The sequence below is a fragment of the Chanodichthys erythropterus genome, chromosome 11, assembly GCF_024489055.1.
Source record: "Chanodichthys erythropterus isolate Z2021 chromosome 11, ASM2448905v1, whole genome shotgun sequence".
NCBI classification, from domain to species: Eukaryota; Metazoa; Chordata; class Actinopteri; order Cypriniformes; family Xenocyprididae; genus Chanodichthys; species Chanodichthys erythropterus.
This window is the reverse complement of record NC_090231.1, coordinates 53,410,764-53,699,121: the sequence shown is the minus strand read 5'-3', so window position 1 is coordinate 53,699,121 and position 288,358 is coordinate 53,410,764. Positions and strand designations below refer to the sequence as shown.

Below are 288,358 nucleotides of genomic sequence, written 5' to 3'. Positions count from 1 at the left end.
TGGCCATTGTGTTCATGCGCTCAACAGATGTTTGTGATTAGCTTCAATGATTAAAGCTTCAAAAACACGTTGTAAATAAACATCTTTGGAGCTTTTCACCGAGCACTTACACAAATACACACAGGAAACGCTTTTCAAACACTTCCTTGTGCTTTCAAACGCCCCTGTCGAATGCGTTAACACAATGGCCAATCAGAGGTGTTCACGAATCCGCTCAAAAGTGCTCAAAATGCTAGGGGGAAACGCTGGTATCATCACATTTTTAACACTTTCAGTACTGACTTGGTACCGAAGTCGGTACTTTTGACAACACAAGGGGAAACAGACAAAAAATGACTTTAAAGTTTTGTTCAAAATGGTTTTGTAAGGCCGAAATCATTGACTGAGAAAGTGGCGTATGTCTCATGTAATTGTTCAATCAGCATTTCAACCACAGAAAGACAATAAAACAATGAAACCGCTTGTAAACAATGTCACATTATGTTACTTTTACCTCAGGAAAGCTATTCATATGTCCATAGCTCATTAGTTAGCTTGAAAAAAAAAAAAATTACTCTAGAGAGGACCATTTTGCTAAAAATGCACTATATTACATACTCATATTTTTACTTAACCTTTTTACTTAATGTATGTTTGAAAAAAAACTTTATTTTCCGTTTTGGTTTTCAGCTAAATAAAATGTTTAATTTTGGTTTCTGTGTTTCTTAAAAATAAAAACATTTCGGGGCATCAGTGATCAGAAAAGAGACCATCCTCTATGATATTCTTTCCTCTAGATATGAATATTTAGATTTTTTCGAAAGAAAAAAAGATACGTTTGATTGCAATTTGAGGTTTAGCACAAGCGGTGTGGGATAAGTAACATGCCAAAGTTTAAAAGTTAGGGTTGGGGTTTAGAACAACCCCGAGGCTCAGACTACAGGAGTTTTGAAATCCTAATCAATTATGAAGTCTGGTTGCTTTACACACTTCTCTCAAATCTCAAACATGCAAATTAGAAAATCGTGGCTGACCCGGTACTTTCAAAGCTGAGGCGATTTCTCCCCAGCTCTTCTAGATACGATATAGTTCAGGCAGTCATGTTGTTGCCACACTTCCACAAGCCGTTTCCTCCATCTTAGCTGTCCAACGGACCCGTACATCAGCTTGTTTCAAAACTTCTCTGATTCACCTCCATCTCCTTGTTGACTTGTCTCAGTCTCATTGGCTATTGTGAAAGTACTGACGTAATCATTCAATGCCTCACATTAAAAGATAATTTGGGCCAAACAACGTAATTGGCCAAGATTTTTTCACAGGAGGTGTAAAGGATAAATTTGCCTAAAACTCCTGTAGTTTGAGCCCAACTTAAGTGTGAACAATAAAGTAAACTGTATAACATAATAATATCTTAACTTAATATTATATCAATATTTCATTATGGGTTTGCAGAACACTAACAAAATTTGAGTGAACCATACATCATTTAGAAGCATTTGGCATAAAAAAAACAGACCGCAATTAAAAACCCAACCATGAGCAACATTTCCTCTTCCTCAAAGCATATGTGTGTCTGTAAAATGCCTTAGGCTAGTTTATGTGGAAATATATACACTGTGAATCTCCAGGAATCTATTAACAGATGTTAATTGACGTACGCAGAGGTGTGTGTGTGTATGTGTGCGTGTGTGTGTGTGTGTGTGTGTGTGTGTGTGTGTGTGTGTGTGCACGTATGTGTGATTGTGTGAGTACAAAGATGTATCCTACACCGAGCTAGGCATGAGAACAGGCTTGTGAAGCAGAGTGCAGTAATTTCTTTGATCATTTTTAATGGCAGTACTTTCATGTGGGTGTGTTGCACTCCCTCTCACATACACACACACACACTCGTACACACTGCACCCTGCAGGTGTCATTTTACACCCCCAGCTCTGGGATTAGTATGCGGCAGGCAATAAAAAGCAGGGCCATTGCATTGCACTGCGCACATCTCTACGAACCAGCATCAATACCCTTTCAAAAAGATGTATCAGTTCACTGCAGACTGAGGGGGGAGACAGGGAGACAGACAGGAGAGAAAGAGAACTGAATAATACACAAAACAGCAGGAAGTTAAAAGTTAGTGTGATATAAATAAAAAGAGTATATGAGACAATCGCAAGACTGAAGTGGCAAGTTTGGTGGAGTTTTTTGAGTGTAGCAATGTTGTTGTGTTGTTGAAATACATGAAAATAATTTCCCAGTCATATGTAATAAATCTCATTGCAGGTGAATGTTAGCTAAAATGAAATTTGTACAGAAATACAGGAACATTCACCTAAACATAAAAGTTCTGTCTTCTGTTGAACACAATAGGAGAAAAAGAGTAGTTCACCCAAAAATGAAAATTCTGTCATCCTTTACTCATTCTCACATCATTCCAAACCTTTATGACCTTTTTTCTTTTGTGGAACATAAAATAAATTTATATATATATATATATATATATATATATATATATATATATATATATATATATATATATATATATATATATATATTTGTGTGTGTGTGTGTGTGTGTGTGTGTGTGTGTGTGTGTGTGTGTGTGTGTGTGTGTGTAGAAGAATTTTGGTAACCACATAGTCTTGGTTCCCATTAACTTCCATTATATGGACAAAAAATACAGTGGAAGTCAATGGGAAAAAAGATGGAAACAAATCATTTTTATTGTAGCCATAAACACAATAAAAGTGAATGGTGACCAAAGTAATTTTTTCAGTGAATAACAACTCAAATTTTAGTTTATTTTCACACAAAGCTATCCTAAGCCTGGTATTTAGTCACACTGACTTCTTTTATGTTGTCCATTTTCAGAGACTAAACTACATTCCCTTTCATCGTATTTAGATTTGTCTCCCACAAATGAAAGCAAATCATGCAGGTTTGGAACCATATGAAGTTGAGTAAATGACAACAGAATTTTGATTTTCGAGTGAACTATCCCTTTAACAGCATACTGCAGCAGCCTTGAAAATGGCCAAAAAAATGGCCTGCTTGCTGAACAGATTTTGAAGGAAGCCTCACTTACTGGATAACACAGCTTGAGTTTCCACGTTACAAGAAACCATACTATGAATCTTGACAGAGAGTCCCAGTGCAGTCTTTCTCCCAGCAACCCACTGCATGTAATCCTGGTGAACATGTAAAGCAGCAACTAAAGAGCTGCTCTTATGACAAAGTCTGTAAAGCCTGTTTCATTCATTATTAAGAACAATCAGGTTTTTACCTGTTTGACCATTCACCTATTCCACCTTTACTCTCTATCCTCTGAAACTCAGTTTCATACAGCAACGTCATAACCAATGTCAAGGCCCAGAAAGGAAGTAAAGACATTGTTAAAATAGTGCATGTGACTACAGTGCTTCAACCTTAATGTTATGAAGCAACGAGAATAGTTTTTGCGCGCAAAAACAACAAAAATAACAACTTTATTCAACAATATCTTCTCTTCCTTGTCATTCTTGTATGATGTTCACATTGCAAACACAGTGCGGCGCTTCCGGGTTCTATGTCAGAATGCCGGCTCAGTATTGGCCAGCACGTGTGAACAGCATCAGCCAATACTGAGACAGCATTCTGACATAGAAACCGGAAGCGCTGCACTGTGTTTAAAATGTGAACAGCATAGGAGAATGTCAAGGAAGAGAAGAAACTGTTGAGTAAAGTCACTATTTTTGTTTTGTTTATGTGCACAAATAGCATTCTCGTCACTTCATACCATTAAGGTTGAAGCACTTTAGTCACATGGACTATTTTAACAATGTCTTTATTACCTTTCTGGGCCTTGAAATTGGTTATGACATTGCTGTCTATATCTATAGGGAGATCAGAAAGCGCTCAGATTTAATCAAAAATATCTTAATTTATGTTCCAAAGATGAGAGAAGGTCTTACGGGTTTGGAACGACAGGAGGGTGAGTAATTAATGACAGTAATTTCTTTTTTTTTTAAGTCACAATGGACAAAATCAGTTGAAATATTCCTCATAGTATATTTTGTGTGTGTTCCACAGAAAAAAAGTCAGAAAAAAAAGAAATATGTTTGTCCAACCAACAGTAGATGGGGGAGTGTTCAAGAAAAGTGTTATTTTTGCAGTTCTGTTTAGTGAGTCTAATGGCACAGAAATTAGACAATGCAGATTTAATTCAAGATTCAAATTTAGATTTAAGGTTCTATATATTTAAGATTTGATTAATATTTTACATTTAAAATATCTCTATTTAATAGTTTTGTTTTGTTTTATTTTAACTGCAATATTTAAAATATTTTAAATATTAAATTAGATATATGAAAACTTTTGTTTAAAATTTTTATCTAAACTCCAATAAGATGTTTTTAATCTAAACTCAATTTCTGCATATTTTGTCTTTTATAAAGATTTTAAACTTAATGAAGACTTCTGACCCTAGTACCGTGAAAATCCTACCGCTTGATCTAACAGCTTTGGTCAAGCTATCATCCAAAATTTCTATGAATATTAATAGGTCTTTTGCCAGAACAGTATCGATTAACTTCTGTGTGTGAAGAAGGCTGATGCTGAGTAGGGCAAGACCACCAGTGGCTCTGTTTGAGCTTGTCAAAAGAAGTAGGGAGTTCAAGGTGTGATGTGCCCTCTTTAGACTGGTGTGTGGGTGTGTGTGTGTGTTTTTAAGGATTTGTAGCAGGACTAAGAGACCATCTACAGGGAGAAAGGCGAAGAGAGGGTCCCTGCCGTGGATTTAGTGTTTGACAGTGGCAACCTGCTGAATGCTGCTGCAGAGCTCACACGAGGAGGACTGCTGGGCCTGACAGCACAAACAGCATTCATCCCTCCATACAGCAGGCCTGCAGTGCTCCTAATCTGTCTTACACACACATACACGATTCAAACATGCACCAGACTTCAACTCACATCCCTCCTGAGTTTTAGCCAAAACAAATTAACAAAACAAAGCAGCACTCAATACATGCATATTAAACTGACAATCAGCCCAATAGCTCAAACAACTTATCCATCATCCTTCAGAACTCCCCAGTGAATGAGTTGTGAGGCAAAGAAATGTGTGTGCATCATGTGACGAGGTGGCTTCTGGGTAAACGCAGGACCCTTTAATGTAGCTTTGTGAGGTGAATGCGCTACAGATGTATGTGCAGATTTGATGGGCTGATGTGAACAAGGCTGCGGCTCCTTTAGCGGGCCAAAACCCAGAGAGCACAGCTGGTGAGCAGCTGGGGCCAGTTGTACTGGAGACCGATGGCAGGGGTGCCCATCGCTCACTGTAACCAGAGAGTTTGGGAACAGATTAATAGATGCTCAGAGGTTAAGTAAACATAATCTGATAGAACTCTGGCTGCATTTAAGGCTGTTCGCCTTGCTTTACTGGCCCTTTCATCACTGTAACTCTTCTCAACCCCAGTGCTCTTAATATTTGGAGAAGGATTTAAGGACTGGGGCCTGACACAGCAACCAATATCATGCTCTCTTCCAAAATATTCCACATTAGGGTCTTAAGTCATTCCTGTTTGTCTAACCTAAGCTATGTCTTATCTAATAACACAGTAGCAATGCTGATATCATCCACACTGAACATACTACACTCAATCAAACTTTTCCAGTGACATCTATGAAATGCTTTGCATTTGACAACCTGTATGACCTTCTTATTTTGAAAGAGTGCTGTTTCTGTTTTTGCCCATACAATGACTGTAAGTATGGTCCAACACAACATTATCTATCATTGTATGGACAATAAAACACTGGGGGGAAAATTAAAAATATCTTCTATTGTCTTTTCCACAAAGGAAAGAAAGTCATACAAAGGTTTGGAACAACGTGAGGGTAAGTAAATGATTGAATGAACAAATTAATGCATTTTTGGGTGAACTATCCTTTAAAAAAAAAAAAAAATCTTCCTCGGTTCCAAAACCTACTGCACAACTACAGGTCAACATTGCTACACTACTGCACTACTTTTGTCTACATAGGCAGCACCCTAACTAAAAAGAACTTCAAAAGTCACCATTTTGGGATAATTTACCCTTACGAAACAAAAATATATAGGAATATACTGCAAAATATAATCCGATATATTACATAATAAATTTCCGTATATGGGAAACTAGTGCTTATATTTTTCAATATACTGCAATATATGTATTGACCATGTATGGCTATTTACTGATACGTATAAAATATTTATAAATGAAGTGAATGTATTGCACACACATATATACACACATTCATGGAATGAGTTATAATCAGTGGTTACAACAGACTTGTAGTTCCCAGCATGCTTTGCTTCTGACTGTTAAAGGAATGTAAATGTTAAAATGACGTGCTATTTTATGTGTTTTGCTAAATATTGATACAGGGGGGAGATCTGTTAGTGTTTAAAGTTGTATTATTTTGGAATTTCAAAGGTTTTCTGGTATGTGTGAGTTTTCGGGGTTACCATTAAGTTGAAGAGTAGAGTCTATGGTTAGGTTAATGATTAGCTGAGCACCATTAAAACTATAATAACTTTATTTAAAAAGTTGCGTCTGTGCACGCTATAGCACAGTGATAGTCTCTTTGGTAGAAACTTTAGTACATGCAGCTGTACTTTTGTTAACTAACTTGAAAATATGAAACATTTAAAATGTAAATTAATATAAAATATAAAAAATGTGTTACATAATATATTTTACCATATATGTGTTTATACTGCACAAGTAAATATATCTGCAATATATTATGCATTCAGTACGATATCTGATCACATATAAATCTATATATCATGAAGTATATTACTGAATATAGAATTACATACATTATGATATATTAGTAAATAAATTATCACATAGTTTTCAATATGAAAAACGGCAATTCCTAATGTATTATTCAATATATTGTAATATATTTACGCAATATATTTTTCAGTATATTTTCAAATATACTGTTAAATCATGTAATATATTGGTCATTCATATATAGCGAAATATATTTTCTTTCCATAAGGGTAGGTAGCAACTAGCATCAAGCAAATAGCACTCATGTGAAGCAACTGGCCACACAAAGAGATTCAACTCACAAATGATACTTATAGATTTAGCATTTTATTTTTAATGGATTTCAAAACAGAATGAAATATAATTTTAAACAAAAAGCCAACAATAAAACTAAAAAAGCAAGCTCTTTGAAAAACATTAACACAGTATATACTGATATACTATGAAATTGTATTAGTGTTGTCAAAAGTACCCACTTCGGTAATAAGTCGGTACTGAAATTTTAAAAATGTGATGATACCAGCATTTCCCTGCATTTTGAGCGCTGTTGAATTCTTAAACACCTCTGATTGGCCATCACTCAACATATATGTCTCTGATTGCCCATTGTGTTCACGCGCTCAACATATATGTCTGTGATTGACTACAATGATCAACGCTTCAAAAACATGTTTTAAATAGACATCTTTGAAGCGTTGGTACCGAAGTTGGTACTTTTGTCAACACTAACTGTAACTTATTTACGCATTTATATATAATTAAGTAGCAGGTTAAAGAAAAGGTTTAGATTCAGACCTTCTCTATGAGGTGCAAGAGGGATTTAAAATGAACCAACAACAAATTTACTATTTCTCCTGTGGACACGCTGATTCTCTCTTACACATTTAGCATAGTTTCCATTCCAGTCTAATTATGATGCACTGCAATGTATTGAATCATGATTAATGTATTGCATATATATATCAGTAGTTACTGATAAGCAGCTCTAGTTTTCACTATTTACAGAAAAGGGATACAGCACATGTTCTTAGCATGTAAGGGGCTGTTCACACAGACCAAGTTTTTCCATTTATTGCATTACTTTTCCATTACTTTTCAATGTAAACGTTGAGCTTGCATCTTTTGCAGCGTCTCACGCATTAGAAAGCATTCTAAAAACATGGCACTCAAGGTAAAGTGTCACTGTGGTGAAAATCAAGTTTTTACGTTGTAAAAAGCTGTACCACTGTGCAGCGTTTACAAGTTGACCAATTAGCTATTTAGCATATTCATTGATCCACGTATACTAAATGAAGCAAGGCTGTAGAGTAGTGATGGGAAGTTCGGTTCTTTTCTGCGAACCGGTTCTTTTGGACAGTTCGATTCAATAAACCGGTTGAAAAAAATGGTTCACCGGTACTTTTACGCTCCGACGTAATGACGTAATCCATGATGATGTCATCTATCACGGGCCGGGATGAAAAAACAAGTGACTATGGACTTAACACATTCAAATATATAAAGTTAGTAATCATAACATCAGTCAACTAAAACATTATAATCTGAAGCGTTTCTTACAATTTAGTTTTGCATCTGAAGCATCCAAACACATATACAGGCAGTGATGTGCAAACAAAGTTTTACAGTTATAAAGTGAATAAATTAGTCTTCATCAGAGCAGAAACCATGATCCTCTTACATTACGTTTCGCCAGATTGGCCCCTCATTCGAGTCCTCTCATAGCATCAGTTGTCCTAGTTAGCCGGTGCTGTGATCATTACTGTTCGGTAGCTTCAGATCACACGCTGAATCACACATGCGTAGTATCATCAGCTCATCGGTTCTCAAATCGGACACGTCCGAAAGAAGCGGTTCTCGGTTGCGTATTGATGATCCAAAAACCACTGCAACCGATTCTACTCGAGAACGAGATTGAGATTCGAGAACCGCGAGAGCGATTCAAACGGAGTCGCTTGTTTGTTCTTGCTGTAGTTTGTTTAACTTGAAAGCACAACTGCACAACTTTCCCTATATTGCTTTTTAAATAAAATTAATATAGAAAAATAAATTTGTAGAACTATTTCTGAACATCAGTTTGATCTGTGTACAAAATATTATGTTCATGTTGGCATGTAGTTTATTATGTACAGTATTTTATACTATTAATCTGCTATGGTGTATTTGGAAAAGCACAATAAACTTTTTGTATTTTGAATTAAGTCATAAACATATTTCCAGTATGTTTTACATTATCAGACTGTCCGATGTTCAACAAAACTTGATTAACGTGCTTTTCGTTCTCTTGAAAAATTACACGCATGCGCAGTATCATCAGCTCACCGGTTCTCAAATCGGACATGTCCGAAAGAATCGGTTCCCGGTTGTGTATTGATGATCTGAAAACCGTTGCAACCGATTCTTGACTCAAGAAGGAGAACGGTGACAAGCCGTATATGTTCGTTCAGGTTCGCCGCGCATGCTCACTCAGTATATCAGCTGCTCGTGCTCACCATCAGCAGTTCTCTCTTAAGTCAGTGTACTGTTGGAGTAACTGAATAACTCCGGGATGTTGGTTTATTTCGAGAGGTAGTGTCAGGCACATCAAAAAGTGAGTAACTTTAGTAATTTGTGGATTTGTGTTTACTAACTGGAGTTGCAAACTGTTTGGAACGATTCAGACCGATTTGGTGAACTGGTTCAACCGGTTCACTGAAAAGAACCGGTTAAAAAGAACGATTCGCGAACGGACATCACTAGTGTAGAGTTACATTCAAGCTATTTTAAGGCATGAAGAATTTTTTTCACAGGTCATTTTGGTGATCAAAGATAAAATTGACTACAGCAGGACTTTAAAAGAAGTTCAACTTTTAAAACGCATCTTTAGACCTTGCGCTCTCTTCCGTTCCACTGACCTGCATCTTGTGTATTTAACAGCAAAAACGCGTTCTGTGTGACCCGGCCTTAAAGTGCTCAGTTTTGGTGTGTTCTCAAGGATAGCATGAGAAGCAGGGTGAAGGTTCCCACTGCTCTGATCACTTTCTCCAGCAAATGCCCACATTTCTGAGATGTGCGGTCCACTTTAATTGGCCTTTTCTGCAAAGGTGGACTTTAATTACTTTGTTCCTGGATTAAAGGCTTCAGACTGTTCAGTCAAGAGCTGGGTTATAACCTTTACTACTCTCTCTCTCTCTCTTTCTGTTTTTCTTTCTCTTTCACTCTCTGCACACAGTAAGGTCAATGAATATGGGGCAAAATGCCTCAAAAGAATCCCTAAATGTGATCTATCACCTTAAAGGTCAATGAAAGACACACAACATACAGTTGATTAAGTCTTGAGACATATGTTTGACAGAAATGTTCTATTCAGTCTTCATGTCTCTATTTTTAATGTGTGTGTGTATAACACATATACTATATATATATATATATATATATATATATATATATATATATATATATATATATATATATAAAAACACACACACACTTGTAAATGACTTGAGGGTGAATACATGGTGACAGTATTTTCATTTTTAGGTGAACTATTCCTTTAATTACCCTCTGGACAAAAACTACCCTCGATTTTTATTTCCCAAAGCCCAAAAAAAAAGTTTTTTCTCTGTTTCGCAAGCATAAACACACCCACACCAGTATAGTAACGGGCTAATCAGAAATGAGAATGAATGGAAGGTCTGTGTGATGAATAGCCATGTTCCCTCTGAAATGCATAAAAAGTGTGTACGTGTGCGTGAGCCCTCGTCCTTCAGAGCGGCATTGCACTGCTCAACCTGTGCGGTCAGTACTGAGTGATAGACTAATCGATGTGTGGCCTAATCAGGCAGCTTAACTCTAATACCCAGGACAGGTTCACATTATTATCATATCAGACTCTGCATGTTTGGAGGTGACATGGAAAAGGCAAAAAGATTAAAGTCAATTTTACAGAAGAGCCTTCCACAGCTTCTGTTATTCCGCCCAGTGCAGGATGACTTTTATCTGATGCCCGACTAAAAAAGTGTGCAGAAAAACACATGCGGCATACCATAATGAACTCACACTCTCGTTTGCAGTCGGTGCCATGCTGTGTGGAGTAATTCAGAAGCTGGAAGGCAGATGGCCCCAGCTGAGCGTGAAGCTTTTATGTGTTCAGACCCCAAAACCACCTCCACCACTACAGTCTAGCCCGTCCAACCCATACTGAGCCCTTATCAAAGTTGTGTAACTCAGGCCAGCACTTTTGGAGGACGGGTGGGGTGAGGGGTGCTCACGAATCATCTATAAACACCTTTACACAAACTGTTTACGGGCAGTAAATGATGCATTAAACAGAAAACAGGATGGCTGGTGGGTTTAAAGAGGCTGTGTTGGGTTAGGTAGTGCATGTTGGCTTCACGCAACTGTCGGTCTCTCAAAAGTGGTTGTTGCCCACACATTTAAACGCTAGAGAATTTTCCATTTTTTTAAAAAAAGGGTGGTTGATTATGATTTCACTTTTTTAACTTTAGTTAGTGTGTAATGTTGCTGTTTGAGCATAAACAACATCTGTTACGATGCTCAAAGTTTAATGCAAAGGGAGATATTTTTTTTGAAGAATTCAATGTTTAAGGACTACAAAAAGCAGCTGGTAGGGACTACAATGAGTTTATTCCCGGGTTAGTGATTAACTCAGCTATATAAATGTATCCACTAACCATTCAGAAACAGCCAGCTGCATTCTAAAAGTTGTAACTTCTTCCCATCAGTGTCCGACTCCGGACAGAGCAGCAGCTCATTTGCATTTAAAAAATGGTGTGTTTTTGCTCACACCCAAATAGGGGTGTAAGCTATAATAAATGATCTGTGGGGTATTTTGAACTGAAACGTCAGACAGATTCTGGGGACACCAGAGACTTTTATTACATCTTGTAAAAGGGACATTATAGATCCCCTTTAAAAAAAATACCGAAACCAAGATAGGTTTGGTTCTGTTATTGGTTACTGACTGGTTTCTTACTTGATAACATGTAGGTTAAGATACATGTTTTGACAGTAGTGTTTTAAGAAAATAAATGAATAAAATATACTACCATAGAATTATTATGTAGTATATAGTTACGACCAATTATTGAATGTATGGCAACTCTAAACTATAAAAATTATATTATAGGTATGTATGTATGTATATGTATTACCTCACTATTTGCAATGGAATATCATGTCTTTTTTCCAAATATTTATTCCTTAAAAGTACTAAAATAATCATTAATAGAACCCTTAAGGAATGACAATCATCAGAACCAGAACTGTAATCATTAAATTCGTCTTGATTCCCATCCCATATTACCACATCTTGAGCTGTCAAGCAAACAGACACTGAGGGGCAATGTTGACTTGCTATGTACAACTGCACTCCGAAATGCAGAAGACAACCTGGCACCAATTAAACTCTGGCCCTAAAAAGGCTATGTGATGTTCAACCCTACAGGCAAATAGGGTGAGCTAGACATTAGCCAAGCTTTTATCACAGAAGCAGCTCTGCACTGTCAAAGTGGCAAATATTCACACATATGTGCAGGACTGTATTCAAAGGCTGATTTGGTTTTTTTAATGAGTGTTGTCTGTAACAGGTCAAACTTATTCAAATCACGTGAAGATTAAATCACTGCAGGGTCTTCAAGGTCAGTTTTTTTGGAAAGGGAGGAGCGGGAAAGGGACGGGAGGGAGAGAAAACTTGGACTAATAGCGAGAGAGACAGAGAAAAGCAGTCACTCTCAAGAGAACTCTGGACTTATTGGAACAATCCAGCACAAAAACAGTCATTTAACTTTTCTGTCAAGTGTCATAGTTATAATTCACTGTTTCATGATTACTGTCAGCTCACTTTACAGAGCAGAGCTTGTGCTAATGGAAAATTGAAGTGAATAGACTCTCCAAACACAATGTTTTGATATCTCAATTATCTTTCTCATTATATTGCCTGTAGGGGTGGGCGATACACTTGTAGACACAAGTAACCAGTAGAGATTTTGGACATTGTCGCTATCACGGTTACGCTCACGTGAAGTTGCTATGCTGCGTGGCTATGACAGATTATCGTTTGAATGCCTTTTTTAAGCATTGCAGTTTTAAAATAAGTGATTTTAAACCATTGAAATGCAATAAAAAGCAGAAGCAAAACTCATTTTGCTATATGCACATCTGAAAGATTGTTTCTGAACCAAAAAATCAACTGAATGTAAACATTTGAGAAAGAAAATGCATGTGTAACATTATATTGGATCTGTGCATTCTGTCTGAAAGTGAAAGCAGCTGTTTCATTAATGTTAATCAAACAACAACAACAAAAAGAGAAAATCTCTCAATGCTCATTACTGAATCACTTATTTCTCACTTTGTGTTTTTTTTTTTTTTATTCATTTGATTATTTTATAGAATTTATCTAGGCTAGTATTTCTTATTTTTAGTGCTTGAAATTTTTCAGGTAGTTCTGCTTCTTTGTTCTATTGTAGTTTGTTGTCCTATTGCTTGTAATTAGTTCCCTTGTTCTTAATTTATTACTGGCTGTTTACTTGTTTTTAGTAAACTTGAGTTTTTTTTGGTTTGTTTGTTTTTAACATAGGCTAGTGTTAGGTTTTTTGAAATTGTTGACAAGAATTATGAAATTTCAATGGTATAAAAAGATTATATAAAACATTTGTCAGCAAGCCTCTAAGTCCACAGAAGAACCAATCGGAAGACGCAAATCGAATCATATGATTTCAAGATGAATGACAGTAAGCGTATGAGCTGCTTTCAATTGCCAAGCTGCAAGTTTTTATCATGTTTTGTCCATCGTTACAGTGTCAATGACGATGATTTCGAGAGTAGCAAGTAAACCCAACAGAGTTCCTTTTGCTGCTGTAAAACTGACAGAAACTGACATCTTATTGTCCAAAGAGGCGGACTTAGAGGTTTTTGCGAAAAAAGCACACATGGATTTAGCTGGTTTTGCGGCAAAAGACAGTCAAATTTGTTAAATACCAATGAATTGACTAAAGTGACATTTTTGAAAATAAAGGATTTCAATAACTGACTAATAACCTTTCCATTGAAATTAAAGCGAAATTACTAAACTTAAACATAGGAGCCTGATAAATGCTCATTTATAAGAAAAGATGTCAGATGGACAAATCTTGATTAAAAGATTTTGGCCATCCCACCCCTAATTGCATGAGCAAAGCCCAAGGTCTACATACAAAGAGGGTGAAATTAGCTGGAAGCGTGAAATTATGTAGACTATATCATTAAAAATATTTCTAGCAAATACTTTTCAAAACCGAAAACATGACATATTGAGTTTTTACAAATAAATGAAAAAAGCTATTTTTTCTGGAAGGAAGATATACAGAACAACTAAGATTCTTGTTAATAATGGCCAGGAAAATGTAAGAGAAATCATTTTGAGTGAGAGTGAGGTCATCCATTCCTAGCCTTGAAAAGAAATCAATCGCAAAATTGATTAAATGTTGCATTTGGAGACTCTTTGAGCCTTTGAGCCAGGCTAATCAGAAACTCAGCACCACTAGGATGTGCGAATGCTTGTTGAAATCGCTACGTGTGAAGCTGCTGGGATATGCGAAGCCTTCTCGTCTTGATCTTCCGCTGGAATTTGGAAACAGAATCTGGCCACCGCACTGTCGACACTTCATGCTGCTTGTTGCGCGTCAATCAATGGTGGGTGCGAGGGCGGCTTTTAGAGGGTCCCAAGGGTGACTGCTTAGAGCACGCTCGGTTTAACACGCCAACAGCCGGGTGGGAGTAAACAGAGAGGGATATAAACTGGGGTATTGACTTCATGATCAATTCTATTGATCAGCAAGCTCCCTCTCCTTCAGCAGGCACACTGAGCCCTCGCAAAGTCTCCATCTCGCCCTCTGCTGACTCCGAGGCACAGGCAGACTGGAAACCTGCCCAGATCTGCAGCAGAGACACCTTCCTCTAGGAGGAGACAGAGAGGGGAATCAACTACCATCTACCAGGGAGTCATCTGTCAGATTCACATGGCCTACTTGAAATGACACAAATAACATTTTGAAAATACTAAATCAAACAAGCAAGGTATGCGAGTCATGGGTGGAAACACGAGTAAAAGTTCTGAATTGGTCACTGAAAAACCAATTGATTAACCAAATCAGAATACTGGGGGCTAAAGTACACTGACTTGAACATATAAAAGCAAACGTGCTTGTGAAATTAAAGGATCAAGGCTGGCTTATGTCACATCATGATCCCCGGAATCTGTCTATCCTCTCTATTAAAAGTGCAAAAAGGCCATAAATAAATTAAAAATAAATTTAAAAAAAACCCTGGTACATTTGAGTGTGGCAAAATACACAGTATATTCTTAGTCACTGACAGCATTCGGTGAAAAACGGATGGCGTGAAAAGAAAGAGAGCTTAATTGAAGCCTTTTCTGCCAGCTCCAAGTATATCCAGTAAGTTGAAATCATCTTCAGCTTTGTGACAGCCACTGCCACTGATCCAATGGGACAAGCCAGGAGGGGCGGTTTGGGTCATCGTTCTGTCAAATAAGATTCACATATCCACAACGCGGGCTGGCACACCAAATGACCTCCCTGTTTACGAGACTGCTGGTGATAACACACATCATCTCATTAGTCACATACCGCCCCTGATCTGCCATGGCACCTCCACTTACAAATGGCAGCTATGAGCTAAATTTACCCTCGTTACGCTTGCGCTCCAATCACAAAAGGGCTGCTGTCTTTTGGGCTGAAGATTACAATTTGCTATGGACGGACACGCCAGTATTATTGCCGGTCTGTCGAGCTTCAGGTGGAAATAGAGATAAATGCATAGTGCAAGTAGAAGCTACTCACGTCCAACATGCATCTCCACCAGCAAGATTCACAGGCCGAGTGGATGTGACAGGCCCGTTTCATTTACAGACACCACCGAGGGCTGGGTTTCATGCAAAGCAGAGCCCACCAGCAGAGATCCCTCTGAGATGAAGTTTACCTAACTAAGGTGAAGAATAGCTCTGGGTTACATGCTCAGATGCAGCTGAAATCTCAGGTACCTCTGAAAGTGAGAGAGCCCCACCCGTTATCTCATGACGGCACAGGATCTTCTCGTAATCCTGCCTCCCAGTTGCGAGGAAAATTCTCAAAACAAATCTGCGAGGAACCGGGCTGATAATGCGAACCTAATCAGGAGGGGAAAATATAATCCGCTGGCACCCTTAACTAGTATTTCATATCCTCGTCATCTCTTTTTCAGCTTCCTTTTTCTCTTTGCAGCTTCCACTCGTGCTAATTCGTATTGGATTTTCATTCGTTCACCTTTCTGCGAGCATCAATTTCAGATGGCATGAAAAAGTAATATTCCAGCAATAAAGCTTGATTTACACCCTTTGCCTGGCTCCCCCTCTAGCTTTTTATATTTGATCATTTAGTGGGGATCGTATAACTGTATATCAGACGCAAATGAAATCAGGTCCCGTGCACATTAAGGCCATGTAGAGTTGCAGCTAACATCCCCTGCGATCCAGCCGCCCGGCTCCCCGGCAAGCCAAGGGCAGAGTCCCATTCATTTTCAGGCCCATTTCCTCCTATGATTAGGCGATCAATCAATCCGAGCCTTCAATCTCATCAGGCAGACGGGATTATCTGCCCATCTCCCCCTCCGTTACTCGCTCTCTCCCTCTCACAGAGCGGCACATTAACATCAGATCAAGTATCAGCGAGCGCATGCGGTCTGTAACGTCAAACAGACCACAGACAGACATCTCTTCATCTTTCCCTGCTCCTAATACCCCCACAGCTCCCATAGTGCACTGCATGCAAGCACGAACGGAGAGACGTTTGTGGAGACTGACAAAGAGGCACGTCTTTAAAGCGCTTGTCAAGGTATTAAGCCATAGGCCTACTTCAGGGAGCATCCTTTCAAAGTAGATGAATTGCTTCTTAGACCATCACAACACCACTTGCACATCTCAAAGACAAAGCCCGACCTGTCTCTGTAAATTGTGGCTATAGGCTCATTTGTCCGTGCGGGTTCCTACACGTCTACTAAATCATCCGACCTGTCCTTTGACGTATCAGAGATTCCATACACTTGCCCGCCCCTGTCTTCCCACAATACACCAGGGAGGACAAACACTATTTATCGGACAAGTCTATATAAAGCTTTCTCAGTGTCAGAGAGGGTAAGAGAATATGCCCTATAAAAGCCCAGCCACTCAGACCCTGTTTTTACAATGATCCACACTCACTCTTGTTTACACAAGCGTAATAGCAAGTAAACTGCTACTTGTAAACAGCAGAATGCCATTTAATGTGACTTGCTGGGTCATGGTGGTTTCTCTTCACAACAGGACAGATGCCACAGAGGTTTGGGAAGGGCAGACGTAGAGTTCAGAGAAAATGTGCATTTATTCTGACCACGTTGAACTTGAGATGTAGAGAGAAAATGGATCACAAATGATCCTCTTTATGCCGTAGTCCATTGTGTGCAATGAAACTACAGACTATCTGTCAAAACAACATTTCATTGTGAACTGCAAACTTGGTATGAGAAATCTTTTTTTACAAAAACAGTGGCCCTCAATACATCAAACTTCAGCAGCACTTAGAAATGTCTAAATGTCAGTGTATTCGACTTAAAATATTAAAATCAAAATATTAGAATAATATTGGCTTCTGCAAGCATATGACAGATTTTCTCAAGTTTACATAGGTGTCCTAGCTATGGAAGCGTGTTTCCACCATGAAATAAAAAATAAAGAAGGTAATTTCGACTTTTTATCTCACAATTTTGACTTTTTTTCCTTGCAATTGCAAGTTTATATGTCATAATTCAGCCTTTTTTCCTCAGAATTTTCTCAGATATGAACTCACAAATGCGAGTTATAAAATCAGAATTGTGTGATATAAAGTCAGAATTGAGAGATATAAACTTGCAGTTGTGTGTTATAATGTCCAATTGTGTTTGGAATCTCAGAATTCTGAATTTATAACTCACAATTGCGAGATTATATCATGCAATTCTGAGAAAAAAGTCAGAATTGTTAGATAAATGTCACAATTACCTTGAAGGATTTTTTTTTTTTTTTTTTTTTTTTGTGGCGGAAACAAGCTTCCATACTAAGCAGAGTAAAGTCTCATTACAAAGGTAACCCTTTGTTGAAAAAGTATTGTTTTTCAAAGTTTAAAACAAACATATTTTTGTAGAGGTTTTGTACAATAGCTATTTGTAATATGAAGAATAAGGTGTGTGCACTAGCATTCCATTCATACTCCTGAGGTACTAAAAAGTTATTTTTAAGTGTTTTTTTGTTTTTGTTTTGTTTTTCCAGCAATTAAGCATTGCAAGAAATTTTTGTGTGAATCAACTTGCAATATAGATGGGTCAGCACCAAATATATACTGTATAAGCGGTGATAGGATGTTTTTTTTGTTTTTGGAATGCAAGACTTTTATTATATGCATCTGTATTGAGGCTTGAATGTACTTGTCCCCATTATTTGTAGTATTGAAAATGCTCACTACATAGTAGATGTGTTTGACAGAAGCAAATGTTGAGCACAGAAAGAAAATAATGACAGAATTTCCATTAATCAAATCATCAAAATACAACATAAAATAGGTTTTCTAATGTAAATTCTATTAATTGAAATTAATAGAATTAAAATATCAAAAGAAATACTTGACAATTAGGATGTCAAAATCATGCTCCTCTTTCATTCTTGTTAAAAACATTCTCTGACACTTTCAAGAATACAGCTAAAATCTGCATTCTTAAAATAAAAGTCTTGCTCAAACCTCCAGCGCTCCTCAAAGCATGGAGATGACATTTATTATTTCCTGAAGCTGGAAGACACTTCGGGGCCCTTTACTCTCTGAAATTTTCATCATCTTTCATCAAAGCTAGGTGCGCATTATCCTCTCCCACAATCCTTAGCAGCAACCCTGAACCTGTGACATGACACCACCCGCTTTCATCAGTCATCAGCGGCCAGAATCATCTAAAAAACAGCTCCTTTTTAAATGCTGAGGAGGAACCCAATGAATTAGTAATACATTTACATGAGTTGAGAGCAAGTGCAGGTAAAGAAATTACTCTCTTTATGTCATGCCAAATACGCTTTTCCTCTCTGACTGGTATGTCCCGGTGAAAAAGGGCATCTGAAAGATATTCAGTGCAAGGCTACTTAATGGAAAAGTAAGAAAATATAACCCAAAAAGCTTTTTGATGTAAAGAAACTAATTCTGTTAAAGATGCAGATCAAACTGTCAAGCTTTCATTATCGTACAATACCTTTTAGCAGTCATGCACTGTGGTAATAGAGTTTCAAAGTACCTCAAAATATCAGATTTCCTGCTGTTCATTCATATCAGACTCAGTCTTCAGACATGAACAGCACAAGAACTTAAAGCCGTTTTTACACTGTGGCCTTAAATGTAATTTAGCCAACATAGATAATGTAAAGTTTTTCATGTCCCTATCTAGCCAAACAAAAGAGAGCATATAGGTCAGATATGTGGCCTGGTGGACAGTGCACACGGTATGAACCTGCTCCGGTCATTTAATGCCAGGCTCAGACTACACAATATGTTTTGTCTGATAGTCACTGTGTCTGATTATGCAATTTTGACTCCTACATTCTCGCCATGTCGTTGACAAGAAACATATCAAACATGTTTCCCGACCAATCATTGCTTGCCATCTTTAACGATATGCGTAATGTTATCGAGAAGGTGGAACTAGTGACTGACTTCCGGAAACAAGAGCCTAAACAAACAATGGTTGTACTTGCTTAATGCTAATTCCAGGACTCACTGGGTTGTTGAAGCGCCTATGCTATCATTATTTCACTCTGTCGTGGTAGTCCCTTGAGGAAACATCATAAAGGTAGGAGTACTGTTGCCATAGCTCCACGATCCTTTCCTCTATTGCATAGTTCCACCTAGTTTCAGCAATACCATACTTTTGTTTTGCCATGTTTGAAAGAGCTTCCGAAAAAAAATTAAACACGCTAGTCTTTCTGTCGTTACATTGTGAAGTGTCGCCTCAGTTGTTGTTCACTATAGCCTGGTTTCCATTACATATTTGCGCAAAACTTTTGTGATATTTTCTAAATGTCAATAAAAAACTATTGCAAAATGACAGCTTTTCCATTAACTGATGTTATTCGACTTAATCGTAATTTCAAAAAAAATGTTTAGTCCGCAGAAGCTTTTCTAGTATCTTATTTCATAGTTTGTTTCTGCATTGATATATAAAAACAACTGACACAATGTAAAGTATTTGCTCTGGGTCTTGTTTTAAATGATTTTGTTTGGTTGTTGTGTTTGTTGTTGTCGTCCTTTGACGTTGTACTAGCAGAATGTGGTGGTTCCTCTGTGTTGTCCCACCCCTCCTCTGCTTTGATTGGATGGCTGAGTAAAAAAGTGACAGTGATGAGCACTGCATTTTATACAAAGTTGAACATTCTTCAACTCTAGGCGACCAGTTAAAAAACGGTGAGCGCTCGGCACTTGAGCGTGAAAAAGACGCTCAGCTCCTCATTACGCTCCTGGCATTTAAAAAACGCGTCCATCCCATTGAATACAATTGGAAAAGTATGCTTACCGCTGGAAAAAAATGCTTTGGTGGACACACGGCCTAATGGCAAGGAAAGCCCCTTATACTTGGCAGCAGTATGGGGTGTTTCTGGGTGTTTCTCCCTCCTTCTTGCTTCAAGGTCTTCATAAATTGTGGCATTTCTTTGTTGTTTAGAATCCAGTATTCCCATAAATCTTTTGTCTTTTATGAATTTAATACAGAACTCTGTCTTGTCTTTGTGTCCAAACATACAACGCCTTCTTTAAAGAATGATCGACTTTTACGTACGGCAGGTTTACATTGCAGTTTTGTGAAATATTCCTTTTTCAAATTGCCTGAAAAACCACCTCATGTGAGCATAAAAACCTTTTTTACGATATATGTGAGTTTTTGCAAAATTTTTTGGGCGTATTTTTAATTCGCAACTTCAATTTGCGCAATTTGAAGGGTAACACCATGTCTACACCAGACATGACTTTTTTCGTGTCGCAACAGCTAAAAGCTGTCTACACTGAACGCGACAAGACAACCGTTGGAAAGCACTCAGACTATGTCAGAAATAGAACAGGATTAGAATAGAATAGAATCCGTTTACTGTCGGAAATTTGTTGCGTCGCGCCGCATCCAGTGTAGACAATAGGGCTGGGCGATATATCGAATGCTTGTGTCACGCGCATTTCGTCAGTAAAGCCGGCGATATTGCATTGCTTGTCAGCGAACTACGGCTCTGTCTATTAAATGGCGCTCTATTTGAAAGCAGGTGATGCCGATTTAGCGGTAATCAGGGAACCGGCTTTACTGACGAAATGCACGTGACAAAAGCATTCGATATATCACCCAGCCCTAGTAGACAATAACACAGATTTTAATGTGTTCTTGTTGTCTTTTGACACATCGCGTCGCACCACTCGCATCCGTTGTAGACACAGTGTAATGGAAACGCAGCTATTGACACACTATACGAGATAAAATTATTGATTCTTGCGTCCCGATGCCCATTGTCCTTAATGAATAACCACCACACCCTACGTCAAGTGGATCGTGCCAAAATTTGGTCTGATATTGTGTAGTCTGAACCCGGCATAATGTTCCCATCCCCATCTCTGATCCCCTTGAATCACACTTTGTCAGTCATTAAATCTGAGCACTTAACAACAGCAATTTCAAAGGGCCTATTTTCGCAAATCTCGCCTTAACAGTTGCGGTACATAAAATACGCTGGGTGCAGATAGTCTCCTTCAAAAGTACATGCATTACAGAATACCATTCCTCTGGTCTGGATTATCCATTGTCTCCTTAATGGGGCTGGTCATCTGCGCACAGACAAATTCAACATGAAGGTCAGAAGTACAAAGCTCTGTGGCACACAAACTAAAAATTCCCTCGAGCAACAGTAAAGAAAAGAAAGTGAACCACAGCCTCAGCTGACAGCTAAAGCTCCTCAGATCTCCAATAGGCCCCCTCATTGTCCTAAAAGCCAGTCGCCCCCGCAATAAACGGTTTTAATAACATATCACAATCCCCAAGTGTACTTTGCCTTTGTTTTCCACATGTAACCAGTTCTAATTAGGCAATGTGCTGCACAACTTACCGAGGTCTGGCTGACTCTGATCACAATAGCTAGTTGTATCTTCTACCACAGCTGTAATTAATGAGAAAACCAGGCAACTCTTTCATGAAAAAAGGAAGACTTAGAGAAAAAAGTACATCACAGAGAGAATATATGGCTTAAAGTCTGCCGGATAGACCTTGGAGTTCTCATCATCTGTGACAAAAAGCCTGATCTCTGTTTGTGCTGATGCAACCTGGTTCGTATTAGTAAAGAAATGCACCAAAAACCAAAATCACTGAAGAGAAAACAAATGGCACGGAGAACATCTACACCAGATGAACCGTGACTGATCATCAAAATACAGTGTAACACTCATATCTCTGTGGAATCAGACAGGATGTGCTTCATTTATATCGGACGGAGACATAAAATGAAGCATGTATATAAAATGGCTCAAGTTTGTCATATGTAGCATAAATAAATAAATAAAAGCTGTCCAGCTTATCAGATTGACCTTTTCTAAGAATTTCCAAAAAAATTCTGGTTTCAAATGTCTTTTTTTGGTACATTTATGGCTATTAAATATAAATTACATATGAATATTAAATATAAAAATCACATTTCTAAAACAATTAATGATCACTCTTTATTTTATATTCACCACCCCATATGTTCATTCTGTAACATTTTACAATAAGGTTCTATATGTTATACTCATTTTAATTTATAAAAACACTATTTTTTTTATTGCTGATGTTAGGTCATTGAACTCATGTTAACTATTATGTTAAAGGCACACTAAGTAGAGTTCGCTTGTTCAAGATAAAGGCGTAGCTTGGTGACGCCTTGATTTCGCAGAATCATGGGAGTTGTCGTCTTCATGTCTACAGCCGGGGGAAAAGAACCCGACGAGACTCGGGCAGAAATCATATTCATGGATGAGCTAATGTATTAAAGATTTATTACTGTAGTATGAAGCAGGGTGTGGCTGAAAGCCTTTGGAGTGGAACGAGGCCACTGAAGAAATTTCTAATGAGAGACGACACACGGTTCGAGAGCAGTGGAGCTTTTATTATGCTACAGTTGCTGCTTCTGCATCTTCTGGTCAAGCGTATGTGGGGTAAAGCAGTTTATTGTTATAATGTTACTCTGTGCGTCATTTGGCGGCTGCTATGAGACACTCGTTGCACACTGCAAGTAAACTAGATCGATATTAGTCATAGTAAAACATGGTACTCGCTCTAAATCAAGAAAACAAGATTTAGACATTAAAGGTGCAATAGTATGTAAATTTTTTGCAGTAAAACATCCAAAAACCACTAGGAGAGTGTTATATATTTTTTTCACTTGAGTACTTACAATATCCCAAATGTTTCCAACTGTTTGTAAATCGTGAGAAAATTGCAATTTTAAACAAGGCTCCGGGACGCGTGAGGAGTCGCCTGTCAATTGCGTCATACCCGCGTTACCCTCGGTTTCCGGTTTTATTTTGTAGAAACCATGGAAACACCAAAGACGCTTAAATATATTATATGTTTTAATAGACAAGGGAACAACTGTTTTGATATATTTATAGACAGAAAACGAATTGTTGTTATATAGCTCAACACGTTTAGTCTTTTTTCTCCACAATATGTTTTAAAAAAGCCATCCAGCATTTAATATGTTCTAAAATCGATCTATCTTACTGCAGTGTGTCTCAAACAAGTGTCTCACAGCAGCTGCCGAACGAACGCAATGTTATAACATCATTTTCAACACACTCAGATGTATCTAATATGATAAACAGAGCTGTGTTACCTCATACTCATGACCGGAAAAGCGGAAGCGGCGCTCGTGAGGCGTGTGTTGCGAAATCGCTAGAGCGGCCTCGTTCAGCTCCCACAACACTCGGTCCTGCTCTGCTTCATACTTTAACGTTAATAATCACATGCATGAACATGATTTCTTCCAGACTCCAATCCCTATTCTTTTGCACTGTCCGTTGAGGTGGAGACCACTTGTCCCAAGATTCCACTCTCAAACTTGGCGTTACAGAATTATTACATACTGCACCTTTAAGACTTACTGTGTTGAGCTATATAACATGATTCGTTTTCTGTCAATTAATGTATCCAAACAGCTGCTTGCCTGTCTAATAAAACACATAATAAAGTGTCTTTGGTGTTTCCATTGTTTCTACAAAATAAAACCGAAAATCAAGGATAACACGGGTATGATGTAATTTATAGGCGACACACGGACACGTTCCATGTCCTGGTTAAAATGGCTTATTTCTCTGGATTTAATCATTCTTGTAAACATTTGGGATAATGCAAGTACACAAGTCAACAAAATATATAACACTGTTCTAGTGGTTTTTGGATATTTAATCAAAAATAATTTCATATTGTGCCTTTGACTAATTTTAACATATAAGCAACCTAATTGTAAAGTGTCCTTTTCTTTTTGCATCATTTCCATTTCTGGACTGGAAATTTAAGGTAGACGCCATCCGGCAAACCAACATGATCAAGGGGGAAATTCATTCAATATTAGGTATCAATAACATTTATCTGCTTAATAAGTTAATGAGAAGATTGTAAATCTGACACCAATTGCATTAACAAACTCCAGCAATCTGATTAGCAGTAATTCAGTATTACAGAAGAAAATCTACAGCTAATGGAAACATCCCGGCAGTCTCAGAAAATGTAATAAAAGAAACTCTCTGTGAGCTGTTTCATTTGCAGCTCTTGTTGAATGCAATAATTGCAATTACTTCACACATTGAATAAACAAGCAATTAGCATTGCTTTTTAAAAAAACTTTACAAATTATTCTGATTATACTTAGAGGGAAAACATGTTTTAAGCTTTTAAAAGTCGTTGTAAATTATTCTCAATAAACTTTGGCCTAAAAAAAGTATGTCCAGGAAACACAAACTGGTCTCGCATGTTAGAATATTAGACAGACTTTGATTATGTTTGTAAATAGGAAGTCTGCTACATATTTCCAACCAAATCATCGTTTTTTTTCCCCTGTTTGAGTGGTTATGAGACGGAATAAACAAATGATTTCATAAAGTTCATCTACCTGTTGCACAGTTACACATGCAGTGCTTCATGTCACCCGTGTCTCGTGATTTGATGACTGTTTCTCGCGGATTTCATCTTCTTCATGCTGTAGACGTTATATTTATTCACAAGAGTCAATATAAAAAGTGAAATCTCTGTGCTGCTACTTGTTCATCACTTCTAAACGCCCGCTCCGCCGCCCTCTCTCCCGCTTCACCCACCCGTGCACATCCTGCTCACAGATTAACAAACAGCGCAGCGAGCCAATGATCATTCAGAACTCGCCTGTCACTGACTTGACGACCAATCGTAGTCAGAACTGCGGCCAGGTGGGCGGAACTCTGTCATTGAAAGGTGCTGGTCTCCATGGGAACATGGCAAACATGAAGCGTAAGCGGCAGATGAAAATGTCTTCATCTCTAGAGATTAGTACGAGGCAAAAGTCTCCTGGTAACCTGTAGCCGCACTTTATAAACATGAGATTTTGTGTAGGTTTTATTTCAATCAGTAATATAACCCATATAGTGAACTGTAGCACATGGAGATAATATAATCATGTGTAAAAATTGCTCTTGTTATTCAAATGACTGTATGTTCCGTTTAATACAAATTCAAGCGAATCCAATATTATTATTGCTGTAATTAGAGTTAAGCTTAATCTTGTTGTCAATAGTGAAAACAACTAATTTGTCCTAATTAAACACCATGAAATCATAACTCAAATAGCCTATCTAGGGTCCTATAAAAAGGCTAAGTGGTTATATAAGATTTTAAGTGTTAATAGCTCAAAATGACCAAGTAAGCTGTGATATAGACTACCCATATGCTGTTTGATTAATAAAATTATGAATGCTAGTCGTGGTGGCCTTTAAATAGACTACCTGTCATTAAGAATTCAGAGTTGTTAGCTCTTTTTAGTATTATTGATGTTGTTTTGTTGTAAATTGTTGTTTTGTGTGATTAGTTTTGCCTCTGGTAAACTTGGTCCCTGTTTTATGTTGAATCCATTTTTATTTTCACTTCTATTGCAATTACTGGTAAGTCAGTGACTGACCTAGAGTCAGTTATAATTTATTTTTCATGTTTTGTCATAGCATGATTATCATTCATAAATTTGAGTGAATTCCATTTGAAATTACTAAGAAACAATGATTTTTTTTTTAATGTTCTGTGAACAGATTCAAAGCTTATTCAAAGCTTAATATAAATATTAATAAGACCCTGCCTCTTTCAGTGTTATATGATTTGATGTAAAATCAGTGTCTTTTAATGTGGTTTTAAACCATGCTTCATTTTGCTGTCAGTCCATCCATCCATCTGTATACTTCCAACTGATCCTGTGCTGCTGAAATATGAAATATGCTATGCATATTAGTCTCAACCTAAAAGAAAAAGAGAAGACATTATTTTATTTTTTAATTTGCTGGTTTTCATTTGTGTGTGTATTTTATTTATTTATTTATTTTTTCATTATTTTCACTACAGTCAAGCAAATTAATGCATTACAGTAAGGCTGGCAGCAGCTATTTGCACTAATAGAAAGATGCTTTTTAAATTAAGTGAAAATAGCATATTTTCTTAGCAATATATATTTACACTAAGTGCAAATAGTGATATATGCTATTTACACTAAGTTAAAATAGAAAGATGCTATTTACACTAAGTGAAAAATGTATATTTTCTTAGCAATAGATATTTACACTAAGTGCAAATAGTGATAGAAGCTATGTACACTAAGTAAAAAATAGCTATATATTCCATTTACACCATGTAAAAGTAGTAGTTATTTTCAAGAAGTGTAAATAGTAATTAGATACTATTACTATTATTAAATATTGGCAGAAGGCAGATACTACAAACCCGATTCCAAAAAAGTTGGGACTCTGTACAAATTGTGAATAAAAACAGAATGCAATGATGTGGAAGTTTCAAATTTCAATATTTTATTCAGAATACAACATATATGACATATCAAGTGTTTAAACTGAGAAAATTTACCGTTTTAAGGGAAAAATAATTTTAAATTTCATGGCATCAACACATCTCAAAAAAGTTATAACAGTCTGCAAACGTCTGGGGACTGAGGAGACAAGTTGCTCAAGTTTAGCAATAGGAATGTTGTCCCATTCTTGTCTAATACAGGCTTCTAGTTGCTCAACTGTCTTAGGTCTTCTTTGTCGCATCTTCCTCTTTATGATGCGCCAAAAGGTTTCTATGGGTGAAAGATCTGGACTGCAGGCTGGCAATTTCAGTACCTGGATCCTTCTTTTACGCAGCCGTGATGTTGTAATTGATGCCGTATGTGGTCTGGCATTGTCATGATGGAAAATGCAAGGTCTTCCCTAAAAGAGATGACTTCTGGATGGGAGCATATGTTGTTCTAGAACTTGGATATACCTTTCAGCATTGATGGTGCCTTTCCAGATGTGTAAGCTGCCCATAGAACACACACTCATGCAACCCCATACCATCAGAGATGCAGGCTTCTGAACTGAGCGCTGATAACAACTTGGGTTGTCCTTGTCCTCTTTAGTCCGGATGACATGGTGTCCCAGTTTTCCAAAAAGAACTTCAAATTTTGATTCGTGTGACCACAGTTTTCCACTTTGCCACAGTCCATTTTAAATGAGCCTTGGCCTAGAGAAAACGCCTGCACTTCTGGATCATGTTTAGATATGGCTTCTTTTTTGACCTATAGAGTTTTAGCCAGCAACGTCGAATGGCACTGTGTATTGTGTTCACCAACGTTTTCTGGAAGTATTCCTGAGCCCATGTTGTGATTTCCATTACAGTAGCATTCCTGTATGTGATGCAGTGCCGTCTAAGTGCCCGAAGATCATGGGCATCCAGTATGGTTTTCCGGCCTTGACCCTTACGCACAGAAATTTGTTGTAGATTCTCTGAATCTTTGGATGATATTATGCACTGTAGATGATGATAACTTCAAACTCTTTGCAATTTTTCTCTGAGAAACTCCTTTCTGATATTGCTCCACTATTTTTCGCCGCAGCATTGGGGGAATTGGTGATCCTCTGCCCATCTTAAATTCTGAGAGACACTGCCACTCTGAGAGGCTCTTTTATACCCAATCATGTTGCCAATTGACCTAATAAGTTGCAAATTGGTCCTCCAGCTGTTCCTTATATGTACATTTAACTTTTCCGGCCTCTTATTGCTACCTGTCCCAACTTTTTTGGAATGTGTAGCTCTCATGAAATCCAAAATGAGCCAATATTTGGCATGACATTTCAAAATGTCTCACTTTCAACATTTGATATGTTATCTTTTTTCTAATGTGAATAAAATATAGGTTTATGAGATTTGTAAATTATTGCATTCCTTTTTTATTCACAATTTACAGTTTCCCAACTTTTTTGGAATCAGGTTTGTATTTGCACCTCAGTATTTTGTACATTAACAGGATGCAATAATATCATAGTGTAAATGATTATATTTATTAAAAGTATTAAGTGGATGCTGCCTTATTGGGAGAATAAAAACCCTACAAAAAAACTACACCTTCTCCTAACCCTACCCAATAAATATGTTTAATATTATTAAACATTCGTTAGGCAGTTTATTTCCACTTTTAGAACAGTATTTTCATTTTTATTGAAAATAAATGCGTTTCTGATATGATATGTAATGGGAAAATGGAGAAAAGCGAGCTCAGCAAAAGGCGGATTCGAACCTGTGTTGATCGCGGTAAAATCCAGGACAGCGAGGCTTACTGCTACACCACTTAGCTACTGCTACACCACTGAAGACGTTGAATACTGTCTTTTTTTAAACTTGAGTGGCCCAACCAGACATTGGTGGGTGGAGCTAGTGTAAATAGCATTTGCCAACGAGGGACACTATTTGCACTTAGTGTAAATAGACACTCCGTTACAGTAATGAGACTGAGAAAAGGTTTTTTGGTCTGGATACATTTGTAGGCTGTGTTCACACTTGGCATTTTTGGTTCGATTAGAAGAAACTCTGGTGCAATTGCTCTGTTAATGCTTTTCATTTGAAAAAGTGTGAATGCTGCCATCCGAACCTTATAAAACGTGTGTATTCACAGATTTGATCTTAGATTGTGCGTACCCTAAAATCCACGGCAACAACGTTCATGTTTATAAAAATGGTCTTTGACATGGAAAAGTGCTTAATGCCATGTCAGGGTCCAGGCAGACGAATGCACTTTTCCTTGTGGCAGAGAGTTGGAAGACTGCAGGTATTTGGAAATCTAAGCATTTCTGCTGCTCACCATTCTCAAGTAAGATTTGGATGTTGACTGGTGCTATTTTATATGTTAATGACATTAATTAGGCAACAGAGATCTGAAACCATTCGGCTGCACACAATTTCAAGATCATTTGCAATTTATAAATTTCACTTCTGGAAGAGAAGTACATTTATTCTCTCAATCACATGGTGGTAGGATGGTTTCTACACAACATATTATAAATGAGGCCCCTGGTGCACACCAGACAAGCGGACCGAGACCCCTGAGGGTGTGTTCGATTGCCTGGTCCGAACCAGAGTTCAATTTTCCCCGATTCTCCCTGGATTGTGTTCACACTGTATTATTTGATTCCGAACCACAGAGCTTTTGCATCATCAAAGCAGCAACACTTTACCCCTGCTGCTTGGTAACAACAAAGTTTTGAATCTTTGATTTTGTTTCCAAAGCATCAGCACATAACAGCACTTGTGTCTATCTGCTGCCAATGTACTGCAAAAGTCCATTTCTGCTGAAGTCAAGCAGATAGGCTATACATTCTCTCTGCTTGCAGTTTGTCAGTCACACTTGTCAGCGAAGTGAGTGAAAACACACAAACACAGAGTTTTATTAAAGGTGCCCTAGAATCAAAATTTGAATTTACCTCGGCACAGTTAAATAACAAGAGTTCAGTACATGGAAAAGACATACGTTGAGTTTCAAACCCCATTGCTTCCTCCTTCTTATATAAATCTCATTTGTTTAAAAGACTTCCGGAAAACACACGGATCTCAACATAACACCGACTGTTACGTAACAGTTGGGATCATTAATATGTATGACCCCAATATTTGCATATATGCCAGCCCATTAGACAAGGAAAGGCAGTATTAACATCTGGATCTGTGTACAGACAAGGTAAGCAAGCAAGAACAACAGCGAAAAACGGCAGATGGAGCAATAATAACTGACATGATCCATGATATCTTGATATTTTTAGTGATATTTGTAAATTGTCTTTCTAAATGTTTCGTTAGCATGTTGCTAATGTACTGTTAAATGTGGTTAAAGTTACCATCGTTTCTTACTGTATTCACGGAGACAAGAGCCGTCGCTATTTTCATTTTTAAACACGTGCAGTCTGTATAATACATAAACACAACTTCATTCTTTATAAATCTCTCCAACAGTTTAGCATTAGCCGTTAGCCACAGAGCACAGCCTCAAACTCATTCAGAATCAAACGTAAACATCAAAATAAATACTTTACTCACATAATTCGAAGCATGCATACAGCATGCATGACGAACATCTTGTAAAGATCCATTTGAGGGTTATATTAGCTGTGTGAACTTTGTAAATGCACTGTAATATAGGCGAGAGCTCGTGTGGCAGGGAGCAGGCGAATTAAAGGGGCGGCGTGCTGCCAAAATCAGTGTATAGTTAATGATGCCCCAAAATAGGCAGTTAAAAAAATTAATAAAAAAAAAATCTATGGGGCATTTTGAGCTGAAACTTCACAGACACATTCAGGAGACACCTTAGACTTATATTACATCTTGTGAAAAAGCATTCTTAGGCACTTTTAAATCATACATCATTAATAGTGGTTCACTTCTATAATTTAGCACATTTGCATTCATATCAGCAATGAACTGTACTGGAAGTCACATGAATCGTACCCCAGTGTCCGAAATCGCCCTATATTTGTATTTGTACAAATGTACAACTGATGTATGCTCAATGGCTAGAGAATACCCATAATGCACTGTGAGATGATGAAATTCACGTCACGCACAATGTACACTGACCCTCGTGTACGTGTAAAATGTGAACTATACTTTGGGCTTGACACATACAGGTATAAATTCCTTTTTAATTGATTATTAAATTGTTTAATTAAGGGTTATATATATAGTATCTTCTACTGGAGCTGCCAGTTTGCTAAGTTTCAAATATTAAACATCAAGCACAAACTATGGAAAAGCGACAGCCCTTCCAGGGCACTTAGTGTCTGAATTTGCTCACTTGTTTTTGTTCATTCACTCAAGTGAGCTATATTAGTGGACTAATGTAGGGAATACTGAATGAGGGAATAAGGGGCGATTTCGGACACAACCCTGTTTTGTTTTGTTTTTTGTCATGAGCTACGTTGCCCATCACAGTTCAGTACAGGCGTCAGAAACGGCATCTCCTTGCAGCAGATCTTCGTGTGTGTGACAGGCAGGGCGGGCGAGAGCCATGAGGGAACCTCGAGTCTCTCACGGAGGAGCTCCGGAAGCATAAAAGAAGGAGCGACGACAGTGAAGGACGAGAGAGGACCAGGCCTGGACTTTATTTATGTTTTATTATGTTTGTGTGGGATTACTTTCATTTTGTATTCGTTTATTTTGAATTAAAGTTTTGTTGAATGTTCACCAGTTCCCGCCTTCTTCTTCCTGTACATACGAACTGTGTTACATTGGTGCCAAAACCCAGGAGGAAGGAGGGACATACTGTCAGAAAGCCCTTGCTGCTGAGGGGGATCGCGGTGCTGCGGAGTGCCTCTTGCGGTCTTCACTCCCGCGCTGCCTGAGGCGGTGGTACTGGAGCCTTGTGAAAGGTGGGATGGAGACCCGGATGCCGTGCTCCTGGGACAAGGTGGGGTGGCTGCCGTCCTGGAGGGAGCAGAGGAGTGCTGTCGTCTGCCGTGGGCCGGAGCCTGCTACCGTCCGCCATGAAGGGGAGGAGCAGGGGACGGTGGACTCGCTGCCGGCTGCCCTCAACCGGAGGAGCCGATGCCGGCCGCTAGGAGGCGGTTGAGGATCGGGCCATCCAACGAGCGTCCAGTGTGAGGAAGAGCCTCTTGGCAGGCTGAGGACCGAGCAGCAGTGTGTCTGGGAACCGGACCCAGAATTTTTTTTTCTTTCTTTTTCCTCTCTCCCCTCTCTCGTCCTGTCGCTCCCCTTGCTTCCATCTCCTTTTTCTCTTCTCGTCTATCCTTACCCCCAGGTGCTGCAGCTGCCGAGACAGGCCCCAGGGCGGAATAGAGCGCAGTATCGGGAGTAACCCCCAGCCTGCAAGGGGCGATGGGGATATGTGACAAGCAGGGTGGGTGAGAGCTGTGAGGGAACGCCGCTAGGCCGGTGACGCAAGTTTAACGATCTTCACCTGCGAGTCGCACCGACCTTGAGTCCCTCACGGAGGAGCTCTGGAAGCTTAAAAGGAGGAGGGACGACAGTGAAGGACGAGAGAGGACCAGGCCTGAACTTTATTATGTTTCATTATGTTTGTGTGGCCGGCCGACGTCCGCGAGGGTCTGCCGGCATTACTTTCGTTTTGTATTAGTTTATTTTGAATTAATGTTTTGTTGAATGTTCGCCGTTTCCTGCCTCCTTCCTCCCATACATACGAACTGTTACAGTGCGTGATGGAGGAATTCCCTTTTGCTGCTGTTTTGACTCCGTTCTCAATGGTAAAAAATACCATCATATGTATGCACATACAATGAGTGCATTTAGTCCAGCAACGCATTGTTTTGGATGTTACATAAGTTCTGTCACAAAATATGTCATAAAATCCTTTTTAAAAATAAATAAATAAATAAATAAATGACAGTGTGAATGCTAATCGAACCAAGACTTAAATGTATCATTTTCTTTTTTGGTCCGGACAAAAACAACCAAGAGATTCAAACTACAAGTGTGAACACATCCTTAAAGACGACAGCCATGAATGTGCAACAGCACTTTGATAGAGGTTCACTGAGAAAAGTACACAGTGAATGTGATGTATAACGCTAGCTTTTCTCTATTGTCAGTTATAGGTTAGAGCTGAAGGTGAAATGAAGTCATCAGTTTAATCAGAAGATTACGTGCAAACAAAAGCATTCCTTAGGCTCTGTGAGATTTATCTGGGCAATGAAAGTACATGGCCACCGAAGCCTGTGACTCATGAGTGCACTAAGACTTGGCAATGTCTTTGTTACAAACTGAGATTATTAAAAAGATGTCCCGCAGCAACTCATTATACCATCAGCTTAGGCCATTTTTCTCCCAACCCCTTAATTAAATTTGAATCTTATGAAAAATAAAGAAAAATCAACAGCTATCTAACTGCTGGCTAGTCTGACATTGTGCCAGCAGGCAGGTGCCTTGTCCCTGCATGCCGTTCAACTGTCCCTGCATGCTTACAGCTCGTTCTCAAGTCCGTCGCCCCCCTTGACCAAAGAAATCTAGTAAGTCTGTCCGTCCGTCCTCCAGTTTTTCCTCTAGTCCACTCAGTTGTCTGTGTGTGGCTCATTTATTTCTGCTACATAGATGGATCTGGGAATAAATGATTTAATGGAACGGTGCATTACTTCAAACCGACTACACCCATCCTTTAAAGTCTTTCAGGGCTGTTTTATTGATTTAAAAATTCCTCAGCTTAGTGCTCGAATCTGTCCCATTAACTCTGAATGCTGGTTAGCCGCATACCAATAGTTAATGTTCTCTTTTACAATCAAGACAATGCAATTTTCTATGACATTGTGGTGACAGAATAGCAGTACAAAAAAAAAAAAAAAAAAAACTCTCTTTGTGTTATATCTAATTCCACATACATGAAAGGACATGAAAGTGATTGACTGTGGTGAATAGCTTAGACAGACACCGAAAACACAATTATATTGTGTGTAAAACCATGTCTGTCGTCACTAATTATCGGCTTTGTGAATGTCACTGTTTAGAGAAACAGCTCATCCACCGAGAACTGAGAAGTTAAGCAGGATTTTGTCAGAGTGAATCTTTTTTTATTATTATTTCATGTCCTACAACAAAAAGACAGTTCGTAAACACATTTTCTCAGCCCTAATTTCGTAAAACGTTCTGCAAAGCCTGTCATTTGTCTCATTGAAAGATTGCTGTAACTTACGAAAACATTCAGAATCATGTTTTACGGTCAAGATTCTGTCTTAATGGTGCTCCCTCTTTATTTTTCTTCAGTTCCTTCTAATTGTGCTTAAAGAAAAAAATATAAATGGAAAAAAAGTTTGATATTTCTCTACTTACCATTTCTTTTGAAACATTTAAAAAGGGAAAATTAAAAGGGAAAATGGGCTGGGTATTTCCTTAAATGGATCAGTGCCTTGGCTATATGTTCAAGAGCAGCTGACCTAGGAACTGACATCGCAGTCCTGTTCTCTTACCATTGTGCTCTTAAACAAGGCACTTCACCCTAGGTTGCCCCTGGAAGACTGTCAGTTAGTCTACTGTAAGTGGCTCTGGGTGAAAAGCATCTTCTAAATGGAAATTGAATAAGTACAATAAAAGCAACCTAAGTGAATGCATAAATGAATTTTTTCTTTGAAAAACGTATTGCAAAAGCACATTGAATAGTCTCATGTCTGAAAAGCTGATATAGAGACCTGTTCATGTACTGTATTCAGAAGATTTATGTGTTGGCAATAGGGAGATCATGAACATTAACAGTGAAGCACACACTCAGGCTGATGACGTTCATATATACTGCTGTGCATAAAGCACGGTATCTACATATTTTGTCAAAATTGAGGTTTGCATGAAATCAGGTCCCTTAGGGACTGTTTTCAACCAAAACGACCAAAAAAGGAAAACTTTTGGCCTTTCATTTATACGTCTTTCCTCACAAAGTGACATCGCCAACTACTGGCCTGGCATGCATAATATGGCATCTTTAGTCATTTTTGCAGATCCATGTGAATAGGCAATCTTTGGAAGCTTGTTTTTGCCATGTTTTTCGAAAATAAAAAAGTTAATTGTTTTATCTCACAATTCTGATTTTTTCTCACAATTACGGAAATTACATCTCACAATTCTGATTTCTTTTCTCAGAACTGTGAGATATAAATGTGCAATTGCGAGTTATAATGTCAGAATTGCAAGATATAAACTCACAATTCTGAGAAATAATGTCAGAACTGTGAGTTATAAACTCACAATTTTGCTAAATATATGCTTTTTTCCTCACAATTGCAAAATATAAACTCACAATTCTGACTTCTTTTCTCAGAAATGTGAGATATAAACTCGCAATTGCAACTTTATATCATACAATTCTGACTTTATAACTCGTAATTGCGACTTTATATCATGCAATCCTGAGAAAAAAGAATTTTGAGATAAAAAGTTGAAATTAAATTTTTTTTATTATTCAGTGGTGGAAACAAACTTCCATGGGGGTTGTTTTTACATGCTTTGTCATCTATGCAAAGATAATTTATTTATTTATTTATTTTTATTTTTTTTACACCATTGTAAAAAAAAACATCTTTGAATGAGGAAATTTAGTGCTAAAAATTATATCACATCAGTCAAAATTATACCATAAAAGATTCCTTTTTCAGTTTTGAGAAGTTACTGTGTTTTGCATTTTAGGGCAGTATATAGAGTGTTCCAATAATGTATATGGCCCATATTGGTTTTTAATGATCAAATTTGAGTTTAATGGCTTTTGTTTGATGTATGTCATGTTCATGTAGTGTGCTCTAAAAAGTTTTTTTTTTAATTGCTGTAGAAGTATTGCTCATTGTTAGTTCATGTTAAAGTGACCCAATTATGCTATTATAAATGTTCCTAATTTTATTTTGGATGTTTCCTTCAATAGATTTACATGCATCAAAGGTCAAAAACACTTTTTTTTTTCCAGAAAGTACATTGCACATCACCTCATTTGTTCGATTTGTTTGAACTTGAAGACAGTCTCTTCAAACCCCTCCTTTCTGAGAGCCTACTCTGCACCATTTGGCTTATTGTGCTTGCTAGAAACTAAATGACAATTACCATATCTGAATTTCAGCTTCAGAAGCTTCCTCAGCTCTTTATACACAGTGATACAAACAGTAATGATGGCGTTGGTTTTTTCCTTATCAATTCCAGCATGAGTCCTCATCCTTTTGAAGTGCATGAAAACAGCATCTTCTCAACATGTCGACAACACAAAGCAAACTCTTCCAGTCTCAGCAACAAGTACAGTGTTTGAGGGCGGGTCAAAGTAGACACTGTTCGTGGGCAGCCAATGAGGATCATAGGCTGGCATTATGCAAATGTGTTACATTGCTACGTAGATATGTAAAAGGAAGTGAGACTGGAATTGCTGACGACTCGTTTCAGGCTATTCAAAATCTATTCTTTTTTGTTTAGGGAGACAGTAACTTGATTTGATGTGCACTTTGATCTTTAAAACTTTGCAGGCCTTTTACATTCACAAACAGCTATTACACATTGCATGACAGGTAATATTTGAAAATAATAGGGGCACTTTTACTAATCCAGCATTCTGCGTCAGTTCAGGCAGGCCTCGTAGTCAAGCTCCGCTATCAGCTGATTCACAAATTCAAACCCCACCCATATCAGCTGATCCGATTTCTATGGTCTCCACTGGCAACTCTAAAATAAGGCGCATTACTTAAACGCAGCTTCCGTCTCTCTGCTTGCTTGGCTGCTTCCACTGCATGCTGCTTGCAACCCACCTCCTCCCCAGCTCCTCCTTAAACTTGTGTATAACTTAATCAGTGTCATTCTGTTGTCATTGATGCATGCTCTGTTCTCAATAGGGAGATTTTCTGCTGCTCTCCCAGTTAAAAAATGGGAGGTTGTCCCCAGAAGCTGCTGCTGTTCCAGGTCTTGGCTTTCAGGGATCTCATGAAAAGGATGGGGAATTTAGAACAGAACCATACCGCCAAATTGTAACTTTAGCAAAATATGCCAATAAAAAATTGACTAAATTTTGTCTCTTGTAATTTTTGATTTAAGTCGCCCTGACTGAAATGTAAGTAATGTTCCCGAACGAAACCTTATTGTACAGTGTAAGACTAATGCTGGACTGTCTGGACCAAGAAAGGGCTACTCTTTGAGAAAACAAAGGAAATTAACATTTGAACTCTCTCTTGCAAAATTAGCATCCCCATTTGAGACATAATCACACTGAGTCGATCACACCTCAGCAATGCCTTAATCTACATTTCCCTTCCTTCACACCCTCTTCTCTCTACATGCAAAGATGACCTGAAATTCATCCAAAATCTATATGGTTTAATATGAACAGTTATCATACAATACTATACATGTTTGGTATCATTTTAAATGTCTCAGTGCAACTGGTACAAACGTCTCATTCCCATAGAAGTAAACCAGAAGGTAACAGAGGTTTGAAGATTTTAGAGATATTTTGCTCTCTGTAATGGGTGTGTCCACCTTCACAGGGTCTTTCATGCAAATGGATTTCTGTCCCCAAAAGGTGTAAACTACTCAGTCTAGGACCCTGATTAATGCAAATTCCCATTGAGAACTCATGTTTCCATTTGAAAGAAGTTTCTGTCTTGGTTTGAGTATTTAAAGAGATGTTGCAAGAGGCTCGGGGCTCGATCCTGTGCAGATGAGCCCACATTGTTGAGTGTCCTTCAGACACTCAGGTATTCATCTTTTACTCTGTGTCTGAGCATTTGAAGTTTGTATTGATCATCTTTTAGATTATTATGTAATTGGCATGACACATTTACCTGACTAATAAATTGTTACATTTGACTTTATTCTGACTTATTCTGAAATTATTGTCTCTAGTAGATTACGTTAAGTCCCTAACCACACAAATCTACTCTCAGGTTAGTAACGGACTAAAGTACAGTTTAGGTGGAGCACACCAGCTGATATTTTAGAGCTCCAACTAGTACATTGGCATTAGTTAAGTATACTTAGACTGTGTAGGCTAATAATGGGTTTTTTCCTTTTAGAGCAACAGACTGTTGCTAGATCAATCTAAACAGGGTGGGCCTCAACCTCTGGTTATGGTGAGATTATTCTAACTAAGTGTCTGTGGGTAAACCACTGCGTGATTATGTAAAGTTGCCACTAGAGGAAGCTAAATTGGTCAGCCTGATTTTTTGGTAATGGTCATGGCCCCTAGTTAAAGTAATCTTACCTCAATTCGGTGTGTTCCGATCTATGGGGACTAAATAAACGTATTCTAGAATGAGCAAGGTGGGTACGGCCTCTAGAATATTAGTCATCGCCTCTGTCTAATGACCAAGACTGACGAGATTGTGCGTATGAGATCGTATGCCCGGCCGGTGCGAGACTCAAAGCATTATAGGAATCTGAATGAACGAGTACAATAAGAGTAAAGAGTTAAATATAATAATCAAATGTAAACTCCTTTGCCACACTGAAAAGACAGAACGCGCAAAAAACCTTCCCCGTCCTGTGGGAAACCGCCGTTGGACCGATTGGGCGGGCCTTACAACAGTGTAACCAATATAAGAACATTTTATCAGACAAAGAATTTATATTGGTGCTCAAACTGTATTATTCTATGTCATCTATGTCAAATAAACATCTCAAAATATAAATAATAAATTAAATTCAATTAAATTATGGATACATTTCACACTTGCAAAGGGGTGGGCCATTTCTAAACCAAAATGGCCGCTACGGTCTAAGTTAAGGTCTCTTATGATTAGTATTTATGACAACAATAAGACTTTTCTATTAAATAGCAGGGGGAAAAAAATGAAATAAACACCATGACAGAACTGTATGCGTGGATGGAAATTGTGAGGCAGCAACTCTTGGCAGGTGCTTTTCTGATCTGAGAGAAGTCAGATGAAAATAAGCAGAGAGGGAGACAGAAGGAGGTGGGGGAAAGTGAATTATCAATCTGCTTTACATTTGAAGGTGATTAGAATTCTTCATTTCTTTTGTGTGGACCTGGGCAGAAAGAGGAGAAACGCTGTGGGGTGACGGGTTAATTGAAGAATAATACCCTTCAGAATGATGGATTTTGGTGACTTGAGATGTCAGAATCCATTATGGGGAATTTAAATTTGCAATTAAAGAAGGAGGTAGGGTGCAAGATTCTCTAGTTTTAATTTTCCCTCTCCAATCACCCCCAACCCCCACTTTATTAATAATGCTCTGCATTACATGTCCGGCCACCCTATTACGTTTATGTCTACCTCCCTATGTTTGGAGGGAAAATAAGACTTGATTAATATTCTGATGCGTAAGTACAACATTTTCAGCAGAACAGGGAATGAGCAGCTTTAACTAACCCACAAATCCAGCACAAAGACATTAATTTAGCTTCTGGTTATATTATGATTAGTCTGCTCTTATCTCTCCAGTCTGCAGTTTGAATTTTCTGTCGAGACAAATGTTGTACCAAAGGCCGCTTGATCTCTGACCCCAGTGGAATCTCTTTGGTGCTGAATGTGTGAGAGAGATTGTGGTCAGCAGGAGGGATTTTTGCGGTTGGGGGTGTAGCACATGCCACAGCGGGTTGTAATACAACGCAATCAGATGAGGTGACTTATGAGGAGTGTCTTTGTCAGAGTCTCACCTGTTTTCTCATCCTCTGCAGAATGTTGAGCACTCGGTATGCTGGCGAGTGGCAACACATGTGTCTATAAATTCCACATAAAGAGACACTCATTTGGCCGTTCGAAAGGGTCAAATCCAGGGTCAAAGTTTATTTATATTTGCTGTTACTTCGCTCATGTCAGCGGTGCTGATGAACACAAGCAATAGTTCACCTAAAAAACCTCTTGTTGATCCAAACCGGTATTATTATTTTTTTTTTCTTCCGTGGAACACAAAAATGTTAGAGTTTAAGGCTGCACTTTTCCATACTACACAGCCTGTAAAACAAAACAAAACAAAACAAAAAAAAACCCATAAGACTACTGCATTCCAAGTCGACATAAGAAATCTTTGTGTGAGGACTAGCCTGATTTAATGTTTTATTTCATATAGGCCTACAGTAACATAGTATTATGTTGACCTATTAATAGCCAACAAATCTGAACACAAATCTGAATTACTATATTAATTTGCTGTTAAATGCAAAAACACAGCATTTACTGATAGCCTATTTCAATGCTTTGCTAAAGGGTTCACTATAAATTTTGCATGAATAAATCTAAATCTGCACGAGAGATCTACACTATTGACGTTTGGGATCTCTGCCGCCTTCTGTGGTTCCAAATAAAGTTGCACGTTACTTGCGGAGTTGCTCTTGTATGTTAGTTGTGCTGCGGTGCGGATGAATTAGATGGTTTGAGAACTGATCTACTGTAATAAATACTGTAGTATACTTTAGTTTTTTATACTTTAGTATACTGTAGTGTATATTGTAGTATAATATACCCTATAGATTAAATAAAACTTAGTACAGTTTTGGGTAACGTAATTTGTTTATATTACTATAGTTGTTATATTACCACAGCAACTATAGAATTACCACAACAAATTCATTCAAGTACTTTACTGTAGTATGGTTCAAAAACACTATAGTATTTACTATAAATTACTATAGTATTTTTTCACCTGGGTAATATAATTTTGTTCATTTTTCGTATGCACCTCATCTTTCATATATAGCTTTGAAAAAGTAAATGTAAAGTATTTAATATTTACAGAATTTGACATTATTACAGTTTTATTATGATTTTTTGAAGACAATTCTGCATACAGTTTTGTAAAAAAAAAAAAAAAAAAAAAAAAGTTTTCAGTGTTTCCCTTGAAATGTAAATGATTTTTAATCAAAGTTTTTAATCATTTTGTATCTTTCCAGGGTGTTTCTTCTTTTGAGGCAATATGGTAGCCTATGTAAAGCTATTTTGGAACAATATTTATTATAAAAAGCACTATGCCAATTAATCTAAATCGAAAATGCGTTTCTTATACATCTAACTTTAGAATTAATATTTTAATAATAATTTCTTTTATTTTAGTGATGACAATATAAAAGCTGATTATTTAATTTTTAAACAGCATGTTTTTATAATATCACACTTACTATTTTTCTAGTACTGTTTCTTTCTAGTAATACTATGAAAGAGTCTTTAGACATTAAAATACATAGCAGTGTTTTAGGTTCATATTTTGGGTTCCTTGGCTTCTATCTGTAGCTGTAATGCCTAATTTCTGCATCAGTAGCATCACAAAATGGAATTGCAGAAACAATGACCTTCTCCCAAACACTCCCCAATCTGCCAATGGTCAGTCAAGTAGATAGTCCCGTCGCAATATCATGCTATTGGTTGAGCCAGCATTCCTTTTTTTTTTTTTTTACATTTTGATAGTGCCACAGAGACACAATATTTGTATGTATGAGGAAGTCATCCTAATGACTTATACTTGCAAGAGTATATAGAATATTATAGCACAAAAAATGACACACTTCAGCTTTAAGAGATACACAGGCACAATGACAAATGTGGAAATTATTCATCACTTGTGTGTGTTTTTAATTCAGCTGAGCTGGGGAAAACTCTGATCAGGCACAATGTTTGGGTGACTGCACACAAATACGGCAGACAGAAGAGCGGGGCGAGTAAATTTTGCCTGTCTTACGTTTTTTTCACGAGGAGGCAATCTTCACCGAAGCGCTAATGCAATAGTCAGTGTCAGCTACTTTATCATCACTCGAGGTGACAAATGGGGGACAAGAGCATCTCAAATATTCCGGCAGGCCAGCAGGTACAGGCTCAGATGAGGAAGAAGATAGTTACACTTTAGTTTTCTTTATAGGCTGGAGGAAGAGAGGCAGGCCAATCACAGAGAGAGGGCACAAGGCTGGCAGAAGTGAATAACAAAGAGAATTTACAGTATGCGCTGTGTTTTAGCAGCTGGTACCTGCGTGTAACAATGACAGCATAATGAATTGAGACAAATGCATTTTTTATTGCCTCCCCTTTCCCTTAAGCCCAGTTCGCTGCACTTAGCATTCAGCAACCCCCCCATCATTCAGACAGCTGGAAACAGAATTCATCCGATTTGTTCTGCTGCAACTCTTTCTCTCTCCCTTCCTCTCTCACGCTCACTGTTGTAATAGGATCTGCAAGAATCATTCAAAGGCTAGATATAATTTACTGCTCTTTGTGCACAACACTCCCCCCACCCCCCACATATCCCCGTCCTCAATCGCACAAGGTGCCCTGCGGATGAACTAATCACACTTGAAATATTATTTCTCCGTCTTATTCCCCCGTTTTATGAACAGCTCTGGTTTTATGGTGCAATGGGTTTAACCCCTGCCTAGTCGCACCCCTGCTCATGTGAGTGTGTTTGCTGCAGGGCTGGGAGATAATGGAGATAAACTGTCGCAAACATCTTCCTGTTCATCATCTACAACTGGCTACCTCATGACAAAGATCTGTTCTTAATTTCTGTTGTACCTGCAGCTTAATTTCCCCAGAGATGGTTTTTAATGTGTAATGAAAATACAGGCAGCAAAATGAGAAACAACCTAGTCTTGTTGCCAGGAGCTAGCCATTACCAATAAAAGGGACATTTCAGGAATAAGATACACTTTAGTGTCCCATGACTTTAAGAAAAAAAAAAAAAAAAGCATTAGAGCCATAAATACACTAAAAAAGCATTTCTTTTCTTTTGTCAAATCAACTTAGATAATGTGTTTTTGATAACATAATATTTTGAGTTTCTGTTGATTAAATCAATTGCCGTCATTGTATTAACTCAAATTTTTAATTTCAAAGAACTCAGAATTTTATGGCAACCAGGTAACTTTCTTTTTTAAGTTATTTTTTTCTGGCATTGTTGTTGTTGTGTGAACTAATAGATATGTTAGTTAACTTAACATAAAATACCTAGTTTAAAACACTTGCTACCTGTGATTTTGGCCTTGTCCACCTCAGAGGTCTTGGCCTTTTTGACTGTATCTAATATAGCTTCACGATTAATTAAAAAAAAAATCGTGATCTCGATTCAAACACTTACACACTCTAAAAACTAATTCAGGGGACTTTTAGTCATTACTTAAATATATATTGTTGTGAAATAAAAAATCAAGTTCTGAAATGCTGTTAGACTTTTTACTTGTAATTGTTATTTTATTGAGCTTGGATGACACACACATTACGCCTATTGATTCGATATACTATCATGACTTGTCATAGTTTAACATTTTCAGTTAATCAAAAATGTATTTAATTTTAAGTTCTGTTAATGTAAAATACAATCTGATGACGTGTAAACGTGTTTCATTGTTTTTTTCACTTCTTTTAACTGGGCTGAGATTTTATATTTATATTTTTTATATTTGCTTTGCCCATGGCACTTGAAAGGGAGAGTAAAGGCTAAAATTAAGTGTTATATAATGTTTTTTTCACAAAATTAATGGTAAGGGAGATTTAGCAGTAATTAGTATTTTGTTATGCTAATTTAGAAGAGTTTCTGTTAATGTGGGTTTTTGGAGATTTACCATCATGGTTACCAGCGGTGCTTGTTAAGTTCATGTTACTTAGAAATGCATTGTTTTATTGTGTCCAAAAAGCATCTCCACCTTACTTAAAACATTATGTTGGATCAACTTAAATAGTTGCATTCATGTTGACAATTATTAAGTTCATGTTACTTAGAAATGTGTTTTTATTGTGGCAAAAAAAAAAAAAAAAACGTCTTCACCTTACTTAAAACATTATGTTGGATCAACTCAAAATATTGCTTTGAATTAATGTAATTCTCATTCCTTAATGACAACTATTCGGCCATGTCTAAAAAAATGTATCTGTCATTGAATCATTCATTCAAGACATTTGTTAGACACCAGTTATGAAACAAGTGAAGTATTTATGAGTGAGTCATTGAATCATTCATTTAAACTGAAATTAATTAATTCAAATGAACCATTTTATATAGACTGCAGCAATTAACATTTTGTCAGAATCACTAGTGAATTACATGCTATTTTGTTTAATTGTCTGTTCAGAATTTAGGGAGAATTGTGATATATGTTTTAAACAAATAAATCGTGATTCTAAGTCTATCCAGAATTAGGCAGCTCTAATTAACAAATAAAACAAATGTTTATAGTTATAGGTGCTTTTTTGTACAGGCCTTCATTCACCCACTTGTCTTGCTGTGATACACACACCTCATTAACCTTTCAGGCTGAGCAGACTTGTTAAAGAAAGCAGACACAAACATGGCAAAGGGCCTTTACAGAAACTATATGTGGGTGGTATGGTGTATATTACAGTAGCGGTATATACTGTATGTATCACACAAACCAAAATATAAAATTGTTCCCACTCTGTACATTACTTTTTACATTACTCTAAAGTCTTTTTTGTGACTCTCACATGTTAATAAAGTAAGTGTAATAAGCCATATAGTATGGCTGTGTGGTATATATACTGTCATGCCATCCAGTCTAATTCAATGCTCTGATGTCTTCTCATTTGTGTAATAATGTTTTTGCAAGACTGTAACTTCTTTCTGCATCAGATGCACTGCTTCATTAAGACACGCACTTCACTAAATTTAGGTTCATATTTGATTTTTTTAATTTTTTTATTTGACTATACAGTGAGGAAGAACAGGGGCAAGACAACTCACAGAAAGACAGATTGTGTGCCAGCACTGTTTGCGGGAAAGTGACAGAGATTTGTATGTAATTCTATTGATCAGGGCCCACCCCCATTGATCTCTGGAGTGTCAGCGGTGGTCTGGATTAAGAAGAAAGTCTTTTAACCTGGATGGGGCATTACATCATCAAAGAGCTCCCCAGGCCTCATTGGCCAAATATGGTACAGGTAACTGGATTTGGGAGGGGAACTGACTCAATTTCAGGAACATCATTTGGAGAAGTAAATGAGCTTTATTCTTTTGATTTCATCTGCGCACGTTCAAGTGTTCTTATCAAGACAGCTACAGATTTGCTTTGGTTCTTGCATTCTTTAAGAGAAAGTTGAGTCTTGGGATATGACCTACAACTCTGGATTTAAGTTCTACTTATTTGTACATTTCCCAACATTTGGACCCTTTAAAGTTGCCGAAGAACATGTCTTTAAAAGATGTAATATAAGTCTAAGGTGTCCCCTGAATGTGTCTGTGAAGTTTCAGCTCAAAATACCCCACAGTTTTTTTTTTATTAATTTTTTTAACTGCCTATTTTGGGGCATCATTATAAATGCGCCGATTCAGGCTGTGGCCCCTTTAATTCTCATGCTCCACGCCCCAGGAGCTCGCGCTTGCCTTAAACAACATAAAAAAAGTTCACACAGCTAATATAACCCTCAAAATGGATCTTTAAAAAGTGTTCGTCATGCAACGTCTAATCGTGTAAGTACAGTATTTATTTGGAGGTTAACATTTGATTCTGAATGAATTTGATGCTGTGCTCCGTGGCTAAAGCTAACATTACACACTGTTGGAGAGATTCATAAAGAATGAAGTTGTGTTTATGAATTATACAGACTGCAAGTGTTTAAAAAATTAAAATATTCTCTGTGAATACAGTAAGGATGTAACTTTAACCACATTTAACAGTACATTAGCAACATGATAACGAAACATTTAGAAAGACAATTTACAAATATCACTAAAAATATCATGATATCATAGATCATGTCAGTTATTATTGCTCCATCTGCCATTTTTCGCTATTGTCCTTGCTTGCTTACCTAGTCTGATGATTCAGCTGTGCTCATCCAGACGTCCTGCCCTTGTGTAATGCCTTGAACATGAGCTGGCATATGCAAATATTGGGGGCGTACATATTAATGATCCCGACTGTTACGTAACAGTCGGTGTTATGTTGAGATTCACCTGTTCTGTTCTTCTGTGGCTTTTTAGGTGACATTTTGTATCAGGCAGTGCTGGGTAGATTACTTACAAACTGTAGTCAATTCCAAATTACATGACAAAAATTGTAGTTAGTAATGTAATTTAGGTGAGGCCCTATTTCCACCTGGTATTAAGATGCATTTTGGTCAATTGGATCACAAATGGACGATGTTATATACAGGTGTAAATGGGGTGTAAAACATTTTGAGCTCGTCCACTTTCGACCACTTCCAGAGGTATTCGAAAACGCTTTTAACCGGATTGCTTTCGTAGTGTAAACACTCATGCTCATGCCGCAAAAGACCACCTACTCTCCGCTTACTGACCTACTGACCTTGACCCAGACGGGATTTAAAATTTGTCAGCTGAAGACCCAAGTTTGATTTGAAGATAAAAAAACATACCAAGCACAGAGTTCTCTCACCATTCCTGATTTATTCACAGTGATCGGCGTGGCATTGCAGCTATCAGAGTAGAAACGAAAGCTATCGCTGTTTTTTCGTCATCTCTGGGCATGTTAATAAGTAAATTGCGCAAGCTTATTTTGTCCATTAGATGGAAAGATCTGAAAAAACTCTATTCATTTACACAGCCCTAGTTACTACCCAGCTCTGTTGGCAGGTAAATACAAAATCACTCATAATCCTAAAAGCAAAGTGGAATATTCAGGCTTGCTCAAGGATTTCTTGTTTACTTGCTTTAAGTCTCAAACAAAACTCTTGAATATCTATTATGTGATGGCAGGAATCACACAAATTTTGAATAATGCTGTGAGTTCCATTAGAAGTGCATAAAGTAACAATCTAGGGCAGAATAGAGATGATTTATTATCAAGCTAATCAGGGTCTATAGCTTTGCTAGAAACTACTTCAAGGCAGGTGTGTTGGGACACCCCAGGTCTAGGGACACAGCTATTGATTGAATGGCCTACTTGATGTGACTTGTGCTTGTTCACAAGACTGCAAAGTGTCTCTTGTGTCATTTTATGATTCTGAATGGTGCACACAAGCACTTTTCAGTTGCTACAGTATATACTGTATTTTCCCTCAATGTGCCCTTTTGCTGAGTCCAGGCTTAAATGGTGCACTACCACCCGATATTTTATCTGGAGGGCCATAAGGGCTGAGGGCAACTTTTGGGACAGAACACCTTGACTCCTGGAAGTGCCAGTCAATCATATTGAAGCTTGAAGTTTTGAGAAAACTCTTACCAGTTTTGTGTGCAATATCCATCTGATGGCCCATGAATGGTTTGTACTGGTGTGATTTTTCTGAGGTTGAGACTGCCAGGTGCTGGTTTCAATGTGTGCAACATAAACTTGCACATTTTTACTTTGGTTTTATTGAGTGTGATGGCATTGGTGAAGCTTCTGTTCAAACACACGCATACACACACACACACACACACACACACACACACACACACACACACACACACACACACACACACACACACACACACACACACAAACAAACAAACAGCATTTCAGGCTCCAACCATCCATATCAGCTACGTTTCTCATGTCTTTGCTCAGGTATTGACCCACACTGAGACTCAAGACAGAGATTGAAAGCACTAGATAGAGAAAATGTGGAGATACAGCAAGAAACAGAGAGAGAGAGAGAAAGGTTGAGATTGAGGAGAAGGAGAGAAAAAGGAGAGAAAAGACAGAAGGTAGCTCTCAGCTGTTCACTTGTACTTAAGAAGTGCATTTACTTTCCATTGATTTCCAATGGTTTAGTCAATTTCCTGTCACTTTTCATTGCAAGTACATGGGATCTCAGTTTAGCGGCTTACAGGAAAACAGAGAAAGTCCAGAGGGGAAAGTAGAGGGTTTGAGTCGACAAACTGTCTGGCCCAGGATAATTCCTCATTCCTCTCAAACAGGTAGCCATGCACTGTATAGATTTACAGCATGTCATGTTGACATTTTCATGTGGCATTCAAGCTAAAATTAAGCTATTTAGAGCTTTTAAAATCTTGTTGATATGGCTGTCATCACCAAAAGCATAATTAGTCAGTAATTTGTCAAATTTATGGTGTTCATTATAAAACAAACTCCAGTCCATGATGGTTAGTCAATGGTTGGAATTGAACTGGACACACCCACAGGATTAGGAATTCATTAGGATTGGAAGAACAAGAACATAATTTTGCTAAAATGAAATTCAAATAAATTCAACACAATAACAAGAAAATGGTATTAGTTTTTGCAACAAATAATTGCCAAAATGAATTAATTTATTAATTTTGAACATTTGTAGGTAAAAATATATATTTTTTTCTCAACTGATTAGACATTTCTATGGTTAATATGGAAAAAAAAGTCAGAATTATGTGGAATGTGAGATACTCAGAATTATAATTATATGTGTGTGATATAAACTGACTTTTTTAATCGTAATTGTGAGTTTATATCTCACAATTGAGACTTTATAACTCACAATTGTAAGCTTATATCTCAAAATTCTGACTTTATTTCTTGCAGTTTCACATTTATAACTTGTAATTCTGACATTTTCCTCAGAATTGTGAGATATAAACTCACAATTGCGAAGTCCGAATTATGAGATATAAACAACAAATTGCGAGGACAAAAGATAAATGTTTTAATTATATTTTTTATTTAATGGTGGAAATAAGCTTCTGTTTATTTATCTAAGTTCATACTGTCAAAACAACTAGTAACACAGATATCAATATAGATATTAATTTAGCTAAACACATCAAACAAGACAAACCGGTTAATGTGGAAAATACATCATTTAATAAACCTTAAACCGATAAAAAAATCATATTTGTTTAAATATTGCCAACAAATCAAAACTGAATATATATATATATATATATATATATATATATATATATATATATATATATATACATTATTTTGAAGAAGAACAAGTATAAGAAATAGTGTTTTAAAATTATGTATATAATTTGTTTTCTTAAGTAAAATTATGACTAAAGCAAGCAAGCAAAAATTTACAGTGAAGACATTTTACTGAACCCATTAAAAAATATATATGTTGTATAATAATATGTTGATCTTTATTGGAGCTGTTATTTTGGGAGAAGTTAGAGGATTGAATTGTTCATGCATGTAGCTGATATTGTTATGGTGTGAACATGTCACATGCTGTTACAATAATTGTTTCAACGAGGGCAAATTTTAAAGGGTTAGTTCACCCAAAACTGAAAATTCTGTCATTAATTACTCACCCTCATGTCGTTCCAAACCCGTAAGACCTTCCTTAATTTTCAGAACACAAATTAAGATATTTTTGATGAAATCCGAAAGCTCTCTGACTCCTCCATAGACAGCAATTTAACCACCACTGTCAAAGTCCAGAAAGGTTCTAAAGACGTCATTAAAATAGTCCACGTAACTGCAGTGGTTCAACCTTAATGTTATGAAGAGACGAGAATATATTTTGTGTGCAAAAACAGAACAAAAATAACAACCTTATTCAACAATCTCTTTCATGTCAGTCTCTTGAAAGTGGTGGTTAAAAATGCTGTCTATGGAGGAGTCAAAGAGCTCTCGGATTTCATCAAAAATATCTTAATTTGTGTTCCGAAGATGAACGAAGGTCTTATGGGTTTGGAATGACATGAGGGTAAGTAATTTTAGGTGAACTAACCCTTTAAGTCATGGCAACCTGACATTTATTCAGTCAAGATATTTACTTAGAATAACAAGTCAGGTTTTTTTTTTTTTTTTTTTTTTTTTTTTAAGATTTTTCATTCTGCACAGTGTTTTATTGCTAGTCCAGACATGGTAATAGTGACCTTGTGAATCTTTGTGTCTTTTCCCTTTCATTATATCATTTTATTCACCTATTTCTGTTTACATGCAGTGCAGATCTCATACATGTTTTCTTCTCTGGCGCTGTTGTCTGTGCACTGCATTCCTTCCTGTCTTCTCTTGGAAAATAATCTGCTCACATTGAACATTAATCCTCACTTATTTTCTCTCTCTGTGCTGGACCCTTTATTACTTGCAGGTGAGAAAAGCCCCGTCTCACTCTCAGGCAGACGTGGGTTTGGGAGGGGTGTAAGGCGGGAGAAATAGCCTTTGTTTGGCATTGTGCTAGTTTTAGAAAGAAACAGTCAAACTTTGTTCTCTGAAGAGCAGAAAAAAGAAGAACAATAGGAAAATGTAACAAAAATACTTGGATGAACCAGTGCTGCATGAGACAGAGACTGGTTGGCTATTACCAAAAGTGTTCTGAAGTGTTTTCAGGGTAACAGTTTTATCTTGATTATTATTTTTAATTTTCACCCTTTATAATCACCTTTTTGCCTCCACTTTTTCATTTTAAATGGTCCTGCAATAAGACAAATACCTTTTTAAATGTGCAAACTTTAGTCTCTCAGTTAATATAGAAAGATAATGTTACATTCATTACACCCAACCAGTGAACAAATGTTAAAATTAATTCATAATTTTAATCTCTCCTTTAAAGAGATAGTTCACCCAAAAATGAAAATTTGATGTTTATCTGCTTATCCCCAAGACATCCAAGATGTTGGTGACTTTGTTTTTCAGTAGAACACAAATGATGATTTTTAACTCCAACCGTTGCCGTCTGTCAGTCGTATAATACATGTCAATGGTAACAAAATCTATGAGAGTAAAAAAACATGCTCAGACAAATCCAAATTAAACCCTGCGGCTCGTGACGACACATTGATGTCCTGAGACATGGAACGATCGGTTTGTGCAAGAAATCAAACAGTATTTATATCATTTTTTACCTCTAATACACCACTATGTCCAACTGCCTTGAGGGTGAGGTGTGCAGGCACTCTGGCTTAGTTTAAACATGGAGCCTGTAGTACAAAAGTTGTTATACAAATGGAAGTAAACCACTAAAAAACATAGTTTTATTACATACAATTTTTTATTTTGTTACATTTCGTAAGGGCAGCTTTACAAATAAAAAGGACGCATACAAAGATCTTGTTCACATACCTCAGTTGGATGTGGAAAAACCATAGGCACAGCTGATGGTTTAAGTCGTACGTGATCCTCTCCTGGGTATGTAAAATCATCAGGATGATAAAATCATCATTAGACCCTCAACAACTTTAGTATGTTAATGGGTGTGTTGATATCCAGCCGAAGAGCAATCAACCATAACTTCAGGAGAGCAGGCTCAGAAGTTGGGAATATGTGGAAAGTCACCACTCCCAAATGAGTTCGCGCGAAAGAACGCAATCTTTTAGTTTTAAGTCGGGTTTTGATTTTGATTAGCCGTTGTACCAACAATGTTTGTGCACTGTGTAAACAATGAGTGACGTATACGTGTGAGAGATCACTTCCGGTGCTTGCATAAACTACGCCAGAGCGCGTACACACCTTAAGCACCTGATGCCGTGCGCGCGCTCAAGGCAGTTGGACATAGTGGTGTATTAGAGGTAAAACATGATATAAATACTGTTCAGTTTCTCACACAAACGTGTCTTAGGACATCAATGTGTCGTCTCGAGCCGCAGGGTTTAATTTGGATTTGTCTGTCATGTTTTTTTTACTCTCATAGATTTTGTTACCATTGACCAGGGGCGGTTTCTTCATTAGGGCAATAGGGCAACGCACCACCAAAGTGAGAAAGGGACGAATTTTTCAATCACATCAACCAAAGTTACGCTAGCTGTCACTGCTAGGCTGTGTGTTCTGCTTCTGGATATAGTCCAATCAGCATCGAGTCACGCTCTTTGGAGTACCGCCTCTTTTTGGGCAATTTCAGTCTGGCTGAGATTTGCCCCGACTACTCCCATAGACTTCCATTCAAAGAACTTTTTTTTCGAACTGCAGGCACTGCAATGCAATCTCTATGGGTTCCGGGAGGGCTCGCACTAACGTGCTTTCGTCATCATACGTAACCTTAACTTGTGTAGCGATTGGTGAAAACAAACATACCTCCATTAATATTTTTCTTTAAGATGAAGTGACATCCAATAATTTTCTCAGTCCATTATTTACATTTCACAGATATATTCTCCATCTGCAAATGTTAGAAAGTCGAGAAAATATTTCCATTTTGCAGTCAGGCGTGGACGAGTCTTCAGCAAGCACAAACTTCCGTGAACGAGCGCCGCCGCGCGCATGCGCGCCAAACAGACGGAGTTCAATCTGAGTAAAATACATTTTGCTAAAAATATTTGTAGTTGAAAATTTGTTTTTGTTGGCGAACATAATTATGCCATATGTACAATTTCGAAAATACAACTAAGTGTATTTGTACTATAGCAGTAACTGTGTAAAGTGACTGTTGTAGGGTATTCAAAATAATAATAATTGGTCTGTTCTTTTGTTTTTATTTATTTTCATTTTTTAGTTGAGTGTATTTAACTTCTGCTTTAAAAAACATTTTGATTTTACATTGTAAAGTTACAATTTTAGAATATAGCGTAGGCCTAATGTTATTTGATCCATACTACACATTTCATGTTTGTTTTTATAGCCTTCAATATGAACATTGTTTCTAGGACAATATTGGACAGGATATGAAATACATTTTTTTTTTAAATTAAATACAGATTTTTTTTTTTTTTTTAGATCCCAGTCCTATGCATGCCTTAAATACAGAATTTTCCATGTTTTAGATTAGTAATGATACATTATTATATCACTTGTTAAATAATTATTTAACAATTAGCCTATTAATTCCTGCATTTCTATTAATTCTATTTCTTAATTGTGCCCCACCAAAATTTTTTTGCACCAGCCGCCACTGCCATTGACATGCATTATACGGCTGACAGACGGCAACGGTTGGAGTTAAAAATCATCATTTGTGTTTTACTGAAGAAACAAAGTCACCTACATCTTGGATGCCCTGGGGGTAAGTAGATAATCATCAACTTTTCATTTTTGGGTGAACTATCCTTTTTAAAGGTTACATTTTTATGTTGTTTTGGGACTGATTTAGACAAAATTATGTATTGCAAAAATCGTATTTAGACATAGGTACAAGCAACATTTTCAAATGTTTAAGTGTCGCTGAATAATAAAACAGCAGAAATGCATTTAAAATTAATTCAAAGTAAATTAACATTTTCAAACTTTAGTGGAATTTTTCCAGTTCATAGTTAATGTGATGAACTACACCTTACTCTGCTAGGACTCTTGATAACTCACTTACTAAAGTTTTTTTGCTTTTGCCATTTGGTTAAAACTTGAAAAAAAAAAAAGAAAAAAAGCCATTTAGACATTTTTAACTGTATAAAATATTTTTGGGGCCATAAAAGTAATAACACAGATCACGATGGGTCATTTTATGCAGTTGTATCCATTGTTTTTTGTCAGCGTTGTTGTTTGTGGTGATAATTTTTATTTTTTTTTTAAATGTCTGAATATTATAACAAGGTAACTAGTTTATCAATACAAAAAGATGATGACAGAATAAGGAAGAAAGCTAGAATGTGCAAACTGTTTTCTGAACAGTATCCCATTCTGTCTTCAACACTGCGAGTTTCGTCACTCGTCTGTGATCACTCCCCCAGCACTTCTGTTTTTACAGCCATTTCAACACCATCTTGACTACCCATAATTCAGCTTAATTTCTCCCCTTATTCATCCAGTAGAGCACAGGTTTTCAGTATGAGAAGTGGCCTTTTCTCACCAGTGATTTAAACAAGCAACGTGATATCAGAGGCCGTGTTATAATGCAGGGCCGTAACCACCATAGACACTGAAGGGTTAGTTCACCCAAATTCTGTCATTAATTACTAACCGTAAATGTCGTTCCACACCCATAAGACTTTCGTTCATCTTCGGAACACAAATGAAGATATTTTTTGATGAAATCTGAGAGCTCTCTGATCCCTGCCTTCGCAACTAACACTTTGACGCTTCAAAAAGGTTCAAAGAGATTGTAAAACTAATCCATATGAATTGAGTGGTTTAGTCCAAATTTCTTGAAGATACTCAGATCACTTTATATGATTAACAGATTTAATTTAGGCTTTTATTCACATATAAACATTGATAAGCGAACATAAACAGAAGCTCAACCGAACCTGCTTGACGCGAGAGAACAAACCTCTTGCCGAAGATCAGACGTGCTGCGTAACACGAGAATTAACCTCATTGGTTCTCACATGCGCCAAGTGTACATGCTTCCGTTTACCACAAGTGATGTGTGAGTCGATCAATGTTTATATGTGAATAAAAGCCTAAATTAAATCTGTTCATCATATAAAGCGATCGTGTCTCTTTAGAAAATTTGGATTCACTTGCGAAAGCAGTCTATGGAGGGCCAGAAAGCTCTCAGATTTCATTAAAAATATCTTCATTTGTGTTCTAAAGATGAACGGAAGTCTTATGGGTTTGGAACAGCATGAGGGTGAGTAATTCATGACAGAATTTTCTTTTTTGGGTAAACTCACTCTTTGAGGGGGACAATAATTAGAAATTATATATACAAATTGTCCCCCCCAATATTTGATATTTGCTCTGCTGCACTCCATCACCATTTTTAGTAGGTCAAAACATGCTGACGTATTAGTAAGTCATGGGAATGAATTGTTAATTACTGGCCACGATATACATATTTTTCCCGCTTGCCATGCATGTGCAGGGCTCTGTACTTTTGAAAGGCTGTCAATGGAGAAGATTGCTTCTCAAGTCCAAATGGTGTAGTTAAAGCATCTACCAGCAGAGGCTAACTAGACCATACTAACCAGCTAAACAGTGAGTCGTTGATATTCACAATACATCACAGCCTCAAGTGACTTTTTGTGATATGGTGAACATGTGTTTTTTTTTTTTTTTTTGTCATAGCTGTTACTCTATGGTAAATTTTAGCACAGCTTGACTTCTGTATTGAACAATCAGGATAAAAGTCTGGAGCTAGCTGTGATATAATAAACAATCTCATTCACTCACGTTGTGTCTAGGTCACTGTGACAGTTAGATCATGTTCGGCTGTGTGTGAGTCACTGCGGTGTGAAGTATTCTGATTGCTGTTAATCTGTTTGCTTGTTCAACCATATCTCCATTTAAATGAGAGCCATATTCAGCAATAAAGACACCACAGCTAAGCTCAAGAGGACAGCCAGCAGCTTGCAAATTATATAGCACTAGAATAAAACACTTATGAATGAGGACTACTTCATTTTGAATCTCATTCAAGTTTGGAATATGACTTTTTTTTTTTCTTTTCTCCTCACAAAGCGATAGTAATCTCAATTAAATTATGGCAGTCGATTTTAGGATGTTCACTTTCAGTAGTGTAATCAATAAAAATAAAATAAAATAGTGCAATTAATAGGGGTGTGGTAGGTTCACTTGGTTCACAAGAACGAGAAGAGACAAGATTTTTGCACAGTGACAAAATTCATGACTGGAAAAATAGTCTGCAGGTGCATTTTGAAATTTATTAATTAATCATCTTGTAAAAAATGTAATAAATTCTGAGTATGAATTATCATACGCATTGAAAGACAACAATATACAAGCACTGTAAAAGGGTGTGCCACAAACTCAATTGACTGGCTTCTCTCCTGTATGATTTCATATGAGTCTCTTGAGACCTTGCTGTACATGAATTATGAGCTTCCAGAACGTATGATTGAGGCTGTGTGTGAACTCCTAACTGAACTCCTTTCCACAAATTCAACATAGAAATAAAAACAGTATAAATAACAAAAAAACTTTTTTTTTTCTTAATCTTATTAAGTGCAAACAATAAGTGTAACCATAATCAAAGTACTCTCTCAATATTCAAAGTGCAAATAGAGACCAAAACAGAGACCAGAGCTAAGAGGTAGTCATCTCTCCTTACTCTCGTCTCATGATCATTGAACTGTGATTCCTGCTGCACTGCGTGCAACTTTGCAGCTCGTGCTGGATGAGCAGAGCAGACGTTTACAATTAAAGCATTTTTTGAACCAGTTACCAGGGCTGTAAATGCCATGACATTGATGTTAATGTTTTTATTTTATTTTATTTTATTTTATTTTATTTTATTTTATTTTATTTTATTTTATTTTATTTTATTTTATTTTATTTTATTTTATTTTATTTTATTTTATTTTATTTTAATGACTGTAGCAATAACCATAATATCTATTTGGGTGAAAACTACATTATTTATTCATATCATTTAGTCACCTGTGGCATAACATTTGTGCTACACTCTAAAAAATGCTGGGTTAAAAACGACCCAAGTTGGGTTGAAAATGGACAAACCCAGCGGTTGGGTTAAATGTTTGCCCAACCTGCTGGGTAGTTTTATTTAAACCAACTATTATTTAAAAATTGCTATATGGCTAGCTTAAAATGAACCCCAAATAGTTGGGAAATTAAAAACCAGATGCAATTAGAGACAACAATAATAGACAAAAGGTGAATGTTTATTAATAAGCTTTAATATTTTATTAATATAAATTTAATAGTTTCATAGTTTATTAATATAAATTTATTAATAAGCAATTTAATAAATGTTTATTGTTTAATAATTATTCATTGAACATTAATAAATGTTCATTTCTATCATACTTTGGGTTAATTTTAATTAAGCAATACAGTAATTTTTAAACAATAGTTGAGTTAAATAAAACTACCCAGCAGGATGGGCAAACATTTAACCCAACCGCTGGGTTAAAACAACCCAATTGCTGGGTTTGTCCATTTTCAACCCAACTTGGTTTGTTTTTAACCCAGCATTTTTTAGAGTGTATGAAAGTCAATGATAAATGATAAAGTTCTCGATTTGAAACCAGCACAAATTAAATGTATACTTCATGAAGCTCAGCTATATAGGATGAATATTTTATCTCCTTATTTTCCACTGGATTTCTCAATGGTTCCTGCAAGACACCGGCAGACTAGCAGCTTTGAAGGATGAGAGAGAGATGACAGAGGTCTCTCTGGAAAAAGCAATTATTCTGAGACATGCTGACTCCATTTTGTAATCTACAGATCCACCTTCAATCTCTGAAGGCTTGGGTGGAGGCAGCAGACAAGGTGTCTCCCCTCCCCTGAAGCCCTTCTCTCCCCTGCCTGCTTACACACGGGAATGGATCACGATGATTAATCTCACAAAAATAAAACACAATTTTTGCACACAGAATGTTGTGTGTGTGTGTGTGTGTGTGTGTGTGTGTGTGTGTGTGTGTGTGTGTGTGTGTGTGTGTGTGTGTGTGTGTGTGTGTGTGTGTGAGCGTAGAGAGACACACGGATGTTCTGTCTTTTCCTCACTACTCTCCCGCATTTGGAATGGAATGACATTAGATGCCGGTGCGTGTTTGTGTTCTAGTGACAAGTAACAGGGGACTATGGTCTCCATGGCAACAGCAAAGGCTCAATACATCATACCTCGTTACAGTAGTCAAGCGGGGACGTTTGGTCAAAAATTAATAAATCGAAGGAAAAATGGGATAGCTTGCTCAGTATCTGTTACAGAAAACTGATTACCCTGCATTTTACCATTTTTTTTTTTTTTTTTTAATCATTTCAGATTGTTACTATAAAAATCCAGCTAAAACAAGCTTAAGACAGCCCTGTAGACAAACAACAAACCTGCTAAAAGCCAGCTTGACCATAAATGTTCCCGAATGAAATACAAGTTAAGCTCAATCAATTGTATTTGTGGCATAATGCTGATTACCAAAGAGTCACTTAGTTTTATAGAAAAAAAGTACTAAAAATGTGAAGTATATAGATAGGTACAGATAGTAATAGATAGGTAGAGTATGTAAGGGTTTTTTTTTGTGGTGGAAGTTCAATTATTAAAAAAATCGTAGCTTGATGACGCAGTGAATGAGCGTGGAATCATGGTTGTTGTGGGATCATGAGTTGTCATATCCAGAAATTATGTTCATGGATGAGCTAATGTATTAAAGTTTTATTAACATTACTGTGGTATGAAGCAGAGTGGGGTCGAGAGCTGTGGGAGCAGAATGGAGCCGGTGGAGTGAATTCCAATGAGAGACACCTGCGAGACACACCAGTCCCGAGTCCCATCGAGCAGGTCCGGAGCTTTTATCATGCTTATATGTTGCAGTCGGCCACCACCACTCTTTTCATTGTTTGTTTATTTTACGATTAAAGTTATGTTTAACGTTTACCAGTTCCCGTCTCCTTCTTCCCTGAACTTAAACTTTGTTACACTTATGTTTGATCACTTAAATTCACATTATTTTATTTCATTCTAATGAAATAGCTGCAAGTGTTGAATTACTACTCATACAGGTCACTTTATTTAATGAATTAAAATTGTGGGGTAACACAGCACTGCTTTACTTGGTCAAAACAATCATACTAAAAAGACATTTGAGTCTGTTGAAAGATGTTATAATGTGACTCTACTAGATCAGTATTAGAATATCATATAAAAGTGCCCCAATTATGCTATTTTAAAGGTTCCTAATTTTGTTTTGGAGGTCTCACAACATGTTTACATGCATCAAAGGTAAAAAAAAACTCTTGCATTTTCTCATAATATACATTGGCCATCACCACATTTTTCAGTGATTCTCAAACGACTCGTCTGATGCTTCAGTCTGTCTAAACCCCTCATTTCTGCGAGTCTGCTCTGCTCTGATTGGCCAGGTGGCACATTCTGTTGTGATTGATCTGCCGCTTACAGCACCTGTTGGAAGCGAAACTCCCATTACCATAACAGAACTTCAGTTCTGGTCCAGTGGCTCCTGGAGCTCAGCGATTGTACACACTGTAAAGACAGCAACGATGCCATTGATTTTACCATATCAATCCGACCGCGAGTCCGATGATGAAATGTTGGAAGAACTAGTTATTCATCCCAAACCTCCATCGCAAGGACGACTTGAGCAGGACATTTCTCAGTGATACGCTACTCAGTTTGACGTTCATCATGAGATGTCCACCATCAGCATTAACAAGTGTACTGTATGTCCATCAACAAACCGATGTGTGTGTATATTTCTAATTTATTGTGGTGCACATGTGCTAATGTTAGTCGAGCACTAACGTGAATGGCTGATGTAAAATTAAAGTTTGTACCCTGTAAAATTGCAGATTTGGGATCAACATTAAGTCAACAAAACATATAACATTGTTCATAGTGGTTTTTGGATATCTCAATCCAAAGGCACACTATGTAGTTTTCGCCTCAAAATAAAGGTGTAGCTTGATGACGCCTTGATTTCGCAGAATCATGGGAGGTGTTGTCTTCACATCTATAGCCAGTGGAAAAGAATCTGACGGGACTCGGGCAGAAATCATATTCATGGATGAGCTAATGTATTAAAGATTTATTAGCATTACTGTAGTACGAAGCAAGGTGTGGCTAAAAACCATTAGAGTGGAAGGATGCGGGTATGATGTCATTGATAGGCGATGCATGGACACTGAATTTAAACATTCTTAGATACATTTTGGGTAATGTAAGTACACAAGTCAACAAAATATTTAAAACTGTTCTAGTGGTTTTTGAATATTTCAATGTGAAAATCTTACATATTGTGCCTTTAAATCATTTACATCAGTTGTTTTCTGGCATCATTTTGGCTTTTAATATCAATTTCTTCATCGCCAGACATTACTTTATTGATACTATCCCATTACAAACTAGCCAAAAATATACTTAAGTACAGTAACTAATCACATTTACTCAAATAATTTACACCACTATTCTGTGGTAATCAAAATTATGCCACAAATGCTGTTTATTGAGATTTTTTTTTATTTTTATTTTTTTTTATTGATTTGAGATTAGATTCATTTCTGTCCTTTAACTGAATGCCTCATACAGTATGTCAGAAAGCATCTCTGTGTATTTTACAGATTTTTTTTTATTATAAATAATATTAAATATTATTAAATATTTATTAAATATTAATAAAATATTATAACATTTTATTATGATATTTTCAGGGACCAGGAATGGAAAATGATGGTGGCACTAGTGAGGAAAACATCAGTATGAAGCATCAAAGGCTTTTTTCTCCACATAATAGATCTAACATACACAATATAATCCTTTCATTCAAACAGGAAACAACATCACTGCTCTCCAACACCTCATACAAATCCAGCACATCTGCGTTCACGAGACACTTAAACATTTACAGTCTCCCAGATTCTAATATGAGGCAATTTCCTTGTTAAGTGATTATCATCAGATAAGCAGCGAACAAGATTAGTTTTGTGCAGCGTCTATCTTTCATTGGAGAGAAAACTTTTTAATATGTGTTTCCTCAGGTCAAATGTTCCTTCTTTCTGCTGCTCGCTTCAAAATAATATTTAGTTTGATTGATGTTTAATAGGAAAATGTGCGTCCCATAGTATTCTTAAAAATAATGATTTCAGAAATTCCTTGAAGGCACAACAAGGTGCAAAATGATTCAGAAATTATCTTTTTTATCATAGTAATTTAAGCCACGTTTTTTAAGCACAAGTTACTAGTGACGATATGCATATGCATGTCGTTTTTGTGAATGTGGACCTTTTGCAAAACGCACACATAAATGGCAAGTGCCATTATCCTACTGAAAGAGGCCACTTCCACCAGGGAAAACCATTGTCATGAAGGGGTGTAACAATGTTTAGGTAGGTGGCACTTGTCAAATTTACATCCGCATGAATGGCTGGACCCAGGGTTTCCCAGCAGAACATTGCCCAGAGCATCACACTCCTTCCACCAGCTTGTTGTTGTCCCACATTGCATCCTGGCACTTCCACATCGCACACATACAGGGCCATCCACGTGATGTTAAAGAAAACAGGACATCCAACATGTTTATTACGAGAACTGATTGTTTGCTTAAAATCTAATCTACCCAGACCTTTATATGTGGCCTTGTTAGCAGATGATAAATGATATTCACTTCACTTGTGACTGGTCATAATGTTTTGGCTCATCATTGTATGTTGCTTGCAAAAAAAAAAAAAAAAAAAGTTATTTGTCAGTAGAGATACCTTTGAATAGTCATAGAGAAAGATGTTTTATTGTAGTAACAACATTTATCAACAGGTGCTAGCTGGACCATGCTAACCAGTCAAAACTTGAGTTCTTGGTGGAAACGAATGTTTATTGACTGATTTTACATGCCATTTATGAATGGATCAAAGCAAACTGCACTCTAAAAAAGGCTGGGTTAAAAACAACCCTAATTGGGTTGAAAATGGACAAACCCAGTGATTGGGTTAAATGTTTGCCCAACCTGCTGAGTAGTTTTATTAAACTCAACTATTGTTTAAAAAATACTGTATTGCTTGCTTAAAATGAACCCAAAATATGAAAATAACATGTATTACATGCTTAATAAATGTACATTTATTAATAAGTTTAATGAATATTAATTAAACAATGAACATTTATTAAATTTATTTATTATTGTTGTGTCTAGTAATTATCTAGTAATTATGTCTGATTTTTACAAACACGATTCCAAAAAAGTTGTACACTAGACACTGTACAAATTGTGAATAAAAAAGAAATGCCAATAATTTACAAATCTCATAAACTTATATTTTATTCACAATAGAATATAGATAACATATCAAATGTTGAAAGTGAGACATTTTGAAATGTCATGCCAAATATTGGCTCATTTTGGATTTCATGAGAGCCACACAATCCAAAAATGTTGGGACAGGTAGCAATAAGAGGCCGGAAAAGTTAAATGTACATATAAGGAACAGCTGGAGGACCAATTTGCAACTTATTAGGTCAATTGGCAACATGATTGGATATAAAAAGAGCCTCTCAGAGTGGCAGTGTCTCTCAGAAGTCAAGATGAGCAGAGGATCACCAATTCCCCCAATGGTGCGGCGAAAAATAGTGGAGCAATATCAGAAAGGAGTTTCTCAGAGAAAAAATGCAAAAAGTTTAAAGTTATCATCATCTACAGTGCATAATATCATCCAAAGATTCAGATAATCTGGAACAATCTCTGTGCGTAAGGGTCAAGGCCGGAAAACCATACTGGATGCCTGTGATCTTCGGGCCTTAGACGGCACTGCATCACATACAGGAATGCTACTGTAATGGAAATTACAACATAGGCTCAGGAATACTTCCAGAAAACATTGTCGGTGAACACAATCCACAGTGCCATTCGCCGTTGCCAGCTAAAACTATAGGTCAAAAAAGAAGCCATAACATGATCCAGAAGCGCAGGCGTTTTCTCTGGGCAAAGGCTCATTTAAAATGGACTGTGGCAAAGTGGAAAACTGTTCTGTGGTCAGACGAATCAAAATTTGAAGTTCTTTTTGGAAAACTGGGACGCCATGTCATCCGGACTAAAGAGGACAAGGACAACCCAAGTTGTTATCAGCGCTCAGTTCAGAAGCCTGCATCTCTGATGGTATGGGGTTGCATGAGTGCGTGTGGCATGGGCAGCTTACACATCTGGAAAGGCACCATCAATGCTGAAAGGTATATCCAAGTTCTAGAACAACATATGCTCCCATCCAGACGTCGTCTCTTTCAGGGAAGACTTTGCATTTTCCAACATGACAATGCCAGACCACATACTGCATCAATTACAACATCATGCCTGCGTAGAAGAAGGATCCAGGCCTGCAGTCCAGATCTTTCACCCATAGAAAACATTTGGCGGATCACAAAGAGGAAGATGCGACAAAGAAGACCTAAGACAGTTAAGCAACTAGAAGCCCATATAAGACAAGAATGGGACAACATTCCTATTCCTAAACTTGAGCAACTTGTCTCCTCAGTCCCCAAACGTTTGCAGACTGTTATAAAAAGAAGAGGGGATGCCACACAGTGGTAAACATGGCCTTGTCCCAACTTTTTTGAGATGTGTTGATGCCATGAAATTTAAAATCAACTTATTTTTCCCTTAAAATTATACATTTTCTCAGTTTAAACATTTGATATGTCATCTATGTTGTATTCTGAATAAAATATTGAAATTTGAAACTTCCACATCATTGCATTCTGTTTTTATTCACAATTTGTACAGTCCCAACTTTTTTGGAATCGGGTTTGTAATTTCCAACCTATATTGGGTTCATTTGGGCTATTTTTTTTTATACATTTAACCCAACTGGGGTTGTCCATTTTTAACCCAATTTGGGTTGTTTTTAACCCAGCATTCTAGAGTGTGTGCAAGCTGTTATTAACCAAACTTGCTAACCAAAAGAAAGTGAAATTGCAATTCCAACATTTTTAGCTTTATTATTTACATTTTCCATTAGCATACCGACATATTTCAATGAATACAGTACACTCTAAAAAATGCTGGGTTAAAAACAACCCAAGTTGGTTTGAAAATGGACAAACCCAGCAATTGTTTTAACCCAGTGGTTGGGTTAAATGTTTGCCAAACCTGCTAGGAAGTTTTATTTAACTCAACTATTATTTAAAAATTAATGCATTGCTTGCTTAAAATGAACCCAAAGTATGTTGGGAATTAACACTTATTAATATGTTTAATAAATGAACATTTCTTAATAAATGTAATGAATAAAAAACATTTATTATAAACAATTATTATAAAAATTTACATTTTGCATTAACATACTGACATATTCATGGAAATATGCTAATGAATATGCTAATATGCTAATGAAAAATGTAAATGATAAAGATAAAAATGTTTATAATAATTGTTAAATGTTAAACATTATTATAAACAGTTCATTTTAAGCCAGCCATATAGTAATTTTTAAACAATAGTTAGGTTAAATAAAACATTTAACTCAACTGGGTTGAAACAACCCAATCGCCAGGTTTGTCCATTTTCAACCCAAAGCTTTTTTTAGAGTGTAGGATTAGAAAATGTTCTAATCAGACACCAAATAACATCCCTTAGAAAAAAAAAAAAGATTTATTTGCGTCTAACTTGCTGGAAAAAATGAGGAAAAAAGTTTTTGTGAGACAAGGAAAAATTGAGCACATACACAATGTCAGTTCCAGACTTCAACATACTGATCCCTCCTGTGCAGTCAATACTTATTCTATCAGGGCCTGTCAGGTGACTTCACAGTCTGAGAGGAAAGGACACAAAAATGTGATCAACACATCACAACTGACTAACAGTGCAGCACACATTTCTGCTGCAAACAGCCTAATTCACAAAGTAATAGGGATCTGTCTTTGAAATCCTATTTCCTTCTGTTCAGACTTTCAGCACGCCTGCTTCTGCCAAAAGAGCTTTTTACAAGAATAACTTCAGATAGCTGCACACGATTGTATGTCAAAGCGATTCTCCACATTAGACAAAGCCTGTAATTATAAAAAGATTGGACATAGGAAGCCACCTTCTCGCCACACGGCTCTTTTTTAATACCTGTGGTATACGACACTTCCATGCTTGTTTTTTTTTTTTTAACTCCTTGATTTGATTTCCTCTCTTCCTGGAATTCTATAGTAAACACAATGTCAATATTTGATTAATATGCCAGAAAAGCCAACACGCCAAAAATGGAATTGCGTATTTTCCCTCACAAGATAAACAGTTGAAAGTGACAGGCATTTCAATAGCCAGAGTGAGTAAATCAAATGGAAATCTTCCTCTTTTCAATATTCCTCAGAAATGATTGCCTTAGCATCCGTCAACTCTCTGTCCCTCCTCACCAAATGCGTCCCCCCCCCCCAAGAAACATCTGAATTTCTGCTCAACACAGCCGAGATCATAATGGGAAAATCTGAGTGAAACAATATCCAGCTTTATAATGTTATCCCTTTGAAGGAAGAGCGGTTTTGAGAAAAGCTGTGATGTCGAGGGCCCAAATTGGTCCCCTAGTGTAAAGGCCCTCATAAGCAGCTCTAACCGCCTGCGTTTGACACACTCTATGACCTGCGGTGAGGAGAGAGAGTGAGACGTTCTGTATTTTAACCCCAGCTGCAATATCCGTTCCACAGACTAGTTCTAGGAAGGGGTTAAATTATTGATGTGAAATGGCATGCTGGATTTCATCTGGTGCCTGCTAATTAGATTGTAATTACGGGGGAGCTCTGTGAGACTGTCTGCTCTGATTAGAAACACTTTTGTGGCCTGATCCTCCTGACCTTTCCTTTAAAACTTCAGCTACTCGAGATTAACAGCAAGCATCAGGGGTAAATGCTCAACAAATGAAGGTCTTCTGGATGAAAGATAACACAAAGGCTCATCTATGCTGCAAAACACTTATCAGCATCAAAGAGAGTCATTATATCACAGGATCACTGCTCTGGTCTGGTTTAATCGGTGGGAAGTTTCCAGATAAAAGGGTGTTTGTGCAGGAATCCACAGAAGAACCAATAAGCTTTGGTTCATTGCTATAAAATTCATTCCTGCAGTACTTGACCACAATAAGCCTCATGACTGTCTGCCGAGTGCTTGAGTACCTGGAAGCGACAGCAAAGACTGATCATGAAAATGATGATTGCGTGACTATTTGTGTTTTTTCCCCCGTTTTACTGATTGGTTATGGTGGCTTTTTGGCGATACTTTGTCTGATTAGAGGGTTAGAGTTAGGACAATGTGGTCCAGACTGGAGAACTAAGCTGGAGCTATGGTTTGAAAGTGTGCAGTGATGCCTGGAGTCAGTTAGATAATACAAATACAGTTAAAGGGATAGTTCACCCAAAAAAATTTAAATTACCCCATGATTTACTCACCCTCAAGCCATCCAAGGTGTATATGATTTTCTTCTTTCAGACGAACATCATCAGAGATATATATATATATATATTTAAAAATATCCAGGCTCAAGCTAAGCTTTTTATAGTGGTAGTGAATGGGCCCGATTTTGAAGCCAAAAAAAGTGCATCCATCCATCGTAAAAGTTTTCCACATGGCTTTAGGGGGTTAATAAAGGCCTTCTGAAGTGAAGTGATGGGTTTTTGTGAGATAAATATCCATATTTAAAACATTATAAACTAAAATAATGAGCTTCAACCAGACAATTGTACACATACTGTTGCAAGTTGACGTGCGCCAGAAGAGTAACCCCCTGACGCGATGTAGGATGTAGGAGTAGACGCCTCTCTGGGCAACAAACTCAAGCTCCTCTTCTCTTATATCGAAATCCTCCGACATTTCTCTTTAAAATTTCTCATTTTAGATTTCTAATTCATGACCGGTGATTTGTTTTGCTCTATCCTCTTCGCTTCCGTGTTCATCAATACGTACGTCCATCTGCCAGAAAATAGTTATTATAGTTAATAATGTTTTGAAATTTGATATTTTTCTTACACAAATGCATCGCTTCACTTCAGAAGGCCTTTATTAACCCTCCGTGTGGAGTACTTTTATGCTGGATTGTTGCACTTTTTGGACTTCAAAATCGGGGCTCCCATTCACTGCCATTATAAAGCTTGGAAGAGCCTGGATATTTTTAAATATATCTCCAGTTGTGTTTATCTGAAAGAAGATAGTCAAATACACCTAGGATGGCTTGAGGGTGAGTAAATCATGGGATAATTTTCATTTTTGGGTGAACTAACCCTTTAAGTGCAAGAAGTGCAGCACCAAACTGTCAAATGCATAATATTATAATAAGAATACTACTAAGAGAATGTTATAGATTCTTTGTTGTCTATGTTTTAGTGCATTGTCACAAGAAGAGCACATCCACAATGGGAGTTACACATTCTGACCAGTGTGGTCAAGTTCACTTCTGCATTTGTGTCCTTTTGTGCAGATATAAATTGTAATAATTTTGTTTATGTTGTATATGAATCTCTTATAAGACACATTTAGTTAATTAACCCACTAGAAACCCAGCAAACAAAAATAAATTCAAAGAACATTTTGCTAACATTACCATTAATTATGAAAACATTATTTCTGAATGTTCTCTGAACATATTTTATGTTTTTTTTTTTATTTTGGTTATACAAACATTAAGGGAATGTTCAATTTTATCATTTTGCAAATGTTATGGGAACATTATTCTGAATGTTCATACGTCCACTTTTTTTAAAAGTTTAAGAACGATTGTTCTTGGTTATGTAAATGTCCAGGTATTTTTTAAGAATGTTCCATGAACTATATTTAAATAATATTTTTGTGCAAATGTTTTGATGAGAATGTTATTAAAGCTTGCTGAATTTGCTCTCTTATCTCTGAATAGAACTATATTTTATATATATATATATATATATATATATATATATATATATATATATATATATATATATATAAAATTATAACTATAAATTAAGATATTTTTTGAGGCCTAATTTACACTTTCAAACACCCACAGAGGCACTAAAGACATATTTAAAACAGTTCATGTGAGTACAGTGGTTCAACCTTAATGTTCTGAAGCAACGAGAACACTTTGTGCGCCAAAAAAAAAATAACGACTTTATTCAACAATATCTAGCAATGGACGATTTCAAAACACTGCTTCATGAAGCTTCGAAGCTTTACGAATCTTTTGTTTCGAATCAGTGGTTTGGAGCGTGTATCAAACTGCCAAAGTCACGTGAACCATTGAAATTTCGAAACACTTATGACATAACGAATTCTCGTTTACTGAAATCACATGACTTTGGCAGTTTGATACGCGATCCGAACCACTGATTCGAAACAAAAGATTTGTAAAGCTTTGAAGCTTCATGAAGCAGTGTTTTGAAATCGCCCATCACTATTATTGAATAAAGTCGTTATTTAGTTTTTTTGGTGCACAAAAAGTATTTTTGTCCCTTCATAACAGTAAGGTTGAACCACTGTACTCACATGAACTGTTTTAAATATGTCTTTGGGTGTTTGAAAGTAATTAACTTGCTGTTAATGCAGGCCTCACTGAGTCATCGGATTTATCAAAAATATCTAATTTGTGTTTTGAAGATTAACGAAGGTCTTACAGTGTGGAACAACATGAGGGTGAGTAATTAATGACAGAATTTTCTTTTTTGGGTGAACTAACCCTTTAACAAATTAACCCAGTCAGCCATGATGTTTCCTGATGTGAGCACATTTTTAGGGGAATTACCACTTTTGACATTTTTGATACTTAATCATCATATCATGCTCATAGTCATTCTACACTTAAGTAAAAAAGTTTTAAAAAATACATGACAGTATAATATCACACATTTACAGTTAAATTAATCTTTAAATTTCCACTCTTAGATAATAATAAATGCATCAATTGCCAGACAGGGTATGGACTTCCAATGCAGCTCCCATTAAAAAAAAAAAAGGAGAGGAGAATCCCTCTCCTCTTTGGATCCCCTAAACACACCTGGTCTCCATTATCTGCCCATTTCACAGCCCTGCACCCCCTCACGGGCCAGCCTGGGAACCAACTTCACCGCTTTCATCCTCTCATCATTAGAGCAGCACGCCCGGGGTCAGGGCCCTGTCCCACAGCCCTCCGAGCAGCAACACACAAAACTGATTTTGGTTAAGGAAAAAAAAGGAAGGTGGAGGAGGAAAAAAAAGAAAGAAAGAAATATGAAACAGGCTGCAGTCTGAGAAGTATTAATAAGAGCAAGTCTTCTACCAATTATTGTATTAAGAATTCTGCTTGGGGTTGGACCTTGTCCCAAAAACTATGTGAAACCTGAAGCCGTACCTCATAGGGTCCAGGAGAGAAACGCGTCTCTGTCTGTCTAAAACAGACCCCGCTTGTAATTGACGCTCTGATACAGCTGTAACCTCCTCTGCTCCCCATACAGCCTTCACACACTGTTAGCTGTTCAAAACACATATACACACAGACATGAAAAATCTAACCTAGTGAAGCAAGGGTACATTCAGATAATCTACACATGCATCCACACCCTTGGTTTCAAACATGAATATGGCTGAAATATACTGAGTGGTAGATTTATTCTGGTTATTTTGCAGCCTTTCCCTCCTAAATATACTCCTAAGTGTGACGGCGGGAGATATATGGATCTGCAAGGCCTCGCTCTCATTCACCTCCCTTTCCTTGACGCTCTTCCACATAATTAACCCTTTCAGAGAGAAACCACCTCTCATTTAGAATAACAGTTTAAAATTAACTGAATTGTCCCATTTCGTGAATATACTTAGGGGGGAAAGAAGCAAATGGGTGGTATTCTTTCCAAAAGTCAGATGATGGGGCTTCTGAAATACTTACCAGATAAACTAGATTATATTATTTTTACTGAAGGAAATATTGCAGAGTGAGATTTTATGCTATAAGATGCATTAATGTATGAGGTAAAATGGTTTTAAATACTATGCGTACTGTATATGTAAAATATACACAGATGTACACACAAAAAATGAAAATTAAATATATTCATTGATTTTATTAAAATAAATAAAATGTTCACTGTTAGTCAAATCGTATTTTGACAAAAATTAAACAATATATTAGTAGAATGAATCAGTAAAGTGTAGTTTTACACAGTTTTGCTGGAAGACCCTAATGTATTGAGAAACCACATCAAAATGACCTTTGACCCCAAACATGTCAATCGAACTCATGCAGATTTTACTTTGATAATTTTTTACCTATTCATGACACTAGAGTGGTGCATGGACGACATATTTTTGTAGGCCAAAATCCGGTAAGGCAGCATAAGGTCATGTGGTAAACACAAGCTCAAGATATTTTCACGTTTTATTCTATGATATAAAATATATCCGTAATACCCTCTTGTGATTTTTTTTAAAGCTTTTTCTTGTCTTGTAAAAGACGGTTGCTAACAAGTGGCTAAATGGGACTAGAGAGACATTAAACGTCATCAACCTTATAAGAGTTGTCGGAAGCTTAGTGATCATGACGTTGAAGTCATGTGACCAAGGTGTAGCTCGTTTATAGCCTACATTTAGCTTTTGACTTCTGACGATTGTATTTATGCTCAAAATTCATAAAAGTTGTGTTCATTTTTAATGAACAAAACATGTAAGAATCATAAGCTTTTGTTAGTCACAGACCTTATTTATTTGCAAAAACCCAAAAGCCAATGGAAAAATCCAATTGGATTTTTGTCGAGGGAACCAGGGTGATGCTAACTTTGGGGATGGCCTACAAAAATACGTCATCACTGCAGCACTTTATATAAATGAATATATGAAAGATGTTTGAAAGGGTTAACCATTAAAGCACTTTGCCAGACCCATCTGAGACAAATCTGAGAAGCACATTCACTGGGAGACCCCAAGAGAAGAAGGAAAAAGAGCGTACATGGTCCTCCCATTATCATTTTTGTATGGGAGAGAAAGAAAAAACAAACAGTAATGAAGTGTAATGGTCCACTCTCTCACGGCACCATATACTTTCACTCCCATAAATCTTAGCAAACATTTCAGAAGTTAAAAAAAGTTTTGCTCTCTCAGAGAGACCCGAGAGAGCTCTCTGCATAACGTTACTTTGAGGTTACCGAGATGACACCTGGAGCACAACTTTGAAGTGAAGTAAGACTATCCCTCCGTTTCTGTTGAAATGATATATCGGGTATTGAAGAAAAGAGGAGGCTAGAGCAGAGAGGGAAGGAGAGGGCAAACAAGAAGGAAGAGCAAGAGAGAGAGAAAAGTACAACCACATTCCCTGCACATATTCTCCTCATTACCAGAGAGAGGGAGCCGATCGCTCAATTATTGGCTGCCGTCACAGGCTAATATTCCTGCCTGTCAGCCCTGATTTTTGCTCAGTTTTGCTCAGACTCCTTCTGATGGAGCTCATTTCACGTTAACCAGAAACAGAAGGTGCTGTGAAAACTGCGACACCTGATCCTGCGTCCAAGAGACGGGAAGTGCACCGCCAGGCCTGGTGCCTGCCAATGCACCCTCTCCGCAGACGCCCTCCCTAGGTTTTGAAATGGACGGTGGGACGGGTCAGGGGTGTTGGTCGAAGATAATCACGAAAGGGTGCAGAGAGATTTGATACGTATGAGTATGAAATACCAGAATGCTTAAGTGTTATAAATGTGCCATTGAACAATAAAAAGCTTGTTGTCTATTTTGGTTTACATATATTCTGTGTACAACTAATATCTATATATATATATATATATATATATATATATATATATATATATATATATATATATATATATATATATATATATATATATATATAGATAAATAGATAAATAGATAGATAGATAAAGATTTATAAAACAGAACTATATATATAGTAAGAATTTTAATTTTAATTTTTTTGAGAAGAACTTAAAGAAATAAAAAAATTTTTTCAGTAAGGATGCATTAAATCGGTCAAAAGTGACAGTAAAGACATTTAAAATGTAACAAAAGATTATATTTCAAATAAACGCTGTTCTTTTGAACTTTCTATTCTTCAAAGAATCCTGAAAAAAAAAATATTGTACACAAATATTTTCTAAATCTGTAGACAATAAATGTTTCTTGAGCAGCAAATTGACATATTAGAATGATTTCTGAAGGATGTGACACTGAAGACTGGAGTAATGATGCTGAAAATTCAGCTTTGCCAACACAAGAATAAATTACATTTTAAAATATTTTCAAATAGAAAACTTAAATTGTAATAATATTTCACAATATTACTGATTTTACTGTATTTTTAATTAAATAAATGCAGCCTTGGTGAGCAGACGAAACTTCTTTTAAAGACATTAAAAATCTTACAGATCCCAAACTTTTGAACGGTAGTATATATATATATATATATATATATATATATATATATATATATATATATATATATATAGTTGTACACAGAATATATGTAAACCAAAATAGACAACAAGACACATTTTTATTGTTCAATGGCATATTTATAACACTTAAGCATTCTGGTATATATATATAAAATGTGGATGTTAAAATTACATGCTAAAATGTATATATAATGTAATATTTAATTTAATTATATCTATCTAGATAGATAGATAGATAGATAAATAGAATTAAATTAAATATTACATTATATATATATTTTAGCATGTAATTTTAACATCCACATTTTTTTTTTTTTTTCGGAAACGAGTGAATGGTTTAACATCCACATTTTAAAAAAACCCATGGCTTGACTTAAGAATGCCTTTATTAACCCTCTGGAGCTGTATGAATTAATTCTATGATGGATGGATGCACTTTTTTGGGCCCTAAAAAAAAAAAAATGGCATCATTCACTCCCATTATAAAGCTTGGAAGAGCTAGGATATTATTTAATAGAACTCTGAATGTGTTTGGCTTAAAGAAGAAAGCCATATACACCTAGGATGGCTTGAGGGTGAGTACATTAGATAATTTCATTTTTGGGTGAACTATCCCTTTAATTATCATTATAATGCACTTTTTTCTCTTGTTTTTGTTGTCGCTGAAAAATCCTTGGTTATGACTATTTTCATCAGTAATTTTAAACAGATTGCACTTGAATTTTCATTTATGGATGAGCTATTCCTTTATTAATACATATTCTGTCTATTCATTTAGAAAGCAATTGTTGGCAATGTTCAAGTGGAGGTGTGTGTGATCAATTGATCAGTTTGCCCTCTCTTGTCAGGGACGCCCTCATATTCCTGCCTGTGAGGAGGACATATTTAAATAAAACTCTTGCCGCTTCCCTCAATTCAAGGGAGAGACTCGTCATTCCCATTTAAGTCTTCCCCCTGTTCTGGACGTCTCTTCCTCGGATCCTCTTCACCCATCATTTCTTCTGACGGATGAGATTGAATTAGTCTGACCTGTCTTCGCAGTTCGAGCATAATTTGGCTTTGACATTGATAGCAGGGAAGATGCCTGACATGAATAGATGGAAGAGAAAGGGAAGACAGTGGAAGGAAGTGATCACAGGATGCATAGCAATGAAGTAGGAACCCTGCACTGATTTCAGACCTTGACCAAATAATATAATACTATAGGTTTGTGACTGTCAATTTCAAATTCAGTGTTGAAATATGATAATTCTATAAAAGGGTTCATGTATTTACTACAGAGCCACTAAGGGGATATGGTGATGGGGAAAAAATGAGATGGGAGGAAAATACTTCGCGTTTTCTAGCAAAACTATTGCGTTCCCCTGTGGAACTTAATATAGTACAAATATCGTTTTTTCATTGCATTTTTTGAATGGAAAGTTTCTCTAGGAAATGCAAAAGCATTGCAATATTATTTTTTCTCCCATCTCATTTTTTTTAACCATTACCATTGCTTCACAGTAATTTTTTTACAGAAGGATTTTGTCCTATTGGGTTTGGGGTTGCGGTTTTGTGTTTGCTCAAGTATGAGCAATAGCAAGCACTTGTTTGAGACCTAATGGAAGTTTGAGTGGACCCAGAATATGGGCTAAGCAGAAATAAGGAAAGGAAGGGCAGTGCCATGCAGACTTTAAAGCCACTCTGAGATCTGTGCTACCATGGCTTCCCTTTCAGCTCTCTGCTCCTCATTTGCTGCCTATGTGGTCATACGTCTCAGTGCCAGCAGCCAGTAAACCATTCATGTTTTCCATTTAAGACAATGACTGTGATCACACAGCCTTCTGTACACTTGTGCCTTTTGTAGTCACTCCGGCTTAACTTGTCGAACATTCGTACCCTTGATGTTCCACAAATGATGGGAGCAGAGCTTGGAGGGTTTTGCTAAACCCACAGACAGATTAGGAGAGAACATGCAATGCATGAGACATCACATAGCACCACCGCCACAGTGTACCATACTTGCTTTACACTTTCACACTGTAAAATTTATGTCCCTGTTACACTTAATAAACATTACACGAAAAAGAGAGACCAAATACAATTCTATTTTGTATTTTTGCACTATGTAATGTTCTATTTATTAAAACCAAGTATAAATTTCATCAAGTCAGTATTTTTATGCATTTTTATTTATTCCAAAATAAGAACTAAAGGCAGTACCAATTTAAACAAAACAGTATATATTATTTTTGAACTAATGTTCAGCTTTTCTTTTTTAATAGTCAGCTTATTTTCATCAAGATTGTACACCCTGCTCAAAGACATGAAGATGTACCTTTCATTTCCCCGAGCTGATTTCTCACTAAAACCCCCCACAGTCATCATGTTTTCAGGCCATTTCAAGTTTGATTTTGAAGTGACAAAGCGGTGATATCTAAGTGGCTGAGTTGTTTACTTACTTTTTAATTAGTCTTCCGATAATTTTCTTCATTCAGGCCGATTCGAGAATGTGCACGAAAACAAGAGGCGGGATTTATCGCATGAACCAATCATATCCAATCCAATCATAGCGCAATGGAGGCATTGCCTCCTCTCATGTGACTTTCTCCCATTCATTCTCAATTACCACCCATCAAATTCACAGCACACTTTGGGGTGTCTGTTAAAAATCAATGGGTTCAGGGGAGGCAAGCCTCCCACTGCAACTTCACCTGCGGGTGTCGCTGTTGGATTTTTATAATATTGATTATTCTCTCATCCAGAAGAGACTAAAATTACATATGTTCAATTTTCCACTATATACCCGGGGTTAAAAGATGGGTTTAGAATGATGATAACCTGGGGTAAGCTCAGTGTTGAAAGCCCTTATATGAACTAAACAAAATAGGAAGACTCTTTTCAGTGCTTACCCCACATATGAGACATGTGACACATGAATTTGAGCTCTGAGACAACAAAGTCTGGAACACCCTTGTGCAATATTTTACTGGATATTTGAACTGGGAGATTACCTTATCATGCCTCAAGGAGAGATACTTTACATCTATTCCATTCATCCATCTATTCTCCAAGCTGCTTGTCTTTTGTAGGGGACTGCATGGTGACCACCTTGTTTTGAGGCAACTGTGCTACCTATTGAGCCACCGTGCCACCCTGCGATACCACGCAAATACTAATCAGGTACAATACTCTCATGCCGTTTTCTAAACTAACCATACTGTTTTCTGGTACTCAAAATAAATGCTTATAGCTTTTGATTACATTGGCCTGTTATAAGCTGTTTGGATTCGTTATTTGAAGTAGCCTATAGTCAAACCATGGTTCACCGTTTTGAATTTCATTGAAAGTGTACTGTTTTAACTCCTCCTTTAGCTTTCATTGAATCCTGGGCAAAAGTTATCCAGATCTTTTTGGTATACCAAAACTTTGGCTAAATCTCTGAAACTCAGTGTATAAATGTTCGAGAACAATGCACTTCAAACGTTAGCCTTGGGAAGCTAATTAAATCTGGGGCCCTGAATCAGTAAGGTGAACTCTAGACCAAGAGGTCAGGAAACCTTAAAGAGGAAGCACCTTTGCTTAATATCAGCACTACACCCAGGCGCTAACTCAATTTCACACTCCTAAACCCAGGCCCCATGCTTGGCCAACATCACATCTGAGTATGCGTACCATCTGGACTGAAGTTTGAGAGGAAGCAGCTTGGGTTTTCACACTGATCCAATTAGGGCGTTTTTTAATTCATTAAGGATGACCTGTTGTGTGTTAACTAGCTCAGCATGGCTAGCGGATCTGAAGCCACTTGCTGACCAGGATAGCTTATATCTGACACTCCTTAAACTCCTCGAGTCCAGTCAGTAGGGGGTATGGAAGAGCAGAGAGGGACTTCAGAGGGACCTCTTCAACTTCCTGTTCTTAGAACTCTACACTCAGGGCCAGGGATGCATAGTATAGGGTTCTTCTGGTACACAAACTCTAAAACAATAGAGAGCTGGTCCCACAGGCAAGAAATATTGGAAACAGGAGGGTTGATCCGCTGCTGTGGAAATGTGAGCCGTGAGATGGTGAAAAACATGTTTTCAGACACCCGTCTAAATCCATGCCCACTGATCTCGATGTGTGCCTTGTCATTCAACACCTTGTCAAGTATCATATTCTTACGCTAAGGACAAATTGCATCTCTTCAATCAGTTAAGCAATACAGTGGATAGTGGAGGTCAACTGTGGCATAAATGTGCCTTTGTGGTTGTTTGAAATATGAATTTAAAACCATAAGTCCTTTGAAACCATGTCATTAGGTTTGGACTATTTTTAAATCCTCTTTAAACATTTCTTTAAAAATTCAGACAATTTGGAGCACTCAAGGTCATTCTATCTCCACTTGCAACAACCATTCTAACAAAACCAAAAGTGCTTCAAATGGCGAAATAATAATGCGAACTGTGGCCTACAGGCAGATACAATAGTACAGTCCTTTATCAGGGAAGACTTCAAAAGTGGAGACCATGCCCTTGGTTAGCTGCATGAGTGGCCTACCATCATCCTGTCATATTAAAGCAGTTTTGTTTTTCAAAAAAGCATCTTATTTCATAGGGAGGTTTCCTGCATTAGAATCAAAACAATATGGTGTGAGTGTGTCACATTCCTTAGTAGAGACCCACTGGCTGCTCTTCATAATGAGGAAAAATTGGTTTCAACACAGGACAAGAGTTGAGCTTCTGCGTTAAAGTGTTCTGCACAAATGCACACTCTATGTGGGCACTTTGAATAAAATAAAAGTTCCTCATTAGGAAAAGGAATATTAATTACTGTTAATATTTACTCACCTTCAAATTTTTGAAGAATTGCTACCTGGCTCTTGCCATATAACAGTTTATTTTGAGCAAAGAAACATAAAATTTAATATGGACGCAGATGAGGGCCATAGATGCAAGCTTTGGCAGATGTGAATATTACCAATGATTAAGGGGATTGTCAAACTTCAAAAGAATAAAAAAGACCACAGTAAAAGTGATCCATAAGTCTTTTTAACTTATTTTTAAAGGGTTAGTTCACCCAAAAATGAAAATTCTGTCATTAATTACTCACCCTCATGTCGTTCCAAACCTGTAAGACTGTTCATCTTCGGAACACAAATTAAGATATTTTTGATGAAATCCATGAACTTTCTGGCCTCCAATAGACTGCAGCGCTTCCAAGGCCCAGAAAGGTTGTAAAGACACTGTTAAAATAGTCCATGTGACTACAGTGGTTTATTAAGGGTCTTATCTAGTGAAACAATTGGTCATTTTCTAAAAATACAAATGTACATGCTTTATAAACACAAATGATCGCTTTGCAAGTGCTTCTGCTTTCCGTATTCTTCAAAAAGCTTACGCTGTATGTCCTACACCTTCCCTATTCAACATACGAAATGAACCAGTTTCATTTTTTTCTGTAAGTAGAATAGGGAAGGCGTAGGACATACAGCCTAAGCTTGGAATGGTGGAAGCACTTGCAAGGCGATCATTTGTGTTTATAAAGCATATACAGTTGTATTTTTTTTTAAGAAAATGACAGATCGCTTCGCTAGATAAGACCCTTATTCCTTGTCTGGTATCGTTTAAAGCACTTTGAAGTTGCACTAAAACTAATTTAGACCTTCAACCATTTGGAGACTATTGAAGTCCACTATAAGGAGAATAATCCAGGAATGTTTTCCTCAAAAACCTTTTCTTTTCGACTGAAGAAAGAAAGACATGAACATCTTGGATGACATGGGAATGAGTAAATTATCAGGAAATTTTCATTCAGAAGTGAACTAATCCTTTAATGTCATGAAGCGACAAGAATACATTTTGTGTGCAAAAAACAAAACAAAAATAACGACTTTTTTCAGCAATGTCTTTTCTTTCATGTCAGTCTCCTATGCTGTTGACAGTGCAGAACCTGGAAGCGCTGCACTGTGTTTACTATGTAAACAGCATAGAAGAATGACAGGAAAGCGAAGAAATTGTTGAATAAAGTTATTTTTTGCACACAAAAAATATTCCCATCACTTTATAACATTGAGGTTGAGGTAGTCACATGGACTATTATAATGATGTCTTTCCTACGTTTCTGGGCCTTCAAAGTGGTAAAAACATTAGTCTATCGGAGCTCAGAAAGTTTATCAAAAATATCTTAATTTGTGTTCTAAAGATGAATGAAGGTCTTATGGGTTTGGAACGACATGAGGGTGAGTAATTAATGACAGAATTTTCATTTTTGGGTGAACTAACCCTTTAAAAATAAGTGAAAAATACTTATGGATCACTTTTATATGGATCTTTAGCATCTATGCCACTCTGCTCAAAGATCAGTGGAGATATATATATATTTTAAATTAAACATTTTATATATATATAAAACAGATTTTTGCACATTAGTCCAAAATGTAATGTCATGTGTTTACCAGATGAGAAGAAATTGAGTTTATTTTGATTTTAATGAATTAAGGTAGCTGAATCTTTACTGTAAGAGCATGGCGCTGGCAAAAACCAATTCATGGGTTTGAATCCCATTGAGAGAAGGGATACAGCAATTCTATTGATAAATAAATGTACCATTGGTAATAACTGTACAATGCTCAATACTCAGTCGTGTGTATTTACAGTATTTGTACACAATGCAACCCTCATCCTCCTTCCAAAATAACAGACAGTTACATTCATGTTCCACACAGATCTTTTTCAAAAAAAGTTGATGTATTAAGTGATTTATGTAAAATGTAATTTTGGAGGAAAGTATATATTTGGGGTAGTTTAACATTCATTAAAATATGTATTTTCACAAGTTTGCTTGATCATAATCATAGTAAGGCATAGTAGAGATAAACAGATTTGGCTTGCTGCCCATGGTAAAACCTAAACTCAGTATGTAATTCACATTACAAAGCTTTTTTCATTTACTGCTACATTTGTCACATAGCACCTTTACAATTGTACAGTCTAGGAGTCAGGAACCCGACATCCGTCTGTGTGAACGTTTATCATCCAACTTGACTGTGATAAATTTAGCAGTTGAGACAACTTTTCAAAGTTTTCTGAGTAAATGGCCAAAGTGCTACATTTACCCCGCTACATCTGATTCATACAAGCTGCGACTTGCTTTGAATAAAAGCACCTGCCAAATGAAAAAATGTAAATGTAGACTGTTTGTGTCTGATTGCAACATGATATGTGAGTGTTTGTGTTTCTGCCAACTTCCTGTCAAATATCCTGTGAAAAACCCTAGTTGAAAGCTGTAAAGAGAGCAAGAGTTCATTAATGGACCTGAGCATCATCAATGTGAAACATCCCCGCTGCTAGTAATCAGATCTTTTCTCGTTCTCTTCCAAATATTGTAAATCAAATAATCAAGAGAAACAAAGTGAGACACATCCACACAAAACACAGGCATATTGTAATCGCCAGCTAACGCATACAGTATATGATAACACGCACAAAGGGCGTACACAGGGGAGCTCTCATCTGATCCTGTTCTGTACAAGGCTTTGAATTAGCCTGGAACGTTGCATTTGATCCTCTACACGAGTCAAAACTAATCTACGAGCGGTGCTTTTAACAGCAAACTTCACTTGGAATTATATTTGATTGTAAGTCTTAATCAAGTTCAATTTGTCATAAACAGCCACTTCTAATTAGCTACGTGTCTACATATCTTGCTTAATATATTTTAATTAATCTTGTTCATGAATGCTCCCTAAGAGGAATTTCAATGTGACTGCTCTTGCAGAGAATACCATACCAACAAGACAATGAACTACTGGGAATGTGTGTTAGGGGGCTGTCAAATCATGTGCATGTTGCATTAGATTAATTGCAATTAGGGTTAATTATGTTTTCAAAATCAAGCTCACGCCAGTGATCAGATGAACTATGCTTATTATTGGTTCTATTTGCGGTTTAATGCCAAAAATGTGAATTCTAATTAAAAGTAATAAACAAATGTGACCTTTGGTTGTGTTCTCTCACTTCCTCTCTCTCGCTCTCACTTCAATCATGCCGAAAAACGTATCACACAATAAACGGTCCAAGACAAGAGGGCTTTTATGCTCATACTTTTTAATGTATCACAATGAGCAAGAAACATACTTGATGAAATATTTTCAAAGGAGTATATTCAATTACCATCTACAATCAACTTAACTAGGACAACAAGGTTTTTGTGACAAAAGTTTCTCTTTAAAAGTCTGAAGTTCCATGTGGTTTATGTATGTTAGTCTCCATGTAATTTGGTACAGTTTGGAAATCTTCATCATATAATTACAGTAACAAAAAGCTAACAAGACTACAGTATAGAAAAGACATCAAGAACAACATTTTTGGTTTAACTTGCTCTTTTTGTACATTGCAAGGCTGTAAGTTCTACCCTCGGATGGGCTACCTGGAGCCACAGAGCCGTGCTTGCGAGGCTCGGAGGAGGAGGAATAATTTGAGGAGAACGAAAGAGAGAAGAAAAAAAAAAAAAAGAAACAAAAAAGGAAACACAAAAAGCGTCAAAAATGCTGTGGCACCAGGAGCCACTAAAGGAACAGGAAGCTCCAGCAGCAGTTCATCGTTGAAACTGGAGCAAATGTTTTTTTTGTTTGGTTGCTTGTTAGTTTGGTTATTAATTTTGGTTGCTTCGCTTTTTTGTGTTTATCTGCTTCCTCAGGAATAACACCCAGGAAAATCCCCTCCCCTTGAACAGTAAAGTCATTCTTTATGGTTGGATGGAACCGGTCGACTCCACGCCAGAGTGGAACCATGTGTCAGTCACTGAAACGGGCAGGAGGAAATGAAACAGGTAGCAACACCGTGAACTGGGAGACAACGTATGCGAGTGTTTGAGTCCATCCCGTTCAGAAGTGCAGAAAATGTCCAAGTAGATGCAGAACCAGAGAGAGAAAAAGGAGATAAATTCCCCTCCGTGTCACATATGTCCACTGGTTGCAGAGTCCACTCCCATCGGCATATAGTGTTAGTTAAGTAATGACTTGATATGGGGGCGCGTCGGCCCCGCCTTTGGCTCCCATGCCCAGTTTTGGTGTGCCAACAGCCTTCTCAGACATCTCAATGACATCTCTCAAGTTTCCCAGAGTTCGGTTCTCTTTATTTCCTTCTTTGTCATTTCAAAGAAAAGTGTTGATGTCTTCTTTAAATATATCTATATCTGTATACATGTTTATTTTCACAGTGGGCGAAAAGGATGACCTCTACAGCAAAACCTGTCGTTTTCGTTCTCTCTTTGCAAAATGTCCACAAAAATCAAGTATCCCAATGAGAGTTGATGTATCTCAGCCACGTGTTGGATTAACCACAATAAATATACACTCATCAGGGGCACCAACTAAAGTTTTTCGTGTTTTCGACTGCATTAAGCTTTGGCCACATTCATATAATTAATGAAAATAATAACTGCTCAGTGCTTCGATATCCTCTTTCACCACATTACTCAATTATTGTGTTGAATATCGGACTTTTCAAACCCTTTACTGAAGATTCAGCTTTGCAGTTCAGTATGTTTTGGTGCGAAAAGAAAGTAGAAAATAGAATACAAAGTATAAAAACTCAGACTGATGCTGGCTCTTATGAAACCCACACACGCACACACACGCACACACGCGCTCGCACATACAAAGTCCATGCTGGCTGAAACAGTTGTGAGGAAATCTGCCCCACACGAGAGCCTATAAAAAACGAGAACACTTTGGAAGCAAGAGATACAACCGTGTCAAGACAAACAAATATAGGAACATTGTAACACCATAAAGTGGCCAGAGAATGATAGAAAACAAATAGATGAGATTTCAATTTAAAGCTGGCATTGTAACATTAATTTATAAATGGACGACAACAAAAAAAATGAAATAAAATAAAATAAACAGTTATATGAAAATAACCATAAAGATATTATCTGAGACCAAAACAATGCAAAGCATTCAAAAATAAACTATACAATAGCAGACTTCTCAAAAATAATTAAATGAACAATATTATAGATACCATGGATTGAAAGGAGTGGATCAGCTTGCAGATCAGATGAATCCAATTTCAATAGCATGCACACCAAATAACACCAGATCAAATTGTTCTGCAAGACTTAATGCTCGTTTACACACCAGGAGAAGTGTGGAAATATGTTACTAAAGCCAAATACATTTGTGCCCCCCTAAAGCATCCAATGCAAATTTAAAACGACTTGATTTGGAAAAGCAATTCCATTTACCAAAGGATGGGGGCCATTTTGATAAAACGCAACCATTTCCATTGCAATGACTTGGAGTGAGGAGCCTCTTTGGACACAATGGCATAATTCTACCTTGTCACCATGCAAAACAAGGGACACCTAAAACAAATCCTGCTTTCCCCACAATGTCCTACAATGCTTTGGAATGAAAATGCCCCTTACAGACCTGCAACAGACATTTTATGCATGAAAATGGCTTTAAACCCTGCAGAAAACGAATTCCCAGGAGGGAGGCCGAATTCGCCAAACAAGAAGCACGATGTCACCGTATCAGCAAGATGTGTAAGTACCGGACAGCACGCAGTATGTAAATTTTTGGTAACCACTATGACTTGGTGATCTAGTCCAAGTGAGTAAAGTCATTTAATGGCTGCAGGGATTCTGTTCACTCTCGACACATCGTAGTCAGAGTGAGGTGATATTCAGCAATCCATGATGGCAGAGTTACACAACAGCTTACAGTCACCTTTGAAATGGGATAAAATAGAATTATACTCAATTTGAATAAAAATGAAGCAGTCCTTGCTTAAGAAATTAAAACTCAGGTGTAGTATTTGGAATGCACTGTTATTTTTTTACAAACATTATAGATCATTGGCTTTTAACATTGGTCTGTTCAAAAATGAAAAAAAATAAGCTAAAATGTCCTTTGGAACATATATTCACAGTCTTCAAAGTTCCGTTTTTGCAACAAGAAGGGAAAAAAAGATGTTGCAGGGGCAGGGAAATGGTTTATTGTTTGTTTCTTTTTTTCTTAAAGCTTAGCCAAAAAGCAAAAGGAGCATGCATCTAGGTATTCTTCCTTTCCAAATCTACATTAGCAGCAAAACATATGTCCTCAAAGACCAGACCTTATATATATATTCATTTTTTTTTTTTTTTTTTTTTACAAAAAAAAACAAAAACAAAACAAACAAAAAAAATGGATTTCATGTGTGACAGAAAAACTTCAACAAAACCTTTTCTATCTTACAAACTGCAATGGCTCTGTAACGGTGCTACTCCACAATGCAAGGACAAGGGCCCTTTTTGATTTTTGGTTTTCTTAGTATTTGACGTAAAAAAGCCACCTGTCTGCTTGCAAAGAAGCAAAAACGGCAACTCTGATGCGTACTTCTTTTATTTTAAAACTTTGTTTTCTTTCCTTAAAAACAGCAACAAATTCTCAAGTATAAAGAAGCCTCTTTTCTCATCTTTATGCACCAATGGTGAAAGTGTTAAGTCTTTGGATTTTCTTTTTGTTTTAAAGCGTGAGAATTATTATTATTATTATTATTCTTTTTTCATTTTCATATATGACGACAACAACAAAAAATTGAAATGAACATAAAGCCTATAGCAGACTGCAGCCACACTACATGGAAACAAGTATCTGCTTTGTAGTGCTAAAGGAGAGGCAGTTATCTCCAAATCTACAAAGGCAGGGGGTACAGAATAAAGAAAGAAAGGAGGAACAGATAACGACGAAAAGAGAGAAAGTCAGACAGTGGTAAGTGCACTAAGGTAACACAAATATAACTGAACAATTTTCAAACACACCCCAGATTTCTCTTCGGATTTGGTCAATGCTGCACAAACCAAAGGTGAGAAACCCCTTGTGACAAAGAGATTCAGCTGGGAGAACAAAAATAAGAAGCTGAGAATTGGATAGAAATAGAGTAGAGATCGTTTCCTGCTCCTTAATCTAGTCTATTGGAATGACCAAGACAACATCAAATGAAGCGCCTTAAAGTTGGACAATACAAAAGCTAAATGTACACAAAGATTTTTCAATCTACCATACTGTTTAAATTCATTTCCAATGCAACAATCTACTGAACACCAAAAATGTATATATCTATCATAAATACAGAAAGGTTTTTTTTTTTCTTAAAAAAAAAAAAAAAAAAAAAAAAAAAAATTTTTCCCCCACCAAGTCTGCAATGCTCTTCGTGTCTGGGTAAAATGGGATTAGTAACTTTCCCATTAAAAACAAAACAAAACAGTAATAATTAAGAAGGTTTAAAACCAGCAATTCAGCTACTCATTGAATGCCCAGAAACTTTAGTTGAGTTAGTATCATTTCTGAATACTTTCTGCCAATAAAAGACATACAAAAACAGAAATGTCTATCATTTGTTTGGAACAAAATTAATAAAATAATGACTTTTTTTTGTAACACAAGAAAAGGTTGTGAGCTGTTGACCTGAGAATAAAATAGACATTACATTATTTTTCTTTTCTTTAGCAAGCCATTGGTATCTGAATGCTTAGATAGCAAGAAAACTGTAAGACTATTCTCCCATACAGTACATACTGGCTTTATGTGACTGTGCTATTAAGCGGAAATACTTATGCAAACAAGGGACAGCTTGTTGACTCGTTCTTTGTAGAGAGGGTTGTGGGGCCATTCAAATAACTTTGAGGCAGTCCATTGCAATACAGCATTCCACTAGCAATAACCGACTGTTAACTGCTGTGATCTCTATTCATTTATATATATATATACTGCATATGTGCATATATGTATATATATCTATATATATATTAAGAGTTGTAATAAACTAAAACCAGCATGTTGATATGGGAAAACAATCCACTAACATTTAAATTTTTGGTTACAAGCTTTGGAATTGCAGTTAGTCTTTACACGTCTTTTTCTGAAATTGGTTTGTATACTTTAAACATATTTTAAACATTGCTGCTTTTTTGTTTTTTCTTTTGTGTTTTCTTTTGTCTTCTGTTTTTTTTTCCTTTTTCTTTTTTTTTTTTTTTAAATATTGTTCATCACTGAAAGCTTTTACAATCTGATGGAGTCCGATCCTACACTAGTGAGATTACTACTACAACTACTGCTGTCTTTGAGACAGCCAGGCTGTTGTGGCTCCTCTGCTGGCCTGCCCAGCCTGTCTGCTGACTTCTGACTGCTGTCAGAATCAGACTCGTCGGTAAAGACGTCTGTTGGTATCGAGGTCTGGACCCCTGAGGTGCTCAATGAACTTGAGGTAACCGTTGAAGGAGAGGAAACTGTAGGAAAAGAAGACAATGCAGACGAAGGGGGATTGGGCTTCCCAGCTAAAGCTCTGGAGAAAGGGGTCTGGGACCATGATTTGCCTGTAGCTGTTGTGTTGAGTGTGGTGGCCGTGAAGGAGGAGGAGGTGCATGAAGATGCAGATGCTGATGAGGACGGCGTGGTGGCTGACATTGTTGGCGGAGGGGATGGGGTGTTGTTTGAGTGAGTGGCAGACTGCGAGGTAGATGCGGTGTTAGGACTGGGGAAGCAGGCTGAAGAGTGAGGTAATAAATTAGTAGCGTGCTCTTTGGCATTTCTGGATCTCTTGATTGTTCTGTGTTTGTGCAAGGCTGAATCCAGGTGTTGACTGAGCGCTTTGTCCCCTTCTAGTGTGGTGTCACAGGCGAGGCAGTCATAGAGGCCGCCCTCTGCTGCATTCCCACTGTTGGGGACCCGAAGCAACATCTCTTGCAGGTTTGCCACAGACTGACCGAAAAAACAAATTGACTTGAGGTGGCTGATAGCCGCTTCCTCTTTGCTGAAGACAGCTTGACACTTGCGGCACGCCAGCCTATACTGAACTTTGGGGACTATATATTGGTCAAGATGGGGGTCTGCACCTTTGCCATCCACTTCATGCTGCTCAGTGGCTAGGTTGTTGTGAGTGGAAGAAGTAGAGGATTCAACTGAGGGAGTGCTCTTTTGCTCCTCTGATTTTACTGGATCTTTGGCAGAGTCCTTACGGTCCACCGAGTTTTGTGAACTTTGGCTTGCTTTGGGCTGTTGGATCTGCTGAAGCTGCCGCTGCTGCTGCTGAAGTGCCTCCTGCAGGCTCTGCTGATATTGCTGGTAATGTTGAAGCAAAGATCCGGGTGAAAGCCCCATCAGGGCCTGTGATAAAGCTGGGTTGTAGGGGAAAAGACTTTCCATGCCATACATGGGCTGAAGATATCCACCTTGAAGGGCACCTGGTATCTGAGGGGCATAATACGGAGAGAAGCCAGGCATAAAGTAGGGCAGGAACTGACTTGTTAGCAGAGCTGTTGGATCTGAAGCTAAAGCTGCTTGTAGAGCTTGAAGTTGGGCAGTATCGACCACATACTCCATGCCAGGTGTTGGCATTGAGGTGGCCGGAACAGCAGTGTCTGGTTTTTCTTTCTTGGCACTGGCAGCAGAAGTGGAAGGAGCGGGAGTACCCCCAGCTGAGGATGGTGTAGAGGGCTTCTCAGACTTCTCCTTGGGTTTCTCTTTCTCCCTGGCCCTCTCTGAATCACGATCTTTATGAGCTTCATGCCGAGGGCCTGGCTGGGTCATCAAAGAGTTTGATGTAGATGTGGGGGTAGGGCTTGAGTGGGCAACAGATGTGCTGGCCTGAGCTGGGCTGGGAGAGGCCAATGAAGAGGAGGAAGGGGTCTTGTTGGGTAAACCAGATGTGGGGAGACTAGGTGAGGGTACACTGGCACCAGGCATGTTCAGGAGGTTTGGAGGTTTTGGAGGGGTTAAAGCTGCAGAAATTGACACAGAAAAACACAACATGATTACGAATACTGTGATATACATCTGAGAGTTAGTAGTCAGTTTTATATTTTTATTTTCAAAAGTCTTTCTTACTCATACTAGAGACTTAATGACATACCTGAGTTGGATGAGTTAAAGCCTGGTATAGAGGGACCACCAACACCTGGCAGGAGAACAGGGGGGATCCCCTGTAGATTTGGGTAACCTGACTGAAGGTTCAAGGCTTGCAAGGCAGGTGTGTCAAACATCCCTTGTTGCTGCATGGCTTGTTGTTGTGCTAGTCCCAAGACCTCATTCGCTTTTTTGATACGATCCATCTCCTGCTGCGCCATCAGCTGACGAACCGTTGCTGGATCAAAGTACTCTTTCTCTTTATCAAGCTGGCTTCCAATGGTATCCTTTACTTTGGATATGTGCTGTTGGGAAAAGATGTGGTCTCGCACTGAGAGACGAGCACTGTATTTAACACCACACAAAGAGCATTCTGTCTTAGGTCCCTCGTAAGAAGTCTGGTTGATACCAAAGTGCTTAGCCATGCTCAGCTTAGCCTTCTTTTCCTTTGCACGAGCATTTTGAAACCAGACCTGAACAACTCTCTTTGGAAGTCCAATGTCATTGCCAAGTACCTCACACTCCAGCATGGTTGGAGTCCTATAATCATTGAAGCAGGACTTGAGCACCTTCAGCTGAAGATTAGTCATCTGTGTTCGGAAGCGCTTTTGACCAGGCCTGTCTCCGCTATCAATGCTTCTGCTTCCAGAGGCTCCTGGACTTGGTGAACAAGGGTCAGCCAAACTAGATGTTTCACTGTAGTCTATCATATTTTCATTTTCATAGTCTTTCGTGTAGTAACTTGTTGCAGGGCTCACCAGTCCTGAGGACATCTGTTCATCATTCTCAATGGAGGGGACTGCACCCCCAGACTTTGAGAGGAAATCTCCACTATTATGGCTGTGCTTTGCATCAGCACTGTCATTGTCAATGTTTGCCTCATCACCTGTGGTAGTGTCGGTGATGGCTGTATTCACAGAGGAACAATCATCATTATCAAGTTTATTTTGATCAAAGTTTGTGTTTACTGAGGAAATGGTTGGGCTTTCAAACTCCTCTACTCCTTCAACCTTGATAGATGTTGGGCTCAGGAGAGCCCGGGGGGACAAGTCCATGCTTTTGCTCACAGGCGACAGTGATGAGCATTGCGCATCATTGTTAGACTGGGCAAGATGAGCATAGCTAGATATATCCAGAGGATCCATCTTCAACTGCATGGCTTCCTGTTCAGGTAGCATACCAGAAAGAGCCAAGTTGTATCCAGCACGTTTAGCCTCATGCCAGTGGCGTGAACGGATATGGGCCTCGAGGGCAGTTTTAGCTTTGAATAGGGCTCGACAAAATGGGCACCGTCGGTGAGCTTGAGCAGGCCCAACAGCCCGAAACTGCCCTTTTCTTTCTCTGGCTCTTGTGTTTTGGAACCATACCTGTACCACCCGTTTTTTAAGCCCCACTTCGTGAGCAATGTGGTCCAGCATTTTACGAGTAGGATTGGAATCAAGCAAATATTTCTGGTACAGAATCTCTAGTTGCTCTGGTGTAATAGTGGTTCGGAGGCGCTTGTCTCGTTGTGGCTCCTCTCCACTATTCATACTATCACTTTCTCCTGGGCTAGTTCCTGCCTTCTCCTCCAACTTCCTCTTCAAGGAATTCATAGTGGATGTAGGCGTTGATGGGGAGGTGGCAGAGTTGCTGGACATTTGTGGTATTGCTCCTGCAAGGAGCTGGCTAGCAAGCAGAGGATTGCTAGGATCAAATAACATGAAGGACATGTCCATTGGGCGATCCAAAAATTGAGGATGAATGAACTGATTTTGGACACTCAGGAAATGAAGTTGCTGGTGTTCCTGCCAGTGTTCAAATGAAGGGAAGGCAAGTTTGCACTGCTCACACTGGTATGGGATCATTTGCTGGGCCAACTGCTGCTGTGAGGCAGAGGCTAAATGAGGATTATGGGACATGTGGGAACTCTGGGAGGTCTGACTGGTATGTGAAACGGAGGGACCACTGTGTTGTTGCTGCTGGGAAAGGGACGGTGAAGAAAGCTTTGAATTCTTTGGGACTGCATGCATCTTTTCCTCTCTTTGCGGTCTCTGCTGTGGGGTCTCAGGTGGATGACTGGTTTCCTGTTTTAAAGTGGTCTGCTCTCTTTGACCCAATGATGCTTCTGCAGAGTGTTTCGATTTTTCATCAAAAGAGTTTGATGTGTTAGCTGGTGTAGGCTCGTCCTTTTCAGATGATGTGATGTGAGAGAATGCAGAGGTTGATGGAGGAAGAGGGCAGAGGCTTGAGGATGAGGGCATTGGTGTTTGACCTGATGACCCAGATGGAGTATAGTATTCATGGGAGAGATCCATAGAGTCCTCATTTAGGCTGTCATACTGCCCATCTTCCTCCTCGTCTTTGTAACAGAGCTTCTTTTGGTGTTTAATAAGGTCAAATATGCGCTGGAAAACCAGGCTGCACTTCTTGCACTGATAGTTTAAGTTGGTTGTCCGAATGTATCGGTCATTGGATAACTCACGTCGGTCACCTTCTTTTCCTCCATCTCCTTGGTTCTCATAATTTTTACGGGCTTTTTGTCTAGCATTTTGGAACCACACAACAATGACTCGAGTTGGAAGGCTCAGAAGATTGGATAACTGCTCAAATTCATCATCTTTAGGATAAGCATTAGCATCAAAAAAATCTTGCAGCACCCTCAGCTGGTAGTCTGTGAACCTTGTCCTTGAGGACCTCTTATTTCCATATGATTCCTGTTTTTGAGGCTCAGGGGAAGGTGGCTTTGAATCAATTTTGGTATCTTCAAGAGTTGTAATTGGAGGGTTGTTAAAGTTATAAGGTGAGTCTTTGTTGCGTTGTCGCTCTTTAAAGAGTGTGTTACGGAACCAGTGCTTTATAACTTTCTGGGGGAGTCCTGATTTATCTGCCATTTCCTTAATTTGTTCCTCATTGGGAGAGTTGTTGATATCGAAATATTGGCGGAGCACCCTTAGCTGGTCATCTGTGATACGGGTGCGGGGTCTCTTATTCTGTTGCTGCAACATGGCAGGGGTAAGCTGCTGTTGGTAGAGCTGGGCCAGATCAGTGGCCAGACTGGGCTCCACAGCTGGCAGTTGGGCAGGAATCTGAGAAGGTAATGATTGGAGTGACATAGGTTGCATCATAAGTGGAGAAAATAGAGGGAGATCCATTGGCATTGGAATTTGGGCCAGTGGAACTGGAGGTTGAGGGGTTTGAGCAGTTGGTGGTGTCAGATTAGGAGCAGAAACAGGTATATTTGGAGTTGGTACCCTCTGGGGAGGTGGAGGTGGAGGTGGGGGTGGAGGGGGTGGAGGAGGTGGAGCAGCTTCGGGTGTCTGAGGTCTCAATGGGTATAGCTTGTCATATTGTTCCCTGTACTCTTTGGCAAATCTTTCTAGGAATCTGAATGGAAAGAAAGCCTGGTGGATATGCTCCTGGTGACTCTTGAGAATCAATATGTTGGAAAAGAGCTTACCGCAAGACTCACACTCTAGCTTCTCTAATCCTTCAATAGGGTCAACCACTCTGGTGATACCAGCTGGCCCACTGCATCCTGACAGAGATCCTGCTGGCTTTCTTTGTGCTTTTTGCTTGTTCTCATTGTACTGAATTACTAACTCAAATCCAAAATTCTCCAACAGAGCTTTGGTGGCATTCCCTCTGGCATCTGAGGCAATCCTTGGAGGAGGAAATCCAGTGTCATGGTTTACGTTTACTACATTTTGAGGAGCATCTTTCTTTTCTTTGGACTTGTCTGACATATCTTTTGGAACATGATCCTCTGTTTTATCACTAATTTCTTTATCCTTTGGCAGCTCTCTTTCTTTCTCACTGTGAGGAGATGGCTTTGGCTTTTTGTCTACAGGGTGAGAGAGGGCACTCTGTTGAAGTAAAGCCATTTGACTTGATCCTTGGGAGTGAGTATGAGCTTGGTGCTGTTGCTGAAGGTGGTGGTGCATAAGCTGTTGTTGTAAGCAGCTCTGCTGGGCCTGTTGGGCAGAGTTTTTCTGTTCTTCCAACATTGAAGCAGCAGATCCACTCAAGCTCAGTGAAGAGCTGCTCAGGTTCATTTCTGGATTTAGTTGAAATTCTGCCCCAGGAATGTAAAACGGAAAGAGCAGCTGCTGTTGCTGAAGAGGGAGAAGAGCATCTGTTGTCATAGGGAAGTGCTGAAGAAGAGGGTTAAAAAGTTGAGACTGAAGGAGAGCAGCCTGCTGGAGCTCCTGTTGGAGCTGAGCCTGTGCCTGTGCTTGAGCCTGGGCCAACTGCTGCTGCTGTTGCTGGAGCTGTTGCTGATGACCCCTTGAGGAAAGCATATCTGCAAATTTCTTCTTTTTCACTTCATGATTCTCAGAAGGGGAGGAGTGACAAGCAGAATTACCCAAATTCTCAACACTGTGAGAATGACTTGACAGATGATTACCTCCCATTATGCTTTGTGCTGTTTGAGCTCCTGCTGGGGAGCTGCTGCTGTTGCTGGAGCTGGTCGTTGAGTTAGTGGCTGGAATAGGGCTTGGGGTTGAAGTGCTATTGGAAGTGCTTCCGCTTGGGCCACTACTGCTAACAGCACTAGAACTGCCACCAGCTGCTTCAAGCTTTGCTGCCCTGGCCTTAGTCTGATGAAGAACAGAGCGCATGTGAATCTCCAGTGTAGAGCTCTGGCTGTATGCTACATTGCAAGTGCTGCACTTGAAGGGCTTATTATCAGGGCTGCTGGTAGGCTCTGGCTGTCCGGTGGTGGATTCCTGTAGGGCCCTTTTGACTTTGTGCAAGTGAGACACAGAGTTGTAGTGTACAAGAAGGATATTCTTTTGAGTAAATGACTCTTTACAGACTGTACACTTGAAAGGACGGGACGGATCTAGAAACTTCTCCATAGTAAAGTTGGGGCCTTTTCTAAATGGCAGGGCACGTTTGGGTTCAGATCCAGAATCCTCTTGCAAAGATCCAGAGTCACTGCCAGTTGGGCTTTGCTTTTCCTCAGGGTCACTTTCATCTCCCTCTTTCTCATCATCAAGAAGACCTCCTTGGTCCTCTCCAAGTGAGGGATCACCCATAATCATTAGGTCTCCATTCATTAGTAAACCTCCATAGAGCTGCTGGATGTCAGCTTCACTTAACTCCAGGTGACTGGTCTCCAGATGCTTCTTAAGCGCCTGTAGAGTCCTGAAGCTGCGCTGGCACAGACAACACATTGTGGCTGCTCTGATTACATGGTATTGGGAATGGAGCTGAAGTTTCTCTATTGTCTTAAATGCCAAACTACATTGGTTGCAGCGATATTTGTAGACATGACGATCAGAGACAGGCAGTTGGGGCCTTTTATTGTGGACCTCATTGAAGTGCATCTGAAGCGCATTGGATGATTTAAAGACTTTGTTACAGCCCTTTTTCCAACAAAGGAAACCAGTGGAATCGTCCCTTGAAGGCTGTTGTTCCTCAAGGGGAGACTTGCGAGCTTCAGTGATGTCTGAAGCCAGGCAAACTCCTTTTTCAGGCTCAGCATCTGCCACCTCTGCAATCAAAAAAATAACACACATTAAAATTCTGATAACACATAGATAAGTGCATGTTTTTAAAAGGTGTTTTCTCAATTGCACAACATTCTAACCTGTATGTTTCTTAGTGTCATCAGAGTTTGAGTTAGCTATGGACGGAGGTGCGGTTTGAGTATCTTTCTCTGGTCCAGGGACTGGTATGAACATGCTTGCTGGCAGTACTTCTGATGCTGCCACCTGGAAAAATAAAACAGTATTTGTCACGTTAATTATAGGCCTTAAACAACAGCCTCTTGATAATGTAGAAAATCTCAAATTAATGTAAAGGACAAGCAGAAAGGACAAGGAAATGGACAAAAACATTTTTAACTATGCATTGTTGTATCATATACAGTAATTTCTTCATTGTAAAAAATGTTTTTAAAAGAAAAAGATTAACTTAAGGTGGTACAGGTGAGAGATGTGCCATAAACATATAATTTGATAATCATTCTATTTGAACTGGTCACAAACACATTCACAGTCCCCCCTCTTTCACACAAGTGACTTAATTTGCCATCCATGGAATTTGCACTTTGATCACTGATGGTGTTTTGTCATGCTCTGCGATAGTTCTCCTGCTACAGCCAATTAGTGTGATGGGCTGAGTGGTCTACCTTGGCCAGTTGAAAAACTTATTAGAGAGCCTAATTAAATAAGTCTTCCACCTCATAAAATGTGCTTTTCATTCCAATAGAAAAGGATGGCGCAATGGTGAAATGCCGTCATTCAGCCTGGAATTCTGGGTAATACAACAACTGTCAATTTCTGGATAATGATCAGCACTCTTAATTTAACATACAGTGCTCATTAATGTGTTTTCCAGCAACCATAATATTATAATCTAAACTATTATGCAAATTATTACTTGAAACAAAGTCATTAATAAAAAATGTAGATAAATTTAAATGTAGGTAGATGGCAAACAGCATGTTTTTCAGTCAATTTAATTAGGAAATTTTAAGTAGCAAAGAATATTGTTGTGATAAAGGTGCACCAAGGTTTGCTTGGCACTTCAAAGGTTGAAGTTAATCAAGTGTGAATGACAGCAACCTCCCCTCTATCTTTTAAGTGCACATGATTCTCCATGCATGGCTCTCACTCTCCTGCTATCTCTCTCTTTCTCAGAATAATAATAAAAACAGATTCATTAACAGGCTCCTATTTAACAGTAATCAGTGATTGAGATTGGAAAAGGTTGGGAGATGAGCCACTGTGTGCTTCACCTTCCTTCAATTAACTTCCCAAACTGAACAATCAGCCTCACTCATCATGCATTGCAATACCCCAATCTCCACAATATATCCCCCCTCTGTCTCTCTAGTGCCCCCTCTCTCTACATGTATAATGCTTTTCATCCCCTCTTTATGCCCTTGCAACTCAGTGCCCCTTTTTCCTCCCTAAGAGACAACCAATTCTATTTTGCTCACATCAGACAACAGCTTCATGTCTGTGGGAGTATGGATTATATTGCTTATATCCATATATGACAAAATCATAACATCCTTCAAACATAATATACTCTGCCTCATGATATTAGTCAAGTTAATGGGGTCATGTTAACCAAAAACGTCTAATTACCTGTGAGAGACCTAAGCAAACATTGTATCATTACATGGCTGTTTCACTGGTCTTCTGAGATCTGGAGCTGTTTTTATAGTGGATTTAAAACCTAATCACATTCCAAGTCAGCCAGCAGCTTTAACTAAGTGCCATCAAATGAAGAGTCCCACGCAACCCGATGTCTTTGAGTCTGAAACTCTGAGAAATAGTCAGTGAACCAGAGCGGTTCATAACCATCTGGTTACTGCAATCAAAACCACACTGGGCAAAATGTAGCCATTTTTTCCTGCTTTCTAGGTTCCTCCCTAACCCACTCTCCTCCTAAATGAAAGTGTTAAATGATTGTGACCAGTATGGAGAATTCCAGAAACAAAACATGCCTGTGATTAACATTACAAAGTGGACTGTTTCTAGACAACTGCATCATTAGGCAAAGAGCGCCGAGTGCTGAGAGTATCCCAAGGTCACTTTTAATTTGGACCGTCTAATTGGCAAACATAGTTCCAAATGGCTATCATCTAGCCAGACTCAGAATTAATGAAGCACAATTATTTTCATTACCCCTATCTTAGACAGACAGAACATTAGACATAGAGTGAGGGAGCGAGGGAGGGAGGGAGATTGAGAGAAGAGGAAGAAGGAGGAGGTAGGGTGAGTGAGAGTGGAAGAGAGTGCATCTTTATGCAATGTTTGCAAGAACTAAAAGTCACCTGATTCAGAATTCATTAAGCTTGTCTGCCTGACATGAGGAACAGGATAGAGTACCTCTCTCCATCTCTCGTTACTTGTAAAAAAGGTGCTGGTTTTAATGTGCATTGTATTAGCTCAGTTTCTATCATGCACCGCACTTGTACAGCGCTCGGTGCATTATTACCTCTATAAAAGAAAAAATATTGCCGTCTGGCCTCTACTAATGTGTTCACCATTTGTTTCGGGCTGGGGGAGTGGAGATGCCTTCACAGAATTTAGAGTGATTGGCCAAGCAAGCGATTCAAACTCCACAGGCAAACTTGCACATAATTATTTCACTTCTAAAATTTGGTGAGAGAAAAAAACCCCCCATGAAAGCAGGGTAGTCTCAATAGAAGCTGAAATGGAATAAGGTGAGTATTCTCTGAGGAACCGGGCAGAGTAGGCTGCTGGAGGCCTGAGCGCTCTGGGACTAGAGAGGTGGAAATAACGTAAAGGGATGATGTAAGTATTACTGCTTCTAGAGAGTGCCTGGAATACAAATGACCTTGGTAATCAGAAGAGACTTTTATAATTTTTCCACTAAACTGAGAAAATTTCTTCTAAGGTTAAGAATTACATTATTCATCTACTTTTTACAAACCAACTGTTTCTTCTAATCAGCACTGAAATTAAATGGAGGGTCTACTGGTTTGGAGAATTATTATTATTATTTTCTTTTGCCTGAGAAGACCCTAGTAATCTTAAATGTCTCTCTTCTAGATAGAGTTGTCAAAAGTACCGACTTCGGTGCCAAGTCGGTACTGAAATTGTGTGACGCTTCAAGCAATGTTGAGATTCGTAAATACCTCCGATTAGCCATTGTGTTCACGCACTCATCGGATATGTCTGTGACTGGCTTCAATGATCAACGCTTCAAAAACATTGTAAATAGTCATCAATGATGTTCTTCATCGAGCACGTACACAGATACACATGGGAGCATTTGAAAGCCTGCTTTCAAATGCTCCGGCTTTCAAAACGCTTTCAAATTCAAACACTCCCGTGCGTTGATCATTGTAGTCAATCACAGACATATCCAATGAGCACGTGAACACAATGGCCAATCAGAGGTGTTTACGAATCCACTCAACAGTGCTCAAAGCACCGACTTGGTACCGAATCTGTACTTTTGACAACTCTACATCTAGAGTTACAGAGATGTCTCAAAATGTCCCGAAAACTGCCAAGATGAAGCAAGATGATATTTAAGTACATTTCTATGCTAACAGAAACATATCTGAGATCTCCATTAAGTCCCCTTAGGTATGAATGAGCAACCAACTTTTGGGACTATAACCTTCATGCTAGTGTTCTCAAAAGTACAGACTTTGATACCAGATATGTTTGTGATTGGCTACAATGATCAAAGATTCAAAAACACAATGTAAATAGACATCAATGACGCTCTTCGCCAAGCACTTACACAGATACTCACAGGAGTGTTTGAAAGCAGCTTTCAAATTCTCCCTCTTTCAAATTTAAACACTTCCGTGTGCTTTCAAACGCTCCCGTGCGTTGATCATTGTAGCCAATCACAGACAAATCTGTTGACCGTGTGAACACAATGGCCAATCAGAGGTGTTTACGAATCTGCTCAACGGCACTCAAAGCGTCACATTTATAAAATGTCAGTACCGACTTGGTATCGAAATCTATACTTGACAACACTACTTCATGCTAATCCCTACTAGCATAATAAAACATGGAAATTATATTGACCATAAGAATACCCAACCATATATGCAGGATTCCCAGGGGCCATATGACAATGATCAGTTTCTTTTGCCATTTTAGTTAAGCCTTAAAATGCCATTAATTAGATAAAAGGAAACAATCTTGGGTCCACAAAGGCAGGGTGAGTAAGAAACTGTGAGTCATCTGTGAGCTTAATGCCTGACATGAACACTACTGAACATGGGCTGTGTGTAAAAGCATATGGCCTTCGCACTACACAATAGAAGGGTATTGAGGCCTTTACTCTCATCTCACATTAAAAACAAATATTGCAGAGAGAAATTAACTGTGATGAATAGATATCTATCCACTAGAAATTATTAGTAAGGTTCTTTTGACCGTGGAGGAAAACTTGGTTGAATGTCTTGGACATTCATTATAGGTATGTAAGCATATGAAGTAGAAGGCAAAATCTGCAGTGGTAAATACATTCAGCAGCAACTTACAGTGGCAATTAGTTTGTCGACGCAGTCTGGTGCCACGCTGTGGAGGTGGGTGAGATGGAACTGCAGATGGACCTTGTTGTTGAGCATGTCCTGGCACAACGGGCAGCGGAACATGGGCTGCACTGAGTGCTGCGTCATCACGTGCATTCTGAGCCGGTTCAAATCTGTGTTGCTGAACTTGCAGTAGGGGCACTGGTACATCTGTACAATGATAAAAAGACAGACACACAGAAAGAATATTATTTTCTTGAGAGAAGTGGTCAAATCAAGGGCAGAGCAAGACTCGCCTCTCTCCCATGCAGAGAGCAGTGGGCTACTTTGAGAGGCAGACACTTCAAAGGGCTCTCATCTGTCAAATATCATATTGATTTTTCACCTTTTGCACAATTAGCACTGCAAGAGCAGCAGAAAAGATGGAGAAATATAATATTTTTAGAAAAAAATGCATGCATAATTTAAAAAGGCCAGCTACATTCTACTACTCTATATTAAAAAGGGCTGAAAACAACATCCTTAGATATTTTGTTAATTAATGGGTACAGTTAATGAGACCTACATGCCTGGGGATTAGATAAGGTCTTTCTGAATCTACATCACAGAAACAGACAGAGAGAATTCTAAATGTTGTAGAATTTCCTCCATACCTGCTCTCCACTGCTCTTCTCAGCGGTCCTAGGTCGTTTCGACGAGAGAGGGCTTTCTGCTGCCTCGGACCTCGAAGAAGGCCGCTTGGAGGGAACCGGGGAATCCGTCTGATCCCTCTCCGATTGGTTGGATGCTGCCATAGACACACAAAAAGATGCATAGTTGTCAAAACACAGCACCGATTTGGCAGTCAGGGCATGCAATCAATCAATAAGTCAGCCTTTACAAAAATGAAATGCAGTAAAACACAGTTTTGTGCAGTATGACAATGCACAATGTCAAAATTGTATCACAGTTAAAATGGCTTTTATGAAACCTACTGTGCTGAGCTTACTGGTTAAAGCAAACAACAAAGGAGATTTGTAATAATAAATTAACTTGCTATTATGTAAGTGTAACCTACAGTAAAAGTTAATTGAATGTTGAAACCAAGCAAAGTTCTTTGCTTTCGGTTTGTTTCAAGGAACATACAATGAAGAAATTATTTATAATTGGAAATTTAGAGACAGTCTGCAGTACAGTAGTAGGTGTGGTCATCTGGACATGGTAATACAACAGCTCTCAGTCCAAGTGTGCTGTAGTACATGAGTGGTAATGTGAATTAAGCATATTACTGCCAATTGCCAAATATAGCTTTCAGTATTTCAGTAAAAGTAAAGTAAACAAATGCTGCGCATGTGGTTCAAATCTGACTTGTGTCATATCACCATATAATATGCTATCATCTCTCCAATTACAATGTCGATAAAATGGTGAAAAAAGGATGTATTACTGCAATGAGTAACATATCTTTCTAAACTGTGATATATAGGCATTGAACAGGAATCAGCCAGGCCGGCGGATTGCTAAGGCAGGCTGCTCCCCCTCCAAACCAATGTAGTCTTTTAACCGCTCCTCCCATGGCACTTAGAAGAGGCAGTGTGCAATGCTTTGACGGCTTGTCTCTCCCTATGTTGGATGTTTAGGACATCAGACACCGGCACAGACATCTAATCAAAACATTAGTTTGCCACGGTGAGCAGCTTTAGGATGCCTGCTCTCTCAGATGAAGCCATTTGAAGTGTGGCTTCAGCGAAGGGATTCGCCCAACTTGAAAAGAGTCAAATATACCACAAGCAGCTTCAAAATGTATCAAGAAGAAAGAGATATGTTCTGGTTCCTATTTCGATTCTTTTCCCTTGCTTATTTACACTTCTCATTGGAATACAAAATTGCATTCCCTAGTTATTTAGGTTTTCAGCAAATCTTAGTTTTGCATAAGTTTCACATTTTGCTATAGTTTTTAAAGAAAGGACTCTTTGCGAACTAGCCAAAGATCGGGTCGGGTGCTAATCTATCACTATTGGCATGGCTCACTCATTTCTGAAAACAACAACAACAACAACAACAACAAATGGTCTATTCAAGTAGGTGAATGTCAACATTTTTTTAAGCAAGCGTAATTTCACGTGTTGTTGTCAGTTAGCTCAACTTAAACTGCCATTCCCTGTTGAGAAAACAGCATATGCTGGTTAGGTATATTTGGAAGCATGGAAGCTAGTTTGAGTTGGTTCATGCTGGTCCTTAGTTGGTCCTTAGCTAGTCATGAGCTGGTTTAAGCTGGTCAATTGCTGGTCCCAAGCAACTAGCTCCAGCTCAGGACTAGCTTAAACCAGCTCAAACAAACTGCCATGCTTCAAAACATACCTAACCAGCATATGATGGTTTTTTTCAACAGGGTTAGCATGTTTATAGTTAGCTATCTGTGTGATAGTCTTTTCACTTTCTATACTGACAGAGAGAAATCCTAACAACAACAGGCCCAGAGCTTAGCTAACCAGAATGTATCTGGAAACAACAAAATAACAACAAAACTGAAGAAAACAAACTATTTTGGCAATACAGAGAAATCAGAGCACAGAATTAAAAAAAAGCCTCATATAAAAAGTAAATCCACTTTAAGCCAGAGAGGGGTCGAGAGGACATACTGTTGACACTGCTGAGGGAAAGAATTCACAGTGAAACTTAAGATGCCCTTCTCTCTAGCCGGCCCATAACGAGGCTATAAAGAGTTAAATTTGGCATGATTTGTCCAGTCCTGAAAGGGCAAATTGAGAGCAGGGGATTGTGGGGAGGGGTGTGTGGGTCAGTTTAAGCCGGACTGACCATGTTCCTTGGGCAGACATTAAAGTGTCAGGTCCAATCATGGCAGGGCAGCTGAGCGCTGGCTTTAGTGGGGGGCCCTACTTTGGGGAACGCTGCCTGCTGCGGCTCCCAGAGACTCCCCCAATCAGCCAGTGCTGCCCTATTAGGTCCAGTCATGGGCAATCCCATTAGACACATCCACCAATAAACAAAGGAAATGTTAAACAAAGGAACCTCCCATTTGTCGCCATTAACCTCCACTCTCCGTCTTGGCACTGTCCTGGCCACTTCCTCCTTACTGCACTGCTCCTACTGACAGTGGCTATGTCTGTGGAAGTCCCTTGACTCTTCCTAGCCTCTCTATTATCTGCTTGTGCACATTCTTTCAGGAAACCTCCTTTTTAGGTTCCTTGTAGGACATGTTCCTGGTTGGTAACCAAATTGTCCAAAACACAGAATTATTCTTACTACAATAAAACTCTGGAAACTTGGCACTGTCATCAAAAACAAATTTCTTCAAAACTGCTAATGCTATTTGAAGGCCAAGTTATATTATTGTGGAATTTTGGTGGAAAAGCGAGTACTGGGATAGAGATCTAGAGTAGGACAAGCTACTCTAAAACATAGAAAACTTCAGCTAATGCTTTTATGCTAAATGCATTTAAGATAAATACATGTAAACAAATCAACAATCAATTGCCTGTAACTCTAAGTATGATTGAAAAGGGGTTAAGTACACTCTTTGAGAATTACTTGCAAATGTTTTATTGTAAATTCTGTCTATTGCAAGTGAATAGCGTGAGGTCAGGGGAGCAGCTGCCTGCCGGAGGCCTGCTGCACGTGCGGAGGGGAGGGCAGCCTACTGCCTCTGGGCACAGCCGCACCTCGTCACGCCCTGTTAGGACTCCATAAATCTGATCAATTGTTTGCTTTTAAAAAGCCCCAAAAACCCACTTCTGCCACCAAACCCCCGTGACTAAAGCCCAGCTACCGTATCCTGTTTTCTGTTGTCAAGAGACGGAGGGAGAAAGCGGGGAAAAAACATCATCACAGAGCACGCTGGAACAAAATGGAGACCAATAAACAGGCAAAGAAAGCGGACTGTTGGCATGTGCGATGCGTGTGTGTTCAGTACGGTTGGACGGTTGCAGGAACATGCCTCAACATCTGAGCAGGTCAGATCCATTATTAGAGACCATGACCAGAACCTGATGGCAGGGGTCTCTCTTTCTCTCCCCTCCCTCTCCATGGTCTCCGCTCACAAACCTGGCTATGTGTGTCAGGCTCCGGTATGTTCACTGTGTATTAGTGGTCGACCAGTATGGGTTTTTTAAATGCCAAATCCCGAGAGCAGGGTATTATATTTGTAATACAATGAGAAAAAACATTAAAGAAGACAAGGAAAAAAAGAAATTAACCTAAACAAACATGTTATAATGTATATTTTTAAATGTCAAATATATATTGTTTTAAATGTTTATTGAAAATTCACTATACAACTATTAGCTATTTAAGAGTATAAATAATCTCAAAAGGGATAATTATTGTCTACATTAAAATATTTCAAAACGCCCAAATATCGACAGATTAATCATTTCGAAATGGTCAAATTTCGGCTGAATCAAATAATTTTAAAACATTTGTGGTCTTTAAATGGCTAAATATTGGCCCACACAGATAGCATAACTGATATTTGGTACATATGTAAAATTGATTTTCCCCTCACAGAAACAGTGTTACACAAAAATACTAGCATTAGATTTTTTAAAGGAGTGGGAACTATATCAGTCTTCCTATGTGTGCAATTCTTGCCCCCTGTGTCTTTTCAAAACCATCCTAATGTAGTATCTGTACATCTGACCTCAATTTTACCATTCAGCAGTAGACCGCGCTTGCAGCAAAACCCACAGAGACAGCGACAACGCCCCGACTTTCATCTGACATCACAAAAGCCAAAGGAGAAGCAGTGAAAAAAGTCTTAAAAGTCAATTAGGTGATTATTAATTCATGGGCCTTTTCCGTAAGCAGGAGGTCTTTGTTCTGGAGTGTCCCGTAAGTGAATTGGACTTTGGCACCTTTTCTCAACCCTTGGAGCTGAGCAGCATTTCTCAGCCAGCCAGAGGAGGCTGTCAGTGCTGAGTGCTAAGCCTCTAAATCAGAGACGTGAAGCGCTTTCATGGAAAGGAGGCACCGAACAAGTGTGCGACTGACACAAGCAGGACAGCAATAACGCAACAAGTCCTGCGCCACTGAAAATGTCCACAAATGTAACCACAGCTGCCATCATATCATTACCTAGGTGTCCTTGGGAAGTCATCTCCTACGAGACTAACTGGACACTGAAAGTGGGCGGACAGGGAAAGAGCAGAAAAATTATTTCTCCTGGCATATGGAGTGCATCATGCGCATTTGCAAAAACTCAGCAGATGTGTTCACAAGATGGCATGGGAAATGTCATGTGATCAGTTCATCCTTACTTTATCAAGCTCAGCTTTTGCTCCTAAAAAAGGCAAATCTCCACTTTGACATAATGAGTCCTGCAAAAAGCCTGACCACTTTCAAACACAATCAGCATGCTTAATGATGGTTTATGATGGTTAGAGAGGTTTAGTCCTAGTCTACACTGAAAAAAAAAAAAAAATCTTTTTGAATTAATAAAGGTCCTCTGAAACGAAGCAATGCATTTGTGTAAGAAAAAGATCCATATTTAAAAATTTAAAAACTAAAATAACTAGCTTCCGGCCTTACGCGTGTCGACTTATGCCAAAAGAGTAATCCTTGACGCAATGTAGGAGTAATGTAAGTTTTGATGGCTCTCGCTGTTCAAAAAAATAGGGCTGGGCATCAAACTGAAGCTCCTCTTGTCTTATATCGAAATCCACAGACATTTCTCTTTAAAAAATCTCATTTTAGACTTCTAATTTTTAGACCGGTGTTTTGTTTTGCTCTCTCCTCTGTACTTCTGCGTTTATAGATACGTCATGCGTCTGGTCCGAGTTCACTCTTTTATCAGGGTTTTATGTAGTTTTTATATAGTTTTTTATGATGGATAGTTGCACTTTTTTGGGCTTCAAAATCTCATCCTCTGCCATTATAAAGCTTGGAAGAGCCAGGACATTATTTAATATAACTCTGATTGTATTCGTCTGAAAGAAGAAAGTCATATAAACCTAGGTTGGTTTGAGTAAATCATGGGTTAATTTTCATTTTTGGGTGAACTAACCCTTTAATTTTTATATTTCTTACCCTACTGACAGATTTATTTTTTTTTTTTCTTGTTTTATGTATCTCTAGTCAATGTATCTTGATTTAAGAATGTTTAGATATTTGTATTGGAAACCAAGCCAAAAGTAAGAATATATATATATATATATATATATATATATATATATATATATATACATATATATATATATATATATATATATGTAGATGGACCAGAGGCGATCAACCAGTATGGTCCTTCTAAGCTGGTTGACCATGGAACTAGTTGTTAGACTAGTTAAAATTCCAGAATTAGAACAACACCATCCCATGCTTCTCTTTTTAGGAGGTCAAACCTCCTCCATCGTTCTTTTGTCTTTCTCGCTTTTCTCCCCAGACCTCACTTTGGGCATCTCTTTCCCTACTCCCTCTGCTATTTAACCATTAATACAAAGGAGTGGTCCAACTCCCCAGTGCTATAAGTCATTCACTTTTACCACGGCTAACAATAACCGAATATTATCTTTTTCTGCTCAGTCCCTCCCCCCTTTTTTCCCCCCTCTTTTTAATCTGTAGGCCGCGTTGGTGCCCTGAGCAACAAAGGGCTATATTCCATTTCACCTCATATTTCTCAGGTAATTACTCTGCATCAATTAATTTCAAATAAAGAAAATTACAACCAAAGCCTAACGCCAACGCCACTCCATATTGCGGCTTATCATATCACAGTTCCCTTGGTGTATAACCCACTATTAAATGAAAGGACCACCTCCATGGCTCTGCAAAGGAAGTGCCCATGTAGCCCCACAGGCGTGACTGCTACAAAGACAAATTTAAAATGAAGAAATTAAAAGGAGATATCAATTAGTGGACGTGTTATTAATCTTCCAATTGCAAGGCGGGAGCTAACGCCGCAATCACCTTTAGAGGACATCCACGCACTGACACACATACATGCAACTCGCTCTCTCTTTCTCAGGACGGCATGCCAATTAGAATATAGGGAGTAAGACTCATAAACACAGGTCTATGTGAGCGCTGGCTCACAAACAAGGACAATTTATAGCCTATTAGTCCTCAAGACAAAAATAATTTTAATTTAGCGATGACAAGCTTTTAAAGGACACGATATGAATATGCAAACGCGCTGGTGCTTTTAAAACTGCTCTGATTGATGCTTTGTTTCAGAGACAGGGCGTTAGGAAGAACTTCAGTGACATGCTTTTCAGATTGTTTCACTACCTGGTAAATTCATCTTAAAACACCCTCAGGATGATGCAATAAATATGGCATCATAAAAATCATGACAGTTTTCATCCGTATATGTGCCATTTCTTCAGCGCTATTCACCGAGTCAGCTGACAACCCTGACAGCTACGGTTGCATTTACTACGATTATAACACGCCACAGCTAGAGCCCCTGCCTATTCACATCAACTCCTGTAAAATCTATTGATGGACATCAAGGCCATGAAAAAATGCTGGAGATGGAAACCGCTCTGCTTGTAATACACTTTCTCTGTGTCCAGGGGGTGCTAATGTTCACCTTGCAGTCAGAGGACAATTATTTTGCTGTCCTTCTCACTTCTCTCCTGTACACACACACAGTGGAATACATTCACACAAACACACACCGTCCCCTGTGCATCCAATCACTGACATTCATATATTTAAGTAAATGTATAAGGCAAAAGAGATGGAACCAATTTAGAGGGGCGCTGCTGCCGCGATAGCATCTGACCTGCATCAGATTATTTTCCCTCCCTCACTATAACCCCAGTGATTTGAAAGTTGGGGGTTGAGAGGATATATTCATAAACCTGCCGAGGACGCCCTGCCTGTAAAGCACCACCTCCCCACCACCTATATTTATCTTACACATATCAAATCATATTGTGGTTCACCTTCAGTCCTTAAGTGAATTAACAATTCTGCTCATCTCTTTCAGCTCCACGTTGTCATGTATCCTCCCCTTTCTCTGTCCATCCGTTACTTCCTCTATCCTTATTTTCTGCCCCAAATTACCCTTCTTGCTTTAATAAAGTCCAATAATCCCACTGCACTAATGCTAACCCTGTTCACCCATTGGATCACCTTTAATCAAACTGTTCATATATGTGACCCTGGACCACAAAACCAGTCATAAGTCGCACAGGTATATTTGTAGCAATAGCCAACAATACATTGTATGGGTAAAAATTATTGATTTTTCTTTTATGCCAAAAATCACTAGGATATTAAGTAAACATCATGTTCCATTAAGATATTTTCTAAATCTTCTTCTGTAAATATGTATAAAAAAATTTTTTTGTGGATGGATATGCATTGCTAAGGACTTCATTTGGACAACTTTAAAGGCTTTTTTCTCAATATTTTAATTTTTTAATCTCAGATTCCAGATTTTAATTATTCAGCTTTCATATGATGTATAAATCTCAATTTCGAAAAATTGACCCTTATGACTGGTTTTGTGGTCAAGGATCACATATTACTTTTGGAACGCTTATACTAACTTAAAGGATTAGTTCACTTCAGATTCAAAATTTCCTGATAATTTACTCACCCCCATGTCATCCAAGCTGTGTATGTCTTTCTTTCTTCAGTCGAAAATAAATGTAGGTTTTTGAGGAAAAAACATTCTAGGATTTTTCTCCATATAGTGGACTTCACCAGGATACAACAGGAAGGTCCAAATTGCAGCTTTAAAGGGCTCTACACAATCCCAGAGCCGAGGAATAAGGGTCTTATCTAGCGAAACGATTGGTTGTTTTCTAAAAAAAATAAAAATGATATACTTTTTAACCACAAATGCTCATCTTGCACTGCTCTGCGATGCACCACGCATGACATAATCACGTTGGAAAGGTCATGTGTGACGAAGGCGGAAGTACCGACGCAGTGTTTACAAAGACCAAGTCAAACACCCTTTACGAAAAAAGGTGTAACAACGATGTTGGACAATTTTGAAGTTGGAGAAGAAAATGACATGGAATTTTTTGCCCTTCCACGGTACTTCCGCCTACATCACACGAGACCTTTCCAACGTGATTACGTAATGCGTGACACATCACAGAACAGTGCAAGATGAGCATTTGTGGTTAAAATGTATATACATTTTGTTTTAGAAAATGACCGATTGTTTCACTAGATGGCCTAGGATCGTGTAGAGCCCTTTGAAGCTGCACTGAAACTGCAATTTGGACCTTCAACCCGTTGAACCCTGTTGAAGTCCTGTATATGGAGAAAAGTCTGTTTTCCTCAAAAACCTTAATTTCTTTTCGAGTGAAGAAAGAAAGACATAAACTACTTAGATGACATGGGGGTGAGTAAATTATCAGTAAATTTTAATTCTGAGGTGAACTAATCCTTTAATCTAGCAATTTCCCATACATTTCTTGCTCTTCCAATTAAAAATGTATCTGTATCTGTTTCCTTGTATGTGTTGACATGCTTAAAATATAGCCACAAGCTCACTCTACATGCACTAAACGAGAGCCATCAGGATCGTCTGCGGCTCAACTCGGATGGTGCCAACAAGCTCGACCTGAGTGTCATCTGTGAAGCAGCCCCACATTTCAACGCTCTGTGTTCGCATGACTAGGATGAGAGGAAAAACTTCAACAACACTAATGACAGACCCTAATAACAGGCCGCTCAGACAGTGTGACTCAAATCCGCTCGGATGCGTGCCTTTAAATAACAGGTTAGCCACGTCCCCATCGCGGCGGAGTCCAGCGGCTCAGCATTGACGCATTCTCCACACACATTCTCAGACAATCTCCAGCCAAAACAAGAGTGCCTCTGTTTACTAAAAGCATTCCAGTGCTTCCCAGGCAGGGTTCAGAAAGCCTCTCGTAGCGCCGTCTCACGCCGCTCTGTCCGTCAATCATGAAAGTGAGTTCTAAACACGATTAGAAAAAGAATATAAAAGAGCTTCCATTAAAGCAGCACCAGTATCTTAGATCACAACACCGCCAGGTTTCACTCTTCCACCCCCGTCACTCCTTCCTCCCCTCTCCACCTCTCCTCAGACATCAAACGGCACCCTAGACCTGGCTTCCTAATGCACGCTATTTTTAACTAAGCGTTCCTAATAAGCTGCTGGGAAGCCTGTAAATTTTTCATATGCAAGCACATCTTTCCTTTGTGAAAACACAGAAACACACTTATTTGGTGATTAGCAACTGACAGGGGGAGGAAAAGAATTGAATATTCTTGTATGGAATTGCATGCCTTTCAGAAAAAGACGCAGGGCTCCTAATGCGCATAGTCGTCTTCTTCGGCACCACAGGTAACGGCTGAATTATTAATCAAACAGCTCATTTTAATGCTTTTTAAAGTGCTTTATTTTGATGTGTTAAAATATACTTTTAGCCATTTTCAGGCAGGCGATGCATATCATTATTTCTCCCCATCAAAGCTGAGTGGCACTTGCTCAAAGTGCACAAACAACTCAGCCTCATTTAAAATGAAAGTTGCAAAAAATCAAACGCCGCTTTAAAAGATTTGCCTTCAAATGAACTTTTTTGCTGTAGTTTTGGAATTTAAAAAATAATGATGATAATAATAATGAAATGTGGAACATGCAAAAGACTAAAATGGTTTTTCCTATCGCGAGGAATGAAGTTATATCCTGTTGGTACAGATTTAGTGAAAACACTTGATCCAGACAGGTGTTCGCCCGGACTACTTCCGCCTCACAATCAAACGGCTTCTGCACTGACACCAATTGAACTCCTCGTGAATGGAACTGGCAAGCAAAAATGGACACCCAACACATTTAGACCAGCACGCACCTGTCGAAGGACATGACTAATGCTCAACGTCCAAACTGCACATGCATGCATATATATACTGATGTGCTTCCCAAGTTCCCAACCATTTTTTGTTTATAGTATACATTCACTGAATTTCACCAAACCATAAGTGATTTCCTATCAAACCATTTATTATAGATATCATTTAGCAATATTAAAGTCACCTAATCAATACTGTGCAGCCAAGTAGTACATATGTGACCCTGGACCTCATAAGTCGCTCGGGTATATTTGTAGCAATAGCCAACAATACAATGTATGGGTCAAAATTATTGTAAAAAGTATAATTAAAAGTAAAGATCATGTTTCATGAAGATATTTTGTTAATTTCCTACTGTAAAAATATCAAAGATTTATTTTTGAGAGTGGATATGCATTGCTAATGACTTCATTTGATTTTCTAAATATTTTGATTTGTTTGCACCCTCAGATTCCAGTATTTTAACCAAATATCGTCCTATCCTAACAAACCATACATCAATGGGAAGCTTATTTGTTCAGCTTTCAGGTGATGTATAAATCTCAATTTAAAAAAAACTGACCCTTATGACTGGTTTTGTGGTCCAGGGTCACATGTTCTTCTAAGAGTGTCAATCAACATGATTAATCATGATTATTTATTTGAATTCATTTATTTGAATTATTATTTATTCAAATGTGATATTTTTAGTATTAGTAAAATATTTGAGTATTTTTATAGCTTTAAAAATTAAAAAAAATCTATATAATAAATATATGGGATTGCAACAAATCTTGACTTTAATTTCAGTTTTAATTGAGATTTTAAATAGCATAGTGCCATTTAATTTACATCACAATCATCAAAATATCTGTTTTCTAACATTTTCATTAGTTAACCTGAACTAACAATGAAAAATATTTCTAAAACGTATTAATCTATTAAAGTTATAGTTAATTTCAACATTTACTAGTACATTATTAAAATCAAAAATTGTATCTGTTAATATCATTTTAGAGACCTGAGATGACATGAACTAACAGTGAACAGCTGTACTTTTATTAGCAAATATTAACAAAGATTAATAAACACTGTAACGGATGTATTGTTCATTGTTTGTTCATTTTAGTGCATCAACTAAAGCTAAGCCGGGATCTTATTGTAAAGTTTAACCTCCCTTTTTTGAATGCGGTACAGTTCATATCATGCACAGGTACATATGACTATAGAAGCAAACCAGAGGACAGATGACTCTCTCACACACGCACACATAAGCTCGTAATGCAGCACGTGCTCCAGGCCCTCGCAGCTTTCCGAACACATCAGCAGCACAGCAACGCACCACTGATCTCCACTTACACCTCCACAGGCCTCTCTCTGCTCTCCACTCCACTCCAACACCCCAGGCAGCCCCCCTCCTCTTAAACCACACCTCTCTATGAAACCTGACACCTGCACCTGCCACAACCGCCCCCAATCCCCGCCTGCAAAATACTCCTATCTGATAGCATTCTTCAGAGGTGTGTGTGTGTGAGGCAGAGAACACGGTCACATGTGTTTAGACACATGGCCGCTCTGTAACTCTGTACGTAGGCCCTGACTTGTTTTTGTCACTTGACCAGATTCGCCGTAATCAGGGATAATTTTTTCCTGGGAATTTCAACTCAATTCTCAGGGGTGAGAAATAAAACATATTAAATTAAGCTTGATTCTTGGAAAAAAAAAAGAGCTTCTTAAAGTGCACTGACATATCTGTGGTAAAACATCACCTTATTTAATAAGTCACAACACTGGAGCTGTGGAATATAAAGGTTGCTCAGTGTCTATGTGAAAAATCTAACAGCCCCATGGTATATTAGTGAATTGGAAAGATAGGGCTTACCTGTCCCTTTGGTGAGCTCCCTCTCCCCCCCACTCTCTCTGTCTTTGGTTTGGTCCTCCTGATCTGTGGTGGTCTCACTGGCAGCCTCCACATCCTCACTCAGCTCTCCTGAAGGGGGAGGAGAGGATGGGATATGTAAATCAGCACTCCATCAGAATTGGTGGAAGCACTTAAAGGGACGGCAGCGTTTTTTTCTATAGGAGCGCACAACAATTACATTCTCTTACAAGCATTTACAAGGCTACGAGACAAAGCAGCCACTTCTCTCCTCTACCATACACGCAAGACCATATAATTACAGAAAATATAATTGCAAGATATATATATATATATATATATATATATATATATATATATATATACACACACACTTGCATTTTTGTGCAATAAAGTATTTGTATCTCCAAAATGCATTTGCAGAATTATATATTTCACTCTTTTTAAGCACATGATTATTTTCATGATGTCTTATATTTTTGATGGCATCATTTTATAGAGATTTCATTTAAAACGAGCCTCGACTCCACAGTTATAATTCTTCATTTATGCAGGACCATGACACAAATATCTTTATGGCTTCCTCTGTTTAATATGAACATAAAACTGCAGCAAACCGCACACATGTGGTAGAGACATACACACATTTTCCACAGCGGCTCTGAGCATGCAGACAGGAAAAATAATTGTGCGAGTTTCGAGAGAGAGGAGAGTTTCTGTGCGTTGCTCTCTCTAGTACCTCTCCCAATGTTCATAATTACAGTCCCTTGCTGCAGTTTGCTGCGGGCCGCTCACCAATATCGGTTTAAGTTCATTTTTAAAACCCAAGGTAATGCAAACGGGGAAAAAAAAAATCATAAATATTTAAAACACAGCCCGCAATTCATTTTATTTTGCCAAGTCAAATGCCGAAATCCCCTGTAACCATCTTAAAAGCCCCCTGTTCAATATATTAGGCCATTTAAAGGCAGCGAACTCCCAACAATGGATCTCCAATAATGCCATGTGTAAGTAACAGAGAGAAGATGCTGAAAAACAGATAATAAAATGGGCATCAATCCTTTTTATTCCCACCTCGTGCCCCCCGAGCACCCCCTTTTCCCGGGCCCAGCTTGTTTAAAAGTACCGTGGCTAGCACACACAAACATTGATTTTGCAACAGTAAAGTCCGTGGCAGTCAATAAGCCTTATCAGTTATTACACAAGTCAGCTAATTCTCAGCAAATGTACTTAAATGTTCTTTTGAAAATGCCTCCCCCTGCACTCTACACTCTATCAGGTGGGTTATTGATGTATCGACAGGACAACAACGGCCGTTGAAATATCCTGTTCAAATATTCATCTCCACGCTCAAAGAGAGCTATTCCACGACAACATTCGAACCCTTAACTTAAAACAGCTTTTATTGTCCAATAACGTTCCAGCCACTTTAGAAGCCCGCCCGGGACGCGACTTGAATTCGGACCAGCCAGTTCCAAAAAGCCACGCCGCAATCCATTAAAGTTTATTCTCATCAGTGTTGGGTTTCTAGAACTGTTAAAGTACAACCTCAATCCATCATTCTTCAAAAACGCTTTTTTGGTCTCTGCGTGAACATGGAGCGGCGTATTTAATAAACGCCTCCGCCATAACTCTCTCGCTGCGAGTAATACATCAACATCTCTAAACATTTCCATCTCCTTGACTTAATGTGCTACAAGAAACCATTTGTGTGTGAGCGTGTGTGTGTGTGTGTATATCTAGAGCAGTTAAAGCCATTTACATCTGATGGTCTTGTGTGGATTGCTATGTGTAATTCTGCATTTTGTTGCACCGTTTTAATTATTGATGCACCAAGAGGAAACACGACTGGGGCAGACCGTTTGCCAAAGCCTACAATCGCTGTGGTTTCCGCTGTGGCATTCTGGGAGAAAGTAATTACACAAGAAAACACTGGTGTACGGAGTCTTCCGTACACTGCAAGGTTATAAAACTACATGTGTTAATTCACAAGAGCAGTTTTCTAGCATAACAGGCAAATTATTAAATAACATACAGGAGTGCAGATTCGAAGTAGGTGGTAGATAAACAGAACTGTTGTTCATTTCATCTCATCTTTCTAAAAACAACACAAAAGCTTCGTAAAGCAAAAACACAGTGATTCGGTGTAGATGAAGCACATGGCGCTTGATCGCAGTATGGATTATGCAGTTAGGCTATATTACCCAAAGCCCACACTGAAACAGTCTATATATACATATAGAAAATTTCATTCTTTCACAAATGTGCCTGTTTCTGTTATGTTCCCAAGGCAACCAGCAATTTCCGTTCTCCACAACCCAACATTACCCAGCATTGGGCTGAGAAATGGGCTGGAAAGGCAAAAAAAAAAAATGCAACATGCAGTCGAGATAAATCCACTTTCACCAGGCTGGGAATTACTATATGATATGGAGTCAGAAGCAGCCAGATTACAAAATAATCCCCAGGTAGATTTTACACCTCTAGAAGAGCCGCCACCAGTGTGTCTAATTCCTGCTCCAGCACACTTACGTCTCTTAATAGGAAGTCGCTTCATGCAACAGCTGCCACCCTAAAATCATCTCTCACCTTTTTCTCATCAACATCTCGCTCCCTGACTGTACACCGGCCACCCTCCCCCTAGTAGTACTCAGATAGGTAGACATTTAATTCCACCCATGGCCGGGTGTCTAAGAGGCAAATGAATGTGCCTTTTCCTCATCTCCGCCACCACCGCAGTACACAATGATTAAACCCGGGCCAACCATAATTAATGAAAGGTCACAAGTGGCCTTAGAGTAGGCTGCAAATGAAAGGACCCACCCAGATGTAGTCATAGATCTGGCCTGGAAATAGATTAAGAGGAAGCACTCGCAGCTATGGCGAGAGGCCATTTGCTAACCCAAATCCTAAAAATGTAAAGGACAATACCCTGAAGGTTAGGCTTTCTAATTAATCGTCCTCATTAACCCGTCCTCGTACAGTGATATTAAACTTTTGCCTTAATCTAATCACGCCAACCGAATAAGCCCACCGCAGCGCCTGAAATCACAAAGCACGTCTGTTCTCCAAGGAAACACAATACCACAACATTTCAATGTGGAGGGATACAGAAAATGGACTTTAATTTTGTACAGAGGTCGTCTCGGCGGACTCAGAAACGCATGATAAGGTTTGAGAGAACTGCAGATGAGACATTCAAGTCTCTCCCAGCATGCAGGATCTCACATCGACCTATAGGTGTCACCCTATACAAGCAAGGAAGAGAAATTGGCAAGACACATACACAGCAGATGAAGGCAGAGAGGTTAGAAAGGCACAGACAAATATATACAGAACGCGGACAGAGAAATATGTGGAGATGACAAAAGCAGATGCTAGACAGGAAGTCAGCGCCAAGCGATGAGACTCAGAAGACAGCGCGATTACCTTCAGATGAGGCCGAGCTGCCTTCCCCCGTTTCCCCAGAAGAACGGTGATTACACACATACTAATCATACTGACAGGCACAAACCGCCAAATAAATAATACATGCTAACCACTGCTTCATCCAGCTTCTCCTACCCAGACCGAAGGGCCGGTGTGCGTATTCGTACCACAAACCCAGAATCGAACTCATCAGGAATCAGCTTGGCGCTCTCGAAAACACATTGAGGGACCGTACCTGAGAAGCTCTTGGGATCCTCTGTAGGTCTAGCATTGGCTCGCGAGGCGAGTCTCTGGCCTGCCTCGATTCACCTTTCCTCCAGCCAGAGCGCAGTGTGAGCCAGTCTCTCTGTGAGCGGCTGCTCTTTCTCATTACTCTCATTAGGATTACCGAAGCACTGGTTATCATTTTAACCAGGTGTCACAGCGCACATCACTGTAAATCTGTGGGGCCACATTTCCCCCTCCGTCTACCTCTTTCTCCCCCTCTTTTTGCCCCACAACAGACAGCTTCCTTGTCTTTAACGCTGCACTGTTGGATAAAAAAGCAATCTTATTTCACACCTCACGGACTCTATCTCTCTCTCCCTTGCTTGTCCTGTTTTTTCTTTTTTTTCCCTACGAGATCCCCCTATGGCCCCCCGCCATCCCCTCCCGCACCCCTTCCCTATATCAAAGCTGTCCTGACTTCGGAGAGCGCGGTGTAAAATGAAAGTGACAGAAGGGTTCTGCGGGACAATGGGACATAGGCTCCATGCTGGGGGCTTTCACGCTTTGTCCGCTCCTCATATCAGCACTTCTCCGGCCCCGTCCGTGCCCCTCCCACCCCAAACAGGACCCCCCTCTAAACCACAACACACAAAAAAACACTGCCTTCGTCTCAGACCAGCCGCAATCTGTAGATGGGCGAAAACCCTTCTGAAACTGTCCACCAACAACACTATATATAATAATTGATGTTCGGCTGCTGAATTTTTTAAATTAAAAGCAGTTCAACGTAACGGTCCGGAATAAAATTCACTTATACCATAGTTACCACATGTATATGTGTACATAAGGTGTATATTTTCAATTTTTCGTCCACAACACACTCTTGCATTGCCCCACTTCTGTATCTTGCTTGTCAAACACCTTTACTAGTTCAGAAAAACATGCAGTGTGTACATGAAATGTCATGTCGTGAGGTTATAGAAAACTAATCAACACCTTGGAATATCTGTCAACCAATCAGAATCAAGAATAAAGTAACCACTAAATAATATAAACACACACACACAAAAAAAAATATTCCAGTCAAAGCTACTTCACTACTACATTGTTTTAGAAAATAAATGCTGTGAGCAAACCTAACCATATAATCTTTGACATGAAAAACAATTTCATGACAAAATATTTAAGCTGTTCGCCAAAACTGCTTTTGAAGAAAAACAGTTCATGCACTCAAAACAATGCACTCTGGGTAAACCCCTCCGTCACCATAAACACAGAGCGTGAGTCAGGCAAACGTCAGCGAGTCCAACATAGTACGCATGGTGACCACACTCCCAAACAACGGCAACACCCTCCCTCTCGCACACACCCCAAAACACTAGGATGAAAACAGGACAACCTCTCTCTCAAACAAGCACACACTCACCTCGAGCACGAAAAAAGAAAAGCTAAGTACCTCTTTGGTTTAAAGGGCCGTGGCTCTGTATCGGAGCGGGGCTGAGTTATGTGCTAGATTCCTGACCTGCCTTCCAGAAGCCATGGCGTTCGCTCAGCACTGGCCCTGTCGTGACCCCCAAATCTAAATGTGAATGAATACTTTGTGTCTCCATGGGGCTGTGCGCCAGAGGGGGGAGGCGCAGGAGGAGGAGGAGGAGGAGGAGGAAGAGGAGGAGGGTGGGTTAGCTAACAGCTAGCAAACTTTAAAGAGCAAGTTGATCACAAACAGAAGGGAAAGCTCACTCTGCCCCTCCCCCGTACTTCTCCGTCTCGCACCCGGCTCTCCAAACACCCTCCGAGCCGACCCCACACGCCCTCTGCGCAACACTTAATTTGATCCCCCAAGCCTTTCAAAATCACTGGCCATTTCAGTGGACGGAGCAGTCTGCGGCGGAAGGAGACGGCTAATCAGGGGAAATCGAATTTACACCGGCACTGTCAAATCCTCCTCTTCTAAACAGACATCATTTCGTTTCAATACCTGATGTGACATCGCATCACAAGCATGACATTTCCAATAGCTTCTGATCTGTGCCTGTCATCATGAGGATGTGACTTGAAAGTGACATACATCACACCGCTCGCACAAAATTACAGTGAAATACATAAATAAACAGAAGGCAGGTTTACCGTGTTGGGGCTGTTCGCATAGGACGCATGCCTGCATTTTGTCCATGCTTTTTATAATTGCTTGTCTATGTACACATGTCAGCTGAATGCCTTTGGGCATTGAGCCACATCTAGATGCACTTTTTGGTTCCCACTTTTATTTTTTTTTTGTCTAATAAATATCCATGACATGTCCAGTCATTTTTTAAAATCACTTTAGGAGAATTTTTTTAAATCATTTTTATTCAGACTGAATCGCTAATTAATCATTCAGAACATTTTGTGTGTTGAATTGACCGATTCATTAAAAAAAAAAAAAAAAAAAAAAAAAACGTAAAAGAACAATTCAATCCCATTAAAAATGCATATTTTTTTATAATAATATAATATAATATAATATAATATAATATAATATAATATAATATAATATAATATAATATAATATAATATAATATAATATAATATAATATAATATAATATAATATAATATAATAAATATTAACGGTAACACTTAGGTTCCATTTGTTAACTACATTAGTTAACACAAACTAAAAATTAAAATATTTCTAAAGAATTATTAATATTGGATGTATTAATCTTAAATGTTAATTTCAACATTTACTAATACATTTTTCAAATTAAAAGAAATATATGTTAATATTATTTAATGGACCCAAGCTAACATTAACTAACAATGAACAGTCATATTTGTATTAATTAATTTTAATAAACATTAGATAGATAGATAGATAGATAGATAGATAGATAGATAGATAGATAGATAGATAGATAGATAGATAGATAGATAGATAGATAGATAGATGATAGATAGATAGATAGATAGATAGATAGATAGATAGATAGATAGATAGATAGATAGATAGATAGATAGATAGATAGATAGATAGATAGATAGATAGATAGATAGATAGATAGATAGATAGATAGATAGATAGATAATTACAGTGGACTACCAGTAATATTGACCTGACCCTGTTTTGTGTTATCTGACATAAATTAAGATAATTTTTTTCTGACTCAGTTTAACTCTGAGAACTCTTATATATATATACAAAAACTACTGTATCAATACCATGGTACAGTAATGGCATAAAATTATAATACCATGGGAACGCTGGTCTCCACAATATATGTGATTTTAAGTTGTACTATCCTTGCGGGGACATTTGTGCTCGCAAACACACACAGGAGCCATTAGGCAGTGTTTGACAGCAGTCTCTCAAACACAAAACGCATTAATAGCAGAGTAGTGCGCTGTGCTTTTTTCTGCCCTGCACTCTGTGAGGTTGAAAGGGCCACATGGACGTTGCTCTTCTGCGCCTGGAGACATTTTGCTGCACAAAGGAGAGAACAGACTGTCAGAGCGTCCCTCAACAGCCACAGCACCACACTACTGGCCTACTGCTCTCGTTCTACCCTATCTTTTCCTTCTTCATCTTTATCTCATACTACACTGCTTTCTGTTATTTTGAGACAGGAGGAGGAACGTAAGGAGGACAAAAAATAAAAAAAGTCAAGAAGGGCAACCACATCCAGTCCGATATATTCACCAGTGGCTCGGAAAATGTGATGGTACAGTTGTGACAGCCGAGCGGATACCCCCCTCCCATTTAGGGCAGGGGCTTGACGGCGCACTGAATATGTATAACCCGGAAAAAAACATATTGATTTTTCATTTGGTAAAAAGGGACATAAAAATCATATAACCTGAAACTGTCACAGCTCTTCTGTTCATAGCTCATCTCTCCTTGTGTACGGCACTAGCCACAAACTCAATTTAATTACCAGGTGGAGTGTTTGCATACAGAGAAACAACATACGACTGCATCTGTAACAGAATTAAATGTGATATTCGACTTGATCAGTCATATTTGATGTGGAAATGCATGTGTTTGAATGTGAACACAGTGCTAATCTACAAACAGTGACAGAAGTGAATAAACACCAGTTTTTCTCTAACACAATTCAGATGTCATTATATCACATTTCCCCTTTGTGAGAACACAATACAGTTGCTGCTTTTCATATTCCATGCTTTTCATATTTCATATTCAAATGTTCCCTATTAAGGTGGATACTGCGCATAAAAAAAAAAAAAAAAAGTTTGACTGTGAACTTGAGGAGGTCCAGCAAGGTTTGTCCAATATTTGTATAAGCCAGAGCCTGTCCATTAACAGCTACTTATCTGTTTACGTCTCTCTTTAGACTGCTCTGCCTGGTACAGTGGGACGTCTGAGAAAGATCTCCGCTTGTCGATATATTGAGCGTGGCATTTGCATATCTTTGTAGTGCATCCATCTGCCTGTGGATCACTCTGTAGAGGTATTAGCTCAGAAAATCAATGCGGTCTGAACGTACGCACGTATGTATGTAGCGTCCACCTTGGCGTGCGGTCGTTACGGCGTAAGCATGTTGCTGCTCGCGGCTCCCGTGTGGATAATGCAACAGTCCGCATTCTTCAAAAACAGACATTAAGTAAACACAAACTCAAACAGGGCAGCATCCCGCCATAGGTGGGCTCTGTACACACCGAGATGTTCTGTAGGAAAAGTGTGTCCTGCAATTGAAGACCCCGTGTAGCACCACCCGCTTGTTTATGTCAGCGGACCAGGAGATAAAACAGAATTTTTAAGGTTTATGAATACCAGATGACTTAATCAATTTTATTTAAGAAATATAAGAGTGGGGTTTATATCGATGTGTTTGAGCCATGGGATTTCACTGCGCCCTCGCAGCTGGGAAGGACGTGAGAGGTGTGGGAAGAGCCGCCCGTGTGTAGCGTTCATAAGTTAAGTCGGGTTGTGTTTAGAATAGCATTCTAGTACGTTACTTACTTTTTCTGCAGTATGCAGTACTAATTCAGGGGACCTGTTACCACAACTTAAATAAATGCATGGTTGCAAGTTAAAAATTCTAGTTTATTGTTTTAATTAAACCTTTTAAGTTGCAAACATTATTTTGTTGAGTTCTATTGATCATTTCATCAACTTAGTATTGTCTGTAATTTAAACTCAAATTTCTGCATTAATTGGCTTTTTTTCAATTAGGTTGTAGTAACTTCATAAAATTGTCTTGATAACCTCGGAAATTAGCATAGAACTGGATAAGGAGGATAAATGTTGAAATTAAGTGTTAATTTATTTGTTTTTAGTGAAGGGAATGCAGTGTTTTTAGTGTTTAATGCAGTTATGTTTGACTTTTAAAAGAGTTCGGGTAATGTTAGTTTTGAAATGGATAAGATTAATTGCTTCCAGGGCTACATCTCTGGTAGTTGGAGCGACTTCATTTTTTTAAGTAATCAACTTAAAAATTTGTGTTTATGCTACAAATGATTAAGTTCCTCTAACTCAATGCAGCTTGTTGGTTGAACGTAAAATCACTCAAAGTTGTTATAATTCACAAAAAATTGATACAAACTGTTGCGTTATTATTATTTTTTTAATAGAATGTATGTGTACTGTGGATGTTGTGCTAATTTGTTGGCTATGGAATACCAACATATATGCAAAGATCATACAGCGCAGAATGTTATATCCCTATATCTGACAATTCATTTCCAGTGAGACAAGCGAACTAGAAGGAATATCCACCATGTTTTACTTTACTCCTTCTTGGCTAATCAGACTGCCAAGTTGTTGTTTTTTTACACTTATTTTTACACAGAAATGAATTATATACATGTATATTGGATTCACTTTATTTGGATGTTCCCTTTAACACATTCTGTTGACTACATGTCTACTAACTCTCATTAGACTGTTAGTAGAATATTAGTAGACTGGTATGGTTAGGGTTAGAATAAGTTGACATGTATTTTCTTATAGTCAGTAGAATGTCTGCTAGGGGAGTGTCTCAATAAAGAATATTAAGCAGACAGTCTACAAATTCTCTAATAAGAGAATGGACATGGAGTTGCTAAATAGTCAACAGAATGTTCAAAAGAGACCATCAAATTAAAGTACTATCATTTTTGTTGTTGTGATGATACTGTAGCATTCTACTTTTTTTTTTTTTCACATATTATTTTTGAAAAATAGTAGGCAGTGTGCAGTATGTAGTAAACAGTACACCAGTATTCCACTCGGAACACAGCCAGGCAGAGGCAGCAGTGTGGACACACAGAAAAGCTTCCCCCTGCACACACACACCGGATCGCTGCAGTTCCACCCCCAGTGGCAGCTAATAGCAATCCGCTACAGAAATCCAATCTTTACGTCGTGCAGGCACTTAAAACAAGCTCAGTACCTCCACCAGTTATTGAAAAAAAGGGAAATACGGTTCATCCGTCCCACTTTCAGGCCATTTTCTAATACAAATCAAACACTTGCTGCTCCCTTCCTCCATTTGTCTTTCTTTCTGGGCCTCTTTGCATAACCCATCCATTACGTTCACATGAAATATGAAAAGGCAATATCCTCTCTGTGTTTGTACTGAAGCGTAATGCGATTGTGTTGTCATTTATAGGAAATAATCGCAAACCTCTCTTTCATTTTCCAGTTCAAATAACCATGAAAAATTAGCCCGCAATGTCAGGAGGGACAACAAAGGAAAGCGTGCAGACTATCGCTTCACCACTGCGCTTGACATTTCTCCTTAATAGGAAAATGTCTGGTTGCTTCTATCTTTCTTTTTTTCGTTACAAATAAAGCCTTTTCTCTTTCTTAATTAAAAAGTTCTGCACTTTGATCTGAAGAATCTCGCCTTGCTCACTCTCTTTAGTGACAAAGAGGCGTTTGGGTCAACCCAGCGTGAAGTAATTGAGCAGGGGGGTCATCCCGAACCCCCGTTATTCGCCCTCCACCGCACATACAATCTGCTTCCGTAGAACAAGACAGCATCTAATGGCCACTAGCGAGGGCCGCCGTCGCCATACCGGGGTCTGGATCTCTGTGGCTAACGTCCTGCAGCCGGGATAAATAATTCAGCAGCCATCAGATGCCCCGGCTGCATGGCAAACAACCAGTCTGCCCTCTGATCTCAGATCAGCTGATGGTCACATATCTAATACGGCAGCTTTAACAAACCCGCAGCAGAATCGCATCACCGCTGCTCTTTTCGTGCCGTGAGACGCCCAGACACTGCGGGGCTGCACTGTCTCGAATGTGCCTATTTACAGTGAGAAACAAACTAGTGGTAATTGGATTGCTATCCGTGAAAGCTCCATAATGACGCTTAATAGACATGCATTGTTTTTCTGCAGTAATTATGCACAACATGATCGGCCCCATCTCCATTTTCTGATGTAATTACTATAGATATGTTTATCCGGCTGACAATTAATATTTGCGTGTGTGTTTTGTGCATGAGTATATGCCCTAGTATATGTATGCATTCTGACAGCCCAACTAAAACGTTGTACTTCAGAGCTCATGCCAAACGAAAGGAAACGCTCATTTTTTCATAATTAAAGTCACACTACATTCTCATTACAGGGTTGCAGAGTACATTTTCATCTAGGAAATGATGTGGTGAAAAGTGTAAATAGCGAAATGAAAATTTACAGTGCTTAAGAGCATCTAGGACTGAGAAAGAAATGTGTATGATAACAATAGCGAGCTGTGGCAGACAAACATTAGGCAAATATTAGGACAGCCTAACTTCCATAAAGAGACTATTCACTGTAAGCTTGATTGAAAATAATAAAAAAAAAAAAAAATAATAAAATATGAAATAAAATCGTAGAATTACTGCAGTATCATTAACCAGACAATTGTTTTGATTTCAATACACACAGCAGTCAAAATTCATCAAATGTACTGGTGGGCGAAGATAATTTTTGTCACGTCGAGACAAATGAGGTGCCCAAGGAAGCAGAATGCGAACATGACACAACGCTGCTCAAAAGTATCTCTCCTTCCTCTTGTCAGTTTATTTATTTATTATTTCTATGATTGCAAATTTACATATTTCTAAAGGAGGATTATAGTTTGTGATGCATATAATGAGATTTCCCCTCAAAAAGCTAATGAAAAAAGACTCATCTTATGCAATTAGCTGGGGCTTATTTATTCTCCTCCTGTAATGTATTAATTCATTATCGCATAATTCAGGCATTATTTATTTATTTGATTACATGCACACCTTAAAGCCTTAATTACAATAGAAACTGGGGAGGTCGAGGAAGAGAGGCGACGCACCAACTCAGCTATCTGTCGATCTAGTTATCCATTTAATCTCAAGAGTATATCCATCCAATCTCTTATCAGCAGCCTCTAATCTCAGTCTAATCAGTTTACCAATTTGCTGTATGGCGACTGGCTCACTGGAAAGAAAGGACTCAAAAACATTCTTTGAAAAAAAAATTTGACGCTAACGATGCAAAAATTTAGACATTTGGCTGCGCCTTTCCTTTCCACTCTTCCTTCGCTCGATCTATCTATTCTTCAGCCCTAATGATGGGCAGCGGCTGCAGTTCCACGGTCAGTTTGGTTGTATTCAGCTCCACCACTGAGGGTCACATGTGTCAAGTAAGCACACTTCATTTCTTTTCGATTTTTTCTCACACACCGTTTACGCTTTTAAATACAGCTGCATGGCACCCAGGACTAAATTTTAAGCTGAGCCCTTGAAACATCTGTGCTTTTACAGATTTGCTGCAAGAGCGTCTCTGTTTTGCCTTCCGCCTCAGAACATACCTATTACTGTGCTTCATATTTACTTCGGCTAGCCATAAGAGTTCGGCTTCATCTGACATGTGTCATGAGTCAGTTTGAACAGACAGGACACGTGGTGCAGTGTGAAGTTTGAGCGCTGCGTTGTGACGAGCTCCTGGAGAGGGGAACAGAAATAATTACAGTCACTCCTGTTACTCAGCGAGTTATCTTTGGCTCAGGGAAAGAGAAGGAAAAGACTAGAAATGTGAATAATCTCACTAACATTGCTCGAACACGTGTTGGCTGCCTTAAAATAACAGGAAGTAAAAGAACCCCAACATTGCTCGTGTTTTAATCACATTATCACATAAAATGCTCCTAAGTTTAGGCATTGAAATAAAAAAATTGAGTTAATACCATGAAGACGATTGATTCAATCAACAGAAACTCAAAATATTATGTTATCTGAACCACATAAATTCTATAAGTTGATTTGACAAAACAAAAAATGTTGTGATAACAAATCATGAAAATATATTTTTATATATTACTAAAGACGTATTTAAAACAGCTAATGTGACTACAGTGGTTCAATCTTAATGTTATGAAACGACAAGAATACAAAAAAAAAAAAAAAAAAACGACTTTATTCAACAATATCTAGTGATGGGCGATTTCAAAACACTGCTTCATGAAGCTTCGAAGCTTTACGAATCTTTTGTTTCGAATCAGTGGTTCAGAGCATGTATCAAACTGCCAAATTCAAGCGTCCCATTACAATTTCAAAACACTTTTGACGTAACGAAGCCATGTTTACTGAAATCACTTGACTTTGACAGTTAAAAATATCTAAATTTGTGTTCCGAAGATGAACGAAGGTCTTACGGGTGTGGAATGACATTAAGGTGAGTAATTAATTTGACTGAATTTTCATTTTTGGGTGAACTAATCCTTTAACAAGCATTCTTTGTAAATGACTTTTGTCCACAACGTAGATGAGGATAAACTGTGTTCTCATCAGACAAAAATTGTAGGTAAAAAAAAGCATGCCTGCAATGTGAATATCTAATAAAAATTTAATATGGGCCAAATGTTGTGAGGTATTCACAAAATGAACTAAATATAGAAGAAAAAAAAAACAACAACAACATGCTGCTGATGTAAAGTTCACATATGTGTGGTTTAGATGGCTATAAGAAGAACCAATGAAAAAACAGTGACTGATGGGCTCATCAGCCAGGCGAGCTAAATATTCTTATTAATTTATGCAGTGTGAGAGGAATGCTTGGCCATGCAATTAGTATTACTTTCCAACTTTCAGAGGAAACGGTAAGGCTAATGGTCTCAGGATCAACTCAGCAGCATGTTGTGGAATGAAAGGTTAGCTTGTGTGTGTGTGTGTGTATACTGTATGTGTGTGTGTGTCTGTGTCTTCTTTGTGCTGACTCTGCAAAGTGAGAGAGAAAGAAAGAGAGAGAGAGCCTGCTTGTCACTGGTCTCTCTTGGGCGAGCATGGGATTAACTATTATTCTGCTCCTTTGAGACCACCAGTGCACCTAAATTGGTTCCATGGTTTTCCACCAATCCCTCCACCAAATTCTGCAATCGCGGGCCAGCGCTGCAAATTCTCGCTTTTATTTACAGAGCTCCTGTTATTGCTGTTTTTATTGTTGCTGTTGATGTCATCCCCGCTGTGGAGGCTTGGAGCGGAAGACTTCTCTCTCTAATTAGCCAGAGGTCTGTCTCATTGAAATGAGGGAGCAGGTAGCTCACATTAATTATTCATCCCACAGGTAAACATTGGGGCGGCCATGCCTGATGAGTGGACTGAAAAGATGAGCTGGGTGAAGCCACTAACTAATACAGGCCTCTCCCCCGGGGGCTGCTGGGAGGAAAATAAACAGAGTGCATTAGACGCTGAAGAATCCTTTGGACTTTTTTTGTTGTAACAAAACAACAGCGCTTCTAATACCACTAGGAGCAATGAGGTATTAGAACGGGACAGTTGCCTAAGCGCGAGTTTCACGGCGGGCCGACTAGGCTTAGGCTGCCTCCGCTTTCAAATTAAGCCCAAATTGCACATTTATTCTGCTTCCCTTTATCCAGAACCAGATACAAGCGGAAGCCTCATCCCAGATCCTCTTTTTTTGTGCTTTTTTCTTTTCCCTCTCTGTCTGAGCTCCAGCAAAAACAGCCTCACATGGCTCCAGCCAGGACTGGCGGCCTCATGAGAAAGCTGTGATAAGAATTCATTTCTCCCAATTATGTGCTCTTGTCCACTGCTTCAGTTCATCAGTTCAGTGCAGCCAAGTCAATGAAAGGGCTTGTAATGAAGCAATCAGATGCAGCCTGGCTCCCAGGGCCCCGGCCTCGGCTCCAGGCTTCCCGAGCAGGCCAGCCCATCCTGCGGGGGGAGTTGGTGCTCGCGCAGATGGTCTACGGCTTTATAACGACTGTGAGATCGAGATCTTGCTCATAAAAATGGGAGAAGATCAGTCTGATCTAAGCACCGGCCTCTCTGAAGTGGTAAAGATTGCAAGCATCCTTAAGATTTCTAGCTATTGCTCAAATTCTCCTTCAATTTAAATATTTGCTAATTTGTATCACCATGAACACTGTAAAACTTATTAGTACAATTGCAGCACAGTACAACTAAATGAAATGAGTTCATTATACTCTATTTCTGAAAATTCGTTGGGCCTCGTTAACGAAACTTTCGTAAATGTGTGAATAAATTTGGAGTAATTTGTGCGTAGAACGGACCTTCCTGAAACCTCTCCTCCAGATTCACAAATGCTTTGTAAACATCAGTTTTGATAGGTAAACATGTATATGATATTGAATTACAATAATTCACAAATAGGGCGCGCGTTAACGCTCATTCACAGTTAGAATAATCCCCACATATGAATTATGTAAATTACGTGTCCAGGAATGCTGTGGAAACTTTCGGACTTCCTTCTCAGGTTTGGCTCCATTATATTGCATAAATGCAAAAAAGACTAATAGGTCATATGCCTAACAATAAATATTCAATCTGCATGTGTCCACCAAAGCACTTTTAGCCAGCTGAAAAATACCTGGTGCTTTTCTGAAAATGGCCAGCAGATGTGCAGTTTTTCAGCTGAGATGCTTTAGTTGCTATAATTTGGAATATCCATGGCAGTAACGTGTTACTAGTATCTCATTTTGAAGAGTATTAATGAATATAAAAATGCAGTAACCAGCAATATGAACTTTTCCATTGCTGGTCGGTGTAATACTTGTCCCACCCCTCCTCCCTGTGATTGGTTGGCTGGGTAAAAAGTGACAGTGACGAGCACCGCGTTTACCCTAAGCTGAACAGCTTTCAACTCTGTATGTGGGATTTACTACTATGTTGCAGTTTTACAACGATCAGTTAACCGCAAAAGTTAATGACGTTTATGTGATCATTGTACAAGTTGGTTTAGTCACATTTCAAATAAATTTCAACCAACATTCACTAACTTAATCTCTGAGTTTGTTAACTGATTACCTCAAATATTTGGAGTTCTGCCAACTTATTAGGTTTTGCAGTGAATTCCAGCAGGCAAAAATCATCATAATTTACAAGTAATGGCATGAATTACACACCCTGTGTATGAGCAATTTTAATGGTGATAAGTGTCTTAGCGGCTACACTGCACAGTGAATTGATAGCAGGGTCATCACCTGTGGTAGTGTGTTGTGTTAGAGAGGTTTAGAGAAGAAACTATATCCAGCCAAACTTTCTCTTTCTTCTTTTCACAGCTAACTCTCACCCTCTCCCTTTCTCATTTATTTGCCCTCTCCCCTCTCAACCTCTTCTGGTCTGTCCCCGTCCAACATGTGGAAAGCATTACAGGGAGTCGGGGAGAGGAATGCATGTGTTGAATCATAATCTGGACCTTAAAGTGCTGGATTCTGTTTTCCTTTGTCTCGTAATGCTGTGAATGTTCTACCAAAATTAAAACGAGGCCCGTTTGATCTCTCTCATATCATCCTCTTCTCCTCAAATGACAGAGGAAGTCAAGGTTACCATGCTATCACAGGCTTCACAGATGTACTCATAATTTGCTTTCTGTAGGTTCATGGTTCAACTGCAGGGCAGAAAACAAGGTCAATATGTCCTCCTAAATCAACACTCAGTGCTGTTCAGCTGGGTTTTAACAAGTGTAACACTTCAAATAAAGCAACAAAGACAGACCTTAATCGTCCTTTCCTTTCTAGCAAACACACATTTACTAAAAGAAACACCATTTTCAGTGCATTTTACTGCCGTAATGTGACGTATTTATGAGTGACGGGATATTCAATGAGAAAAAAAGTGGAGCGAGAGGTGAAAAATGGTAAAAAAAGTAAAAAAAATACTAGTCAGTTTAGCCAAGATGGGGCAAGTTTTGATTTTATTCGGACCTTTACACAATGTCCTTCCATCATTCCACTCTAAAATAGGATTAGGGACTAACAAAGACCGGACCTAAATCATATTGAAATCTACATAAAAAAGAACTGTTTGGCCACAGGAATGGCTGACACGTAGGGTTGGGAATCGAAAATTGATTCCAATTCTTAAATCAGACACTTAAGGTCAGGAATCAGATACTTGCTATAAAATAAAAATGTTGACTCCTTTTATTGATTCTTTTGTGTGCATTTTAATATGCGTGCGATACTGAACTGAGTTTAATTCCGCACAAAATACACACAAAAATATCCTTGTGAAAACAGACAGTTATGTTTTAAGTGAACATAAACAGTTGACAAAGAAAATGCATGTGCAACAGTATATTGGATCCATGCTGCTCTTAAAGTGACAGCAGCCTAATATTCATGCTGCAGTCTCTATAATAACATTAATCAAACAGGTAACACTTTAGTATGGAGAACAATTCTCACTTTTAACAAGTTGCTTATTAGCTTGCATACTGGATGTTTATTAGCACTTATAAAGCACATATTAATGCCTTATTCTGCATGACCTTATTTTACATTCCGAAATCCTACCCAATACCTAAACTTAAACGCTACAACAACTACCTTACTAACTATTAATGAGCAGTAAATTAAGAATTTATTGAAGCAAAAATCGTAGTTATTAGTGAATATGTGTTCCCCATATCAAAGTGTTAATGTCAAACAAAAGAAAAGTGAAAACTGACTCACTGTTCTTGACTGAATAACTATATTTGTAATGCCACTTTGTTGGAATCGAAATTAGGAATCGATAAGAATCGGAATCAGAATCGTTAAAATTCAAACGCTACCCAACCCTACTGACACGTCTCTCATACCTCATTTTCTCTCTCCATCTTTCTGTCTCTAGCAGCCTGTTCTAGATTTGGAAGCCGCATCTATGGCTGGATTCCACCTGACAAGAGCAGCTCTACAAGCGCCAGTCATTAACCTCCGGAGCAGGCAGCTGCCATGTGATGTAGTGTGCTCACCCAGCTGCAGAAGGGCCCTATTGATCCTGCGCATACTTGGTGCCTTCCTGGATGTTTATAATCAATATGCAAATGGCCTGCGGCATTGATTCAATATTAATTTTCAATTAGAGTATCCTCCGGGGGTCTGCTAGGGTCAATACACAACCATTCAGAGTGCAGGCTTGAGCAAGTTGCAAGAATTGACATTCCTCCACCACCGAGACACCTTACTTACTGTTTATTTGGTCTGCCCCGCTGTAAGCACCAATTAGGAGTATAGGTTTCAGTCCAAGAGATGGATGGAGCACCCACCTCTCTTGTTTTAATCACTCCTGCTATCTTTTGCATGTTGCTTTTTACTTTTTTTTTCTCCAGTCAATCTTGTAGGATAATCACAAATGAGAGCTCTTTAATATCTCAATAGTTTCTCTAAGACACTAATGAGAATAAATTGAGAGCAAATGGAGATGTTTGCTTGAGTTTACTACTACTCAGATGTTTCTAATAAGGAAAGAAAGACACCCACACATGTCTCCTCTAGAGCTAGGGTTTTCATCCTTTTTTATATATGCCAATATATGCCAATATATTTCTGCTGTAATTATGACAAAGCTGCGTATTTTTACACAACATGGTTAATTTAATATACTGTATTATTTTGTATAAATTGAATTTAAATTAATATATTATGCTATTAAATAATTAATCATGATTCATTTTGTGATTCCACAAGTCATGTTCTGTATTACAGAACTGCATGTTCTTAAATAAAAACAAAAATAATAGGTGAAAATAAAATTTTAATTTTGATTAAAGTTAGATTATTTTATTTTATTATATTACTAATAATTTATTAATTTAAATACTTTTAAGTCATCTTGCTTAAGTCCAGTTTGCTGAGGCCCCCTAGTGGGCCTTGGGCCCCTGGCTGAAAACAAGAGATCTCAACAGATGTGTTCACATTATACAAAAGTCAAATTCCAATATGAACTCATATTTCTCATCAAATTGTTCAAAGACCAAATTATCGGATGTCATCCACATTACTTTTATAGCTCTATACACTTATATGTCAACAATCTTCTTTCCTGTAAAGAATTTTAGGTTCTTTTGAAACTCAAAAGTAACAACATAAGAACTCTATTAGGTTTGTTCAGTCATGAAAGAGCAATCTCTGAGCAATAAATTGTCCACTCATGTCCTAATTTCCTGTGTATGCTTTCAGACGTATTTGAGAGGTGAATGTACCATTTCATACTGCATCTTTGCGATCTGCTGGCAGCTTGGCAAGAGTCCCTACTTCCTGTCCCCTGACACTACACAAAACATGCAAAACATAACACGTTTTACACCCCTCGCATAATCTCACGTAAAAACAAATACATAATTAAGGATGACCTCCATAATTTATGAAACACAATGAGACATACACACAGCCCATCACAGTGCCAGCTCTCACATTCACTTAAAGTGCATAAATTCATTACAAGCCCTTGGGAGGCTGAACCATAATGGCAAATAAACCAAGATTACCATCATTTCTGTGAGCTGTCCTCTCCTTCCAAATTCAGTCTCCTTTCCTGTCCCTTTTTCTCGGTGAGATTTACAATGTCCCACCTTATCTACAATATCTATTCCTGCGGTAATAACCTTTTCTTGGATAAAAAGACGACGAAGAAAAAGAAAAAAACTTACTTTTGCTATATCAGTCCAGAAGGGCAGGGGGGAGGGTAGGGAAAAATGTCCTTTGTTAAAATGGTGTAGCCTGATAAGTGAGGTAATGGATTCCAGGCAGGACTGGTCCTGCTCTTCAATGTGAAAACAATAGTATTGATTTATAAGCGTGTTGTGTTTCCTGTACAGACCGGGTGTCTATCAGAGGCCCTTTGATTGAGTGCTTGGGATTGTCACTCTGTCTACACAGCTGCGGTGAAAAAAAAAAAAAAAAAGAGGGGAAAGAGGTTGCTGGCAAAATACCTTCACAATAGGCAGGTGAGCAATGATGTCATAGGAGTGGAATGAGATTCGCATTTAGCTCTGTAACCCCATATCTGCGAGTAAGAATCACATGTCCTTTTTAAACCAGAACGCTGCAATGTGAACATTTACTAGGGCTGATATCAGACTTCAGCAATGTGTCATCACATGACAATGTTCATATGTGTAGTTATAGGGCGGAAGTGATGTGTTATTAACTTGCTTATTGTGTGGAATTGAGTATGCAACTTCACAATTTTTATGTTATCATTTTTTATTTTTTTTTATTTTTCCACAGTTATCTATTCAGGTCATCACATTTATGGACGCTACCATGATGGTAATATAATTACTGTAAAAAAATATTTTTTAATAATATGTTATCATAAGATGTTTTCTTTTGTTAAATCAACTTAGATAATTAATGTAGTTCAGATAAAATCATATTTTGAGTTTCTGTTGATTAAAGCAATCGCCTTCATTGTATTAACTCAATTTTTTAATTTCAATGAACTCAAAATTTGAAGGCAACCAGGTAACTTACTTTTTCCAAGTTAAACCAACAATTCTTTTTTTACAGTGATTGTATTTCTTTAGACATCATGGACATAAAAGTGTTTCCTGTGCCTCTGCTGAACATTTAGTGCCATGGTAAAATAAATAAATAAAGATTAATGAACAAATTAGTTGAGTTAACTGATTTAACATTAAAGAATTTTAAAAAATATAATTATTTTATTCACTACACTCTCGGAAATTGTAAATAAATACGGTAGTCATACAGTACTGTGGTGTACAGTAAAGCTACAATGTAAGCCACAGACTTGGGTGAGTCGGCTGAGAACAGGGCAGTGAGCAATAGGAAAAGAGATAAAATGGACAGGAGCTCTTTCGGTTCTTACCAGCAGATGCAGTAGCCGTTCTAATTGGTTTAGGGCTAACATTAATTACCACATTGCTCATTAATGGATGAAGCCTTTATTGGTTCCATTGATCAGCAGGACTTGTTAGCCATCATCCTAAGCAATGGTGGATGTAACAAGCTTACATATTGGCATATCAATTAATGCAATCAATTCCTGCCGAGCAGCTGCCATTCCTCCCTCCCTGGGCCCGGCACTCGCTCCCTCTCATCCCCATCATTCCTTCGGACAGGCCAGACAACAGCCTGATGTCATCCAGGAATTAACTGAGAGATTCCTTCATTTCTGCTTAAGAGGAAGTGCTAGCTTGCTTAGCTCAGACAGGAAGCAGAAGTACAGAGAGATAGGACACAAGCAGGTGGCGACATACAAGGATATCATAATAAAAAAAAAGAGATAAAGTTGGCCATGTGTTATTCCACAAGTCAGTCTAATTTAATTTTAGTGCCAAAAGCAGACAGTCAAGAGAACTTGGACAAAAAGCATGGAAATTTTGTCTCTCTTTTTTTTGCTGTTTCTTGTGGTCTTTTATGATTTGCTGGTTTAAGCTATCTGTTTTTTTATTTTATTTTTTTATTTTATTTTATTTATTTATTTATTTTCTTTATTAATTATTCATTCAAATTCAAATTCTGACTATTACAATGTAGTGCTTCTAGAAAAGACAGGCAGACATGGCGACATCTGTGCAGACAGACAGCACTAAAAACGGAAATAGCAATGGGAAATTCTAACCACTATTTCAAGACTTGTTGGAATGTTCTGTAGGATTACCTATAACCTTTACAACGTCAAGAGCGAGATCATCCTTACCGCTGTTAAATGTGCTACATTCACTCCTAGAGCCGCTCCTTTCCAAACTTCCCTCTTTCTTTTTGTAATTGAGATCAATGCTGCTTTTTAAGACACATTGATTTGCACTTAAAATCCTCTCTCTATCACTGAGGATTCTACAGGGAATGCAGATGTTAAATATTACAGAAGCATGGTGAACTAAAACACAATGTTCTTGTGGGAAAACAAGGGTAGAGGACAAAGGGAAAACAGCCCATGATAGGTGGACATGCACCGTGACAAAATGGAGGGTTTTAACGGCAGGTGTGCGACACTTCATTTGCCTAATAACAAATCATTTGGATGGCGAGAACGCGAAGACGAGAGTTATATCACCTGCGCAGGATTTTTTTTAGGCAATGGCAGTTGCTCGGCTGACACAGGACACGTCAGAAGTAGACAATTTGAAAACTGTAAATAGCAAAAGCCAGGTTATCTAAGTCAATCATCTGAGCCATAAATGCCACGTAACTAAAAATACTGCAAGAATGATGCTGTCAGGACAGCCTTGATTGGCTGACGAAACCCCAACAGTGGTCACAGTCCCAAACCCTTCACCAGCAACTATCCTGAGCTGTCCAAAATATTAATTTTTATGTTTATTTCACACTTGTAGGTGCCCTCTAAAAATACAAACTTGCGCACACACCAAATGCACTTTTACAATATATATGTATATATTAATATGTAAAATACACATTTAAAAAAAAAATTATATATATCTATATCACTTTTTTGTGTAATTGTTGTGCATGTTCCTTAAATTCCCTTTTGAAAGTAGATGTAGAACATTGGTCAAATGTTGCACATCAAATGAGGTTGTCCTGCGAAGATGTGGAATCCAAACTCCCCTAGAGTCCTATTAAAAGAGAGACTCGTTTTGCTGGAGTTCATCTGCCCGAGCGGCTCATTCACTTCTAAATGACTCAACTGGCACATTTCTCCACACAGCCATGACAGCCCGACCCAGAGCACACCGTCCCAGAGGCATCCTTTCTAACATTCTCCCCTCCCTTTAACTCAGACTACACATATCAGAGACTGCAAACAAAATTCCTGAAAAGCATATTTTAAACTTGAATAAGGGCTAGCACAAAGGTTAGTTGCACTCGCACACAACCAGGCTTCCTGAGACATTTTGACATTAGACAAGGGCACTGTCGAAGCCGAGGCAGCTCAGATGCGCACATTAGCAGAAGAAGCGACAGCAAGACGAAGATCAAGGTCAGAGGAATGAGTGTTGCAAAGGAAAAGACTGGATTCAGACTAGTTTGCCTAGGAAAGCACATGCACACAGGCGCTTCGACGGGCACCCAGTCACTCACACGATCTGTGTCCTTCAGGCAGCTCTCCCAGACTCAGTCCCCTGGGCGACACGTAAGTGGGCTGAGCAATTAACAATTTCATGCTGATTGCCTGAAGCATGCTTTTCTATACCATAAAGATAATAGCATGAAGGGCGCCACAGTCTAGACCCCCCCCCCACCCCTTCCAATCCCTACCCATAATTCCAGACCGCCTCCAATCCTCCAGTCCCGTGTGATGCACTTTCCCCATTCATTGAGTCCTGAGCGTGCTGCCTGCTGGCTTCATTACAGACGCTCTACACTCAGACAGCACATTTAAGAAAAATATATAAAGGACTCCCTGAAGAGTAAACAGGTATGATTATTAAAGGATGTGAAAAAAAACGGGGGAAAAAAGATGAGATTCTCAGTCTCCCACTGGCATCAGGTGATTTGAAAGTCTAATTTGGCCGCAACACAACAGGCGTACAGGTTGTACAAAACAAACTGCCTCGGTTCCCGTGATGCAATGAGCATGCTCTGTGCAGAGGGGTGGTGATAGATTTATCATCCGCTGCCATTGGAGGCTGGCTGCATGACAGCTTGTGACGGCAGAAACTGCGCTAACCGCTGATTCTGATCAACCTCTCCGCAATAGCCCACGTACAATGAGCACATCAAAGTGTAGCGGAGACTAGAGGCAGGAAGCTAACTGTACTCTTGTGGTAGCGTCAGGCTGCAAAGTGACAATAAAACGGGTGCATCAAAAATTTGTCTTGCGTGTTCACGCAAAAACGCGAGTCTCCGGGGTTTTCAGAATCTGGGAAATATGCACATGCATGTCTGGATCAAGTCGTTAAAATGAGCACCAATACAGAGGTGATTTTCAGAGAGTCGCACTTAATGTTGTGCGTCGTTCAGATTGACGGGTGTAAATAAGGACGTGGCAAAATATAAACACTACATACCAACCCACACACAGCGGGCACTGCTAATGAACGCACAAACCCTTTACCAGACAGTTCACGTGCCCCATACACTCATTTCAGTCTGAAATCACTAATGATATTTCTGTGTTAATGACTGCCTGTTTTTAAAGCAGCAGCTGCTCGGCTCATACTGGCAATTGGAGGATTTATTTATTGATTGTTTAATGTTATGACCAGAAAAGGGAAATTAATGAAGTTGAGACAGATGAAAATCAAAACAGTACGAGTGAACATTAAACAAGAGAAAAAAAAAAAAAAAAGATTGATTTCTTGCTATTTCGCATTGAATGGATACATTTCCTTCATGGTATACAGTGTCTACTTGCCCTTGGTTGTTGTTTCTTTTCTTTTCCCAATTAGATCTGCCAGTAAAAGGTAATAAGGAAAATAAATTCAAGAATTGATTAAAATATAATAATGAATGCTTGATTGCATTTTGCACTGATAGAGTGCAAGTCCCTGATCCTCTTCAGTACTCAAATGACTGCATTAGAAATGCTCCCAAGAGAGATGAGGGAATTGGGGAAGGATCGGGAAGAGGTGTTTGGAAAAAAAGCAGTGATGGAAGCCTGCCTGATGCATAATGCACAAATAAATTGCAAGAGTTTTCAGAAAATGGAAAGCTTCAATCTGATTGGCTGACTTCACACAATTTCATGGAGCTAGGACACATTAAAAGACATTACGTATGGTCACTTTACCTGTCAAATGAATGCTTCCTGCCAGAATAAGCTGCAATTTAGATCCAGACCTAATGCCTCATTCATACAGTGTCAGGACATTACTTTGCATCCTCAGGTGATCATGGCTTTGAAAGGAAGGAATTACAAAAGGATCCAGCATTGATGCACGCACCCCCTCCCGTCTTGTTTCTCGCTCCCCCCCCCCATTCCACCCCACCACACCATCTAAATTGCAGTCACAACCCCCAGCTCGTAGGGGATGATAATTGCAGACGGCCAATAAATTACTACTGCCTCCACATCAATTATAAGCATCACGTCTGGCAATGAGGAAAATGAGATCTTGTGACAAATTTCATGAGGCTTGGCTGCCCAGCAGCCTTTCTTAACATGCTACAGATAGCAATCCCTTATCTAGCCTCTGTAATGGGGAGCTACGGATAGAGAGATGGAACAGCAGCCATTTAATTAAAAAGCTGGGTGGTGGTGGTGGTGCGTTGGGGTGGGGGGGGGTTGTGTAATTCATTGTAGGGGCCCAGGAAGAAGACAAAGGCTTTGTCTCCAATACATATTTTGCTGTGTGTTGCCAGTCATCAGGGACCGCGCTTTTGCCGGCGTTCGTTTGATAGCCATTCAGAGTATTTTTTTCCCTTCTCGGTCCATTCCATTTCCCCCCCCTCCAATCCTTTTACCTCTCCCACCTCCTCCCTTCCCCTCTTTTTTACGCTGTTATTTCCCAGGGGACTGCTGAGGTGCTTGCTCCACCAGGGCTGGTGCAACTCATTTGAGAGGGGCATTTTTTTTCAGTACGAATGACTGCAGAGAGCGAGCAGACAGACAGTGGCACTGAATGAAATGGCCCCGGCACCTAATTGCGTTCCCACCTGGGAAGCACGGGTGAAGGCAGCGGCTTCGGTGGGAGGAATAGGGAAAGGGACCTGATGAGGATTTATGGAGGACAGCGAGACAGCAAAATAAAACACCAAAAGGAATGGTCCCTAAATCTTATTTCCCGCCGCAATATTCATTGCTGTTGCAATCGGGTGTGCTGATAGAGCGTTGCAAAAACGACCGCTGCGTTCAAATTATAGCTGCACTCTCTACTAATATTTAACATCATTAGAAAATCATTAGAAAACCATCATAAAACCTGGGATTATGACTAGAGCATTAAACACAATGATTATTCAGGGTGTTCCTTTTCCCCGCTTTTCTCTCGGAAATGAGATTTTGCTCTCCACGCCTGTGCAGGAGAAAGTAAGAGTATTTCTCATAATTACTACAACATTTGAAAAACATTGGCCTGCATAAATTACTATACCATTATACGATTGTTTTTCATCCCCCCAAAGCAAAGTTCTTAAAGATGGGCTTTTCAGAGAATGACAGCTACGAGCGGCATTAATGCAATTTCACCGTGAGTGTAAGAGGGCTAATTCAGATATTGCCCACTGCCTCTGCTGTTGAATGGCCGTTGCCATTAATATCTTGTTTCTCATTGCATTTAACTGGACGCATAAATGGCCACACGGTGACTTTCCATATATTCCGCAGAATTACCTTTCAGCAGTCGGGTGATATGGTATTCACTGTGCTGTGTTCAAGTCAGGCTGTAACGTAGCCTAAAAGATGGTATTTGATGAAAACGAATGTAAAACGACATTATCAAACAAAACTTGCATTTCTTCCTTTTAATTGCATGCATATTCCACAGCTATTGCTTTAAAATTCATTTTCGCTACTCACTTTGAGCAAACTCCAGCAGGATATCACTGAGTATGTGTGTGTGTGTGTACGGGCATTATCACTAGCAGTAATCAGCCCAGAGGGAGAGGGCATGTAATGGAGGTTTCCCCAGAGGAGATGAAAGCCGCAGGGCTGAGTGGGTTCACAGGCCCGGGGTCCCTCTCAGCTTCTCAGGCGGGCGGCCGCTTTTCAGGAGCTCGGTTCACAGAGCTCCCTGCTGAGGAGCTGGCTGATGAAGCTCTTTCCTGCCTTGTCATGTTGTGCAAAGGTACTGACCCCTTGACCCTGCCCTAAAAAGCCCTCCTGGTCAGACTGGGGGGGTCTCACAGCATTTGTTGGGGAGCATATCCATGTCTTTGCGGAATTAATCTGCGGACAGACAATAGTCGCACAGCAGTGGCATGGTTTAACACCCCATGACAGTCTATAGTAACAGCCGATGAGGAGTGATTGCATCATAAATGAACACACAGGTCCAGGAAGCTCTGATTGTGTGTGTACACAAGTCAATCATAGGGCCTGCATTTTATACTCATATCCAACACAACCTTATTAATTCATGCATGGTGAACACCTATGTTTGGAAAGGGCCCCTTCTTTTGGTCATAAAGGGGGAGTTTGGGGCTGGAAATTCTCTTCAGGCAGAAAAAAAAACAGGAGGTTAAAATAAGAGCAATCCTTGTCAAGGCTTTGAGAGTAATTCAACTGACACTGATGAGAATCAATGCTCCTTTGAATGCATTACTTGGCAGAAACAGGCCTTTTGTCCCTTAAACCCAGCCAGCGAAAAATGATGCCCTTCGAACAATGGGGGGAGAGGTGAAAATATAAAGAGTGAGAGAGAGGGAGAGAGAGAGAGAGGTCCTCCCTCCATTCCCTTTCACTGAGCCAAATGGATTCCGAGCACTTATGCATTAATCAATCAATATCTCTCACTGTACATCAACGGCGCAACCAAGTTATGAATGACCTTTCCAACAAAAAAAGGACACTTTAATGTGCACAAGACTACATGTAGCTGAGTAACTTTGGCCCATTTTTTATCACGCATGATTACACCTGCACAAGGCACAGGGCCATTAATAGTGCACTAAATATGACAAGGTTAGTCATTATTCAATTAGCACAAAAGAAGAGGGCAAGGGGCAAATCGGTGAGAGAGATGGGGGTTGTCATTCTTTGGACATCCATCTGTCATTCAGTGTGGCACAGAACGAGCGGACTAACCCAGAAACATATTGTGCTGCCACTCATTGCAATAATTTTCATATTATTTAAATTGCTTCATATCTTAAGTGTCACATTTTTTCAATTCCTGCTTACTCGGAGTAAAAAGCAGCAGTGTGCAAAGTCACACTACATTTACATGTAGCATCTGTGAGAGGATCTCATATGCTTTAAGAGCACTTCTTTTGTAGCGACGTTCAAGAGCTAATTTAAAGATGGCTCCTATCTTCAGATAAAAGACGACTGGAGCAGCTGTCGCACTTGAGAGAAATCACTCGCAAAGCCAAGTCTGTTTATGATCAAGCGCAATGTTACGCTATCATTCAGCTGATCACTCTGATATAGTTAGTACTCAAAATGACTTAGAGCTCGGCCATTAGGACAAACAAGGCGTGCTCCGCCTTCCGAGGGTTTCCTCCAACAGACGGATCCACTTGAAAGTGTTTGGGTTGAAATTTTTTCATCTTAAAGAATAATAAAATCAGCAGCGAAGTGCTTTTAATTATCTGCTCATCAGTTATTACTAGTCATAGTTCTTCCCCCTCACTTTCTCTAGATGGGAGTCGAGCGGTTTTAGACTTCGGAAGCGAAATCTCTCGTGGCCGGGAACTCACTCTGTATTGATGGCGAGAGCGGCACTTAACTCTTTGAGCAATCAAAACTCAATCATTTCTCATTAAAATCCTGAACGCCTGAAATCAGATAACATTTGGGGAGAGACTCTGGCTTCGTCCGAGAAATGGATTTCTCTGGGAAAAAGAAAAAAAAAACTTTCCGGGAGGTGGGAAATTGTGAACAGACAAAGCTCAAAAGAATTTGTCTTTTTTTTTTAATGGGACCGAATAAGAAAAATGGGTGCATATATAGGATTTTGACATGGGGACTTCTGTTTCTTAGCCACCCTTTTTAGGGCTCTGTTGGGGCGTGGAGGTGAAGCATGGAGACAGAGTGGAACGGACAGGAGCTGACTGCACAGCGAAGCTAAGAAAGGAAGAACTCGGGCCAGGAGCACAAATTAATGCTATTGTGAGTTTGCGCACAATAGGGCCTGCGAAGTGACTGCGGAAGACCCTTAAACAAAAGAGACACCGCTCTTTCCTCCCTTCCCAATTAGATTTTCTCACCCGTTTTACATTACAAAAAAAGGGGTCCATTTTTGCCTAATTCCTCCCTGCCACTGACACAGGCACCTCGGAAACTAAACCAGGAGCAGATTAGCGCCAGGCACGGCATGATTGACAGCGACCTGCGCACTTGTTTCGGACACCTATGCTGCGGCTCCATCCCAACCATGACCGCTCCCTCCCTCCCTCTCCGTTGAGCGTCTCTCCACCTCCTTTACAACGGCATGTGATATTCAGCAAATACATGCAAAAGACACATTTTAAAAAATGTCTCCTCGCTTCATTTTGACCATGGCCCGAGAAATGCTATGTACTATTAATATATTGCACTCTGCTAATAATCGTTCGAGACTCCAGGCTGTGCTCAGAGATAAACAGAGGTTCACTGTATTATTTATCATTTGTTGATGTGTCCTGTTTTGCGCTGGTTTAAATGACTGACACCATGGGACTTGATATGAAATTGAGGGACTAGTAGATGTGAAGCGAGTGTGTGTATGTGTGTGTACAGTATGTTTTCTTTAATAGGCACGGGTTGGCTTGTCATCTCTATGGCTGCTCCACAGCACTGGCTCATTAAGGACACAGAGCGGAGTGATTCTGGTAAGTTCATGCTAATTTCCGTCCCTGTCTGCTCTACCACCCTTCTGAGACACTATTAGTGGCTGTTTGAATATTCAGATAAGCAGGGACCAGAAACGCACAAATTAAATCCCTTTATTCTGATTTAAGTCCTACATTGGGCTCCATCTGTACCCCCTACATATGGGCAATAGTAAAGATAGAGGGCAAATATAGAGAGACAAAGAGAGAACGAGGCCCTCAAGAGTGTTTCTGGCATGCTAACTGCCTGCATGAGAGTTACAAAACATATGAACATTATAAAACTCAATATCTAGTGATAAAAACTCAATTTTTAGGGAGCTGCAAAGTTTTAAGGGTGTATGAGCTGATGGTTATTCCTTTAGAATGAGAAGAACTCAAAGAAAGTCTTCAAAACAGGTATGTAGAATTATTGACCACAGAGAATGAGGGGAGAAAAGAGAGGGCAGCTTTTAATAGTGGTACTCACTCTAAAGCAGTGGGGCTGGAATTGCGTGTCCTTCCCTCTTGACTGTATGGCACAGCTGAATTGACTCGATACGCAGAGCACTCCTGTATGGTGACTGAGCAGTTAGCATGAAAATTGACCTTTGCTTGCTTTCTGAACTGTGGATTATTCATCTCTAATGCTTTCAATTGGTCAGGGTGGCTTGAGCTGGAACCTTCTGACATATTTGCCTTCTCCCTTCCCTCCTCTGTGTCTTTAAAACTCATTTCTAACTGAAAAAATAATGCACTCCAAGACCTTGGTGAATGACCATGCCAAGAATCCCAGAGCAATAAAAAAGGGCAAAAAAGCTTGTAAACTGCAGCAAGAATTGGAAATCAACAGACAATGATTGCATATGCAGTAAGCGTTTAACAAGCAATGTGTAAAACAAAGAAAGAGGGAAATTTGGGCTCAGTAGTGCTATTGTTCCACTGTCTTTACGTAGGGCTGGTAAAATATGGCTAAAATAAAAGTGTGATCGCTGCCAAATGGCCATAAATTGACACCAAGACTTGCAAAAATGGCTTCAATTCTTCTCATGAGAGCTCGTCCTTTGATGTGCCATGGCAGCTATCGTGACTTTCATTGTACTTTATCCAGTAGTGGTCTGACAGGACACAAAGTGCTAGAATAAATACACAGTCACTGAATGTCTTTGTCTAAAGATCATCAATCAGTGGGCTCAGGCCCATCTGAACGAGCTGCGGTGAGAATGTGTCTGCTAGCAGCTAATAAAACAGAAAATGACAGAGACCGAGTCCAAGCAGACAAAGAGATAGTGTGAAAGCTTGAGACATCATAAATCTGGCCCAGTCAAACTCCAGGAATGTCCCAGTTTGTCAAAAACAAATAGCAGCTTGTCTCTGACCATTGCTGGGCAAAGGAGCCCTCACATCTGGTCAAATAGACCTTGCGCTCTGTCAGGAATCCGGTCGAGTCCATTTTGAACAAACAAGGCCTTGATGAGGCATCATATTGCCCCAGAAGGCCTCTGCAGTAGTGTTGTCAAAACTTAGATACCAAGTCAGTACTGAAATTTTAAAAATGTGATGTTTTGAGCGCTGTTGAGCGGATTTGTAAACACCTCTGATTGGCCATTGTGTTCATGCACTCATCAGATTTGTCTGTGATTGGCTACAATGATCAACGCTTCAAAAACACGTGGTAAATAGACATCAATGACGCTCTTCAACGAGTGCTTGCACAGATACCGGTCCGCTGATAGACGCCTGCTTTCAAACACTCCCACTTTCAAAACACTTTCAAACACTTCCGTGTGCTTCTAAAACGCTCCCATGCGTTAGTCACTGTAGCCAATCACAGACCTATATGTTGAGAGCATGAACACAACGGCCAATCAGAGGTGTTTACAAATCCGCTCAACAGCGCTGAAAGCTTCACATTTTTAAAATTTCAGTATCGACTTGGTATCAAAGTCGGTACTTTTGACAACACTACTCTGCAGTAGTATGGAGACTAATCAGAAGCCTTCATCAACAGCGCCAACCAGACGTTACAGTGTGGCTAATCGATAAGCCCCATAGCAAGGGGACTGAGGTGGCCTACAGCGTGAGAATCACTGTTTCTTGCCTGTGAAGTTTTGCCGAGCATGTACAAGGAGCGAACACGATGGCATCTTCGTGTAGGAATCCAGCCTTCGCTCCCCTCAAAGACCCCTGTCAGAATACACTAATGTCACATTGATCAGCCGTCTTGCCTTCCCTAACATCCCTCCGTCCCCACTTCTGTCGCTCGTTCCTCTCTCCTCTGGGCTGTGTGTGAATAATCAAGCGAGGGCTGAATCAATGGCTGCCGTGCGGCTCCACAGGTAAAGGTTAGCAGGGTGGAATATTGAATTATTCCTGCTTCTCTCATCAGTGCCATCTGCTTGGCTGCCTCTAATTGACAGGTCAGAGGGACAAGATGGCTCTCTTCAGTATTTATGTGTGTGTGAAAGCCTGATCTTCTGCATTCTAGCCGCAAAACAACAGACAGCATGTCTGCGATGAAATGTGCATCTTCCCATCAGCAAAGGATTGTTTCATGTGCCAGTTGCCCTGAGAAGTCAAAGAGAGAGCGAGGGCATTCTGCTGTCAGAGCTGTATGTTGTAGATACACCAGCTCATCCACAGCCAAAGATCAGAGCCTTTGATCTTTCACTTCCTCTCTAGAGGGGACAAATCAGCTTATTAAAAAAAAGACAAAAATCTAAAACTTTCGACTGATCGACAATGGGAAAACTCCATCTCTCAATCCCTCAGTGTTTTCTCACCTGTGGTCACGCCAAACTGATGAAACTCTAACCTAGGGGAAAATTCCCCATCTGAAGTAGCAGCTAAAAACTCATTGGCTTCAGTCTTTAGTGTACATGAGATCCATAAACTAAAAAATAAATCTATATGAATGTACAGTGATTTCTTAAAGCCAGATGTACAAAATATCACTTGGAGAAGACCTCTACATTTATTAAGTTCAGATGCTAATTATAGTGTGTGTGTTTGTGGACATACATATACAAGCATACCTCAATTCATCATATACTTACTATAATGCCTTATTTAAAATATATAGCTTGTACTTGTTCCAAAATGTTAAGCCCGCTTTGGATAAAAGTGCCAGCTAAACCAGTAAATGTAATGTAAAAATCTAGCTGTATACACAAATAAACTAACATTAATTTTGGACTATTTTGAAAATAGATTTTGTACACTTACATTAAATCAACTACATAGGTGCAGTCAGCGGGTGATACCAAAAATTGCTATAGAAACAACCATTATATATCAGTCTTTGACTACGAAAGACCTTTTTGTCATCTGCTGTTTCTCCTCCAACCATAAATTTCTGCTTAGCTGCAGTCAGCTTGGACACATGACTGACAGTTCCTGTCCTCTGCGGTCTCAGTGCCCTGACTGACACAGGACGAGCGCGAGCCTTCAGCCTGCCACCCGAAACCCTCGCGCCCTCTTCGCGTTCCCCACCGCAGCCTCCAGGCCCCGGAATAGAACTCATTAGCACGTTTGGTAAGTACAAATGAGATGACTGCCTCCTGATGGACTGTCTATCTTTTGGATCAGCTTTCAGGGAGAGTGTCTCGTAATGACGGGTGAAGGGAATGAAAGAGGGGGAGAGAAACTAATATTATAATGCTCTCTGCGCTCACTCTGGGCAGTGCACCTCGCAATGGCCTGAAATGGAAGGCCCTGAAGTGGGCTTGATGACAGAGGAGGCCTCTCTCACCCACATGTAGGATCCCACTGTGGGTTGATGAACACCCACATGTGTGTTAATTGGGTGTCTGTGAGCATGTGTGCCTGTATACAGTACAAATCTGCAGCATAATTTACACCCTCTTATCATCTCCAGATCAAAATGGAGCAAAGAAATATGTTCTCTGCAACGCTCTGCTCGACGTATACACACAAAAACACACACATGTGCTGCCTCAAAAGGCCCTCCGTTTGACCCATGTCCCTTCTACCTACTTGTTAGGGCAGCCAATGGTCAGAGCTATCTGGGCCCGGCCAGTAAAACGGCAGAAGAAATCGCCACGCAATCCGATTTGATTCTCAGACAATCCCAGAATAGCAATTGCGCTTCTTGGTCAATTTGCAGTAGTAGGATGAGCCAGGGAAGGAATTTATACAGCGGCTGTCTATAAACCAACCGACAAAGAAAAGACTTCCTTGTGTGAGCTTGGCGCGGACATATGAGCACAGCCCAACATTGCGCTGAGTGGAAAATCCATAAAGCCATCACTTAGGCTCTTTAATAAAAGGGCCAGTTTCATTTTAATATTTTTCAAAATGAAAGGTAATGCATTTATGAAATTCGTGGCACGCTCAGCGGACTAAAAACAATTTCCTCTGCTAGGCTGTGCCCTTCAGCTGTGGATTAAGGGACAGACGTCCGAAAGGAGCCGACCTGAAGCCCTCGGTGGGGCCCTTACCAATCGGATCGCTTCCCCTCGTCTCGAGCAGCATCCCAGCGATACCAGATTTTATTAAAAGAATCCTCAGTGATGTTTGTTGCATGACTTGCTCTGTCTTTACTCAGATGTACCATGGCATGGTTGGGGTGGGGCGTGGGGGTCGTGGTTAGCGGCTATAATATCCTGTTTCTGGGAAGGTTTACTTTGCATTTTAACAAGCATGTAAAAAGTATAGGACATTCCAGGCCCGGCTGCTGTCTGCAGGGCTGTACGGGGCCCTTGGTCCAGACTTGAGCCTTGCCCTAGATAGCCCTAGCCAGCCTTCATAGTGCCTCTTCCCCTGCGGAATGCACATGCTTTATGTGCTTCATGCAGACATGTGGCCCCAGTCAATAAGAAACAGACATGTACAAATGTGCATACACACATCCACATCCCTCTTAGCTCAGGGTGACATTCCAGACCAGTAAAAATAAAGGTAAGGACTTTTTAACACCACTCGACTCTCCCCTCACTCGACATTTCCTGTCCGCTGTCCAAGAGCTTTAGTAAGTAAAGCAAAGAGCCCAGCAAACATCCAGCGTTTGCTTTAATAATGAATCAATCTGTGCATGCGAGGTATTTTTGCATAGAAGCTGATATTATTCATGAGGCTGCAGGCGGATCATAGAGAGAGGAGAGATATGCTATGCTTGCAGAGACAGGGTAAAACTGGGACCCTGTTTCCTGTTCTGTAATTTTTTTAAGTAAGATATTACATATATTATGCCAAACTACTTAATGACGTTCTTCTTTTGAAGGATTAGTATTGATTTTCTTCACAATGATATCAGGACAGTAATATCTCCCTGACATTCTGACTTTATGCTCTCCAAAAATATCAAAATGAATTTGATTTAAAAAATTTAAAACATTCTCATCAGAGAAGAGGTGTATTCAACTCATTCTAAGCATGAACTGCATTCTTATAATAATAATAATAATAAAAAAGTCATGTCAGTGACCCTTGGATCAGTCAAAGACTAGTTTAGAGTCTCCAGTGCACTTCCATCTCCCGCCTGGGCACTGAGAGGGGAGGGTTGCAGCTGGCACAAGAATCCGAGCAGGCCACTGTTCCCGTGTCTACAGACAGGGATTTCCTGCAGCACGTCATAGCTCAGCGATCACGGTGCTGCCATCTGCGACCGAAAAAGATTTACATCAGCAGCTAATCCACAGCGTCAGTGCAATGTGTTCGCTCTCCAAAACAGCTTTCCCTCCTCTCTCCTACAAACACACACAAATCTTCTGGGCTGGCAATGCCACCCAAAGGCCTGTAGCGCCATCAAAAAGCCAACTAACCATCTTTCAATTCCACTTACCTCTTTTCTTACTCTCTCTCTCCTGTATCTGTCAGTTTGCAATGTTCAAAAAAACTTCAGTCCATTAAGTCTTCTGAAATGAGAGACCCCAATGTGTCATCCAGCTATATGCCCTGGTGAACATCACTCATAGAACCTGTCATCTGCTGCTGTAGTGTCTCTTCCCACACATCAAGCTCAGACATACACGCACACACACTCTGGAAGCTGACTGTGTGCATGTAAGCATGTGTTAGTGTGTGTTGTCTTGGGTGTCTGAGCTTTATAATTTTGGGAAACTCTCTTCTCGCAGAGATCTCCTTTGTGTTGTGGTGAGAGAAAGGGTTAAGAATGACAAATGGACATCCAGTGAGAGAATGGCATGCTTGAGCAGCACATTTTAGAAGCAAAGGCAGGAATTAAAACAATGCATGCCTTTTATCCGCGCACTGCTGTAATTGGATGGGAAACTCTGCCGCCTTGGCACTCTGTGGGCGAATCAGAGGGCAAAAAAATGTGGCACAGAAACCAGCCTACAATATCTGCATTCACGGCCAGAAACCATAACCATAACAGATTGAACATATTTTGTGCATGTGTGTATGCAGTGTCACCATATCTGAATATCCTATATTGTGTTTGTTATGGGCCTAATAATGCTTAGCTGGAATGTACTCACGGGTGATTGGTTACTTTAATCAAGCCTGAACATGGTTAGTTCTGAGAGAAAACAATATCACAACACCATATGGATCAGAACTGAAAACAAAGCTAATCAATATTTCCACAATCAATTGTTTTCATCAACAGCATCTGCTATGGCACACTTTCTCTGAATTAGTGGTATGGATCTTTTTAAAAAAATGATCCTCATTGATATTGTTAACAAATGACCAGAAAATGGAATGTGACAGTTCCAGAGAGAGACGTGAAAGACCTCCCTCAGGGGTGGCTGTGCAGCCTTAATTTGGGAACTATTAGTGCTGTATCTGTTGGTTAATGTGCGTTACTGGGGGCTCTTAATTCATAAACTTCTACACTAATTGATCGTCAAAGAGTTTTGAGTTTTAGGTTGCTGTCACACATCCAAGTTCATGTGACTGTCTGCGTACTGTGCTGTGTACTGATTAAATTCTAGACCAACTGAAAACTAGATGTTTTGAGTTTCTGAATAAAATTGTGCTTGCCTGTGCAAAAATTGCTGCCATGGTAAAAGACAAAGGATATTCTGGGCTAGGGCACTGCCATGAGGTTGCTAAGGTGTTACTCAATAAGGTTTACAAAAAATAATTCAAACTCTAATTAATCATTGTGAATCAGTTCAAAATATTCACCAAAATAACCAATTTAACCCTCTGGTGCTGTTTGTGTGTTGTTTTTTCATTTTAATGAAATGATTCTACAACTTGTTTTACTCTAAAACTGTGAGAAAATCAAAGCTATAAATCTAAACAAGCTGATTGATACCTCAAAAAAAAGAGCTTTCAGCGAGATTTTGTTTGGGCGCAGTACCAAATGTTTCCAATAGATGAAATTCATCTCCTGTTCATTTCCAATACAGTCATCTTTGACTGCAAACAATACAAGTGTTACTATTCTTTCCAGGACCATTTAACCTTTTCGAATCACTTTTGTGTGTTCACACAGCAAGTGCCAAATCCTTTACCAAGTTTTGTGTAATTCCGATGAAGTAAAACATTCTAAAAAAACAAAACGTTATGACCGGACAGCACCAGAGGGTTAATATAAAAAAAAAAAAAAATCAGACATCATCATGACATGCAAAAGTAAAAGACCTGTTTAATTGCTTAGAAAACACAAATCTCCTCAACAAGCTAATATGAGGTATAATTCATGTCTGTAGCAAAAATTGCACAGGATGACTTACATGCCAAAGTTTAATACTTAGAGTTAGGGGTTTTAAAAAAACTCAATCCACATTGTTTTTGTCCAGGGTTGTCGGAAACTCCGGGAGAGAAAATTGGGGAGTGGGAAAGTCGAGCTCTGCTTGGGGAAGTAGCCCAGCACCAAACACCAACAGAGCTGCACACTACACGGCAGCAGCCAAGGGAATTGCTGCCTAGCTGACCCAGAAATCCAGGGCCAGCTTTGTTTTAACAAGCAGGGGAGCCTTCTACCACTTTAGTAACTGTGTCTCAACCACAAGAAAGAGCCCAGTGCCTCAGAAGAGCTAGCAGGGAGGAAATTAAATATTACAGCATCAGGGAATGGTTTCACTCGGGTAAGGGGGTGGGGGGCAGGACATTAAGAAGTGTAAAGGTAGTCTAGGGGAGGGCGGGTTCATAAGCAAGGGCAACGGCGGTGAGGAATTAGCAACGTTCATACTCGCTGATGAAGAAGTATGTTCATTATCAGTGTAATTCGAACAAGATGCTGAAGCAAGGAGTTGGAGTAGGCGAAGAAGGCTGACATTCTTTATTACACACCTCATTTAATTTAACTGACCTTTAAATATATGTACTTATTTATATATACAAGAGTTGAAAAAGTGTGTCTTTGGCCCTGCTATTTAAAGGCATGGGACTTGTTTTCAAGCTAAGCAGTGCGCCACGGCTTGGTCGACAGGAGCTCGAGTTTGATCCTGCATCTGTAGGGCAATCAATCAGCTGTTCAACGCTCCGACTGCAGCCCGCTCCGTTTGGTAAACAGAGCGTCAAAGGCAATTAGGACAGTGGTTCCTCTCTGAAGACCCAGCCTCCCTAGCGCTCATAGGCCCAATACTGACGTCAGTTAGGAGGTATCAGCTATCAAAGGACAGGGACGCTGGGACCCCTCTCTCTCGCTCATTCTGTCTGTGTAGGAAACAATAGCTGATAATAAGAGGCAGGCTGGTTCCCTTTTGAGCTGCTGGTCGATTTACACTCACCTTGTCCTTCATCAGCATTTCCCAGTCAGCACTGGGCTAGACCTCAGCCTTAATCACCTACATATTCTCTCCTGAAGGTACAGAAATTCAATAATATCTAGTCTAGAAAAAGCCAGTAATTAAATACATCAAAAAGCTTGCATGGCCACGCAATCAGCCATCATCAAAGCACGCAGCCATTTCTCACTAAAAAGAACATCTCATCTGACTAATCCTGGAAGAGTTCGGAAAAGTTGCAGACATAATGTGTTGTTTGTGAGTTGTTGGCTCATTTGACGTCAAGGGGGTACGACTGGATTGCTGCGACTAGAAAAAAAGATGGCAGAGGGTTGCGAATGTGTGTGTGCCTGCGTGTAGCAACTGCATGCTTCTCTGCCCACACATCCCTACTGCAGGAGTCATTACCTAACCTCCAACCAGACTCACAAACAAGGGAATCCATTAACGCACATCAAAGGTTAGCCAAGAAAATATATAAATAAATGCTACATCAACCAAAAAAGAGAGAGAGAGAGTTAGGGAGAGAGAGAAAACCAGACTTGTTTGTGAACTCTTTACCTCCACCTACCCAGAAACACACTCTAAATCTCCTGCACCCCCACCCTTTTAACCTAAGTGGGCCTTCCTATTGCCTTTGCATGTTCACTTGTCCACTGTACTATAGTCATTAACATATTTGGAGTGCAGCGAGCAGAAAGCTTAATTGTCCTTAATTGCTCGGCTAAATATGTTCTCTAATGATTCTCCTCAGATCTGTGACTGCCTTTTGCGCAATTTCCCGGCCGCTGGCTTCATTATCCCTGCCTCCTCGGAACAAAGCGTCTTTAGAGGCCAACTCCCCCCGCCGTCTTTCCCTCTCTCTCTCTCTCTCTCTCTCTCTCTCTCTCCCCCACGGCACAACGCTAAGAGCCGGTCGGGCCGCCTGGCTCGCGGGAGGGAGGGGAGCGACGCACAATGGAAGTCTTTTGTCAGGGCACGAGAGTCAAAATGATTAGAAAACCAAATCCATGCTGAAACAGTGTGTTAATTGACTGCGGCTCTGTCGTCTTAATGGCTAACTAACGTATGGCCTGACGAAGGCCTCGGCCCCCACCTTTTGTTTCTAGCGCCCCCTCCCCTCACCGTTTGGAGCTTAATGGCATCTATGATTGTTTGTTTAATGCCGGCACAGCAATGGGACCGTACTCGTATTAATGAATGTGCTGTGCCAGATCGCCGTTGTCCTTAGGATATCCTCTCGCCTTATCAGTCATCAATGGAGCACAGAGCCACGGCGGTGACGTCACAGGCACAGCCCACAGACTGAAGATGTGCTGTGCTCTTTCACTTAGAAGCGTCTCAATGACTCCAGTGTGACCAGGTTTCAAAAACCAGGTGAAGATACTGGCATTAAAAGAATCTTCTCTATTGGTAACCGAATCCGAAGCCATGCAACAATGAACATTGTAGTCTATTTATAATGCAATATCTATCTATTATCAATCTGAATTATGAATGGAGTGGGTATTTTCCACTCTCAATTTCAAACGAGGGGAATGCCACAACTACTAAAGAGGGATCCATCCCCATGCATATCAGGTGAGCATACAAGCTTGTATTAATTTAATTCTTACCCGTGTCGGCAGACGGACACTTGCGAATGGTGAAGATGGCACTCAACTCCTCCTCTTCCTCAGGCAGTCCCTTCTGCAAGCGCTGCAGCTTCCTCAGGCTCTCGCTGCGCTGGTGCTTCATGGAACGGACGTGTTGGATAAGGTTCAACTTGGCCTTGGTGGAGTAGTTACACAGGACACAGTGGTAGTAGCACGACTCGCCCTCCACAGCGTTCTCGTGCTGCTGCAAATGCTGTAGTGAGAGAGAGAACAAGAGAGTTAGCATGGGGTTTTTAACGAAGGGGATACCTAATGCCATTTACAAATGAATAAATCAATTGCCAATCAGGACTCTGTTGTTTAACACAAAGTCAACGTCATTCATCAACACTTTGTTGGTCTCTGGAACCTAGCATGAGTGTGTGTATCTCTGTGTGCTAACAAGACAGAGGAGGGATGTTGGCGTCCTCTGGGCTGGCAAGGTAGACCAGAGGAGCATGTCAGCATCTACAGGAAGAGCTTGAGCAGGGACACACTGAGAAAAGTGCATTGATCCCTTTCACTCAAGATAAGTCTTTCGTCTCTGAAAAGGAAACTCCAAACATCTGCCTGTTTCACGCATGGGATGCTAAATATTGATCACCAGCGAGTCAAATCCTGCTTCTTTGAGAGCAACGCAAAAAGAGAGAGACCGGTGGTGGTGGGGTGCTCTGACTATATCCAGAAGAGGGTATAGGGATCCTTGGGGGGGGGGGACCAGAGATATGTGCTATGATCCACGAACCCAAAACAAGCCAACCACACCGCACACCCAATGGTAACAGCAATCCCAAGCCGAGTCTGTGTTCATTGAGCACACCACATCTAATCAATGAGATAAGACCAACACAATAAGGACACTGCAGGCCTATATATCTGACTGCTAGTCCCTAGTTAGCACCTGTGCATGTATGTTGAAAGTACTGACTAATACATCTCGACTAACCTTGATTCATGTCTTCTTTCAAGTCATGATTGTTATTTAAGCCTTATGAAAGCTATCAATGAACTTTTAGAATAGTGTCACTGTTAATCAATGTCAATTTTCCCCTTATTCATTCTTCATGGCCATCATCTCTTTGGTGAATTATGTTTGTGTATGTAGAGTGAAAGATTAACTGCAATTTTAATATGTCAGACTACACATACACTCACTGTTCACCCTCCATGTAGAACAAGAGAAACAAATAACCATTGTGTGTTCAGGAACAGCACACGCTAGATCTTTGCAACAATATGACAAAGGCACATGAAGGTCATTGGTAACTTGAATACTAAAAAAAAAAAAATAAAAATAAAAAATATAAATATGGATGGAACCATGGCCTAGCAGCTAATTTGCCACACTGAGCTGTGGTAGGATTAGGATTAGTTCACTTCAGAATTAAAATTTCCTGATAATTTACTCACCTCTATGTCATCTAAGAGGTTCATGTCTTTCTTCAGAAATGAAGGTTTTTGGTCCAAATTGAAGTTTCATTGCAGCTTCAAAGGTCTCTACATGATCCCAGCCGAGCAATAAGGGTCTTGTCTAGCGAAACAATCAGTTATTTTCAAAAAAAAAAACTATGTCACGTGTGACCTTTCCAACATGATTACGTACGTAATGCATGGTGCATTGCAGAGCAGTGCAAGATGAGCATTTGTCGTTAAAAAATATATAAATTTTTATTTTATTTTTTTTTAGAAAATGACCGATCGTTTTGTTAGACAAGACCCTTATTCCTCGGCTGGGATCGTGTATAGCCCTTTGAAGCTGCATTGAAATTGCAATTTGGACCTTCAACCCGTTGTACCCCAGTGAAGTTCACTATATGGAGAAAAATCCTGGAACGTTTTCCCAAAACCCTTATAGTCTTTTCGACTATAGAAAGAAAGACATAAACATCTTGGATGACATGGGGGTGAGTAAATGATCAGGAAATTTTAATTCTGAAGTGAACTAATCCTTTAACGGGGTGATATGAGTTTACATTTCCAATCATATCTGCTCATCAAATAACAGTATCTTTCCTAAGTCTCTTTAGCCTGTATTGGTTGTTTACCTTCCTTCTGTTACGTGAGTCACGAAAAAGCAACTAAATTGAACCACGAATGAGATGATGCAAATCTGTAAAAATATCTCTCTGCCTTTTTGCCTGGCAAAACATGTATTTTCTCTCTTGTGGAAAAGCTCTTAATCTCCTGCACAGACCACCCCCAAACCCTGACAAAGGTCGGGGAAAACAAATTGATTCATTAAGACGCGGCTGAGTTGGCTTTGCCCTGCAGCGCAGAGATGAGATGCTTTTCCATCGGCTTCGGATGCACAAAGCCAGAGTAACATTAGATTTTTAACCCAATTAAGGCCACATCAGGTGTTGACAACAGTGAGAGAGGAAAAAATATTGTGTTCCCTGAAATGTTCTCCTTCTCTGGTAATATTTAATTTTCGGGTAACATTGCTATAAGGTTTTTTTTTTTTTTTTTTTTTTTTTAAAAGCAATTGTGGTGCTAGTATCATATGTCACCCTGGTATACCTAAGATGTGCATTAGGACCACTGACTTCCAGGAATGGGTTTTTGCTTTTTGTGTGTGCCCCTCAGCTCCATGTAATGGAGTTATTAGGTGATCGTAAAAGGCTCTGTCTTTCTCCTCACGCTCTCTCTCGCTCTCCTTCACTCCCTTTCCTGTTTGAAGTGGGGGTATGATGTCATTGAGTAGGTGCTGCTGGATGTTTTGGGCTTTACTTGAGTTGAGCTTCTTCGCCTCACCCCCCTAACACATATGCAGCGTATCAGAGCTCAGGTACACTGATCTGTCACGGATTTGCTTGTATAAAACACCAAATCAATCCGCTGTGTGCTACGAGATGGCACGGTTTCTTCTTTCTTCGCAAGCGAGGAGGAGAATATATGGACTGAAACGCACATCTTTACTTGAGCCAACTTTTGTGAAAATAAGTGCAGCAAAAAAGACGACACCTGAACTAAACTTCAAAGATCTTTGAGAAAAAAAAAAAAAAAATGCGGGGAGTTTTACAGCGCCCATAAAAAGGGTAGGATTTACATGGGTCAACCTTAGCCCAGCGAAGAGCAATATATCACTTCTTTACCCAAACTAAAGCCAGTCTACCACACACTAGATGCTAAATATGTTAGCCAATATGCTATACAGTGATGGTACAGCTAACATATTTACTCCAAACTACCATGCTGCCCAGGTACTTCAAAGAATAACATGGTATTACCATATAGCATAAAAAATTATTATTATTATATATATATATATATATATATATATATATATATATATATATATATATATATATATATTCCAAAGGAACTTTTTATAATGGACATTAGAAGGTTTAAAGGGTTAGTTCACCCCAAAATGAAAATTACCCCATTATTTACTCACCCTGAAGCCATCCTAGGTGTATATGACTTTCTTCTTTCAGCCAAACACAATCAGAGTTATATTAAAAATATCCTGGCTCGTCCAAGCTTTATAATAGGAGTGACTGGAGGATTTGACTGGGAGTGACTTGAAGTCCAAAAAAATGCGACAGCCATACGCATTCGACTTGCGTCCAAAAAGCATTAACTTCCGCGACGTAGTACACAATGACATGACATTATAATGCATAGTACATCAAGTCATTGTGTACTACGTCGCAGAATGCTTTTTGGACTTATGTTGAATGCGAGCCAGGATATTTTTAATATAACTCTGATTGTGTTTGGCTAAAAGAAGAAAGTCATACACACCTGGGTTGGCTTGAGGGTGAGTAAATTATGGGGTAGTTTTAATTTTTGGGTGAACTATCCCTTTAAGACTCTCCAACACATCATAAGGTATAATATTCCTGAATATCCATATAGCAGAGATAAATGTATTGCTCTCCAGGTCTGAGACCAGAGGGCCAAAACGATCTCTCTCTCACAAACATATCTACATGATTCCATCTGAAACATCCACACGAGGGATCCTTAAGATGATCTCTGCACCTAATCTCCCACCCAACACACACACACCCCTGGGTCTGAACGTGAAACACAATAACGCATGAGAGAGCGCTTGTGTGCAGTGTGTCTGTTTCCTATGATCCTGAGATGAAGCTCCATGCTGATAAATCACCTCCAACTGAAGTGCAGGAATTCAGCGGCTTAATGAAAAAGTCATGTTCACCGAGCAGGGAGGGGCCGGTCAGGGTGCTGTTGAGAAGTCTCCCCTCCGCAGGGGCCCCAGAACAGCATACAGGCCCCTGGAGCCAGAGAAGGCCACAGAGTCAGCATGGCTTACATTACTACTCAAAATTCATTTAATTGGCTGGAAGTTAATGGCAGACTTACAGGAGAGCACATGAGCTGTGGGGAAGTGCAGTGGAGCGAAACCTGAGTGGGCTGGAGGGAGTAAGTGTGTGTGTGTGTGTATGAGAGAGAAAGAGAAAATGCACGTGTGTGCAGCAAGTGCGGCCCATCTTTACAGGACAGGAGTTACTCTCTCTCTCACACACATGCACATAACGACCCAAGTGAAGGATGAATCAGTCCCCCTGTACTCGTGTAGGTGAGGAAAAGCAAGGGCGACTCACCTCGTCCACCCCGCCGCAGCTCAACACTGCATCTCTGCCTGTTTTGCTCCCATAACGCACAGCTATCACTTTCAACACCTACCTGCTCCTGTGCATGGATCTACAGAAGCATCCACTTATGTGGGCTGAAAAAACACACACCTTTCACACCCATCACCACTTTAACTGCCAGAGAGCCGAATACAGGGCAGGCACTCAGCATACTCTATGAAAACCTCCACAAATGCCAGGCCCACAGCGGAATCGTGGTAAAGCAACTCTTAAGTTCCACAACATACTCTACACAAGTACATGGACACAAATGCTTCTAGCTATTCATAACACTAAGCAGGTTCGTGTGGGATTCTCAATGTTGCTGCAAGAGTTGCTATACAGAGTATTAGCACAAAAGTCGTTTTGTTTAATTTTATTCTACAAAATAAATATATATGGTTGAGAAAGTGCAAAATTAAAATACATATTCAAATAGTTATAAATGAAACATAAATTAAACATAAATTTTTGACATTATTGACAATGATTGAATTGTTTGCTTATGCTGTTATATTCTTATAATCATTCTTTCTCCATACTAACATTTTTTAAAAATGCAATTGTTTAATAATCATCATGATGCACATTTCTTTTAAAATCTTGTCTCAGTGCTTCCTGATGAAAAACATGGACATTTTCATCAGTAATTTTGTTGACCAGTTGTTGACACCATCTACAGCCAGTTTTCTTTTTTAAGTTGAATCGCTAGCATGTTATTTAGAGTAAGTTAAAACTGTCACCATGCTTACTTGAATAGTAACAAATCTGGTTTAATATTATATACTTTTGAAGGTAACTCTATTGTTCTAACTGTGGTTTGTTACACGTTATTCATGAGCAACGGGTCCGGATGCTTGATATGCTTTGGCCAAGCATATTCACGTATACAATTGTGTACTAGAGTATTTTTTTCTGGCCTAAAGCCTTACAAAAAATGTGCATGAGGTGAGTGTACAACACATCACCCACCTCCCCCACCCACCACACACACACACACACAGACCCCCTTTTGCTCCAACCCTGATTTCTACTATTAAATTTGGCAGTGCTCTTAATACAAAATTAATGCATTAAAACAGATGACTATCCAGTGGCTAAATAGCTATCAATTTCTCCCAGAGCTGACGAATTCCCACTGTGAGTGAGCCAGAGAGTGTCTGAATGTGTATTGCTTTGTAATTATCCCAATGATTCTCGGCACTTAGTGGCGAGGCCTGGTGATTTCCACTCAAACTCGCTCACACACATACGTCTGCTTTTCTATCATGGTAGGGATGTTCCATTGACTTCTATTGTTTTAATACTGAGCTAATGATATTTTCTAACCTTATCCAAACCCCTCAGCACAAACCATTCTGCATTTTCATTAAGAGATGTTTATTAAGACATTTTTCTCATAGGGAAATGTGTGAGTTGGTCCCCACAGTGCAGGTTATTTTTGGTTTTACAATACTTGTAGGGACATTTGGTACTGATACTGATACCAGAGACAGGAAACTAACAGAAACTGGACTAAAGCGCAATCTAAGCCAAAATAATTAAACACTGGCCACAACACTTCATGCTAGGTTACATATCCATTGATATCATGCTGTTCTGGGGTCACACCAGTGCCTTAAGGGCAGCACACTAAACTGGATTCAGTCACATGTCATCTTGATGGATACAGTCAAGTGCACTGACACCTTTGTAACCAGCCTAATGATGTCATTGGTTAAATAATAGCCAATGAGATCACTGCTCTGCATCCTGAGACGAGACAAAGGGATTTGCCTAATGGGCAGAAAAACCCAAGCAGAGATGAGACGGGAAGCTGCACCCTTTCTCATATCTCACTCTGTGTGTGTGTGTGTGTGTGTGTGTGTGTGTGTGTGTGTGTGTGTGTGTGTGTAGGTTTACTGAACTGTACTTTAGTGGCAAAACTGACCCGAAAAGTTCTAGAATTGGCAAAACCTTACTTATGAAAAAAATCTAAATACAAACTAGGCTGCTTTTTGCAAATCTACAATTAACTGCAGATTTCAGCTGAAATTGACCACTAGTGACCACAAAACATCAACATCCTTTATTCTCTTTCAATTCTTATAAATTTGTGATTAGAGGGGCAGATTATTGATTATTAAAAACATGTTTTTTAAAGACTTGTAAAAGCAAGCTAAAATGGCAAGGTTATAAAGATTTATTTATAAAGGCATGGTCATAATGCCTTATTTTTCAAAGTCTTGCAGAAGCGAGATAAAATGTCATGGTTGCTTCAGAAAATGCATTTTTAACTCTCGTTTGCTTTTGTTAAAGGGTTAGTTCACCAGACAATGAAAATTCTGTCATTAATTACTCACCCTCATGTCATTACAAACTTGTAAGACTTTCGTTCATCTTCAGAACACAAATAAAGATCTTTTTAATGAAATCAGAGAGCTTTCTGTCTATCCATTGACAACCTATGCAACTACCATTTTCAAGCCCTAGAAAGGTAGTAAAAAGACATCATAAAAGTAATCAATTTAACTCCAGTGGTTTTATAAAGCAATGGGTGTGCATTGTTTGCACAAAAAAAACAAAAAAAAAAAAACAAACAAACATAATTTACCACTTTATTTGCAAATTATTAATCTCCATCGCACGTTCATGTGACAACTTCCACTCTCATGTCAACACAACACACATGCGGTGTGGTGCTCTCGTGAACATGTGCATGTACTCTTGCTTCAACACAACACGCATGCGTTGTGATGCTCTAGTGAATTAAAATTAGCTTTATAAAGAAACTATAGAAGTCTAAGTTCATATTCATTAATAGTTACTATGCTGTGAATGAATTTGTCCTACCTCCTTCACTTCTCCATTTTTCTATCTCGTTTCTCGCTTACCAGCAGTAGTTTAAGGAGTAGCAGAACCGCGACCACAGAAGCTGCACTGGATGCCAAGTTCAGCGGCTGGTTCAAATTAGCCACTGCGAGCGGCGACATGCCCAGACGCTGCGCTGTGGCTGGAGAGACAGCACGTACCCACCCCTTAACTGCATACCTGCCACTTCCTGCACCTCTCTCATTCTCTGAGATCCTGTGTTTTCAGGATCACTTTGCTCTGTTCTCCTGGAATAGCCATTCTATCACTTCCCAGAGGAATATTTTATTGCTCAGATGTTGCTCTCTCACATCTCAGAAGTTAATGGAGTTCTCTGTTATGTTTTACTCAAGAATCAGCTGTGATTGTGATGTTTCTGATACAAGTGGGAAATAAAAACAGACATAAACGAAACACCAGTTGACATAATGTGGGAGTATAGATTTATAATGAAATAAATTAATGTAGATAGCGAACTTTGAAGGAATTTGATGAGAATTTGAGATCTTTGAAGATTTTAATTGAGATCGCATTGAAATCTCTAGCTCTTAAATGAAAGACTTTGCTATCTTGTCCAATCTGAGCACATTATTGTGATATTGTTCTCACACTTACTGAGGAGAAAAGTCAATCTCTATTTAATCTCTGTCTAGGAGAAACAATTGAGACATTAAAGTGATCTTGTTTGTAATTTATCTTCACTAAACTTTATCAAGTTATAATAAGTCATGTTCCAGATGTGATACAGTGATTTAAACAATGGATGTGTTGAATCTGTGATTAAGTTCTCTGTGATAGATTAGACTGGTTTGGATGGATTACTGTACATGTGCGTTCAGGAAAAATAAGGATGAAAAACAGAGAGATAGGGGCCTTAAAAACAATCCTCTCCAGAAGCTTATACCACCCCAGTGCACTTTAACAGTAAATAAAGCAATAATTATTGAATTCCTTTGGAATAAATAAGCAGCTAGAAAGTAAACAATAGGAACATAATTGTAGAAAGAAGGCAATCAATGCCTGCAGTCATTTGGCTTGTGTTGATTATGCGTACGCTCGTTTGTGTATGTTTCTTTGTGTCTTTGAGTAAAAAGCAATAGCGGTTAGAGGGAGGGTGTAGTGACAAGCAGTTAAATAATACCCTCTTGCATACACTGGTGCAAAACAAGCATGGGGTAATCCTTCCTCCAGTAATGCCCCTGCATTTCCAAACAATGGTTCTCAATCAGCTGATCAATGTGTCCACATAATTCATTGTGCGAATCGGTCTAGGTGAGGAAGGAAGAGAGCAAGGGAACTCTATAGAAGGGATTGAGAATGGGAACTCAGGGCAGTGGAGATATCAATACCCAGATCAGAGATAATACAGCAGTGGCAATGGCCAAGGCCTTTTTGAATAACGACAAGAATATACACATAATGTAGTATGTGAAGTCAAAATAAGCACATTTTACTTGGACAATGCGCTGAGCCACTTTTTACATTAAGTGACTTGGAGATCATGCAGGAAATTAGGTTTAATCCAGGGTTGGGTAAAAGAAAAAGAGTTGCAAAACTACATTAATCGCTAGACGTCGCCTTCCACCATGAAGAGCTAATTAACAGCTTAGCCTCCCATTGTTTTTATGAACGCAAGCCCTGTAGCGCCAAGCCGCATCCAGCCCCGTAGTACAATAACTCTGCCTGCAGGAGGCGACAGCTGTGTGGAGCTCTAGGGGCGACACACACAGCTGTTCCAACTGTCCCTAGACATCTGCGGCCGCCTGGTGCCATCTGGAAATTTAGGAGGGCAGCTTAGGACCTGTACAGATCCTCCTACCCCCTGCAACCTCCAGCACGCTTCCCATAACTAACCCTCCATTTTGGTAAGAGACGATGTTGCTAATTATTAGGACAGGACAGTGAAAGAATTCTGTATATGTCTCAGGGCATGCAGACAGGAGACAGACACGATCAATCGAGAGACATTCAGAGGTACTTAGACCGTTCAATGATGTCTTATTTGTTATATTAGCTGAAAACACATGACTTGTTCTGGTGATCTAGCAAGAACAGAATGATTTGTGAGAAAAACATAGGCTGAATTCAGGTTGATTGGGACACTTTTTCCCCAGTCATCTTAATGGCAAAAAGTGTCCCAATCACCCTGAATTCACCCTACTTGCAAAAGAAAGCACTGCATCTATTTCACAAAGTCAAATACATAAAAGAAGATACCAAATAAGTCATGTTGTATTTATGAGAATAGCAAGTGTAACATAACATTGTAGTTACAATAACTGTCTGAATTTAACTGAAACTGGGGACTGACTCACTGCATTTTTGTTTATCTATAGAGGTTGATGTAACACAAGGTTGGGCAAATACATTGCTAACAGCAAACATCAAACTCTTCATCCACATTCTTCTGGGAAACATACCAAATGCTTCACCGGAGTCAGTGCAAAACTAAAGTATTGAAGGATCTTGAATGATGATCATCAACAACTAAGTTAATAAAAGGCAAACACTTACCAGTAACCCACAAATTAGTGAATACTCAAATTCAACCCAAGTGAACAAGCCCTTATCCTAAAAAGTCATAGACGTGATAAAAAGGACACCCCACAGTATTAACTCCTCAGGTTTGTATTATCTAGCTTTCACCTCCAGCGTTCCTTGTTAGTCTACGTGAATATTTCATTACCACATAATTGGTTGATGCTCCAGGCTAGGTTATGAGGCAGTAAGAATGCTCCCCTCTTCCTTGTTCTTCTTTTCTAAAATTCACAAAGGGCAGTCTGGAGTCGGCTGCGCAGACTGTTTGAACTGGTCTCCAATGAGGAAATGTTTGAGTTGCCAGGCTCTGCCCCTCTCATCTGCCCGGCTTCACCTTCACCCACAGGACAAGTGTAATGAGAGGGCCTGATCGTGGCCCTGTGCCAGAGTAAATATTTAAGCTCAGCTTAAAGAGTCTGGCTTTTATTAGCTGTGTTGGGCCTACAATGGCGCAACAGGCCCTAAGAGTTCTCACCTTCTTAACATGCAAATGAATAAGCGGGGGCGGGCCGGGGGTGGTTACTTTGGGAACCTTATTTGCATAGCACATAAGCATTCTGAGTGTCTGAGGGCAATGTAGTGGTAACACAAACTTTGAGCACCTATCCATTTCTAGTGGCTCTCTCTCTGTTTCTAAAGATACACTTTGTTTGCCTTCACTCAATTGCTTTGACTTCCACTAAATGCATAAAGAGCTTTAAAGTCCCAATAGCCTACTGAGCTGTTGTCACTTGATTTGAGCGAATTAACTTGTTAATTGGTGTCATTAACCTAAACATACAGTGCCTATATTGTGGGAAACAAAACATATGGTGTGGTTGTGCAATCTGTCCTTCATAAAAGTACTGTTCTCGCTTAGACTCCACTGAATATATACTATATTAATAATATATGATATTATTATTATTTAGGCTTAAGTTTTAGTTTTTAGATTAGAGAAAAAAAAAATGACTCCCCCGAAGCTGAGTATGTTTTGACTGTGTATGCAAGACATGAATTTGAAATAAGCCCTGGCCTCTAGCCTATGCCCAGAGGAGGCTGAGCACTTGTGCTGAAAAGTGGAGCTCTTTGAGAGAGGCTCACCTGTCCATTCCATAATCTCCCTCTTCTCTCTTTAAGCAGAATACACATGGGTGCTGAAAACATACAGCTCTTTATGGGATCCGTCATCAGTGCCGACTCATTAGCTTGCAAAGGAAAGAAGAAATACACCTTCACTTTCCATAAAAAAAGAAACAAAGTGCTCATTGATCAGAGTAATCAATAGTGGATCGATAACCTAAGCCCTCATCATTCCAAGTCCAGCATAATTACAGCTGAGATATGGTCATTATCACTAAAATCAAAAAAGGTGCAGGTCTAACTAGAGGCAACTCCATTGCTTCAGTGTCGCTGGGCTGTACAAATACTGTACAGGGCCCTCTGAAGGACCTCTGCATGCGATTCCCAAAATAACTTGCTCACGCCATCAGTCCTCGTGTCATTGTAGAGGTTGCGGCCATGGCTGCCCATTCGAAGGCATTTAATTCCGTGCACTGCTACTGCGTCAGCATAGCAAAGCTTTGTATTGCTCTTAACGTAAATTGAACGTTAGTTATAGGATAGCATTAAGCAACCAACGGGACGCCTTGTGATTTTAATGCCTTAAATGTTGTGGAAGAGTGCCCTCCTTATGAGATTTGCAGCCAGTTTAGGTACTAGCAAAAATAAGTAGCTCTTACTCACTTAAGTGTCAAAGGAAGAACAGAGGTCCTTGAAAGTGATGAGATCTAGCAGAATGGCATTAGTTGGCACCAAACCCAACCCTGTTTTGATTTTAAACTCGCTGTCCATGCAAATAGTGCCGCAGATGCAGGGTGACAGTGGCGCAGCGTGCAAAGTGCTAACAGGTAGAGACTGCTAGAAAATGCATAACTGGGCCTGAGCATGCTGCTAACAGAGAGGCCCGCACTCCTCCTCCGGCTCGAGTTTCCGTGTCACTTCACTTTGAACTGCATACACGATGAGCGGCTGGAGGCATAAGTGCACTTGGCAATGGCGCTACGAGAGAAGTGTATACAGTTTCTAAACCAGCTCTGTGTCTCACTCTCGCCTTCTCCCTTCTCTGCATTCTCCACCAAAGTGCCGGGAGCGCCATGCTTGTAAAAGTAACCACAGCTCTTTAAGAGGCTCATGTATTTACAAACGGAGGTATGTCGAAATCAAAGGAATTACCACATGACATAACACATCAAGCAGCCAGCGGATAGAGAATTTATAGGGCGGATTCGAACATGGGTGGTGCGCCCAGGAACTATGCCATTGTTTGATCATGCACAGCCACAAGCAAGTACAACTCACTCACCTATGACAGGTCCCGAGATCACTGGTTCACTGGCGCCATCCCCCACCTTTCTCTACCTTTCTCTCAGTCAGGTGGTTACAGGTGTAGAGTGCTATTGTTTTCTACTTCCTGTTGATCCTCCACTTGCTGATTTCTCCTCACATGTTGCTTTTGGAAGTAAGGCTCTCTCTGGTTATGTAAGCCTAGTACATGAGCTGTTCTCACTCCTCATCCTGCACCTCTTGTGAAGTACAGCAGTTAAATCTGTTGTGCTCTGTCCTAGTTGGATCTAAAGAATCGTTCTCTCTCTCTTTTTCTCCCTCCCCTTCTTTTCCTCTGTTGCTCTTCTGCCTAATCTCACCTCAGTTTTTATTTCGCCTGCCTTCATCTGCAGAGGACTAAAAATACATGATAAATGGTACATGATATTTTAAAGTCTTATCTCTTATCTGTTCTTACAAGGAAATAATAGGGTAGTTAATCCTGAAGATCTCCCTCAAATTGATTAATCAGCACATACGGACAATCAAATAAATGATTAATATTCCCCAGACCTGCGGTCGGACAGTTACCCCCCAAAGCATCAGTAATAATTCAGTAACCCTTCCCAGACCAAAGCCGCATCTGCCGGTTCAGCAGCAGCTCTCAGTTGCGGTGGGAGATCTTTGAAGTTGGTGCATAACAAACTCTCAGCGCTCTACGCATGGCTATACCTGTAGATCAGAGTACAACTGCTGGCCAGGCCAGAAAGACATTGCAGTTTTCTACTAATGGAGCTGAATGCAGACAAAAATGCAGCTGCATATCCTCTAATGTCTTCACCACGATGCCCGACAGATGTTTGGCAATTTCTATTAGGCTTTTTGAAACAGCAGGTTTTTAGAAACCAGTTTGTGAAGATCAGGGCTAATCTGTCAAAATTATGTTGTGGTAAAAGCAAACATGACAGATAAGTGAGCAATATTGTTACAGTACCTCGGCCCTGGAGAGAAGTAACATTAAAATGAGTTAAGATAACTTGAATGTTACATAAGGGGGTCTTGTAGATGTATGTCCTGCTTGCTATCTGTGTGTCACCCTGGTCTTATATTCAGATGTCTTCAGACAGGCTGTTTAGCACTGGCTCTCCCTGCACTCGCACCCGGGCCACACCCTGTCCTGGTGATGGATTCCCTGTTTATTCAGCAATTTCTAGAACAAAAGGAGATCATCTCCATGGAGAATGGTTCTCTTTCTCTACCATTACTGAGTTCGCTAACCTTCCCACAGGGGTCAACAAACAGCCCTCCTCCCCAAGCCGACCGCATCTGCCAGCTTGCGAACTTATTAATGTGTGAGTGACCCAGGCCTGGACACCCCTCATCCACAACGACTGTGGTGTGTGCGCATTCGTGTGTCTGTGAAAACAAATGTTTATGTGTCACAGCTTTACCATGTGGACCGGCATCACCAGTCCCACGCTAGTACTGACCCTTAACTGCCTACCCCCACCTTGGCCTTTGTGTAGGTCGCCTGGCTGGCTGGATAGCTAGAGAAGCCCATGCAGCTGTCTGCTGTCCTCTTCCCGGACACGCTGTCTCTGGTGTCCATGCTCCTGCTTCCGAACGTGGCTATACATAACATCACAGCACATAGTTCGAAACCTGACCACCACCTGCATTCTGCCACTCAACCTGGGTTGCTCGACAAGGCTATGCAGTTTCATTAGCACAAAGACGCGGTATTAAACTAATCCATGTGTCTCTTGCACTGTGGCCGGAGCCCCATACGGTCTCAGCAGGGGCACCATTAGCCTTTCAGCGAGAGCGGGCTGATCTGAAACCCTGCCAATACGTCTGTTGATGTATGGCCTTGAGCTCTAATAGGTATAAGCGTGGCGTGCGGGGCGGTGTTGTGAGAAGCCAGGCTTTTCTATAACCGATACAGTTAACTTTGATCTTGTCTTAGCATGGCCTGTTTATAAATCAGCAATGCAAATATTTATGAGCTGGATGGGAGAAAATGGCTGGTCTGGTTTATATCCCTGGACTTCTATTCTTCCTAGCCACCCCATCCCACTCCCTCAACTCCTCCTCCTCCTCCCCCCGGCTCATGTGTCGACGAGGACGCCACAGCAGTGGGGTGAGAGAGCACAGGCCCCAGGCCACATCTATCATGTCTACGCTGTCCAGCTTTATTGGCTGGTCATGGAGCGCAGGTCAAAGGCACTCCAGGGGAGGGCAAGGGAAATCTAGATATCCAGGAGATAGAGGAAGATATCTGAAAAGCTCACACAAAAAGTTGACAGAGGGGGTCTGTTTTTTTTTTTTATTTTGCAAGCCTCTCCAGCTCAGTGTGGGTTTGGTCTAGGCAAGGTGAGGTCTGAGTCTCCTCCAGAAAAGCTCAATAAAGAACATGAGGATGTGCTCAATAACTATTGCCTTTTTGCTTGCTCCCTGCACACCTATCTGTTTCCGCCTGCAGTGCACACAATGGGACGGCCCGCACTGGCAGATGCACAGGCTTTAATTGCTCCCCCCAGTCCTGACCTCTGCTCCTGATCACCCTCTGATATACAGCATCTCTATTAAGCTGGGAAGTAGGTAAATATTCTCCTAAAGACCTTCCATCCTAACGGCACTACTGAAAATGGAGGAAAAAAAAAAAAAAATCAATCGCCTTTTTTCTTTTGTCCCTCGCCAACTCTATTAGTTTTCCCATTTTATCTGATGTCGGGATCCAAAAACGCAGAGACCAGTGCTGATGAGGGGGCATCCGTGTTTTGCAGTTTGATGCAAAGCTGTATACATCACGTTCCTGGTTTCTAGAGAAATGTGTGGCTTTATTGTGCTGTATTTCAAAATGTTTTGAAGACCAGTGGCGTAGCGTCTGGGCATGCAAGGTATGCAGGTGCATATGGGCCGGGGCGGATTGGGGGCCTGCTATTACAGGCTTAACCCCAAAGTATACTCTGAGCGTCCGCGCACCGCCCGCATCGCAAAATTTTCGTTATTAGGAGGGTTTGTGGGCATTCGCACTCCCCGTCCATGTGCATCCCAATTTTCGTGATGGCACGGACAGAGTGTGTATTGTACAACAGCCCATGCGAGAGTGAATTGAGTGCTTGAAAACAAAAGTCCACTAGTGTGCAGTGCACACGCCGAACACGTATTTCTGCAGCCAAATACTTTCAAAGGCTCGCATGCGCGTCTTTACGTGAGACAGAACCGTGTACATATGTTCAGAAAAATGAAGTATAATAGAAATAATGTTGTCAATAACTTGCTATAGCCTATCTATGTTAAATGTGCTGAAAATCATTAAGAATCTGAATAAATGGACCATAAAATGGTCCATGCCATGTCTTACCGATGATCTATTGTATTTGACCAGTATTCGCTTTTGTCATTTTTAAAATGGGTGTCTGAAAGTTATGCATGCAGTAATGTCAGTAGTACAGAATTTTAAATGAGTCATATTAGTTTTCTGAAAAAATATGACTAATATATGTATTTTAAGATACTGTACAAGATGTGATTAAATGTAACTCGTACTCACTGGGGTGGATACTCTTTATTCAACTAAATAAAATGCACATAAAACGTGATGGAAAAATATTTAGAGAAGAAACTTATAGTAAATTTATTAGGAATAAAACGTGCATTAAAAAAAGTCTTTCTGAAATTCCAGAGTCGAATCGATCAAATTCAAAAGCAGACTGTGTTGAAAAACTGTTTTTTGACATTTTTGAAATAGATCCGCAACGCGAAGTCAAAATTATGGAGGAGCGCATATAGTGCTGTTGTTGACATTACTAGAAATGTTTTTTTTTTTTTTTTTTACCATTTTTGTCTGCATGCTAGTGATAATATCTTATTCATATTAAAGTCCTGGGACAACCGCATGCAATCGAGGGGGGCCCGTAAAAACATTTTTGTATATGGGCCCGGGCCTGACTTGCTACGCCACTGTTGAAGACACAAGTTTGGATGGAGAAGCCAAATTTGGGAGGATAAAAAACATGCTTTTAAAGAATAGATGAAGATGGCTAGCATTTTTCAGAAATAGACAACAGTGAATTACAAATGATTGGGCTCTGTTATTAAAAAAATTTGGATCATTTTGGAGTTATGTCTTGTTAAGCTTGATGACAACATGCAATGTGGACAAAAATATGCAATGCTGTGTTTGTGCTGGAGTGTTTGAGAGTGCAAGTGAGTAAAAGGGGGGGCAGTGGTGATGGTAGTGGTGGACTGGCTTGTCGATCGATGCTGTGATTGGCAGTTAATGGCTTTTCCTGTTCTGCCTTCGTAACCTCGCTCTGATGGCTGTTGCTTCTGATCAGAGATGGCAGATTGCGTTTGATTTTTGTATATAAAGCCCAGACTTTTTGGAGATGGCTTCATCATGTTAAATCATTCAAAAGTTAAGTTGAATACTGGGAATTCCTCTCTGCCCAGGCATAGAGGTGAAGCTTTAGTGTCTGAACAATCCACTAGACTTCTCTGTAAATAGGAGAGTACTGATTTCAAATTTCCAATTTTAAACAACCTGCTTCAAGTTTTATCCCATAAGTTAAAACAATACTAAGTACAGGACACCATCTACTCACACCAAGTACTCACTGTCACACAGATAAACAGATAAAATGGATGAAAACTGAATGATAAGACATATTTTGTGCTTTCATGATTTTAAAAAAATGAACTAAATATGAGGGCCAGCAATTAATGTCTAGTGAGATTTGAAATAATTTGGCTAACACTCCCATATACCATGCTTTATTCACCTGATTTCCCATAAACTGCAGTGAATTTTACAGCCCATAATTTGAAAGTTTTGCAGGATTCCTCAAGCCATAAAAAGAAATGAAGGAACTAATCAGAAAGATGGTGGATTGGAAAAGAAGTTTGAGTTTCCTATTCATAGCAAAGTAACAAAAATCAATTTTTATAAGCGTTGAGGGTCAACCAAGAGCTGAGAATCTCATAACTCTGAATATGATGCTCTAATAGAAGGTGATTTTAAAAATTTAGAAATCTGCTCATACTAAACAGAAAAAAAAATGTAATTCTGTAAGCATGCGTATGTATGTGCATGTGTGTATATGGGGACCCACTGGGACCAGCCAGTGCTGAATTAATACACACATGCTGCTCCCTTTGCAACATCAACAAATATTTAATAAAGCCTGCTTCATATAACTCATTAATATGGCACTCTTCTCTCAGTGCTTAATTTAATATAACAATAATTTGAATAATCATTTGCATACCAAGATCTTGTAATCTTCTCTAGTGGCAAAAATATAACATCTCCCTGAGACTTCGTTTATTCAGTAGCAAAGACAGGCTTTCTGGTTCAAATTAGCAGAACAAGACCATTCCAACCTAACGAGTATAAATTAAGAAAATTCCTTTGCAGTGACAGACATAACCCGTTCAAACGAACGATCAAGTCTGCGGCAGCCTAATTTTAGGCCTGGTGTTGATTGAATGTGGTGATGCTGTGTGGATGAAGAGAGAGATAGAGAGCGAGAGAGTTTGGTTGATACTGTGGGGAGTGGGTGGAGGAATGTGGTGGCTGTGTTGAAGAGTTCCTCCGCTGTCTCTGTGTTCCATCTCTGCACCCACAGCGCCAAAATCTTCACTTCATAAATCAGAACTGCTGTTTGAAAAATGCTTCATGATACACAAATGTGTGAAACCACTTAACAACAGAACAAAAGTGTTTCCCCTACTTTCAGCAGCTGCAGCTAGTAAAATAAGGTACCTCTGAGAGGATGACCTCAGAATTCACCTCATCAATGGGAGGGGCTTCATAAAGAGAAAACCTCAAAGAGAATGTTGGGAAACATATCTGTGACTGTGCATTTTAAACTCTAGGTGTCCGGTATGGGCGACTAGAGTTTGAAAGCAGAGAATGCAATGGTTGTAAATTTGCAATGAAAGTTCGACCTTGAAAAATTTAGTGCTAGTCCTTGACCACTCTGTTTGTGGCCCTCTCATTCTCTCATTCTTTTCATTAGAAAGAAAGAAAGAAAGAAAGAAAGAAAGAAAGAAAGAAAGAAAGAAAGAAAGAAAGAAAGAAAGAAAGAAAGAAAGAAAGAAAGAAAGAAAGAAAGAAAAAGAAAGAAAGAAGTATTTGGGGACAACTTACTGAACTCTAATTGAGTCACTTGTTGATGACTTCACATCTCTGCCTTTTAAAGCAACAAACCATCCTCTCCACATATTACCATAGCCTTTATCCCTCATTTCCCACTTTTTAAATTTCACTTCTCTTGGTTTTCCCCCTTTTTACATGCATAAAAGCACATGATGAGAAAACAAGGTGTGAAATGATTTTTTCCAGAGGGGTCTCAATAAAAACCATATGACACCTCAGGCTGAACTGCTTAATTACAAAGGGATGAAAATCTGTAGTCTGCATCTGGTGAGAACATTGCCCCCATAACACTGATAGATTTACAGCTCCCAGGCCTAACCTTGGACTCCAGTGCATGGCAATTAGGCCAAGCATAAGACACCTCAATGAATGTCCATCTCAGTGGGGAGAAGTCAGGCCTGACTTTTTTACCCTGGGCTGCGGTTTTAGACCTACACAAAGCCTGAACTCAAGAAAGCTCAGAGAGTTGGCCCTGTTGTGGATTATTAACTAGCTCACCCAGCAAGATTCTCTTGGAAAACCAATTTCATAACCAATTGAACAGCATGGCTACCATTGGACCAGTATCTAACAAGCATAAACCAGCATGCTGACTGACCAACTTCAACTGTTACGCTTTGTGGGAAACAGCATGGCAACCAACTGGACCAGTAGCTAAATTTCATAAACCAGTCTGAACCAGCCTGGAAATTCTAAGCAGTGGTTCCAGTAGGATCTAAACCCTTGTCCCAGCATTCAACTGTTCCACATTGAAAGCTCCAGTCCAGCACCAGTTTGCTGTAGAGTGGACCTTGATCTTAGACATGTAAATATTCCAAGTTGTCTAGCATTAGAAGGATGTGGATTTCCTCATTCTTCAGAAGAACTTCATTGTGAATATTCAGAAGAGAGACATTGTCTGTGATGAGAGGTGAGTGAAAAACAGTGAGGTCCAAAGCCTCATTTCATGTGTGGATTTATTTGTCCCAAGACTCTCTTCAGCAGCCCAAAGCTAAACACAGTGTGTTTTCCAGCGCTCTGCCTTCCACTAAGCGCCGAGAGGAGCCTTGTGGCCTGGGTCACTCACAGGCCATTAATCTGGTTGCTAAGTCACTGATGTATTGATGCTGGTGAACCAGTAAGCCTGCCTGTTGCTCTCTTTACCACCCACTGTCTTTCTCCCCAACATTCTCTCTTTCTTCCTTAGGCTCACCCAAAGTCTGCCTCAAAAAAAAAAAAAAAAAAAAAAGTACTTGCCAACTTGCTACTGTCGTCACTTTCAGTGAGAAGGTTCAGTCGTACCCATCCAGGGACTATGCCATTCAAGGCTTTGTTTGAACTAATTTGACTCACATTTGACTAACAAACACATGTAAAATGAACAAAAAAACATGCATCAAGCTGATCAAATTAGGCTAATAAAGAGTACTTTTGAGGACTGAGTAAACGTGCATTCTTACTACGCCAGAGAGGGGTTGGGATTGGGTTGAGGGGCTTCTGATTGGGCTGAGATTGCAATATAAACTATAAAACTATAATATCTTTTACAAGACTGAGGCTGGCACTACTAAGATAAAACATTGATTAAGGCATGTTATAAATAGCCAAAGTTGCTAAAAAATTTGGACTGGGAACTGGGAACGTAAAAGTCAAGAGGTGCAAACTTGGGGGTGTAATCCATGAATGCTAAAACTACAGAGACCTATCAACATTGTGCCCTTGAGCAAGCCACTTAACTCCAGGGGGATTGTGCCTGTAGTAAGTGAACTTTTAAATTGCTTCAGAGCATCTACTAAATGTCAAATAACTACATAAAAAAGGAGTCAGGTCATTCCTGCACATGTTTAATGCTCGACAGCATAATTGCACTCAAGATAACTTCTCTCATCAATTTAAAACAGATTACTTAGTCAGCGTGATGGTGCGAGTGTCTACTTTTAAAGAACTTTCTTCGTTATATCTTTATAGTAACTTCCATTGTTTATCCTATTCCATTGTTTAAGGTGTTTTATAAGACAGATCTTCAGCATAATAAAAAGAGAATTACTGAAGGAAAGGTTGCAAACATCGAGAGAAAACAAGGAGGAAGAAAGAAGATTTGGCTGGAGAAATGTTTAGTTTTCCAGGCTGGTTGGATTAAAGCTATTTAACCTTAAGAAGAGAGCAGCAGAGAGGGACCACCCACCAGCTTGTGACCCATGCTGGTTTGTTTTGTGCATGATGGGTATTTGCCTTGTTTATTAAATTTAAGGAGACAAAGAGTTGAGAAAGATGTGCAAGAGGAAAGAGTGAGCCACATGCAGGCGGTAGAAGCGCAGACGAAGTTAGTCACAAATGCAAAGCAAAGGCGGGAATATGGTTTTATATCACAATAACAAAGACGTGAAAAGATGTTCTAAGTGTGTTTAGCTTCTAAGGTGTTCTAGGGGGATTCGTAATGTTATTTGTCACCAGGAAAAAAGTAATTCTGATTGTCTAGAAAAGTAATAGCATACCTCTCCTCAACAAGCCACACAATTTGTGGTATAAATTGTCTCTTGCTAAAACGTGGCAGGAGTAGTTACATGGCAAAGTTTCAAATTCTTCGGGTTTGTTTAAATTTCTGCCTATGTCTACACGTACCTTATAAACTACCACAAGCTTGCGCCTTCCTACTGTGGCGTAACATACTCTCTGATCCCTGTGTACACCCCAGTCCCTCATCAGTCTCCAATCCCCTGTTTGTGCTGATCAGGCAGCAGATAATAGGATCAACAGCTTCCTTCAGCAGTGGCAGAAGCATTGCTTAGTTGCTCTTGTCTGGCTGCCCAAAGAGAGAGGGTGGGGGGTGGGGGGGAATCAAAACAAACAGCTATTACAACACAATAATATCAGCTCCTCGGCTTCTCTACAAAGATATACGCACTCTCTCGCAATCCGTATGAACTCCCCTGTCCCTCTCTCCCAACGTTTGTAATATAGGACAACATATGAAAACTATGCATGGCCTACCATATGTATCTGTTTGGCTGCTGGTTCCTCCATTGAACGCATGCACCAGCACACACACACTTATAGGTGCAGATGCATGCGTACTCATCAGCTGCAGCTGTGCAACGGGTCAGCGCCTGGCCTTTCTGAGGTGGGGGCTGAAGGAGTTGTGAAATTCCTGCAGACTTCCAGACACTGCTTTAAGCCTGCCCACTACTCTACAAACTAATGTCACGCTCCTCCCACGCTAACGGAGAGCTCTCTCAGCAAAACTCGACTCCTCTTCTGGAGAAAAGCCCTCCGCCCTTTGTCTTAAAGGGAGCTGAGCCTCTGTTTGGCTTCTGTGAGGCAGAGTTCAGTACCCTATGGGCGACACTGTGCTGACATGGATCTACATTGAGATCTTATGATATACATAAATATGACCTATACAAATTCAAAAGAGTCTCCTAATTATAAACCTGGGCTCATATGCGTGATATGGACTGTATCTTTGACTGGAGGGAGGCCGAATGTCTCAGTAGAAGCTCTGAGGATATGGAATGGGCGCTTTATTAGCGTGGTACTACCGGTAAATCAAAGCTCAGCCCTTCCTGGAACAGCAGCAAACCTTTTTTCCCCACTGAGCACTATTACTGAACAATCACAGGCCAGCCATGATAATTAGCAGAGTATCTCCATCTAAACGAGCGCCTCTCTCTCTCTCTATCGCTCTCAGACCTGCTTCACCCCCCCCCCCCTCCCTTCCATCATCTTTCACTCCGTCTCATCTCTAACTGATGTCTGGAGGGACTTATGGAGTTTGGGTGTGGCGCTCTCTCTGGCATAGAGGTTAAGCTTCACTGTCCACAGATGAAAGATATAACCACGGGCCGTACCAATAGTGGTAAAATGCTCCCTTGCGACTTTAACTCGAAATTACTCTGCACTTTTATTTGATAATAAAAAACAAACACAATCTTGCTGGAGCCAGGGCATTCTCAGTCTATTTGTTTTTGATGACTGGAGTAAGTTACTCTGATAAGGATAAGTCATGATAAAAATCATAATTATTAATGGAGATGGTCGGCCTCATTGATCAGGATTCTGTTTTAAAGGGTAGAACGATATCTGAGAAGCACATTAATACCTTTCAGTATAGCCACTACGGTTAATCCCCTTCTTCGCATTACTGTCTGTTTTGTTTTACTGTGTTTTTTCTTTGTTTTCTCCAGAGTGTAGACATTTTCCTTCCTCACGCCCCAGCTGATCTGGTTGGATTGCACTGAAGGGAAAAATAAGTAGAGAGCGTCCAAAATCCAGACGTTTTGTGCTGGATACTGGGCCGTGCTTGGAGCGCAGTCAAAGCACTGTTAGCATAGCTGAGACACATCAACATGTGCTACAGGGTTCTGTTTGGAGGAGTTTTGGGCAGTAGTGAACAGATGACAGAATGTGTGAGCATGTGTGTGTGTATTAGTGCATGTACAGGGAGTGTGTAAATGTGTGCAGCACACAGTTTGTATAGTTTGTGTGTTTAATGGAGCGAGACCAGCACACTGGTGCTGGTGGTGGTGGTGCGGGGGTGAATGTTATGAGGCCTTTCTTGGGTAAAGATTCCCCATGTGATAGTGACGGCACTTTCTTCCTCTCTTTCCACGGCCAAGCGGCATCTGGAGTGGATTTTGTGCGAGCAGACACCGAAGAACATGATTACATTCAGTTAACTGTGCTCTAAACTGATTATGCATGTGCCAAGCTAATGGACTACATTTGCAAGAGGAAAAATAACATCCAATCAATCTCAATTACCCCAGATTGTACCGGCCCCTGAGACAAGGAAGGTAGCCAGCCTGAAGCTCCTCCTCTTTGCTTGAAAGGCCTGCCTGGAAGACCTGCCTCTCTCCATCCTGTCTGGAGCGGAGAACCAAGTCTCAGACTCAAGACTGACATGAGTGAAAGCCCAGCACCTGAGATATGCTTGCTCAGCATGAACAAGAACTCAAATATCAAGTGAATGTGTCCTCTACAGGGTGGTATTAGAGAAAATCGAAGGATGAGTATCCTTAAAGTCATCATGAAATGGCTTTCACAACTCATTTTACTTCTGAAACGATGTATTTCTAAGTGAAACAACACATCCAATGTGCACAAAATGTAGGGTAGAACTGTCAGAATTGTGAAGAGTTTCTTAATGACAGGTGGTTGGAGGAGTGGGACTGAAAAATAAGAGGGATCAGTAATGTGAGCCAAAAAGGAAAAGTAGCTTCAGAGGCAGAGTAAGTTATTACATTTTGATGAAAGATTATGAAGACATTTTTTTTAATTGGAATAATGTGCACAGATCAAATGTGCACAATGAAATCTGGAATGTGTACTGAGAAAGCAATTAGGGTCTCTCCATTCCAATTTCACTTTAATACACATAGATCAGCTACGTGAGGCAACTATCTCTGACTCTGCAAATTGCAAGTTCCAGCAACAATTTAGAACTTGAGAAGACTAAGCTTTGTGATGACCTGGGTATTGTTGTATGGCCCATCTGCAAATGCTTATGGGTGACCATCATGACATCATTCTCACCACTACAAAGCAGCCAGCGAGCGGGAACTTGGAGGGAGCAGTAGAAGGTAAAAGTTCATCTGAGATGAGTGCAAGACTGACTGATGGGTGTGTCTGAAACCAGAGAGGAACTCAGTCCAGTACCACAGACACCAAAGTCGGGAAGCATCACCCCTGCTGTGCAGTGGTCCATGCGGTTAAGACAATTCTCCCAAGCCTACCAAAGGCTTTCAGAACATTCCAATCCGTGGGGTGGTGGGGGAAGGTGTATTTTTAGAAAGCCCTAATATGTGCCGCATACCACAGACTCTCAAATTATCCCATCCAGCTTAGCCTTCAGTTTAAACCTTCCTTTTTAATTCCAGTAATTACAGGCTCCAATTTACGGAGCTGTGCACACAAAGGGCCTGTTTAATGCAAACCAGTTTGATTTGGGCAAAGTGTCCCAAGGATCTACCACATCTTAAGGCCTGTTTATGCTGACTTGATAATTTATTTTCTCCCAGCAGGAGGTCGAAATTTTGCATTTTGTATCATATTGCAGTTAGGGTTGGGGTTGGGGGGGTGGGGGGGATAAATAGAGTATTTTCCTTTTCTGTTTTACCACTTGTACAGTCAGCTTAGCTGAGCAAGCAAATTATACTGTTGATGTCAGGCAGTCAGTATGTCTATCAGGGCTATAAATTCACTGCAAAGTGAAGTCTGTGTCATTGTGGGGTTAGAAACCCATGCTACAGCAAGACCTCAGCAGCAGCATGTGCATATCGTCCTCTAATCACATTTGTATGTCATGAAATACAGCTATAACTCAAACTGTGAATGTCTTAGTTTGCGGGTAGGCCTGTCGCCACTGATGGAAGCTGCTTGCTTACAAGGCTGATGCTGTTGTCAGTCAACTCTGTTCTCTCTTTCTCTGTTCGGATCTGTGGGGCTTTTAGGGCTGAGGAACCATTTTAAGCAGCTTAAAGCTTACAAATTATCATGCTTGGATGTGTCGAACATTTCTAATCTGCCACAGAGTATTGAACATTTGCAGTTAGGTGGACTAGTCTCTTCTCCGCTAGCTCTGCTTCTTTAAAGGGAGCACTGGCAGCAGGAGGAATATTATGGCGCTTCTAAAGCATTTTGGTGCCAACAGTATACTTTATTATTGTACGTTAGGGCTGTCACAATATCAGATTTTTCACTACACGGTTATAGTGGCTAAAATAATTCAGGATAACAATAGACCTTTTTCACACTTCCGGGTTTTTGGCTTCCGGAATGAGCCACGCAGTGTAAAAGATTTTCCGGTTACAGTGATAGATAGCCTCGATCAGAACCAGTTCGGGAATCAAAGTCGTTTTACGAATTAAATGTCTTGAAAATGTTTGAACGGTCTTGGTGAATTATTGGTGAGACTAAAGAGCTCGCATTAAGAGCTAAATTTAATAAATAATTTGAAGTGATGGCGGTTAAACTGGTTATTCTTCGTGTATGTTTTGCCCGCCTGTGCATTATCGCGCTCCATGTGCTGTAGAGACAGTGTCTGTGTCTAAACGTGCATACTATGTGACATTATTAATATTCAGTACTATTTAGGGTGGATAGTATGCACATAATGAGATGTATAGAGTGTTTTTAGCGACGTGCTGGGGAAATGATCGACTGGTAGATCCCTTATCACACAAGCCTGATCCTCTGATTCGTGAAGCAGGACTGCTCGCACCATGATATTTTGGATATAAACACTTCAGTCTCTCACTCATTTTCCTGTCATCATCATCTTAAAGTGTGTATTATGCGCAGCATTGTTGTGCTATTGCAACATGCAAAGACTGATAGTTGTGTACAGTGTGGTTTTGGAAATTATGTCTTAGTTTAATCATTTTAATCGATCAGGATTAATTATAACATATGCTTGAATGTGGGATGTGATGCCATATGAGAAATGCTATATATTTTTTAAAACGTAGCTATTAAACTCACGACAATATTATGTATCTCACGACTTTATATCCCACATTAAAGTATATATTGGGAGTTAATTTTTTTAATTAATAAATTATATAAATGTTCGTAGTATGTAATACGATCTGGGAAATTGCTGAATGCGTAGCTGCATAGCCTTTGCTGTATGACAGCTGATGATATAAATCCATCTTCCGGTAAATTCGATCAACGGTCTGAGTGGCTGTATAAGCTACAAACAAGTAGAAAATAATTTATTTGTAGATTATACAAAAGCTATTTGGAAAACAGACAAAACAGAAAAGGTAAGAAGCGATATTTGAGAAAACAGCATATCAATGTAATAGCCGTAGACGCATAGCGGAACTAACTTTACCCTGCGTCACGTGATTTCCGATTCTTGTGAAAAAGGTCTATCTATCGTGATATCTATGAAATCTTGAAAAAAAAAAAAAAAAATTCTATCATTAAAAAAAAAAAAAAAAATGTATTAGATTTTTGTATTATATATAGTGATGAAGGCTATGTTGTCTGTCAGCCAGATACTGTCACTGGAAATTTACATGCCATATTATCATATGTGTACTATTCATTTGAAATATTACAATTATCGTCAATACCTGTATATTGCACCCCTAATTAACATGATAACGATATTTCATTTTTAAAATATCACGGTTATCGTCAATACCGGTATATTGCGACACCTCTATTGTACGTATGAGGTGAATTCTGGAATTTCCCAGAGAAACCGTTCCATACAGCACAATAAATTGCAGACAGTGGCTAGATAAGATATTTTTTCTGCTATTGCTAGCCATTGATTAAAAAACTCAGCCTGGTTCCCTGGGTCTCAAATCCTGCCTGGAGCTACATGAGGCCCCTGACTACAGCAATGCCTCCACAGGTCAGCCAAACACGTTAGGAGTCTTGTGTTACATATTTGAATCATTGTGGTATTTGTAAATATGCTCAATGCGAGTCCCAGCTTGAGTATGGCAGACAATCTCGGCTCAGGCTTGTCTGCTTTTATCTCCAGATGCAGAGGAAGCTGGTTTTTGGCCTTCCCCTAATTACCATTACAAACTATTTCGACAGGGGAACAGCTGACCAAGAGTCCCTCAGCCCAGGGCAAATCGTGACAATGCTAGAATATCTCTGGCTGTAAAGGGTTTACAAACAGGAAACTTCCAATGAAGTCAATGGTGAAATGGACCTAGTCTTGGTTATTTTATATCAAAATGCCATAACATAGCTCTGCCTCTGAAATCACTTCTTTTCAGCTGGGTGGTGTTGGCAGGGAAAACATTGTTATACAATATCCAAATAGCTACTGAGTCATTGTTTTAGGCTATGTTTGGTAAGGTTAATAGGCAATAATGTCCCACCCTGCAATTTTTTCCTTTTGAATATTCTGCTTCACTCAGAATTATGTTAAAATCGCATGCGACTACTGTTGCATGTTATCTTTAAAGACATTCCCTGAAGAGAATGCAATTACATTTCTTGTACATTTTTGTTCACTATCCAAAGGTAAAACACTTTAGAAAGGAGAGTAAATAAAGGTCAAGTAAGCTTGGGCAGTGATATGCTGCTAAAATGGGTGGAATTTGATTCAGTATCCAATTGAGCATGTGAGAGCAAGCGATAGAAAGAAAGGCAGAATTAAGGAGAGAAGTCCCTGTGTGCAGTCGTGCCAGTCTAGGTTAAACACAGCCTGAGCTGGACTCGCAGACACACAGGATAGGTGCCTAAATGGAATCAGGCCTGTTAGATTTATGGCCATTTGTTCAGAGAGTGTTCATCCATTGGCTATTATGGAATGATTAGTGTAGAAGGTGAAGCTCCAAGTCCGGCGAAAATCAATACGGCTGTCGAGAGCGATTCTGCCCTTCCCACTCCGAACGGTATTAGCACCAAACCTCTGTCTCTTCACACTTCTTCATCCTCTCTTCCAGCAATTTCATCAGCTGCCCTTCTCCCCACCCTGCTGACCTGCCATGTTCCTCCCTCCCTCTAAGTGCCCCTGTTCTCCCCTCTTCATTGCATGAGCATTAGGCCTTAATATACTGCACTGGGCCATCACTCATAGTCGACGGTAGAGACGGAAAGTGCTGGTCGATTCATTCGTACAGTAGACTAGAGGTGTTTAAAACCTGTGGATAGTGTAACACTGGTTTCTTACTAGAAAGATGCTACCCTATCTCTTCCATGTTGATCAGAGTTTCTGTCCTAACCACAACAAGCTATGAGGCATTTTGTTGCTGCGTTGCACTGGGTAGCTCTACCCACAGTGAAATCTTTTTGGTTAAAAATTCCTTGAGGGTTACAAATTACTTAAGGCTGGAAGCATGTTGCATAGTGCTTGGTTAGTGTAGGACTAGCAGAGTCACTCACCTTGTACAGTTTGAGACTGGCCTCATGGCGAGAGTTGACCGTGTGCATCCTCAGTTTTTCCAGGCTGTTGGTGTAGTAGTCGCAGGCATTACATTTGAGGTGCACAGGGTTGCCAATGGCCACGCACTTGAGGCGCCACTCATTGCCCTTGCCACCCTCCTTGATGTGTGCCACCAGCTGGTACTTCTGTACATGCTTGTCAGTCTTGCAGTGCAGCTGAAAGTTGGCCTTGAGCTGCGTGGTGTAGTGGCACAGCTTGCACTGGTGTGAGTCGCCCACCACCGCTCTCCACTCCTCCTCTGGGAGTGAGCGCTCGGCGCTCATGTGCAGGCCCAGTATGTCCAGGTTGTCGGTAGTGAAACGGTTGCACACAGCACATTGGAAGAGTTTGAGGGAGGGGTCGCTGGTCTGGGATAGGCTTTCACCCAAAGTCATCAGTTCCTCTGAGACCAGCTGTCCACCACCCAGGCGTACATCCATGGCAATGTCCCCTCCAACTGAAAGTAGAAGATACAAAATGTGATCACTGATCTGTCAGACAGAACGTTTGCTTTCACAAATATACTGTCTCTTTGAAATACAGCATTTAACACCACACCAATTGACTTTTATCTATGACATTAAGGGACTTATGGACACATGGTCCAATACAATGTAACAGTGAGGGTTTGGCATTTTCTCTGTGTTGATCCCCTCAACCTCCCCCCTCATTTAAACTTCCTCAAGTTACAAGAATGTCCTGGGAAACAGAGAAAAGGTGCATAGTTCAGCCTTTTAACAAAGAGTCATGTTTGTCTGTCCTGTCAAAGTGGATTTTCTTTCTAGGATAATGTGCATGTGTGTATTTATCTACAATATTTTATTAAATCAAGATTATCCTTTCCTTTGAGCTCAAAGAAAAAGTGAGAAAAGAGAGAGTGGAGGTGTGGATTTACACAGTCCTGCACTTTCATAGCCCTGCCATTAAATCAACTCCAGAGGCTGTGAGAAGAGGCATAAAAATAAAGTTATTTAATCATTACTGGAGATCTAAAGAGTTCCCAGCACACATTACTGTAAATCAACTACAGGCCTTTTTTCACAAAATAATAATATAAAAATTAGATATTCCTTGTTGAACTCTGGTTCTTCCACCTCTGATTGGGAATCAATGCAAACACCCTCCTGCTCGAAGCGTTTGTAATTTTATTTATTCATGTATTTTTAAGGAATGAAAAGAAGGTGTATGAGCCAAAGAAATTAAATATTCAAAAACAGAGGCACAAGGCATCTAAGAACAGCTTGGGGAAGACGCTAGAGGCTGAGATTTGGAGACAAGAGATGCATAGAAGCAGTTTCCTCAGTTCGCTGATCTTCAATCTGTCACTGCCCAGATTGAGCGCACCCGCTGAACCAGTATGGCTTTACACTAAATTAATTCCAGCAGCTCCTTTTATTTATTGGGGCAGCATGCGGCCTGCTCATTTCACCATTACCTTCAGCTTTTAGTACAGGGACAGAGAGACCTCTGACAATGAAAGCCATTTTCATTTCTTTCCATAAACCTCTCATGTAAACACCTGTAAATCTGTAGGTTATGTTCAGCATTCATAATCTTTTAAGAATGCCTTGTAATAAACTTATAACATTTTGAATATTTTGCTTGTGTCAGTCAATATCATTGTTTAAGTAGAGAGGGAAAAATATTTAGGACAACACTGTTAACGTCAATCTAAAAGAATTTACAAGTTCTACTTTATAACAACCAAAAAAAAAGAAGAAAAAAAAAAGAAAAAAATGAATTTATAGTATGATGACTAGAGTCCAGAGATGTAATTTGTTACTTCTTATTTTAAATAAATGAAAGTGCACTGAACATTGCAGATTGTTTGTGAAATGAACCACTGTAAGTCTTATGTCTTGTCATTTCTTCCCTGTAATATGATTATTGAACATTCCCTCACTGAAAAAACAACTAAATGGCTAGAAGAAGGAGGGAAAAAACTATTAGTCATGGCAATCAATTCCTGTTTGTGTCTTTGAACTGGCAACAGTTTGAAACAAGTCTGTGCAAATTGTGGGCTTGTAGCTGGAATGCCAAATTCTCCACTATGCTGCTGAATTATTCTAACTTGGCCCTTTTACTTTTGTTTATTTATTTATTTTACTATGGATAATGTATATACCTGCAATTACAAAAGCAGGAAAAAAGGATGAGTTGTATAGCATTGACATGAAAACAGTGATGTTTAGTACGAGCCTAGAGGACAGGGCCATGAGGAACACTCCCTCGGCCCCAGCCTACTCCGTCACACTATCTTTCACGAGAAGCACAGGGGCAGCAAAAGGGGGAATTTCCCAGCCAAAGTGACCCAGATAGAATGACACATAGAGGATGCGAAAAATAAACCGAAGCTTGAGTGTTAAGAAGATGTGTGTGCCTGTCTTTCCCACTTGCTCACTCCCTCTTTTTCTCTGTGTGCCTGTGTCTGTTATGGAAGCTGAAATCTGCAGGGATAGAATACACTCACTTGAATACACTAAAAACACATCCTCATACATCATACAATGTACCAGCTTTGCTTATTTTTTTTAATGTGTCAGCCTTTACACAAGCACTATTTTTCTTGTTTTGGGCATTAGACAGAGCATGATGTCTTTGTCATGCCTTTATTTTATATTGTACTGAATATGCTGTGATTGTTTTTTTTTTTGTTTGTTTTTTTTTTATTATGCTTTACAACAGGTTAAATACCTCACCTCAGTGATGTCACTCATGTTAGTTCAAGACTGAAGAGTGAACCTTTCATAAAGCATGATGACTTCTTTCCTACCACATACAATTAGTCTTCTACACACTTGGCTGAGTGGCCCTTATCTCTCGGCATACTGACACTCGCTGTCCTTCAAATACAAATCAGCCTTATTTGTGCTTCTTCTTTATTTCTTTCTCTTAGCTTCCCTCACACACCTATTTAACAGTTGTTTAAGAGAGCGAGTGCATGTTAAACAAGGAAGGTGTGCCTGAAGGCTACAGGCACAGACAGAGAGCTGTCAGCTTGGAGAAATAAAGTGTTTGTAGCTCTGTTTTAGTATGGGTAAAGAGATAAAAATATATTAAAATTGAGTTTAACAACTCTACACGTAGGAATAAAATAGAAATATATCCGATAAAAAAAGACAAAATTATCACCCACATAAGATACATTTTTAATAGTTTCAGTTGTAACCCAAGTAATTAGGAAAGGCTCTTACTTGTCAGTAAAAAAATACAGATAAATAGTTAAAAACAGAGGTAGTGCTCAAAACCCATATGAACTGCAATGTGTTTTGAAACTCATTAAACTCACCTAGTGCAGGGGCCAGAGCTGCCATGTTGGGGTCTAGATGAAAACCGCCAAGCAAGAACTGGGCATCAGCTCCAGAGGGCTCCATCTTAAGGCCTTGTGGCAGGCTCATGTTTTGGGTCAAGTAGTATTGGTACAGCTCAGCCTCTGAGGGTGAAGGCATGGCCCCTAGACCAAGCCGGCCATGCTGCATTTGGGTCATGTTCTGCTGAAGCAGCATCATGTTGTGCATGTGTTTCTCACTTGTCATGTGGATGCGCAGGTTACGTGCTACATTGGTCTCATAGTCACACACTTCACACCGCCAGGTGGGCTTGCTTTTTGGCTTGGTAGGTGAAGGGGCACCACAGGGCCCTGCCATGTGGGTGGAGGACTGGGCTGGGTGATGGTGGTGACTAGGATGATGGCTGCTGGCCTGGGTAGCAGAAGAGACAGGTACCACCCCACCTGGCGCATGCCCAAACACCTGTTCACCAGCGGTTGGAATAGTTCCTCCATTTTGTAATGTCTGCATGTTGTTAAGATGCTTGTCAGACTGCATATGGATGCTTAGGTTGCCTTTGGTGGTAGTGGAATAGTTGCAAACCTCACAGCGGAAGGGCTTGTAGCCACAAGTGTAGCTCTCCCCACGGGCAAGGCGAGGATGACTTTGCCCACTGCTGCAGTACACACAAGAGCCTCCAGAGTCAGGGTGTTTCTCCTTCATGTGGGCCTCCAAGGTCTGCTGGTATTTGTAGTGCCAGTTGCACTTGGGACACTTCAGTGTCTTGCACGAATTCCGCGAGTGCATCATGGTCATATGGCCACCCAATGAGCGAGAGGAGCCTAGAACAGTATCGCACTTTGGGCACTCCACCCCACTCCCTCCACTGCCCCCAGCCCCATGGTTCTGGGTGCATTCACTCAATCCTGACATGTCACAAGCAGCTGTGTGATGGAGGTGCGTGTGGGCATTAGGCGAAGGGTGTGGGTGGTGATGGTGGTGAAGGTGGTGGTGGTGGTGGAGGAGGGCACCGTTGTCCTCATCTCCCTCTGCTGAGCATTCATTTGGTTCAGGAGCTGTGGCACTATCTCGATTGGCACTTTCCTCAGCAGCAGCATTGGAGACTAAAGGGGAGGACGTGCTTGCAGTGGAGCATGCAGCCCCATCCTCCTCACCTCCTCTGCTGGCGACTGCCGCCATTGCCGAGGGGACTGTAGACCCCTGGCAGTTAAAGCTCAAAGGGAGTTCTGAGGTCCTCCCTCCACCGTCTGCAGCCATCCCATCCTCTGACCCTCTGATAGAAGAGGAGGACATGGAAGCAGAGGCTTTGCTGCTAAGTGTGGGGCTGGCTGCAGAGAGACAAGCAGAAGGCTGGAGAGCGCTACTAGGCATTAATAAAGGAGATTTGGAAATGCTTTGGTTTGAGACAGCCGGTTCCCCCACAAATCCGCCACCGCTGCTGCTACTTCCACTACAGGCCACCACAGTGCCTTCATCCTCTATCTCTTCATCCTCTTCTTCTAAAAGAAGCTCATCCTCTTCCTCTGAGGCCATCTCCTCACTGTGAAGGAGAGCCTTTCTTTCACAAGTTTCTGCATCCCCATCCTCCCTTCTATGAGTCCCCTCTTTCCTCACAGACCCCTCTGTTCTCCTACCCTGTGGCTTGGACAGAGTGTTGGAGTCTTTGGCTGGGCCTGGGGTTGAGGTAAGGGAGGATGGTTTGGGGCTGCCAAGGCCCCCTAATGTGAGGAGGGCTTGTTGCTGGAGACCCGAGTCAGAGTCTTTGTTGAGGAGGCTCTCACCTCCCTCACTACTGCCTTCTAAATGAACCCCACTGAATGTGCCATAGAAGCTCTGGCCTGAATTTATGGGTACCAGGGTAGGCGGTGGAGGAGAGTTCTTATTTTTTGGTTCTAGGAAGCTAATGAGTGGCTCTTTGTCTTTCCCGATGCCCTGTATAATTGCCGATGCATGCTTGTCGCCTAAGAGCCTGCGCTCATCCTCACACAGGGTCATACGATGGTCATGGACTGCATGAGTGACAAAAGAGCGTGCGTAGCCAAAAGACAACTTGCAGAGGAAACACATGAGGATGGGCTTGCCTTTGCCATAAAGGGCCAGGCCGTCAAATTTGGAGAAATCCACGTTGTTGGGAACATCTTTGGACACACAGGACTTCTTGGCAGACCCATCGCTGTTCAGGTAATCTTTGTTGCTTTTGTGCCGCACATCAAAGACGCGGAAACTGTGCAGGACAGGACTGAGGCCTGCCAGGGTTGAGGTATTGGGGAAACCTTGGTCTGAGGAGCCGAACCATTTTCCGAAAGACGAGGCTATATGGAACGTGTTGATGATCTGAGGGTACACTGAAGAAGAGGTCCCAGCAGCCTCCCCAGTCTTTCCCCCACTGGGTAGAGAGTTTGATGGGAGCAGGCCTGGTTCCATGCTCCCATCGCTTTGGATCAGCTGGCTGAGACTTTCTACAATGTAGGCAGAGCCATCCGGCTGGTAGACTATCTCTCCAGCCAGGTTTTCCACATCACTACTCTCCTCTTCCTCCTCTTCCTCTCCTTCTTCGCTCCCACTCTCTGTGGCTCCCCTCCGATGGGAGGGCTGTTGCCGCATGAGCATGGGCATACCCCCACCACTTGGCACCATAGGTACACCAGGGAAGGGCTGCAGACTAGGAAAACAGCTGTCAATCTCCATTTCATCCAAGTCTTCCAAATCTTCGTCCTCTTCTCCACAGCTCACTCCCTCCTGCTCCTCCTCTAACCCCTCTCTTTTGGGGTGCAGCCGTCTGGTAGTGGAGTTATCGCTGGGAGCCTGCGTTTGCTTCTGTTGCTCTCTTACAGCCTCGAAGGGTATGCTGGGATTTTGTAGCTGGGCTGAGTGGGGTGCAGAGAGAGACAGGGGCTCCAAGGAAGGGGGCTGGTTGAATGGTGGGACCTGTGCGTTAGGGTGATCTTTCCAGGGTTGTGGATGGTGCTGCTGCTGGGAGGTGGCAGAGGAGCCAAGCCCATCGTCTGTCCCAGAAACCACGGGAGACTCACAGCTTTCCATGCTGATGCCTACATGAGGCGTTCATCGCATCCAGGCCTGATGAGAAAAGAGAGAAAGAGACATGATTAACCCACTGCTTCAAACAGATAATGTATCAGAAAGTAAAAAAGGACATAATAGACACCTTTAAAGTTTTCATTTCATTGTTTCTATTCAAGCTAATGTTCAGTTCTGCAATGCTGAATATTTAAACAGCCATAAGAAGCATCTTGATAAATGGTGAAGCAATGTACATGTATAGAGAGTGGGGAGCTGTATAGTAGATTAGATGAGAAACAAAAGTGTGAGATATAACGGTGGAAAATGACAGAGTGCTCATTAGGTTAGATTAGGTACTTAAACAATACCTCAGACAAGCACTAATAAGGCAGCTCAGATGCCTTATCCTGTCATATCAGCCAGTTACCATCTTTTATCTAGACCTTACACACAACACCCGGAGTCTGCTATGTTCCAAATCCTGCATACATTTTTTTTCTTTTTTCTTTTTTTTTTTAATTAACGTTGGGTCTGAGAAACACAGTAACAGAAGAACTTAATGGACAAAAAAGCTCCATTGTGCTGCTAATTAGACACAGTGAAACCCGCCATCAGCACATGATCCATCTCACACCCACAGAAAGAACTGAAGGTTACAAAAATATATTAGCCACGCTGTTTTAGGACCTCCATTATAGAGAGATCCCACACACAGAACACACTGTATGAATAGAACATGAGAATAAGATGCATTTAGTCGATGTGTATATGATTTTTACAGCAAGCTCTAATATACTTGTGTATAAAAATACACACAACATACAAAGAAATATTTGTTTATATTATTTTAAAGCCTTAAATATAACAGCAATGTTGGTACTCAAAATGCAGTATCTAGCATCCAATAACCTCCATGCTCAGCATGGTTTCAAACACTCCTCTGCCTCAGAAATAATAAATGGGAGCTGAACTTTCTGAGGGTAGTGCTGCCCCGAGCAATGAAAGAGCCATGAGCAGGCCACAATTTCAAGCAGGCGATAAAGGAGATAAAATGATAGCGAGAGATACTGCTGAGCTAATAATTTTAATAAAGGGATGCAGGCAGCATTGATTAAAGGGGGCAACCGGACTGAAACCAATAACTCTGGCCTGCCCTTTCACCCTCCATTGCTGAATATTACATGAGCAAAGTTTCCCGGCAGCACGCTAACCACCGCGTCCTGCCTGATTAGCACATTCACTGCCTGTACTTGATTTATTTACTTATTTACTTAGGGATGCAAATTTCAGAAGCGATCAGACACTGTGTCTGCGGACCCACCCCCACCAAATGTATTAACATGAGAGTGTTTGGCTGGGGAGATTGATAATGTTTGACTCCCTCTTCATGAATGTCTGATGAAAATTTGACACCCCTCAACTCCAACACACAGAGCCACCCGGCCCCTCCCCCACCCATCAAAATCACAATATGTGCATGCACAGCCTCCAAACAATGCCCATATACTATATTATACACACACATATATATATACACACATATATATATATATACACACATATACATATATATACACATATACATATATATACACATATACATACACATATACATACACATATACATACATATATATATATATATATATATATATATATATATATATATATATATATATATATATATATATATATATATATATATATATATTCTTTAAACAGGTGTTGCTGTTTAAAGCAACACTTTAACTTGCATATATGCATATGCAAGTTATGGTGATTTAATTCAATATAATTTTACTTACATTTCTATAATGTACAATAACAATAATGTGTATTTCATCTAATTAAACACCCAATATAAATAATGAGGTGATTATTGAGTAAAACATGAAAAATATATACTGTTGTAAATAGATAATGCCAAGTAAAAGAAATTCTCTATCATTCCAGTACGAAAAAAAAAATAAAATAAAATAAAAAATAATAATAATAATAATAATAATAAATAAAATAAGTCAATCAACAACAATATGCTTAAATTCTGTTAGGAGGAGTCCAAAAATAACTTTCCAGTAACCTGTTTCTATTATGCCCCCCTCCCCCCTCAACACTGCTTCAGCATTATGGGATTGTATGTAGTAGATGGGAGTAGAGAATTACTTAAATTGTTAAACATAAACAGCTTAAAGATTATGACTCACAAATGGTCATTCCTGAAAATCTGCCATGATACGCTTTTCATTTAACGTAAATGAGATGGCTTCCTTTAAAGAATTAAACAGTGCTAGAGAGTGGCGGCCCAAGCCGTCTGGGCGCGTCTGCTGCTTACAGAAAACAGGATTGCCCTTTAAAATGGAGATGGTCTAATTCAATAACCTGCAGTGGTTACTGATGTGCAATAGGATTGTCTGGAGTCTGCCAGTCGCAGATGGGCGGGCAGATATAATGTAGTTTGTCCGTTCAAGGTTTGCTTCCGAAGCAACACCTGTTTAAAGAAGGGAATCTTTAATCTCACTGCACTAACGAAGGCTCAGACAGACTAGCAGACACACACTCAGTTAACAACAGGAAATTCGTATTAGGCTTTATTCTCACCCCGTACATGAGCCTTTGGCTAAAATATGTAATGCCACAGCAGAGAAGTCAAATAGAATAGAAAACATTTCCTTTTAACCTCCCAAACAAAGTAGATAAGTTTTTTAACTATTCAAAAAAAGCACAGTACATAAAGAATGCTGTCAGAAGCTGGTCTGGATGTCATTTAGAACGGATAGAAAATTAGATAAGTTTTTATTTATGGGCCTTTTCATTTGGTGGGATTTACTGGCTAAGCAAGAAGGGAATTAAGGGCTAAGGATCTGTCTGATTATAAGCATGCACAATCACCTGCCCAGGGGCCAGGCCTCCAGAGGCCCAGTGCTCCCTACTCTCTCCTGGGGAATTAACTCCTGCTTGGCCCCAGCTGAGAACGGCCATGGGGTGCAGCCTGACCCTCACGCCCCACCCCCAGCACCCCTCAATACATACAAAAACGTATCCTTCCAGAGAATATTAGTGGAAGAAAAAGGCATCATTATCACCTCCCTGTGGTCTGCAGCAGGCCCTGCTTTTCTTTTCCCATTTCCAGCCAGATCTAGCCATCACACAGACTGGCCACTACAGGGTTAGGGTGCTTATTGAAAAATCAATGGCATAAATGCTAGGCAAGTTACAGGAAGATATGGGAAGGGAAAGTTCCTATTGATAAAGCAGGGAGGGCTTTCTGATTTGTAAGTGCAAAAGGGGATGTATTCATTAAAGACTGAATTGCAAATATATGTGAGAAACTGTTGACCCCACTACTGTATTATCAATCTTAATGCTAACTTCAGGGGTCAAGTACACTATTCTTCTTTAGTAAAGGCACTGTAATGTAAAAATGTCAAAATCTTGTCAATATATGCGGATGACACGTGTGGCTGAATACATGTGCAATGCATAACTCATATTTATATAAGGACAATAAGGTAGATTTCTGCAACAGTGCTCTTTGCTTATATTAATTTAATAACATTCTACTCCCATCAAAAGTTTCAGCCAATCAAAGCAAATAAATCAAAATCACAGTAAATATAGTTATTCAATAAATAAATAATAAATATAATAAAATAAAAGTACTAAATAAATATATTTTTTAAAATAATATGTTGATTTAACGAGAGTTAATGTATAATAAAGGCCATAATAATATGATAATGCTTCATATTTCTGGCCAAGAAAGGGGTAAAGGTTGAAAAACACTGTTATGCACACCAAATAAGTAACCCTGCATTTTTTGCTACATAGGCATTTATTAAAAATAAAGTCAATCGGTCAATATTTTAACGATGTCTTTAGTACCTTTCTAGACCTTGAAAGTGGTGGTTATGTCTATGGAGGAGTTTCATCAAATATATCTTAATTTGTCTTTCAAAGATGAACGAAGGTCTTCCGAGTGTGAAATGACATGAGTGTGACAAAATTAATGACAAAAATTTTCGGTTTTGGGTAAACTAACCCTTTAATAGTGACTGAATGTCATGACTCGTATAATGCACACTGGGTATTTTAAGTCAACATTTATTCAATTTCAGCTTTATTAGTGAGCAAAGGTAAACTGAGAGGACTGAAAAATTCCTCCACCTACTCTTCCTTGTCCTGTACGTTTAATGTAGACACAGCGACACTTCAGAGGAGTTGCTGTGTCAGAAGGCAAAAAGTCACCTCAGGTCGATGGCACTCTGGCTGTAAACACTGCTTCCCGTAAAATCAATGATCTTTAGTTCAAGCTATCAGTCTGTGCAACAGAAATAGCAGTGGCTGTGATGAGACTGAGGCTGTGGAGAGAGGGAGGAAAAGCGATAGAGAGAGAAAGAGAGATCGGTACATCTCGGCTGTGGGTAAGAGATGAGAGCACAGCTATCTGCTGCTACTGTACTGCCAACACAGCGCTGAAAACGGGACTAAATGCCGGTTCCCAGCATGCATCTCTCCCAGAGCCACAGCCATTAGTGTGTCAGGCCCGAGTGCTCTACCTGCACGCTGGCACTGGTTAATAGATTATGTTTGTTGTGGAAATGGGAGGTACTCCTCTGTGACTTAATGTAACAGTAAACATCTGCAAACTCATCTGTTACTAATTGGTCTCTGGCCTGAACACAAACGAATTGATTCCGAGGTATCAATAGCGTTCTCTGTTCTAGGGGCTGAAACTGAATCTTGGTGATAATTTTCGCTCTCGGGTAACAGCATAAGATCTGTAAAAGCAATCAATGTAGCAAAACAAAGGGAGCATAAAAATGTTTTCCTGACAAAGCGTGTGATGCAACGTCAGGCTGCCTTTAGCGGCATTTATTCAGCCGATGAAATCTGGAGCGGTTTCAAAGGCAGCTGAAGGGGAATCCGCGCGCCGGCAAAGTGTCTCATCACTTTTGGTGAGTGTGAAAGAAACAGGCTCCTCGGTGTAATTAGAAGTGGTTAATTAGCTGTGGGTTAATTACTCAGTTCGGAGGGGAAAGCTGGCAAAAAGAGCTGGTGGGGTGGTTGAGTGCGGGGAAAGTGGTGAACACGCAGCAGGAAGCTCCCAGTCTCCTGCCAATTAGTAGGCAGCATGGGGGGCTGGCGGAGGAACGGGGCCGGCAGTACAAATGAGCTTCACACCAGCCCACTCGCAGCCACTGAGCTAATACCACACTCAACATATCCACATTCCCCTATTAAAAATGCATACTGTTGGAGATTCTCCGCTCACTGTTGTTTTTGGTAAGCGCTTCCATTTGCCCAACAGCCACTCGTTTCTTCATCGTATGCAAAGACTAAAAGGAGCATTTTTCACTAGAAAATCTTGTAAATCTAATAAATATACCTACATAAATGTGAACCATATCAAAATTAAAGGATAAGTTCACTTCAGAATTCAAATTTCCTGATAATTTACTCACCCCCATGTCATCCAAGATGTTTATGCCTTTCTTTCTTCAGTCAAAAAGAAATGATGGTTTTTGAGGAAAACATTTCAGGATTTTTCTCCATATAGTGGACTTCACCGGGGTACAACGGGTTGAAGGTCCAAATTGCAGTTTCAATGCAGCTTCAAAGGGCTCTACACGATCCTAGACGAGGAGTCTTATCTAGCAATACGATTGGTAATTTTCTAAAAAACAACAAAAAACCCCCCACAAATGCTCGTCTTGCACTAGCTCTGCAATGTGCCACGCATTATGTAATCACATTGGAAAGGTCACGCATGGCGTAAGCAGAAGTACTGGGCAAGTGTCTACAAAGCAAACATGCAAAGACAATGATGGTAAAACAATGATGTCGGACGATTTTGAAGTTGGAGGAGAAAATGAGATGGAGTTTTTCGCCTTACCGCAGTACTACTGCTACGTTCTGCCATGTGTCCTTTCCAACGTGATTACGTAATGCTTGGTGCATCGCACAGCTAGTGCAAGATGAGCATTTGTGGTTAAAAAGTATATAATTTTTTAGAAAATGACTGATCGTTTAACTAGATAAGACCCTTATTCCTCAGCTGGGATCATGTATTGTCCTTTGAAGCTGCAATTTGGACCTTCAACCCACTGGTAGCCGTTGAAGTCCACTATATGGAGAAAAATCCTGGAATGTTTTCCTCAAAAACTAAATTATGAGTAAATTATCAGGACATTTTAATTCTGGAGTGAACTAATTTTTTTATAAATAAAGATAATATGAATATGAATATGAATAAGGCGTTTCTACAACAGGAAAATATCTTCTTGTTTTGGCCCCTGCATGCAGTCCATTTTCTCTCTCCTCTTAACAAATCTTACAGGAAAGTAATAGCACATTATTTGCCTCCACCTTCCCCAGTGGTTGGTTCAGATAAAGCTTTGTGTTTTGTAAGTGCATAAATTATCCCAGGGATAAAGGTATTGATGTATAATCAGAGATGGGTGATCATGTTCGTGCTGCAAAAAGCCCTCCATTCACCCCCAGGCACATTGAGTGCGCACAGCATGCTCCACAACACAGGAGGGAGGAGTGGAGAGAGCCTAGTTACTTCTCAGAAAGATAGAGAGCGAGAGAGCATTTGCCTGTTTACCTATCGTGAAGAATGTTGTCTTCATGTGCCTGCCTGTTCACTTTGCATTTGTGAAAGAGATCAATTTGAACAAACAATTAATTACAGGATGTTTTCTCCACATGCACACTGAAGGCATGCTTAAGACATGCTCACTTCAAACCCCACGGATGAGTTTTTTGGGGGGAAATGGGAAAAAAGAAAGAAACAGCACAACATTCTGACTTCAAACGTGCATGTTCAAAGGTACTGCAATAGTTGGTCAGACAACATAAACAAACAAACAAACAAACAAAAATATACAAAACATAAGAATATCAGACTTTGCTTCTCCAATAATGGGTTATGTGGGTGTATGTGACTACTAACTATACTTAGTATAGTCACGCAACACAAACACACACACACATTATTAGGGGCCAAGCACCGAAGGTGCTTAGGCACCTATTGTTATTGTTGGCGTTCCGTACGCTTATTATTATTCTTCTTCTTCTTCCGCTCTTGAAGTCTATGGCAGCCCATAGAACCGCTGGCGGGAAAGTTGTGAAATTTGGCACACAGTCAGAGGACAGTCTGACCTTTGTCCATAGCAAATTTGGAGTCTCTAACTCAATCCCTCTAGCGCCACCAGCTGTCCAAAGTTGCACTTATGTTTATGTTAATAACTTTTGAACCATAAGGGCTAGAAACACAATTCTTTTTTCCTCTTATTCCTTGGCTCAAGACGAATCGAACGCACCATATGACGTCATTTTCCGTCATGAAAATTTTTCCGCCATTTTGAATTTTCTGAAAAACTTACTTTTTCGAACTCCTCCTAGGCCGTTACTCCGATTTTCATGAAAATTGAATCAGATCATCTTCAGACCATGCTGACAAAAAGTTATGGAATTCAAGTTGATTCCTCAAACCGTTTTCGAAAAACTAACGAACGAATTGTACGTAGTGCTTGCGAAAACAGAAGTAAGGCTGTATCTCCGCAACGCTTTATCGTATTCAGACCAAACTTGGTACATGTCATCACAAGCATGACCTGAGGTACCATGCAGTGTTTCGGCGCAGCGCCACCTACTGGTGCGGAGATATGAAAAATGGGTATTTTTGCTTATAACTTCTGATGGGTTTGTCCAAAAATCATAAATTTGGTCTCGTTGGATTCGGGGAATCATGCCGAGTCGAATGATATCCAATTTTCCCAATTCGGCCATTTTGGCCGTCGGCCATTTTGAATTTTGTGCTAAAATGCTGTATTTTACGAACGCATTAACGTATCTTTACAAAACTTGGTATGGGTCATCAGCACAATGCCCTGAAGGAGACTGAGAAGTTTCGGCACAGCGCCATCTTGTGGTCAAAAGTTAAAACAAAATGTTACAAAAATGCTAATAACCTTTGACTGTATTCACCTATTGTAATGTCACTGGTCACAGTGGATTCCTTGGGTCATGCTGAGAACATAGATATCAAATTTTCCATAGTCAGCTGAACGTCCTGTCCGCCATATTGTTTTTCTTTAAAAACCTACTTTTTCGAACTCCTCCTAGACCGTTGCTCCGATTGTCACCAAAATTGAACCGTATCATCGTCAGACCATGCTGACAAAAAGTTATGGATTTCAAGTCGATACGTCAAATCGTTTTCATATACTGGAGCAACGAATTTGAGTCATGATGCAAAACCCACTCCTGAAGCTGTATCTCTGCACTGCTTTATCATATTTAGACCAAACTTGGTACATGTCATCACAAGCATGACCTGAGGCATCATGCAGTGTTTCGGCGCAGTGCCACCTACTGGAGTGGAGATATGAAAAATGGCTATTTTTGCTTTTAACTTCTAATGGGTTTGACAAAAATTCATAAATTTGGTCTCTTTAGATTCGAGGCATCATGCCGAGTCGAATGATATCCAATTTTCTCATATGGGCCATTTTGTTCTTCGGCCATTTTGAAATTTGTGCTAAAATGCTGTATTTTGTGAATGCATTTGTGTATCGTTACGAAACTCGGTATGGGTCATCAGGACAATGCCCTGAAAGTGCTTGAGAAGTTTCAGACCAGCACCACCTTGTGGCCAAAAGTTATAACAAAATGTACAAAAATGTTAATAACTTTTGACTGCATTCACCAATTGAAATGAAACTGGTCTCAGTAGATTCTTTGGGTCATGCTGAGAACATAGATATCAAATTTGCCATAGTCAGCTAAACTTCCTTTCCCCCATATTGTTTTTCTTTAAAAACCTACTTTTTCGAACTCCTCCTAGACCGTTGCTCCGATTTTCACCAAAATTGAACCGTGTCATCTTCAGACGATGCCGACAAAAAGTTATGGATTTCAAGTCGATATGTCAAACCGTTTTTGTATAAATCTTCAGTGCTTTGACATATTGACACCGAACTTTGCAAGTGTCATTGTCACCTCACTCTGACCATACCACAACAATTTGGACACAGCGCCACCTATTGGTCGAAAGTGATGAAGCAGTAAATCCTCATTTTTGATCATTTTTCAGCTCTTTCACATAAAATGATCTTAATAGGTCTTTAATTGTTCACTGCTGCAGTTAGCCTGATGCTCCCAGTCGTGTTGGCTTGCTTCTTGTGCCGTTTTTGTGCTTGGCCCCGTAATTGCTGCTTGCAGCTATATTTATTATTATTATTATTATTATTATGATGATGATGCGTCCAAGTTGCACCATTTGGTGTTTCAGAAACCATATACACACATACATATATACATGTATTTATAAGTGTTTGTATTTATGATCATTTATTTGAATAATAATTAAATTTTTATTATATCCTAAAATATTTAAAATATATTTCATATTATATGTATAAAATTACAATATCGTTTTTCAGTTTAGTAAATTGTAAAAAAATTATTTTGGGGTCAAATTTATTTCATTTTTAGCTACATTTGGAAAATCTCCCTCTGGAGACTACCTCATAAATATTAAATAAAGCAAATAAAATAAATAAATAAAGGCAAATAATGTTTTTTTTTTTTAATCTTAAATTTGCAGTTGGTTAGGGTTAGGATATAATTTAATGCTATATTTAACCCTAGGATTAGTAAGAGATTAGTGATTTAAAAACCATAGAAGTCAAGGATAAGTTGCCATTTAGATAGCTAGGAAAACATGTATGAGTGTGCGTTTGTTTGTGCGTGATTTTGTGACATATCAAGTATAATGACAAATTGGTATAATGACAAGGAAAGGGTGACTTATGAGGACATTACCCCATGTCCCCATTATTCAAAAGGCTTATAAATAATACAGAATTAGTTTTTTTGAGAAAGTAAAACTGTGCACAGTTTTCTGTAATGGGTAGGTTTAGGGGAAGGGGTAGTGTAGGTTGATAGAAAATACGATTTGTACAGTATAAAAACCATTACGCCTATGGAATGTCCCCACAATTCACAAAAACAAACATAGGTGTGTGTGTGTGTGTGTGTGTGTGTGTGTGTGTGTGTGTAAAAGGCAGCCAGGCCCAAAGGCTTTCATTTTCATTAATTATCAAATCTCCTCTATTAATAGCTCAAGGAAGCTGCTCTCTCCTCTCTCGTGAGGGAGTGAGACAGAACGAGGCAGAAAGACAGATAGAGAAAACATAAAAGTGAGTGTGGAAGGTTAGAAGAGAAATATGCAAACTACTATTTTTTTTTTTTTCTTTTCCCAATGCATGCTTATCTGTCTTGTGGGTCAGGTAGAGAGATTGAGTTCTGTCAACATCTAAATAATGAGACCACCATCCCTCCGACTCCCTCATGACACCACTGAATTATTATACAAATAAGAACTATTACATTTCATCTGCTATAAGGAGTTTTGCCCTCTGAGTCAGCCCACTCCCTCTCTGTTGTTCCTCAATCACTTCCTCCTCAACTTCCTGCTGTCCAAACATCTCCCCCACTCATACGTACCCTCACTGTTTCATCTCTCCTCTCACTGAGGCTGCAGTTAAGGCAAGTCGACCGCAAACACGGTTGTTAAGATGATCAATACCATTGAAATATTAAACCTTAAAAAGCCGCATTATTGATTGTAAGGCCGATGATAAAACTGTTCATTATCATAATCGCTGAAGCTCCATGTAAACGCTTGAGAGAGGGACTTCAGCTGCACACAACACTAGGACACTGGATTTGTTTTCCAGAGCTGTACACTTCAGAATTTGAGACCTGTATAAAGCCCTGGGTATACTTAGTTTTTTTTACACGTGAACGCACAGCCTTGCAAAGTAAACTTCACTTGACTCGTACGCATACACGGGTGTTCGACGCATGCGCAGTTTTAAGCAATCTCTTTTTGACTCGAGTTACAACCCATGTAAATATATTTGTATTCTTTCATGCTAGAGCTGTATAAATGAGGGTACTTTTTAACCCATTCGCACAATTTGTCGTCTATATAGGGCTCCATTGTCGCTGTAGCTTGCATGTGTTCCAGTCGGTTCTGTACCTTGTCGAAGATAACGACACCCCCAGGGCACGGTTGCCACCTTGTGGATAAACTAATTACTGCAAAAAATTTTAAATGTGTTGTGCAACGCGGCAGTGTGCGTACTCTTCTGAGGACGGAATTCATGTCACGCACACTATACATTGACCCTCATAGGCGTAAAAAGTGAAGTATACTTTGGGCTTAAGACCCTTAGTTGTATTTTTTTCACCCTGTGGAGAAGTCAAAGAATTATTCATGAGTAATGCCACAATATGTTCTTCAACTATGTGTTAAGCACCTGAGCTTCAACTAAAGAATCAGCATCAAGCAGGCTGAATAGAGCTTGGATAACCCGCCTCTAATCCAAGGCCTTTTTAACTAATCTGGAAAACAAATACCTCAGTAATGACCCAGTCCTGCACCTGGTAAAACAGTGCGATGGGAGAGACAGCACCTGGAATTTGCTAAATAACCCAAGTAGGGCATTCTTAAAGGTGCAGACACCCTTTTAGTGCACTGCTGAAACAAATCCAAGCTATCAGGTGTCCCAAAAGTGACGAGAATCATAATGCAAGAAGAGACAGGCTTACTCTTGAGCTTAAAACTGTGTCAACAAGTGTAAAACTCACAAACGTTCCAATAACTGGCATGCCAGGGCACTAGGAGTTACAGTACAGGCTAGCAAAGGTTGCACAGAAACACTGAGAGGCTTGAAGGCTGCCAGGCAGAGGAGTCACGGCGAGGCCTGGTGTTTTGTTAAACGTTTAAACCCAAGGAGCGTGATACGATCCTTCTGGATGGCATGGGAGGGCAGACTACGGAGGAAACTTGAGCGAAGAGGGCGACAGCTGTTCAGGGTTCAGGAGTCGGAAAGCAGTAATGGGGAGGAGAAGATGCGATATCCTGGCCCTGAGTATTCAAATAGTTATTGAGGATCTAAAACCGGCGCAAAGGCAAGCACGCTCGCACAAACAAGGGGGATTAAAGGGTGTCCCAGTGAAACCATTCTGTGAAAGTTATTTCTTCACTCTAATTCTTCAGCGGGATATCCTGGATAAATAATTAGAGGCTATCTTTGAAGATCCTACACTGCATCTCCATTCACTCTCCACTTCACATTTGCTAAAGTCATTAATGACAAAAATTTGGAAGGAAAGTACGAACTTTTTCTCTGGTACACAAATACTTCTTTTATGAGTTCTGGCCCAAATTCCTCTCTGCTTAGTTAAATCTCTTATCCTGGGAAAGAGCCGTGCTCGCTTTAAGCAATAAACCTCAAGGGAGGATGGCTTTCTACTGCACCCCCCACCCGCCCCCGACCCCCTTTAAAGAATTATGGAGTGTTAATAAAGTACAAGGAATAATGTGTTCTTTGGAGAAACAGAGGGAAACAAAGCCGGAGCGCTATTGGCGTTGAACGTCCAGACGTTTAAGAAAAACAAAGAGAATGAGGGAGAGTGAACAAATTACGGTTAAACATTTTTTCGCAGGCCGCTTTCATAGCATAACCTACAGGGGGGAGTTTGAGGGACTGCCGGGACGAATGAAAGAGATTCCTACTGATGGCACTAAATTCTCGAACAGCAGCATAATACATCTCCAATTAGGTACCCATGCTTTGACTTACTGACAGTCTATTTTATGGGCTGCTACGGAAGCTTAGCAGTCTCTTTTTCAGCAGAATCATAAACAAAAGGGCAGCTGACAGCTATAATGACATTGAAAGCTTCATTTTACTCACAACATCCAAATTGTTAAGGTTTACACTATTATTTTCTAAACTACACAGTGCCAATCCACCTGCAGATGGTTCGCTCTGTAACAGTTTTCATTATCTAAGTGTATCGTTTTGTGGTATGTAGACACTACCCATATATCATAACCATAACTACAGACGCCTGCGGTTTATCGCATTGTACAGACCTAGCCTGCAGTATTTACGAGAAAAAAGGCCAAGGCATTGCAAGCGAAATGACGTGCATTCTTCCTCAGCGGTGATGAAATGAGTAACTCTCAACAGAGGAAGAGAGAGAAAAACACTATGAGAATACAAGTAGTTAAGTGTGTAACAAGGTGGCCTCGAGGCAGGTGCTGAAAGATGCCGACGCTCTGGGTGAAGAGGAACGTTGAAAACAATTAATAGTGTTCCTCCAACTTGTCGAGACACACAACGGACATTTCATTCAGCAGGGGAGGGGTACTAAAAAGCTGAGCTCAGCATGAAGTTCGGGTTTATAAACTGAAAACTAATTTGATAATATGAAGGGCACTCAAAAGATGCCCTACTTAGGAGATGGACAAAAAAGTGCTCAAATTTTTAAGTTGACTACAGATTAAAGATCGGTAATTTAGTCAGATTTATCTCTAATTTAAGCTATCACCACTTTTTGTGCCATATAAAGGTCATGTGATTTGCAGTTCAGTGAGGGAATCACTCTGAACGATTCTCTGAGTCTGACTCAAACTGCTAATTGCTACTAACTGCTAACCCCAAAACGTTTTGTAAATCTTTCAGACTGACTCATTAAAAAGAACCAGTTCACAAGAATCATGTGTTTATAAATTGGACATCTCAACTAATAAGCCCTCGTGATTTTCCGCTGAGTCCACACTTTCATTACTTAATACCACTTTGACTGTCACGTAGAAGTCTGCTGCAGGTCTTTTTGGACTTAATGGACACACACATGTCCACTGTAAGTCCACAAGACTGTAAAACCCCGGGTATACTTAGTTTTTTTTACACATACGCAGTCGAACGCACAGCCTTCCAAAGTATGCTTCACTTGACTCGTACGTGTATACAGGCGTTCGGCGCATGCGCAGTTTTGAGCAATCTCTCGCCACGAGTTACAACCCATGTGTATTCCTTCATGCTAGAGTTGTACAAACTAGGGCACTTTCTAACCTCTTCGCACAATCTCTCATCTATGTAGGCCTCCATTGTCGCTGTAGCTTGCATGCGTTACGGCCTGTTCAGTTTATGCAGGTTTTCTTCAGCTACCTTGTGAATCGACGCCCCCAGGGCACGATTGCCACATTGTTGATAAACTAATTACTGCAAAAAAAAAAAAAAATGCGCACGTGCAACGTCACAGGCACTGCACACCAACTCTCGCGTAAGCATAAAAAGTGTACTTTGGGCTTTTGTGCACATGAAGTGTGTCATTTGGGACAGGGCCTCACTCTGTACTTGTTGTTGGTGTGCACTCTAATGAGATGACATATGATAAAATTGCATATTGACATTTTTGTTGACAGACATGACCAATGGAAACTATATTTGAAATTGTCACATTTTTGGTTTTTGTCACACTTGCAGCCATTTTAGTCAGTCTGGCCACACTCACCAGAAAACATCAGATTCCTAATAATCACCTACAGACTAAAGACAAAGACTTACAGGAAAGTTCCAAAGGATATCTGCAAACCCTTGGTCAATTATCAGGATTTAAAACGGATCTAGATCCAAGTTTACAAGCCAACTGGTAAGAACTGCTATCAAAGAGAAGGCAAAAGAGACAAACAGGCAGAAAGATTAAAGAAAGAAGAGAGAGGAGGCTAAGGACTGCCTTCACAGGGGCAGCAGGGGGAAAACTGACACCGCGCCACTAACATAAGCCCGTCAAAGTTTGCTGGCATGTCAACACTCCCAGACAATCCTGGCATTGTGGTGTCTGCCAGGGCTTAAGCCACTGTGCACTCAGCAGAGGTCAGCGAGCCCACCGCGCCTAAAAGCCCAAGCAGGGCAAGAGGAAATCCAAAGCATGTGCGACAGGAAGAAAAATAGTCAAAAATTGAAGAAGCATGGCAACTGTTTGCAAGTCCATGTTCTTCCTTCTCTTACACTTAGGCTTCGTATCTGGCGGGTGTGGTTGTCAGACAGAGGAACTGCCTTCCATCTTCTCCTCTCTTTAATGAGGTGGCCACAAGCTGTCCCCCATCCCATCAGCTCTGCTGCTGCGCTGAACACAGCACCTGTTAGATATAAATCAGCCTCACTGAGCTGTGTTTGGGAAGTGAGGCATTAGGCATGACACAGACTGTCAAAGTTCACATCACACTAACCGCAACATCTAGCTGAACTGCCGAGCGGCAGACCCAAAGCCCGGCTCAATCTCAGCCCAGCGCTGCTCCGCTCAAATGGCCTGTCTCCCTGCACTTCACCACATGAAATGCAGATTACATCTGGAGCCCAGCTGGGCCAGAAAGAGAAAGGAGGAAAGAAAAGGTGAAAGAGAGAGAGATGGAGCAAGAGAGGTAGAAAAACAGAGAAAGAAACAGATCTCCAGTCACTCTGTGGTCATGTTTTTAGGATTTACATCTAAGAGCAGAGGAAGAGACTGGAGCTTGGAGCTCTAACTGCTGGTGACAGATCAATGTGTGTGTAATAACAGATAGACCTGGCAGAGAGAGAAAGAGTGCAGCTTAAAGAATCTCAGTCATGTGTCAGAACAGGGTCAAAGGTCAGATCCTGGAAGAGAAGCCACATTCCTTCATGGACAGAAACATATCTTCAGTATGTGTGCCTATGAGTTTCAGCTTTTCAAAGCAACCAACTCCACCCCTTTATCCAGGGATCTTGCAGCTAAATATTAACCAGATATGATTTCTTTTGAACTACACATAGTGTATGGCAGGGTTAGGTAGACATGGAAAGTGAAAGAGAAAAAGAAAGGGAACTCAAAAGAAAGCATCATCTGCTAATGATTTATCCAAGGGCAGCCATGAACAGAGGTCTATACTAAGATGTGGCTTGTTGTGTTAAGCCGTTAGCTGCAGGGTCAGGCAGGAGGGACACATGCAGGGCCAGGCTAGTGCCGGCAGGGGCCATGGCTCTTTGCTGCCTCGCTGTAATTTACATTGCTGTGTAATTACCTGCAGAATGAAAGACTCAAAGATACATGGAAACCCCCAACCCACCCTCACATCCAACACACACACACCTTCTTCAATAGCCACAGGTCTCCCAGAGTTAAACGTATGGGCCAGAAAATGAGCTGTAATGCAACTTGTGGAACATGCTAACAAGTAAATTGTTAAGTACAGACAAATCAGTATCACACCCAGAAAGTTATTTTTGGCATGATGGTGAAGTTACACAGAAACCTTTTTCCTGCGAACACATCATAATGTAACGACAGGGCCCATTCACCACTGCAAGTCGAAGGGATAAACTCCCGTCCATCATCTGCTGCCTCTCGCTGGGGGAGGAGGCCGTGTGGATTAAGAGGGGTAAAAGAGGCAGAAAAGCAATGAGAATTAAGCATGTTTAAAGAAAGGCCACATGTCTGTGCTCTCAACCTGAAACAGAGACTTGTTCATATGTAAGTTGAGCTTAAATACAGTTCCAAAATAGTAAAAAAAAAAAAAAAAAAAGAAAGAAAAAGAAAAAAGAACATGCTAGTTCAGAGCACAGTAAGCAAAAGGTTTTTGGATCTGTTCGCCAGCAGTGCACACAGAGTCACTGTTGCGAGAGTCACTGTTGCGACACTCCAGTGGTGACCTACTATAACCCAGCTGATAAGAGCTTGATAGATGTTTCGATACTTTACACATTAAAGAGTTAAAAAAAAAAAAAAAAAACATATGACACAAACATTAAGAACTTGACGTGTTTGATACAAGACTTTAAAAATATTTTTCTTTATTATATAAACTCTTACAGTGAAACTCAAAGGCACCTACAGTATATATATATAACAAAATATAAAACAATGAAGTCTGTGCTGCTTGAAAGGACTGGAATCTGCCAGGTCTTGAAAAGCTTGAAACTGTGCTTAATTAATGTCGTCACTGTTTTGACAAAGAGGAAGCATGCCAGAAAACAAGATAAACATTCAATGGCTGTCAGGATATGCGTTTTTAGATTACCAAAGGAAACAGGACTAAAAGATCAACAGAAAGGCACTTTGAATCTTAACCTAAGGCCACAGTACTGCTCTGCTCTGCTCTTCCTTACCATTAGAGAACCTGTCACACACAGATGCTGTGCCTGTGTGTGTGTGTACAAGGTGAGGGAAAGCTGCCAGATATAGTGCTATACTGTGAATGAAATCGCTCTGTGGAGCAGAAAGCTTGTAGTGTGTTGATGGTGCCAGGGCTCTGGGCATGAGTAGGAGGCTATGTATACATGCCAACACAACATGGGAAACGGTTCACATAGACTAGTACGCAGATAAGCAAAGCTGTGCCACAAATGCATAGACATGCACTGAAATGCAGATCAATCATTTCTGAGAAGTTATCTGACGGGTATTTCTCTGAAATGTTGTTGACATTTATTATCTAGAGTTGCAGTCACCACTGGGAAGCTCTGAAAAGGTCTAAATGTTTCATTTCCGGCTCTTTAGGGAAAGCTTTAGGGATCAGGCAATCTATAAAACCTGCTTTGCAAACAGAGGAGAACGGGCCAAAATTTGCATGGACTATACAGAGAAGAGAGCAAAGGTGTTACGCCCAACCCCTCTCTCAATGGGGCTGAGTGGTTGATGTCAGCAATGGACAGAGCCTCGTGCTGGGGAGGGACTGTGTAAGATGAGAGGTGCTTAATTGGCTCAGGGACTGTAATTCGGAGGGATTAATTGAAGTGAACTCTATGATGCCAGGTGCACTCCTTTCATTGGGCAGGTGCAGAGGGAGTTCAGTGGCTAGCCTGACTGGGTCACGGTGAACGAGCCTGCATTAGACAAACAAAGCTCTGCATACTAAAGTAAATGGTGCCGTGATGCTCGAAGCAAAAGAATGACCAGGGCGTCTTTGGATAAAAGCCTAACCGAACCTAGGACTACATACAGTCTTAAGATTAACAGCCAAAACTAAAGTGATCAGCTTTAAAACTTAAATGTAAGCCAAAAAGACATGATGGAATAAAGGGACGGGTGTGGGGGAGGCGGAACGGACAAGGACGCCAAAGCAACACCTGTTGGCCCTGTCACCGCCTGCTCATTATCTCAACCTATTCGTTCCTCATTAAGAGGACACAGAGAAAGAAGTCATTTTGAAAATAAAATCTAAAGAGAAACACATCACATTACATGTATTTTGGTGGTATTACATGTAAGAGGGATCAAGTATGCATCACTCGGGACTGTTATTTAAACATTTCAGCAACCCACTTTTACTGCAGGAGCTTTGATGGAAGCCTTTGGAAACTGGCACTTAAGACAAAACAAAGGAAAACAAAAGGTAATAAGGAAGTGAGAAGCGTGTGTATGTGCGTTTAGAGAGGTTTTCTCCTGCAAGTCTAAAGTGCCTTGATCAGGTTGACAGAGTGACAGTTTATGGAGAGCACGGGAGATCTAGCAGGTCTATGTGCCAATCACCACTCCGGGGGTTTGTAGTCTTATCCAGCCAGAAATGGAGACATGCAGCAAAAAATCCATGATGTCTTCAGTTGGGGCATCTGTAACACATTCTTATCGACTTGGGGAGGCATGAGTTTATGCTTAACCAGTTTTCATCTGCCTTAATGCTACTGACCCTTCATGTCCAATGATAAAGAGGTTTTTGAAGGCGTCACTGGATACCAGTAGAAGTGTAGATTCAGCACTTGAGTATCAAAGTGATCCTGCAGCATTTTGCGGTTATTTGTAGAAGATTAATCTGTATTTTGTTCCTCCTCCCTCCTGCCAGACCAACATGATGAACACCAATGGGTCATGTACAGGGTCTGCAATAAGGGCAGAGCTCCACCCCAAATGCGAAGGACACCAGTGACCCAACAGCTTTTAAATTACAGGCTGAGACAGAAAGAAGGTGACTGGAAGAAGAACCATTATCCCTGCAGATCGGCAGGTCAAGCCTTCCCTCATTAAGGCACAGGTCAAAGCCACATATCTCTTCCACTAAGGTGAGGGTCACTGCAATGCTCCCTCCAGTCCCGGGTCAACTAGAGGTCTCCAGCCACTGAGGTCCATAGCAATACAATAAAGCAATCAACTGGGGTGCCGGACCCTGGTCAATAATATACTCCAAGGCCACAGGGGGTCACCACCTGCTCTCTGGCCTCTTATTGGAAAGTCCTCCAAGGTCTTCAACAGTGGACTAGGGGTTTAATTTCAAGCCCAAGGGGAGTGCAAAGCCGTAATCTTATTCTCAATCCAAAGCAATAAAACAATTGATGCATTGCATAGCGTGTTGTTTGTCTTGATGTACGCTTTGTTTTCATTAAAATAATGCAGCCTTACAACGTCAACCCAATCGTCAGTGGCTGGCTCTGATGTCATCAGTTTTTTATTCCACCAGACGATTTCATCTACAATATCCCTCTAAGCACATTTGCAAACGCCTCAACTACTGAAAGACTGGCACAAAGCCACGGTGTTGGACGTCTGTTCTCATGAAGTCTTTTGCCTGTCGTTTTGTAAATTCAAGTGGCTTGGTCAGAGGAAACAAAGAGAACAACACTCAAAATCTAAGATGTACAGTCTCCTACACCGAAACCCAACACCAGAAACGTCCTGCTGGGGAAAGTGCAGACCTGGGCTTTATCTGTTGAACTTAGACTGTGTCTCTAGTTCTGGCTGAATTGGACAAGTACACAGAGCTAGTCACATTCCTCAGAGGACCTGATCCTGGAATAAATGGAGAGGGAACAGGGGGAGGGGACTTCTTTCTCTTCTCATCCTTCTCTTTTCATTCCATCTCTCTGAGTCCTCATGAATGGAGGCAGACAGCATCCATGCAGTTGCCAGGATGAGACAGCAGTTAAGACTTGGCTGCTCTCCCTCTCTGCTTAAAGGCAGATATCGTGTTTCTAACAGCTCCGACTGGTTGGATACAATAGGGAGCTCAAAGAAAAGAGGAGGTGAACCTATCTGCTTTTTTAGGCTGCACCCTAACCCCCAGCTCTTGACTACTTCCAAAAAGCTTCATGAATAACTTTTAATAAAATGTTAAAAGTAACTATATGTATAAGTTTATTAAAAGATTAGAGGATGAGTATTGTTCATTGATATATTCACTGATATTGCATTAACCAATGTTAACATATAGAACCTTATTGTTAAATGCTGCTAAAACACTCTATAGTAACACTGATATAAAGCACAATACAAAAGTTATTGAAAGAATATAGTGGAGTGTGACTTAAAGGGATAGTTCACACAAAAACGTAAATTCTGTCATCATTTACTCACCCTCAAGTTATTCTAAACCTGTATGAATTTCTCTTTACTTTTACGGCTTTACAGTAATTTAAATTAACATTAGTTAAACATAGTATGAATGAACAAACATAAACAATACTACACTTATAAATTAACATGAACCCAGAATAATGTTATAAAAAGTTATTTGTGATTTGTTTGTGAACCGGACTACACTGGTCGCTCCTCATTTTTGCCTGCAGCCAGTGAGGAAAACTCAACAGAAAACGTGTTTTCAAGGCATAACATTGTGCTACACAGTGTTTACATCACATTCCATTAAGGCAGGAAGTTCATAATTCAGATAAATTATATTTTTCTGCAATGGTGGTAGACTAAGCTTTGCAGAACACTGGCTTATTTGTATATATGCAACACTGACAACATGGACATAGAGGAAAACAAAAAAGTTGCACTAGCATAAATATCTATGACATTTAATCAGTTGACAGTTTACCCCTTGAGTAGAAGCCATTTAATTTACTCCATGGTAATGTGTGATGAGACGATAAATGTTCCATGTGCCTCTATGGCACTTTCCTTTCCCTCCCCATTCCTCCCTTCTCAGCTCTGCTCCAGCAGGCGTCATTAGGCAGCATAATCAGCATGCTGTTTGCATACATCTGCCTTATTTTATTGATCTCTCTTCATTCATTAGCCTTTAGGGGCATGTCATTAACACATGCCCCCCTTCACACCCAGGGGAGGCCTAATTCCTATACATGCCATCCGGATTTCGGCAGAGGGCACAAGTGGGCTTGTCAAAGTGGGCACAGGGCCAGTGCCAGCCCCATCCCTGGATACCCATTCTTATCTGTTCCCCTGGCTGTCAACAGCCCCAAGCCAAGATCCTCTAACAAGGAGAGCCTTTCCCCTGCCCACCGTTAACTAAAAGGACAATTATCCGGAGAACAATGATGCTTTTCACAGGGCCTTATGTTGTCGTTAATGCAGTGGATCTGGTTACAGCAGCCCCTGCTTAAGCTAATTACAGAATGCTATCTGTGGATTCTTCATTGCTTCTTAATTAAGTAGGATTCATTTCTAAAGGGGGTAAAACAGTCACATTTTTTTGTTGTGTTTTCCCTGTCTCTCAGCTCACTTGGAGGTGGGAGTTAGCTTGAGGGCTCCCACAGCTGTTGACACAGATGTGATAAAGATGGGATTATATTCACACACTAGAAAACATACAGCTGCACTACAGACGCATCACAAACAATATCAAAGACAAATGTTGCTAGTGTGACAAAGAAGATCTGAAATACAAGTGCTGCACATGTCTAAAGCCAACAAAATGTGTATCGAACTACAATAACAACAATAACATATGCGGGTCAATGATGTGATGTATTATTTTATTTAAAGGGGACTTATAATGCCCCTTTTAGAAGATGTAATAAAAGTCTCTGGTGTCCCCAGAATGTGTCTGTGAAGTTTCAGCTCAAAATACCTGGCAGATCATAAACTATAGCTTGTCAAATTTGTGTTTGTCCCTTTAAATGCAAATAAGCTGCTGCTACTGGTAAACTAAAGTTAAAAAAGAAAAATCATAATCAACCAGCCCTTTAAAGATTTGTCCTTTTCATTATTGTGACACTCTTATGTGTTGATAACCCATGTAACAAAAGCACATGCAACCACATTCTTTCCTGCTACTGATAGTAGCTGCAATATCTGGCATGCCCTGTGTTAGTACATTATGTAGGAGACACTAAGAGAGCTCTGCTAGTTCGGCCCAGACATTGGTAACTCAATACCCGGCATGTCTTCTGTCTATTTGTGTCTCCACAGAGGACTCAAACCCTTTCAACAGCCCCCCTGTCACTAACACATTCTTATTAGGCCTGATTAGGCCACTCTTATTTCCTACCACATTCACCCTGCCAGAAGGAAGGGTAGAGAAGGTTTACAGTCACCATTCACTCGCCCAGACAGAGATGCGAGAAGAGAGGGATGGCGCAGGAATGTAAAGGGTGAAAGGGTTTATAAAAGACATCCAGTGGGATTCTCTTGCTCTCTTATGCCTTGAGCACTCTTTTCAACAGGGGCTGACCCCTCACTTGGAGGTTAAGATGACATACAAGCTATTTTCAAAGGCCCTGCGTATCGTCTCAAAGGGAGGACTCACACTCCGCAAGACAGAGTAAAATACTCCATCAAAGAAACTCATGGAATGACACAACAGGCAGTCAAGGTGTCACGGAAATGTGAGTCAGAGAAAAGTGAGGGAACGATGGAAAGGGAACAGGCGGTAGAGTGTGGGCAAGCTCCAACCATCATGTGCTTACAACATGCACCGAGTATGTACTGGTTCACTGAGAGGTGAGCTCAATTAAACACACAAAAGTACACACACATACACACAGAGCTGGTTTGGCAAGAATGTGTCCATACTTGCTTCACATTGTGCAGCGAGACTCTGGCTGCTAATTGAGATTAAAATAAGTAAACAGACACAGTGTTATGCCCTTTCTGTATATTTGCAGAGTTGGGGATGTATCAGCACGTACTCTTTACGGTACACCCTCCGGATCAGGTTTCAGGAAGGTCAGAGCCAGAACACAGACACGTACACACAGACGTCAGCTAAAGAAATATGCAATTCATTCATGGTGTTGTTCTATATTCAAAGAAACTATTAATACATATAAATAATCTTGCATAACACCTTTAAACATGGCCAAACCAGAATTGTATTACACTGGCAACATGTAATTCACTATGGAAGCATAACTCCTTGCTTTGTTCTTCATATTAAAAACCCAACCTGTGCAAATAAATTACTCTAGAAGCTGATATAAAAGCACCAATAGCAAAATCACTATCTATGGATGGGGTCCTCTTAGGGTCTTTTTACAAACAACAAGCAGAAGGAAAATTATTGATGCACACATCTGAACTTCTGTGATGCCTGATGTGTGCGCACATCTGCACAACCATATAGTGCCTCAATGGACATTTTATGTTGCAGAAGGTTGTTCACTAGTTCACCCTATGTGCCTTCAAGATTACCTTTTGCAGAGTTCACACTGATTTTAATATCATTTTCAAATTTGCTATAAATTTCAATTTCATTTAATTTTGTTAGTATTTATTTTGTGAACACGTCTATTTACTTTTTAGTAATTAAAGTTTAGCAGAATTAACAGAACACTTACATGCTACAGACCAAAGCAAGACATTTTTATTTAAGCTGAGTGATGCAAACGTAATGACACAAACTTAAAACATGCTGAGATTGATCAGATATGTAATAATAAAAGTATGCAAATAGATGCCAAAATGAATCAGTCAAGGGGCCTGTTCACACCTGGTCACTTCATGCGTTTTCACTGATCGGATAGCTAGCAGATTGTGAACAGACCAGGTGTAAATGCCCTCCGAAATGCATTCGAAACGGATATAAATCCGATCGCTCAAACCACTTCAGGAGGTGGTCTGGGACACATTCCAGTCAAAACTGAACATGTCTAAATGCATCTGGTTGTTGAAACCACATATGTAAATTTAACTCCTCCCAAAAATACTAAAAAATAAATTTGTTGTCATTTGTTGTTTTTGGTGACGTGAACTCTGCATATGAAATCTGCATATAGCGCAGGAATTGAAGATCGGATTTATATCCATTTTGCGGAGACACATTTATGTGGCCAAGTGTAAATGCAATGGTTTTTATAAATCAGATAGCTATCCAATCAGAGAAAATGCATGAAGTGGCCAGGTGTAAACAGGCCCAAGAATTTTTACTCCATAAACAACCACCATGTTTATTTTAGTCAGACTTCTTGTGATGTGCTTGACATATGGGTACATTTCCCTTTCAACATCCAGTAGAGTGATAAATCATTACATCGTGAATCGAGAAATGATTCTGGATCAATTCTGAGATTTTCCGAATGCATTGCGATTCTCTCTCGAAACGATTCTGAGCTTAGTTTTTAACAGCTGATAGCACTGTGTGCTTTAGAAACAACAGCCGTACTCTGCTTGCATCCAATTCCTTACACACACCCTTCTATAAAACAATCATTCATAAAGTTCAAAAAGGTTTAAGCGAATTACAAGGGTGTTTACATTAATCTCCCATCATAAAAGCATTCTGAGGTGCAAGTACATAGCCGAACACACGAGCGCGCTTTTTCGTGAGCATTTTAGCGTGTGGTTAAAAACTAGCCTAGTTCGCCATCTGCTGTTAAAGACTAAGCTCAGAATCAATTCAAGCGTGAATCGCGATGAATTCTGAAAATCTCAGACTCGATCCACGAATCACGAGGAACTGATTTATTGTCCCAGCCCTAAGAGTGATGTATCGATCATCCCTTATTCCTGATTACGAAGTTCGCAATGCACTTTAAACTGCTTTGTGCCGCTCCCTCAGCTAACCTCACATGCATGATGCGCCATCTACAGGTATTTCCCTAAACCGCCACACAGCTCACATATTTCCACCATGGGATGAGCGCTTAGTGATTATAAAAACGATTATTTATTTTTGATAATTATTGTTTTATTTTAGTTTTTCCAATAATTGTTGTTAGCTTCATTTTAGTTTTTTTTTTTATAATTATTTTGACATTTTTATTTTATTCCAGTTTACGAATATGTATTTATATCATATTTGTCTTAGTTTTTTTTTTTTTTTTTTTTACGAAAATAACATTGGTGGCAAGGTGGCATTTGTGGAAAGGGCATGCAATTTCCTTTTCCTGGCAACCCCCTGACAATGAACATCTCCCTGCGTCCCTTTCATTCAGGGTCAAGCTGACCTGGACAAGTTACTTGTTTTATCACCTGTTTTTACCCTCTACACAAGAAAAATGTAGTGTTTTAAGTAATCCTTGTTTGTACTGGCCATAATTGATTGGGTAATCCTGGTTTAACATGCATTAAAGCCAGTGCTTAAGAATCTATTAGGAAAGCCAACAGCTTAAAGAGGCAGATCTTCCTCATTTGCTCTCAGGTTGGCTTAATGTACCCACAAGCACACACACAAGGCACAGCTACGCCCCTGGTCGCCTTCACCTTCTCCGCTATTTAGTCTCAAGGCACGGCTCCATCCCATTTGTTCGTATAAGCTTGTGTTTGTGTGTCACTATGCTAATCTACAAGGGCCAAGACAATGGAAAGATCTGGCTGGGTGCCATGGCTTGAAAATTCCCCTGTAAGTGAGGTCTGGCACCATCTCCTTCAGTCTAGTGATACCCAGCACTGGTGGTTCTCCAACTGCTTGGCCTCTACGGACACACCACCAAAAAGTCCCAGTCAACTCGACATGACACACGCCACACTGGGCAGTCATCACTGAGACAGCCTGTCATAATCACCATAAATCTCCCTGCATCAGCACACAGACAAAGAACAAGAAGGAAAGCTTGTAGTGCGGGAGACACCCACAGATGTGAATAAGGTTGTATGTTTCAGCTGTGAACTCTGAGAATGGGCAATTCAAACAGACCTGCAAGCAGGAAGCAAGTACTGTGCTTCTCTGACAAGGGGAATCCAGGGACTCAACCAAAGACTCAAGCAGCCAATCAAAGACAAGGATATGGTTCACAATTGTGCCATCTCTTTCCTCGCCACATACACACACACACAAAGCATAATCCCTCAAAGACCTCTGCCCTAATGGGGCCCACTACTGTAATTACAAGGCATATATTTGGGATCAGGCACTTAAGTAGCCAGCTAAAAGTGGCCCCGAAAACAAAAAGCTCTGTAATTATCGTCTGCCTTCTCTCTCTCTTCCTCGTTCTCTCTATGTCTTTCTCTTTGACTTGGGTTACCTGTCATCCCAGCTATTTTTTTGTCAGGAGCTTGTTGTTTCTCCTAGATTTTCTTCTTAATCCATGTCTGGAAGGAGCACTGGCAGTGCTGGCAGAGTGCCGGAGCTGGTGAATGAGATGCACATTTCAGCCCGCGGGGGCTCTGTGACGACACAACACATAAAGATAGCAGAAACTTGAGTCCACATTTGCAGCTCTGCTAGCATATGAATGCATTTTTTTAACGAAGGGAGAGAGGCAAAGGGGGGTCATTTTGCACTCTACAAAAGCTCCATTGTGCCAGAGAAACTTTATATACATATTAGAAACTTGAAACCCCATAGAATTCTCTGAGCAGGATTCTTGTAACTGTGAACAAGATAACATTACCTACCATTCTTTCCCCTTGCTCTCTCCGCACATACAAAAAGCAGAGAGAAATCCTTCAATCCTGTTTTTCTGCAGGGCTCTTAGACTTCATGATGGAGCCTTCTTTTTTCAGCAGGGTCATCTAACATCTACGATAAGAGCTCCATGGTCCCCAGGTGTTTTTTTGGCCTTTTAGGTAACACATTCCCTAGGTCAGGTGTAGTGCTGATGCTGATGACGTCCACACCAATTTGCTTTGAATATTCCCTTATCCTTCTTGTTCAGCCGTTTTAACTTCTCCGGTGTTCCACCATTGAAATGTTCCCTCAGTGGAGTGTCTCTTCTTCTGCTCTTTCCGGCAATAACCTCTTGAGGAATCCAAATTATTCAGAGAGACGTTCCCTGCATACTCCCACACCTTTAAAACTTGTGTGTAAGGTGTACATACGTACAATAAATGAGACGTTTGCTCACACTCGCGTACATACCAACTTCTTTCCGTTCTGGCACAAGTTCATTCTTGTTACAACCGTTGTAGGGCTCCTTATCTTCCGCTTGAGGAAAGTTAAATAACCACATTCACAGAACAAATAATCAAGCCATCTCTAAACAATTGTGGGTGGGGGTTGGGGTTAGGTGGGAGTTGTTTAGATCCGAGCACCAGTGTGGCTGAGGAGGACTCAGGGGTGAGATGAAGGCAGGTATGGAGGGCAGCTGGGGCAGGTGTGTGTTTAAGCACACGTGTATGGGGAGAATGGGGAGGCGCTGGGTGAATGGCAGGAGACGCCACAGCAGTGACATCACTCACAGACCTGTAATTAAAGCACAGCTCTCCACACAAAAGCCGAAGAAAGGTATCGGCAGGGGAAGGATGGCCATTTTCATAATGACAGCTTAACCCTGGCAGTCAGCAAATAAAAAGGCTCGCAAACGGCCCCTATAGCTTCTAATTACTGTTGTACTACAGTGCAAACAAAAACATCCACATTACCATGCTAACAATCAAATCCACAAATATATATGCACATTCATTGTGCAGCCTTAAACAGTTTAGTATTAAAAAATAGTCCAACTCAATGGACAGAATGACCTTGATAGCTTTCTCAAAAAGCTATAGTTTAGAAAAGTCTATTTAAGTTTAAAATACAAAATAAAGCAGTTTGTTTCTCTTCTCTAGCCTTTAAGACAGTCGAGGAAAAATTGCCTCTGTAGGTCTTTGTTTGAGCACACAAGGGAAGCTGTGTTCCTGAGCACACTACAATTAGACCATCCTAGCCGTAGTTTAAACTTCCGCTGTTTTTCACATCAATTCTAAATTGCTACTTTTCTTGTCACTTCAAATTAAAAGGGCAGTGAAAGTAAACAATAGCGAAAGATGCAGAATTGAAATGGACATGCAGGATCTGAACTAAAGTTTCCTGCATGGGCATCACTGCTCACACTAAAGGTCTTTGCACACTGAGTCCGAAATTTTCATATGAGTCGCAAAAAAACAAAATGGAGTCTTTGGTTGTCCTCTCTTCTTAAAAAGAGAAAAAGAAAGAGCTAATACTGGGTCCATCCAATCCTGAGAGAGGAAAGTTCCACCTCCTTATGAAGGAGCTGTGGGATTATCTCAAACAATTCAAAGTTTACTTCAGGATGTCAGTGGCTCAGTTTGATGCTTTTCTAGTGATACTGGAGCCACATATTAAAAAGGAGACCACAAATGTATTCGTATTCCGCACTTTGTTTGTCATACAGTGATGAAGTGGATCAACTAGTCGGACGCCATTCTGGATGTTAGCGTTCGTTTGTACAGTGGCTCTGAATTGTCAAAACACCTCTCAAAATGCTTGCTACGGATGAGAAAAATGCAGAAAATTTTACCCGATCCAAAATTTTTTTGTAATGAATGAAAGTTTCGGAGGCAGTGCGTAAACCTGACTGACACAACATGAGGTTGTATTTATTTTTGTAACGTGTGAAAATTTCGAACGAGAATTTCAGACTCAGAGTGCAAGGACCTTAAGACACGGGTCTGACCTAAAAACAGGGTGAAAAGAAGGTTGTAGCTTAAGTAAGACCTCTTTAGCAACTCAATCTGGCCAGCTCTTTTCTGCTATCTCTGTAGGTTTCTGAATGGTTGACAGGGACCTGAGGGAAAGCAGGCACTGCTCTAGTCCACTGGGGCTCCTCAACTCTGGGACGGAGTAATGATTGAACAAGACAAGCTGTGGTGAGTGAATTAATAAACTCATCTATTATGTAGAGTTCAGCGAGATGAGGTTGAGAAATGGGGAGGTTTATTTTTAAAAACAGCCAGGAATACTGGCATCAAGCACATGAGTCACTAATGAATCAGTGCTGAGCGGCCAGATTGCTATGTTCAGCTGTGTTCATATTAACTTTTTCCAACAGCTCCATTCCGTGACAAAATGTCCTTAGCTTTACCAGAGCTGACCGAAAATACACTTAGCTATCTTTTTGTTTGCACGAGAGAACGTCTGGCAGATACAACCTCATACCTTCACCACACAGCATTTCTGTGAAGAACGACTGAGGGTTAGAAGTGAGCAAGAGATGAAGCCTGGAGAGTGATTCCAGACGTGACCCCTACTCTCTAAACTCTGATGTGGGAAGATCACATCCTAAAAAGACTGAGGCCAACCAAGAGAGAAGAATGTCTTTGTGTGTGTCCCTTGCCCTCTTTTTGTCCCTCTCTGTCCTTCTAAGTCACTAACATGCCCACAGAATCACAGGAGCAAATAAGGGCTTTATGTATGTTTTAACAGACAGAGTTCTTTTTAAGCTATGTTTGAAGTCTGTAACAGCTGAAGTGTTCCAAGTCTTGTATAAAGGTCAATCTCACTTTGGGAAAGGGAGATGTAAGTAGCGGAAGAGAAATAGAGGGAGTAGCTGAAGAAGTTTGCAGAGTTGAACTGGCAACCTGCCTACTAGCCTGTTATTGCCCTAAGCACTAGGTTTTGCTGCCAAAGGTAGCCACACCTGAACAGCTCCAAAACAATATTAAAGAGATGACAGTCAGGGCACGGGAAGTCTGTGTATGTTTGCATGTCTGTGATAAGATCCAAAGAAGCAGCTGACTCACTTTTAACTACTTTATCCTGGTACAACTCACCACCACTCATCAGCATTCTCATGGCTTTTCTCTTTCTTCCTCTTCACAGATTTGATATGAAAGCCAAGAACACAAACTATTAATGCACTCAAATTCTGGCTAATTGTTGATAACATTTTGTATCCTAATGTATCCTATAATCTAAACTTTTGTACTTCTATGATTCTTATAACGTGATGGTGAAGCATCCGGTTTCAATCATGGATGAATGTATCAGAGCAAGACACACATATTTCTTTTTTTTTTTTTTTTTTTTTTACTTTATTATATTCTTTTGTGACCTCCTGCCACTTTTATTGACACAATAGTTCAGAGGTGACTGAAAACAACAGGAATAGGAAAAAGCCGGATTCAAATGTGTGTTACCCATTTGAGCATTATGGCTCAAAGTGTCAAGTCATGCTGACTTCTACAGTAGGTCATGGCTCTGACTGCATCGATACTTCAGCATATTAGTAGGCCTTATGTACTAGTACTTTATGGTATAAGCTACCATTTAGTTTCAGTCACAGACAGGCTATATGCATCAGAAAAAATACACTTCTTCCCTTCAAAGTCTGACAGATAATTGCAATGTACATGGGAATGCTACACTCTAAAAAATGCTGGGTTGGGTTGAAAATGGACAAACCCAGCAATTGGGTTGGTTTAACCCAGCGGTTGTGTTAAATGGTTAATTTTAAGTTAATTTTAAGCTAGCCATATAGTAATTTTTAAACAGTAGTTGGGTTAAATAAAACTGCCCAGCATGTTGGGCAAACATTTAACCCAACCGCTGAGTTAAAAGAACCCAACTGCTGGGTTTGTCCATTTTCGACCTAACCTGGGTCATTTTTAACCCAGCATTTTTTAGAGTGTAGGACTCCACCCACAATCAGGCCAAATACATAAACCTCCTACTGTTTTAGAAAGGAGATGTGGGTGCATTGTATTTTGGACTATATAATAAAAACAGCTTTATGAGACTAGAATACCGTGGCAGCCAAATAGTGGGTCATCGTGCCCGGATCATACAATTCTATCCCCAGCAGTGATCGACGAACCTGCTCGGGTTCACATGCACATCAAACGTGATTAGCTCTCCGCAGCAGGATTCCCATGAATCCTCATTCTCTCATCTGCCACTGACCTCTTCAGCGCACCAGGCTTCAACCCCACCGCAGTGGTGTCCCCCTTCAGCCGGGCCCAACCCAGGACCACGGGTCTCTCCTCCGCTTGTGGAAGTAATACCAGATTACAGAGCAACTGTTGTCAAATGTTTATATAATGTGTTTTTTCTAGTCCGTTTCCCCCCTCTCCTTGTTTGGACAGCTGTCCTTTAACAGCGGGACATCTTCAGATGCTGCTCTAGCATGACTCTTCTGCTTTTTTTTTGCGGAATTAACGTCTCATTTCAACTTAATAAACATGAAATACATTTCCAATTTGGCAACGGGAAGGCTCCCGGGTTACTGAGGGCGATTCGTGTGAGGTATGTTTGAGAGGCCATTCATGCGGGCATAGGATTTTGCTTTGTTTTATATTGAGCCTGTATGTGTGTGCCTGCTTTAATGTACAGATTTTTTCCTCACAAAGCCTGATGCTTGGCTGATATGGGCAGCTGTGCATGTATGTGTGTGTGTGTGTGTGTGTGTTTTCTTTGTGGACCTGCATGAGTTAAACATTTGCTCTGTGACTCAGGTATACCAAACATGTCCCAACAGGCCACCAACAGCCCAGCATGGAACACAACGCTCCGCTCAACCCACAAAGAAAGAGAGAGAGCGAGAGAGTGAGAAGTTTAAAGAAAACAAAAGCGGACGGAAAGAAGAGGAGGAAAAAATGCAGATCACAGAGAAAGCTCCTTTTGTTTGTTGAATCAAAGTAGATCAGCTTAAATGAAATATTCACCAAAACAGGCATTCATGGTGGGTCAGAGGCAACGGGGTAGTAGAGGAGAGAGGTGTTTGTGACCCAGGGGTGGAGGGGGTGAGGGGCAGGGTGTGACTGCCAGATGAAAATCAGCCTGGGCTGGGTCACCTCCACACTGCGAACCGCTGAGCATATATGTAGCAGCTAACTCCGATCCAGATGCTCTCTGTCAACACAGCGAATCCACAGAGGAAACAGGGCTTTACAGCACAAGGGACAAACCACTGCACCACAAGCACCCGGCCACTACCCAACAAGCATTATATTGCTTGGATGTTGCTCTTTCCTAGCTAGGTAGACCTCAGTATCAATTTTGTCTCAGATTAATCACGCACAATTAATCGAACTTCTAATCGTGATTACGGATGCCACGATTTCGTAATGCTTCAAAGGTGCGATTTCAAAAAAAAATATCCACTTACAGCTTAAGAGGTGTGATTACATTGTGAGAGGCGGATCACGACTACTTCAGAATGTAAAAGGTCTAACCCAGAACGAAAGGAACTACCAGTGATGTAAGTGTATGCTGATTGGTCAAACACATACGACACATCAGCACCCGCCATTTTTAAAAAAGCTGTGTACACAGCCTATATATTTACTCCACTAATTCTACAAACATGGAAAACAGTGATAGATGGACCTCTCTTTCAATCTATTAGATAGGACTGTTAAACAGATCGTAAACTAATGAAAACAGAGAATGCGAGCACTGTGTGCTCTGGCTGAGCGGTTCTCAAAATAAAAGTCTGCCGCGCCGTCAAAATAGCAGTTTACGTCACTTCAGAGTTCCTACTGGCGGCGCAAATGCAACCAGGAAAATGCCCCTAGGGGAACATTATAGTTCTCGAAGAACCACCATGGTGGCTAGTTCCTATAACTCAAGTTAGAACAACCTGGTGCGAAAGCCCCTATTATTATACCATGCATGTGTTTACTTTTTTAATTATTTAAAGAAGAAACTAAACCAACTTATAGTTTGCATTTAAGGCTTAATGCTATAGAAAAGCAATACATTTTCAGCTTGTTTTTTATATATATATATATATATATATATATATATATATATATATATATATATATATATATATATATATATATATATATATATATATATATATACACATGTACAAATATGGCATGCAGTGGCTTCAAACAATGGTATAAAGCTATTCAAAACATCATTCAATGTAAATTGTGATAATCAGAATGAATAATCACAATTATAATTTCAAGGGAATAATCGACAATTATGATCTTTTGTCATAACCGTGCAGCCAGGACTACTTAATAAATAGTAGAGATTAAAAATGAAGGTGAAGATGGGGTGGTGATGGGGTACCAGGTAACTAAGTATTTGTCTTGTGATTAGGGGTGTAACGGTACGCGTATTCGTACCGAACGATTCACAGGGCAAGTTCCAAATGGAAGTGATCATCCCTATGCCCTATGTGATCATCCCTATGTAAGCAGGGTACATGCGTGCCATATGTAGCCGTTTGGAATGCACTTGGCAAAGGGAGCGGCGCCATTATCCTCAGCTGGGATGTGAGCAACTGACAACACAGCGCCGGCATAAATACATATACAATTTATATTTTTAAAAGTTTTATATATATTACTGTTTATATATTACATAGCATATTTTAAAAACTTTTTAAATATATAAAATGTATGTTTTTTAATTTGCAGCAGTTAGGCTAAAAAAAAAGAAAAAGGAATTATGCCGTTAAAACAGCGTCATCTGCTGACCCACATTGTGCTGCATTGTCACAGGAACATCCCAGCTGAAGGTAATGAGGAAATTACGCTGCTCCCTTTGCCAAGTGTATTCCAAATGGCTACATACGGCACGTGCATACCCTGCCCACATAGGGATGATCACATAGGGCATAGGGATGATCACTTCCATTTGGGATTTGCCTTGTGAACCGTTCGGTACGAATACGCATACCGTTACACCCCTAGTTGTGATTGACAAGATTAGATAAACTAGCTCCTTCCAAACTTTGAGTGTAGTACTCTCAGCTCTACTGAACACATTTTATCATATTTAAACCCACTGATTTCCTCCCAAAATTTGCAAAGTAAACGACAAAAAATTCAGTCTGGAAAGCTTACAGCTCAGAGGAAATGTTACATTAGCATTACAGTAGCGTGAAACTCTCTAAATTGGGAGGGTCAATCACCTCGAGCGTGCTCTTAATCTGTTCTTCCGCAGCTATTGATCAGAAGCTAGGTTATACTGTTAACGTATACTTCATAAGTCCACTTAAAACCACGCTAAACAAGATGAGGAAATGGCAGAGAAAGACAGAGAGAGAGAGACAGAAAGAGAGAGCCAAAGTCTGACTACCTCAGCTGGGGCCTTCTCTCCCCCTTCCTGTCAGGAGGTAAATAGCTATTGGCTGCTCAATAAGTGGCTTCGGTTCACAGAGTGAGGGGTCTTTTTCCCTCTGCTCTCCACTACCTTGACAAGCAGGTATTGACAGAGCAGTTACACACTAACCCATTGGGGGAAATCCTCTACAATGTGCCCCGGGCAGCTGATAAATGGAACTCATACGCTACCTGAGAGTATAAGCGCCTATATACACACAAACACACACACACTAACACCAGTCATGGACACACAGAACGAGGCCTGGCACTGAAAACTTGACAAAGCAAAGAAGTCTGATGATAATAGCAGGAAGTGAGACAAAGAGAAAGACGTACAAGGGCGCAAAATGGTCAGTAAAGATGTGAAGGTCATTGATGTTTCCTTGGACACAGATGTTTGTCTCTCTCTATGCCGAAATCATTTTGCTCGGCTTCAAGAGGCACAAGATTACAGGATGGGAAATTATAGTACACAAACATACGCTCAATACATGTGGCCATGATCAAAATACTTGATTAAAAAAAAATGAAAGCATTCAATAGCCAATTAAGGCGCTTGGAAACAGCTCGCCGAGTCTAAACACAGCACGGTATTGACACAGAAGAAGAAGAAGAAGAAAATAAAAAAGGAGGAGAGACGAATGTGAGAAAGATTATTGTAGTGCAAAAGCATCTGAGTAGCATCGATGTGGACAGCCCACCACCAAAGCAGTTCAGCAAATGATAGACAGGTGACAAGGTGAAGGGACGAGGTAGTCGAGGGGTAACAGAGAGAAAGCAGAAAGCCCCTCAGAGAGCGGTCTCCTCTCTCCATAAGATTGTGGGCTGATAAATAGCCGGGGGTAAGGCACTGGCTATCACTTTGTGATATGATGTCAGTAACCTTCATTGATCCACGTGCAGGCAGGCAGGCCTTATCACAGACTCTCCCTCTCGGTGATATACTGAGATCTGGGGCCCCACTGCTTTTTAATACACTGCACTTTGGGTGAGGATGTCACACGCTAACCTCATGCCACCTTGGGCAATATTTTACAGCTGTACTATGACAGCTGAGAAGGCTGAAAAAGAAAACAGTGTCACTTTACTAGTGTTTTTACAATTCAAATATTTCATTTGTAAGGATACATATCTAAGATTAGGGATTTGAACAAACCCCTAAATCTTAGTATTAAACTTCAATACTCTTAACTGTATTGCGGTTAATTGTATTGAATGTGCACTTATAGTCCATTTCAAATCTTAAAAGGATTTTTTTTTACAAAACTGTACTTAATATAATATTAATGAAATAAAAGGCAACTTAAAGGGATAGTACACATAAAAATGAATTCTGTAATCATTTACTCACCCTCAAGTCGTTCCAAACCTGTATGAGTTACTTAAGATATTTAAGTTAAATTTTAATAACCAGACAATTGACAATAGCCATTGACTTCCATTGTTCCCCCCTCATTTTTGGGTGAACTATCCCTTTAAGTGTAATTTGAGTACACTTTCATAGCGCTTTTTTATCGACAACATTTTTTAATACACTTAAGTACACTTTGTAATAATGTCAACTTAAAAGTTTTGATTATACTTTATGTTAAGTTGATGTAGTTACATTGTACTTAATCAAATAAGTACTGAGTAATATTAAGTAACAACATGTACTACATGTACTATGGAATTACGGTTAGACTTAGGGTTTGGTTTGAGGTTAGTTACTTGTAATTATGCATAATTTACTGTTATTACTATAGTTAGTACATGTAGTAACATGGAACTATGTCACAAAATAAAGTGTTACCAAAGTTTTACTTTAAATGTACATTGTAAACTATAATAATCTTTTGTCATGCTGTAAAGATGTACGCTTTGATGTGTTTACTAACATACTAAATGTAAAGTACTTGATTATAATTTTTACTGTATTGTTAAAATGTTTTTATTGTTATATTGTTATTCAAGGTTACATTTAAAGTTAATATATCTTACTAAATTGTGACTTCAGTATATACTTTAATCAAATTAGACAATAGAATTAATTAATTAATTACTTAAGTGGGTCACAAAAGCACTCTAAAGTTCAGATAACTGAATTTAATCTAAATTTAAACTATAATATATCATCATTAAATTGCAGTTAACATGCAAGTGTCTAAAAACACTACATTCAGTTAAGTATTTTCTTAGTATATCACTGTCATACATTGTCTCCATCACATTTGTGCTAAAGACAAAATGATACGTCTCAAAGTACAATACAAGATTTACAAGTACAATAGCAATGCACTAAACCTCAAAGACATTAATAACCGCTCAACAACCCCCAAAACACTTTAGCATTGAGGCAGCGAATTTAGCATGCACAAGTTAATTTTATTCTTGCTCTTTTGTTACATCCTTTGATAGGTACAGTAGTAGAAAAGACTGGAAATTATGTGGAAAAGAAGAGGAAATCAACTTAACATGAGCACCATACAACTTTAACATATGAGCTAACTGCTAGGCCACAGATCTGGCTAGTACTCTTTGTATAACAAATTGCAATGTTTACCATGTTTTAAACACAATTTCTAACTGAAAGAGCTCACCGTAGTCCAAGAATTCTGAGGTAAAAAGTGTTTTTGAGTAGGCCACGTATGACGAAAAGCAGCAGGCCTGAGCCGAATGTTTTTCCACCACTAATTTTGGTGGACGAAAGAAGCACTCAGACACACACTTCCAGAAATATCAAGGTGCTGACAGGAACTTCCCTCACTCAGATTTACCCATACACCTGACCTGAGTGAAAACAGAAGACACACGCACAACCTTTTGCATTTTATCCCTTAGAAGTAGCAAACAGTTCACTAGCACCATATGACCCATATGTGTAACTTCACAACACAGGCTTGCACACTGGTGCATATCTAGAGAAAAAGTGAAGTGTGATATGGGAAAATGTATGCATGTCCTCAGGAGGAACTAAATTAGCAATATATCAGTGAATCTAAAATATAGTAAATTAAGCCAATCAGTCCCTACCAGTTACATAGGCGTCTAAAAACACACACTTATTCTGATGTAGTCTATGCGGGCAGAGTGTTGAGACAAAAGCGACTGAAGGAATAGCAGCAGTATTATCCTATGTATTGATTTTAGCTGTTGGGTATTACAGAGGGAAAAAGTGGTTTTATCAGTCTAAGATCCCCCTACACTTTTCCTAACTAAACCAGTCTTTCCACAGCTTATCTGGCCAGAGAGGCTATTACTTACACCTTCAATACACCCTTCACTAGGGAGGACAGGAGTTAACGTGGCTTTTTGGTGAGGCTACTTGCCTCATCACGAGTGACCCTGCTGAAGCGACCTGTATGGCTAGTCACCAGAACATTATGTTGTGCACACTGTGGGATACTGGTGTCCCCACAAGGCCTTTTAACCAACCCAACCATCAAAACTTGTTTGGTAAAACTCCTGGTTTATTCATTTATTTGAAACATATCAATTAAAATAAATATTGGGGGATACTGATTGATTTTTTTATTAAAATGTACAAGCATCTCCAGATAGATCTGCTCTGCAGAGCTTCCTAAAGTTCACCTATAGATTTAGCAATTAGGCTTCTTCCTCTTCCTCCTTCTGTCTTTCTATCTGCTCTGAATATGAGCAGCAGAACGAAGAGATAATGAGAGCAGTATAATCCCACAGAGGAGTCTAGAACATCCTCTAATCACAGACTAAATGTTGGTTTTAATTACAGAGAAAGGAAGATATCCGAAGAGCACAATGCCACTGAAGTTTGAAAAAACGGTAAACGCCAATTATCGTACAAAATCTGTGGTTATTCTATTGGCGCATCATCCCTACGCCAAGATATGAGCATCACAGGGAACGCTTTTATCCCGATGTGTTCTCATTTCCCAATATTAATAATGGAGACAGGTTGGGACAGAGAAAATCTCCGCCTTCGCAATTACTGTAAAAATCCATAATCTAATCAATGCGCAATTCAAAGGGATTGTCTTAATACATATAAAATATGGCTTGTGCTGAATATGTATACAATGATAGGCTGCATAAATGCTATTGTGAAAATGACCAATGAGGGGATGGTGGCTATTGAGGAAACGAGGCAAAAGTTTAACGATTTACATATTTCATCACAAGGCGAGGCAAGAGTGTGAAAATGCGGGGAAGAGGATTACAAAACAAGTCAATCCATTAAAGAAATACAAGCCAATCCCGATTTCTCAAGACTTTGACAATGTAATCCACTATGTCAAATACCCTAAGCACACTCAATAGGCTGGGAAAGAGAGCGTGCAAAGATTTTCTGAGTGAGTGTAGACCACAATCAGGCAGAGAGGAGTGCGTTCTGATACCCGGAACTGGCACGATCTCTTAGGGCACTGTTGGCCGCCTCGCCTGACTCCGAGCCCGCCTTGTAATTTGCTAGGGGCGGAGATAAATCTTATCTCAGAGACCTGATTAAGTTTTTAATTTACACTCCAATCAATAGCCCAAGTCTATTGGCAATATGTCTGAAACTCTATTTACCAAAGGATTCGCTGCTATCAATTGATCAAGGACCTCGCAGCCATAAATTATAGACATATGTTTGTGTGTCAGTGTGTGCGTGGTGGAATGTGTCCGTGCCGGGGGAATTGTTTGGTTGAAAAGTGAAACGATGGGAAAGTTTAAGCTGCAGGCAGTGCAAAGTTGCCCCCAACAGAGCTGATCGTCTTACATCTACACACCCTCAAAATCACAAAGAGCTCGGGCTCTATCTTTTAACAGCGGTGGCTGGGGGCAGGGTGTGTGAGTTTGGCCACATGTGCAAAGATTTGTACAGTTCCATCATGTTTGTTACACCAATCCAAGCATTCAAATGGCCAAATTAAGACATCAAGATTACACAATGCTAGTCACATGTGTTGAGAAAAACTCCAGCACCAACTCTGGCCTGATCCCTCCCACTTCCGGTTCCTTTCTGCATGAGAGCCATTATCTGTTTACAATCCTGTGCTTTCCAAACGGAACTCTTCAGGAGGAATCCGCTCTCGTTGCCCGTATGCCGAATTCCTGAGCTCAGTTTGTCCGTCTGGCTGAGAGTCAAAGCAACATGGGAAACAGAGGCAGGGATTGTTCAGGCATTGGTTTGCACCACCATGACATCCAGGAAACGTCCCAATGGCTATTTTAAGCTATTTTTATTTTTTGTTTAGAACTTCGCAGGCTGTGTGTGGTAGTAAAGTCTGGAATAGAGGGGGATTGTGCTCAGGAAATGTGAAGAAAAGATCATGAAACGTAAAAAGGTGATGAAGGTACCTTCTTTCATAACAGAGGTGAAGTAGTGTGTGTAAACAATGTGTTTATCTGTGATATTTCTCCAGTGTGGTGGGCAGGGTGCCGGTGGGACTCTCTCACTCTCTTTCCCAGGAAAAGAGCGGAAAGAGGGCAAGTTCTTATCGGCTTGGAGAAAGTGTCGTCATAGCATTTCTGCTCTGACCCTGCTGACTCGCCGATTCCTTAACATGAGATCATTCTGGACAGCTGACCTCAATATCACTGTGCTGCGCTCTGCCAGCCAGCTACACATCCACAAGAGCTTCTTCTCTGTATAACAAGAGATAGTGACCACACTACTGCCCACACCCCCATTCAGCCCTGACACACATTCAACATACTCCCTTTAAGGTCTGAGAAAGTATACACTAGAATTACAGTACAATCAAAATTGGCAATGTTCTCAATGGAATAACAGTATACCACTTATTATACTGTATACTGCATTCTAGTGAAACTGTATGCAGTATGCGATGATACACATTTTTGTAACAGTAGTAGTAACACTTTACAATACTTCAGTTTGTCCATATTAGTTCATGCATTAGGTATCATGAACTAACAATGGATAATAATACTTTTATAGCATTTACTAATCTAAGTAAATATTAATTTCTACATATACTAATACATTTTTAACATGGTATAAATTAGTGGTATAAATCATTATGAATAAACTAGTGCTGTCAAATCGATTAATCACAATTAATCAAATCTAACAAACATTTGTTTACATAATATGTGTGTATAATCAATCAATCATTTATTTATAAAGCACTTTAAAAAACAATAAAAGCATACCAAAGTGCTGTACAAGAAAATCATTTCAAACACACACAAACAAAAAAGCATAAAAAAAATAAAAAAATATCTGACATCAATTTTGCAATCCTCCTCAATTGAAAGAAACTATTTTTTACTACTTTGTTTATTTCATGATCACATTTGAAAATGACTTTTTACACAGGATGAAAACTGCCCCAGACTCGTTTTTGGAGTAAACAATGTGGAATCATGTATAGAGAAAATAGCAACGGCCCTAAAATAGAGCCCTGAGGTACTCCATAACTTACAGGAGCAGCAGAAGAACAATTATTCCAAATCTTTACAGTGAAAGTTCTACCCATATATATATATATATATATATATATGTGTGTGTGTGTGTGTGTGTGTCTGTGTCTATATATATACACTATGTAAACTCAAACAGCATTAGAATAAACATGAATCATTGAATTTTATTAATAAATCAATAATAATCTAGCAACAAAAATGCTGTAAAAAGCTTTACCTATACAGGCTACATTAACTAATGCTAACAAATTAAGCCTTATTTTAAAGTGTTAACATTATTTTGTCTTTTTAACCTAACTGGGTGTAAAACTGTCTACACTTTATAAGTCAAGAAAGTTGATATTGGTTCCAGATCATTTACTGAATGCACTGCATTATAAGATAAAGTATCCTACGCAATGAACTTTGTATACTACACATTTTAGTAATATAGTAATTAGTTTACAAGTAGGTCATTTGGATATCCCTTGATTTTAATAAATTTGCATACTGGGTAAAGTATGCATGCTTTAGAATATACAGCAGTAAAATAATAGAATAATACGCTATTATGCCATTTAGAATATACTCAAAGAATCTTTTTCCACTCTCTCTTTTTCTTCCTTCCTTCGTAAATTTCAAGAGTGAAATAAATAAATGAAAGGAAACACATGCTGGGTTGTATTAAACAGATGCCACATACGACATTCATCCTCACACTGGCTGGTGTGTACATTTCAAACTATACACACGACAGGCAACAGAGGACACGCACACCATACCTTCTTTCACCAAATGTTTCTGACGGTGAGTGACCGGAAATGGAGAGAGCGAGAAGAATAAGGCACTGATAAATGATTCGGGGAGGAATTTTAAGTGCTATTTTGTCACGAAGTGAGCCTCACTCTGGCGGACTCTAGCATAAACATGTGTCAGGACTGCATGTAATTACAGAAGAAAAACTTCCTCTTGTACTACGCGCATGAAAAAAAACTCACAGACTGAAGTATCTGTGAGTGTGTGTGTTTTATAGCCCCCAAACCTGCTACACATACTTTGATGTAGATGAACAAACACAAAACAACAATTTTGGCACCTACAGCCATAAAATCCTGTTAACCAAGTGTTAATAAACTGGTAACATGTAATCAGAGCTGTCACATGAATGGCGTGCAATGTGAAGAATGGACAAAATCTGGTTTCCAGAATATTCAGGACACGAGTGTGTGCTCGAGTAAACACTGAACGATTTATGCTCTGAAAATTGTGTAACACTTCCACAAAATGCCTGTCAAAGATCTCCAATCATGTACGCAACAATCCCACAGTCCCTGATGATGTCCAGATTTGTTTTGATAGAGTCAGTCACTGTAGTTTCTAAAAAGAGGGCCATAGTGGGGCCCATTTTCCACACTAACCCTCATGTTTCTCAGAGCTGCTATAATTAGCCAACTTTGTTCTCCGCTGCATGTCCAAATGATATTTACATATACAAATCCCGTTTGGCTGCCGAGAGACCATTCCAGCAAAACCAGCTAGCAGAGTTTGCTCGAAATGACAAAACAAACAGGATGAATATGTGTCCAATGCGTACCCCACAGATAATGAAAAAATATGGATGGTTTGAATGCGGTCGCATTGTGTTTTGACTTAAAACGGAACACTCAGCGCGAACAGCGTATTACCGTCATGCTGTCAAGTCCTTCTGAGTGTTTTGGGGGTCAGTGGAAGCTCTTTAGCTCGGGCAGGTCAGGGCTTGAGGTCTGAACGCATTACAAAGAACATTTCAGAGCTCTCAGCAGACAGCGACCGCTGGAAGCAAACGCCCTCAGACGCTGCATAACCCTCCAACTTCTCCTCAAGCACTGCCAAGTCTCTCTCGCTTTCACTTCCTCTTCTGTCCTGCAGATTACTCAAGCGGTTAAGCATTGCATGATGTCATAACACTGTCTGATCGGTGGATGTCATCAGCAAAAAAACATGAAAAGTTTCAGCCCTCTTGTTGTAAAGTTTATGAGTGGACAAATCTGATATTAAACAAAGTGAAATCAATGTGAATAGGATTTCCTGAGTGCTTAACACACTTTTTTTTTACTCTGTGTTCTCAGGCCTGGCTCATTAGGGGCCATCTTGATTAGCTGCGGAAGGCTTTGTTGAAGAGCTATTTGTACGTTCACTAACAGTGAATGAGAAAATGAAAAAGAGAGAGAGAGAGAGAGAGAGAGGGAGAACGAGGCAGGTTTGCAGGTTTCAGTTGAGGCCTCGCCCTTGCTCTGCCACGATTGTAAACTTTTTCTGTTGATATGCAAAGCAGTGCAGATCATTTGGGTCCCCATGGCAACAGCGCCCCTGCTTTGCACAAATGTAATGATTAATCGCGCCTTTGATAACAATGGCCGGCACCGCTGTTCCAACATAAATGCTGTGAGGAAGACAGTGTGTGACTGCATGGGGATCCATACACAGATCTACACGCACACCCACTCCCCTGCTGTCGACCATTCGCTGAATGCAAGGGGTGTGTGGCCATGTGTGACCACGTGCTAGCTCGCACTACTACACAAATCGGAAAACTAGTCTTGACTGCAAGATTGGTTCTCGTATGTGCTCTCTTGTGAGGATAGATAGATAGATAGATAGATAGATAGATAGATAGATAGATAGATAGATAGATAGATAGATAGATAGATAGATAGATAGATAGATAGATAGATAGATAGATAGATAGATAGATAGATAGATAGATAGATAGATAGATAGATGATAGATAGATAGATAGATAGATAATTGCTGAAGCTTTTATCACGGTATACAATATTATCACAATATTAAAATAAGTTGCAAAAAAGTGTTGTCATACTATAACAGGTTTAATAACTTTTTTCTTCTAACAAAAAGATCTGAACATTTAAATACAATAAAGCAACACAAAAAATGTACAAATATTTCAAACAGATTAAAGTGCAAAATAATTAGAAAGAACAAAAGGTAACGCTTTACAATAAGGTTTCATTAGTTAACTAATGCATTTACTAACGTACAAAAAATACAACTGATCTTTGTTGGTCTTTGTTAGCCATGTCCATTAAATAATACAGTTACAACTTTTGATTTTAATCATTTGTTATTAAACTGAACTAAGAAACTAACATTAACTAAGGTTAATGAATGCTTTTAGAAGTATTTTTTCATTGTTACTTCATGTTAACTAAGGTTAATTATTGGAGCCTTGTTGTAAAGTGTTACTGAACAATAATAAGGAATCAGAACATTTTCAATCAATAGGCTATCTAGGGCATGTTGCAGTCTAGATTAAAATGCAAAAATGTTTAAGTTTGAAAATAAATAAATAAATCACTGTGAATACAAAAATCTGAATGGCTGTTTAAAACAATGAAATACTGTTCAGAAACAGAAAGTAGCACAGCTACTTTGTTTACGGTGTTACCAGTTTAATGGCTGCATTTCTGCTGTTCCCAAAGAGCGCCATCTACTGTCAGAGAGTGAAAGTGCATTTTCATTCAGTCTTTGACGCAGCATACAGTGGTGTTGTGTATTTTAACCGGTTGATGGGAAAAGTATTCTTAAAATGCATTCAAAAAATCTAAATCGTAATAAATAATTATTCACGGTATTTTGAAGTGCCCACTATAACAATACATGCATGTTCATTATTGTGATATATTGCATATCGGCACGTCTGATCGATAGATAGATCGATAGATCGATAGATCGATAGATAGATAGATAGATAGATAGATAGATAGATAGATAGATAGATAGATAGATAGATAGATAGATAGATAGATAGATAGATAGGATAGCCACATAGTAACAGTCATGTCAATGTGAAACAGTGGCCCAATTTATCTGAATTCACCCAACAGATAGATGAAGCCATTGTGCGTATGTGTTCGTACAAGCCAATGTTGCGGCTTGCGAGTCAATGCAGGAATGTTGCCAGAGTTTAGGTCTCTGAAACTGTAATTCAATCAGTGCCACTTGGCTTTGACGCAGATTCACTTTGTCAGTTGCGCTTTACCATTAATTTATCATTTCGAAAACAGAGACAATCCAAACAATCATTTCTCTCTCCTCTGATACCTGTCAGAGAGGGGCGGGTGCAAATTTAATAACTACATTTTATTGGCCGACACCACAGCTTCACTCCTACACATGGACAGGCTCCACCTAAACTCGTGAAGTGGGTTAAACATGAGGGATAAATCCTCCAGTTGCTACTAGCCAGATGAGTATCAACCACAGGCCTGACAGAAGGGCTCACCCAGTCCACCCCCCTGCCCAAAGCCGCATATATACATACTACTGAGGGAAAGTCAACAGTGTGTTATGTCTAGTGTCCAGATGGTCAGACGTGGTATAGAAACATGGCCTCTGAAAGGGGCCGGGCTGGGAGCTTGGCCATGCAGCACAGGGTTAATGGTGCCGTGAAGAGAAACAATGATTTCATAGAGAGTGCGAGTGTGAGGGGGGCTCCTCATGCAGATCAGGGACAAACAATACATTTTTTTTTTTTTTGGCCTGGTCAAGCTAGTTGCTCAGATTTTTGGTGTAATAAACTATATACAAAAATATATAGTTTAAAGGATTAGTTCTCTTTAAAATGAAAATTACCCCAAGCTTTACTCACCCTCAAGCCATCCTATGTGTATATGACACGTTATTAATAAATATCATATTAATAAATATCCTAACACATCCAAGCTTTATAATGGCAGTGAACGGGGCCAACGAGTATGAAGCTCAAGAAAGTGCATCCATCCATCATAAACATACTCCACATGGCTCTGGGTGGTTAATAAAGGCCTTCTGAAGCGAAGCGGTGCGTTTGTGTAAGAAAAATATCCATATTTGACAAGTAAAATATATAGCTTCTGCCAGAAAGCCTGCCATATTCAATTTACGTCAGTTATGCTTTTTTCGTAAGTTGAATATGAAAGGTGTAGGACGTTTTGAACTGCAAGAGGCATTACACTTTTTTCCTATGTTGAAAACAGAAGGCGGTCTAGCATAAGCTAGATATTTAACTTTATAAATTGTTAAATATGGATATTTTTCTTACACAAATGCATCGTTTCATATTTGTTGGTCCCGTTCAATGCAATTATAAAGCTTGGACGTGTCAGGGTATTTATTAATATAACTCCCATTGTGTTCATCAGAAAGAAGAAAGTCATATACACCTAGGATGGCTTGACGGTGAGTAAAGCTTGGGGTAATTTTCATTTTAGAGTGAAGTAATCCTTTAATCTAATATAAAACTACTGATTTATCTAAATTTCAACCAATTCTTATTGATGCTTCAAAAAGTCATTCTTGCAATTTCAATATAACTATCTAAACGGTACAAAAGCTGTCACTGTGATGGTACCTTTTAAAAAGGTTCTAAAATATGTACCATTTAGGTACTAATATGTACACTTTTGGCTCCAATATTTACCTTTTGAGGTACTAATATGCACTCTGTAGGTACAAAGGTGTACCTTTTGAAAGGGTACTGCCCCAGTGACAGCTTTTGTACCTTTTTTTCTTAGAGTGCATTGCATGCCAGCTAGATAACATCACCTTGGTGACAAGTTTTAACGAGCACAATCCAATAACAACATTACGTAACACATCACAGAAACCCAAATGTTTACGTTTTCAAGCATTAAAGTGTAGTGATGTTGTGACCTGCTAGGGCAAGTGACAGTTCCGTCAACTGGCCCAAACTTGTTCTCACACCGGCCGCAGACCAGCGGGCCACCTTATTGTTGAGCCCTGCAGATGTTGCCAGGCCCTGGCGGGTCACACAATCACAGACACATTTGCATTCCTGATAGAGGGAATTGGGATTAAGGGTCCTGAATGCCTTTCTCAATTCTGACAGAGTCTGAACACACAACACAGAGAGAAAAAGCAGGACGACATGGGGAGAAAAGGCTATGGAAAAAGAGAGAAGAAGGACAATGAAAAGAAAAGCACCTTGAGAAAATACAAAAAATGTTAAAAGTGGGAGAGAGAAAGGAATGCAGAAGGGGAAAAAAAAGGACAACTTGAAAGAGGGAGAGAGACAGGAATATAAAGAAAATGTATTTAACAACAAAAAAACAGCTATTGTGAAGATCTTTAACAGTGGGTTAAAATGTATGAATGTAATTGCATTTATCATAAAATATTAAAACATTTATTTTTTGAAAAAAGATGCACACTTTACGAAGAAAATAAATCACAAAAAGAAGATTTTATATGATAAAACCATAGACATTTTCTTGTTGTCAGACATTATTGGATCTTGTTCACTGTTAAATGTATTGAATTATATCTGTAGTTACTCTTTTATGACACCTGTGTGAACTAACTTCATACATTTACTAAAAATCACCTTGGTACCAGCTGATTAAAAAAAATATTTTAAAAAGGTCTCAGAAAAGTGATTACAGTAATGAATTGATGCATTTAAAGTGTGCCTCGACTGTCCAAATATGTTTTTGGGCCACTGTATGTGTGTGACAGTTGTTTGGCACAATGAGGGGAGAGAGAGAGGCCCTTGTCCAGGGCAGAGGTCTAGAAGAACTTGTTTTATCCTCTGCAAGAGACAGTACTGACCAGCTGTGTTCAGTGAAGAACCATGGCTTAAACAAACATACACAACCTTTGATCAAACCACCATGGCCCAGCCAAACATGCCCCTAAGCAGACACAGAGCATACAAACAGTCATAGATCTAGTTGTGTGTTTAAGTGTGTGTGTACGTGTGTGGAAGTTGAGCTTGGCATAGTGAAAAGGCAACATAGTGGTGAAACTCAAGAGGCAGTGTAAATAAAGAATGAAAAGACAGCAAGAATCTTTCTCTTTCACTTTGTCTGTCTCCTATGCTAATTATTAGCATGCATGGCTGCAGTACACAGTCATAGGCTCTGTTCCAAAACCTAGTGAGCTCCCTAGCTGTCTATGACTTACTTAGACAGCTGCCTTCTGTGGCAAAATGCCGCTAATCACATGAAGCATATGAGAGACACAACATAACTGATTCCAACAGAGTTTGGTGTTAGCGTGTTTGTATATAACAACATGATACTTGCATAAGTGCATGACGCACAAATGTTGGGGAAAATAGTCAGTTTGTTAACAATTAGGACACATAAACACTTCTTTTGAATCTGTCATCTACTTTCCATTTTGAAATAACGCAATTCAGATGAAGTAGCCTATATGAGACACAGCAATTGATTCCACCAGTTTTATGTTAGCATGTTGCTATGCTAATGATATGATAATCTATTAAAAAAGGTACTGCAAATATTGGGTGCAATATCAGTCAGTTTTTAAATTAGCAATAATGAATGAACAATTATCAAGAATTTAGCGGTGGTTCTCAACCAGGGCAGGGTTTCCAGGTTTTCACAACGAAACCTGCCCAATTGCTACTCAAAACTAGCCCAAACATATTTCAGGGGGGGTTTCCAGGGGAAAATCACGTTCGGGGAGTAAAATCCACATTTTCAGTGGGGTTCCCTGGTAAAATTCACATTCCAGGGGCTAAATATGAAGTTATTTGAGGTCGCTTCAACCCGCGGACATGAAAACAACCCACGGCAACAGAATTAACCCTGTTGAAAAAAAACAGCATATGCTGGTAAGGTAGGTTTTGAAGCTGGTATGCTGGTTTGAGCTGGTTTATGCTGGTCCTATGCTGGTCCAATGCTGGTCCATGCTGGTCCAGGACCAGCTTAAGACCAGCATGGACCAGTATAGGACCAGCTTAGGACTTGCATAGGACTAGCATGTACCGGCATAGGACCAGCAAAGGACCAGCATAGGACCAGCACTTGACCAGCACAAACCAGCTCAAATCAGCATACCAGCTTCAAAACTTACCTTAAACAGCATATGCTTTTTTTTTCAACAGGAAAAGTAGCCCAATTCCACGGGAAAACCGTGGACTTGGCAACACTGGACTAGGGGGCCTTTGCAAACTTCCAGGGGTCTTATTATGCTCAAACTAAAAAAAATATAAAAATTGCATGAGTACATGAGGTAAATGGCTTAGGTAGAAGAGCCTTCGCAAAGAAGGGCCTTGGATTCAAAAAGGTTAAGTATATCATCGACATTTCTCTTGACAGTCAACAATCTTGATATGTGCTGTTTTAAAGGTGCCCTAGAACATTCTTTCACAAGATGTAATATAAGTCTAAGGTGTCCCCTGAATGTGTCTGTGAAGTTTCAGCTCAAAATACCTCATAGATTTTTTTTTATTTTTATTTTTTTAACTGCCTATTTTGGGGGATCATTAACTATGCACCGATTCAGTCTGTGGCCCCTTTAATTCTCACGCTCCATGCCCCCCCGAGCAGCGACTATAAAACAAAGTTCACACAGCTAATGTAACCCTCAAATGGATCTTTACAATATGTTCGTTATGCATGCTGCATGCATGCTTCGGATCATGTGAGTATGGTATTTATTTGGATGTTTACATTTGATTCTGAATGAGTTTGAGGCTGTGCTCCGTGGTTAGAGCTAATATTACACACTGTTGGAGAGATTTATAAAGACTGCAAGTGTTTAAAAATGAAAATAGCGACGGCTCTTGTCTCTGTGAATACAGTAAGAAACGATGGTAACTTTAACTAAATTTAACAGTACATTAGTAACATGCTAACGAAACATTTAGAAAGACAATTTACAAATATCACTAAAAATATCATGATATCATGGATCATGTCAGTTATTATTGCTCCATCTGCCATTTTTCGCTATTGTTCTTTCTTGCTTACCTAGTCTGATGATTCAGCTGTGCTGCTCCAGACGTTAATACTGACTGCCCTTGTCTAATGCCTTGAACATGAGCTGGCATATGCAAATATTGGGGGCGTACATATTAATGATCCTGACTGTTACGTAATAGTCGGTGTTATGTTGAGATTCGCCTGTTTTCCGGAGGAAATGAGATTTGCATAAGAAGGAGGAAGCAATGGAGTTTGAAACTCAATGTATGTCTTTTCCATGTACTGAACTCTTGTCATTCAACTATGCCAAGGTAAATTAAATTTTTGATTCTGGGGCACCTTTAAAAATTGGATAAAACAAGTATCTTAGAAGGCAGCATAGTGCTGCTGCCTACCTTTCTGGATCAGCTGCCACATTGGCAGTGAGCCTATGATTAATCCCTTATAATGATGTCTAGATAGGCAGCTCACTAGGTTGTGGAATAGAGCTATAGTGTCTCTCCTAAGCCCACAATAAGGATAACTAAAGAGGCACCACAACTAATTAGTTTTAACTGCAGGAGAAACAGGCACTGAGGGATGAGCTAGTCTAAGAAAAAGCTGGAAAGCAGACCAGAGCAAAGCTTATCCAATTGATTTATATTCACAGAGGTCAAACCCAAATTCAAGGATCTGGCTAGTCTCAAACACTGTCAAAATTCATTTCCTCCACCTCAAAACATTTCTGCTCAAAATGGAGGTATCGCCTGCCCTCTTGTCTCTCTTGGAGAGTTGCCTGCTTCTGCCATAATTCCATCAGAGCTAATTGCTTCCAGCACCGTTGTCATTTCTGCGAGAGAGGGACACTTTTCAATCAACAAAAGCCTGTCCGTGCTGAAGCGTGGCTGATATGAGATCTGCTGTTGTGTGTAAACATTTGGAGCAGCACAATCTGTACAGCATGATAAATTCAAATTCCATGTTATGGCAAACACCTAAAAATAATTAGCCTAAAAATAATGTGCAGGTTTGCAAACTCTGCTATTTATGGTGAAATATCGTGTTGTTGCATATCTGGCTCATTCTTGGCCTCTAAAGCTTGTTCCTGGACTGTAAGTTAGTGAGTGTGGCCCTGTTCTCTGGCAGCACTGCAGGGATACTGTAGAGTCGAGTATATACTGCCCCTGTCCGCAGTCAATGCGAGCCACTGACTCCGAAAGTTAATATTTTCCTCTCTTCCACTCATAAATTTGCATGTGATTAAAAAAGCTGACCTAAATGCATTTTGAGCACCACGAGTAATTAGTTATAGCATCCTTTGTAGGAGGGCATGTGTTAAGAGGTTTTATCCTCCCTTTTGGAAAATCCAGCTAACAACAGCTTCAGATGGTAGCTAGATTGATGTAGTGTTCATACAGGCAGTGCAAGACAACAACTGGAAATTCGTTATCTTCAATGAGCAAATGGCAATTTGAGCTGACATCTGTGACCATCTGTGACAAAGTTCAACTTTATGCACATGCAACTACCAATGACTACTAGCAACAGTAACTTGGTGACCTGTTAAGGCCTCAATGTATTTCAAGCGAAATCGAAGGACAAAGTTGTGTGTCATCATTTCGAACAAAATCAGGTCAAAACAAAGTTCATTTGGAGTTTGTTTTGGGAGTTTGAAACGGCTAAAGTGAACTTTCCGGAAATGTTTGCTCCGGCTGGTAAACACCTTTGAACTACCATTGGTCTATGGCGATTACGTGATAGGTATGTGCGCTTTGGGAAATCTGCTCTGGTTAATTTCCTCCGTAGAATCCAAAGAGGTCAGACTTCCACGAGCGAAAACATAAACACTGGAGAGCTGCTTTATAGTAGAAACTGAAGTGTAATTTTAATTGAAAGCATAAACAATGACACTGTTTTTTCATGTTTAATATTGTAAAGCTGTTTGGTTTAAAGCGATCTATTGTATAAAGTGCTATATAAATAAACGTGACTTTAGTTGACTGGAGTGCCAAATTCCAGAGCTCATGCAAACATCCACATCACTATGATCAGATGCAGATTTTGTTGTGTGCTTATTTTGTTATTGAGAGGAAAGTGCGCAGAACATATTAACATATTTATCTAAAAGGCAATCTCAGCAGAGTGGACGCCGTCAGGTTGTTCGCTACCAGTATGCTGCTGCTCACATATTTCAAACTTCTTTTTACCTCAAAGCAAAGAACGAAAAAGAACATCAACATTAGCATATAGAGGCCTTTAGTGGCAAGACAATTTTATTGTTTTTTATAGCTGGTCCAACTTGTTCTAAATAGTTGATCAGCTAAGATCCAGTTGGTAGACCTGTTTCAGCCTTGTAGATCATATACTAGATCAATCTAGTTAGAGCTGGTAGACCACCTTGGACAAGCTACCATATTCCAAAAAACAACCTGACCACCTTAAACTGGTACACCCTGGTTTTCCAACAAAGACCACTGCCTTCCTAATAGAGAACAAGAACTGAGGAACACAAGTTGCCTTGCGATTCTCATCTATATCAAGCCCTGGAATCAGTTCCGTGTAGAAAGGAGATGCCCTGCAAACAGACCCCCCTTGATGTTGAGAAGGAGTGTCAATGAGGGGTTAATAAAGAAAGACAATGAGTAAACAAGTAGGGCAAGACCACCCCAGCTTGTAGGACCTCCCTTCCTCTCTCTGGGCTGGCACGGACTCAATGGGATCTGCCGTAATTAGTCTCACCAATGCTTGTTTAGCATTTGCATATAAATGCTCTTGCTGGCAAGTGCTAAACACACCATCACGAACCATGCCCAAAACAGACGGTGACTACACCTCCGGACCCTCCAGGAGAGAGAAAGGGGTCCCAGGGGGCCCTCCGCAGACACAAGCCCCCTCTGTGGCTCTCCTCCCCCGTGCCCGTTGCCTTCAACAGGTTGGCACCCATCTGCTAGCAGCGAGGGGCCACGGCTTAGCCTGCTCTCAGTTCCTGTTTCATAGGAGATTGTGAAAGATGGCAGCCAGGCTTCCTGTTTCTCTGCTTATGTCATGAGAGCGTTTCGACCCTAAGAAATGAGCCCTGACAACAACAGGCAGGCGACACATAGTGTTCTCAGGATATTTTAAAGGATTAGAATTAAAATTTTCCTTTCTTCAGTCGAAAAGAAATTTTTTGAAGAAAGGTTTTTGGGGAAAACATTCCAGGATTTTTCTTTATATAGTGGACTTGAATGGCTACCAATGGGTTGAAGGTCCAAATTGCAATTTCAAAGCAGCTTCAAAGGGCTCTACACGATCCCAGACGAAGAATAAGGGTCGTATCTAGTCAAAATTTGCACTTCAAAACCATCTGACATCGTTGTTTTACCTTTTTTTTTTTTGTAAAGGCCGTTGGGACTTAGTCTTTGCACGTTCGCTTTGTAGATACTTGCTAGGTACTTCCGCCTACGTCAAGCGTAACCTTTGGAAGGTGATTACGTAATGCGTGGCGCATCACAGAGCTAGTGCAAGACTAGCATTTATGGTTAAAAAGTGTACTTTTTTATTTATTTTTTACAAAATTACATATATAATTTCGCTAGATAAGACCCTTATTCCTCGGCTGGGATCACGTAGAGCCCTTTGAAGCTGCACTGAAACTGCGATTTGGACTTTCAACCCGTTGAACCCTGCTGAAGTCCGCTATATGGAGAAAAATCGTGGAATGTTTTCCTCAAAAATGTATTTCTTTTTAATTGAAGAAAGAAAGACATAAACATCTTGAATGACATGGGGGTGAGTAAATTATCAGGAAATTTTAATTCTGAAGTGAACTTATTCTTTAATACATTTTCTTTCAGACCGTGATAGTAAAGCTCCTGGCCCCACAGATGGAGTTGAGAAATAAAAATAACACAAGATCTCTTCCCTGTAACTGCTCTGTGATCACCTCATCTAGCCTTGGGATGGCTGCTATTGTTCTCTTTCTGTACAACATGCAACAATTCTTTCCTTTCCATGAGCCTCCCCCCTTCTCCCTCTCTCTCTTTCAGTTTCCTCCACGTCTCTAGCAGTTGTTATGACAGATCGATTCATAAAAACGGAGTGGAGGAAGGAAATGATGAAACGAGTGTCTGTGCACCCTCCACCCCTCCGTCCCATCCACTGTAAACACAATGGAAGTCACCAACAGGAGATACCCACACCAGAACGGAGATAAGCTACAGAACACTCAGAAAAACACACACAGCTGGCCCTCGTAGCAGTGACTGCTAGCAGTTCTTCTCCCTGCCTAAAACTAACACTCATCGGACTCTGATAAATTGTATTGCTCTTTCAGAGCTCGGGATATTCTCTGTGGAGTTTTCAGTTATTCTTTATTTAAGTAGCAGCTTTTTCTCAGATGTTTCTCCTAAAATTCCTTAGGAAAGATAGAGTTATAGACAATTGTTAGAGCAAAGCTATGCAATTAGTGAATAGCATAGCTCAAACTATTTGTTCTGGGATGAATTTGAGAAACGTTTGTGAAATCTTTGGCTTTTTAATTGCAGACAGTGGTATCTTGGCACAGCGTGTGACGTTGTTGAGATCTTTTCTGAAATTCTAGAGAAGTCTTTTTTTTTCCTCAGGAGAAACATCTGAGGATCAGGAAACTTAAGCTGGCTCAGAGAAACAACTGAGTTATTAAATAGACCTCATTAACATTTCTTCTTTTCTATGGGAGGGAGCCAATCTTGAATTTAGCAGACAGATATTTTTACATGCAACATGACTCAGTTCCATACACTGTATGTGATTTGGACTTCTGACAAATTCTGACGCCCTGTCACACGAGTGTCATATTCCCTGACAGCATGTCTGTCATTACCAGCTTGAGACATTAATATTTACGTGCCACTGAACAAATTAGCTTTCGATGTGTATTTCCAGCAACCGCAAGCCAATATGTTCCTCGACTTGTGTCATCCAGTCTACCTTTAAGCAGCCATCAGGTTAAACTACAGTGAGAGAAACAAGAGGGGAGAATAGGTTTTCTTCCTTATGTGTATAGTTACAAACTCGTCACAAAGCACATCGAAAAAGGGGACAGAAAAAAAGGAACAAAAGACTGGCACTTGACAAAGTAACTGATCCATAAATGTTTCATGTGAGCGCCAAGCCTGTCTTTCACCTCTGCCTGACCCCCCCTACACTCCTCTCTCTTTCTCTCTCCCACTCTCTCTCTCTCTCTCTCTCTCTCTTATTTGCTTAGTTCACTCAGCTTTAGAGAGAACAAAAAATACAATCATCTTTAAAAATTAGGTATTCTTTAAATTAGGTGAAAAACAGCTGAAAGATAAGGGCACAGCAGCTCCATGAGACGAAAACACGTGTATGAATTGTGACTAGGAAAGATTTAATTTATTTCATTTTACTTTTATTTATTTATTTATTTATTTATTTTTTGTGGAATGGCAAGTCGTTACATTTAAAAATTAGACAATATTTTAATAATTGTAATAGCTAAGGTAATCTTTTTTTATTACATGCACAGACCATTTTTTCGCAATAATACATGGAATGTAAATTAAGAAACAAAACATAGAAAATGTTATCAACAGTGTTACGCATTACAAGTAACGCGAGTTACGTAATCAGACTACTTTTTTTAAAGTAAAGCATTACTTTTACATTCACAACAAAATATCTGAGTTACTTTTTCAAATACGTAATGCAAGTTACTCTGTTTTCCCATTTATTGACTGACAGCTAAATGTGAACATTCATTTACTCATTTTACTTGCACAAAAACAGATTCAATTTTCCTCAAAATGAATTAAAAAAGTGAAATGCAAATTAAATATGTTAAATAATACAAATATATTTTATGTATTTAATGTCACTTTAAACTTAACTTTGCTGCTGACTTTCGATAATCCAATTCAACCAAAAGTGTGTGAAAGGGACTTAACATTTGCAGATTTTCAAAAAACAAAAAAACAAACAAATGGGCAAGCCCAGCCCAGGTGAGAAAAAAATAACACAAATGTAATGTAACAAAAAGTAACTAAGTAATGTAATTAGTTACTTTTTTAAGGAGTAACGCAATACTGTAACTCATTACTTTTAAAAGTAACTTTCCCCAACACTGGTTGTCAACTATGTTGACTTTAAAATTTGAAAACAGCAGCAGATACAGATTGTGTGTCACAAAAGGTCAGTCTGACACATGACAGAACGGCAGACAGCATGTGTGACATCACGGCGCGGGGGTCACCGTTCTATTGTGGCTGTCTGGCCTTGAGGAATCCCCAGTGGCACGATCGCACCCCGAGCCCACTCATCCAGTGCCCCAAATTAGAATCAGGGTGAGGAGCGGCTTGAATATGTTACAGCCTAAGGATGCAAGGTCAGTTCAATGGAAACAACAGAAGGGGTTCAAGTCTTTTTCCACACACTGTCCTCTGAGTGTTTTTTACATGTGTGTCCATCTCTGTATAGAGTCACACAGCTCCTTTGATTTAGTTCCAATTTAAGATTCTTAAAATGCATAAAACAAGTGTTTAGCAGTGCAGAGACAGAGATTGTGTGTGTGTGTGTGTGTGTGTGCACATGCAGGTGAGTAACCAGACGCCCCGTCCTCAGAAGGACAGACAGCAATAGTACGACTTCACTCAGGCCTGATTTAATTGTGGCCCTATGTAACACTTAATAGAGAGCACAGTGCACCTGGCAAAAACAAGTTACACCCAAGAGGGGGTGGAGGGGTGTCCAACAGTACCAATTAAACACCTTAGCCAATGAGCTGACCTCTCACAGGACTCCTCGTGCCAATAAACCAATCACACCGCACCTCTCATGTCTCATTAAATACCTATGTGATAGGAAGGCGACAAGGAGAGACAGCTTTTTTTTCCGCCCAACATTTAATTATAATGTCTGGGAGGAAAAGAATTCTGTGAAGTAAACAATCATCATTACTATTGAAAACAACACCACTTATTCTGAGCGCCGAGACACAGACACTGATATTTGCACACTGCTGTCATATTTTTCTTTTATTAAAACAAAGCTTATACAGCTTATTTACAACTCGTAAATAAGCTACTAAAATAGTGTAAAAGTACTAAATTAAAAGCCTCAACAAAATAATTTATTAAATAAAATATGCATTTACATATAACAGTGCTTCTTAGAATCATTTAAAAATATTAAATTGTCAGTCTGAGACTGTGGTTTCATAAATGATGCATTATGTAAAGCAAAGCAGAACTGAATCCTAAATTTATTTCCTCATAGAAATATTTGAAATGGCACCAAAATGGCTGCCATCAGAGACGAATGTGATCTGTCTGCACACTCTACCAGACACTGGCCTTGATCCTTACATATATATATATGACAAAACAAAACAATTGGTGCATAAATTGGTACAAAAATAACAAATTTCATAAATGCATTTTTTTCTTATTGCATTAGATTTAGTAAAGTTAAATTTAAATTATTTACATTTAATCATTTTACATGATTTATACCTGAGAAAATTTTAATATATTGTTCAGCGTCCTTATAATTATTTATAATATATTAAAGATTATATATATATATATATATATATATATATATATAATATATATATATATATATATATATATATATATATATATATATATATATATATATATATATAATATATATAAAACATTAATTATATACAAAGAAAAATAAATACTATAATAAACAAACTGAATAAAAAAAATGTTAAATATAAAAAAAAAAAAACATTTACTAATATTAGGTTAACATCCAATCACTGACACAGCTTAGTACCAGTTTATGAATTTGATGATTCAGTGTATATTTTGAGAATAAAAATTAGAACAAAACAAATGATCATTTCCTGTTTTCAAAATAAGAAAGAAAAATGTATACAAAAAAATGGCCCTGGAAACAGATGTAACATATATGGTATTAAATCCTGCACACGTGTGTGTGAGGTGAAAGCCCAAAGGAGAGGTGCTGTTAGAGGGACACGGAGCCTGTAGCACTTAGGGGCCATTTTATTGCTTTGCTGTGGTCAAGTGAGGTGCAGCGAGCTCAATTCCAGCACAACAATGACAAAGAGGGCCGCCGAGACAAAGGGGTATCTCTTTGCCTCTTAACCCCTTCAGTGCTAAACACACACACACACACACCGAAGCCACAAGCACCCCGCTCATACCCCGCACATAAACACTCTACGATACGCGGGACAGTTTGTAATAGCCGCTCCGTTTCAGACCATACTAATGGATACAAGAGTCAGACCGGTCTGACGGGTAGAGCTAGGCCTCAACACCACAAAGACAGAATCGAACGACTCTACTATACCTTTATTTCCTCTCATCCTCGCTCTCTCCGCTCCTCCTCTCCCAGTGCACCATGGGGGACCCGTATGGGCTGCTGCACATTTGCAAATGAATCACGCTTTTTGTTTGAGGTTTTTTTCCCCTTCTCCAAACATGGAAAAAGGGAGAGAGGAGGGCGAGCGAGCGAGAGAAAGAGAGAGAGGGGGGCTCCTGCCATCGCTCTTTTCTTTTCTGCTGTCTTTAATCCTGAGGAGGATAAGCTGTGCCGTACACAGAGAGGAAGTGCCATCGGCCTGTCGGGCTTCACCCGTTCCCACTCAGCATTCCTGCAGCCCTCACACACACGCACGCGTGCTGTCGATCACTCACTCACATGCACAGAAAAGGCCTGCGTTACTGACAGCACATGCAGCACATGATCTAAGCGCGCTTGCCGATTTGTCACTCAGGAAAAAATTGTGCTGCATGTTTCATAAAAATCTATTTTTATGTCCTCACCACTGCTGAGCAACATGCAGCCTAGACAGAAAGAAAAATGCAATAAAATAAAATTCATATGATTAAAAATAAGGAATAACTTGCTACAAATACTCTCGCAAAAAAAAACCTGTATAGCTGCAAAACCACACTATTATATTCTTTAGAAATGCAGCAGTAATGCAACAAATGACTGCTTTCTGTGATATTACCCAGCCGCGAAATCGAGAGACAGAGCATGATACAGCGACACTCCTTGACCGAAACACACACACACTCAATCCAGGTCTGTTTTCATGTCATGGTGCTAATCTAGCCGAGGCTAACACTGGCTGTATCACATGGCATGCTAAGCGTAAAATGTGCTGGAAAAATGACATCTGCAGACGCTCTCAGGGCCCCGATCAGCCTGACTGATCAACTCCACCGCACAAGTCTGCTTCTCACACGAACACAATCGACAAATCATATTAATATCATATCATAAAAATTGCCATTACAACAGAGCTTCAGAATATTAGAACATTTTGTATATATATATATATATATATATATATATATATATATACAAAATGTGTGTGTGTGTGTGTGTATATATATGTTTTATTTTTATTTATTGTATTTATTGCCATTTCTAAATTCTTATTTGATATATATATACATACTTATATATGTGTGTGTAAATATATATTATATATATATATATATATATATATATATATATATATATATACACACACACACATACAAACATAAAATATTTTTTTCTTATATATAGCATTTATTCATATTTAAAGGAATAAATATGTCAAACTAGATCATTCTCTACTATGTGCATGAAGAGGACTTTTCATTTGAAAATGACACTTGTAATACACTTGCACTTACACAAAATAAATGTGCACACTTATGAAATGCATGAAAGGGAACAAAAAAAAACTAAATAAAGGAGGGAATGAGAGAGAGAGAAAGAGAGAGAAGGCAAGGATCGGGTCAAAGTCACAGGCCACAGGACCCCACGCTTTGTTTCTGCATGGAGAGAAAGGCGACCTGGGCTGCCAGTGTCTGTGTGTCCTCCATGTTTTATGCATTCTGCCTCTTTGTGATGATAAGAGACAGCGCGGAGGGCCGGACGCTGGGCTCCAGGGTGCAGCAAAGAGGAGGGGTTGAGAGCTGGTCCATCTCCGTGGCGGAGAACATGAAGCTGCCTATCGAAACTAGCGGCCGGCTACGCTGTTATTATCCACCTCAACCACGGCCTCCACAACACTGCAGCCTGTACAGCCATGCTACTATGCTAGAATTCACACTCACAAACACACACACGACAGACTTGGATTTGTACCACTGCAAAAAACACACTGAGATAACATCTGCTTTTGGATGCTATTATATATTTAAGCAAATATCAAATCCGTTTCTTCAGTTGCTAATTGATAGTTTCACAGTATATACACAAAAATGGCTTGATTCTGTTGTCTGGATTTTCATAAATTAGCCATTTTGCTTCACATGAGTTTGTGAAATGCAGGCATTGTGTGTCCTCATGGCATTAGCTGTGAATGACAAATGCTGAAGGCTACGTCTGTCTCTCAAAATATTCCCTGACCGACGGAAAATGTGCAAAAGCAGCTTCTCGCAATAAAAGAGGAATTCCTGTCCTCGTTCCACACACACACGCACACGCACACACATAAATGTCTCCTTTTCAGGGCTGACCCTGCCTATAAACAGCTCAGGATCTACTAGATCAGGTGAGGACTTCTGCTTCTCTCTTTCTGTTTTCTATCACTCATTTTTTCCTTTCAAAGCAAAAATAAAAACACTTTATTTAGCAGTTTGGATGTGTTAGTTTAATCATGCTGTTATAACATGTATAATGTACATGAGTGTGTATATACACAAAAGATTGTTTAGGTAATAAAAATAATATATATTATATATAAGATTATATATATATATATATATATATATATATATATATATATATATATATATATATATATATATATATATAAACACACACACACATTTAAAATAGGCAGATGAGATCACGTGCACACACACAGTCAATCATAAATCTCCACCACAATGATTTGGAGACAGTTAACATGATAACGTATTGTGAAACAGCAAGCCGCAGACATTTCTGCCAACTTTACTGGGAACAAATAAAAGAAAACAGCAAAAAAAAAAAGAAAAAAGAGGAGGGGGAAAAAAAGAGGAAGCAGAAAGGAACATGCAGACAGTCAGTGCAACCGTCTGAAAGGTGAAACCGTGGCTTGAGCTGAGCTTGTGGTAAAAGCTGAGTTTACACAGGTATAGCGTACCTAACTATCCCCCCCCCCCTCCAAACACACACACACACACACACACACACACACACACAGACCATCCTCCCCACCCACGCTCAGCCTACCCCCAGTCTGTGGTTTAATGATAGCACTGACATGTATGCCATTGTCCTCCCCCTCATTATGGGACGACTGGAAGAACTGGTCCTGACTGCACAGGCTTGCATATTCAAAACCATCATGTGTAATCAGACCCAGTGCTCCTGCTAACCTAATTTACACACACACAATCCAAGCCCTACAGCAAATGGAGGTGGCTGGGCTTTCTCTGCGCTCCTCCTCGGCACGACTGGATTAATGGAAAACTCGTGACAGAGATCGTCTCCTCTCCACACACACATACACACACTGCTTTCACCTTCACATTGGACCATCTCTGAACGCTGTGAGTGCTCCACACTCACTCACACACACACATACATATGTACTAATATATATATATATATAAATATATATATGCTCTGTAAAAAAGAATTGTTGTTTTAAAGTAAGTTACCTGGTTGCCTTAAATTTTTGAGTTGACTGAAATTAAAAATTTGAGTTAATACAATAAAAGCTATTGGTTTAATCAACAGAAATTCAAAATATTATGTTATCTGAACTTAACCACATTAATTATTAAAGTTGATTTTACAAAAGAAAAAAAAAGTGATAAATCATGCAAATATTTTTTAGGGTGTTTTTTTAAAAAAAAATACCACTGATTGTAATATTTTGTATTGTCAAATATAAAATAATATAACACACTATAAAATAAATATTGCTTTTAATGCATAATGCATATTAAATAGTGCAAGAGATTACAAAAGAAAATTGTGCATAAAATGTATAAACATTTAATATTGCTGTTATTATCATACAGCATACTAAAAGGCGGCCTGTCATTGATGTTGACCCAAAGAGGGCCCTCTACCACTGAGGACATCACTGAGGCTTTCCCTAAGGGTGCCAGCAAGAGAGAGAGAGAGGGAGAGAAAGAAAGAGAGAGAGAATAGGGAGGGGTAAAGAGGAAAGCACAGTCTCCCCCTGCCCTATATCTCCACAACGACATCCATACACACTCACATGCCACTCGGCAAGCCGTCTCGTCGTAGTAGCATCTCCAATTTAAGCGCCATACATGACCAGGATGAGTACACTTGGCAATATATACAATTGCTGTTGTAAGAGGAAGCAACGAGAAATCAAGCCTCAGAAAGACAGAAAGGGAAAGAAAGCAAATATAGCAAATCTACTGCTGAACAAGCAATTTCACTAAGCGACAGTATCATATGAGCAGCATGAAAATCCTAATTCTTAAAAACAGTAAGAACAACAGGAATAATAACATAGTTATTATTATTTAAAAAATTAATAACTGAATTGTAATACAATTAAAAAAGTTATTTGCTAACATTAATTCATATATATGTGTGTGATAATTTATCATTAAATTATAATTAAGAAAAAGTGATCTTAATTGAAGTAGTTTTTTGAGCAAATCAAAAACATTATATCATCCAACACAATGTCTATATATTAAAAATATCTATACTGAAAGCTAAATTAATCAGAGACACACACATATATATTTAAACTAAGGTTTAAAATCAAAACTGTGTTCCTGTATGTCAGAAACCGTTTATTATTTTATTCAATCTCAGGTACAAAAAGACGGACCACAACGCCTGTCTGTATCTTTCTGTAGCTTTGAGAAAAGCCTGAAAGAATTTCGAGACAATGCAAATGTTCTGCCAAACCACAACGCAAACATATGCACAACTCAGTCAGACGTTTTCTGTAACACAGCGAATATCCTTACAGCAGCCCAACAAGCACACAAATCTGTTCAGAGCCTATAATAATACAGTGTTAAGTACATACACACAACACAGCGTAGTTTTACACTGCTTGAATATGGACGTGAGTTACTAAATGCTACGTGTTTAAGTGTTTCATGACCAGGTGAAACACAAAAGGCACTACAGACAACAAATACTGCAACAATATGACTTCCTAGAAATGAGTCAACTGCCATCAAAATCATTGTCCGCAAAAGGATTAGCCCTGAATAGCGTTTCATGAGTTTTTGAAGAGTGAGTGAGATGGCAAAGACTTTGCCTGCTGTCTTTGTTTTGTGATGGTGAAAGCCAGAGCAGAGAGAGAGAGAGAGAGAGAGAGAGAGAGAGAGAAAGAGAGAGAGGGGAAGGGAAAGGATAAGGGAGAGCTAGAGCGAGAGAGAGTCCATGCACAGCATCTGAATTATACTATATATACTTTTTGTGTGACGCTTGTAATTATTGCCACCCCTCTACTAGGGAGCCGAGAGACATTAAACCCCTGACTTATCTGTCCTATTCCTCCTCCCTCCCTCCCTTATTCTCTCTCCTAAAAACAGAGACGCTGGGTTGTCCACTATGCCCCCTTTTAAGCGGTTAAGAAAAGGAAAAAGATTTAAATATAATAACGAAATCACACAATGGCTCAGCCTGCCAATTTCCCCTCACACACACACACACACACACACACACACACACAGATCTTTGCAATTCAGTTGTAATACTTCTTCCTTGTATGTATAAAAAAGACCGAAATTAATAAAACTATGCTTTGCAGACACTGCACAGTCTTAACCTAAAGAAGTGTGTCGTCCCTGCGTTAGCTTCTTGGTTCATCTTGTTACGACACGTCGGGAAGGATAAAAAGGTCTTGGGATTTGTGTTTTTCTGACCTCTTCCCTGATTCCTTCGATATGGCCCGTGGCTATTTGACCCCGTCTATCCTCTCAACTCTCTTTGCATGCATGCCTTCCTTCACGAGCGTTCTCTCTCTCTTTCTCCAAAAAAAATATTTTTTTTTAAAAAATAATCCATTACTTCAAACTAAGGACTTTTTTTCCAGTGCAAAATCAAACACGCTCTCTTTTCGGCTGCTCTTTTGTTGGTCAAACTTGAGGTACATTTTTATAGTCTTGCTAACCCCCACAATCTCTGTGTATTGTTTGACCCCACAACATAACCCACCCCACTCTTTTCCCACTCTTCGCTGGCTCGGTAATGTTGGGTTTTTCCCTTCTCTTTCTTTTTTATCTTTCTTCCACTCACTCGGTGACCCCTGCTCCCTTGTTTCTTGCCGTCTGACCCCAAGTCTCTCAACCTCCCCCTCTCTTTCTTCCCCAACCCAGCACATCCATGAGCAGCTCGCAAACAGTCAGTCAGCTCTGGGTCTGTCTGTCCTTCCATTGCATCTCTTCTGTTTTCTCGTTTTCTGTCTCACTGTGGGCTACACTGTATCATTGTTATGGATCCACATTTCCGTTTGTTCTTATACCTTGGAAGGACTATCTATCTCTCAATAGCTCTTCGTTCACGCCACTTTTGAGGTCCCCATCTCTATTTTTTTTTTTTTTTTAATTCATGCTACACCTGTGGTCTTCATTAAGTTTTAGTTTTATTAAAATTCGAGCCCCTCGTCTATTTGTGGGGCAATTTCACCTCAGTAGTTTAAGCTAGTTGGAGCTATAAGCGTCCCGAAGTTGTTTATAATTTGAACAGTCGTTTTCGTCGTATTTTTCTCCCTCAGGAGAACGTACGCAAGTTGTACGCAAAATGCAATACTGATTTCCTTCTCGTTGTCTTTGTTGTTGAAATTACATTTCACTGTTTGGATTTTTAGATGTACAAATTCACGCCGTATGTGTGGGTTTCTTGTTTTAAGTCATTCGCCGTCCTCGCTGTGTGTGTCGCGCGGCTCTTCGGGCTCTGTGAGCTCCGGCTGATCCGCTCCTGAGACCCGGGGCTCCGTCTCTATACCAAACACACTCCCCTAAACACTCACACACACTTCACACACATACACACACACACACACATGCCTATCGATTTGCATGTGACTCCGGCTGGGAAGCAGCAAAGAACAACTTTAACGTCGCTTGGAATGAAAAATAAAACGAGAAAAGACGGTGAAAGTGACAGGAGCGAAAAGTAGAGGAACTGAAATGCACAGCAAAGGGCGGAAAAATCCACACTAGAAGAGACTCGAAAAAGTAACGATGGGCGCAATATTGAGGATTTCTGCTCGCTAAATGAGGGAGGAAATGAAAGTAAAGGAATAACGAGCATTTTGGTGTAAAAAATGGAAAAGCGGGAGACGCTTCCCGCTCAGCGGACGCGGACGGACTCGCAGGCTGGACTAAGACGCTCCTCTCCCGGCTACGATCGAGCAGAGCTCCCGCTACTCTCCCACCAACCTCGCACATCGACACCCTCTCAAAAACCTCTTTCTTGACACTATTCGGTCCTTTTGTGACCCGTGTGAATACACGAACATGCAGAAGTGTGTTTTAAATCCAACTGTTTGGAAAAGGAATCGCTGTCTTGCCCTTTTCTTTTCTTCCAGTCATGAGAAGAGCGAGGACGAAGCCAGATGTAAACACAGGTAACGATACTAATAAACGGCAGCAAATAAAAGCAACTTGCATGAAAATAACTTGCGATCGCCTGTTCTTTATCCTGCTAGGAGAATAGGCAAAGCCGGGGCTGGTACGGCGAAATCCCGAAAGCCATCGCTTTAGTCTGTTATTGAAACTAAAGAGAATCGTAACGCTAAGAGAGAGAAAGACAGAAAGAAAGAGAAAGCAAAGTTACAACTTACAATGTTTGGCTGCCGCTTTGAGATCCTTGCTTTTTAATCCAGTATTGAGACGCTTTGGCTAAAGATCCCATCAAGGCAGTCCCTTTTGGTCAGTTTGCGTTTAGGATGATGGTAAAAGAAAGATCATTGTTGTTGCGGAGAGTAAAAAACCGGAGTATTAGTTGTAAAGGCAATATAAAAATAATTTGGATGCAAAGCAGGCGATGAGTCTTGTGTTAGAGGGAGAGAGGAAGAGGTGAAAGTGAGATCTGATGATTGAAAAGAAAAAAACTCTTTGGATCTTTATTCCTGCTAATTAGTTTCCTGCAAAAAATGGCTGTGATTAATTCAGTGCGCATGTGCTTCATTACACAGGCACGACGGGAAGGGCTAATTAGCCACCTTCTGGATCAATAAGATTCAGCAGAGAGCCGAGGAGAGAGAGAGGGAGGAGGGAGATAGAGGAGGGAGGGAGGGATGGATGGATAGATGGAGAACGAGAAAGAGGAAAGTAGTGATCGGGAATTGAAAATATGGAATTAAGTACAGCACAAAGTAAGAGTTGGATGAGAAGGAAGACACTGAAAGTTAATAGCGGAGAGGCGCGCGCAGCCCCTGCTGCACACTGCTATTTGGTCGCGAGACGCTAGTTTAGATTTACAAATCAAAACGTGTATGTTTATGAAATGAAATAGCGCAGTTTTTGCCTCGAAAACGCTAACTTTGGAGCGCTCACAAACCCCGACAAGTTCGTCACACTTTCAGCCGCCTCTTATTTAATAAAATCATCTTATGCCAGGATTAACGCTGTTTAGATTTTCTTGTGTTTTCTTTCAGAATAGGCAAAAGTGAAACAAAGGCGGCTTTATGTGGACACTAATAAAACGCAACTCTCTTAGTGAAGCTTTATCGTTGCAAATGTTAAATAAGCAAAACACATCAGTGCACTTATCTGCTGTATCGTGAACAACAAACTCAGATTAGTAGGCTACTTTCACAAAGTAGGCTTGTAACGACACGCATTTTGCATAAATGTACTGACAAATGATTGAGAAAAATGAACACCTTCATTTTTCAAATCTGACTGAAAGGCTGAGCCTCTGAACTTCTGTAGTATAGGATCCATGCGTTATCTTAAATGGGATCTGCATGCATTTGTGTGTGTGTGTGTGTGTTTTATTTTCTGAGGTAAATACAGACTGCTAATTTAAATGACACGTTAGCAACACGCAGCGTATGCATGTAACGTCGTTATAAAGCACAGTCATTTTTAAGTGCGATAAATTAAGTTGGACTTTTATCTATCGTAGTAACACCTTAATATACAGCCTGTATTTACGCTCCCGGTCGCTCCCATCATACTAGATCTTGAGGAGGAATCAAGACATTGCAACCGAATGCGAGGAAAAACTGTGCAAAAACTAGAAACCACTTCCCTCTTTTTAGCTTTTCTGAACAAATTGAAATAATTCCTGTTAGAGTCAAACACAATATTGACTTTGAGACGAGAAGTAACCTGATAATAAGAGATGCTTCTTCACATATTATCTTTAGGAGTATACTTGATTGAACCAAAAAGCACTGTATAGATTATAGGCAAATGAAAAATCTTAACATGTGAAATTTTCTGTTTCTGTTCCCCCCTCTCTCTCATACACACACACACACAGTCACACACATAGAGAGAGGGAGAGAGTGCAATGTAAAAATCACAAGTTCTATAATAAACATTCTATTCCTCAGTGTAATTTAGTTACTTTGTGTCATGTTATAGCATTACTTTAAAGAGCTCAATATGTTGTTTTTAATATGTTATTATAATAATTTGAAAAACGTCATGTTTATTTAGTTGTACATTTTAATATCATGTAAATCGTTCCTGCGGTATAAAACGACACGTTAGGCTACGCGATACATGTTGTGTTTTTTAATAATTCTCGATAAGGAGTGTAACTTTCAAGCGCGTGCGTTCAAAGAGGTGACATTTGATCAATAGTAACAACTGTAGTATAGATCGGTGGGTTTCTCCACAGGTTTGCTTTTTTCACTTTGCCCCAAAACAATTCTCCTACTCTTGGTGGTCACTTAAAACGCCCTCTTCCCGAATCAAAAGCGTGTATCCCAGTTCCGACCTTTGAGCCCAGGCCAGTGTCCTTTCTCATGATAATTCTATTGTTGATTCTTACTAAAGAAATGACAATTCCTCTCTTTCTCTCTCTCTCTCTCCCTCAATGACTACTTTCACTATTGACAACTCTAAGGGGCCATAATCCTGCCAAATATAACTAACCTGCTTTTATCGATTACATAATGTTTATTGGAAAATGATCAGATATAACTTTTTAGTTGATGTGTTTTGTAACTTGTTTTTTCTTTTTTTTTTTTTTTTTTTGGTTGCACGACGACATTTAGACAATGTATTTTGCCGAATTGTTTTTCAGAATACATAGTAACAAATGCCGTGCTGCCGCATTATACATAATGTATCTGAAATAAATCTAATAAATATGTGTATTGTGTGCTGTACAATTATAATTGATTGATGTGTGTATATTAAACATTGAAGTGGTCATATAGAATAATAATGCTATATATATTTCAATGTAATAACACTCCAGTCAAATATTTTATGTTTTAATAAATATTTAGAATATAATAAGCATTGTATTTTATTTTATTTTATTTCCATCCCATGTCATATCATACAGAATATGTTGGAGAACATGGAACACCTCGCTTTGGGATTTTCAAGGAAACACACCTCTATGAAAGCCATTGAAGCATTATCACAAACGGCTATCGATGCATTATACAAACAATAGCAATATTAAACACACCCTCGTGGAATAATATAGGTTAGGCGTGACAGTGCGCGTGGGTGTCCGTGTGTGTGTGCTCGCGTAAATGTAAGTTCTAGTTTTAAAAGCGTATATTGTATTATTGCTGACGCGTAGATATGTGAAATATTAAGCATAACTGCCGTCACGTGCGAGGAAAAACAGAAGTGACAAATGAAAAGTTACAAAATAAAACGTCGATACGTTTGATATGCATACAGGCTTTGCCTTGAGAGAATCTTCAGGATTGGTGATGTGCCTGCTCTCTTGGGAAAGAGGGATTGTAAAAATGAATGAATGGAAAATAGAGTGCGTGAAGAGTTAGAGGGGCAGTGAGATAATAAGAGGCCGGTGCGTGAAAAGGGACAGAATCAGAGCTTGTCTGTCGCTTTGTAACCTGCCATGGCCAATCTAAGCACATTTGAATATGCAGTGTGGTCCTGTCTGGCGCTTGATAGCCGAATTTATGGACGCAAGTATCACCTCAGCTTCGTTTTCTTCAACAGATATACGCACATAATCGTCATTGCAGGCTCTTTTAATGTGTTTCTTATCTGTTAGGTCCAATCCTAAATATGACTGGGAATGACTGAACAGACAACCAAATATGCATGACCAACCCCTCATGGTGAACATGCTGATTGATCTGACTAGAGATGTGTGCGTAAACCTCGGCCCATCGCCGTGCAAACAATGAATTCCACATATGAACCCTAAACTGCAGTAACAAAATCACAATCCGATGCCGTTTTATTTATGATGAAAACAAAAAGCTACGAGTGTTTTGAGAGGAGAAATTTGATAAAAACGGGTTTAAATCAATGTGCGTGTAGGCTATGTATTATTATTTTATTATTATTTTTTAGTAGGCCTATTTCAAAAACCTCATGCACCACGCGTGCCACCATTGAATAACGAAGAGCAGTAAGGAAATGAAGCATTCAGAAATAAAGACAGCAGTCTTTAAGGGCGAAGAATGAGAAGAGCATTCACTGTAAAATAAATTATTTTCATGTTTTGTTATCACAACTTAATGTGGTATATCTTGACTAAACCAATCGCCTTCATTGTATTAACTCAAAGGTTTAATTTCAATGAACTCAACATTTTAAGGCAACCAGGTAACTTGCTTTTTTTTTTTTTTTTTTTTAAGTTAAACCAATGATTCTTTTTTTTTTTTTTTTTTTTTTTTTACAGTGCTGTAGTTCAGGTTAAATATAGGCATAGGGGATTTTGTCTCTAAAATGGAAGCAAGTTCAAGTTGCATTGGCATAGGAGCTAGCAAAGGATTTTTTTTTTTTTATCTTCATGCGTCCCTAATGAAAGAACATCGCGCTTAATTAACATTTTTCTGCATGGTTAACTAATGCAACTTTAACTTAGTCAACAGCAGCGGCTTTTTTGGGGGGGAATGGGCCCTCCATGCACTGTCCGCTGCAGAGGAGGTGAGAGTTGTGGCGCATGGCTGGTCTGAATCACACACTGGGACTCATTGACAGCACAGGAGCATTGTCCGGTCTGAAGCCGCGGGTGGCGGCATGGGGCAGGACGTGTTACCAGGTGCAATGGCAGCGCCCTCTTATGTTCACTCTGGCCATGGGGCTCAAACACCACATGAACCTGCCTTGTCAGGGATGTATGTTCCCTATCTGCCATCTCTATACGTGTCCTACGTCACCGGACAGCGTCAAATCAAGCACACATAAGAATGCATAAAGGTAAATGTCTGCTGGAAAATTAACAGATTCCTTGCTTCAGATTCTATAAAACATCTTAACTTTACGCACGAAGCCATATACTTGAAAGGAGTGCAGCGCGCACGACTTTTGTGAGTTTTGGGGGCCAATTTTAAAGCAGAAAAACAAAATATCATGACTTAGGAAAAATCTGATATGATGGAAATCATAAATAATTATAATAATAATGCAGAAACAACCGCACTGTATAAATAAATAAACAAACGCTCCAAGACAGAATAAATAATATTGCACTTACTGCAAAATTATTTTATGACTGTGTAACATCATGCTTCACATAGATAAAACGACATCGGTCTTATTATGATATAAGTCAGCTCGCAGATATGATAAGCAGGTGAGTGGATCAAATATGATGCGCGTCTTAATTATCATGCACCTTAAAGACAAACAAAACAAGCATCGTTATTTTTTTTACATACAGATGAAGACATGCCATCTCAAATGTCACTGTATAATGTTTGAAAAAGACGCTGTTTTATTGACATGGTTTTATTATTTAATCGAAGAATCTAACTCCTTCCTAAATGCTACCGTTTCTGAACTATAAACATTTAAATTAACTATTAAAACCAATGAAAGCACTGTCAATAAAAGCATACACTTCTAGGGAGAAGGATGTTTTACAGTTAGACTGTAATCTGATGCCACAAAGCACCTAAAACGTGGAACAAATATGTCCAGAATGAGAGCTGGACGCTCTTAATTAACGCAAAATCTCGGACACGCGGGGTAAATTATAAAATGTAGGCTATTGTTTTTACTGTGTCGAAATATTTGGATATTTCAATGATTGTGAATACAACAGAAGGTTGTCAGTGGCTAAATATGCTCGTGTCTTTTTGTTATGTGCTGTTACACATCTGTATGTTTTGTATACCGTAATTTCTGCAAATAAAATCCAAAAAAAATCAATTAACATGCGTTTTTAAATTGATTTTTAGAAGCAAAATTTTTAATTAATTAATTAATTAAGGAGAACGATCTTGGTAATTCATAGTTTCTTGTTTTGGGTAGATTGAAGGACAAATATTTTGAATAACGCACAAGAGAAATGTCAATTTATCATCTTAATTATATAAAAAAAACTTAATTTACCATGATAAACACTAATTAATCAAAGTTACAATATATATATATAGGCTATATATATATATATTTTTTTTTAAAAAAAGCTCATATCTTGTGATTCTCTAAAAAAATGATGCATTAACGTTTTTGATTAATTGATTAATTATGCATTTTTTTATTTAAATTAATTAATAATTACCCTTACATTACATTCAGATATGATTTGGATCGTTAAAGTTACCTAATACTGCGCCCAAAAAATGTAATTAAAACGCAAAATTAACATATTTGAACTCCAATTGTAGCTAAATAAATTATGCAATAAAAAAATAAATAGAATAAAAAACAACGAACATGATATTTAAAAACAGTACGTTCTATTTGCATACAGACTGGTAAAATGATGTGTATGGTGATGATATTAGGCTCGGTTTCATTCGAGACCTGTTCAGATTCAGAAGCCTAAACGGTTTAGATGTACAAATGGATAATATATTTGGAAAAGACCTTAAAAAATATTAATTTATTATAACCCCTTAAAATAACTGAGAAAAAAGCCGAACATGTGAATGTCAATCGAATAATAGCATGCAGTGTATCATAAAACACCTGCGTGCGTCCGTGTGTGTGTGTGTGTGTGTGTGTGAGAGAGTGTGTGTGTCTCCGATCATCTTATCTATTATTACTTTAATCCAAAATCTACCTCAGCATTTTATTGGCAAAATTCAATCATTATTGTTATCGATATCAGTACACAAGCTCTTAAAAGCAACACGCATATACACATACAGTCATTTATGTTCCTCAGTAAGTGTATAATCTTCAGAAAACAGCAAAAGCACATTCAAATAAAGCTTTAAAAACCCAGGAACGGATCATATTCACTGTCTGCGCGGTTAAGCAGTACAAATGTATCTGTTCACGGTCGTGCAACAATCAGAAAGAAAAGCAGCCTGGAGCAAGTCTGCGTCCAGAGGAGCTACAACTGCAAAGCAGCTCATCCTCACACCGCAGATTCTCTGCAACCTCCATTTTATCTTTGTGCAGGTAAGAGAATAACACAGACATGAAGAAATAAAGCGACTTTCCGGTCTGAAATGCACTGCAACAAAATGATCTAAAGGAATCGAGAAAAGGGCAGAAAAGTGAAGATTCTCTTCGCGCAACATGCAATATATATCAAGTAAAGCGTGCAATATGCGTAATTCAGGCCTGCACCTCCATTTGAACTGAATAATTCTACCAATATATGTGTTTTAACTATTCAATATGCATTCTGTTAAATTGAGCAATTCCTATGAAACATATGAACATTTAATAATAAACAAATACGACCACCTGACTGTACTGTCCATGAAATACGAGAATATACATATTTATAGAAAATGCGTCTTATAAAAGCACATATATGTCCACAGTTCCCACATAAGTTTCATGTATAGCAGGTGGAAGCAGAAGACACAGAAGGGCAACAGCGACGTGGGGCTCCCGCCAAGGGTCACCGTGCAAATCCTTCCCCACTTCCATCATCTGACATCTATGGCAGGATTATGTGCAAAGCTTTGCTCAGGAAATCATTTCATCTCAAAGCGAAGACCCCGACTTTCCAACCGAGAAATACGGTGATTTCATGACCCAAATGCCATGAATAGTTAACTTAAAAATTAGACAGATGACATTTTGTTGACAAATCTTTTCAATGACAAATGAAAGAACAAACCCAGGAACAAATACTTCCATGAAGCCTTGTTTTAATGTGTGTGTGTGAGACTCTAAGAGACTCACAATTGCTATATATTTAAACAGTTACCTGACAAACATCTAGTAATTATTAAGTAATTATGCATAAAATACTTAAATATGCAAATTAAATATTTAGATAATAATTTTGACTAAAACATTATGAAGACGAAAATGATGCGTAAAGTCTGAATAAACAGAAAAGTGACATGAAATTAAATTTTCTACAATGTTGTAACAAATTATTTGCAATGAATTTATAAATAATAATTCAGATAGCAATAAATATAGTTTAAGATGGTCTGAAATTGATGTTATATGCAAATGTAATGTAATAGCAATTGCAAAGTGATTTTTAAAAATAAGTGTAATTATGTTGACCATAATGAAACAAATAATGATATTATGAAATCTACATACTGTGTTCAGTATCCTGATTCACAAATGTAAAGAATATCAGAATAAGAGCAAAGGTAATATGAGTAATTAAGGAACGAGGAGGAAAAGGCCAAGTGGAACAACAAATGCTGCCAAAGCCTAAAACCTGCAACTAGTCTTGTGGGTGATGTAGCTGTGGTATAATTGCAAGTGACCACAGCGGCTGGAACATAGTTGCACGGTGCTTAACCCTGCCATTTCCCCCACCCCTGTGACCTCCAGGACTCGGAGGCAGGTGGGCTCCTGCAAAATTCAGGGTGGGGGTAGGGTTGACGTCAAAAGGGGGACAAGCTGTGCATCACGGCCAGTAACACATGAATGCTGCCCCGTAAGGGTCGACGCAGACCCCGTCTGGCCTTGGAGCTCCACACGCCCATAAAACAAGCCATTAAAAAAGCCGTTCACGGGCAAGGCATGAGCTCGTTAGGACAATTAACAAGAGAGGTGTTTAACTTGGCACTACATTAACACTCCAGGAGGGAAAACAGGCCACCAAACAACACGACTGTGTGTGTCCCCAACACAGAAAATTCAATGTCACATATAACGGATTCTGTCGCACACTGTAAACATTATTTTCATGATTTGTTATCACAACATTTTTTCTTTTGTCAAATGAACTTAGATAAAACATATAAACGTAATATTTTGAGTTTCTGTTGATTAAATCAGTCGCCTTCATTCAAATTTTTAATTTCAATGAACAAAATTTTAAGGCAACTTACTTTTTTTTTTTTTTTAAGTTAAACCAACAATTCTTTTTTAAGTCCAGCTATACAGAGAGTAAAGCTTTAAATAAATTACACATATGTTCCCCAGTCAATCAAAAGCATTAAATCGAACCATTTAGCCTTGCAAAATAACACTTCCATTATTAGAGATGCATTATGAAGGCCACAAACACGCAACTGCATTCGCTATCTCTACACAGACAAAGCATCGGGACGTCCTTTTCAGGAACTGGACGACGGCATCACCGCCACAATATTAGTCAGTGTGCGAGGCCAGCGGGAATTATTCCTCTATTTTTGTCTCACAGATCTAGCAAAGAGACAGGAGCTGGGCTGTGTTAAAATGACACATTCAACTCATCCATAATGAAAGTAAATAAGAAGTGTGATAATCTGCATTTCATGTATTTTTGTACATCATGGACTCTGCGATATGCAGAAATTCGTTCCTTGCAGAGAAAGAGACTATGACCGAGAGAGATAAAGGGAATTGCTTCTCCCATCCTCTGTTTAGAATTGTAAATATGGCGTATAGGCATTGCTGCTGTCCAATTACATATATCTTTCATGTATGAAATCATGCATGGCTCTTTTTACCGCGAGGCCAAGGAGGGCCGGCACAAAGGGAGCGACCCCGGCCGCGGTGCAGTACATCCCTCATGCAGAGCGGGGTCTGGTGCCGGAGCCCTGGGCTAAGAGCACTGTTCCATTAGCGCTCTCGGATGGAGGGGAAAAAGGAGGGTGAAGAGGAGGGAGGGGGGAGATTGGCTCTCCTGACGGGGGCGTTCACCGCTTATGACTTCTGCTGACTTACGTTTGTCCTGTTGTGAGCATGCCTGACCCCTCAGACCTGGTACCTTTGACGTAGCCCTTCGCGAGAGCCCATTTCGGAGTCGCTAATTAGTTTAGCAGAGATAGATTTTTTTGCTTAATGCTTTGAAGTGTTGTTTTTTTGTTTGTTTTAAGCAAAAAAATATATAATAAATGAGCAAGATGCACGGAAAGCTTTAGTGCTCCATCTGTTAGGTTATTTATTTATTTGCTTTCTCCTTCCCTACAAATGACAGCTCCCCGCTGAGTACTAATATGAAATGACCTAAATTTGGCAAAATTACTTTGAACTTTTCAAAACAAAGGCCCTGCTCTCTTCTCGGAACCTGGCTGATTCCCAGAAAGTCTTGTGTGCTGCATCCTTGGCCGTCTGTTTTCTTTTTAAATGCTTAATTCTATAAACACTATTTACTTTCATTCAGGGTGACACAGAGAGCAGCGAATACCGTCATTTTGAACAGCTAAAGAGCATGTATGTCTGTCGTGTTAGAGAAACAAAAATATCACTGCTTAACATTTTCACACGAATATGCTAGTCACCGGGGCAGCACGGTGTGGCTGTTTTGTAACTACACTGTAAAATGTTTATAGAATTAACTTAAGATGTACCCCGTGTGGTAACATTTAAATTAACTGGTTTTATTTAAATCAAATAAATCATTTAATAATCACCGAATACACCAATGAAAGTCATTTTAAGGGCCGGATCAGATAGAAAAAAACTCCATAAGGCAACAACTACAATGCACAATGTAGGTGAAATGGTCAGAGGAACATAAAACATTAAATTCGTGTGGCAAAGTATTCAGATTCAAGGTGAGAAATTTGTTCATACTGCATCATAAACGTACAAAAAATTACTCTCAAGTATTAAATGAATAGATTCTGGGTTAATGCAAGTTAAGCTCAATTGACAGCATTCGTGGCAATGTGTTGATAACCACAAAAAGTAATTTCAACTCTTCCAAAAAAAAAAAAAACAAAAAAAAAAAAAAAAAAGTTACAGTGAGGCACTTTCAATGGAAGTATCCAGAAATGTGAAAGCTAAAAAAAAAAAAAAACAAAAAAACATTAATTCTTCTTTTAAAACTTGTATATATTTTTCAGCTGTCAAGTTTTTCCTCATCATTTTTACAGTCATTTTAGGGTTTTATGCATTATATATTGTAATGAAGTTGGATAAGCAGAATAAGGGTAACACTTTATTTTAGTGTCATTATGTTACATGTAGTTACTATAGTAATAACTATAAATGATGCATAATTACAAACAACTAACCCTAAACCAATCCTTAACCTAGCTTAAATGTATAATTACAGTGCAAAAAATACACCTTTAAGGGTTAAACTTTATTTTAAGGTGTCTTTGTTACACTGTAATTACACATTTAAGTACTGAGTAATATTACGTAACTACGTGTTCTTAGTATAGGGTTAGGATTAGGGTTTGGTTTAGGGTTAGTTGCATGTAATTATGCATAACTTTTACTTCTAGTTATTACTATTGTAACTACATGTAACATATGTAACAATGACACTGAAAAATAAAGTGTTACCAAATAAGTGTAACCAGATTAAGATAGTATGCAAATTTTCACATTATTTCATACAATTTTTTCACACTAAAATCATGTTAACATACATTGTATTGTATGAGTAACAGTGCGTATTTAAATGTTTGGTTACACTTTATTTTAAGGTGTCTTTGTTACACTGTAATTATACATTTAAGTACTGAGTAATATTAAGTAGTTAAATGTACTTACTGGATTAGGGTTTGTTTTGGTTTAGTTGCATGTAATTATGCATCATTTATAGATATTACAATAGTAACTGTAACATATGTAACAATGACACTGTAAAATAAAGTGTTACCAGATGTTCATGAATTGGCCCTATTATACTGTTTGTGTCTCGCTTTTTGTAAAAAATCCGAAATTCTTTTCTTTTTTGTGCCTGTCGATTGAGCTTAACTTGAATTTGGAATATTCCTGTAGCACAACCTAGCGTGAAAATATGCAAGTGCCAATGATGTTAACGTGTGTCTGTACACTCTTTCTTTTCTATCAATCAATGTATCAATCACCTTCTCATTTTCTTTCCAGGACTTCCCTGCACCTAAGCATCTTTGAGCCAAACAAATTCAATCAGCACACATTCCCTCTAATCCTACAGCAGCAGACAGGTGATTGAGTCTTCAAACCGGGAAGCCTTTATCTACAGTGGGCTCTCCTGTAGGCCCAGCATGGAGGAGAAGCAGCCTATGTGGGCGTGGACGCAGGGGGGCCAACTGGGCTTCAAAAGCCCCCGAGGAGCTTTGGGGGTGTTGCCAGCAGGAAGAGAAGTGACTTCACAGCCTTACCTGATGGGGTTTTTGGTTTCAGTTGCCACCGCTCGGAAGCCCTCTCTGACCGCGTCCTTCTTTTCAAGTGTCCGTTTGAAGTGGGCGCCGGAAAGGTCACAACCCTTGCGGTCACAGCAGGTTTGGTGCAATGGCAGGCAGATGGCCGTAATCTATCGCTAGTGCTAAAGCTATCGTTTTTTTCTTCTTCTTCTTCTTTTTTTTTTTTTTGGTCTGTTGGTATATTCAAAAGCAGAGAAGAATGTAAAGCTTTCAGATCCAGTGCCTGGGCACTATTAGTAAGTCCCTTGGCAAGGGCTTGGGATGATGTAGTCCTATAATTCCAGGTATTTCCAGGTTTTTTTTTTTTTTTTTTTTTCAAAGCTACGAGACCCGGTTATGAGATTTGGTTTGAAGCATCCACAGTCTGTGGAAAAGCCTTTCGGAGTGATAGCGCCACCTAGGGATAAGAAATAAAAACAAGCTATTAGCATTCACAGCAAAAGTTCTTTCATGTAACGGAACAAAGGATGAAACAAGGAACACATTTAATAGATTCTAACACAGACGTATAAACACACACTTTGCCTTTTCTAAAGCAGAGCCGAGAGGAGGTGAGGCCATTGTTAGTTATGCTCCATAAGTGAGTGCAGATTTTTCGCTTTGCGTGCTCGTTCCCCCTGAGAAAGAGCCGGCTAAATCTCTTTCAGGAGGGGAGGACACAGAACAATATGGCTTCTATCAAGTCTTTTGAATTCTGTAATAAGCTGTTTTAGAGAACAGAAAATTAATATATAATTATTTTTATTACTGCTGCAGGACAAAACCTTATGATTTTCCAGATTACATTAAGTAATAAATGCATTTCTTTGAGTAATTTTTCCTCTTGTGGCATTAGAGGCTCTTTCTCTCCATAAAAGAAGAAGGGGGAGAGAAAAAAAAAAAAAAAAAAAAAAAAAAAACGAAATTTCCGGAGAAACTTAATTTCCCCCATAACCAGAACAAGACATATTCCTGTAATAACATGCATAATTGTGCACTCTGCGGAAGATCTCTCATACACAACAACAAAGCCACTTAGACAGTACATATTTATTCACATGTCAGTTCCAACATTGAAAGAGAAAAAAGGAGGAGGGAAAAGCAAAAGGGAATGCCACATGGGGCTGGGATAGAAAGCCGAGTAAATGTGTCTATCATAGGCTACGGCTCTGACAGCTCTCGCCTGTGCTGCTTGGGCTTCAGTTGAGGGAATAAAGGACAGAGAAGGAGACAGACTGTGATTTCTGAATGGTCCCCCTGGAGTCTCTTCTATTTGGCAACATTTTTATGATTATTTTTACCTCTGTGGATAGAGCAGGGTTAAAGATGCTGTTTAATTGTTCCCAAGAGCTCTTATTAAGTTGTTGATGAAGAGCTCCAGGGAGAAGCACTTAAAACTGCAACAAAAACAAGCAGTCGAGGCAGCCACGTTTGTGAGGGGACGGAGGAGGAGGTGCGACGGGGGTTCCGAGATTGACGGTAAATGGATGGAGCGTGGAGGTCTGAACTTTTCTGACGCCGACTCACGCCTATGCTTGCAGGTCTGTCTCTGCGCCAGGGCCGTAACCGCTATAGACATTGAGGGGGACCAGTCCCTGCTAATAATTAGAAACCGCCAAATTGTTCCCCTCAATATTTGATACTTTTGATGCTACTATGCTGCATTTCATTAAGCACTGCTCTGTTTGTTGTTTGGATTACAAAAAGTTTGTCTCTGCGATCTAACAGCGATTGTCAGTGTCAAAAAGATTGAGATGGTGAGAAGGTGGTCTTTACAGTTCACACAAGCCAAACATCATGCATCAGTTTTAATGGTGAAAGAGCAAGGTAAGATGTAAATAACTAAATATTTAATATTTATGTTTTATGATAGAAATGAACAACCAGTGATGCAAACCACTAAACTTTTTCACCTTGTTGAATTGAAAATATAGGCTATAATTTATGTGATTCATGTAATTTATGTAACTGAATGTGACAAGAACTATTAAGAGATGTTTTTAACATATTACACTCTAAAAAATGCTGGGTTAAAAACAACCCAAGATGGGTTGAAAATGGACATGTGTTGTTTTAACCCAGTGGTTGGGTTAAATGTTTGCGCAACATGCTGGGCAGTTTTATTTAACCCAACTATTGTTTAAAAATTACTAAATAGCTTGCTTATAATTAACACAAAATAGGTTGGAAATTATTTTAAAAAAGTGTATAATTTATGTGATTCATGTAATTTATAACTGAATGTGACATGAAAAATTAACTGAGCTGTTTTCAACATATTACACTCTAAAAAATGCTGGGTTAAAAACAACCCAAGATGGGTTGAAAATGGACAAACTCTGCGACTGTGTTCTTTTAACCCAGCGGTTGGGTTAAATGTTTGAGCAACGTGCCGGGCTGTTTTATTTAACCCAACTACTGTTTAAAAGTTACTAAATGGTTGGCTTAAAATGAACCCAAAATAGGTCGGAAATTATTAAAATAGTGTATGATTTATGCGATTCATGTAATTTATAACTGAATGTGACAATAGGTGACAATAAATTCCAGTTATTCTAATGGACTTCCTTCGCCTTTTTTATTCCCTTAAATCTCTTTAAATCCTTATATCTATTTAATTCCTCTAAATAAAAAGACCATAACCTATCTTTGGGGGCGGGGCAGGGCTATCTGACCAATGATGGGAAAGCCTGTTGAAACTCTTTTTGGGTGACTCTAGTTTTAGAGAAACTACACTCTACAAATAGCTCTAAATAAACAAAGAATCAATATTGATACTTGATAAAGGTCTGACTGCAAAAAACTATTACAACATACTGTACTAGTTAAACTTGGACAACACTAAATGAGCAGTTCAGTCGCATGGGTGCGTCACAAACACATGCATCCTGCAAAGCACCTATACTGTGCTCTCACCGGCCATACCTCCCCATTCATACCTTCTCCACTGGGCAGAATGTGGCCTTATGCTGGGCGGAGCAGCGGAACGGAGTGGGTCTGGATCAATACCCCAGCCTGCAGCGCAGCAGGGCCGCGGGCCATCCCTGACCTGGGCTATTGATCACCCGCTCCTCGGCTGCCAATAGCAATGTGCTAGATGTGACACAGGGGCTGAGAGCAGACAGGCGGCTGAGGGATGGGGGAATGTGTATCGCCAGTGGCAGCCCCACAGCACAGTGAAGATAAAAGTCAATTCCACTTAACCAAATCACTGACAACTAAATAGTTAGTGGACGGAGGAATGTGCAAGGTCTCAGGTGGTGGCAGCTGGCTGCATGGATGACTGGGAAGCCGGGATTCCCAGGATTCCCCTCACCTGCACTGGGAAAGCCCTGCAGTATATAGGTGTGTACCACATGACCAGGCAAAACACTGGCACTGCAAGACCAACATTTCCAAAAACACTTTAATCTAATGACAAACAAACTACAGCCATTTAAAAGTGCGGTAAGCGATTTCTGAGAAACGCTGTTGATATTTGGAATCACCCAAACAAACATGCCCCTACCCAAAAGGATCACACCCCTATATTGATAGCTCTGCTCCCAAATTCATGAACACGCTATGCAACACAGGCTCCTCCCCCCTAATGAGTGTATACGCCCCCTACTGCTGATTGGCTACAAGTGTGTTTTGGTGCTCGGTCCGATCCACTTTCAACACCGAATCTCAGAAATCACTTACTTTTAACAGGCTAAAACGTTTATTATTTTAAAAAATAATTTATTATATTTATATTATTTATAATGCAATAATTTTCTATAAAACTTATTATTTTTTATACAAAATAAATATAAAATTGTATTAAACTTAAATTTAAACCTAACATCTTAAGTTCTTTAAATAAATAAATAAAATAAAATAAAATAAGAATTATTTAAAATGATATATGTCTTAGTAAATTATTTGGACATTAGACACTCATCATGTAGATTTAAAGATCTGTTCGTGTTTGCGTACAGCGCTCGCAGGCGGCCCATCTAATCCATCTTCCAGGCAGCCATTAGCAGTCCATATCAGAGTAGTTTACATGTCACTTTACTGCTCCACTGCCTGTTCATTGCTATTCTGTAGCCAATGGCCTGCTTGTCCATTCAACACCTATCTAAGGCTTCATATCTCTTCCTTTAATTACTGACTGACAGGAAGGCAATACTGAACACTTCATTATAGAAGCAGCCCAATGACCAGCTACCATAGCCCAAGTATCTATGGTCAGTCTGACATGCACTGCCTAGGTCAGCAAAGGTCAGTCACCCTGAATTTATCAGGCAGGAGTTGACCGAGCCCAGCCAGGTCATCGTACAGCAGGGGCAGTGACCTTGGCCGACTGCCTGCATCACGTATTGATCCAGCCGTTTATGTCAAGGCCACGCTAATCACCAATAGCAGAGTCTCCAAAGGACAGTTAAGCACCAGTGGATGTTTCTGTGACTGAGACTAGAGAGAACACAGAAAAAAAAAACGAAGAGTTGCAAGGTTTCTTGCTTATGAAAATGACTCAGCTTAAGTAACTTTGCTTTATGTAAAGGTGCTGTTGCATTAGCAAAATTTTGTGGGCAAAATTTTTTTATTATCGACTGTCGATAGTGTTGCGGTATATGAAGCACATTTCACAACAGTCACTTTCAAACCAAGCAGCTTTCTGTTCGTCAATGCAGTGAATTTGAATGAACCAACTTCACCCGATGAAAAATCTGCATGGGGAAATGCTCATGTGAAATTCCCAATCTCATGGATTCCTATTGAAATGACTGGATTTCACCCACAAAATTTCACAGAGCAACGGTAAAAGTGACTGCACCACAAGTCGTAAAATTAAAATTGAAATGTTTGATCATTCTGGCATTATTTACTAATGACTTCATGTATTCTATGGAACACAAAAGGTAAGTATTTTCAATGCAATCAGCTAATATAGTTCATTAAACTAGTCTGAAAATCAAACTAATTTAAATTCACTGACCCAATGATCCAGTCGCAGTGGTTAACAGCCCACTGCAATGGATGATTATCGGTGAATAAAGGCATATTTGGAAAATATACTGGTAAATTTCTGCCAGACTATTATCCATTAAGTTTACAGACATTTCCTTTAACCCCGAAACACTACTCAATGCAATACTCAGAATGGTAGCACTTTATTTCACTGTCCTGTTTCGCATGTAGATACTATGTACTTATTATAGAAATGACAATAACTGGGTTACAATTAGGTACTAACACTGAACCTATCCCTAAACCTACTTTCGTGGGTAACTACACTGTAATTACATGCACTGTTAAATAACGTGCAACCTCCAGAATATGGGAAATACACTTTTAAAATGTACTTTTATTATATATTTAAACCCCGTTTAACCCTATTATATTATAATTAACTCGGAGAGGGGTTTCCTGTACCTGAAAATGCTATAGTTAATATTATTGACTAAATTTACTGACTTTACTCACCCAGAGTCTAACAACTTCCCAAAAACTTTTTGTACTTTTGAATTTTTTCCCCCACATTTTTTGATGTTCCCAGTCAAAAATGACCAGCCTACAAAAAATGGCTTCTAAATCTCTCATTATGCTACCTTAAGACCAAATATTGGATCCAATCTTGTTTTCTTTCAATTGGGACAGGGTTTATTTTTCTTTTTGGAATTGATCGATCGTAGGCATTATTTATCTGAGATTATGTACCTCAGTTTTTGAGTGAAAAAAAAAAACGTTATTTGGGGATAATTTTGTCAATTTTACATAAAATGTGAAAAAAATTGCACTGTTTATCACACTAGTGTGCTTTAATGTTTAGCCAGGAAATTTGTTCTGAAATGGTTTTATTTTGGTTTTACACAAGGGTTAGGATAGCATCCTGTTTGAATCTTGAATGCTCCATTCACTTCAATTTTGTGGAAAAGAATGTCTAGTACAATATTCAGAATATCTCCCTTTATGTTCCATGTCCAGTCACACAGGTTTAGAATGGCATGAGAGTGAGTAAATAATGATAGCATTTTTTTTAAGATGAAATGTTATAGTTTAAGTGCAGCCATATGTATGTCAGATATCAAACTTATTAACACCAAAATCTAATGTCCAATTAAAGCCATGCGTCCCTTTGAAACCAGTTTATTTAAAGGGACACAGCAGTAATCAGCACCTGAATGAATCAGTGTTAGATACTCTCATAAGCCTAAACTGTTTGTAAGATTAAGTAGCTGTCAGCTTCTGTGTAGACCCGGCTTCAATAGTGTGCATGTGAGCACTTCTGAGAAAGTTTCAGTACAAATGTGTGTGTATTTGTGTAACCAAACTTGTGTAAAAGCCGTTTCCCTGTGTGTTAGAGTAGCATAGTGCCAGCTGCTCTTCAGATCTCTCTCTCGCTCGGCATCGCTCGCATTAAATGACAATAAAGGTCGGGAATCTGCGGAGCAGGAGAGACGAGCAGCTATTTCAACCCTTCTTGCTTTATTACGCTTTGTTCCGTTTAATCAAAAAAGTGATGCATGCAGATAACCCCTTTTTTAAAAAGACCTGATAAACAGAAACGATTGCATCTCTAAATAATAGATGATATCCTGGCTTCATACAGACACGTATATAACGGGAAAATAATTGAAGACAACAATGTCCTATAAGAGACCCACTTGAGCAATGCTGATTCAGAAAGCTTCCTGACTTCAAACGCTCTGTCATAAAGTATGGATAATCCCTTAAGAAAGGCGTGCGTCTGTTTACAATTTTCTTCTAATTAAGGCTACAGAATAGGGCGATCTTTGTTCAAATTGATGCGTGTTGGTTGGATTTTGGCAGAAAACTGTACCATTGGAAAAGTGTGTGTTTGTGGGGGGTTATGAAGTAACGAAGTAAACAATAACATCCTAATACAATCTCAGTGTCTGAATAAATATTCTTGCATCTGTCTACATATGACACACTTTCAGACAGGAAAACAGGTTTTCAAAACAACAAATTAACCAAGACTTTTTTCTTTTCTTTTTTTTTTTAAACAATAACCCTAGTTTTAGACAGTAATCCCAGTGGTCTACGTGAATTCAAGAGTATCTCAGACACTGCATCAAAATGAAGTTTTGACCTCAATTTGTCTCGACTTCCCTCAAAAGCTGGGCACTTTCTTATCTTTGTTGTGTGTGAATTTAAATCGGTTATGGAACAAATCAATCAGAGCAACAAAGAGCAAAACAGCCCCAAAATAAGCCCCAGAAGGAAAATGGGACAATTACGTTTGGACACATCCCTCATGATATTCCCTTTAAAGGACATGTCATATGTCACGAGCTGGATATCAACAACAGTTTAAAGAGATATGAGCGAGGCGATCCCGTCAGACCCACGTGATGATGGTTCATTTGAGGGTGCTTGAAAGAAAGCTTTAAAAATACTACTGCATACTGTAGACTACATGGATCACGGATAACTTCTTTACAGACAGATATAGGAATATCAATGGTACACTGTTAGTGTAAAAAAGAAAATAAATAAATACATAATGTGTTGTGGGTGATAGCAGGACTCTAACCACCATAGATGTTTAGAATAGTGGACAGTTGGTCGTTTTTTAATGATGTATATTTAGACTTAAAGGGTTAGTTCACCCAAAAATGAAAATTCTGTCATTAGTTACTCACCCTCATGTCCTTCCACAACCGTAAGACCTTCGTTCATCTTCGAAACACAAACTGAGATATTTTTCATAAAATCCGATGGCTCAGTGAGGCCTCCATTGCCAGCAAGACAATTAACACTTTCAGTGCCCAGAAAGCTACTAAAGACGTATTTAAAACAGTTCATATGACTACAGTGGTTCAACCTTAAAGTTATAAAGCGACAAGAATACAAAAAAACAAAATAATGACTTTATTCAACAATATCTAGTGATGATTCAAAACACTGCTTCATGAAGCGTCGAAGCTTCACAAATCTTTTGTTTTGAATCAGTGGTTTGAAGCGTGTATCAAACTCCCAAAGTCACGTGATTTCAGTAAACGAGGCTTCGTTACGTCATAAGTGTTTCGAAATTTCAATGGATCACCACTTGGAGACATGACTTTGACAGTGTGATACACGCTCTGAACCACTGATTCGAAACAGAAGATTTGTAAAGCTTTGAAGCTTCATGAAGTAGTGTTTTGAAATCTCCCATCAATAAAGTCGTTATTCGTTATTTTCAAACATCCTCAAAAATCAAGAATAACAAAATGCAATGCAATGCAATAGTAATAGTAATAATAATAATAATAAAAAGACTAGACTGACTACATTATGGGTTCATTTGGAAGATAATAATATTACTTTTACTTAATGGTCCATTAAGATTTTAAATACATTTTCATTTACTACTCTACAAAAAGACAATTTTAGTATGGTTCATTTGTAACTTTATAGGAACTAGACAAAAATTATGTTCATGCTATGATGGATTGGTTATGTGACATCCTCAAAAATCAAAAACAAAACAATAAAATTCAAAATAAACAATTTCAGGACTATGTCGGCCCACCATTCGATGTAAAAATGTAAAATCTGGATCCTAAAATAATACCTGTTTGCAACTACATGTCTAATACTTATAAAAGCTTGTTTCTGCCACTGAATAAAAAATAAAAAGGGTAACTGCAACTTTTTATCTCACAACTTTTTTTCTCTTTTTTTTTCTCAGAATTGCGTGATATAAACTCACAATTGCATGTTATAAAGTCAGAATTGTGACTTTTTTTCTAAGAATTGCGAGTTGCATGGGCTGCATGATTTATTGCGATTAAACCACACGTAATTTGGCAAAGGCTGCGATTATTTTATGCGCAGCTTGTCAGAGCTTTACGGCTCTGTGATCAGTAGTAAATGCTTCTCCATCTGAAAGCTAGAGGGTGCTCTTGCGCAGAAACTCTAAACATGCCCTGCCGCAGAACAAGATAACAAGCGCCATATCGCTGTAGCTGAATAAACAGAAGATTGATACGCTTTGATTGATTAAACATGGCTAAAAACACACAACTGCCTTATTCTGTGTAAAAGCCACATCATCTCACAGAAGGATGTTCAACTGTTGTTATGAAGTGAGTTGAGTAAAATAATGTTATTAAATGTTGTCTTTTGTTGGACAAGATTTTAATAAATGCTTCTCATGTCTGGAAAGATGTTTGACATGGCAAACTCGCAATGCTTTCAGATGGATTAGCATTTGGAGCCATGCTTCACTGACAAGCTGCGCATAAAAATAAATAAATAAACAAATAATCGCAGCCTTTGTGATTTCATAATCGTGTTTAAGTGATAATCGCATTTAAGTTCAATGTTATTTTCCATACTGTGAGATAAATCGTGCAGCCCTAGTTTATATATAAAATCGCAACTCTGAGAAAAACAGTCAACTCGCAAATGCGAGTTTACATCTCACAATTCTAACTTTGGCAATTGTTAGTTTATATCTCGCAATTCTGAGAAAAAAGTCAGAATTGTGAGATAAAAAAAGTCACAATTATCTTTTAAACCATTTTATTCCATGGTGGAAACAAGCTTCCATAAATACTGATTTTGAACTAAAATACTTTCATTAGACCATTAAAAAAAAAAAAAAAAAACTTAATAAAAAAAAAGGTGGCCAATAAAACAGTAACTTCAATTGGAGTGTAATTTTTTGAGCAAACCCACATCCCTTTTTATCATCTTTTCAGTGCACCATGAAGCCCATCAAAAACACATTTGAAAACACTCCTTGGTTGGTTTGAAAGGCAGATAAAGGCTTAAGATAAGGAATTAAGAGTGAGATTATTGGTGAAGTTTGTGAGACAGTGGTCCATGCGTCTGTGTGGTGAAGATTTGAGGATTAAAATAAGCTGACCCTTCATATTTAGTGGCATGTGTGAGAGATTAATCTAACTAGCCCAGATCACATTAGACCTTATCATTGTGCAGAAGATCTCACTGTCGGCCGGAGCACAACCCATCCCCTGCTGTTGGATTAGTGACTGAGAGACGCGTGTACGTGTGTGCGCGTGCTGACCGAGCTTTAACTGACAAAGGATCGCACCTCTACTAAAGCAGGAGAGGACCTCAAACACTTCATTAACACCTCGAGCCATGCAATCCAGACAACCCGTGCCGAATGCCGTCCCATCGTCCGTTCTCCTCCATCACTCAGCTCTGCTTCATTGGCCCGTTCTAGCCCTCATGCCCAAGCCAAAGCAAAAAGAGGCCATTCATCATTGTTCATCAAGCCATGACGGTGACTAAAACTCTTCACCTGTCACCTTCTCCAGGCCTCTGTCCGTTTCAACATGTCAGACACTAGAAAAACTTCAAGACCCCTCTGACACATCTCAACCCATAAAAATCACCTCGCTGCCAACTATCGCTGACTGAAAAGCCCTGGATCTGCCATCACATCACCACCATTGGGAAAACAGGGTCATTCTATACACTTCCATCCACACTGCCGCTAGATGGCACCGATATCGACGTGGACACATTGACAAAAAAATCGATATCGGACACTTTCTGTGGCTGCAACAGTTTCGCATCAAATCATATTAACGGCCGACAACTCCAGGACTGTCTTTGAAGTTGGGAGGCAATTTCGAGCCTTGTGGATTACAGAGCATAAAGCAGGGTTTATTTTTACAACCTCCATTATTTCAAATTGTAAATATTCAAATCCTAGAATAAAACCCCTGGCTAAGTGAAGACAATCTGCGAAAAACAACATAGCACACCTCAAATAGTCTGCTTTGAAAACTAAATTATTATGAAGATTAACTGCGAATTCTACGCGGAGGTGTGTGTGTGTGTGTGTGTGTGCGGACACCGCTGAAGCATGCTGGAGAGTTTTCTTTGTGTGTTCTCGATTTGTTGTTGTCTTTATTTGTTTGAGTGTTTTGACATTATTTTGCATGCGCTGCTCTTGGCTGGAATTAATATTTTGGTGGGCTTGAATATTAATCTGGCATCAGAGCTGGGATTAGAGCACTATTGTTCCTTTACAGCTGAGCCCCCATAGCGAGATGACAAACACAAAGACAATCTTCCCTGCTCTGCCCTGCATCTACAGATAACAGTCAGACCCTTCTCTCTCGATCCTTCTCTTCCCCTCTCTCTCACTTCGGCAGAGGAAGGGTGGCGGAACTTTCCATGGTAAATTTGCACGGCAATTGTGCCCTTAAACCATGCTGCTTCCCCCAGCTTATACTGTGCATTTTACAGAGTTTATCAAAGAATACAATGGGGTTATGCTTGAACCATTCTTCTCTGGGCAAGAACAGTAATTTAAATGCACCAGTGCTACTGAAGTGGCGCTTTGGAAAGGGGAGAAATGAAAATGTGTTACAAAAAACGTGCTGCATTACGACATTGACCTTTCCTGTTCGTATAGTCTATAAACAGCTGTGAACCTCCTTCCTCTGGGCTCTTTGTACATCAGACGGCTGGACCGGTACATGCGCGCCATGCCTCAGTAAAATATTCTTGCTCTCTGCGTCTCACTTTTACTCTCTCGTGTGCTTCCCAGACAAACAGAAAGGCACGAACACACGCATTCAATCTCGCGCAAATACTCGGAACGGGAATAAATACACATGCAAAACATACACTACACTCTCTCAGACTCTAAACACATGCAAACTGCTTCTTTCCACAAACACTCTTGCACACAATCATAGTGAGGGCTCCAAAAGTATTGAATTTTACATTTTTTATAAATTACATAATATTTATTTTATTTTTATATGCCAAATGATGTCATTACACTCTAAAAAAATAATGTGTTGGCTCAACAAAGAAAATTAAAAATAACGCATCAATGTTTTTGAGTTATGACAACTTTAATTGAATTATGTTCAATCAACAAGTTACACTGAGTTAGAAGAACTTAATAATTTGTAGCATAAACACAAATTTTTAAGTTGATTACCCAAAAAAATTAGGTTGCGCCAATTTGTAGACCAATCAATCTTATCTATTTCAGTTCAAATCAACAGCTATCATAGCACATGCTAACATAACTTTTTTTACAAGTAAGATATTACTTGTCACTGGCATTAGCACAGTCATTGCTCATAGAGTCAATGTAGTGTTTACCTTCATGTATGAACTCTTCAGCACAATGATAAGCACAAAAACTTCAACTTTACAGAAACTCTTTTAAAAGTCAAACATAACTGCATTAAAAACTAACAGGTCTTTCCCTTCACTAAAAAACTAATATATTAAGACTTAATTTCAACATTTATTCTCCTTATCCAGTCCTATGCAAAGCATGGTGGGAACTAGAAATACACTGCCTAATTTCTGAAGTTATCAAGACAATTTCATTAAGTTACTACAACCTTTTTAAAAATAATAATAATAATAATAATAATAAATTGACTTTAAATTAAAGATGATATTAAGTTGATGTAATGATCAACATTATTATGTCAACAGAACTCTACAAATTAATGTTTGCAACTTAAAAGGTTTAATTAAAATCACTAAATTAGAATTTTGGATTGATTTAAGTTGTGGTAACAGGTCCCCTGAATTACTTTTTAAAGTGTTAAATAAAACAGTTCAAATGTGAAAAAAGTTGGTCATGAATTTCTTAATTTCTTAGTATTTGGCTTGTCTCCCTTTTGATTTAATGACAGCAGCACTCAAGCTGCATGAAACCTGTGAGATTATACCGGACCACCACGTTTTCCAACATAATTTGAGAGCCTTTGCTTCAATTGAATTTTGTTAAATTTTTTTTTAATAGAAAAAGAAAGAAAGAAAGAAAGAAAGAAAGAAAGAAAGAAAGAAAGAAAGAAAGAAAGAAAGAAAGAAAGAAAGAAAGAAAGAAAGAAAGAAAGAAAGAAAGAAAGAAAGAAAGAAAGAAAGAAAGAAAGATTGGACCCCACTTTACATACATGAAAAAGCTGAAATGTACTTTTTCCACCCACTTCTACACACACACAATATTTTCGTTCACAGAAAATGACATGTGAGTCTCTGTAGCTGACAGACCCTTGATTTAAAACCTCTTAAATAACAAGAGTCTGCATGCAAGTCTATTCTTATGCCACATTTTAAAACACAATGGTTCACTTTCCATCTTTGCCCATGTTAAGGCCCATGCAGCACTTTCTCAAGATGGATGTCAGAGAACCGCTCAGCCCATTGGATGATCATAGACGTTCTGTCAGGGAATTGTCAATTCAAATGGGAACACTATGTGTCTTTAGTTCTGATGCACGTCTACATGTGTGACCTAGAGGCACTGTGCTACTTGAGCATTAGCAAGCACTTGTCAGAAACAGCAGGAGGGGTGGAGAGAGATGGGAAAGGAGGTGGAGAAAAAACAGACAGAAATCAATGAGAAGGCAAGAGTAATATTTAACAGAGAAAACATGGGGCATCAAAACAAGATATGAAAAGGAATATTTAAACGTATAAAAAAATTATAATAAAATAAAAATCAGACCCATAGCCTGCTGGTTAGTGCATGTGCTTCTGATGTGCTGAGCACAGGTTAAAAAAATTGTGGCGACAAAAGCAATGAGACCAATACACCACAGGTCTGTGAGTAGTCAGAGCTAAACTAGAAGTCAAAATGAGAATTTAAAATGAGTGACGCATGGCTAATCAATGAAATGGGTGTTTACGCGTCAATCCGCCTAGATCCTCCCAGATTGGAAGGGGTTAATGGGAAATCAATAACGGAGGGATACGTTCATGAATGAACCGAATAACGCAAAAGGAGAAGGGAAAAAAGTGAGCGTGTATAAGGGGAGGGAGGAGCAGATAGGGCCCATGTATTCTGTGATAGCTACAGACTTCCCAGATGTTATCTGTCACTCAAGAGAAGACTACTGGCGACCAGATGTATATGTGACGAACATGCTGTATTCCCACATTAACAGAGGTCAAGTGTGAAAATATTAATCATACTTGCACACACACATACATACATACATACATATATATATATACATATATATATATATATATATATATATATATATATATATATATATATATATATATATATATATATATATATTTACATAATGAGAATGTACAACATGAATCAATTTTCCAAACAGTGTTTTTGTCTTACCCTGAATCATTATGGTACACTTATAATAAGTGTTTATATTGGGACTGGTAGGACCCGCCTCAGAGTATCACAGCAACTGCGTGACTCGCCATAGACATACATGGAGAAAAGTAGCTCCGGCTAGAATGTTCCTCTGCAAGATGCTTGCATTTCTGTTTACTAACCGCTAGAGGGCCAAAAACGCGGACTGCAGCTTTAAGAACAATAAAATGTATGAGTACAAAATAAAATTCTTAATTAATCCTTGAGTTTCTTAACTTAAAATTTTAAAATTTAAATTAAAATTGTATTAAAATTAAAAATTCTCATTCAACTTTTTTTTTTCTGGCAACTTATTAGGGTTTACAGTGAAGTAAATAACTCATTTGATTTGCAAGAACTCAAAATAAAAAAAGAGTTAATTAACTAAATATTTTATGTTAATTTGCTATCAAAATGTATGAGTTTTCTAACTCAATACTTCAATTTAGGAGCAATTAACATGCATGAGTATGATCAACTTAAAACTTGATAGTTCTGCTAACTTAAAATCATAAAAAAAAAAAAGATGTGACTGATTACCTCAAATTTGAGTTAGCCCAACTTATTCGGTTTTACAGTATAATAAATACACAATGAACCATATAGACCTACAACAAAGCCCGAAGCTCAGACCTGGGAAAGTTTCAAGGCCAAGTATAACTTTACAATTTGCTTCAAAACTGCAAAGCTTCATGGTCTCCGCTTATGCCTATTCATTAACTCCTTAATCACTATGACAGCTGTTTATAGCATCTCCACTAAGAGGCAGGAAATTATCAATTTATTTATTTACTGTTAACAAAGACCCTCCGCATCATGTAAAAATAAATAAACACGAGGATGATAAGGCCGGGAGAAACACAATGCCTTTAATTTGTGCAAAGCTACTTTGGGTTGATTTTTTTTTTTTTTTTTTTACCAAAACTAGCTAAGTGGATTGAGAAAAAGAGTTAACCACTTTTATCATTTGCCGAAGTGACGAATCTGCTTTTCCTTTGTATTTCCCCTTAAATGCATGTTCTGTTTCTCTCTGATAAGTTATGTTGTCTAAAAACATCCATGCTTCTCCAGCGCTTTGTTCGTCGGAGGAACTTCATACCCAGGGATTTACTAAACACAATTCATCAAAGTGGAACGGCAGTGTTTTTCTCCCTGCTTTCCTAATCCCTTTTTGCCGCAGATGAGAGATTTGCTGTTCAGACTCATTAAGATTAGAAACGTTTTTGCCAGAGTTATTTAAGAATGCAAAGTTCCCCGTCGAAGACCGCACAGAGTTCACGGAGGAGGGAAATCTCATGGAGATGCTGTGTTCTCTCATAACGTGACCATCACGGCTCACATTTCCACGCTCCGTGTCATGGATTGAGCGCTAGCTAGTGAAACGGCTCTCCCGAACACTGAACTCATTAGCACAGACAGCAAATTATCCATGTGTCTGACAGCGGAGTTGAATTACAAAGTTCAAGGCAAACAATGGGTGAATCAACATTTCAAGAAACAGCTCAAATTGTGATAATTGAAACAGCTACAGAGCATGTATCATATGTACGGTTGGCGGCCGGGGGAAAAGGGTGCAGAGTGTGTTTGTTTTGGCGGCTTGAGTGTCAGAGTTTTGGCTGGGAGAGCTTGTGTTTTGTTTAGGAATGTAGGGTTCTTTGAGAGCGCTGCAGTAGTGGTTTGGCGTAGGAGGCCAAAGTCCTATGACTAAAGAAGCAGAGGTCTTTGGCACAAAAGACCCAAATCACTCTTCCTGCTGTAATAATCCTCAGAACATGTGTTATATTTATTCTTTTATACAAATATATTTTCCATGATATGACTGTTTTTTTGTTTGTTTGTTTTTGTTTTTTTGTTTTTTACCTAAGCAATTCTTTGAACAGGCTGAGAGGTTTTGTTTGGAAGTACCTTGGCTTGGTGGGGTAATATTTTGATCCAAAGAATGCTGGTTTTAGGATTAGGAAAACAGTTGAAAATAGCATGAAATAGAAACAGTCTGAGGGGCCATTCACACAGGACACGTTCTTGCATTCCATCAGCGCTGTTTGTTTAATTGTTGGCCTAATTATCCATTAGATAATTGGCTTTTGTTGTTACGCACATCTCACAGTTTTTTCAGCATCTGACGCCATGGCTTTAACGGGGCGTGTCAAGTTAACCCTCTATGGTACTGTGTTGCCTCCGTGCAACAGTCTATTTTAGTTGTTTTTTTTTCTTCTTCTTTTTTTTCTTTTTCTTCGTCAAACCTATCTCAGGGGAGAAGATCTCAAATAGTAATCAATGAATGTGCAAAAACTCCTGTTTCATCACATGTGCACATCATGGTAAGTAAAGAAGTATTTTCAAGAACTTTACATTATATATTAGGGGTGTAACGGTTACATGTATTTGTCCTGAACCGTACGGTACGGACGTCACGGTTTGGTGCATACAGTCAGACGACGAATACAGCCAGTCATAGGCGATCCACACTCCAATCCAGAAGGGGGCACACAGTAATGCAATGCTGTTTGCTAACCGCCACAACAGGAAAAAGCACAGAAGAAGAACAGACAATTGGGAGAGTGAGCGTGAGAGCGAAGATGGAGATGGAGATGAGGATGGATATGAGAACTTGATAATATGATGATATGATGGTTTGGTATTGTGTTCCATGATGGTACAATGTTGCCTGAGAGAAACAGCTGGATATCAAATTGTACTTTTTTATTAAATATAAAATAGATGTTTTCAATAAATATATTCATGAAAATGTCAAATGTTTTAATTTGTCCGTTGTGGTACAATGTGGCCTCGAGGCAACAAACTTTAAAAATAAATTAATAAATAAAGTAGAAATACACCACAAATATTTTTTTCCTCATTGATATCATATTGCTTACCATAAATGCAATATGAGACGCAGTGCAGCGGTAGTTTAAAAACAACGGATACGCATTTTACCATATGGACAAGCATATTCATTTTTACATATAGACAAACAATGATTTATGGGAATTAACAGCACCTACTGTAATACACACTTTTTCAGTTCAGTTGTGTTCTGTCTGGCTGTTTTAATGCATCCTGTATGAACAACTCATAAAAGGGCTACAGTAAACTTGATTTAAATTATAAAATAATTTCTTAAATAAGTATGCCTTGGATTTAAATGTGTCAACTACAAAAACATGTCACATTTTCTCTTAAGTAGTAATGGATCTGGGCCGTTTACCATAGTAATACCATTGGCATGGACCATTGGCATGTGAGCATTGGGGGGCTTGTGGTCTATTAGCGTTTGAGCGGGGGCAGGTTTTCAGAGAGGGTGGATTTCAGGGGGAGCAGTAGTTTTTTGGCCACTCTTATGCTGCAGAGGGATTCATACACCAGTGCTGTATGAACACACAGCTTCAGTCTCGGCAGCTTTCCCAAACTTTCCAACTCCAAGTGTCGCAATCTGGTTCCATTTTACAGCTGGCCTTGAGATTGTAACAGAGCCCCTTTCTCCCCCTCCCAAACCACATATTTAATCCCTTCGCTTATGTCAAACTTAATTACGGGACCTTGTACGAAGAAATAACAAGTGTGCCTTGTAGGAGAGGGAGCAAGGGGGTTTCGTGAGGAAGAGAGAAAAATGGGGATATGCAGAAAAAAAAATTAAGGGCTAAAGGGAAGGACTGAAAATCTATCAGGACATAAAACGGAGGGTAGTAGTTAACAGAAAGGAAGAAAAAAAGCAGACATGCGGTGGATTTGTTGCAAAAACTCTGTTTAATACCAGACAGTACAGCCAACAGAGCTGAAAAAAAAAAAGCGAATAATCCAGTTTTGCTTTTCATATTATCTGGGATATATTTTATAAATCAAGTTCACTTTTGAAAAGACTGACATGTTTCACTAAAGCATAAAAAGAAAGAAAAAGTGACAAGGAAGGCACAGTTGCCTGCATTCAGTAAAGAAGATGTCATGGTTCTGTAACAAATCATTAATGGTTTTATTCCTCCATTATATATACAATGAAACCCAAACACATTATCATGCAATAATTATAATGTAAAAGCAGTAATATTTAAATACTTAAATAATATAATTACTTAATATAAATGGCCGAACAGTTGATTTACCTTCAAAAAAGGACTACTTGTGTCTTCTCTTCCTCCATTGTGTTGTTTTTGTTTGTAATTATTTAAATGTCTCATTATAACTATATTACATTTCGTTGAATTACAATTCCAATTTAACATCTCGTGGGGTATGGCCAATTCACATTTTAACTCATGAACTGAAAAGGAGCCAGTTCTTAAATTCCACATTTTGCCCAATCTTGCCATTGTAGTGCAGTTTCAGAGGAATTAGATGTTTATGACAAACACAGTGACAAAACCACCTGTAGATACATTGTGGCTTTAGTGCTTAACATAACAAATCTTCAGAACTTTATTACCACTGGCTACCAGATTCATTCTCACCGTCTGCCTCTCGATGTGTATGTGTGTGAATTTAAGAGTATGTTTGAGTGTGTGTGTGTGTGTGTGTCTGTGTAAGTATTTACTATTCAGAAGTGGAACAGTCAAGAAGAGTGATGTTTAGTCTGTCAGTTTAAAACTATTACCTCAAATTCCAAAAATGTGAGCTAAACCTGTCTCACACTGACACGGAAGACAGCGCTGTGAAGAGCAAGCCTTTGAAAGTCAAAATCAATTTTCAGTGGGGTAAAACAAACGCTTCATCTGAGTTCTACGAACCGGATTTCTAACACTTCTAAAAGCACATATTCATACAATCTTTATAAGGCAAAAACAGACTAAATGCAGTGTAAAACTGCTTTGAAAGAGAAGGATGCACCATAGAGGCTTAGGTATAGAGGGATAAAACAGTCAGTAACTCTCCTTAGAGACACAACAGAGAGACAGACAATTACAGTCTCAAAGGAGGGCTGGAAAAAAGTCAAGAAAAAAGAACTCTTCTCCTCGCCATCGGCCTTGAATTTGCCCTGGCCTGCTGTCCGTCCTCAGTGGCCTGGCTGAAGGGTTCCCAGGGTGGTCGAGCAGCCCAGGGCTGGGCTGAAGGAGACGAGATTCCCATGCCATAGGCGGTGGGACTGGCGCGCCACCCGTAGTTATTTATAGGCGGCCTGCACCGAAGGGCCAGGAGAGAGGGCATGATTGTTTTCCTTTCCATTCCCCTGGCCCACTCACCCGGCCTCACACAAGGGTGGTAAATATATACCCAAACACTGGGAGCTGTGCAGAAGGGGGAAAGAGAGACAAGGAGAAAAAGAGAGCAAGAGACATGTAGAGATGTGGATACAAGAGTGGGGACGTCAGTCATAGGTCTTAATGAAAGGTGTTCTTGATTTGGACTAGTGATATTCATGCATCTTAGACCAAGATGGTCTTGAAAGAGCATTCCACATTCATTACAAGCAAACGGGCGACATGCTGCCGGTTACTATAGAAAATATGACAAATTAAACAAATTAGTTCAATCAAATGAACTTTGAGTATTTAGAACTTCCTTTTTCTTTTGAGTTCACAAAACTGACACATTTTAAGTTATCTGAATTGTTTCATTGTTTTGAGTTTTATAAACTTGTTTCTTTTAATCTTTTAATTTAGACAAACTTAAATGATCTGAAACTGGGCTGGGATTTCTATTTCCCAGCATGCTTTGCCATGACAGTTGAAAGGAAGAGTAAAAATGCAATGTTATAATTTTTTTTTTTTTTTTGGCAAGATTAATGCTAAGTGTAACGTTTTGCTATGCTAATTTAGAAGAGTTTCTGTGTTTTGGGGCGGTGGGGGGTTACCATCATGGTGTCGAGTAGAGCATTAGCTTGAAAACAGATATATGTTAACTGTTCTATATTGATGTACTCGTTCAACAGTTGTGTACTCATTCAGCTATAATGCTATCAAAGCATTTTGTCACCAATTAGCAAGTTAGCATTTATCGAATTAGCTAGTTAAAGCTAGCCAAGTTTCCACTGCTAAAAATATTTAAGCTGAGATTACGTGCTAATTTTACGGTAAATGTATGAATTAGCTTAATCAAATATTTTGAGTTAAGAGCAACTAAAATGTATGAGTACCAGTTCTGCTTACTTAAACTTTGAATTTCTTAACTTAAAAATGCTGATGTAACTGATTACCTCAGTTTTTTTTTTTTTTTTTACGTTTTGCCAACTCATTCCAGCGCATGTCATTCCAAACTTTTACTGTATCTTAGTTTTTTGTTTTTTATGGAACACAAAATAAGATTTTTCACACAACTCTTTTCCATACAACAGTGATTCAGATACCAAAAGCTTTCAATCACTAAAACCACCACAAAGTGGTCTGTATGAATTGTGCATTATATTTTAAGTCTCGCCATGTGATAGCTGCAGCTCTGCAAAAAGAAAACAAAAATATGCTGCTCATGTCATAGGTCTGGAGAACCAGCGGTCGATAGACATGCTACACCAAATTTGGGTCTGTTCCTCACAAAAAGCTACAGCATTTTATGGCTTCAGAAGACTTGGAAGATTCCACACAATTTGTATGAACTACTTTTATGGTTCTTTTATAGACAGTCCATGGTCATTGTAGTGTCGTATAAACGTTTTATGGAAAAGAGCTGCGTGAGCATTCTTTAAAATTCTCCTTTTCTTTTCTATGGGAAAACATAACAGCACGAGGGGGGATTAATAGCAATATATACTCTATATCAAATCTCAGCTGCATGATATTAAAATAAAAAAACACTAACATAATGATTTTCCGTGAAGCTGCTTTGAAACAATCTGTATTAAATTAGACTTGAATTGACTTAATTAAATGTAGCCATGATTTGTGACCAGCAAAACTCTGTTTAAATGGTCATTTAAGCAGCAGGGATTGAATGAAGACAGAAAAAAAAAAAAAAGATTTTTAAGGAACAGAAATTAAGGAAAGACGGAGGGAGGGAATAAGAGTGAAAAGGCAAGGAAAATGAGACCGCGATTCCTCTGGCCCAGGGACGCCAAGACTCAGCAAAGCTCTGGTCCTTAACACCCCCAGCAGGCGAGACCTGGCTGAGCTCAGCGTAGATCCATTCAGCACGCAGCCCTGCCAGACCCGATCCACACGGGACCCGGGTCACCTAAAGCCGAGCAGCAGAGCAGCCTGGAGCAGTGGCCTCTGGGCCCTACTGCAACTGATGTCTGAGAGAGTCTGCCAGGATCCAAACATCATCCCCTGCCCTCCCCCTTTCTCCTTTTTCTCATTTTCTCTCTTTCTTCTTCTCCTCCCAAGCATGGGAATTCCAGAGTGACATTATTACTATGATCAAAACAGACCCTATAAATACCAAAAGCTATGATGAATATAACAGCAATTACAGAGGCACCGATAATTAGAGCAGGAGGAGAGGCAGAGATGGAGGAGCAGGCATTGATGTGCACTGTTTTTGTGTTTTAGGGGGTATCTGAGTGTATGAGAAATTAGGGTGGTAGAGGAATTGCTGCTGATGGTATTCCTCTCAATCAGAGTCTGAGGGAACATATACTCTTGCCTTTCACTCTATCGTTACTCTCGCTCTCTTTGTCTCTATTCTTGCTTCTTAAAAAAGGCATCAAGCATCTGCTTTTGTAATGATCACTTAGCCAACAAACAATTAATGGTCTTCCTTCACAGATGTTCCTACAGAGACAGCAGGGGCCAGGAACCTGTCCCAGCGGAGACCCAGTGAACTTACAGCTGCCTCTCATACTCTTTACTTTTCCCTCGTTCAAGCCAGACCTCCATTTCCTTCTTTTTCTTTCTTTCTTTATTTCTTTCTTTCGCCCTCTTGCCCTCTTTCGTTCCCTCTCTCTCCTCCTCTCTGGCCCGTCCATGAAAGCATTGCGTCACCAGGATTCCAGAGCACTGGCATCTGTTTTTTTTACGCTTGTGGGAAAATAGCAGCTCATGTTTCCTAAGATGCTTCTCACATTCCTCACCCCGTCTCCAGATCACACGGGCCCAATGAGTGGGCCGCACCAGGAGCACAAACACAGTGGAACGGTCTAATAAAGTACTGAGTTTTTCTAACAGAGAGCGAGCAAATACTAAATAGTTTTTTTCTTTTTTTTTTGCACATTTGTTTGTTTTCTGTGTTCAACAAGGTTGTCAAGGTGATATCTAGGACACCAAATAATTGCATATCCATGTAGTGACATTTTTTCCCACAAAGTTTCATAATACTCTCTCATAAAATTCTTAATTTGTATTCATGTGTATAATCAGTTTTCTTTGAGTTCATTTGCATTCCGGATGCAACTCAAAGGTCAGTGACTTTAAACGTTTTAAAAGCAGTATTAAAGTGGACCTATTAAGCCTCTTTTCGCAAGATGTAATATAAGTCTCTGGCGTCCCCAGAATGTGTCTGTGAAGTTTCAGCTCAAAATACCCCACAGATCATTTATCATAGATTGTCAAATTTGCCCCTATTTGGGTGTGAGCAAAAACACACCGTTTTTGCTTCGGTTGCTCAACAACAACAAAGTTGGAGAATCTCACACAGCCAAAATGATGATTGTCAGTAGCGGTGTTCATTGTTCAAACTGGAGTCAGACACTGATGGAGAGACTCAGGAAGAAGTTACAACTTTTAGAACGCATCTGGATGTTTCTGAACGGTTAGTGGATAAATTCATGTAGTTGCTGTGGAGTTGATTCATCTCATCGACTAGCATGTACAGTCATGTTAATGTTTTGTGCAAATCCAGCGTTGAATTGACCCTCGTTTGTGAAGCAGTCTGGCGTAAAATGACGGCATGGCAACAACACTCTACTACAACAACTCTTCCTCTTCTCTAAAGCAGCCCAACATGGCCTCACCCCTTTGTTGCATGTTCTCGGGGGCGGGGTTTATGTAAATTTTGGGTTTCTGATGTGACCAACCCAGGAAGAAGCTTGCTGTAGTCCCTACCAGCCGTTTGTTGTAGTCCTTAAAAAGCAATTTCTGTAAAAGAAAATATCTCCCTTTGTATTGAACTTTGAGAGTCGTAACTTTGCAGATGTTGTTTATACTCAAACAGCAACATTACACACTAAATAAAGTAAAAAAAAAAAGTGAAATCATAATGAAGGACCTCTTTAAACCATAATAGAACAAACACAGAAGTAAAAAAAATTCTAGTTGAATGTCAGTGTTAAATCAATTATGTATGGTAACAACTAGCCAAACTGATTCTATGAAACCATGAGAGTCAAAAAGATGAATTCCTATGTACACAATCATATTTATTTCCATCCAGCTCAAGTACACGCAGTGTCCTGGGAATTTTCTTCATGCCTCAGCACCACCTGTCTAGATCTGCTACGGAAGGTTCTCCATACTTTACCATACATTTTGCTAACAGCTAAAAAAAAAAAAAACAGGGTTCAGCTGCTCACTTTTGCTTGGAACGACCCTTTGAATAGTGTACCCTTCCTGCAGTGCCTTCCATGGGTGCAAGAAATGCTGTTTGGAATTCAGATATGGAAAATGCCTCTAAAAGGTTCTCTCCTGTATTGGGCAGTTTTCAGGCCTGGGGTACCACCATTATTGGCTCAATCAAATCTCCCACCCACAACCACTTTTCGGCACAGCCTAGAGAGAGCCATCTACTGAGCTTAACTCCACAAAATTCAATGCTTTACAAGGCGCCTTCCTACTAAATCTTTAATGGCGGGGGGTCGAGTAGGTCCAATTAGGAGTTGTAGTCTTCAGGGTCTGAGGACTGGAGGGGTGAAGGCAGGCAAGAGCTTTTTGCATGGACAGGGAATGTGAGGAGAGGGGGAATAGTCATCAATTAGCACCAATGAATCTTAACCTCGCTAATGACGGCAGGGTCCATGTCTAGTGGTCTGCCGGTGTCTGCTGGGATGGCGGGGGGTACAGTCATGTACGTCTCTGGACGTCACAGACTGGCCTGAGGCGATATGCTAAGCCCTCCCCCATATCACACACACATACTCATTTACCCCCTGTCATCAGACCAATTGAAGGATCTGAGCTACATTGAGATTCAATGCATATCCTTTCCATGCCACAACCATCCCCACAAGAAACATTATTTCATTTAATATATTATGCATTCAGCTTGAAAAAAGTCTGTAAGCCAACGTGGCATGTGTTAATGTGTGTGTGGGAGAAAAACTCAATTTCCATCTTAGGTCAAGGGCTTTGGCAACCATGTGGCTACACCATGTTTGGGGGTTGCAACCTATTACAGTAGGAATATATACAGTATAATAAATCAATCAAATAGTTATGGTCGATACAGCACTCCAGCTGTGTTAAAATACAAGATATAGTAACAGCAAACCATTATTATTGTTGCATAGTAATGTTCTGTTACATCAGGGACTTTGCTTAGTAAAATAATTAAAATAAAATCTTTAAAAAATCTTAATAAATTTGTTAATGAAAATATAATCTATATTTTAATAATATTTGAAAAAAAAAAATATATATAGCTGACTATATTCATAAAGCAACCTTTCAAAAATCATCCTTTAGCTGATTATATTCATAAAGCATTGTGACTATTCACAAACCTGCATTTCTTGTGCTTATATCTTAATGAAAAGACTTTTGGAGTAGTGGAAATATAATATATTTGATCTTCAAGACTCACTGTTTTTTATTGTTAAGGTTTGTCAAGGTTATGTATGATTTATGTAGTGGATACTTAACCGACAGTTAACATTGCATGAAAGTCACTGAATAAAATATTTAACAAAGTGGCATTTTATTGTAAAGAAATACCACATGCACAACTTTTGTTATTCTGCTAAGTATCTAATGCAATTAAATGATTTTACTAAATGGTGATTTAAATGGGATTTCAATTTTTGGAACCACAGTAACTCTGATTTAAACAATGAACCCAGACAAGACTTGAGGTCCAATTTTCAAACAGTTGGAAGAGCATGTGTGAATGAGTGCGAGGCTGGGCTTGCATGCCTACTGGTTTTCCCGCAGCAGCTCAGGCCCGGAGACAGCTTTTCTCCAGATGTCAGTTGAACAATTTTTGTTTGTTCATGTGTCCTGCTTTATGAACCCTTCCTCAGAGAGGGTTCCCGCTTTCCGCCGCAGTCTTCAAGTGGCTCAATTAGAACACAAGACAGCCCTTGTCTTTGCCAAACTGGAATCAATTTAGAAAAGCAACCATTTCACCTCAGATTAAGCCATCCAGTGTCTGTTCTGTGGCACGTTGACCTTTGCTAGGCTCTCTCTCGTTCTATGGAGACTGGCTGGCCAGATGATGCGCCTCCCTAATTAAAGGCCTTGACGTCAAACTCCCAGAGCTGCATGAGTGACTTATGTTTGAACCCCTAGCCACAGGTCAGCTGAAGTCTTTCAGGAATCCCATGGCTGCTTCGTCCACCCAACTCTTTTCTCTCACTGTCTTGTTCCTTGTAAATTCCATCGATTCTCTTGTGCTCCTATTAACCTATTTCTCTCATACACAAGCACCCACTCACTGCACTTTAGTTTAAATTTTGGACACCAGCCACAGGCGTCCAGTTGGCACCAGGCTTTATCTGCTGGAGGCTTTGAGGGCGGTTGAGCCACATCAGCCATTGGCTTCCTTTGACTTCCTCTTCAGACAGGCCACTGAGGCCAGAACACTAACAAACAAACACTTTTACTGATCATGGGCGGCAAGATCAGACATGCAAGACTGCCTCCTGCAGAGAGATTGAGAAGAAAGACTCGCACAGCGCCTTGTAGTCTCGGACAGTAGCCTGGACACAGCTAATAGACAGGGCGACCGGTGAAGAGGCACCTCTACATGTTCAACTGAATCCTCTGGCCTTTTATACACACTTGTTTGGTTGCGCTAGGAATGCGCTCCGCCTGACCCCAGGGCACTCATCCAATCAGCTCGCTATCTCCTGAAAGGGCCTCCATAATAGTGACATTTTTCCACCTCGTCAATAAGTGGTGAAAGCCACCCTCCACCCGCTACTTGACCATTTAACTTCTTTGTGAAAAGGCCCTTTCTTTCTTCCTCCCTCTATTTCTCGCTGAAATCAATAAAAGTGGAGCGAGGAATAAGGCTGATCCAGAACTCACATTAAGTGAAGCGAGAGAGAAAGAGAACGAGAAAAATAGACTAAGGGAGAGATGTGGCTTCCATAGGCCTCTACAGCACAGTCCACAAAAGCATATCAACATCAACACTTACTTACTATTCAGCACACCCTGAGGACACATTTACACCCACAAACACATGCTAATGCACAGATTTATTACTCATACCATAGATAAACATACATATGCACGGCTATATACACAAAGGGAAATACTTATAGGGGAAAAAAAATATATATATATCTCAATATTTTCTCCTAGGCTGCTATGAGATTAAATGGAGGGAACATTGAGACTTTTACTTTAAGTAAGTCTCTTGCTTCTTGTTTTTCCAACTTGGCCTCATGAGAAGTCGTAATAATTTCAAAGAGAAAAATCCTAAGATATTTAAAAAAAACAAAACAAAAAAAAAACCATATACTTAACCATAATGCCAAACCCCTAAATCCAACCATATCATGAAGCAACAAAGTTTTACATGCAGTATTCATTAATCTAGGTTAATGCTCATTTATAAATACACCATTGTCCATTGTTAACCCATGTTTGTTCATACTAATGTTAATTTATAAAAACTTAAAAAAAACGTATTAATATATATAAAATTAACATTAACCATGACTAAGAAATCCTTATGCATTAAACCTAAAAATTAAAATTCTGTCATAATTTACTCACCCTCATGTTGCTCCAAACCTGTGAGACTTTGTTCAACTTCAGAAAACAAATGAAGATATTTTGAATAAAATCTGAGAGATTCATGTCCCTCCATTGACAGCTACGCAACTACCACTTTGATGCTTCAAAAAGTTTGTAAAGATCGTAAGCTAATCCATATGAATTGAGCGGTTTAGTCCAGATTTTCTGAAGAGACACTATTGCTTTATACACTGAACAGATTTAATTTAGGCTTTTATTCACTTTCAGCGGAACCATTCAGCAGAAACTCAAGCATGTTTGCTTGACGTGCGAGAACCAATGAGGTCCGTTCTCGTGTTACGCAGAACGTTTGAGCTTCTGCAAGAACCAATGAGGTTTGTTCTCGGTTGAGCTTCTGTTTATGTTTGATGATTAATGTTTATGTGTGAATAAATGTCTAAATTCAATCTCTTCGTCATATAAAGCAATTGAGTCTCTTCAGAAAATTCGGACTAAACCGCTCAATTCATATTAATTACTTTTACGATCTCTTTATGAACTTTTTGAAGCATCAACCTGGTAGTTGCTTAGCTGTCAATGGAGGGACAGAAATCGCTCAGATTTTATTAAAAAAATATCTTCATTTGTGTTCCGAAGACGAACGAAAGTCTTACTGGTTTGTACATTAGGGTGAGTCATATGATTTTGTCATCTCGTATGAATAATAAACAAGTTTACTGTTGAGAATATTAGAATATGCTAGTATGCTAGCACTATGGGGTATCCTCCTCAATGAGGTTGCCACCCAAAACCTGGTCACAGGTCTATTCTGATTGAGTCAGAGACTTCAGAGAAAAATTATGCTAAATGCAAGAAGAGAAAATCAAGTGAACAATCTTGAAATTGTGCATAGCTATAATCGCAAAGTCAAAATAAATACTTGAACAGAACACATCTGAGAACTCCATTAAGTCTCCTGAGATATGCTGGAGCACCCTCTGAGCAAAACAGTTGTCCTGTGACAGACAAAGAAAAGGGAAAGAACAAGAGAGGGGAAGATTTGAAGAGAAAGAATGGGAGTAAGAAAGATAAAAAGAGAGAAAACTGCAACTCTGAATCATTAAAGAGATATCTACAAACAGACAAGCACTCTTGTTTGAGTTTCCTTCATTTTGCTGCTAATGATATACACTTGGCCATCACTCATTTGCCAGCTGTGTTCACACCTCATCACTTGTGCACAATGATTGACAATAATGGCGGTAGAGTGAGAACAAAATGTCTCCCAAGGAGGGAGGGAAGTAGAGGAGAGATGAGTGCGTTAGGTTTTGTGAACGCACATGGATGCTACGATGAGCATGGTGCTTTGTTTGGTTCCACTGGCTGAGCTGAAATTGATTTCTGTGTGAGGCACGCACACCCCAAGCCCCTCTGCATTCTGATGGAATAAATAAAACACCCTCTTATGCATCATGAGGAGGGGAGGGGGCATATGAAAGAATAAAATGGGAGAGAGCAGAAGCAAAAGGAAAATAATGAAGAGAAAATAAGGAACAGAACCAGGAAAAAGATAAAGACCGAGACGATGGAGAACAAAAAACTGGAGCGAAGGATACAGATCAAGGGCCTGCTATTACAAACAGAATCGGTCACCTACACTGGTCTATTATGGTGGTTTCTCATCGATCAAGTGGTAGGCCAAAAAGTACACAGGTCACAGGTCTGTTCTGATTGAGTCTTGGAAAGCAGGAAAATACAAGGCTAAATGCAAATAATAAAATGTAACTCGTATATAATAATATAGAACTCAAAATATAATCAAGGATACACTCTAAAAAATGTTGGGTTAATGGACAAACCCAGCAATTGGGTTGTTTTAACCCAGGAGTTGGGTTCAATGTTTGCCCAACTTGCTGGGTAGTTTTATTTAACTTTTAAAGCAAGCAATACAGTAATTTTCAAACAATAGTTGGGTTAAATTAAACTGCTTAGCACGTCAGGTAAACATTTAACCCAACCGCATGGTCAAAATAACCCAGATGCTGGGTTTGTCCATTTTCAACCCAACTTGGGATGTTTTTAACCCAGCATTTTTGAGAGTATAGTTAGCACAGCAACAACAACTTTTAAAAAGGGAGAAAAAAAGTCTTCCCATATCCTTTCTTGCTTGCTGTGCATCCAATCAAACAATACGGTAATGCAAAACTTTGCAAAAAATTGTGTTTTTCTACTTTTTGCATTGTTAGGCACTTCATGCTAATATTAATAAATTCCAGTGGAGTTAACATTTCAGAGCAGACCTGATGCCAAGACTATCCCTACTCCAATTAGTTGGGAGAGAAGTAGCTTTTATGGTTAATTAAAAACAGCACCTTAATTAAACAGACTCCCCTTGATG

At 39.4% G+C, this 288,358-nt stretch overlaps 1 protein-coding gene across 4 annotated transcripts; it reads right to left on the bottom strand.

Annotated features, from left to right (window-relative positions):
• Positions 1 to 83,343: 83,343 nt before the first annotated feature.
• On the bottom strand, positions 83,344 to 247,798 carry zfhx3b (zinc finger homeobox 3b). 4 transcript variants are annotated; one of them, XM_067400051.1, is made up of 10 exons: positions 247,390 to 247,798; positions 179,793 to 182,871; positions 176,464 to 176,960; positions 148,144 to 148,375; positions 108,709 to 108,816; positions 96,722 to 96,855; positions 96,078 to 96,278; positions 91,677 to 91,800; positions 86,109 to 91,580; positions 83,344 to 85,977 (listed from the first exon to the last, which is right to left on the bottom strand). In XM_067400051.1, the coding sequence occupies exons 2-10, from the start codon at positions 182,833 to 182,835 to the stop codon at positions 84,260 to 84,262; spliced, it is 11,529 nt and encodes a 3,842-aa protein (XP_067256152.1). In that variant the 5' UTR covers positions 182,836 to 182,871; positions 247,390 to 247,798; the 3' UTR covers positions 83,344 to 84,259. The 4 variants fall into 4 exon arrangements, with proteins under 4 accessions (XP_067256152.1, XP_067256154.1, XP_067256153.1 ...); XM_067400053.1 differs by lacking the exon at positions 247,390 to 247,798 and adding an exon at positions 209,155 to 209,290; XM_067400052.1 differs by lacking the exon at positions 247,390 to 247,798 and adding an exon at positions 182,960 to 183,060.
• Positions 247,799 to 288,358: the final 40,560 nt, after the last annotated feature.

What these genes read in the sequence shown, in the direction of transcription:
- zfhx3b (XM_067400051.1), bottom strand. Translation starts at nt 182,835, where the DNA reads ATGGAAAGCTGTGAGTCTCCCGTGGTTTCTGGGACAGACGATGGGCTT. An exon ending in CCAGTCTCAAACTGTACAAG is followed by an intron (nt 148,376 to 176,463) that starts GTGAGTGACTCT and finishes CTCTCACTACAG; the next exon opens with CATTTGCAGCAGCACGAGAA. An exon ending in GGAGCTCACCAAAGGGACAG is followed by an intron (nt 96,856 to 108,708) that starts GTAAGCCCTATC and finishes TGTCTATGGCAG; the next exon opens with CATCCAACCAATCGGAGAGG.